This window comes from Typopeltis vanoorti, chromosome 13 (genome assembly GCF_054136105.1).
Source record: "Typopeltis vanoorti isolate ZY-2024b chromosome 13, IOZ_Tvanoo_1.0, whole genome shotgun sequence".
Taxonomy (NCBI): domain Eukaryota; kingdom Metazoa; phylum Arthropoda; class Arachnida; order Uropygi; family Thelyphonidae; genus Typopeltis; species Typopeltis vanoorti.
The window spans coordinates 72,211,614-72,444,435 of NC_143561.1; the positions used below are offsets into that span (position 1 = coordinate 72,211,614).

Below are 232,822 nucleotides of genomic sequence, written 5' to 3' on the forward strand. Positions count from 1 at the left end.
CTATTCAAAAGAATTCTTCAAGGAGATAACGGAATTATTATTTATCGCGCTACACAATTCTTGATGGGCTTACTATAAGACAGAATAATTATTCTATGTTTACTACTGTATAACAAATTGAGCTTTGTACAATCCTTCTTTAAAGCGATATAGGAATACGTAGTAATTCTAAAACTTAGTGGATTTATTCTGATTCTTCTATTAATCTTCCGGTCTTTTAGTTATCTCATTACGGCACTAAATTCCTATTACTGCCACCATTGACTTTGCTCTTAGCTGTCTATAAGTTTTCTCCTCATCTCCGTACACTTCTGAATGCTACTCCCTTGAATTTCCTGCCCTTCAGTCTCTTGTTTACCTTTACTTCTCACTTATATGCCTTCCTCCTTCCTGCCTAAAACTTGTTCACTCTGTCCAACTCATTAATTTCTCTTCTCCCAATTATCAAAGCTCACGCTCTACGCTCGCGCATTCTATTTTATTTCTATCTCCATGGCAACGATCAAAACAGAACGTAAACATAAGCATTAGCGTTACATAAGGTTATACCTTTACACTGAGTAATGAAAATTAATAAAAATATTATAGCTACTTAATTTCTCTTTCATTTCATTTACAAATAATAATAAAATATATGTTACAGTTTATATAAGGCACATAAAAGTTACATACATAGAATTCCTCATAATATTATTGAAGGAATAAAGTAATAAGATAAATGATATTTACTACAGAGTCCTTTCAATAGTATAATATACTTTAAAATTATATAATTAAATAATAGCTGATAAAATTCAAGGATGATACATGAATAATAAATCTTAAGCAAGGGATTAACAAATAATATTTAAACAAGTCTTGCTTAGTATATGGTAGATTATGTTAAATGTGAATGAAGAATAAAAACATGCAAAACAATTTCATTCACAGTTTAACACTAGAGTTCTGTCACCTCCCTCCCTTATGAAGTGGCACAATCTTGCCCTCTGTCCACTCCTTTGAAATTTCCAGTGCAAGACTCTTATTAAAAAAAATATCTCAAGGCAGATGTCAACTCTGGCACATTCCTTCAGAATACGTGGTGATATATTAAGTCCCACAGCCTTATTAACATCAAGTTTGCTCATCTCCCCATACATCTCTTGCTCACTTACAGTCAGTCTCTCCTCACTCATCATCAACTGCTCTCAAACTCTACATGTCAGATTCTCAAGAATTAAAGACCTTTATGAATTGCACATTAAGTATCTCCACTATATCTTCTGCAACAGCTGTTCTTATACCATTTTTTCCCAGTCAGTGTCATCCTACCATAATCATTCCATTTTTTTTTTTTTGCTGGCTACATATCAAAAGAACTCCCTAGGATTCTTTTTGGCTTCATTAGCTAACTGCTGCTCATATCTCACTTTTGCTACCCTTACCAACCAAGTCACCCACTTGGTATTTGTAATCCTCATGGAATATAATTGCTGCTCATACCTCACTTTTGCTATCCTTACCAAGTCACCCACCTTGCCTGGTCTTTGTAATCTTCATGGAATTGGTTATTACCACTTATGCTGCTTCCATAATGCCCTTTTTCTCTGTATTGCATGCTTAATCTCTTCATTCAGCCATTTCACAGCTACCTTATTTAATCTTCTGATGCTTGGAATACAATTAGACCTTGCTTCTACTAGATAGTTCTTGAATATCCCCCCAAGCTGCATTACATCCTCTGGGATGATCAAATCCAAGACCCTCAGTCCTCGTGTGTCCTCTGTTGCATACTGTCTGAGGTAGTTATCCCCTCAAGAAACTCATTTTTTTTACTTCCAGTTGCTATCTCATCTTCCCAGTCTATATTGCCATGATTAAAATCGCCCATAACGATCACCCTTTTCTTATTTTTTGACTAATTTGATTATACATTTCATAGTCACTGCCATCCACATTACCAGGTCAAATACAACATCCAACCAAGTATTTCATTCTATTTACCTCTATCTCACACCATACTGCCTCAAAGCCACTGGCACTATTTCTCCCTCTTGCATCTCTTATATGGACATAACTCTTTCTCTATCATCAATAGCACTCCTCTTCCTTTTTTACCCTTTCTGTCTTCATGAAATATATCATATCCATTCCTTTCAGGATGTCATCCTCATCCAGCCATGTCTCACTTATTCACTCATTTGACGTGATTTCTCCATGCTCAAATCAAACCGTTAACATTTCTCCTTACTCATTTTAGAACCCTCTTCAAATCCAACTGTTTCCTTTTGATCCCAGGCTATACCCTTCCTTTCCTGTCTACACATGCATTCACATCTTCTTGGAGCATCCATTTTTCTCATGCTGTGTTTTCCTGTCCACACTGGGTCTCCCTGTTTCCCTGTCTGTCTTGCACACCTGTTCTCTCATTCTCTATACTCATGCTGCTCATCCCTTCAATCTCTCCTGATACCTTATTTCAAGATACTCTGTCTGATCAAGAATGACGGTAGCATTGCCTTTGTCAGCCTTGGTAATAAAGATGTCTTGGTTATTTTTTAGAGATTTAAGGGCTAATGTTTCTACTTTTGTTAAATTGAAACTTAGATTTGGAGACGTTAATAATTTGGTATAAATTAGATAACTGATGAAAGCATATAGAAACTGTAGATGAGAAAGACATTAATGGAAAAATTGTGGAGAGATGGAGAACAGATACATTAGGAATATAACACTCAGGCTAAGTAAAGTAAGGAAGACCAAAAATTAAATTCAAGGCAAGATTAGCACTACACTCCAAGAAAAATCCTAGGAAATTCTTTCATTATGTGGCCAGTAGGAAGAGAAATGATTGGGGATGAATGACCTATTTAGGTGGAAGAGGATGCCAAGCAACCAATTCAGATGATATAGTAGAGTTGTTTAATGATCATTTTATTGAGGCATTTCATCCTGAAAAAGCAGCTTTTGTTACTGGAGGGAAGGGCTGAAGGCTCAGAAGTGCATGAGGAGAAGGTGTTTCAAATACTAAGTATTTTGTAAAGCAATGGTTGTTTTAAGAGAATGTGCTAAGGAACTGACATCTCCAGTGACCTGGCCCTTCAGTACATGCCCAATGAGTGGAAGGAGGGTAAGATAGTGCCACCGCACAAGGGTGGTGGTAAAATACAAGTGTCAGACTATAGACCAGTTTGTATATCTTCTGTGGTCATTGTGATTGTGGAGAAAGTTGAGAGGTCATATATAAAATTCATTAAATGAAGGTAATGTTATCTGTGAAGGTCAGCATGGATATTTTAAGGGACACACTTCTTTCAGTAATTTGCTTACCTTTTATAATAAAATGACATGAGCAGTTGATGAAGGGTATCTTTTTGATTTTGCAAAGACATTTGATAAGGTGCCACATGATATATTGATATTTAGGTTGCAGCACATGGGGTTAGATATCAGGTTAGTGAACTGGATTGGAAATTAGCTGTTTGATAGATATCAGTATCTTATTGAGAGTTGTGTTATGGGGAGGGGGAACAGTATCAAGGAAGAGGAGGGTCACAACTGGGATTCCACAGTGATCAGTACTGGGCCCTTTCCTTTGTAACCTTTATACCAATGATAAAGTTTCAATGATATTGAGATGCAGGGAGATATTCAGTTAATTGCAGATGATATGAAGCTTGGAAGGGTCATTAGTAATAGTGCCAATGTGGTAGCTTTTCACAAGTAGTATAGATGGGCAAATGAATGGAGATTTCAACTAAGTGCATACTCTATTGGTGGATCTATACCAGAAGAAGTGGGTGAGGCAAGGAACCTAAAAGGTTCCTTGCCTCATCCACTTCAAATAAAAATTTGAAGTTTATGGTACATATTAAGAAGGTGTTGAATTTTTGCTAAAATATCATCAGTATCTTATTGAATGAGTTCTTCCTTGTCCAAAATTGCAAAACAGAAAAACCGCAAATTCTGTTCTCCGAGTGGTACAGAAGAATACAATAGGTCATTCACAAAAGATGTTATGTGGTTGAACCACATAATATCCATTATGAAATTATCAAACATCTGTCTCCAACTGCCAAGGATCAACTACTGTACCTGTTCAACAGAATTTTCTGTGAGAATATTTTTCCAGGTACCTGGCAAAAGGCGATTATTATTGCCTTTCCTAAGCCAAGGAAGAATCCAAAATCCCCAATAAGCTATGGACCAATTTGCTCTCACCAGCTGCTTGTGCAAGATTCTGAAAAAATAATAGTTAAGTCTCATCTTTTATGATTTCTGGAGAAAAAAAAAAACCTTTTTCAGAATACAATCTGGCCTCTGCAGATATCTGTCAACAACTGATCATCTACTCTACTGGAAGAAGCATCCATTCAAGATTGTCTTCCTAAAATGCAAGCACTTAATATCATTTTTTTTAGAGGAAATCTCCTTATCATACTGGATCTTTTAATTAGAGTGAGAACACCACTCTTTTCTGACTATATGCCCAAGAGGAGGGAGTCCCACAAGATTCATTTTTAAAAATCATGCTTTTTGCAATCAAGGTTATCATAACTGAACAACTTCCTCCAACAATAAGTAATGTTCTCTGTGTGGATGACTTCACCATCTGACTTTCATGTAGCATGAGGGTGATAGAAAGACAGCAGCAATTCACTGGACATCATTCAAAATGGTTCTCACAAATGGTTTCAGATTTTCCTACAAGACAAATTTATGTGCATTTTTGCCATAGACATGGTATTCATCCTAACTAGGACAAACTTTAATCCCCATTTGCACCAGATGCCAAGTTCTTGGAGCTTGTATTTGACAAGAAGGTAAGTTTCTTCCCTCGCACACACCATTTGCAAGATAAGTGCCATAAAACGATGAACATCCTTTGCTACCTTTCTTCTCTCTTGTGGTGCTGACAGATGTTCTTTACTCTAGTAGTGATTGATTGATCTCATTCATCCCTTTAGGATGGTTAGAGTCCCCTAATGAGGGGTTCACGGTGAAATTAATGCGGCCGGTTTGTAACTCCTTGCTGCATCTCACTAAGGGTAGTGTTCATGTCTGTAATCGTGTGTGTGTGTTCACGGGGCCAGTTTCCCTGCTTGCGGGATGAAAAAACCCTGATAAACTGGCGGAAAAAACCCTGCTCTCCACACCCAAGACTGGCTAACTTGGCTATGGCTGAGGAAGATCCTTAAGCAATCCTTAAGATCCTTAACCCTCACATTGTCGATAGGAATCGAACCTAGGACACTCCTTCCCCAGGCATATGGTTGCAAAGTGCAAAGCCACTATGCTAACCATGCTCTGGTAGTACATGCACTAATTAGATCGAAACTTGATAATGGGTCCTAAATCTATGTTTCTCCCAGAAAGAGAGTACTCTGAAATGGTCAGACCTATCCACCATCAAGCTATAAGAATTGCAATTGGAATTCCTGTATAACCTACGTTAGTTTATATGGGAATTGTGATGAATGAAGTGGAGGTGAATAGTCTATTATAGAACCTTAATGTGAATACATCTGTGGGATTGGATGGTTTACCGGCATGGGTCTTACGTGAAGTGGCTAAAGAATTATCAGCGCCCTTGACCATGTTGTTTAATCTGAGTCTCGGGTCTGGTTTAGTCCTGAAGATGTGGAAAGAGGAGAAAATAGTTCCACTGCATAAAGGAGGATCCAAGACTACTGTTGCAAATTACCGACCAATCAGCATATCATCAGTCGTTAAGGTCTTGGAGAAAGTAGTCAAGGGGAAAATACAAGAATGGATTTGATGAAAATGAGATACTGTAACACGGTGACAGCTGAACTGGATAAGGGTAATGGGTTTACAGTGATACTGCTGGACCTGGCTAAGGCCTTTGACAGGATACCACATGGAATTCTAATCCATAAACTGCAACATATGGGAATGGATATAGGGTTGGTGAGATAGATAGGTGGGTGGGTGGTTGATGGAGAGATATCAGAGAGCAATGTATTCAAGAGTAGAGTCCAAAAGACATCCTGTAACTAGTGGTGTGCTGCAGGGTTCTGTTCTTGGACCACTGCTGTTTAATTTGTTCATTAACGATATAGGGAGGATCTGAGAGAAACAGTTCATTTGTTCGCTGATGATGCAAAGTTGGGTAGGGCAATAGTGAATGCAGAAGATGTCAAAGTCTTGCAGGATGATTTGGATAGATTGGAGTTCTGGGCTAAGGAGAATGGATGTCAATTTAATGTGACAAAATGTAAGGTTATGCATTTTGGGGTGAAAAGATTAGCAGCAGAGTACCACATTGGTGGAACTGTATTCCAGGAGATTGATGAGTCCAGGGACTTGGGAGTGTTGGTGGATAGGGAGATGAAGTTTAGGGGGCACAGTGCAAAAGTGGCTAAATCAGCTCATCAACTCACTTGGTTGTTGAAAAATACTTTGGCGAGCAGAGACAAGCAAGTTATTGTTCCTCTGTACCGAGGCTTGATAAGACCTCATCTTGACTACTGTGCCCAGATTTGGTCACCTAGGTTTCTTCTTGATGGGAGGTGGAGAGGATCTAGAAGCAAGTGACCAAGATGATAGCGGGTCTATGGAATGAACCTTATGAGAAGAGGTTGAAGATTTGTCGGTTGCAGAAATTGGTTGATAGGCAGAAAAGGGGAGATATGATTGAGACATTCAAATTGCTAAAGGGTTTCTATAGGATTAATTCAGAGGATATTTTTGAGATCAGGACTGGTGGTGGGAGAACTAGGGAACATCTATGGAAGCTGGGCAAGGGTATTAGAGCCGAGTTCTTTGCTTTTAGAGTGGTAAATGAGTGGAATAGGCTGCCAGAGTCTGTTGTGACAGTGAGTGAGTTCAAGGCAAGGTATGATAGATACTGCGAGAATGTCGAATAGTTGTGTGGACATGATGTTTAGGGCCTCCCTTGATGAGTCTAAGGACTCCCTGGAGTCGGCCGTAATAATAATATTTCAAGCTTCACTGATCCCTGGTGTATACATCAAAGTAAATGAATCCCACTTGTTGCTTCGATGTCAATAGCTATCTCTACTATACACTATGAAAATAAATTCCCTGCCAGGCCATTTTATACGGCTAACAGTTTTTTTATCTGTGGCAGGAGAATTGGTACATCACTCATCAGATTGCCATATAACCCCTTGGTTTGCAAACTAAAGCACTCTTAAAATCTCTAGATGCCATCAAATATACTATTGTCATGCTGTGCATATCACCATGCAGCATTTCTTTCAGCAGGTTACCCAAATATATATTACTCTTCCTGTTGTCTACCAACAGCTCTTTCAAGCACATAGAATGGAATAATCTGATTTTATGCCTACCTACATAGATATTTCAATATCAGAGACTAAAGTGGGATCTTCTGCTTTCTTCTTTAACAGCATAATATCTGCACAAATTCCACTAGAATATAACTGAGCTGTATGATGCGAAGCATGTCTTAAACTACATAAGATTGCAACACTACCGAAGGTAAAATATGAGGGGTGTTCAAAAAAAGACCGAACTTTTTAAATAGTGTGCCAACCAGCATAGAGAGTGCAGTGCGGCTATTGAGCACACCTAGTGGCAGTTTTTAACAAACTGCCATTTGCCCCATTCTGCTATGAGCATTAGTTGTCGAGTTACATCCACTGAAGTGAGCACATGCACAAACTGTTTATTGGATTAGTGACAATGAAAGAGCTTGAAGAACAATGTGTGTGTATGTGTGTGAAATTTTGCTGCAAACTTGGTAAAAATTTTAGAGACATTTCAATTGCTTAATCAAGCACACGAGGAAGACTGTATGAGCCAAATGCAGTGCTATGAGTAATTTAAGCATTGATGGATGAGTCGATCAAAGTGATGTTGGTTTTATTTTTTGATTGGAAAGGCATTGTCCATTATGAATTTGTACCACATGGTCAGATGGTAAATAAAGAGTTGTACCAGGAAGTTTTAACAATTTGAAGGATGCTGTGAGCAGGAAGAGTTTCCCTCTTCCTGCTCACAGCATCTTGAATTGAGGGAAAACCAGACTTGGATGTTGCACCACGACAATGCACCAGCTGATGTGTTGCTCCTCATCTGCAGTTATATTGCAAAAGATCAGATACCCGTTGTCCCCTGTCCACACTATTTCCAGACTTAGCTCCAACAGACTTTTTCCTGTTTCTCAAACTTAAAACCACTTTGAAAGGACATTGTTTCCAAACCATAGAGGCGAGTCAGGAAAATACAATAAGAGAACTGCATGCCATCACAGAAAGTGCATTCCAGGAAGCATTCCAACAATGGAAGAAACATTGGGAACGGTGATCGCCAGTAGAGGGGACTACTTTGAAGGGGATAGTGCTTAAAATGTTGTAAAATGAGCAATAAAGTCTTCATAGCAAACATTCGGTCATTTTTTGAACATGCCTTGTATATAGATATGATACATAATATATGTAATAGAGTTCTCTACAGCTGATAAGAAGTGTAGAGCTGGAGAAATATCTGATGCTGTCTTGTGTCCGACATGTCTTCCTCTCAGTTATGGAAGCTACATTTGGATATGCATGTCTGTTGGATACCAAGCCAATGTGAGATTAAGAGAAATGAGGCCGCATACTCTGCAGTTACATCAGCTCATTTCTCAAGTTTTCCATCTGCCTATTCCCTGCATTGATTACAGACAGATCATAAGACAGAAACTTTTATCACAGTGGTAGCCATCATGGAATAGAGATACCAACAACAACTCTATCAAATCAAGCTTTTGTAGTCTACTTTATACACAGTTCATAAAGAGAAAGTTGTTCTAGCTTGGCTTCTCATAGTCCATGATCATCTTAGACATTTCTTCCTATTGAGACAGCAGTGTGTGACTTCACTTATGTGGTACCAGAGTAATTTTAATATACTGCCCTCATTTTGTCAATGAGCACAGTCACTATTTTAATTTGTTCATAATGTCCGAATCAGATTTGTCAAGTATTTCTTTCATTTTTAAATTTTTACAGAGCAATAATATTTATCATCTTGATATAGATATAGACTATGTACGTATTATATAAGTTTTATTAATTGAACTTAGTGTATATGTTTTTAACATGTAATTTTTACATGTTTTGATGAATTTCATTATACTTGATTTTCTATGCCTTTTTATGCTTGTTTTTTTTATATACAGTAATTTTCATGCAGGTTTTTGCTATTGTTGGTTTTGTATTTACTGTGCATTTATTACCTTATGTACTGCTGTGACATGTATTGATGCAATATCGATACATTATTAATAATAATTTTAATTATTAACACCAAACCTTCATGGAGTGAACTCATTGCAGGAGGCAAACACTGTTACATGCAAAGTCCAAACCATGTTTTAAACTGTTTAAAGTTTTTTACCTTGGTTCTATTATACATTAAAATATACCAAGAAATTATATACTTGGTTTTAATCCTTAACCCAAGGAAGCAAAACAATTTTTTTGCATGAAATATATTCACGTCTGAGTTACTTGTATATAGAGGCTAATGACTTCACATCACTTGCCTTAATATGTATCCCATAATGCAAAGCACACACACCCTTTCAGATGTGTAAAAGGCTGTGCATAATGAGAAGGGCCACTACTCAGACTGGAGACCTTTATTGAGGTCAAAACCATTCTGGATAGTTGCCCTTTCCATTATGCATAGCATTTTACACATCTAAAAGGGTGCATGCATTGCATTATGGGATACATACTAAGGCAAGTGATGTGAAGTTATTAGCTGAGACATGAATATATTATGCAAAACATTGTTTTTCTTCCTTGGGTTAAGGATTAAAATCAAGTATATAATTTGTTAGTATCTTTAATGCTTTTTTTTTTTAAACTCATTCAATGTATCTGCATTCACCACAAAGTTGGGCAATGCATTCCATCACCAACCACTCTCCATGCAAAGAGCCTCTTCTTATTCCCCTTACTCACATCCTCCCCTTGTTCTATCCCCCTCCCCATTTTATACAAAATTTCTCCAAATTAACCTGATAACAACCCTTTACCAACTTAAATGTCTCAACCATATCTTCTCTCTTCTGTTCACAAGGCTTTGCAAACTTCACTCCCTCAATCTGTCCTCATATCCAACATTCCAAATAAGGTTACCAACTTAGTTTTCCTTGGACCCTTTCCAGTAGATCCTCATCACCATGAAAACCAGGGTGCCAAGGAATGATCAAGGTCTTATACAATGGAACCAGAACCACTTTAGTTCTGCATGATCACACTGCACAACTTGTGCAGTGTGATAACTGAACTTCAGACTTTGTCCACCACCACTTCTAGGTCTTTTGTCTCCTCAATTTCCACCAAAATTTTCCCACTGAGTGTATATTTTACACCCCATTGTTACCTCCCAAATTTTAGAACCTTACAACTTTGCAACATTGAAATACAGTTCCATCTATTACCCACTCATACAATCTATTCAAGTCCTCCTATAAGGCCGCACCATCTGCTTGAGTCTTCATCACTCTCCACTCTCCCCAGTTTTGCATCATCTGCAAACATTTGCATATCACTAGTTAAACCCATTCCAATATCATTAATATACAAATTAAATAACAATGGTTCCAAAACAGATCCCTCTAGCACATCACTAGTGACTTTCCACTTCCAAGATACTACATCCCTGTACACAACTTGTTGATATCTGTCTCCAGTTACTACACATCTCACCAGTCTATCATCCAACCCCCATCTGCTTCAGTTTTGTTGCCAACTTGTGGTGTGGCAATCTATCAAAAGCCTTTGTGGAATCTAAGTATATACCGCTGTATATCTCCCTTGTCCAATACATTTGTTAACTTATAGTACATAAGCAAGTTGGTACAACACAACCTCCCTTTAATAAACTCATGCTGGCAAGCATAAAAAATACCACTTTTATCAACCTACTGTTGTATTCTCTCTCTCTCTCTCACCAACCTCTCCAATACCTTAGCTACAATCCCAGATATACAGATTGACCTACAGTTTGTTGCCTTAGCCTTATAACCACCTTTGTGAAGTGGAACAATTTTACCTTTCTTTCCACTCCTTTGAGACTTGAGCTGTTGCAAAACTCTTGTAAAACAGGTAGGCCAAGGCTGATGTTAACTCCTTGGAACATTCCCTTAAGACACATGGTGATGTGTCTTATTAACATCTAGCTGACTTAACTCCCCATATACCTCTTGCTTGCTCACCATTAAATCTTCTTTCATTTCATTCTCTACACTTGAGCTTTTGATTTGACACTGAGGATGAAATACCATGATAAACTGCTCAATTAATACATCAACTATGTCTTCTGCAGCATTTACCAATCTCCCACTTGCATCCATTAACATCATCATACCATAACCATTCTTCTTTCTACTTGCCACATATTGAAATGGCTTTTATTTTATTGATGGTTTTCTTGTTGCCCTAATTTTCTAACTTCTGCTTGTACTGCAGTTTTGCTGTCATTATCATTATTCATCTTATGCTGCCTCCAGAGTGCCTTCTTCTTGCAGATGAATGCTTAATCCTCTCATTCATTTTACACTTACCTTATTCAGCCTTTTGACCTGTGAAATGCATTCACACATTAATGTTAAGTATTTCTTTGCCAGTTCCCAAGCAGCATTTACTTTCTTTCTGCTCAACTCCTCATCCCATGCTATAGCTCCAAGCTGTCTCCTAAGCTTGTCATAATCACCAGTCTTGTACTTCCAGATATATCTTTTCCTCACAGAAGTCTTCATATGGCTAGCCACAGCTCAGGTGGTCACTTCTTGATCACTCTCACCAAGTGAAGGAAAGTGTGAAATCCCACTCACAATTACATCCTCTGATGAAGTGATCAGATTTAAAACTCAATCCTTGCTTGCTCTCCTTTACATATTGTCTAAGATAGTTGTCTCTCATGAACTTAAGAATTCAATTTTCTTATTCCCAAAGGCTATCCTTCATTCCCATCTATACTGCCATAATTGAAATCACCCATAATAATCATCCTTTCCTTGTTCACTAACCCAAATTGCGTATACATTTCTTCATCGCCTTCCTCCACATTCCCTGGCCTATAGTCACATCCAACTAAATATTTCTTCCTGTCACTCACACTACACTGTCTCAAAACCATTGCCACTATTTCCCTCTTTCATGTCTACCTTACATGGACATAATTTCCCTTCTGTCATCAGCAGCACTCTTCTTCCTGTTCTCATGAAAAAGACTGTATCCTTCCATTTCCATTCCTGTCAGGATATCATCTTCATTCAATCATGTTTGACTTATTCCAACAAATAAACTTATTCAGTGAAACAATTTTATTTTCCTTATTTCTGATAATCCTGATATTTATAAATAAACACAGCAGTTCACTTTTAGGTCTGTAACTAGTTCTACCTAAGCTACTTATTGGTTGCGATTTCTTCACCACACTACCTGCACTTACCCCATATAATTTCTCAGTCTCAACTACCTCCACTCACATCCCAATCAATTCCTATTGTAATCATACCCACACATACAGTCACTACTGCTTTCAACGTCCACTCTTCCTATGCCATGTCTATCCTGTTTCCCCCCCCCCCTCATCTCTCTTCCTCTTGCATTTCTATTCTCCCTTCATCTCTCATATTATTGCCAATCACTTCAGCCTCTTCCATTCCACTCTCCTGATCTTTCATTTCACCTCCTACTTCTTATCTCTTGCTTCTATCTAGCAACAGTTGCTCCAGTTCACTCACTCCAAAGCCATTCAAATGCAACCCATCACTTCTATATAATTCTATTCTTCCTTCACATACATGCCACACATTCACAAACTGTACTTCCTTCTCCTCGCACAGCTCTGAACATTCATGATTATTGCTTTCCATTTGAACTCATCATTGTCATACCTTGACAACAAACTGACAACCTCTCCCACTATACTGTTATCTTTCACTGTACTTCAATAACCTACTAATATTATTATCATAGAAACCCATGGACTTCTCACTCCCCTGCTTACACCCTCCTTATGCAGCTTCCAGGGATGACTTCTGGTTCTCCCCTGATCTCCCACTATTCTCTGTAAAACCTCTCCAACATTGATCCTATAACAACCCCTTACTAACTTGTAGGTCGTTATCATATCACCCCCTCTTCCTCCTATCCGCTAGACTATAAATTGCATCTTCTCAACGTTTCCTCATTAGACATTCCAGAGATCAGAAACCTTCATAGTCAGTTGCCTCTGGATCCTTTTCAACATCTCTTCATCCTTTTGAAAACCAGGTGACCAAATCTGTGCATGGTAGTCCATGTGTGGCCTAATCAGAGCGTTTATACTGTACAATGGAACAAGAATCTCCTTCTACAAGTCGGTGCCTTTTGCATCATTCTCAGAATTCTTTGTGTTGTCCTCACAGTTTTGGCAATGTGTCCTCTAAATTTTAGATCCTTATCTACTATCATCTCTAGAACTCTTATTTTCTCCATCTTCATCCCTATTCCCATGCCCATTCACTCAATCTATTTAAGTCTTCTTGAAAGGCCACAAGATCTTCTCTATGCTTCATAGTTCATCTAAACTTTGCACCATCTGCAAACAACTGAATATCTCCAACTAAATCTTCACCAATATCATTAACATACAGGTTAAACAGTAATGGTCCTAAAAACAGACCCCTGAGGCACATTATTAGTGACTTTCCTCTTCCAGGATATTGCTCCTCCATATACAACTTGCTGATAGCCAGTCTCCGATCCAATGCAGTAATCTAATATCTAACCCCATCTGCTCTAGTTTATCAACTTATATGGTAATCTATCAAAAGCCTTGGTGAAATCTGAGTATATTACTGTATCCCAATCCTCTGTCCTAAGAAACCATCACCTTATGGTAATAAATAAGTAGATTACTAAAACATGACCTCCCTTTAGCAAATCCATGCTGTCCAAAGATAATACCATTTTTGTCAACCAAATTCTGGATCTTAGTTCTTGCCAGCTTCTCTAACAACCTGATACACAGATAGGCCTATAATTTGATGCTTGAGTTCTATCACCTCCCTTTTGAAGCAGCATAATCTTGCCCTCCTTTGGAACTTGACCCAGTGAAAGACTCATATTAAAAAACATGTCAATGCAGATGCCAACTCCCTTGCACATTCCTTCAGAATATGTGGTGATGTATTATCAAGTTCCACAGCCTTATTAACATCAAGGCTGTGGAACTCAACTCCCCATACATCTCTTGCTCACTTACAGTCAGTTTCTCCTCCCCCATCAACTGCTCTTAAACTCTCCATGATGTCAGATTCTCAAGAATTAAAGACCTTTATGAGTTGCATAGTATCTCCACTATAGCTTCTGCAGCAATTGTTCTTATACCATTTTCTCTATCTGACCTTGCATTCTCCTTATGTCCACTTCAATCATTTGTTCCTATGACCACTGCTAATTCTCTTGCTCTTTTCCTCCTCATATCTAAAGCATGAATTATCTTGCTCGATCCCCCTCCTAGATAGCAGACCTTATGGACTCTCTCATTAACCAATCCTTTAACAATGGAATCTCCATATACTACTACTGTTCTCGAGTCGTTTGTCATTTCTTTTTCTCATTTTTTCTTTCATTCTATTCTTTTGTACTCTTTCATTTGTTTCCACTAAATGTCTAATATCATTCCACATACTCCTAACACCCTCTTTATACAGCTTCCAGGAATGTTCCCTTCCCCCATTCTGTGAAAAATTTCCACATAAACTCAATAACAGCCTTTTACCAATTTCTGAAATACATCAGGGATGCATTTTGGAAGCTCGAATGTTTGATGTCAGTTTTCTTTGACATTGAGAAAGCTTATGACACAGCCTGGAGATGTATATTAAAAACCATTTATGACCTCAGATCTTAGAAACTATCTCTCCATTTTTATTAAGAATTTTCTCTCTGGCTGAACTTTTCAGTTTTGTGTGTGGACTATTTCATCCATTCTGCCAAAAGGAGGATGTTCCCTATGCCTCTGTTTTAAGTGTAACACTTTTGCCATCAGCAGTAACTTTATAACAGAAAAACAGCTTCCTCCCATTGTTTAAATTGCAATGTTGAATTAACTGACTGTTGCAGTAAAGTCAACTGCAACAGTCAGTTAATTATCTAACCTTGTGGACACTCAATGGGTTTAGGTTTTCAGAAAAAAAGTGCCTCTGTATGTCAAAAAGTTAGGGTTAGTACAACTCATTATAGGTAGCAAGAGAAACCAAGTTTCCTCAAATTCCATCATTCATCAATGAATGCAAATAGCAGCTGGTGGATTGGATTTCAAAACCTTTTTCAAATCTTGTACGTCAAAGAAAATGAACCTGCTCTCTCTCTCTCTGTAATGTAAGGCAGTTGTCACTTAACTGCAGCATCCTCTCTATAGCTCTGATCAAGATTTTATTTTTTTAGGGGACACTGCATATATCATCCAACAGCACACATCAGACTCCCATTCTTCCCTTTAGTTCAAAAAGAGATCACATACTCTTGATATTACTATTATAGACAACAATAATTGCATTTAACATAATTGTTTTACATCATGGGAAATTCATAACTTATTTTAATGGTATTACAACACCAAACAAGATTCAACTATAAAAAGATGTTTAACTGGCTTATATTTTGCTGGATTTCAGACCAGCATCCCAGAACAAACAACTTGTTACAATTTACAAGCAAAAATGAGTAAGTGAAACAGTTTAAAATTTTAACACACAAAAGATATAAAGTTCTAATTTAGCACCCTCTAATGGGGTATAAAAGAAATATTAGTTGTGTAGAAGTTGATCTTAAGATGGCAATCTCCTGAATTTTGGACAGATTAATGTAGCCACACTTGTTAAAGTTAGGAAAATATTTGACATTGCTGACTCTAAAAATATTTTTTTGGAATACATTCACTACCATTATTATGGCAACTCAGGACTATCAGACCATGCTTTGAATACCCCTTCAAACAGGATTAGATGGAAGAAAAATCAGTGTGTTTTATAGAAGTCATAAAGACTATTTTAAGGAACAGCAATGGGTATGAAGCATTCTCCTATGACTATTAATTGCCAGCTTAGTTGGCCATGTGGTTAGCATATCCACTCTCCAACTAACAGGTTGCAAGTTTGAATTCTGCTATAGGCATGAATGTTTGTGATTGTCTTTAGGTGGAAAATGAATTTCACTGCTCGGTGTGAGATCACCTCCCTGCTTGTTGGAGGTCTAAAGTGGCTTCAAAAAGTTCAATGTTTGGTCTCTCTCTAGAGTAGGGTTTCCAGACTGTAAAAAATAAATTTAAAAAAAATTAAATTAATCAAAAATAAAGAAAATGAATCCTAGCTCACCCGACAGTACAAATGTGCTCTAAGTTTACAAAAAAAAAAAGCTTTTGTGAATGGGAACCATATAAAAAAAAATTCTGCCAAAAATTTGAGAGACTGTCTTCTTAACATCAACTTCTACTGAACTGTATTACAACGTTAGAGGATGCCAAATTAGGACTTTAGCTCTTTTGTCTGTCACAATTTGTACTACTACATTTTTTATGCGTAAACTGTAACATGTTGTTTTGCTCAGAAAATGCTGGTTTGAAATCGAGCAAAATATAAGCTAATTAATAAGCATTCTTGCATACTTTACTTTTGTTTGATGTTGTAATACCACTAAAATAAGTTATGAATAACGTTCAACACCTAAGCCTATCAACTAGATCCATGGAAAATTTGTACAGCACATTATCCATCTATCCTTTTCATGGAGAGTGGTTGGTGAGTGGAATGCATTGCCTGAGTTTGTTGTAAATGTAGACACATTGAATTATTTTAAGGCATAGTTAGATGAGCATTGTGTACAATAGTGTGCGCCTCTTACGATGAATTGCTCTCCATGGAAGTCAGATGATGATGATAATCTTTCACTGTGCCAACTAAGACATTTTATCATCAATCTGTCAGTTATTTAGAATATAGATAAAATTTATTGTTGTTATCATCATGAGAGACATTCAGGGAGTCAAGAACTCATCATGAGAGGCCATACATCACCCAAACTATCTGTCATACCTTCTCTTAAACTCATTCACTTTAAATGCACTCGATGCTCTCCAAGAAAAAACTGTAGCTCTTGTCCTTCTCTTAACTGCACAGAAACTTCCATGGATGCTTCCTTGTCTCTACCCACCTTCCATATATATAGCAAAAAATTTCCTCAAATGATATCCTATAACACCATTTCAGAAGTTTGTCTTTATCTTATCACCCTCCTTCTCCTGTTTGCCAGTGTCTGCAGTCCACATACTTTTAATCTCTCAATCATTCCATAATCCTGATATCATCATTGTAACTCTTCTCTGTATTGTTCCACAACTTCTTTATCTCTTCAAAACCAGGAGACCAAATCTGCACATAGTCGTCCATATGCATTTAAATCAGTACCTTGTAAAGAAGCAAAATAACTTTCTTATCCTTACATGTCGGTGTTTGTTTCAGGATTGCAGTTATCCTCAGAGTTGTATAAGCAATGTGACTTTTGAACTTTAACTTCCTATCCACCATTATTCAAGCATAATCCCACCAAATATAATAAGCTGCTGGAAGTCTCATCATGCCAAAATGCATAATTTTATGCTTACACTGATAGACAGCCATTATCATTTGCTCACAATTCCATTCTGTTCAAATTATTCTTACCCTGCTATCATGCTGGCCTGGTTGACTGAGTGGTTAGCATATCCAGCCAAAAGGCTGGGCATGGATGTTTGTGATTGTCTGTGAAAATACTGGTGGTGGTGGTCATGGTCGGCAGTAGATGACGGTATAGATGAATAAAGTATAGTAGTTGGTGGATGTGGTGGTGACGGAGAGTTGTAGAGTAGGTGCCCTCCCTCGATGAGTCTTTGGACTCCCTGAGGTGTTATGTAATAATAATATTTACACGCACACACATCAGTAAACAATTTGAACATCTGTCACAAGTCTTTCCCAAAATCATGAATGTGTAGGTTGAACAACAGTGGACCAAGGACTGATCCCTGGGAAACACACGGGTCACCTTAAATGTGGAAGACTCCCATACCATTTTCTGATACTTCTGTTAATCATCCACTTACCCAAGTATCAATAGTTTATATTCCAATTCCATACTCTCCAGTTTATGCAATATCCTATCCAATGTCATAGCAAAGTCCAACAATATCCATTCCCATCATCTAACACATCTATAACATTATTATAAAATACGAACAGCAAACTCATACTGTTCCATGCAAAGCATACCTTGTTTATCAGCTGATTTCTATATGCCAGTTCTTACCAACTTCCCTAAAATCTTCACCAACACCATCCTAGAGATACTGATAAGTCTGTAGTCAGACTCATCAGGTTTTGCACTGTTCTTGTGTTACAAGACTATCATACATTCTTTCAATTCTTGTGGGATATATCCTAGATAAATACTCTAATTGCTGAAATCTTATCTAGGTTATGCAATAGCTGTAGTATACTGTGTACCTATTGTTAACAGAAAATTCTGCACTTCTTGCAATCTCTCAGGTCAAGACCACATGATCGCTTTCCCCAAGTGGAGACAATGTGACTAAATTGGTTATTGACATATTCTCCTATGCCGTGACCAGATCGAACACTAAATGATGAGATGAGAAATTTTGTTGACAGGTAAATATGTGGGACTAAGGTGATTCTTTAGAATTCTATCAATAGGTTGGATTTCTTTCCATTAAATTTCGGTAGAAGTTGTTGTTGCTAGCTTAAGGGAGAAAAGCGCACATTGCTTGCTGTTAATTAATGACATAACACCACGAATCGTTGATAATTTATTGTTCAGTAATGAAGTCGCATTTCATGTAAGCTTCAAATTTAACAGCCATAATTGTATTTGGGGAACAGAGAAACCACAAAACATTGTGAAAGAGTTTTTCTTGAAGTGAGCATCTGGTGTTACTTTCCTCTGTGATAATCATGCATCGTTAATATTTTCTATTTTATGAGTGGTTCGGCTTATTTGAATTAGCTGCAGAATTACCATATTCCTGAAGTGAGGCAATAAAAACATCGACAATACAGTCTTTCAGCAAGTAGGGCACCTTGATCATCTTGATACCCAATCCTGTTCCTGTTAGATTTTTCTTGTGGGATATATTACAATTTAAAACTAAAGTTTATATAACAAAGTCGCACCTAAAGGATCTTCGTGATAACAAACGCAATCTGTGCTACAACTCAAACACGACGGAATATTCGAAGGGTGAGACATCAAAATTATGCTATGCTTTGTATTCAAAATAAAAGCGGATATGTTGAAAATTAACATTCTTACAATTAATATGCTAAATATTGAATAAATTCTCTGTCTTGCATTTTTTGCAATTTTTTTATGTCTGATATAGGCGTGAAATTATAAAAAATTAAAACTGCATAAGGATTTCACAGACATCCTGTATATTAGATTAGACTATGTGGCAACAGGGTGACCACCACTAGTACTTTCGTACTACATCTAGTACTTTTTTTTTTTAATAAATTTTTAGTGTTCTAGTACGTTTACTAATAGATCTAATACTTTCTTCCTTCCGAATAAAAATAATAACAACAACATGAGAGTTAGACATATGAATAATATTTTTCTCTTCTCCCACCTCCCCATATGGTCGCATTCAGTGACATAAGCATGATTTCTCTTTTTTTTTTCTCCCCCTCTCACTGTTTGCTAACCTCTTTCACCTGATGCTCACGCAATCCGACTGGCATTAGCCAATGAAAATATATTCTTCGCTATTCAAACACTTCTCGCATGTTATAAGATCATTACAACAATGAAAATAAGTGGAAAAATTAAATATTTTAATATGAGTAACCACCTTTCTTTGATGCACAACGTAATTTGAACCCCATTGAAAAGATAAATCCAGCCGACAATGGTCAGTTTTTAAACAGAAAATTTATATCCACGGGCGTTACGAAGAGCTTGATAGGGAATGGTGAGCGGTTTTACATCGAGTTCATCTATGATAATAAGGTAGTAATATCGTAATATGCCCTAAATAGAGTGAAACGAAAGCAAATAAAAATTTAGTACTTTTTTTTTTTCAGATCTAGTACCTTTTTCCTGCATAAGTTGGTACGAAATATTTTTGCTGGTAACCCTGCGTGGCAAAGACTTTGACGTCTTTGCCACGCAGCGTTGTATTTTCCACAAAAATTCTTTATCAAACCAATTACTGTTTAGTTGCAAGTTTCCCTTAATTATATAAAATGTAATCATAACAAGCGGGGATGGAAGAGGCTCTGCTCTGAAATTTTGCTGTTTTGTAGGTCCGTTGTTACTGATGTGGTTAATCTGTTGCCTGTTTGCATACTGGTGTAAAACGGTTTATGATTTCTCTAGGAAATGAAGATCGGCTACATTTTGGCATCAATGATAATATTGTTAAGATACTGCTCAAATTTCAGAGGATAATTTTCCTTCATTTAACAATTAAAACAATAATGTTAGCCAAGTAATGTGTTAAATAGCAACGATCCTCCTGCAATTCTGGGCGCACATTTTTTAACATAAACGACCTTTATATGAGATCTCACTTTTATGTAGTAGGTAAAGCATAGATGAATAAACTGGAGAAACAATGAATGCTGCAACCGGTAGTGGTCTGTGGCAATGTGTTTTTACTTTCTTCTTCTTCTTCCCTGATAACTCAGCACTCCCATTTATTCTGAGGGTACAGAAATATTCAGTGGATCTTAAACTATATTTGCACGATAATTGGAGAATAGTTGAACGAATAACTATTCTTCTGTTATCCTTCCCTTCATTTTAGCCTATTCGGTTACCTGTTTCAGGAGATTATAAGCAAAGTCAGAAGCAGCTATATTTCGCATTTGGTCAAAACAAATGTGACTTATAGAAGTATCTATCGGGGTGAACTGTCCACTAATTTTCAACCCCCGTTAATTTTTTCTCCGCTGAAATTCTCAAGGAAGCAAAACCGCTTCTAAAATAAATAGTAATATCATAATAAATAAATCTAAATTATTTTATGTTAATAGCTAGAGACCCGAATGCAATAATAGACAATGTTCGAGTCATAGATGTCGAGAAAACTGTCTTAACGAGAGTGGGGAACGATTAATAGACTTTGTCCCTTACAACAGCTTAATGAATATACTTTTTAGAAAAGGGATTGGGAGATTCTTGCTTCTATATTAATCATAAATTAAAAAGATTGATATTTTTTTTTGTTAAAATTTTAACTGCATTTTTGTTAAAATTGATGCTGTTTCATTCTTTTCTTATGTAGCTGTTTCATTCTTTTCTTATGTAGCAAGGCAACTAAAATTTTCTTAGTGAAATTCAGATAGTTGCGATTAAGTGGTCTATGTAGCTGTTATTATTATTACGTGACACCTCCAATGAGTCCGAAAAGTAATCGCCAGAGGGCACTCTACTCCATTCCGCTATACACATCTAACCGTCTCCCCTATATCAATTCTTTACAGATCGTCGCTTGGAATGCTAACGGCCTAAAAGACAAGACACTGGAGCTTCAAGAATTCTCTCACAGACGCAAACCCCGACATCATCCTAATCAACGAAACTCATCCAAGACCCGCAGGCAAACCAAAACTGCGAGGGTACACGCTGTACAGGAACGACCGACTGGACTATAGAGGCGGCGGCACAGCCATATTCATCAAAAACTACATCAATCAAGCACAATGGAATACCCAACCCTCCAACGACCAACCTAGAGCTCACCAGCATCGAAGTCCATACAAACTCAATCCGAAGACTTAAAATCTACGCCCTACAACTCCCCTGTAAAGATCCTGCTATTTTCCAACTTGGATGCTGTCCTCAGTGTAAATGAATCAATCATCGTTTCTGGGGACTTAAACTCCAAACATCCCTCCTGGAACAGCAGAACTATAAACAAAAATGGCCATATCTTCTTCAGCTACTCAGGACTACACAATGCCGTCGTAATAGGACCCGACGATCCAACTCGCCGCAGCCTGACGGGCACAGCTGACATCCTAGACATCGCTATCCTACACATCAGATTCTAGTACAGCCTCCAAGCGGTGAACGGATTATCATCAGATCACCGCCCAATTCTACTTTACCTAGGAAACAAAGCTCAACCACCTTCTCCTCAATCCTCTATGGTCTGGGAAAAACTTAGGAAAGTGCTACCAGAACATATTGAACCGGATCCCCACATAAAATCCAAGGAAGAAATAGACACGGCAATATATAACCTCACCAACCAAATCAAGAAAGCTATAACAGCAGCCACAGTAACCACAACCACCTACAAACAAAACCGTCTCCCAGAAGAAATCATGAACTTGATAAGGGGAAAAAACAAAGGAAAAGATACCATAACACACGTGCCCCCCCCCCCCCAGGACAAAACAGTCCTCAACAAACTAAACAAATCAGACGCATTTTCAGATTCTGTTATATTGATGTCGATAAGAAACATAAAACTATTCAGAAATTGTGAACTGACCTTCAGTTTCTTTTAGGCTGTTTTCAATATTCACAAGTGCGCGATGGAAATCCGAAGATAATTATTTTCGGATTTTTCTAGAAAGTGAAAATAGAAAATACAAATTCTCTATTTTCATTTACCAAAAGTAAATTTAGAGCCTCTATAGTGCAGCTGATCACAAAGACCTGGGATTCGAATCCACATCCACAACGTCAAAATTACAAATTAACATTTACTGTCAATTTTTAAAGCGACAGTAATAAAAACAAATTCAGTACGTTCATCATACACTAAAACTTTATTCTCCTAATTCTTACATGGGCAATATAGAAAATACATAGATATACAACAGATAAGAACAAAGCAAACAATTTAGTTTTAAAAAATGCACAATATGAAATTGGGATCACAGCATGATGTACGTAAATTTTGTGTAAACACATTAGCTATTGTAACAAATATTAAAGCGTTAAATATTTTCATAAAACATTCATATTCACTTCTTGCTGCTCATTGTCAATTAGTAATTACTGCATGTCCCTTAATACGTTTTGTAAAAACGAACGAGCTTTTTTTGGTTGCTTAACTCCCGTATGAAATGATGAAACTTCAAATATTAGCTAAATATCATTAATACTTTATACTATATATAGTGTGAATGTGATTTATTTTATGTTTCTATTCTCGAAATTAATTAAATCATCAGTAGTCCTTGCTGACTTGAATAAAATCAATTTCAAGTCATTGAAGTAACTGAAATAGTTGCGTTCGATGAGGTTCTCTAAGAATTGGAATACTGCAACATTATGATCAGTTCTCCAAGCATTAAAGGACTAATTATGTACGCTGAGTGCCACACAGAAAAGTAATTTTCAACATTATAAATGTATACGCTATATTTCTTTGAATTTTAGAAGCTGGATGGATTCATAGCATAACTACTAAATCATAGCTCTAATTTTCAATATTGATAACTTTATTCAGAAAGTTTCTCACTTTCTTTCTTATTTCCTTCCCCTTGCTGTTTGTCTCAATTTCTTTTTATCTTATATGATTTCCTTAAGGCTTCCATCAAGGCCACAGCTGAATGAAATCGGTAGAAGATAACTAGAGGAAGCACAATACGACTAATTAGCGGCCATGTGATATTTCCATAAAACCGCAATTGTAACTGGCTTGCTACATAGTTTTGTGCAGTAAAGGATTCTACCAACCATAAAACTATGTTACAGAACACCAGAAATATCACTACCTCTCTTCCAGGTCTGGTTTCGTTTATTTCATTAGCAGGGCCACATCTTCTCTTGGATATTTGATTGACAAAAAGAGACTGAATACATGCTTGAAGTAGCATGAAAATTCCATCCATGAACAAAGCAAGATGTTGGTTTTGATGAATGTGTACGCCTCCAACAATCATACTGCACATGCTGTATGTATAAACAGCAAGCATCCCTGCCCTTTGTAAAAATTCGTTTAATCGTTGTCTTCTACTGGTTTTTGATCGCATTTGACGTATTTGGACTATGCCAAGTAAAGCAGCTAATCCAGCAATACCAAATACTGTGCATCTCGTTGCCACTACTCCAATCAACATATCATCTACAAAGTCATTATCATTAGACAATATGAAAAAGAGAATCAGAACAATTATTCCTGCCACTAGAACCAGTAAACCGAGAAACAGTCCTCTACTTGATCCCTGGCAGTCAAGATTGCGCCGTTTCGTATCTTCACCATACTGGGAGATGGTAGACAACTGCCTGTGTTTGTTGCGGCGTCCATACAGATTGGCCCAAACGATGTAGATAATTCCTGCAGCTACTAAGCTATATTGGATGACGAACGGGTATAAGTAAGGCATTGCTTTTTTCCATATATTCCCTATCGTATTATTCTTCAGACACAAGTGAAGAAAGACAAGGTCCTCCATTTTCTCTTCTTTGGCACTTTCCCACCAACACATTTTAGTAGCTGAAAATTTAAAATATTTCTGATCAGAAACTTTTAAACGAAAATAAACTATAGCTTTATTTGTATACTAATATACATGCATTAATAATAGTCATAACACAAACGTGAAATATGTTTACATTTTAATACATGTAAGGATTTATAAAGATTAAAGATAAACCACAAAAATAAAATGCAGCTTTCGATTTAAATTTCTTTAGAAAAATTATTGCATTCCTTGTATTTTATGTATTTTGAATATAGATAATTCTAGTCCACATAAAACGACTGTTCATGAATATTAGTTGTTGGAATTCTAGTACATTCATAATTTTATTATTATTATTATTATTATTATACGAGTATCTCCATGGAGTCAGAGACGCATTGCGAAACTTGACGTTCATGGTGTCTGAGGCTTCATCTTGGGTATGTTCAGGAAGGAATAATCAACATAGCCAAGATGAAGCTTCAGACAGCATGGAGGTCCTGAGCGATACTATTCACTGAGTTAGTTCATAATTGCTTGTTTTGGGACTGCGTACACATACACATTGCGTTCATAATACAAGATTTTTGAAGTGTCGCTGAGTAGCTTTTCAGCCAACAATAAAAATAAAAATAAAAATAAATCCCATTTTTTAGTATGTAGTATTTCTGCAAATAAAAGGGTTACTAACAGGAGACTAAAATCATATCCAAATCCTATTCTTGGGAACGAGAAAGCTTCGTTCACAAACAAAGGAATTAACAGCCTGCAACTGCAAGTCTCTTTTGTTGAACTCTCGTTTATAACACAGCGTTATCAGTAAGATTTTAGGATGCTGTTTCATTAATAATACCCAAAAGCAGAATTAATGGATATGATATAAAAACTTTTCTGATTATGACTTACCACAGGAAATACAATTCACATAGCGATCTAACTTTTCTTTTATAACATGTATAAATACATAACAGAAGATTAATATTATACATGAATTTCTTAATGATTAAATTTTTAATGAATATATATATTTTTTTTTTTTGAAATGTTACATTCCTGCTGGTTCTGTCAGAGAGTGAGAGAGTTGTGTTGAGAAAGTTTGTAGATCGATGCGGAAACTTTTTTTTTTACAAAGTAATTATTGCAATGTCACACGCAATGAAAAGCCAAGAAAAGGTTCCTAATTTCATCCAAATATGTCATTAAGTTTAAAACTACAAAACTAGCTACTATCGCTCCTTCCACTTAATCAGTTATTGAAACTTGTATAAAAATTCAATTTTGATAATTAATATAAGCTGGTGGGACCTAAAAAATTAACCTGGTGACCGACTAAAGTGTCGCGATCCGTACTTTGAAAAACGCTGCACTAATTAATAAAATTCGTAGGGCAAAAAGACGCTACTACTTCCAAAAATTCATGGAATATAACGACAACATTAAGCAAACATGGGCTACACTCAACGAATTAGTAACCCGAAAAAAGGAAACTTCAGCACAAGATTTTATTGCAAAAAGCTTCGGTCAGGACACAAACCAAGAGGAACTAGCAGACTCATTCAACCATGCTTTCACAAACATCACACAACTAAAAAAAGACAAACTACCAACGATCAAAAAAAACTACCGACACAAAGTCAACAACAAACGATGTATTTTCCACCCATAACAAAACAGAAACTGAAAGAAGCAATCCTACAACTAAAACCAAAGACCACTCCAGGAATAGACAAAATAAGACTCACAGACCTTATAACACACTTTCAACAAATAAATCTAATACTTTTGAAACTCGTGAACATAATATTCGACACAGGCATTATTCCACAACAATTAAAAACTGCAGTAATACACGGCAAAAGAAACGATACTCAGAACTACAGGCCAATAGCTACACTACCAATCATCTCAAAAATTCTAGAAAAAATAACACACACCAGGCTACAGAACTATTTACAGAAGTACAACATCATCTCACAAAACCAATACGGCTTTCAGAAAACAAAAAGCACCGTTACTTTATTAGAAGACATCGCCGACACAATAAACAAAGCTCTCGACAAAAACAAGTACGCCGTCCTTATACTGCTGGACCTAACCAAAGCATTTGACACACTTGAACATGACATACTATTCACCAAACTATACTCAGTAAATATAAGAGGAACACTGCATACATGGTTCAAGAACTACCTCTCAAACAGAACACAAGTAACAAAAATAGGTACATGTCACAGTCGGAGTATACAAGTAAAACACGGTGTACCTCAAGGTGCCATATTATCACCCACTCTATTCAACATATACATTAACGATGTTCATAACATATCCATAAGAAGTCAAATATTTCAATACGCAGATGACACTGCACTACTAGCAATCCACACAGACATTAACACAGCTCTCAGCAAAGCACAACAAGACCTAAACGAAATCAAAACATACTTCCACCAAAACGCAATTCTAATCAACGGCACCAAAACACAGATGTTGATAATACACAAACCAAGAATCATACGCCCCGCATCACTATCGATACATTGTCACACACATACCGCTGCATTAACAACAAAAATACCTGCCAATGTTCCGAAATCAAACCTGTAACACACGCAAAATACCTCGGTCTCTATATAGATTCCCACCTTAAATGGACAAAATATATAGAATACCTACACACCAAACTCCGGATCATCGCAGCAAAACTCTTCCAAGTTAAAGACATTATTCCACCCAACATAAAAAAACTCCTATATCATGGTATCTGCGAATCCCTACTCAGATACGGAATAACAGTCTGTGCAAATACATCAAACAGCCACCTAACAAAATTAGAAACACTACACAGGAAAATCGTGTAAACAGTGATCTGGACACCTTACACGCAACAACCAATATCCGACAAGCACATGGCGATACACAGAATTCTGAGCATTAAAAACCTGAAACACTACATGACATTAACAAGGAATTACTTCAACATCACCTATCGAAACAACAGAGACACATATCGTATAACACAACCTACAACAACTCTCTACATCCCCACGCCCTTCAACAACTCATACGGTTCTTTTGTGAGATCACATCAGATACCCACGCAATTCAACAACCTACCAAGAAAGTTAAAACACGTAGATAACTACAGAACATTAAAAAACGAACTCTGGAAAATATACCAACAAAGTTAAGAAACCATTAACACTAATATACACATCACAAATCACTAGCATCCAATGCCTGCATCCTATACATAAACAATAGCAATAACACAAATAGTGAAGGCTAAATCCCACTCTCTTCATAAAAGCTAACCCAAGCTTCGAAGTAGGTAGGATTAACTTGCCTCACTCATCTACAAGTAATCCTTATAAGCAAATGCAGAAATTTGTATGTATAATCACTCTTTCTAAAACTTAAAAAAAAAAAAAATATTATTATTATTGTGGCTGTTGTTATTTATTTATTTGAATTATTGAATGCATTATAAATAAAATAGAGTTCCACACCATTAATGCGTGCTTCGTGTCAAAATATATATAAAATAAAATTTGACATGAATATATTTGGCTTTATAACAGCGCCTCAATCGGAAGCTGTTAAATCAAAGAAAAAAAATTTCGAATGTATTGAGAAACGCAGACGATACAGTTGGTAATGGTGTGCAATATTTATTGTAGATGAATATCAAGTGATCGAAAAGTTGCTGATATTTGGAAATACTGGCTATTTTTTGCTGATGAAGGTAATTATCGTGATTTTTGTTGTTTTTTCCATTGACTGCATGAAAAATTCAACCAGCAGATACAAGAGAATATGCGATTAGTAGTTATTAAAAATAAATAAATAAAATCTTGTAAATTAAAAAATAGCCCTACAATAACCTCAAAAAAAAAACTATATTTATTGGCTATGACTAGGCTGACCATATGTCCTTGAGACAAAAACGGGACGGGGATTATGTAATAATATTCTGTATTCATGAAAAAGTAAGACGATGAAAAAAAATTTTATTAAATAAACATATTGAGCTTACCATCATTCTTAAGTGACAGAACCTATACAAAAATGTAAGTATACGTAGAAAGGGGGGGGGGGGACTCTATTTCACCACGATCGTACCATATGAATATTTCTCCGATGAAGTGATCTTATGCAGAAAATTTTGGTCTTTCAGCAGCTTATCATAAAACTTCTCACACTCCATGACACAATTTTGTCTTACAACTAGCATAGCCCTCATTGTTTCAACACAATCTAGATTTCTCCTTTGACCACATATTGTTCATAACAGAAAATATTCTCTCAACAGGTGCTTTACTTCCTGGAAGACAAAGAATAAACTCTACAATATTACAAAAGTCTTGAAAATCTAGGCGTTTTTCGCTCATTTCAGAAAAAATCTGTACCCATCTATCAGATACAGGAATGTTTTTTTTTTTTTATTCCATGTATATCCAACTGTCTCACAATTATAGATATTACGAGGGTCCACTGATCTACAAACTATTATAGGTTATGAATAATAATTTATGATTGAACAATATTAAAGTATGTTTATAGTTTTTATTAAAAACGGGACAAAATTGACATTTTTATTAAAAGGATGGGACGGCCGGTAAATATGAAAAAAACGGTACTGTCTCATTCGAAACGGTACGTATGGTCAGCCTACTTATGACACACGCACGCACGCACACAAAGAACTATATGTTGAAAATTGTTTATGACAGATCGATAAAAGTTTGTTATCTGAATGAGTTAATTTTCGTTTATGTGAACAAAATAAGCTGAATAATATAATGATAAAAAATCACAAAAGGGTTTTTCTATCATTAAATATAACAATTCACGTAATAAGCTGTGTCAATATATTAAGAACATTGATCACTGTGATATTCGTTTATTACAGATCTAATATACATAATATGCAAAACCATAAACCCGGTGTTTTTGTATCCAGAGAAAAATGCTTATTTTTATTATTAGTCTGGTCAATAAATTATTATTATTGTTGTAATCGAAATTTATTTGAGTGATTATAATTCGCAATCAAAAAATTTCATTATGTTAGAATGTTTTATATATATATATAGTTTTTTCAAGGGATATGAGTATTTTATCATGAATTATAATAAAAATTTAAATGATTGTCAAATTTTGTTACTGTTGTAACTTTCAAAGCATTTAAAAATGAATGGAAGCATGGTTTGGACATGCCTGTGGCTATCTTACTTTATTATTATTGTTATTAGTTTTATTTTATTATCCATCTCCATGCAGTCCAAATACTCACTAACCATTATTCACGCAGTACCTATCGTCTACCCTCTTCATGAATTCTGACCGTAAGTAATAATGTCATGTTTCTCCCTATAAATCCTGTCTACCAGCTCATGTATCATTATGAAAGAGGTGCTTTTCCATGATTTCTTTGCGCGCGCACGCACGAACACACGCACACAGCGGGCTCGGACGCGCCTGAAATCGCTCCTGCTTTTACCTCGATTTGTGCGGTATCTAACAGAATAACTGGATGTATCTGGTATCGACTGATAGCTTGTACAACAGTGAGTAATTTACTCTATAGCTTCACAGTTCTAAGCGCATATGAGTGAATTTTATTCTATCTTTACGGACTGAATACTGCTATTCGGACTGTATCTATCGTTCAACCCTCAAAACAAAGACCCGTGCATAATAGGATTAGCTGCTACCACTAGAAACCTAATTCAATGGAAGCGTCCGTTCTAGGAACAAGCAGGAAAACTGTAAGTACATTTTTCTTGAACTTCGTACATTAGAAAAGTTAGCAGCTCAATAGGGGGATATAATACTACATCTTCGAGTAATATTAAAATGGCGGCACAGGACGAATTGGAATTCGAAAAAGCCCTAGATTTGCTGCGTAACGTAGCTAAAGTAAGCGGCAATTTAAGGAACGATTTGAAAAAGGACATACTAATGGCAGTGAGTGAATTAACAAAGGTTTTCAATAAAATGAAAAACGAAACTAATGTATCAATAGAACTACAGACTGCTACAAGCAACCAGGAACAGGCTAACTCGGCTCAGCTATACTCGCATGCCGTTAAAAACAACGCTAAAAACAAAGACGAATCTGAAAACAACCCATGCTATAAACTCATAGTGAAACCGATAGCTCAATTAAACAGCGAGAAAACTAAAAATATCATCAAAGAAAAAATAGACCCAAGGAAAATCAAAATCGGAATCACAAACATGAAAAGTATCAATAATGGAGGAGTCTTAATTGAATCGAATAAAGACCGACATAGATTTGCTACATAACGAAATCACGAAGGAATGCAAAGATACGTTAGTAGCAAATCCCAGTAGGAAATATCTTCCAAGACTAACTATATATGACATTCCCAGTGAAATTGATACCAACAATGCAATTGACTCAATCTGCATGCAAAACGAAGAATTCTTCAGTACCGATGCAAAGCTGACACAAAAATACATCATGACAAATAAAAAAAAAAAACGAATGGGGAAAACCACCTGTCCATTCTGCTCAAAAGAACATAAGTTTAGCGAGTGTGCACGAAATAAATCCGAGATGAATTGCATAAACTGCCAAAATCACAACAAGCATGCCAAAACCAAAAACGATCGCATGGCATTAAGCAAAGACTGCCCGACATATAACTACTACAAACAGTTCAAAATTCAAAACATAGATTATAGAAAGCAATAATAAAGCTTGTAGTAACAGCACTACTTCCCTGGCATGCCTCCAGATAAATCTACAACGCTCTATCAAGGCTATCAATAACTTAACAGAAATCATAAATAGAAAAGATATAGGACTGGCATTAATACAAGAACCCTACAGCATCAACAACAAAATATGCGACTTTCCAAGTAATTATAAAATCTTTTTCAAAGGATTAGAAAGAGAGCTGCAATACTCGTGGTAAACCCTGAAGTTGAGGCAATATTAATTACCCAGCACAGCAACGAGGACTCGGTACTTATTGAAATTACGTACAGAGGAATTAAAACTTGCTGCGAGTATGTATCTCGACACACAGACATAAAACACGACTTGGAAAAAATGACCAACATCGCAGAGTTTACCACCAACCACGACCTAATACTTGGAATAGATAGCAATGCCCATTCGGTATTATGGTTTAATGAAAACACAAACAATAGAGGGAAAAATTTGGAAGAGTTCATAGCATCAAACTCCCTACACATACTAAACGACGACTGTAACACTCCATCATTTGAAAATAGCAGAGGAAGCAGCTTCATCGACCTAACAATGGCAAACAACGCTATTTTACCGCGCGTTTCTGAATGGAAATACGAAGAAGAGGAAAGCTGTTCTGACCATCGCATAATAAGTTTCATCATTAGTAACAAAAATGTAAACGGAATAGACAACAAAAACCACCGCATTAACATCAAATACTTCACCAATAAAACCAACCTAGAGAAATTTATAAAAGCATTAAAAAGAGAATTTTCACGCTTGATCTCAGAACATCACCTTGATGCGAACAGCGAAAAACAGCTCAGCTTAGACAAAAACCTAGCCATCTGGGCATCAGCACAAACCGATATAGATTTCCTTGCTTCTGCACTTTCATCAGATCTGAAAAAATCCAGCGATCAAACACTCAGAACAACCAAGAAGCTAAACATCGATGGAAGAAAATCAGTACCGTGGTGGAACAACGAACTAACAGTCCTAAGAAAACGTGTCAGCGCACTCAGACGACTATACCAAAGAACATACAATAACCAAGATTTAAGAGAGAGCAGAAGACAGAACTATTATAAAGCCAAATACAGCTATCATATCAGTCCAAAATTACAAACGCGAAAACAGAATCATGGAAAAAATTTTGTACAGTTTCAACCGTATCGAATCCTCGGAATTGCATATATAAATTAGCAGCAAGCAAGAACAAGACAACACCTATTCTATCAACTATCAAGAAAACAGACGCACCTACATAAAAAACTTAGCAGAAACTGCAGCTATTATGATAGAGAAGTTTATTCCCGATGACGATAAATCAACAGATGAAGAAATCCATAAAACTTACAGACAACGAATGGAAACAGATACAGACCTTCCTGACGACGACTCGTTTGCAACTAATGAAATCGAGTCATTATTAAGATCAATGGATCCAACAAAAACTCCTGGAGAAGACGGAATAAGCAGCGACATACTCTTAACAGAGTTTCTCGAATTCCCCGAATTCATAACAACAGCTTACAACAAATGCCTAAAAAGAGGACGATTTCCTTCAATATGGAAACACTCAAAAATTATACCTATAATCAAACCAGGAAAAGAAACATCCGACGAAATTAACAAATACAGACCAATCAGCCTCATAAACATTGCTGGCAAGGTACTAGAAAAACTTCTAATAAACCGAATAATGCACTACGTCTACTCAAGAAACTTATTAAGCAGTAATCAATACGCATTCAGATCTCAGTCCAGCGCAGTAGATGCAATTATGGAGTTTGCAGAACACAGTCTGCAGCAAAAAAAAAACGTACTACTGATCTCACTCGATGTACAAAGAGCCTTCGACGCTGCGTGGTGGCCAGCCATAATCAATCAATTAATAGATTTAAAATGCCCTAAAAACTTACTCTACCTTACAAAAAATTATTTTTTCAGACAGAAGAACAACTATGACACTAAAAACCACAACTGTAACGAAAAACGAGGCTGTCCGCAAGGCTCTTGCTGTGGACCAGGTTTCTGGAACATTTAGTACGACTCGCTTTTAAGACTTCCTGTCACTACTGCAACAAAAGTCATAGCCTTCGCCGATGATAATGATTCGGGGACGCGATGGCTTGCAGTTAGAAGTAACGGCCAACGAAGAACTCTTTAAAATTGCAGAGTGGACATGCGAGAAAAAAGTGACCTTCAATAGCACCAAGTCTAAAGTGCTCGACATCTCACGAAAAAAATCAAAACAACCTGTAACAGTCTTCCTAAACGAAGAAGTTCTCGAGGTAGTCAGTGAGCTAAAATACCTAGGAATAACAATAGACGAAAAATTCACCTTCAATAAGCACATCTCATATGTTGCCGAAAAAAAGCTTACAAATAGTAAACCTCCTAGCTAAGTCGACAAGGATTAAGTGGGAATTAGGCCAACTAGCGCTGAAAACGATATATACCGGTGCTATACTACCACTGATATCTTATGCTGCACCTGCCTGGAAACATACACTAAAATCGATAAACCGACAAAAACTAAACAGAGTTCAATGCCTTATAGCCATACGCATAATCAAAGGATACAGGACCATATCTTTCGAGGCAGCTTGCGTTATTGCGGCTCTAACACCGATCTGCCTGAAAATACAAGAATTATCTCTTATATATGAAGTCACTTCCGGAAGATCTATCGCAAGTTACAACATCGATCCAAATAGCTACGAACGTCCGCTTCACTACAGTAAGTGGCCTCACCTAGCAAAGAAAAACAAATATTAAGGAGAAGGAAAGCTCTGAAAGTGACGAATTCGAAATATACACTGACGGAAGCAAAACCGAAAGGAACGTCGGTTGTTCTTTCACTGCATATAACAGACAGTCCATAATACAAGAACGCTGCTTTAGACTACATCCTCTCTGTTCCAACAACCAAGCAGAACAATTTGCTATACTTCAGTCACTTGCATATCTCCAGGAATTAGAACTCAACACCTCTCATCAAAAGACAGCAACAATTTACAGTGACAGTAGAAGCACTATAGACGGCATAAAAAACCAGAATAACCATATTGCATTAATAGAACAGACAAGAAATTTGGTCCGAAATCTCACTCTAGAGGGATGGGAAATCAAGTTCTGCTGGATGAAAGCGCATACTGGAATAGCAGGAAACGAGAGAGAGCGGATCAGTTAGCTAAAGAAGCAGCTAGAAACGAAAGGCTAGAAACCAGTTATCAGAAATTCCCGAAATCTGCTATAAAAACACTTGCAGAAGAGAAAAGCCTAGACATGTGGAAAGAAGACTGGAAAACCTCAAAAAACGGATCAGCGACAAAAGAATTCTTTCCTAGCATCAGAAGCAGACTCCGATTGAAAAAACACGCCATTTCTCCAGGTTTAACCACGCTACTAACGTGACACGGAAAACTAAGACACTATCTACACAGATTCTATATCCTGGAATCACCATCATGCATCTGCAATCCACACCATCAACAGACTGTTGACCACATACTCTACGACTGTCAGCTATTGGACTCCATCCGGATGCCCCTAATACAACAGATCATCACTTCCGGAGACAAGTGGCCAGTGTCAAAACAGAGACTTATCGAACAGTATTACATAGAATTACTAAATTTGCTAATAAAATCAATTTCCAGTTCTTGTGATCTAACATAAACACTGATATTATGTGGATTATACTATATAGTGTTAATATATGTATATAAAAATATATAACGGCTACCAAGTAATTTTATAAACTTGGTTATTTTACTCCTAATCCCAAGTAACCAAACAGTTAAGTTTGTGCCTGAAACGTAGTTCAAGTCTAAAGGCGGTGCAACATCAGGGCAACTCATTGTAAAGGTGGGTAAAGCTCTGATCACTATTCTTAGTATTTTCCATAATGTAAAGCACATCTCACTAAGAGATGTATACTGCAATACATTATGGGTGGCGTCACTACCCAGACCGATTTCAACCTTTTTTGAGGTCTCCTCAGTGAGTAGCTAGACCTTAAATACCAAGGTTTTAGTAGTACAGAGCCTTATCAACTTTACTTATACAAGTTGCTACAAGGTGTTTTTATTTTTAATAATCTCTGGAGGAGATATAGATGTAAATAAGTTTTTTTACTTTGGGAATCTGGAGGAGATATAGATGTAAATAAGTTTTTTTACTTTGGAAATAATGTTGCACCACCTTTAGACTTGAACTACGTTCAGGCGCAAACTTAACTGTTTGCTTACTTGGGATTAGGAGTAAAATAACCAAATTTATAAAATTACTTGGTAACCCTAATATATATTATTCCCAAGGTAAAAAAACTTATTTACATAAAAATATAAATGTAAATATGAAAATGGATACAAAAATATAAATAAATAGAAATGTTATTCAGTATTTGTAAGCTACATAAGCATTGTAATGCAATGGAGCATGTATGAATAAATTACCTCCTGGTAGGGTTACTATTGGGAGGAAAATGCAAAAAAAAAAAAAAAAAAAAACCGTTCAGCCCATTGTCGTGTATACATAGCAATTTTGCAATGTATTATGCCATCTTCATTCTCTCATCTGTTCTCTCCTTATTATCAATTATTATGCTGTTTTTAAATTGAAATTTTATTAACACTGAAGTAGTACAAGTGAAAATATAATACAATGGATGCAACAAGTATTTAGAACAATGCAAGTGATAATGGTAGATAGGAAAAAGTTATTCTACATATCTTATGTATATAAAACAAAAATATCCTACAATTATTTTTCAAGTTGTAATATAGAGATTGACAGTTAAAGAAAATAGACTAAAAGGGAAACTGTTGTGTAACCAAAAACCGTAGCCATACTGGTTACTATAAAAATGCAAATGTAGGCGATAATCTTCTTCTTCTACGCGTTATTCCCGCTTCCTATGCAGGGTCCGCGTGTTACTTTTAGATGCGACTTCTTGTTAGTACTACTCCCAACCGACCCGTCGCCTGGTCTGCCGCTGGGGGGGGGGGGATATATTTTTGACTGTAGAGGCGTATGTTCACGGGGCCGGTTTGCCTGTTTGCGGGATGAAAAACGCCAGATAAACTGGCGGAAAAACCCTACTGACCGCGCCCAAGACCGGCTAACTTGGCTATGCCTGAGGAAGATCCTCAAATTCCTCACGTCTACAACGGGATTCGAACCTGGGACACTCCTTCCCCAGGCATATGGTTGCGAAGCGCAAAGCCACTAGGCTAACCGCGCGGTAAATGTAGGCGATAATACAGTCGCTAAAAATTAAATGACTGTATCTGTGAGGGCATTTAATTGAGACATAATATATAACATTTAGATTAATTACGTTCGAGCCTCCGGCTCAGTCGGTATGGACGAAGTCCTTTGGTCGGAAAGACCTGAGTTCGATTCCGTCAGTGACGTGAGGAAACTTTATCTGGTCTCTTTCGACGAAAGGTGAGTTAGTCCGTCTCATATGTTAGTCCGTCTCATTTTTCACCAGGAAACTCTGGTTTTTCGCCCCCCAGAACTGACAAACCGACCCCTTGGACACACATGGCTACAGTCGTAAATACTTATGACAAGGAAGACAACGGGAAACCGCCTTGTGTCATATCTCCCTAGTAATTAGCTGCAACCCTTTCAAAGAGAGGAGGCCACAGGATTAGGAATATGCGTTTAAAATAAAAGTTAGCATTATTTATCCTATGATGTAGTCTCAATATTTTTCTAAAAGTGTATCCTGATGTTATAGACTTCATTTCGTTTGGCAGTTTATTGTAGCTAAGTGCTCAAAAGATTTGTGAAAATTTTCTGTTTGCCTTGGAACTATCAGTAAGTTCCGACCACAATGTAAACACCATGATCTATATTATAGGGGCCAACAGCAGGCCCGCGGGAGGATAAAAACTATATTAAATTATATGTATTATCAATTTAGCTATTAGTTTCGACCGCAGATTTTCTGATTGATATACTAGTTATATTCATTATTTTTGATGACGGAAACAATTTATATTCTCACACGGAATCAAAATTGCTTTAAAAAGATTACTCAATTTATAAAATCTACTGCTTCTCTGTGCGAGTTGTAGTAGTGGGAGTGGGAGATTTCTATGCACTCCAGAGTAAAGCATCATTGAAAGTCACTTGCTCTGGTTACTGTGATCAGTTTCAGAGACTCAGTTTCACAGTCAACAGTATTATTGTTGCAGTTTGTGTCCCCTGGTCAGTTACTTCAGCCTTTGTGTACTATGAGTAAGAAACGTAAGATCTGTGAAGAAAACAGATCATTTGAGGAGAAATGGGAAAATGAATTTCTGTTTATAAATAATAACGACAACAAACCACGGTCCCTTGTGTGTTTGCAAGTATTGTCTGTGCACAAGGAATATAACCTCAAACGCCACTACACACAGCACAATGCTGCTAAATACCAAGAATACGTTGGACAAGTACGTACTAAAATTGTACGTAATTTAAAGAGAAAGGTTAGTGCTCAGAAATCTATTTTTACTAAACCAACATCAATACAAAAAAGCTCACTCTTTGTTGTAAGCGCAGAGATAGCAAAAGCAAAAAAATCATTATCTGATAGTGAATTTGTAAACCACTGTTCTGTGAAGGGCGTGCATTTGGGGAAGATAAAATTGCCAATGAGAGTGAAAGCGTCCCAGAAATATGTAATTAAATTTAATTTAACAACTTATATTTAAATCAATCAAGTAGTTTATATTATTCTTCCAGTGGTAAAATGATTTAACAAATATAGTACTTCAATACATATAACTATTGCCTTGAAAAAATGCAGAGTTTATTTTTATTAAGTTTTGTTTTAAAGTGTGCGGCCCGTGGCGCTACCACTCGTCATATATTGGCCCTCGTATAGAATGAAGTTGGCCACGCCTGATCTATAATATATACAGAAAAATTTGCATTGTTATTTCTTACATAAGGCCTTGCCTACTATAAGGGAATAAAAGGCATTAGCTGAAGTACACAGGTATAGGGTTTCTGTAATGACAAAATGTTAAGAATGGCAAACAGCTCACTAGTTGAATAGGCGAAGAAATTAGTAATGGCTATAGCTCTGATTATTCTGCTTCGTATTCAAATCAAAGAAAGCAGGTTGTTGTAATAATCTCCACTGCAACGGGTGATACCATATTACAGTGAAGAATTTACCCATTAATGATATGAGTCCTGTACTGATTAGGCGCATTGAAGGATATGGAATAAAAGTAGTTATTTAACCTTTTTTTTTTAAATTAAGATTTCAACAACCTTTGAGTCTGTAGATAATGTTGATATGGATCTGTAATTTCTAATTTAATTTCTGTTACCTCCTTTGTTTTTGGATTGATTCTTTTGCATGACGTTTGCATTCCATAGCGCTTATCTGTCCGAAGAAAAGCGTTCTTTGTTCGAATCTAGTCGCCGACTAAAGGATTTTTTTTCTAATAATGTCTTCGACCGGACCGTTTCCCTAGTTAATCTATCTCTGCCATGGGCAAGCGAGTTTTTTCTTCCGGAAACTCGGGTTTTTCGTCCTGTAAACTCAAGAAAATCGACAGTAGAACCCACACTATTTCAGACAATAAATATATTGTGTTAAAGTTAGGGACCATGAGATGGCAGCATTTATCATCCGTCTAATATCTGTTATAATAGTATCTGCTCACCGGATGCCGTTTTAATTAGTGATAGTTTTGGGCCAGTTATCTCTGATTGGCTACCGGTGGAGATTAAACTTCTTTCTTATCTTTCTTCCTTCCTCTCTCCAAAAGTTAGGGCTGAAACAGCCTCGCCTACTCCCATATGGGAATAAACGACGTTAGCGAATTTTTTTTCTTTCATTCAGCAGCCTTGCTTTCTTTAGGACCGTATCATCACTATCTTATTTGGAGGTAGAATGCTTGCCTATTTTATGCTGCTGTTCTGATCAGTTTCTGCAATCTTGCTCTCTTAGTTGAGTATTCCGTTCGTCAAAATTAATTATCACCTTCTTAGTTCTATAATTATAATCCATTCTCCTTTCTTTTATGTGCTGTTCTTCTTTTAGTCCTTGATTAAAATTTTCACAAAGTCCAATACTGTCATCATGTAGTCCTTGTCCTCCAACTGAAAATACCACATAATTATGAACTTGAGGTAGATTTCTAAAACAAGATCTCCTTTTCATAATGATTTCTTGTTCATATAAAGTTTCATACTACTGTCTGCTTACTCCCAATTACTGGTTCTGATCTTTTCAAGAATTTCGCAATTACTGCACAAATAATAAGTGGCCTGTAATTTGCTGTCACTTGACACACCTGTGCAAAGCAACTACCGGATATCCGATAAGAAAATATTAAAAAAAGTAAATTAATTTTAAAAAACAAATGTAAAAAGCACTAGTAATTCCTTCACATATTCCGTAATGCACACGATATATCATTGCTCTCTTTAAATCAGATTTTGCAATATCTTTAAAACCTACATCCCACCTGCCTCCATGCTCTCATCCGCTTTCTTCCTAATATCAGGTGTTACGTCAGTTCCAGCTAGATTATAAACACAAACAATCATAATTTTGAGTATAATCGAAACCAAATATTTCTTTTTATGCACGATTCTTTTGTTTGGGCTGGAAGAGCAAACATTGAACATTAGTGTTACCAATTAGAAACACTGCTATTCTAGCAATGCAATATAAAGTGCTTAACCACACACACACACACACACACACACACACAGAGAGAGAGAGAGAGAGAGAGAGAGAGAGAGAGAGAGAGAGTACGGTTTGCACGAACGTGAATCTCAGGGAGGGGGATTTTTTGGCGGGGAAAAAACTTGGTTCAAAATTTCACTTACAGAGGGTGACCCCCTGTGATGACAGTCAGAATAGCATTGAAAACTTATTTATTCATATGCAGGAAACCCATTACATATAACTACAGTAATCGTTCAGCGTGTCCGCTGACACAACCTATACATGCTACAAGCGGATGAGAATGCCATTTACAGAAACGGGGGGAATATCCGAGTGGATGCAAGCTACCTCACTGTGAATGGCATCTTTTAAATCCGCTAAGGAAGATGGGCTGCTCAGGTACAATCGGAACTTTAAATAGTCCCACAATCAAAAATCTACTGGTGTCAAGGGGACCGAGTGGATCATGCAGTGTTGCAATTACAGCTTATGAGTCGTTCTTGACCAAATATGCTAATAAGAAACTGCTTCATTGGAGATGTGATATGAGGTGGTGCCTCGTCCTTCATGAACGTGACTGTGTGAAGAATATTTTTTTCCCGCAAGCATGTTACCACGTTTTCGTGTCGCAGCTGCAAGTAGCGCTGTGCATTGAGCACCTCTTCCAGCCCCTTGTTGCACATGACTCTTCAAAGAAACAGGGACCCATGATGATGGATGCAGTGAAGCTACACCAAACAGTGAGTCGCGGTGACTGCAAATACTCATGTGTGTGTGTAGGAGTGTGGATTGTTCTGCACCCAAATTTGACACTTATACATATTAACTGTCCTATGCAATGGAAAATGCCATTCGTCCAACGGCTGGACAACATCCAAAAGATGTTGTCCAGCCGTTGTGGATCTTCTGCGATTTTTGTCAAATCCAACATTGCAAATTCCTCCCGCTTAGTGGTATCACTTGGTAACAGCTGCTGAAGAGATTGCAGCTTGTATGGATACAAGTTTAACACACCATGAAAGATGCGGGATATGGATGTTTTCGGTATATGCCATCATGATTCTTGCGGCTTCCCGGCCACTCGTCGATTCTGCCACTAGGGCGTTCATTTGCGATACCCACAGTGCTGGTACAGGCTTCGAATAATACTGGTCTGCCGGTGCGAGGGCGATCTGACAAACTTCCAGTTTCCTCAAAACGTCGTATTAAAGACTTTAGTCCGACAGGAGCAATATCACGTTGACCTTTCTTCATTCTTTTCTGCGTTCGAAACTTTTGTAAATCTTCCGCTGACGACCATCCCTCTTACTTGAAGCAACTTCACTAACAATGCGTTATCCACGATATATCAGCATCACAGGAACAAACTTTTCTTTTCACAAAAACATTTCTGTTCACACCATCGACTGAGAATTCGCATGCATTCATTACGAGCTGCCGGCAGCACACCCTGCGTTTTATAGGACTCTTATTTGCACGCATTTGCAAATGAGGCATGTGGTACACCCTCTACCGGTGAAAATTTGAACTAAAATATTTTTTCTTACCAAAAAACCACCTCTAATTCTGATTCACTTTCGTGCAAACTGCTAGTATAATATATCAGTTTCCGATTTTTATGAATTATTGAAATATTTATAAATTTATGGGCCACCTTATATATATATATATATACGTCATGACGAGAATATATTTTACATTCTCGTCATGACGGGAGGAATCTTTATATGGACGTTTTTTTTCAATCGAAGGTGAATTAGCCGATCTCATACGGATGTAGCTGGGATTTTTCATCCCGCATACAGACAAATCGGCCCTTCAGAACACATGCAATTTACAGACAAAAAAAAAAATAGCTGTGGTGGTAGTAGCAGCCAGTAGATGGCACTAATGTTGATAATCGGTGGTAGAGGTGGAGACAGAGAGTTGTACAATAACTGTCCTCCAGCGATGAGTCTTCGGACTTCTTGGAGGTATCACGAATAATAATAATAATAATAATAATAATAATAATAATAATAATAATAATAATAATAATAATAATAATAATAATAATAATAATAATAATAATAATAATAATATCGGAAAATGTGTTAAACAAAACAACTACTTATTTATTAACTATGATAGCTCCTCCCGAATCACACGCGGGATTTCTTCAGGCGTGAAAGAAACAAAATATCAGGACAAATTTACAAATGGTACAAGATTAGGCATTGCGAAATATCTTGGATTCTCATAATTTAAATTAGTAGTGAGCATGTGCCCAAAGTTGTAGACGTTGGCTTACTCTTGTTTGCGAGTATGATTGATAATGAATAAAAAGCATTCACCAATGTTAATGTTAAGGTGTTATTAGCATTTACCTGGCTAAATCCAAGTATATTCTATGGACTCCCAGATTGTTCTCTGTTTTGTATTAACGGTAGTGTAAGATTTCCGATTCATTCCAGATGTATTTTCGTTGAGGTATAATGTGGAATAGCTGAAGATTACACAACTCTTTTATCATACAGCTGGCCTGGTTGGCCAAGTGGTTAGCGTATCCGCTCTCCAGCCAAAAGGCTGCGGGTTAGAATTCCGCGGTGGACATGGATGTTTTTCTGTGAAAATGAAAATACTATTTGTGGTGGTGGTGGGCAGTAGATGGTGTTGGTGTTGGTGTAGATGATGCGGTTCGTTGTATAGTTAGTGGGTTGAGTGGTGGGGACGGAGAGTTGTAGCGTAGGTGCCCTTCCTCGATGAGTCTTTGAACTCCTTGAAGGTGTCACGTAATAATAATGTCTTCACTTCTCTTGGTATTCTATATCTTTTGCATGCTTTTCAATGCATTTTAGTGGATTTCTCTATCTGTCCGTAGTATAGGATCTTGAAGTTACACTAGAGGCGATTAAACTCCTGGGTTCTCTATACGTTGTTTCAATAGATATATTAAAGTAACTTTCACAGCTTACACACGTAACAAAAACCTGAACTTTTCAGACTGTATGCTAATATCCAAGTTTTGAGGTGATCACTATTAATTCTTGATAAGTTTTTTAAATAATTTTTTTATCTACGAAATTTACTTCAGTTGTTCCTCTGAACTGTAATAGTAACCCGAGCTAATGCACGCATGATTTATGACCCATTGTTTTGAATTCCTTTTGAATGTAGTTAACGGTCTATCTCCCTGGCGATTTCCACGTAGCGCTGAATGAAGTATATTGGAGTTTTTAAATAAATTTTATATAATTTTTGTTACATGCGTAAGCCATGAAAGTTATTTTAATATGTCTAGTGCACATGTTCCATTAAAGCTATTAATTCTTCAATAGATTTCTCTCTTGTCTTTAGTATGGATCTTGAAGTTACAAGACAAGTGATAAATTTCTTGCTATTTTGGAGGACTACGTCCAGATTTAAGATCAAAGCAGGATGTATTTTGATAAGAGAATAAACATTTGTTTTATACTTCTTAAGAATTTTGGACTGTTTAATACAATTTTTTAAATAGCCGTTTCACATATGCAAAAGAAATTAGAATTCATTAAATATTCCTACATATTTCTCTCAATATATCATGAGTATCATTCAGAGAGAGAAAGCAGAAGAATTGGCTATAACATTTAAATTATGAACACAAGAACGAGCCATACAGTACTTCCACGTATCGCAGTCGCAGCTGTACGAGTAGGAGAAAGCAGCACTATTAAAGTTCCAGGGAAATAAGTATAATTACGTAATTAAAATTATAAACAATTAAGAGCAATTACTTCCCAAAACTTAGAGATGACTTGCAGTCTGTTTGATTAAGATTAAGATGGTGGCGTAGGACTTCACACGATTCAAGAAATAGACGATCAAATTTAAACCTGTTATAGTGCAACATCTTTGTTTGATTCCAGTGTACTCTGTGCCTAGTGTCGATGGCATCAGAAGCAAGGCCTGAACCTTCTAATCCCAGAAATTTTATTTAATTTTGATATTCTTGTATTCTAGAGCCTTCGTAGCTCAGTCAGTATAGACGAAGCCCTTGGGTTCGATTCCTGTCAGGAACCTTTATCTGGTCTCTTTCGACTAAAGGTAGTTATCCGATTTCATACGGAGGTAGAGGGTGTTTTCTCCCGGAAAGTCGGGTTTTTCGTCTAGGTCAAAATAGACAAACCGGCCAGTAGAACACATGCAGTACCTGTTAAAAGCCATTGATGGATGGATGGATGGATGGATTCTTGGATTCTGATCTCAGCAGACCAGCTAATCTGTTCAAAGTAGATGACAATAACAGGGTATTGATAAACACCAGGCAAGGAGAGAGGTGGTAATTTATCCATAATAGGCGGTAAGAAAGAAGATAAATTCCGGTCTGGTTTGAAGGTGGTGTACAGATTATATTTGCAGAGAGTCCTTGCTATTTATTCGGAAGTCCCTTAAAAGTAGGGCATGCGGATACTTTTAACATCAGATTGTAGTCTGGCAGAGGGATGATAATTATAAATTATTTTCTGTATTGTGTTTCGTTACATCCATTAAGAGTGATGGAGTGGGTTTTATTTTGCTTCATTATTCTAATAGAAGAGAGTCAGAAGAGCAAACTGCTCGATGCATAAGGCTTTTGATAATAACTGTTTTTTGTAATAGATGATGATATGAAGCTGCTTGGATATAGCTACCTGTAAAGGATGTCTTCCTGTATGTCGGAAAATGAAGTATTTCCAAAAGAGTTACGATTTATTAAGGTATCTAGAACGTTATTACATAACTATATCTACACAGACACACACACACACATCGACCACTGAATTAGAAACTTTTATTTAATTCCGTGTTGGACTTCCTTTAGCGACTGCCAATATCGATGATCTTCAATTCCTTGCGCATAGTTCGGTGAGGTATAGGTCGGGAACAACCTTCATGAAATGCTTCGGTCAATTGCCGCACACAGGAAGTTCTGTTTGTCTGTACAAGCATTCTCAGACAATGGCGATCTCTTTCCTGACAGATTGTCTTGGGACCACAGTTATATCTCTTAGACAAGCAATTTGCTTTATTTTCTCACTGATTAAACACCCGGTATATTTCACCTTTTGCGAAACCAGTCAGCTCCTGTTTTCAAAAGCGTGTCTCCAGCTAGAGGGGCATCCAAATTAAGTCCTTTATCGAACTCCAAAAGATCCTTTGTTTTTCCAATTGTGGTCAACGCTTTTGACGCTTACTTACTAACGGAACACTTAAATAGTTGCATAGAACCTGGTGACGCAAGTGCAAGTATTTTACATATACGATGCGTAAGTGATGTTTACGTATATCTGCCTAAAGGTTTTTAATTCAGTGGCCGGTATGTAGGACGCAGGATGCAGGACATATGGTGCAGAGGGTGAAGCTTGACGCTTTTCATATTCCCTGTTGCCTGTTTCGGAAGCAGTGATGAGAGAGATTTGTGAGCTATTTTAGCTCGCCCTGAGTGGGATGAAGTGGTTATTCGTCGTTGAGCGTTAGGATGGCTTTCGGTCTTTTATGTTTCCAGTCATTACCGTCATAGTTTCCGGCTTACTGCATTAGTTGGTTTGGATGCGTAGATATCTTCATAAAGAATTTTTCTGCTAAGGAGCGTAGTAGTGCAGAGATGTAAGGGATATTTATGTCCCGGTGGATCTGGGCGTTCCTGATGAACCATGAGGCGTCCAGTATCATTCGCGACACTTGCTCTGTAGTCTTTGTCGCTTGGGGATGTTTGTCTTGAAGGTATGGCTCCAGGCTGGGGAGGCATATATAACTGTGGGACAGATCACTGTCTTGTACAGTAGAATTTTGTTTCTTGAGCTTAGTTTGCTGTGTTTGTTGATCAAGGGGTATAGCTGGGCGATAACTTTTGAAGCTTTGGTGCATGTGCTCTTGATGTGGCTGTTGAAATTATTCCGAGGATTTTGCTTCTGTTTTCCAGGGAATTTTAGAGTTGAACAGGGTGATGTCTCCTTTGGGGGATGCTCGTCTTCTTGTAAAGAGTATCGTTTTGCTTTTCTGTGGATTTAATTGTAGTCGCCAGTCTTTACACCATTTTTCTAGATTCAGGATGGTGTCTTGTAGTTTTTTTTGGTAACGAGATGTGGTTTGCGAGATCTGGCTAGAATAGCCGTGTCATCTGCATAAAGGGCGATGGTGGATGTGAGAGGATTTGGAGGGATGTCTGCCTATAGATGTTGAACAGGATCGGGGCTAGCAGTGATCCTTGAGGAACTCCAGCGAGGATTTTCCGTTGGGTTGAGACTGTTTCATTGATTTTGACTTGCATCCTCCTGTTGGAGAGGTATGATTTGATCAGGTGTATCATGTTTAATGGAAGGTTAGCGATGATAAATTTGTAGAAGAGGCCTTGGCGCCAGATCTTATCGAAGGCCTTTGAGATGTCTAGGAAGACGGCTCTAGTGTGTTGATTCCAATTAAATCCTGGCAGGTATGTGTATTTCCCCTGGAACTTAAATAGTGTTTCGTCCTACTCTTATAGGTGTGACCGAGAATCGTGGAAGTATGCATATGCTGTGTGACTCATTGTTGTGGTCATAATTTAATTGTTATAACCAATTCTTCTGCTTTCTCCCTGAATGTTGGTCATAACATATTGAGCGAAATATATAGGAGTATTTACCAAATTCTGGTTTCCTTTATATGTGTGAAACCGTTATTTAAAAAACTGTGTTATGTCTACCATGCATGTCCCTATTAAACGTAGGGTTATGCAGTATAAGGAAGAGAAAGCATTTCACTCCCTCATCACCAGGGATGCGTTGAGTCCATTGGCAGGAGCCTAGAGGTGATGCTTTTCTATAGCTATTTTGTAGAAAGGTGCAAAAGCTATTTTGTAAAAAGGTTGGAAATTGAAGTTCTTCGGCTAACTCTTCCTCATCTTAATCATGACGAAGAGTTAGCTGTGACTCTCACTCACGAAAGGCTGTAAATCTATAATATGTTACTCCATTGGGTAGCTAAGGATATTTTCAATTTCTTTTTTATCATCATCATCAGCAGCAGCATCAAATTCCTGATACGTACATTCAGATGATGTACAGGATATTATGATAGTACAGTATGTAAAGTTTACATAATTACTAACTTCCTGACGATAATGTTCTTCCAAATTAGTCTGTTATCTCTAAGGATTCCAGTACTGGCAGATCATCTATTTCGGTCTTCCATGGTACTTCCTACTGTTTCGATATTTTAGTGTTTATTTTTTTTTTGACTAATTCTTTCTTCTCCTAATTCTTCTGTTGTCTATTTCCATATTTAATTTGATATCTTTACTGAAAATTGTGCCTGTAGCTAAAATGTTTTACTTGTTCTATAGGTTCTCAATTCAGGTAGTTTATCTTTTTAATGTTCCTGCCTACACAGTGCAGTCCATAAGTTTAGGACAAAATTATAAAAATCAAAATCACATGGGAGAAAGATAAACTATATTTGTTATTTGAAATACGATCCATTGGCATCTATGCAAGCTTTAGTGCAGTGGTACAGTTTTCGAAGAGCAACAGAAATTTCCACTTGTTCGATTGTCTTTAATTCATTGATTTACGGCTTTTTGGATTGCTGGAACATCAGCAAATTGGTCTCCTTTCAGCCTCATTTTCAACTTAAGAAAACGAAAATAGTCCGGAGGGGATAAATCTGATATGTAAAAGGGGTGATAAACAGTGGGATACTTTGTGTGTGTGTCAGAAAGTGACGCACATTTGCAGCTTTGTGAACGGACGCGTTATCGTGCAACACGAAAAAAATCTCTCTCCACCGGAATGCGTCGGGATGAACACATTGAATGTGTTTCAGAAGCTGATCCATAACTTCTTTATAAAATTACGCATTCACTGTTCTCCCCTCCGATGCGAATTCTTTGGGCACCACGCCTTGAGGTTAAAAAATAAAAATAACAACATAAATTTTATACGTGACTTTCAGAATCTCAATTTCTTTGGTGTGGGAGATGTCTCACCACCCATTCAGAACTCTGTCTCTTTGCTTCGGATCGTAGGCAAAACACCAACTCTCATCTCCCTTAATGATTTTATCAAAGAAATTTTCGCCTGCATTCGCCGTAGCGATAATGCCCTGACAAGACGTGACTCGATCTTCTCTTTGCTTAGCTAGTCAAGGCATGCGGGACAACACGCGTACACAACTTCCTCAAATCTTCATTCAGAATGTGAAGACCGATGCTCTTATGGAAGCCTAGCCTACGCTACATCCGTGATGTGATTTGACGATCGTTCTTCACCAACTCAGAGACAGCGGAAATGTTTTCCTAACTTCGATTGGATGTGGGACGGCCATCTCTCTCGCCTTCCTTCAGCCACGTAATTGCGAATACCACCTGGAAAGTTAGATCGGTTCGGATAGTTTCCATTCGCCTTTTGTACAATTTCTAAAGTTTCTGTAGCAGAAAGATCCACTTTAAAACAAAATTGAATCTCAATTCCCTGTTTACTTTTCATATTCATGACGTACAAAGAAAAAGCGCTGCACTTCGCATCATAACTCGCACACTACTGAATGTAAACTATCCTTACTCTTTGAGGGTTTAGACATTGGTTGGTATTATTTAGCGGGTTTGCTGATAGTTTGATCGTTCCTATTTACACACGTAACAAATCAAGTCCTAATACTTATGAACAGTGCTGTGAATTTCTCTTTTTACTGTTGTTTTTCAAATAAAATTTATTACAGCAGTTATTTTATTCAGTTTAGTTTAAGGAATCCTGCAGACTTCTGTGTGATCTGTTTAGGAGCATAATATCTATATAAAGTAAAAAGCTGAGATTATCTCCTTCAATTTTAATATCAGCTTTAATGCTACTTTCCTTCATAATGCGATTCATATAAATGAACAGCAGTAGAGACAATATGCACCCTTGCCTCACACCTGATTTAACATCAAACCGTCCTTTTGTACCTCCTTCAGTTCTAACTGCTCAACTATAGACTATGCACTGCTCAATATAATATACCATTTAATGATATAAATACAGATAATCGTAGCATTTTGAACATCTTATTTGTTGTTACCTTGTCATATGCCTTTCTCTGATCTACAAATACAAAATACAAATCCTTGTTATATTCCTATGATTTTTCAACTGTTTGTCTTGAAGTGAAAATTCGATCCTGACAACCTCGATTTGACCTGAATCTAGCTTGTTTTTACCCAAGTTTCCCCATCCATAATTCTTCGTAGCCTTTTCTCAGATATCTTTGCATAAGCAGATATCTTACCAGAAACATTCAGTATGGAAATAATTCCACTATAATTCTCAAAATCAATTTTATTTCCCTTTTTATATATGGATACTATGAGAATTGAGAGTTCTCCTTTAACCATCTCAAATTCGACCGTCTGACCATCCTTCTGAATTATGCAATATAGCCACTTTATCATATTTCAAATCTCGAAATGTTCAAATTTCGCGATTTGAACATTTCTGGACGAATATCATTAGCCAGACCATCTGCAAAAAACCTGAAATGTGGAAAACACGCTAGGGTTTTCCACATTTCAGGTTTTTGAAGGCTTTTTCTACCCCAGGTTTCGGTATGTACATCTGATTACATTCCTCTATTATCAAAGGAATCAGAGATGATTCAGTTTCTCTATTTCTACGTTTTTTTTTTCAAATAGACTCTAGAAGATTTGGCTGCTTTCCAGATATTTATCTTCTATGTTCATTTCTATGTTCTTACCAATGTCTTCCCATGACTTTTATTTAGCTAGTTTTACTAGTTCAGTTTCCTACATTTTCCCTGTATTCTCTTATGCTGACCATATGCTGACTTATTTGCCAGGAATTTTCGATACGCCTTATTGTTTTCCTTGATTGTCACTTTATCTTTTTTGAATTCACCATGGAGTTTTGATATTTTTATCTTGAAGACAGCCGCAGCACTTGCTTCTCCGCCAGAATCAATTAATGTTTTCTTCAGGATCTGCTGAATCTCCGCTGTTTGGTGTTGTGTTCATTTTTTTTTCTTGAATAATATTTATGTATTTGCTTCTGCCAAAATGAAATGATAGCCCAACATAATTTAATCATTATTTTCATTAATTTCATATATTTTTGTATTTTTACATAACCCAGAAACTCTGCTCTAAGGACCAAACATGGAACTTTTTCAAGCCACTTCAAGCCTCGAGTAAGCTAGGTGAGAGCCTCACACCAGCCAATGAAATATATCTTCTACCTACATACATCACAAACCTCCAAGTTCGCCTCGAGATTCGAGCCTGCAGCCTGTTGGTCGGAGAGCGGATAAGTTAACCACTCTGCCAACCAGATCGGCATTGTTCCTTAGGTATGTTAAGATAATGTGTACTTTTTTTTGTTGTTTGTAATGCTGCAAAGAGCCATGGCAGTAGGGATTATACGGATTGGTTTTCTGAAGATGTTTAATTTTCCAGTCAAGGCGGTAAGCCACGATACACTAGCTGAATAGTGAATCAAATGTTGGTTCACTCAGATGTTCGTTGTGTTTGATTTTCTATATCATCTCAAATCAACATTCCAACATAAGGTTCATTTGCAAACTATAATCTCATGGTTTTGCTGCCTTAATTTTTTTTTTTTGTCCATTTTTCAATTTTATTTCAGGCGATTTGTTTAGGGTTTTGTCAGGGGTTTTCATATTATTTTGTATTCGAGATTATATTCGTATGTCTGACGTTGTACCAAATTTAATATACAGCAATAAGCAATATAAAGATTAAAAAAAGAGACAAGGGGAAAAATAAATCCGCTAACTCCCTTTTATTCCCTCTAGGGAATAAGCGAGGCCGTTTTAAAACTATGTTACTTCTGGAGACCGAGGGGAAAGTTCCATATCCACTGGTAGCCAGTCAAGATAGCTGGCCAAGACTATTTCTAATTATAAATGGCATCCAGTGAAGAGAGAGAAGCAGGCAAGTGCTGGCATCTCGTGGTCCTTAATACAGTATAGTAATGTCTGAAATAGTGTGGGTTCTACGGTCGATTTTCTTGAATTTACTGGACGAAAAACCTGAGTTTCCGGAAGAAAAAACTCAAACCCGCTCGCCCGTGCCAGAGACCGATTAACATGGGAACCAGTCGAAGAAAGGCTTAGACAAAGTCAGCAATTAATATTGAACTTGGAATAGCCCATCTTTGTGTGGCCTAGTGCTATGGAATCAAACGCTATTTCTGCAGGGAGAAAAAACCCCTTTGCCCATTCCAGAGGTCGACTAACTTGGAAACCAGTCGAAGAAAGGCTTAAATAAAGTTCCTGTAGTCGGTGAATAGAATCGAACTTAGAATGCTCATTCTTCGTGCCGCCTAGCACAATAGATGCAAACGTCATTTTCACAAGGATACACAGGCTCTAATAGTAATGATTCATGGAAGGTGAGGAAGTTATAATCTAATGCGTTAAAATTTGTGTAGAAGAAGGCATGCTGCAGATTAGTAAAAGAACATGGCGGTTTCGAATGAAGGTTTCTGCTATTAAGGTCGGCATCGCACAAATACCACAGAAAGTTAATTTCCATGATAGTAATGTAGATGACTTTCAAAAATTACTGGAAAGCAATAGAGACTTTCTGACTAATGAAGGATTGCAGCAGCAGTTCACGGAGAAGCAGCTGACAGAAGAAATCACGGATTAGACAGAAAGCGAAAAAGAAATGCTTCCAGAAAGATCTTAACAAAGAACACTTTATCCGATTGCATAAATCAGCTAGATCACACATTAGTACTAGAAAAAATGATCCACACTGAAAGTTGTTCAGTAAAGGGAATTAAACAAAAAAAAAAAGTCAAATTTATATAAAAAGATGTTTTGTGAGCAGTTGAAATCAGCCATTGACATTACATTTATTTTCTTTTTAACTCTTGAGATGCGAATGAACATTTGCGAAGATTCAGCATTTACCTGTTTTATTACCTAACTTTGAATTTTTACTTGTTACTTAAGTGTTCTTCGTTCGTTCTATTTGATTATAATATATGTTTTATATTGATTTTTTTTTCTTCTTGAGACGTGTTCATTTTTACGCATAGAAACGCATCCTTGTTCATTCGGTGTTATTTTAGCTCTGATAATGAAGGTTCTGTTACCGAAGTGATATTCTAGAACTTATCTATTGTTGTATTTTGCTGCCATTCTGATCACATGCTGTGATGATATTAGCCGAAGGAATACAAGTTAGTTACACTTAAGAGTTTAGAATCACCACGCACGATTTCTTTGTTACGGGGAGGGGGGGGTAACACATGTGCCTTTGTGAGATCCGACACTGCTTACCAAAGAATGTCACATCTAAAATCTTAGATATATACCACACACACACACACATTTATATATATATATTCGAGATACCAAGTTGGTTTTTAATCCTATTTCCCAAGTAAGTTAAGTTTGCGCCTGCACGTAGTGCAAGTCTGAGGCAACTCATGGTAGTGCCACTCTAGGCAACGCGTTGTAAAGGTGGATTAAGCTCTGATCACTTTCCTTAGTGTTTTTCCCTTAATGTAAAGCACATCCCCCTTGCGGAGATGTATGATGTTACGCATTAAAGGCAATGGTCACTACCCATATGGGTTTCGACCTTTATTGAAGTCTCGTCAGTGGGAGCCAGACCTGACAATGCTAAGGTTGAAGTAATGCAGAGCTCATGAATTTTAATATATCCAAGTTAAAAAACTTTCTACATATATATATATCATCAAAAAATCAGCTAATGCCATTTTATTTCCGTATAGGGAGTAGGCGAGGACGTTTTACCCCTATCTAACTTTTCGAGACTGAGTGGGCAGTTCAATCTCCACTGGTGACAATCAGAGATAGCTGACCCAAGGCTATCACTAATTAAGTGGCACACAGTGAAGAGAGAGAGAGAGAGGCTCAACAAGCGCCGCCATCTCGTGGTCCCTAACCCTAACACAATTTATTTAATGTCTGAAATAATGTGGGTCGTTTTTCTTGAATTTACGGGTCGAACAAAAACCAGAGTTTCCGGGAGAAAACACCGCTTGCCGTGCCAGAGATCGACTAACTCGGGAACCGGTCGAAAAAAAGGCTTAGGAAACTTTTCTCTAGTGCCGACTAGATTCGAAAGCAAGTCTTCCTTCGTGCGGTCAAGTGCTGTGGTGTGCAAACGTCACATCCACTGAGCTACCTGATTCATAAATATACAAACATGGAACTTTTTCAAGCCACTTCAGGCATTCAAAAATTGGGTGATTGATGCGAGACAGATCCAAGGAGATAGACGTGTAAGAACATGGCAGTTTCAAATGAAGATTTCTGCTATTAAGGAAGGCATCGCGCAAATATCACAGAAAGTTAACTTCCATGATAGTAATGTAGATGACATTCAAAAATTACTGGAAAGCTGGATTACTGGATTGATGTGAAGTCAACCGTCTCTGTATACAAGTAGCCTAGTTGTGAAAATATTGCAAGAGCAAAGTTTGTTTTTGCTTACTCTTGTATAAAATGAGAGAGTGAAGATTCATATATCATGGAATTTGTGAAACAATACTCGGTTATGGTATAACAGTCTGTGCAAACAGATTCACCTATCAAATCAAAACGTACATCGAAGATTTATTTCAATGGTGCTTTGGAGGGCCAATATACACCGGTCATTAATCGAAGCCCTTATAGCAAACACAAAATTCTCAGCATAAAAAATCGAAGACACTACGTACTATTACTAATAAATTATTTCAGTAATGCTTATCAGTTGTTACAACGGAGACATATTTCACATAAGACGACCGACCACAACCCTCTATACAACTAGGCACTGTAACAACTGATATAGCATACTTGTGAGAGAACAACTCATACCCACGTTGACAAAGTATTTAGACACCTCCTAGTAGTTGTGGTCAAAAATGCGTTCTAATTACATTTCTAGTACCAGGTGGGGCCACCTTTGTCCTGAATGACACCAACTACCCTTCGGAACTTGCTTTCAACCAATTTTTGATACATTGCAACAAGAATATTATTCTATTCCTCGCGCAAAGCTACCTTCATTACATACTAATGACAGCCTCTGTGGTCTGGAGAGAATTTGGCGTTCTAATTCGTCCCAAACGCAGATGTGGGTCGAGGTCTGGACTCTGAGCTGGCCATTCCAACACTTAAACGTTGTTTTGTGGTAACCAGTTTCGGACACATAGTGCAGTATGGCATGGAGCGAGCATTGTTGTGCTGAAACATGCAAGGGTCACTGCCGATGTATTTCCACAACGTCGCCACGTTCACTAATGGACCAGTCCTACTCCAGCATCCTCATACCATTATCGAGCTTCCATCAAACTTGAGAGTTGGAATGATGCAATCCTGTCGGAACCGTTCCCTGGGAAATCTCCTGATTCAAACACAACCATCAGTGTGAAATATTTGGAAGCGCTATTCATCGCCCCGACAGAACCCTTTTACAATCATATACGGTCCAGGAACGGTGTGAAAGATACCGTTCCAAACGTCGTTTGCATTGAGAGGGTGTGCAACCTAAGGCATGCAACTCTCTGAGGAGAGTTCTAGTGCTGACAGATGTCCCTGCAGCATTTTCCAGGTTGACTGATGGGTCTGCCGCTGATGACCTGCACGATGCTCGAATTTTCCGAGACAGAGATCGTTGATCTCGGTCAGAGAGTGTCGGTGGCCTCATAGAACATTTTCCTAGCTGGCAGGACCATCAACTTTCCATCTACAAATGACATAAGCAACGGTGGATTTCGGTATACAAAGACGGGTAGCAATGTCATGGACAGGTACCGATGTGACACGCAACACCATCCCACGTTGGAAATCTGTCAGTTCAGTTGAACGTCGCATCTTGACATGCAGCACATACCACCTTTTATTACTAGACTCACGTAGGCACTCCCTGAATATTTGCATGTGGTAGGATCAAAAATTTGCATGGAACGTAAGATATCCGAATACTTTCGTCAGTATAGTGTGTGTGTGTGTGTGTGTGTGTGTGTGTGTGTGTGTGTGTGTGTGTGTGTGTGTGTGTGTGTGTGTAGAAAAAAATACTATTTATTATTTGAGCACACAACTAGATTCGATGAAATCTTCTTAGAAAATTTCATCGGATGGATAACATGAAAAGAGAAATACAAAAATATACATTACGAGAGGCAACTATAAATTAACTTGCAAACGTATTGCTGAACATTTGAAGCCGTTCTGGGTGCTAGGGTATTATCGGGCACGTTCACGCGGGCATGACCTCATGAACGCCAAACTTGGATAGCTGAAGATAATCAGATAGGTTATAGCTAAGTTAGTATTAAGATGAACCGGATTGAGGACAATATGTTGTTTCCACAGTTCTTCTCTCCAGTTCATCGTAGCATCTAAAGTGTTTTCTGATTTGTTCCAGATCTGGATGAATGTCAGAATCCTCCTCGTTAGGGGGTGCGCTGGCTCTAGTTCTGCCATTTGTAACGTCTCTCACATGATCTTCCATATGTAATTCAGTGGATTTCTTTGTCGGACCAAAATATGGCACATTGCAGTTACACCAAAGACGATAAACTCCTGAAAACTTTAGGCTGTCATGTTTCAGTTGAGGCGTACCGAGGAAAGACCGGAGTTTGAAAGGAGGAGTAAAAGAAGCTGATTTTAAATTTGTTGAGAATTTTACCTAACTTTGGTGAAATGAAGCTGATATACGGTAGATATATAAAGCCTTTTACATCAGTACTATCTTCAGTACTGTGAGCAGGTGCGTTAAAAAGTAGCTTACGAATTGTCTGTTTAGGACAGCTGTTTTTCAACAGCTATCCTAAAGAGAAAGAAGAAACCGCAGTTCTTTGGCGATCTCTTCTTCTTCACTGAGGAGGGAGCGAGCACGTTTATCCAAAGTAAAAATGATGTCAAGTTTCTGTGGCGGGTAATGATGTGATTGCGCATGAAGATATCTGCTGGCATGTGTGAGTTTTCTATAAATAGAGATCTTCAGTTTTTCTGACACACGTTTCGGATCTAAAACGAGTGTTTTAGATCCAAAAATGAGAAATATCTTGTAATTTCCCAGTTCGATATAAATTGTATTCTTGGGTGTTGATTGTTCAGATGGTTCAGAAACTCCTTTAAAGAATCTGGTCCATGACTCCAAATTAAAAAAAAAAAAAAAAATATCATCAATATATCTTTTCCATGACTTTGGCTTTAATGGGAAGGAATTGATTGCTTTTTCCTCAAAAATAGGCATCCCATTATCTCCTATACCAGCAATTTTTTTAGGAAAATTTGTTTTATATTTTGATAAGCTTATTTAGAAAATTATTATTATTATTATACCAACTTATACCTACATTACTCAACAACTTGCAATATAATGTAAAACATCTGAACAATTACAGAATATTAAAGCCGAACTACGGAAATTATATCAGCACCGTTAGAACTGCAGCAGTTGCGATAGGTTGCCACATATAACATAGTAACCAAAAACCAAAAAAAAAAATTAAAAAAAAAACGCTAACAAAAAAAGAAAAAGAAAAAAAAGTTAGTTACTCGTTAATTCCACTGACTGCAGATAACTCTAACTCTAGTAAGTGGATTACTCCGCTTCATCGTCCTTTTACTGTGAATATTAGCACCTAACTCATTTTCATAAATATATTATTTCTGTTCCTTACATCGCATTATCCTATTATGCATGTAATCTATGTCCATATATGTACTTGTATACATCTGCACATGCATGCATTGTAAATAGTATGTATATATATATGAACATTAAAAATTTTAGATTGATAAAAATGATTTATCAAAAATGAATGCACTCAGTAGTTTGTATACTGAGTTCTTGTGATCATAAAAATCTAATAATAATATCCTTAACTGCATACATAAATACGATGTATAATAATAAATTACGATATTGATATGGGAAAAATAAAAATTATTATTATAATATAATTAAATTTGACTAACTGCCAATGGTCAAAACAGCCGTCATCGGGATCCGCAGACCAGGGTCGCTAATCGCAAATTTGCAAAATCAGAGAAATAGGAGCTTCTACTACATTATAAGAAGATTAAAATGAGACGCAAGAATTTAAACTGTGAAGATTCAGTCGAGTTATACTCTGAATGAAAAAAAAAAAAATGAATGGTTTGCTAAACACGTTTTAGAGATAGATAAAACAAAAAGCAAGATTTGGAGAAATTAAGTTGAATTCAGTGTCCTCGTTATAAAAAAAAATAATAACGCAGCTTTATTTTTCATTTTGTGGATGAATGCAATAGACATTGCAGCACATATCTAATTCTTAAAAAGTCTTCAAGACTCAAAAACATATTATTATACGGCAGAAAAAAGACGTAAAATATCAATTTGCCAAAAGCTCTAACTTATCTAACTTACAGAACTTTTATCTGAAAGTTTTCCACTAACTTTTTTTTTCTGAATAAAAATCTTAGAAGTATTGTGGAATGTTTCATTGTGCCTTAGCCAATGATACATTAAATTGCCAATAAGAAAATAGTGGTAACTAATTTATGGCACTTTAAAATGCATGTTGCACATGTTATTATCTCTCTTTTGCATTACTGAAAATCTGGAAGTCAATAAAAATTTCCGTTACGTAGAGTAAGAACAAAAGAAAACAAAAAATAACAAAATAAAATAGTCTCAATATGAAATCTAAACTTGGGAAAAATATAATCCAAATATATTTAAGTTACAAAACTTTATTGCGTGATTAGAAATGCAGTTATTATATAACACGTCACTTCAATATTACAATTTTCATTTACAACATCTTATATGAAAAGAGTTTGCTATGGAATAATATTTTTGCAATTTAATCGCTTAATGTCCATGATCTCAGTCCACACTCTTGTCGAATCGTAATTTCTACACTTCTGAACAAAAGAGCTGACTAATATGTCTTCAAATAATTATCAATATTCATTAAGTCAGCAGAAATATTACTTGAAGAAAATTAATTTGAACTCATCAAAATAACTGAAGCACCTCCTTTCGGTAAAACCAGCGAAAAATTTCAAATACTTTCAAACTTTTTATTGCCCATTGAATTCAGGTGCTGCGGAATTTCGTAGAGTTAGCACTGGCTGGATGGATTTATAGTTGAATTTGTAAAGCCTTTGCTCTAGTTTTCAATATTGCTCGCCTTAAATTCAACGACGTCTCTCTCTCTCTCTCTCTCTCTCTCTCTCTCTCTCTCTCTCTCTCTCAATCACTTTCTTTCTTTCTGCTCTTACGCTGGCTATTTTGCTCAGTTTCTTTTTACCTTATAAGATTTCCTTAAGGCTTCCATCAAGGCTACTGCTGAGTGAAATCTATAGAAAATAACTAGCGGAAGCACAATACGACTAATTAGTGGCCATGTGATCTTTCCATAAAAGCGTAACTGTAACTGGCTTGCCACGTAGTTTTGTGCAGTAAAGGATTCTACCAACCATAAAACCATGTTACAGAACACCAGAAATATCACTACCTCTCTTCCAGGTCGGGTCTGGTTTATTTCATTTGCAGGTCCACATCTTTTCTTGGATATTTGACTGATGAAAAGAGACTGAACGCAAGCTTGAAGCACCATGAAAGTTCCATCTATGAACAAAGCAAGATGCTGGTTTTGATGAATGTGTACGCCTCCCACAATCATACTACACATGCTATATGTATAAACAGCAAGCATTCCGACTCGTTGTAAAAAATCATTTAATCGTTGTCTTCGATTGGTTTTTGATCGCATTTGACGTATTTGGACTAAGCCAAGTAAAGCAGCTAAACCAGCGACGCCAAGTACGGCACATCTCATTGCCACCACTCCAAACAGCATGTCATCTATAAAGTCATTATCATCAGATAATATGAAGAAAAGAATGAGGACAATTATTCCTGCCACTAGAACGAGTAAACCGAGAAATAGTCCTTTACTCGATCCTTGGCAGTCGGGATTACTTCGCTTAGTATCTTCACCATACTGGGAGTTGGTGGACAACTGCCTGTGTTTATTGCGGCGTCCATACAGATTGGCCCAAATGATGTAAATAATTCCTGCAGCTACTAAGCTATATTGGATGACGAACGGATATAAGTAAGGCATTGCTTTTTCCCATATGCTCCCTATTGTAGAATTCTTAAGACACAAGTGAAGAAAGACAAGGTCCTCTGTTTTTTGTTCTCTTGGCGCTTCCCACCAACATTTATTAGTAACTGAAAAATCAAAATATTATTTATAAAAACTATTGTTGAAAGTTCAAAATACAAGTATATATTTATTACTATTTATTTATACACACATGTTTAACGGTTATTATGATATACAATTCAAATTGAGTGTGAAGGGTGTATACAGGTCAAGAAATTCATCCAGAGATTTGAACTTTAGATCTGTAGAATTATTAGCGTCTTTATTTTCTGTTTGTTATTAACTTTAAATGACTTTTGAAATAAAATTTTAAATAATTCTGGCGGATAGAAAAGAGTTTCTTCATTAATATTTTCAAATGAGAAATGAGAGTGTTATTTACGTCTCTATAACCATATTAGATAAATGAAGTATACTGTGTTACATGTTTATTTTGCAATTCAGTTTTGAAGTACAGGGTGTCCACAAATGTTTACCCTGATTTCAACTGGCTATAATATTTTAACAATGAAACTAACTGAATAAATTTTGTTACAGGTAAACTTGGGCACTCATTAAGTTTCCATACTGGTGTCTTCAGTATACTGTTTTTGCCACCAGGAGCGCTGCTCCTGATTTTCTTTAAAAATGGCTTCAGTACAGGAAAAAGCCCAATGTGTTCTGTGACTAGCAGAAACAAAATCTCTAGTTACAGTGCAGCGAATGTTTAGGACACAGTATGGAAAGAACCACCTGATGTCAATCTCATTAAGTCATGGAAGACAAAGTTTTTAGAAACAGGTTCAGTTCATAAGGGTACAAGCAGTGGCAGACCATCGGTTTCGAGGAGACAGTTGAGGCAGTTCAGACTGCCTTCGGTCACCGCAGAAGTCAATCAGAAGAGATTCACTAGAACTTCAAATTCCAAGGAGTACAGTCCACAAAGTGGTACGCAAACGTTTGCAATTGTTTGCGTACAAAGTCAAAATTGTCCAGGAGATAAAGCCAGATGATCGTCCAAGGCAACATTTCACGTGGTGTTGACTACTCCACTCACGTGAGTGGAGTAGTCAACAGACGCAATGTAAGGATCTGGGGATCTGAAAACCCACACGCCATAAGAGAACACATTCGAGCTAGTCCAAAACTCAAGGTGTGGTGTGGACTAATGCATGATCGAGTGATTGGCCCTTTCTTCTTTCTTGAAAAAGAAATTAATGGAAATGTGTACTTAGACATGCTCAATAATTATGCCATTCCTCAGCTACAGGAGATGCATCCAAATGTTATCTTTCAACAGGACAGAGCCCCCCCCCTCCATTGGTCTCGTGACTTTTTTTCTATATGTTATGCATTGAAGTCTAACTTTGTGTTCCATTTCAAGTATCCACTGAAGAGTTATAATATATTATAATCAGGGTAAACATTTGTGGATACCTTGTATATAGATGCTAGAATATTATACAATCTGGAAATTCATGTTGCACTGCACTAGCAATTCATATTACTCCACTCTGGGATCCAAAGACATCCTCGAGGTTAGAATCCTTTAGTTTATCTGAAGGAATTTCATGTAATCTGGGAAGTTGTGCATTGGCTTCTAGTTCTGCTTAGCGGAACGCACGCACGTACGTACACACACAAACGCATACGCACGCGCGTGGATTGTGATGTGTACTTGTATCTGAGTATTCAGATAGATATGTATATCGTAATGTCATGTTGCACTGTACACATTGTTCTATTTGCCTATATTTTATATTATAAGGTTTCATTAAGATGCAACCTTATAACTCTAAAGAAAGAAGGATGCAACAAGAGAGAGAGAGAGAGAGAGAGAAACTAGGGTTTCTCTCTCTCTCTCTCTCTCTCTCTCTCTCTCAACTGAAAAGCTACTGTCCATAGGTAGTTTGTGTATCATGTCTGGAAAATTAAACTCTGGACACATAGCAATATTATATTCGTATATACTGTCGTTTGTTGGTTGCAGTCTTGTTAGTTTATTCTTGCCTTTGGTGGTGATTCTATAGCTAATATAGAAGCAATGCTTAAAATAATTCAGCAGGAATAGTTGTTTCAGATGCGTATCACAAGTGGAATTATTTCCATGATCTTAGACGATCAGCTGTACCGTTTACACGTTGGCAATAACAACGCGCTGTTATTGTATAATCTTCAGATTGTTATCCCTACCTGTGGGAATTACTTCTTTTACTCTATCATCTGGTGATCAGATTAATATCGTGTTGCACATCTACATAGGCGGTTTTAAAATAAACATTGTTAAATGAAACACTGTGGTTGTTGCTGTCATCAGCTAACTAGAAGAAAGATCTTTCTCGTTAGCATAGGGAAATAATCATGCATGTAAATAATAAGGCTGGGTCGAGAACCGCTCCTCTCTCTCTCTGTGTGGCTCTTGTTGGTGTTCTGGTTATTGTTTTGGAATTACGACGAAGTCATTCAAATCTGTGAAGCTAATGAGTTATGTGATTCCACATGTCACTGGTAACACGCTCAGCTGGTGATTGTTCCGGTTGGTGTGATTAGTTTTTTGTTTTGTCAATAATTTTTGCAACAACTGTAGTTTTAATTTTGAGTAAGGTGTTGTTGATTATGTCTATAATGTGTATATAATCTTTCAGGAGCGATAATATGACTTTTTCCGTTTGAAAATCATGCCTTGTTTTCGTAATAATGTGAAGTTTATGTCGTTATCATTTAAGAAAGTACTGCTCTCCATAATTTGGCTGACATTCGGTAAAGCAACAGTACGTCATAATAGGCATTTTCACATAGGCTTGATTAATAGATTAAGTGTGGTAAGTGTCCGGTTTTGATGATTTTATCTATTAGTTGAGTATAAGATGATCCTTGCTAATTGAATGTCGTTTTGTTTCTTATATCTCTCTTTAGATCTGATGCTGTCGATATCGGATTTCTGTTGGAAATATATATAAAACAATTCTAATTTTTCATTCTTCATAGGAGATAGGTGACACAGCATTGCTTGTTTCAGCCTTAGATTTTTGGAAACTGTTAGGCTAGCGCTTGATCTCCACCTTTCAAGGCATTTCTACGGCGTAATAGATAAGACACTATGTTTCCAGTCCTAATTAGTATTTATTTACATTACTTGTGTTTTCTACTGTCCATTTTGCTGAGTAGTAAAGTTATATAACCCAGGATGAGAGAGAGAGAGAGAGAGAGAGAGAGAGAGAGAGCGAGCGAGAGAGAGAGAGAGAGAGTGAGTCTATTATTTCTCTTAATTGAGTTTGTTTCTTCTGTCCGGTTTACGTGTATTGCTGGGTGAAAAAACTTGTATTTTTGGAGGGGAAAAAAAAACTATCATTTCCTTATGAGACCGGATAACCTTGTTTTCTTCGCGTCTTGTTGGAATACCAGATTAGCTAGTAAGACTTACAAGGTCGCTAGTTTGCTGCTTTACTTGGAAAATGGAAAATTCAGAAGCACAGGTTAAAATACAAAATGATTTAACAGATCCCGTTCCAATAACCAAAGAATTAAAACAAGGTGATAGTCTAGCTCCAATACTTTTAACTTATCTTTGGAATATATTATCCGATGGTTGCCAATTGATACTAAAACTCTCTAATAAACAATCAGTGCAGCTTGCAGCATATGCAGATGACATTAACACCATGCCAAGAACCAAGCAGAAAGCAGAAGAAATGTATTTGGAACTATAAAAATCAGCACAAGAGACAGGCCCAAAAATTAATCAACAAGAACCAGAATAATCACTAATACCATATAGAATCAGTTAATTGATACAAGTGTGAAAATTGGGAACCTTGAAATAAAAAAAAAAAAATGGAGCAATTTAAATATTTAGAAGTAACGCTCACAAGTCACCCAGATGAGACGGTAGGAGTGCGGAATCGAATAAAGAGGGATAATCAGGCTTTTTATTATCTCTCATCTGTACTTAAAAAATATTCATTGGAAGACGAAAGCAAATTTGGGCTGTAGCGTCATAAGAAGAAGAAAGAGGAGGCTTATTTCCTTCATTCCACGAAGGTCATCTAGCAGTGTTTGGATTTTTCACCTACCATTGTCATTTCTTCAAAAAAGCTCCTTGCTGGATTCGAAACGAATCACTCTTTCTCTCTAGATTTGGTTTTAATAATGGCAGCTTGTTACGAAAACCAGTTGTAGGACTGTAATGATTACAGATAATCTGGTCTTCCACTTACAGAGCAAAATTTAACGTATTGAAATGCCATGTGATATCATTTAGGAAAGCTAGTAAGCTAACAAAATCGACATCACCGAGACTTTTAGTTAGATAATATCAAATTTTGAATCTTTCAATATGGAAAATTCAATATATTGATAATAATTTTCCAAAAGCTGGAAAATGATTATCAATAATCATTTTCCAGCACGCAACAAGTCGATTGTGTAGAAGCAAGTTGCCCTATCCGGCATAAAGTTCATCTAAAAATGTTTTTAATGCGTAAGTTGCAATCCAGTGGCCAGTAATAAACGGCATATAGCTGAGGGTGCACCATTATTTTGCAATGAAGTAAATATTAATTTGGTTAATACGACTTAGGAACTGCAGAATGTTCTACTAGAAATGATAAAATAGGGAAGAACATTTAGAAATGAAATTTGGCTTATTCTTCATTTGAAGAGTCGTAAATTTTCTTTCTGCAGGCTCCCGCGCAGCCCGGGGACCGCCATTTGGACAGCACTGGTTTATACGATTATCACTACAATTCAGCTATTTTATGTGGATAAAGTTTGATTTCTGTGGCTGCCGGATATGATATGCTGCTTTTATTTGCGAGAAATTTTCCTCTTGGCAGGCCACAGTAGCTATATTGTCAGCTTGTCATTTATGGTTTTGGCAGAACAGATCTTGCTTTCTTATTCTCTGGTTCCTTTGAACCATATCCTTGAGCATCTTCATGGTAGATCAATGAATGCTCCTATTATCAATTAGAATGTATCATATGGTGACAGTTTAATATCTGCTGATCTATAGAGTGTATTCTATTGATGATTTAAATGTTTGTGGAATGACAAATCCGAGTTTTCGAGAGGGGACCTCTACCATCCCCCACATGAGACCAGATACCTCACCTGTATCTGTTATCACGTTCTCGTTATCACGGGAGTCAAACTCAAGTCTTTCTAACCGTAGGGACAATGTCTCGACGTCCTCGCGACTGCTAAGAAATAAATTACTTTGAGCAACATTAATCTGCATAGAAAAGGATGAGAAACCAGTAATGCTTCAGATTACTATTTTTCAGTTTGCAAAGGTGGCGATAGGTCGTCAATTTTCCATCTTGATACGATTCCCATTTCCGGCATACTGTATAGCAAAATATGTCATATCTGGATATGTATGACCATATGCTTCTGATATATACTGTATCAAAAGCATCCGAAAATAACAATGAAATAAAGTTATTTCACCAAGTTTTTACAGTGGATATAGTTCGCCCACCATTTCTAGATCCCTTCTTGGCTTTGTGCCAAGAATAGTCGATTCATGCTGAAGGGGAGAAAGAAATGAAGGATGTACGAATTGGTCGCCAACATGCGAAATCACGTGCTTTCTTGTCTGTCGCTGTACTAGTACTAGCTTGATTTTTGTTGTTCTCTTTTTGCATTATTTTTTTTAATTATTAATTTGTATGATGGATCCAGTACAGTCAACAAGTTCTGTTGTTAAACGTTTCAGTAGCTCTTGCAAAAGAATATTGAATAATGTGCTGACATTCTGCGAAAAAGAATCGTCAGAAGGCCGTCTTCTTGTTCCCCTTTCTCAAGTCATAAAACGTGCAAGTGCAATTGTGGGCGTATCGGGGTCGACTGTTAAAAGAATTCGTAGGGAATCAAAAGGTGAAGGTAAGCCAAAATTTAAATCTCCTAAAAAAAAAAAAAAAAAAAAAAAAGCGCCAGAGAAAGAAAACCATCGAAACCGTAGCTTTGAATGATTTTGATGTAGACGTTATAAGAAGAGCTATTCACGAATTTTACCTATTCGAGAAAAGAGTGCCAACTATTCTGAACTTGATTCCTGTGCTTAAAGAAAAAATTTATTTTCCTTGGAAAAGAGAAACTTTAAGGAAAATACTTCATGAAATTGGATTTTGTTTTAAAAAGTCCCAGAATAAAAAGAAACTTATCATAGAGCGAAGTGACATTGTTTTATGTAGAACGCAGTATTTGCACGTATTAACACTCTACGTACATTTTTCCAACTGTTATATAAGCAAAATAGTTACACTTTAAAAACAACAATGTTCGTAAAAGAAAAGCTAAATTTTCCGACCTGTAATAATAAACAAACTCAGTTTGTTTATTATTACATCCCAGAAGACAGATTGATTACCCTATTATCGGAATGGATTCTCCTTTTTCTGACATGCGCAGTAGTTTCGAGGGACCTCAAATCGGTGGGCGAACTATAACAGTGCAGTAAATTTCCCGTTATAGAATCTCTGTTGTACTGGAAAAACAAAGGAAAGTTTTTACAGAGCCGTAACAACGATGAGGCAAGTGAAGCAGTTGCCTCGTGTTAACAGTGCAAAGTGAGTGAGAAAAAATGTAATCATGGCAAAATAAGTGCTATGAAACTATATGGAACACAATTTTTTGTTCTTGCCTGGAGCACAAAAAGAACTAGTTACGGCTCTGTTTTGTTTTGTTTTGTTTTGTCCTCTTTATTTTTAGCAAATCAATGCCGAAAATACATTTTCGAGACTCTTAGTTCATCCAAAGCACTGATACATTATATAGGTTTACTGTCTATCATCGGTATGACTGTATTAAAAAAAAAGAAAAAAAAAATCCGGGAATACGGAAAGGTATTTCTCGGTTTATACCTTGGCCTTCGCATGTTATCTAGTTGATAACGTCTTAGCCTTGGTTTCATTAGTCTTGCTAATAGCCTTGGCCTTCGCCAATTCGATCTGTTATCAGGTAATGTTTATGCTAAATTTGTTTTTGTCGACTTGGTATCTCATGTAAGTATTTTTATGTACCGCAGTACCTTAAAGTATGTTTTCGCGGTTGAGCCTCTCTTTCTTTTAAAGGAGAGAGGGAGGGGATAAGGATTTCCAATATTGTATTAGCCGAGCCTCTGTTTCTCATCCGGTGTCAACGATGACTTTTGGTTAGAAATATCTACGTTCGAATTCCACCTCGGAGACGAAGAACCTTTATAAGGGCGTTTCAATCGTAGGTGGGTTAATCCGTCAACAAATCCATTTCGCACTATGGTGGAAAGGTTTAAATTCCGGGGTTTTAATCCCTCAAAACAGACAAATCGGTCAGAACGCACTTAATTCAACCATAACTCGGTGAGTGACTCCCTGAAGGTCTCAGATAATAATAATACACTGGCTTCATAGCCTTAGTTACTTCGTTTATAAATCATGTAAATCAACCCACTCTAGCGTATTATGTGTTACAGAAATACAAGGCTTAGGTTTATCAGTTGTAGTGAAAAACTCTTAAAATCTCCTTAAAATTAATATTTCATTTATAAGTGCTTTTATTTTTTAAGTGGATTGTGAACACTGAAATAAACGCGCTCGCTTGTTATGTTGAATAATATCAGGACGGTGCTTAGCTTAGAAATACAAGAGCATTGTAAAATTTTGCGAGCAATAACTAACTTATCTTAAAGGTCTATCATTGTAGCAAAGTTACAAAAGTTGTTTTTCTTGAATCGCTCATAAATGTCGTTTTCTGTATTCATTTATTTATCGATCCATCGACTTCGCACTTCCTAAGTCTAAGCACTGCAACCCTGAGCGTAGACTGCATAAAACAAAGAGCTTCCGTTTTTGATATCTATGATAACGAACGACATTATTATATTAGAAAGATACTGCATCATTTACTAATTGAACCAGTGAACTAGTAACAGTTACCGCCAATTTTATATTATTTTATTATAAATAGGCTAGTTGGCATTTAGTAGACGATAAACGCGTTTGCAAATTAGGAAATGAAATAAACTTAGTATGTCATATTGTGGAATAACAGCAAATGTTTATACATCTTAACAGCAACAGTTTTGCAGAATATAGTATATCCAGGCATGAAGTATTTGTATATAGGAATATGGATTGAATTTGGCTGGATTATGTAGAATTACTCGAGGATAACAGAGGATATGTGGTGTTATTGCTTTATGATGGCGCGACATTTATATGTATTTTCTCAAACTGGCTTGTGTGTTTCTGAGAAAGAGAGAGAGGAAGACTATGGATATCAGAGGAAGAAAACCTTGAACTCCATTATAGGAAAGGAAATTGAATAGAAAATGGGAATTCTAATTAAAATTGACAGTGCATTATATCAGAAGGAGTCAGGGAAGTTGGAACTACAATATACGGGCTAAAATGAGAAGTTTATTATTATTATTATTATTATTATTATTATTATTATTATTATTTTATATTGCATTCTATTTTATTTTCTGTTGTTGTATTCCATGCAGTGAAAAGGGAGAATAACTCAAAATCAAGTGGACGTTAATAAGATCTACATACCGAGTGGGATTCGATTGACTTATTTGCTAACAGGCTAGAGTGTACGCTATTTTTTGTAAGCATGGCAGCTTAAAACTTTCTTCTTTTACAAAACAAAGAAAATGGTTTTATTTTCTTAATAAAATTAGGCTCAGCTGGGAAACGTAGATTTTGTATAATTCTGTCAGATTATTTCCCTACTTGTTTTATTTGCTTAAATTGCAGGTACAGTCCGTCACACTTTATATGGACACCATTCTGCTTTCTATTTTGGAATAAAAGTATCTTTGCTCTTTGACGGTCTGCATAAAGTCAGACTACTAGGCTACTGACTGCAGTGACTGAAGGGTAAGCACTGCCCTGATAATGCCTAATTCTAGCGAAAGATTAAGATAAAGGAATTCCGCATTCTGTGAAGTTTCATGTTCTATTAAACAGATTTTTAATTAAACTTATGGTCCTGGCATATGTTTTGAATATTAGAATGACTACTTATCAGAGTATTCATTGCAGAATATGCATCCATTTCGAAAAGAGAACTAGCTCTATTAAATAATTGAACATATAAAACTTACAAAAAACTTTGTGTTCGCCATTGGTTTCCAAGATATGGGCTGTAAAATTGATGTTCTCCTTAGGTGTAAACCTTAGGCTGGAGTTATGAACAATATGAATCGCGTCCAACCAGTCCTTGGCGCATTCCCATAATAGAAGACGAACCCAGATGGCAACATTTGTAGCTAAGAGATGCATCAGAGCTACATGGCGAAACCATCCAAGAGAGCGCACTATTTCCTGTAAGATAATAAAAGAAGGTTTGTAGCTCTCTCGAACAGGTTTTCTTAATTTATATAAATTACCATTATTTTAAAGAAGAAACAAAATTTCGGTTATTCAGTTATTTTCCTTTTATTCGCATTACTTAATTGTAATAATTGTGATTCAGCGAATCACAATTATTACAATTTAATATAAATTCCAGTAAATTGCAGTTAGAGTTTTTTATACTTGACGAAACTCAGTGATAAAGTGACCATACTATGCACATCAGAATTTCGGATATTTCTTAAAATATTTCCGAAATAATATATACGTATTCACTAAAGTACTCCATCTAGGTGGATTCGAATTAAAATCTAAAAAAGTGCAAAATACGAGTAATAAGGTATTCTTTCATCCACACTGTCTCTCTCTCTTCTACTTCTATACTTCCTTCCAGATATCAGTGACATTCTAAAGGTGACTGGAGATCCGATCCGCCACATTCCTGTTTCTCATCTGACCAAACTTGCGCCATAAAACTCAACAAACTTCCAGAAAGCCAACTTCTACAACCCCAAATTCTCTGTGCCATTCTTCAATGTTCTGATGACATTTAATTTTAATACTAATAAAACTTACTCCTTTTTTTTTCTTTATCGCAAAACAGAACTACTTTCATCCAGCCTTTCGAAACATCCAAATCTTTGGATAAATTTATCCTGGATAGTTCTAATCTCCAGTCTTTCTTCGTATAAAAATACAAATATTACCTTATCAACATCCCAAAAATTGAGCTTTCTCTTTTACCCTAGGCATTACTTTAGCTGAAAGATACCAAATCTATATAAATAGATATCTGTTCATCATTGAATACTGTTCTCACCTTAAGAGCTCTTTAAAAAATACTTGACCCAGTACAAGGGGGAGAGCAATTACCTTGATTAATAACCCCATCATTCACTACAAAGACGTTCAGTTTCTTACATTATCTCTAAATATTTCCACGATCACTGTTCATTAGAATTGGCACCGGTGATTTTCTTAATCTCCCGGTAAATGTTAAAATCTAAGCAGGTATTTAACATTCCTTTACACTTCAAGTCTCAACTCGTAGAATAAATTTTTCTTCTCCTACATTTATTCCCTCTCATTTGAACAGTCTCCCTTCTCATGTATTTCCAAAGAGTGCAATCTTTGAGTATTCAAATTCAATGGTGGCTCGTCTCTTCTCTCTCCTCAGCTGTTTTTCTATGCAGTCATGCAATCTACTGATGTGGTATAAATTGAATAACCTCTAGTGTGTAGGATTACCACTCCAAAACTTTTTTTTGCTTGAAATAAAACTAACTGCCATCAATGCGTTATATTTCACTTGTGTATAATACTTGAAATTATCCATATCTAATGGAACAAATGAGAACAGCCAGTTTCTCTTTCTCTCTCTCTCTCTCTCTCTCTCTCTCTCATGTATTTCCTAAAGACCGCATTCTACAGGTCTTCAATTCCAAGCGTTAACAAGCTTCTTCTTTCTCCGGAACTATTTACCCATCCATTATACTTTTTTTTGACCGAGATATAATGCATTGCCTCTGCCAAAGTCTGAGATTGCTCTCTCTCTCTCTCTTTCTCTTCTTTCTTTTTTTTTTTTTTTTTTGAATGCATTCTTGTGAATAATGCATGCAGTAAGTTATTCATATCCAATGGAATATAATGTCGTTTTATTTCATATTTATATTCGTCAGGCTATTACACTTCTGTAAAACGAAGAATACAACACTAAAATAGTCGGAACTCCTTTAGCCTCAATTTCTTTAATCGCTGGACAGTCGATCTCTATCCTTAGCTCTCACAAAATAATTGAGCTTATTGCTATCAATGATATTATGATATTGAAGGCAGATAATTTTGCCTCTACCTCGTAATCCCAAGCCTTAACTCATGTTCTGTTGTTTGAAATAATGCGAGTTCTACGATCGGTTTGACATAAGAATTAGTTTTCTTTAAAAAAATAAAAATAAAATAAAATAAAAAACTGCTTACAGGCTGAAAAACAAACAAACAAAAAACTTAACTTCTGTTCGACAACTAGAATAGAACCTGTGATGGTCTTTCTATTTTTCAGTAAAGTTTTTTTTTAAATGAAAAACATTGCCAACTCGACAGGCACAGGATGCAATAGACATCTCGGTATTTATTTTAAAAAAAATGATAAACGGATAGCTCATCATTAAACAAAAATGCAAAATAAGTTCATCTCCCAAAATATTTTTTCCTTAATTTAAATTTCATTGAATTACATGTATATATGTGAATTAAATTTACACTTATGGTAATTTGCTTTCGTTGCCAGTAATTTTTCAGATTAATTGTTAATAGAATCAGTCAAAAATATCAAGAAACACTTATATTTTTATATTGATGTGATGCAAAGTCCTTCAAGTAACATTCGGAAAGGTCTTAAATTATTGTGTAGATGACAGTGTATCGTCAGTCTGTAAAATTAAAAGGGAACATAATAGTTATGTTAATAGTAAGCAATATTTATAATGCAGCTGCTTGTCAGACGTATACACATGCGTAAATAGCTCACTTGTTAGTAGTCAGCTGTATTCATGTTTCATCCTTTATATGCAGCTATCACGTCACTGTATTGCAGTCTTGATAGTCCTGATGAACATCTCTGTATTGATAATTGTATTCATCTCACTTCCTACTGATTTTTCTCGAAAGCCTTTATTTGTAAGCGTACTTTTTATCCGAGACATGCTACATTTTTACCCGTGAAACAAAATCACCATTTTAAATTACTTTTTAATTACTCTTTTAATTATTTAACTCTTTTTTTTGTAAAATGGCACCTTTTTAATTATTAAACTGTTCGCGAAATGTGGTAGAATCTACAATTCATCAGTTTCTTGCAATCTAAAAGCTGATGGCAGAGAAGGTACCTATTGATATTCTTCATAACCAGTTCAGGTTGTAATCCTTTAAAGAAAGACTTTCCAGAGAGCAAAGGAATGTGGAACGAAGAAGGAAATTATGATAACGATTAGAAGCTAGTTCCTTGGGTTTTTAAGATATGCTGAGAAATGAGTAACTCCCATGGGGATGTTGTACAAAGTTAATAGTTATACAAGAAAGAAGCATAATCCAAACAACAGAAGACTAAGTTTTTTGGAAAATAACTGTAGATGGGCTGCGTTTCAACCACGAACGTGGAGAGTTAAAAGTCAATCTCAGAAGAGAAATCTGATATTGACTGTGAATCTGTTTATTATCAAAGGTAAGGAAAGGTGAAGTGAGATTTTTTTTCTTTGCTTAAATAATACTGTATTGTTTTATTGCACTGAAATTGGCTAGATTGTGTACACTCCACTGAAGACTACCATGTAGATCCGCGATGGGCGACTAGTTATTGCGCGTTTTCGTATACCTTTGAATGTTTAAGCACGATAATATTTGTCAAATGAGGAGAAGGATGAGAAAAGGAATTCGTCAGAACAATTTATAGATAGAATTCGAGGTCAATGAAAGTAGATCATTGCCAATCTAGGTGGCTGAGTGAATATCGTCTCCACACTGGGTTTGAATCCCAGTATAGCATGGTTATAAAAGTCTTTGGAAGGGACGATTTTCATCGTCCAGCATGACTACCATTCTGCTTATAGAAAAGCTTGTAGTGGACTTTGAAAATATTCATTAAGTTCTATGATTACGCTCTACAGCAAAGTTTTCAGATTATCTAATCCTTAGCAAACCCTCAAAAAGTACTGTCAATTTGCATTGTGTGAATGGGATTGACATTAAAAATTCCATGGTATTTTTGATTTTTATTCATTTTATCTTTCAAAATTAATAATAAAGTATCATCCAGGTGTCTATATAGCCCCCCCCCCCGTGGAAATGAAAATAGTCTCCCGAAGAAAGACTGTTATAGATTCCATTCTGGTCTCGACTATTTGGACCTTTTCTAAGTCTTTCTTCGGCCGGTTTCCTAGTTAATCGATCTTTAGCATGTGGAAGTAGGATTTGTTTCATATGAAAGCAGTGTTACCGATATTAAGACGTAGAACTCACACTATTACACACAAAATAATACAATTATAGGATTCAGCATCACAAGATGGCAGCAGTTGTTTGCCTGAAAAGCTTTGATTCGTTGATAACTTGGGCTCACTATTAGTGAACATTTGAAGGATAGAGACTAGCTGCCTGTTTGCTTGCATGTCTTCAGAAAGTTAGGGGTAAAGAAGCTCCGCCTACTTCCTTTGGGGGGGGGAATAAAAGAGAGAATTCAGAGGCTCTTTCAATCTCATTCTTACTCCACGTACGGTACTAACGTAAATACATTAACACTATTTCATCGGTGAGAGTTATAAAAATATGAAGGACTAGGTGGGTGAGAAAACAGTACCATGAGGCACTCGTTAGTAGGGAAGTCTGCAAATATAAATCTATTCCCATGAAAAAGTACATGCATGTAAGAATATTTGAAAATAATTGATATTCTTCGATCAGAACTATTCTACATACACATTTTTCTTCACTGTTTAGTGTGCTCAAATAATAAAAAAGATTTATGATATTTGCAAATCTTTATCATACAATATACGAGGGAGGGATCTGGAAAGTTCTGATAACACCTAGAACAAATATTATATTAAAGCAACTGATATAACCACAAGAAAGAACATATCTTAAAACCCTTTAACCCTTATGTTTCATCAAATTGTAATATTTTGTTCTTTTTCTTTTAGAATCTATAAGAAGACGTAAAATTAATTAATTTTTGTTCTATGTGTTTGTCAGAACTTTTCATACCCTTGTAAATGGTGCGAACTATATAATAAGCTCATACTGTGAGTGTACGAAATTACTTCGCATGACTAAGTACAACATCCACTTTATCTATGTGGTTTTAATTTTTATATTATATTTTAAAATTTTTACTCAAATTTATTATCACTGCCTACCTGCGCATTCATGAAAAGAAACTGCATCTGCAGAAAGGTGAAGAGACATCGAAGAATGGGCTGAGCAAGGTTTAACTCATCCATACAATATTCATGCATGCTGAAAAGAGAGGCGATCTCCAGTCCTGTGGGTATCAGGGTACCCAATCCAAATACTATACAATATACAAAATAATTATTAGTTTATAAATTAGAGAGAAACAACTTACGCGTTTAATTATTTCAGGGTTCGTTAAAATATTTTGATATAATATACATTGTAAATTTTATATAAATATGCTAAACTAATAGCGGTGAACATGCTGTTGCCTGCAGTCTTGTTCTGAACACGAAGTTATTTTAAAATGCTCGCTTGTAAATTGATTTTTTTTTGTTGTTGTTGTTGTTGCAGTCAGGCAGATAGACATTATTCGTTTAAAATTCAAGAATTCTCAAGAGATTGCCAGGTCAAAGAAATGGAAATATGATATGGAGTCTCGAGTTTTGAAATAATGAAAAATTTATCAAGCTTTTTCCGCCAAATTACAAGGATTGCTGCAACTGTTTCGGAACAGACACTGCTGCTTTATAAGAGCAGAAGTTTCTGTTCCGAAACAGTTCTTGGTTTTATGACTGCTCTGAAAATACTCACATACATCATTTCAGCCAGATGTACAAAAGTACAGGCAGTCATTATCCGAAAGTTTTTTATTTCTTTCGAAGATTTACGTATTTAATTTATGGTTAATTATGTTTGAACAGTGCTTTGCTGTTTATGTTGTAGTTTTGGCCAGATCAGACACCTAAATATTAAAATGTTATTACCATTAATAATACTTTGTTTAACAAAGTTTGCTTTTTATGCATCAACAATAACGAAACTTAAATATACATAACATGCCAGCAGATCACTGAATTGGTGGCTTATATACTGTACTTACAGGTTTTGTTCCTATCTTTCTTAACATTCAAATATTGGTGCATATTCATATTGTCGTTCCATCTTCTAACTTATTTTATTAATTTTTTCTTGGCTTTTCACTTTCCCGTATTATTATTATCATTCTGAATTTTCGACCTTACACTTTTAAATTCTCTCCCAAAAAATTCTTTCATGTAATTTAGAGGATTCTACCATTAAAATGATTCATATTGCCTTTAAAGTATGTTCAAGCATGTTTAGATATCAATATTTTTTCAAGTAAATAAATAAAACTTTAATAAGGAGAATTTTTAACATTTAGTAGGTTTGCTAGCTTTTAGGATCGGCTGTGCTGTTGGAACAAATATCTCCATGAAACCTTTTATTCAGAAATTCTAAATTGTTATCGTCATTATTTTGGAATTGCTGACCAGAAAAGCGGCTATTCAGTGGCAAGAATGACCAGTCACTGTAATAATCCCCTCCCCACAGATAAAAACGCGGACCGCATAATCGTCATGCAAAGCTAGGCTTCTGCCATGCAAGCTAGGCTTCTGCCATGCCATGCAAGCCCGAAGCTTCTTGTGAGAAGCTTTGGGCATGCATGGCACCACAAATTCCGAAAAACATACATGCAGATTTCTCATAAAAGTGAATTGATAGCGATATTTCTTCTGTATAATGCAAAATCTTTTACTGAGGAAATAAAGTAAAATATCTATATCTTCTGAAGGTACTAGAAAACTTAAATTGTTCGAGCGTCGAATGTGCCGTGTATGACACTACTGACGACTCTCAAAGACAATATTAGGTTAATATAATATAAAGTTCCGCCTTTCTGCCTTTAAATCTAATCATAATACAGACTAAACTGCAATTTCAATGGTCATAAAGAAACATGTGTTGTAAGTATGAAACAGTGATGGGAAATTGAATAATATTGAGGTGACACGTGAATACTAGTAATGATAAGATGACAGCTATCAAATTCCCAAAACTATTGGACGAAAGTCTGTTAGGAAGGAACGGCGAATAAAGGGATGTCCTCGAAACCTGTATAGCCAGTGAAGAAAGTAGACTTCCTGGTTTCGAAGGGACTAACGATAGGTACATTTTACTGCTACATGCTGGTAATAACTCATGAAAATATGATTTTGGTAAAATTCAAGTTACAGTCCATCCTGTTCGGAAGTTTTCGTCATTTTTAGGTTTGGTGAATGAAAAGCTTCATCCACTAAATCCATGTGTTATCGCTTTGTAATTTGTCTTATTTTGCCAAACTGGAAGGTCTACGGATGTTCGTCTCGAACTCTACACACATATATACACATACACACGAGTTTGCTGGAACAAACGCAATCTTACACAACGGCAGATTTTTATAGAAAAAATTAAAAGGAATGTTTTCAGAATTATTTACGTCATCAACATCATCCTAATTTGAACGTATCCGATAGGCTACCTATATGCTTTGGTGAGGAGTAGTATTGTTTAACATTTTTCATCCGCGTTAAATTTTGTATATTTATTTATCCTGTTAGGAACCTTGTTGGTTTTTCGTTTTAATTAGATCGTGCTGCTCTATTACAGCATATGATATCATATCTGCACTGTAATCTTTTTTTTTTTCTCCTAGCCACTTGTGTTATTGTTTTCATCTTTCAAATTACACTAAAGATGCTCATGACCTGTTTTTTTTAGCATATCTCCATATCAATATATAAATTCTATCATGTGAATACATAAATAGGATATTAAATAAATAATAGCTGTTTTTTTTTTCATAATGTCAACTTACGTATCAATTAAAATTCTATAGGATTAAGACTGGGACTCGGCGCAGGCCAGTCTGATTTTGCACTACCATTTCCTCAGAACATGTCTTCAATTCCCTGCAGTATGATATGGTGTATTATCATGTTAATACTCATTTCTTTTGTGTCCTTTCCATATAACTGCCACAGTATAGATAGCACAAAAATTGGCCAGAATAAATGTGTTATAGGTCAAATCTGGTAAATCATTCCCACACCATAATACCACGTCCATCACATCTAACAAATGATATCATACACTCTAGTGAATAACATTCTCCTGGAAGTCACCATGTCCAATAAATGTCCATCTGATTTGAAGAGAGCGAATTGTGCCTTCGTCACTCCATACCATACTCTCCATTGGCCTACTGTTTGTCTTAAGTTTGGCTGTTCGCGGAAACACTTCTATGAAACCGGAAGCAGTGAAGTCAGTAGATAATACTCGAACAAATCTCTACACCTGTGGATATCCTAAACTCCTAGTTGGGAGAATCCACCGATGCACAACGGGAAAGAACAGTTCTTTTCACAACTCATCCTTCTCTCTCCCCTTCATTTTAAGTGGTTTGTCTGACTATATTCTCGTTTTTTTTTTTTTTTTACCATTTCTTGGCATTTGTCACAGTTGATCTCGAATGTTCTAATCGTGATGTAATCATAAATCTGGTTTTAATCTAAATCATGCCCCATTTCCAACACTGTACAATCATTTAAAGTACATTTCCTCTCTGTACTCTGCCTCAGCTTGGTTTGTTACTGGAATAGGTAGCATTCGAGAAAAAAAATGTGTGGATAATTTTTAAGAATAATGCACCGTATAAGTTTTCCTGTGATGTTCAAAAGCTACATCAGTATAAATTTCTCATTCATTCCCGGTTAATGGAAATTATTGATTGGCTGTTTAAACACCGAACTTCGAACTTGATACTGCAAATTCAATGAATAGCATTAAGTTCAGTGAAGTTAGGTTAGTTCAGTTTGTGTCATTAACGTTACTCTTTATCTTCTGATAAACAGTAACGTTAGTGTTATATAACGTTACTGTTAGTAACGTTATATAACAGTGTCGGTAACCTCACATACACGGAGGTTTGCATTTTGTGTCCTTAGGTCGGAACAAGTTATCCAAAATACGTCTGCGTTAATTTTGCAGGCGTATTTTGGATAAGTTTTACTGTCCATGTAAATTAGTATTTCTTAACTTTTTTCCCCCTCTAAGAGTCTCTCCCCCTTTTTTCAGCCAAGAGATTTATTCAGCTGTGTTAATTTCCAGTTCTCCTATATTGTCCAAAACTAAAACGTTCTTTCACACTAAATGCGCACGATATTATTGGACAGTATCGTTTAATTCATTTAATAATAATAATAATAATAATAATAATAATAATAATAATATTATTATTATTATTATTATTATTATTATTATCATTCAAGATGTTTGTTGTATGTGTAAATATTTTAGCAGATCAATAAAAATATTATCATATCAAAAAAAATTATTATTAAAGCTACTAACTGCGTGATCAATTATTCAGACTCCTAGAATATAAAGTGATTTGTAATTCGTAAAGCAGTAAATAGGATTTGAATGGACAAAAGATAATTATCGTCAGTGGGTTTCTGAAATAAGTTTTAAAAATATATATTAATGTTTCTTGCTATTATTTTTAATTGGGGTTCTCATCAGTTGATAGATCTTGTTGTCTTACGAACAAGGAAATCGATTATCGTTGGACAACAGAACCATGCATAATTGAGTGCATAAAAACAAGCACAAGTTTCACACTAAATTAGTATTAGAATGGGGGATTTTTCAGAAAAAAAATTAAAACCTTTTTAGTGTTAATATTTATCTTTTATAACTGTTATCTGAATGCATAAGTATATGCTTCTAGTCATTCGTTGCTTTTAGCGAAAACACTCTGCAGGATAAACACAGAAAATATGACAGAATGACACTCAATCTCTAATAATGGTAAAATCAAAACAATACATATAATGATTTATCATTAGTTTTTCTAATATTTTCTTATTGTTTAAAATAGAGAAACGTGTAAACATATGATTTTTATCTTACCTAATGCTCCAATCCGTAGGTAAATGCTGGTGTCTGTGGTAAACAATTTTAACTTGCTAAGGCTGAAGGGACTATCTTCTTCGTCATCGTTTCGATTCGACCAAGGTAACTTATCAACTATCATGCTAATATAGGCCCCTAGCAGACAGACAATGGATATGCCCACTAGGTAGGTGAAAAGATAACCCTGAAAAGATAATTCTGAAATTGTTTGTCTGTGAACCAGTTATTAAACTAGAAACCGACAGAAATTGTTTTGGGTTAATAGTGCATATTCAATATATAGATGGATAATTATACTAATTAAATACTGAGTTAAGGAGCGCCATTCAATCTTCATTAAAGTAGTTTATGCAATAATCGAAATACAAAAAAGACTAAGTAATGTAATTTTTTTTACTGTTAATCAGTCAATTAGTATCATATTAATGCTTAAGTATACGCAAATATTGAGTGTTGTTATTCTTAATCGGTGCTTCAAGCAGGGTTAATGGTATCTAGCCGGCAATCGATTTTAATTTTATTTTATTAGCTTTAATAGTAGTCAAGTTATCTTCTACTCAATTGGTAATCAAGTTCCTTTCATAACTAGTTGTCCTAAGGATAATGTAAATATGTTGGCCCTTCTCGGTTCGAAGCTGAATAAATATTGTTAATATATTAATTTTAATTAAATATGAATACTGATCCCATAACATTTAATTATAATGCAAAGATCAGGCATTAATGAAAAATACTTACATGAAAGAAAAGAAGTGGAATTGGACCATGGAGAACTTCTGTAAATACTAAAATGGTGGTGATAACTATAAGAAGTTGTGCGTACAGACCGCTGAATGTGTGTATTGTCTCTCCTAGCCCAGAGCTGTAAATATATAAGACACCAAAATTTACACTACTCAAATAGGTTTGGAGATTATTGTTACTGTTCTTGTTTACAGACTTAAATGGGCTCAAATTCTAAGATTACAAAATCTTACACAGATTTCACTTATATATACATACATACCTACATACTCATATATATATATATATATATATATATATATATATATACTGTATATACAAACACAGACATAGATAGTAGTAGATGATTTTCATTGCCTTGTATGACACACTTAATGGAAGCGTGAAGTAACTTTATAAAAATGTAATGTATGGTCTCAAGAGCAGGGTTGTGGACTTTTTTAAACTCTTAATCTACTCATAGAACTTGTGTGTGTTACAGATTTTCTACCTTTGGTTTACTGGATTGATGTAAAAATACAGCATTGATGGATAATTTCCGCACGTATTTTGCAGATCAAACTTTTTTTTTTTTTTGAAATAAACTAATAAAAGTTTTCATAACGTTTTTCATACATACGTTTTTTTTCTCAGATTAACAGTTTCGCTGTTAACACTTTTTTCAGGATTTTGGTTAGTTAAGAATATAACAAAGTAATGCATTGAATGTAAATCCCAGAAAGGATTAATTATTCACTTCATGTCTGAAAACATCGGAGTGCGTATCATAAACACAGTTCGTTGTTGATAAGATCGACATATTATATCATTTCAGTTATGTAAAATGCTTGACCAGAGTAGTCCATCTAAAATCACGTATTATTCCTCGATTCTTGTTGCATTATAATGGAATAAGTAGGATCTCTGCTGTTACTTTTTATCTATTTAAATATTGTGGACAAAAACATGGACATGATTATTTTTTTCCCTCACGGAACGCTAATCATGACCACGGTACCTCTTTTTCTCACTATCTTTGATGTGTTCGCCTGTATAAATTTTCCCTTGATCTGTCCTTCACATGAGCAGACTGTGGCACAGTTCATCAGCTAGTAAGAGCCAAAGTAAGCCGAAGACTCCAGAACCTCTAAAGACAGCCACCCTACCAAATTAGATGTCTGAGCGATCTCTAGAGAGTTCGCAGAAGAAACATTAAAATGGTTAGTTTTTTTTGTTGTTGTTTTGTTTTGCTTTTTGGAGATTGATGACAAGTGACAACACACTAGAAATGTTCTAGAAATCTGGAAAGGAATCAAAGATATAATACAAGTACAGCCAAGAAACATCTAGACACAAGAAGAAAACCAAGAAATCCCTGGATATCAGCGGGAGTCAACATAGTATCTGATCAAAAGGAGGACGGAGAAACAAAGCGATACAGGGAGCGGATAATATAAGAGATTACATCGAAAAGTCAGGTAACAAGCAGGACAAGGACCAATATTATGTTAAGAAATGTGAAGATATAAAGTACCAGATGAAAGGCTCGGTTGCAGGAGGATGTTTGGGCTATTTCTTGAGCTTATGCACGAATTTAAGGCGACAGAACATTATTGTCCTTGATAATATTCAAGGACAATAATGTTCCATTATTGCCCTTGAATATTATCAAGGACAATAATGGAACAGTGCTAATTGAAGAACCGGAGATCAAAAAGATATGAAAATAGCTGTCAGGAACTGTAGATAGACAGACAGAGAGAGAGAGAGAGAGAGAAATTTAGAGAAGACCTCTCAACGGGCGTATCCTTGCGTTAGAACCATCTCCATTTAGGCATGAAATTTAAATAACAGGAAGTTAATAATAATAATAATAACAATAATAATAATAATAAGACTCCAGGTGCAGCCAGAGCTAATTAAGGCCACATGGAATGGAGTGATATGAGCGTTCGTAGATAGATCATAAGGATATGGGAAGAAACTGGAAGGTCAGTATTCATACCACTGCACAAGAACGGAGATATGAACAATTATAGAATTAATAATTTGATCTCTTATATATACAAGCAGCATTCTATTTAATATTATTATAAATAGTATTTTGCTTAATTTGAGGCTTATATCCTATAGGAACAGGCAAGTTTCAGGATAGACAAAGATATCACAGACGAAATACTTTGACTTGGCAGATCGTGAACAGTGTAGAGTTTTACAGTACTCAAAAGTTTTTGACTGTGTTCACCATGTGAAATTGTAGGAAGCAACGAAAGTCGTGGGTTTCCTCAATACATTATTAGGTTTATAATGTTCTGAATTGCTGTTCGGATGACATCAGAAGATTAGGAATGGCGAGAACAATGGACAGAGACGTTTAAAGTCTGGAAGGACAGACCTTCCATTACAGGAACAAAGCTGAGGATTCTGGATGCAACTGTTTTTATCAATAGTTACTTATGGGTGTGAAATTTGAAACCTAAAGAAGTCTAATAGCTGCTTTCCAGATGGGAAGTTACAGGAGACTTTTGAAGATCTTATACCCTGAAGGCAAACAAATGAATGGGTCATAGAAGGATCGAGTACTAATAGAAGAAAGATGAAATAATCTGGCCACATAGAAAGAATGGAAGGGGACCTCAAAACAGTAATAGATGTTAAGTCCTAGGAAAGGGGGAAGTGGTAGATCCTCAGTGAGATTAATGGCGTGTCAGAAGTCACAGCTCTTTAGAGAGTTGAAATTTCAAGAGAAGCTCACAACAGGATGGCCTGGCAAAAATTATGGTGTCTGCTGACGTCTAATGAAATTACGAATAGTTCTTCTGCACTGACAAAAGGTACACGCGAGATAAATTTCATACACAAGCTTTAAAATATGAGAAATTTATCTTTCTCTAATCCTATCTTCCATGGATTAATGACCTGTTACAGCCATTAATCCAAAACTTGGTTCTGAAGCCAAATTACTTGGCTTCAGAACCCAGTTAATACCACGATAACATGGCTAATTCTACCTTCATGTCTGTATTTTTGCTAACTGTTCATGTTTTTCTGTCCGGTTTCTCCTTGTCTTGTCTTGTTGTTCATACAGAAATTTTGCTATTTCCATATGAGCGGCTAAATCGAGTTCACTTGAAAAGTCCTTTAATGGTTCTTTACTTTCTAGACGGGATTCGAACCCACTTTTTCCAACCAAAGGAAATTGTCATTAACGAATGAGATACAGAAGCTCTTTCTGCTCTCAAAAATTCAAAATTTTGGAAAAAAATGTTTCGATTTTATGAATATGAGTTCATTGTAGATATATCCTTCTCATCACAATGTCATATGTAGCATGTAAAAGACTTCCAAACATTTATGTCACACTAGGAGTCGAACCCACTAAAAATATGAGACACTTTCTTTTAAGCTTACACGGTGATCCGAATGCATTTTTGAAAATTATGGAGACAACTACCGTGTTTGAATAAAAACTTAATTTAATATAATTAAAATCTACATTCGACGTTTCGCCCTTTATGTCAAGGTCATCTTCTGGAGCATACAACTATACACAGGAAACAAGCTACACTACAATCAAACTGGTTTGTTAAAGACACTGACCAACCGCTACAACAATTGTTAGCCTGAACTCTGGTGAAAAAAAAAAAAAAAAATTATACATCAACGCTAGAGTCATATTATTGGTGTTATCTGTTGGTTGTAGAAATACATTGTGCACAACAACAAGTATCTATCTACAACAAGTATATAGATAGATACTTGTTGTTGTGCACAATGTATTTCTACAACCAACAGATAACACTAATAGTAGGACTCTAGCGTTGATGTGTATATATATATATATATTTTTTTTTTTTTCACCAGAGGTCAGGCCAACAATTGTTATAGCGGTTGGTCAGTGTCTTTAACAAACCAGTTTGATTGTAGTGTAGCTTGTTTCCTGTGTATAGTTGTATGCTCCAGAAGATGACCTTGACATAAAGGTCGAAACGTCGAATGTAGATTTTAGTTATATTAAACTAAAGTTTTTATTCAAACACGGTAGTTGTCTCCATAATTTTCAAAAATGCATATGAGACACTCTTTACCCAGATCAGCAAAAATAACTTTAAACTTAATTAATAAAATATAAAATGCTAACAGCAATATCAAATAGGAAACAAGAGGTGAACAAAATTCTTGAAAATGTAAGCCACTCACCTTGAAGATATTGTCTTCATCCAGTCTCTGGGAGAACTCCCTAATTCGCTGTTCTTCTTTCCACTATCATCATTGAAGTTCTGGGTTGCTAAAGAATGTTCCATAGTTATGCCGTTTGCACGTGGTAATGGTAAAGGAGGAGGAGGTGGTAAAGGGGGAGGAGGTGGTGGCGGTGGTGTTGGTGGCGAATCGTGGAAGTCTGGTGGATCTGGAAAGCTGATAGTTGTGGGAACTTCTTGTAGTTTAGAATTTCTGGTAGTCATATTTCCATATGCATCGGGTAGTCTGCTCGCGTCGGTGATTATTCTTTCCTTCTGTAATGCAAAATACATTTAAATACATTTCACAATACGTTTAAGCGATTTTTTGAATGCTGCAATTTCATATTTTAATTTAATAGTTTCATAAAAATGTCTTCATTTTTGGTCGGGTTCTAAATTTGTTTTCATATCCGTTCGAGAAATATTTCGCCAGTTAAGCTTTGTCTAATCACAACATAGAGTGCATCACCAAAAACGCCAAAGCTTTTGCCTCAGCTTATTTAAGGTACAAACAGCAGTTTTACAGTATACTCTTTTAATTCGATATCTTAATTGCTTGTTGTCAAGACATGAAAGTCGTAAATAGATGTCATGATCTCGTAAATAATTATCAAAACACTTTAAGTTGTCAGAATTCTCATAGTCGTGAGTGCTCTTCAGGCATTTATTCTTATTTTGCACATAGTGTAACTGAAATTTTATATTTAATCGGTTTCGGTCAGAACTTGAAGCAGTTCTTTCTCTCGCTTCTCAATATGGAAACATGAGCATTTCACAGATTTGATATAATGTAATTATATTTGAAATTCCAGGAAAGAAATTAAGCTTTCCTGAACACAGTCAGGTTAAGATGCTGGTATCGTTACAATCAAAGTAATATTGCTGAATCTTACCTTCTGTGACTGGGCAGGAATTATGATGTAAAAATATGGTGTAGAATTACAAGTGGTACAAGAGAGTATTTATTGGAATGATACTATGAAACATAATTCACATTCATTGCAAAAGAAAAAATATATACGAGTATATATATGAAGTTCTTGGTTACTAGTGTCTATAGAATTTTAATATCTATCATAATTTGCAAATACGGACATTATTTATAGCTTTACATGATACTCCTCATTTATCAACTGTGTTGATAAATGAGGAGTATCATGTAAAGTCTACTTAGAAAATACCGAAGATACGGAAATTTTAGTCAATCTTAGTCATTATCAGCTTCAAATTATTGTGATGCTGTTTGTGATATAATGTGATTTAATATTACAATATATTTCCCTTACTTAATTTATCCGTTTTTTTTCCCGAGATTGCTTGTGTGACAAGCCATTTGTGTCATAATTTTAAGCACTTAAATATATCAGACATAAACACTTCTGAATTATTTAATTGTTAAAATAAACAAGTAAAAGAACTTTCATTTAATTACCAATTCAAAGTATAATATATATAGATAGATAGATAGCTAGATTGTGTTTCAATTTATGTGCGCACAGGGCACTATTACACTTACTGTTTTTATTGCTGTTTTTAACTTGCAGAGAATCTTTGTTCTTTTCACTTTTTAATGCGATAAATAATAAAGTCATCTAGAGTGATAATGATCTCGGTTCTCTACTAAATGGGTGCAGCAGAGGAGTGGTGAACACGCTTCGCAAGCTACTAATCCTATAGTAATAGGAAACTTGACCTTAAATGCGAATATCGTCATATACAGCGGAAGTGCGTTTATTCTTTATAAATAGCATTCGGAATTTGAAAGAGGAGATACGTATTAAAAAGAGAAATTATTTATTCGGTGCTTAGCAAAGAAATTAAATTTATTATTTCTTAATTACGCGAAGTAAACTAACGTTTGTACTAAGAAACTGAAGTCTATGAGAGTGATAGCATTATGACAACTTTCAGGACCACCACACAGTACGAGATTCTTTAGCATTGTCCTTGTATAATGCTAGTCAGAAGATACAATCTGAATGGAGAAATAGGAGTGACTTCTAGTAGCCATACTGCATTTAGCTGTCATAACATTTCATTATCACTGTAACGTTTTTACGTCACTTATGTAGTTTATTCTCTAGCATTTCGCTTCAAATTAAATGAAACACTTTTAGAGATCATTTGATATGTTCTATATATAACAGTTACTTTCAAGCAGGTATGCTAGTACCAAAATTTAAATATTCAACGGTTTATGGAAGACTGCCGCTTAAATGTTTTATTTCAGATTTCAAGTGGAAATATTGAAACGTAGAAATTTTCTTATACATATATAACTGTACTGATAGATAAAAGAATATGGAAATAACCCTAGACAATCATTAAAAGGTTCGTTTTCACTATCACAGCAACTAAATCTAGAGCCATTTTTCACTATGTACTGCAAGCAGTTTATTTATTGCCATTTGCAACTTATAATTTTGCGTCTTTTCGAATCAAAATAGTAAAGGATGCTTTTGGGAGTTCTTTATTCCATTTATAAAGTGAACTTCTTCTTTTTTTATTGAAAGTTCTTTGTTTCTGTTTATGGATATTTAGTACGAAGTTAAAAATTGCATTTGTTACAGTTTCTTCATAAATTTGCCGGCCTGGTTGGTCGAATGAGTAGCCTAGTGATTTCGCTTTCCAGCCGAGAGGCTGTTAGTTCGAATGACACCACCGTAATTAGGGTTTTGTGCATGCCTTTAAGTGGTAGATGAATTTCAACATCCTGTGTGGAAACCAGGAGTAGCTTGCCAAAGTTCCAAGTTTGACTCTAGAATAGGGTTTCCAGAATATTTATTTAGTCCACCAACGGTGCAAATGTAAGATAAGTCTGCAACCTTTCATGAGTGAGATTCACGAAAAAAAAAAGTGCATAAAGTACTTTACAAAACATAACATATGAACACTGTGTGATATGTAGTAAACTGTGTTTACCCATTTGAAAGTGCTTGAAGAAGAAATTTTCCTTCTGCGTACATCACACACACACACACACACACACACACACACACACACACACACACACACACACACACACACACACACACACACACACACACACACACACACACACAGAGAGAGAGAGAGAGAGAGAGAGAGAGAGAGAGAGAGCTCCTCCTCACAGGCGACAAAGGAAGGTGTGAAGAGGAAGTTAGGAAGGATATTTAGACTCATTGAACATAACAAAAGAATATTTACTAAGTAGTAATATTCGTACACAAGTGCCTTCCTGTGACGGAAATGAATCATGCAAGACAATGGTTCCTATACTCGCCTCTTTCTCTTTTTCTCTGAATAGCGCATTTCGAGGTTGTCGCGACATTTTGCTCTTTAATGGAAAGAACTGGATTCGAATTCTCTTTTACTACGCGACAGACGTCTATAAGAGTGTTTCGGTCGAAACTGAGTTAGCTGGACTTATTCGGAGGTAAAAGATTTTTCATTCTTTAAAACAGGTTATTTAAGTTACTTTGAATTACGGCCTATCTTATACTATCACTTTATAGCCTAAGGCTATAAGATGAATGTATTATTTAAAACTCTGCCAGCTTCGATGAGACTGGCTAACTCTCCTTCATATGAAAACAAAAACAAAAAAAAACTTTTATAAAGGTTGTCGTATCCTGGCACGGAATTCCAACTTCGAAAGAGGAAAACGGATCAAAAGAATACACTTAGTTAATGAATATAATATATCATCCACTCAGTCTTCTTTGTTTCAATCATAAAGTCCTTATCCTAAAAAAAAAAAACAACCAACCAGCCAACCTTCTCTCTCTCTCTCTCTCTCTCTCTCTCTCTCTCTCTCTCTCTCTCTTCCCCTCTAGTATTTATATTGAAACGCACTCATTTCATTGATTCATGTGATAGCATCAAGAATGCAGTTAACTGCATTTATCTAACAGAATTATTGTTAGCTTTAATGATTTCTAAATATCTATGAGCATTATACACATACTGTATATATATATATATATATATATTTGTCAGATTTTTTAAGGTATAGTTTTTTTTTTATTTGCTTCTTTCTCATATGTTCTATCTTAAATAACAGGCATGTAGTTTGAACTGAGTTTTTTTTTCACTTTTTTTTAATACATGAAGGATTGTAGACCTGCAGTACATAAGTACCGTGGGTGGGCTAATAAGAGTTAATTACTCCGTAAACCCTGCTGTGAGATTAAACATGGTACTGTTTTATTTTTTTTTTCCCTCGCTACTTTTGGTCCCTAATATTAATTGTTGGGTTGTGATCTCACACCCAACAATGAAATCCACCTACTACCTGAAATGATTTAACAAAATAATCTACACCCAAGGCTAGATTCGAACAGACAGACTTTTGGTTGAAGAACGGAGAAGCTACTCATTCACCCACCAAGGGCGGATGCATATCCTCTTTTTTGGCAGAACGCATAGGAAAAAAATATGAATCAGCTTATATATCTGTATCATCAAGATGATTTTTTCATCTGATTTTTGATCCCCTTTCTCAAAATGAAAACGATAATGATAATGAGTTTAAAATATGCTCTGGTGTCCTATTTACTCAAAAGTATTGTTATTTCCCATAGTTAAGTATTTTTCTATTTGTTTATTCTAAAAAAAAAGATTATGGAGAATTATAAAAGCTTAGGTAGATATGATGCTCATTATATTTTTTTTATTTTGACAATTTTACAACTAACATTTTACAACTGATAAGAATTTATAAACGAATATAAGACAGACACAATTGAATTAGAGATATAATTTACTCTAATTTGAAATAAAAAATTTTAAACAAATTTCTTTGGACTATTTGGAAAGCGAGACCGGTATTAAAGTTGCGAATCCTAATCAGAATCCAGTCAAATATAAAATCGGATTATCTCTGATCAGAATCTTAATAAAGAAAAAGAGGGAAAAAAATCATAGTGAGTGAAATTACGAAAACAAAAATGGCTTAACTTGAACAATTTTCATTTATAAAAATTCAAAAAAAAAAAAAAAAACAGTAAATTGACACTATTTTTGTTTCATTTTGTCGAAATATCTTTTAAACTTTTGGATGGAACTTGTGCATCTCAAAATGTTTCCTGTTCCCCTCTCTTACTATGCTTATATAATATGCAATGAACGATATTCTGGCAGTTCAGCATATTAAATGTTAAATGTCACTAATTCTGAATGTGTTATTATTTGTTAGGTGTTATTATATATATATATATATATATATATATATATATATATATATATATACAGGGTGTTCGGGATAAATTTGACATATTTATAATTAATTATATTTTTCCGTAAGTTACATGTATTAACACACACTTCTCTTCATTTAAAAGTTTGGACCCTTCTTCATTCACATACAAGATGTCAGAAAGGATGGATAGCTGGAACCCACCTGAATCATGGAAGAGAATAACTTGTATCATGATGATTCGTGCCCGCCATCAAAATAAGGATATTACGACTGCTGCCCAATGCTCCCTGAATACAGTAAAAACAATCAGGCATGAACTAGAGACTTGCAATGGTGACTACGAGGATGTAGCAAGAAGAAAGATCCCTAGCAGACGATCTGATTGCGTTCGTACAGCAGAATTCCTCGCAAATCTGCAGGAACAGGTGTTGAAGAACCCTGGCATTGGAATTCGGGCTTTGTTCGTGGAGTTGCTAACTGTAGTCAAGCCCTGGATAACAAGGGTAGGCAATGGTAGGCCGTATGTATGGCAGCAGGATTCGGCCCCTTGCCACACCTCTGGGAAAAGTCAAAAATGGTTGTCTGAAAATTTCTACGACTTCACCAGTCCAAATGTTTGGCCTCCAAACTCCCCAGACCTTAACCCCATGGATTATTTTGTATGGGGCGCAGTTGAAAAAGACACCAATCGCACTTCCAGTAATACAAAAGCCCAGTTAATGGATAAAATTAAAACAGTTTTTGCGGCCCTTCCCAGGGAGACTGTAGCATCAGCTTGTTCGAGGTTCCGAAGCAGAATTGAAGCTGTGATCGATGCTAATGGTGGTTATTTTGAGTAAATCTTGTTGATAGTATTGTAATTAACTCTGCCTGTAATGTTTTTTTGTCAATTCATTAAATTTAATAGATACAAAGAAGATTTTCGTTTTCCTTACGAAACTGTCAAATTTATCCCGAACACCCTGTATATATATATATATATATATATATATATATATATATATATATATATATATATATATATATATATATATATATATATATATAATATATATATATAAATATATATATAATATATATATATATATATAATAAAATATATATATATATATAGTAAACTAGATTCATACCAACAATAAAGAAAGGACGATTACTTGATGGGTCTCTGTTTATCCTTTTAAGGGAAAATATTCAAATTAACTTCTTTTGTGTCAGTATAGCAACATATCAAATCGTAGGTCATAATTCTCGTATTGATGGGCACACAGTCAACTAAACGTCTGCCAGTTTCAATGCCTGCAGTTAATGTTTTCTCGTACAATTAACCAGTATGCACTAAATCAGAAAATTCTGCAGCAAATTTTAAATATATATAATGTGAATATTTTATGTAGAGACTATATAGAGATGATATCTCTAATTTAAATACTAACATTAAATTATTATTCTTGATAAATTTCGTGGCAGTCACATTTTTCCGGAAAATCGAATTAGCTACATTGTTCGATCTAGGCAAAGATGATCGCTGCTTTGAAAGATGAGCATTCATGTTGAGAGAGAGAGAGCGAGAGAGAGAGAGAGAGAGAGAGATTTTTTTTTTGTAAAAAAATAAATAAAGCTTTAGAGACAAATGAAAGAACACAATTCCTTATATACAAATTCTGTTTGTAATTTTCTTAAAAATAAGAAACACAGTGACATTTTCCTAAAATTAAAAAAAAAATTAGAATCATTCTGGGAAAGAAATAGGAACATCGACTAACTATGATGTCTATGTTTCCAGTGTTACTGACGAAATTCTGCTCACTAAGATAGTTTCTCTGTAAAATTTGTAATAGTTTCACTGTCGTGAATATTAGGATGATAAATAAACTTCCCTACTGTTTTATATGCTGTATTATATTTTAAGTGTAGTGTATAAATTTCGGTAAGTTATCTTTAGCCTTTATTTTCTGCAGCTTAATATTAAACCCATTATCCCAAATTTTGAAATGACAAGAATTAACAGTCGCAATGTAGCTTCTTTCCAAATTTTGAGTACACTTGGCATTATGCCAACATATTTTTCATACTTTAATGGAGAAGGTTTTGAAAAACATATCCATTTTGCACGCAACAATTAACCTAATTTTGAGTTGATTATTTAATAATTTAAGTTAGTGTATATGTTTCTTTTTAAGATAAACAACGTCACTAGAAATGATATAATTAAAGATTGAGTATGTCGAGAGATTTTATCACCCAACTGAAATTTCGTGAACTAAGGTCAACAAACTTTAGAGTTAACTAACCACTCGTATTAATGTTAATGTTTCCAAGAAGTACTTTCATATTTAGAAGAAAAAGAAAACTCAACAATTTCTCCTTCTCTCTCTCTCTCTCTCTCTCTCTCTCATTTCTAAATTGCTGTATTAATGCTCTCCTGATTTATGACGCCAAACGTATATCTCACTAAACCCACACAGGAATATTAACTTTTTTTTTTAATTCAGCAAAATGTCCAGTGGAAATAAGTTAAAAATACATTCAGTCAACACATCAAAATAAACCCAAGCAAGTAGTCGAGTGCCGCATTAGGAAATTACGTAATTGAACCATGTTTTCAACGAAAGCTGTAACTGAAAATATTTAACAGGAATTATTTTATAACGCTTGCATAGCGGAAAAGTCGGGGCTTACAATAATCAGTGTGCTATGCCCTCTAAAATAGACATGATTTGGAGGAGGGAAAAATAATTTTTACTGTTATGATTAATTCGATGGAGAATTTTCATTGATATTTGAAAAAGTCAGCAATTATATATTCCTGTTATAAACAAATAATGGTCATAGTAAGCATACAATTAGGCCTGTCATATTATTATATTTTTCATGATAATCCGGCGGCCCATTAAATGTTGTAAACCTATATTTAAATAGACATAATTCAGTCCATCCACGGTATACTACACTGTGAATGTGGGCTGAATTAGTTATAGTTATTTTATGGACAAATATATATATAATATATGTATATATGTGTATGTGTGTATATATATATATATAATATATGTATATATGTGTATGTGTGTATATATATATATATATATAATATATAATATATATATATATATATATATATATATATATATATATATATACCGTTTCACAATAGTTATCTTAAACACACACACACACAAAGAGAAAGAGAGAGAGAGAGATGCGCATTCATAGCATATAGCATTCAAGCCTCTAATTTTAAAGCGATGATCCGCAACATAAACGCTCCACGAATATTCTATCGTTTATCCTCTTTCTACGTTTTCGAAAGCAATTTCGATAATGGTGCGACGTAAGTCGTTAACGTTTTATGCCTGAAATGAACGATAATTGAAATGCATATACATTATGTTTCAAACTTAAACAAACCAGACGCATGGTTTTGGAATGCTGCATTTATTTCGGTTTGTTTGTTTTGGGTTTACGGTGGCCGAAGTAACTTAAGCTATGAGACAAGTTTATTATGTTTGTAAATTACGTGTTCTTCTGGTCGGCTTGCCTGTTTTATGGGATGAAAACGCAGGGTTTCTAGGGGAAGGGGAGACCCTACTATCCCATTTGTGACCTACTAATTCGCTTCAGTTGAAAAGCCTTGATAAAATATGGGATTCTAACCCAGGCCCTCTCAACTAAAGAGTATCTGGAGTATCGGCTGAACTATCTGGAGTACTGCATACTAGTGAAGAGATAAACACGGGTGATAGTCAGGGTGCATAGTAAAATTACTGTAGTCCAGTCAGAATACAATACTGAAAATGGAATATGGTTTAGAAGTAACCGTTTTCTAGAAAAATGTTATCATACACTGCTTATTGGTTTGGATAGTTCATCCGAGATCATCTGTGCTATCATTAAAATATCGAAGCCATTAAAAAAGAAAACTATGAAACAGTCAGGCAGAGTAGCTAAATGGATGCAGGTGGAGGGGGGGGGGTAAAGTTCTGTGTATTCTCTCGATCAACAAGATTTTCTTAATCAGGACTTCTGGGATTCCACAGCTGCAGATGTTTATTCCAGGAGATCTTGCACTGAACTTCAGAGTTTCAGGTTTTCATAAAGGGACTGCTACATATGGATTTTAGAAAGCTCTTCATAAGGTGCAGATACAACGCCCTATGCAATTATTGTATCCCGCAGCGGAATACAATAATGTGGCCCAGCGTAACTTAACAGTGTTCACACCTCGCTGATTGACTAAGCCAAGATATCTGTTTCTGAAAGTAAAATTAACGCCAACTGATTAGTTTCTAGCTCTTAGTTTCCCTTCTTCCGTTATGGAGTCTCGAGAAGGGTTTTAGGTAAGCTTTGGAGTAATATTACCAAAGGTGAAAAGATATCTAGATATCCCCAACACAACTATGCAGATATTTAAATTTAGACAATTTTCTTGGATAACTGCTTTTAGTCGTCAGAGGTCTTTTGATATTATATTAGTCGGAAAACTTGACTGAGGAACACACTGTCATGGGGCTTAAATAGGTATTGTTTGTGGAACTGAATGCGTCCCTCGTTTGAAATAGACTGATTATCCATACTCTAACTGTGGAAATTTAACTCGCATCATTAAACATATTGTTAGTGACTACGCATCTCCTATTTCGGAACTCGTATGGTCAATTTTGAAGTTAACCTTTAAATGTTAATGCGTACTTATAATCCTACTGTTAAACTATAACTTGAATTTTTATATATAGTAACATTTTTTATTACTTTCTATACATGCGAGTAGTTCATTAAAATAAACAGACAGGATAATTAATTCCATTTAGATAATCTGCTGTCATTTTTTTAATATCAATCTCACAAACGAGAAATAGGAAACCTTATATATAGTGCATTAATACTGTGTGTGTGTGTGTGTGTGTGTGTGTGTGTGTGTGTGTGTGTGTGTGTGTGTGTGTGTGTGTGTGTGTGTGTGTGTGTGTGTGTGTGTGTGTGTGTGTGTGTGTGTGGATAGAAAAGCATTTATACAGGAATAATCCATTCAATGTATCACGAACTTGGGATAAACAAAAACAAAATTTGGTGACTTTCAGAGGGCTGTTGGAAATCACTGTGCCCAAATACTTTCACGGGCTTTAGTAGGTGAAAACAGTGTCTGAGGAAGTTTTTCGCCTGAAAACAAGAAAAAATCAGACCTCACTAATAGGATTGTCCTTTAAGAATAAGCTCGGTGTGCTTGTTCTTCAATTTAATCTCTCATAGTAACAGGAAATATCATTTTTAATGCTTGCACATTTTAGATTGATGATCCATTGGCAGAAGGTTGTATGTTCTGAATCAATCAAAAGTCTTGTTAATCCACAGTGATTGTATTGCCAAAGTTTTAACCACCACACATTTCATTTTTAGTTAGTAATGGAGATATTATAATCTCTAGATCCTCTTTGGCTGAGAAGAACAACAACCCTCTGGATGCTGTGTAACCTCGCAAATATTCTAGGAACTCATATCCATCGGTATGTGAACTTATGATGTTTACCCTATGTTCAACAACTGATGGAGTTACCTGGATAATAAGACCACCATTACTACTCTAACTAAAAATATTCGAAGATCTTCAGAGAGGACAACGGTGAGTTCGAACTCATGTCGTGGAACAGCAAAATCTCTATCGCATACTATCGCATCTTGAATAGATGCGATAATATCTATTCAATACGTGGATGTTTGTGCATAGAACTGAATCCACATCCAAGTTGGAGAGAAGAAATGCTATCTCATTTTTACTTTCCAACTTAGGCTGTGTTTAAATTTCACTCTGGTGTGGATGTTGTGCATATATTTTAGATGGCAGACGATTTTCATCGCTCAGTGTGAGACAGCCAAGGACTAATTAAAAAATCTGAGTGAAGTACGATCACGTCTTGATCTTTTTTTTTTTTTTTTGTCATGTAACTATTTTAAAGGGTAGAGATTATCAAACTCATTATTGCATATCAATCCATACCAATCACTGTATAAAGCAAGCATTTAAAGGCCTCATTTGCTTTCGAAATTTGCCCTCTTGTTGAAGACCTGAAGTGGCTTATAAAAATTCTGTGTTTGGTTGTAAAGCATGTTCGGATTATATAAGTAAATATTAATAAATATCAAGCTAAGTAAATATTATCAAAACTATATAAATTAAAAAAGTAAAACAACTGTTTAATTGCTTGTGTTCTTGTAGCTGTTTAACTGTTTTGGAGGAAAACTAACATCCGTATGAGACCAGCTAACTCACCTTCAGTTGAAATGCCCTAAATGTTCTTGGAATCCTAGGCAGAATTCAAACACAAGTCTTGTAATCCAAATGGCATCATAGATACTGAATGAGCTACGAAAGCTCCTTGAAAACGCCAGAGTGAAATTATTTATTAGTGACTAATAGTGAACTTTTTAAGAATCGACAACATCATTTTAAGGCGTATTAGCATAAGTACGTGATTAAAGTTTCTTAAAACAAACACACATTCCGAAAAATTGTTTAAGAGAAGTTCGGAAACCTTGTCTAAGATTTGAAGCTCCTCTCATTGGATATAAACGGTGATCTTAACACGTAAGAGAATAACAATAAAAGCCTAGTTTATGAACAGTAGAGCGTAATGTTTACAAAATAATATTTATAATTCTTCTTTACAATAGACAGTTTTTTTTATTTAAGATGTGACGTAATATAAAGTGATCCTGTTGAATTCCTCATTTCGATGTTAGAAAGAAATTAATTTTATATCGCTAAACTTTAATTTTTGATTATTATTATTATTATGTGCTGATTCTTTCTGTTATATTAATCTTTTAAACATGCACGGTTTATATGTAAAAATGAGAAACTTTTACTTGAAAGTATATTTGTCCAAATATGCAGATTTTCATAAGTTAAATCTGATCAAGGTGGTTAGGTCACCCAGACAATGTGATCAGCCATTTATCTCCCTTCCTTTTACACAAGTGATTATCATTTAGCAACAAATATCGCAAACAAGTGGTGGGATGACTTACCGATTTCTTTGTGTGTGCTGAATTCTCCTCACTTCCATAAACTGGCCAGCTTTTTACACTCGCCTTTCTTTCCCGCCGTCATCATTACAGAATGAGCCGAGTCCATACAGAATATTCTATTCGTGACGAACATCGCTGATCACTTGTACTAACGTACTTTAGTCCAAGTGGCGTCTGGATGGCGTTTCTTTACATCACACCCTTCTCTGACTTCATAGACTGCGCAGGGGCACGCTTAACATTATGGTTGTCGTGTCCTGTAATCCGTGTAGGTCGCAACTAAATTCCCCCAAACAAGGGAGCCACTGTAGTGCCGTCACCACCCTCCTGCGATCATTAACTGCAGAACATGTGTTGCTGTTTCAAAAGTTTACGGAGGGTTCAATCGCCTTTTCAATTTTTGCCTTTAAAGATGAGGATAATACGAGTGAAATCTTCGCAAACTCTTTTCGTTCGTACTTTGAGCCCTCCTGGAATGACGTCATCCAAAGTTTATACAAATTCCGATAAAAACAACTCAGTAAAGTTAAGGCTTCACTGAGTGGACAGTTGGTCAAGTACGGGACTTACTGATCACTGCAGTAGATAATAATGTACTAACATTCAACTTGGAATAACTGAAAGGCATGCATGCTACACTATAACCTCATTAGAGCAAAAATAAATAAATAAATCCAATCTTTTATGTATTCAGATTATCCTTATTAATTTTCCACTTACAATTCGAACATGCATTTCCGCCTTTCATTACCCCCCCCCTACATTGATGAAGAGAGAGAGAGAGAGAGAGAGAGAGCCTACCTGCTTCCTTCACTGTAAAGAGATGGAAATTAGTTTTCAAAAATAAGGACACGCCTGCCTGTTGTGCAATAAAAGTAGGAAAGGATGGATATAACAATAAAAAAGACCCGCTGGTGTGAAAGTGATTTTTCACGTGTATTTTCCTTGCAGATGGTTTTGTATTTGTGAGATCGCATTCTGCTATTTAAAGGATTTAAATTTCAAAAACTTAATTTTTTTGTTTCATTCTTAATTTACGCTAACGGGAAAAAGGGCAGCTATTCATAAAATAAACTGCAACAAAAAATATTTAATTTGCCGATGTATGTGATGCACGTACATAAATAGTACAACACAATTACAGCTATATGAACATATTTTATGACCCTTTTAACTTTCGACTATGGTTTCATTGGAATAAGATCGAATTCTGCTAAATATCTTGTTTTCTGTCAGAAAAAAAAAAGAATAATTATAAATTTATAATGAAGGAAAAATTAAAAAAAAAGCTTTTTTTCCAACTTTTAAGTCTAATTTCACTGTTCAGCCAAATGGGAAAATTATAGAGACATCATTTTGTAGCATCATCATTGATGATGCTACAATATGTCGTGTAGAAGTGTATTGTATTAACTGATTATAAAATTATTCCTTAGAGTGAATAATATTTTTATACATGAACATACACACGTCTTGAATTGTTTGAAAATTGCGTATTTGTATACCCCAATAATTTGAAATTATCTTATGATAATTACAAATGAATGAGTTATACAAATATCTTTGTACTGAATAATACATATCATTGTACTAAATTAAAAAATTGCTCTGAAACAAATATTGATACACTCTTGATACTGAATTATTCAAAATACAATAGCATTTGAAGTTAATCTGATAAACAACTTAAAGCGATTTGTAGGATTAGATGATAAATGCGACCTGCTATTATCATGTAACACGGCAGAAGAACAGTAAATCTAAAACTAGCTAAACGCGTTTCTAGGTGAGGTAAGGTAGTAAGAAAAAGTGGGAAGTGCGCCAGTAGGTCAAAGGGAAACACCCTAATGAATGCGTACTGAGATATGACTCATTTCATCCTATAACTTACAAAAAAGAAAAGGAATCGAAAACGAAAACATTTAATTAGAAAGAGATATTAAATTCATATCGTTGAATTAATAGTGACTAGCTGTTCCTGTGTGAAAAATTTCGTCTCGAAACCAAAACTCCAAGAGCTTTTTGACTTAAGAAGTATAATAAATCTACAGTCCTCTACATGCGCTGCATACCTAAGGAGCTGTAAGAATTCATATTTAATTAGGTAACACAATTAAAGCATGATATGATGTTCGATAATAATAGTAAATCTCTGTAAATCTTTAGAATCAGAATATGCATTTAAGACCTTTCCAGCTCTGTATGATTAATATGAAGGGTGAAAATGGCTATAGAAAAAAATCACGTTCCCTATTAATATAGAGATTGAACGTATTATTTAACATGTATAGTAGCTTAGTTAAGTTCAGGTAAGATGGTTCGATAACTATTTCATTAACACTAATAAAACTGTTGCCAAAAACAGTGCGGGGCCTTATAACACAACACACACATATGTATATTTTTTTTTTCATTGGCGTTATCATCGATGTTTTATTTATTTTATTTAGCGTATGATGATACGACGGCCGTGAGGCTTCTTTTACGGCGGAAGTACGGCACCATCTCAACCCCCCCCCCTTTTTTTTTTATCCGGGCTCGGGACCGGAATATAACTGACGAATCAGGTCTATGGCTGAGTCTTAAGTATTCCTGACTAATCCATGTGTGTGTTCGGGGCAGGTTTTCCTATTCTGAGGAACGAAAAACCCAAGTTTGAGGTTGAAAAGATCCCTACCTCCGTATGAGACCCGCTAACTCACCTTTCGTCGAAAGAAACCAGATAAAGGTTCCTCAGGTCACGGACGGGAATCGCACCCGGTCTTTCCGACCAAAGAGCTTCGTCTATACCGACTGAGCTAGGGAGAATGGGATATCTGCTGTCGATGTGATGTGTGACAGATATTTTGGAAAAAAAAGCCTTGAAACAAATTATAACTTTTTTTTGTTTATTGAAATTAATTTAATTGATTGTAATGTATTTCGAAGTGCTGAATCGTCAGTAGTCTTCCACCACAAAGGATTTGTTTAAGAATATATACGCTTTTCAAAAGATTTAGAAATATTTTCCTAAACTAATCTGTAATAATAATAATCGCTTTCAACTGTGTCTGCATCTCTTATTTCGTTTATTATGAAACCATTTAAAATTCAGAAGTAGTAAACATTTCGGAAAAGTAAAAGTATGGTATAATTACAAGTACTGAGCAGCAATACATTATTCCACATTACTGTTGCATGCCTTATAAAGGTAGATTGATTCATAGGATTTAAAGAAATTGCTAGTCTATGTTTTTTTTTTTTTCGGAGTGATGATGAATCGATGAAATCCAAAAGATTCTCTGCATGTGAGTCACCTATTCGTGGTGGATATAACCTCCCGGTGATAGTGCCACCCCCCACCCCTCATTTTCTTCCTTTCTGCATTTTTTTTCTTGTATTTCTTCTATTCTTAGCTCCGCTTCTGAGTCATTTTTGCTTTCCTTTTATCCAGTCCATTTTCACTGGGATTCAACTCATGTTGCTCTGTTTACCTTGTGGTGTGATCTGTAGACATGAAATGGCGGATCCTGATGGGGGTTAATGCACTACTTAGACCTCTGCTTCAACAAGACCAGCAGTCCCTGATGACTGGGCCAGAATCATTTGGCTATTAGTCTGGCTTGCGAAGGCTTCAGTGTATGGCTTAATGGTGAGTGGGATCTCAGGCGCTGAATCTAAAATCTCCTTGAGTACAAATTCCAGTTTTAAAAAGTGTATATGTTGGACTTGAATTTTTTCTGAAGATACATCTGATGCTCACGAAAACCACAATTGTTTTCCAATAATTCGTGCTACAGATGAAGGGCCTGTGTGGAAAGGGAACACCATTAACATAAACTTAATGAAACACTTGAGTCCCAGATGTTTAACGTCCAATGAGCGACAGTTGTAAGGCACATCCTGATACCTAAGGATGGTAATGGGGTTCCGAGGAAGAATACTTTTGACGCACTACAAATCTGAGATGTCTCGGCTGTCCTTTAAAGCTGTACATCTCCTAATTGGACATACTCAAACTGGCTATCATGGTCCTAACATTTAATTATGAATGCATAATTTGCAAAAGAATATCCAGCCTAGTCCTGACCATACAAAAGCGTAGGATGAAATATAGATGCAACATACCAGGACCAAGCAAAATATCTCGAATCAGGAAGAAAAGAGAAAGCCGATAACTATAACAGCATGAAGTTCACTTTCGCTAAGAGGGTAACTGTAAAAAAAAATACTAAAAGTAATACAAACTCTCATAACTTTCCCACAATTCCATAAACAGCACACCTGACGTTATTATATTAACTATTTCTCCTTAACAGGATTAGCCATTAGGGCATCACTCCAGAAAATTCTAAAAGGATAGCGCTAAATGAGAATCTTCTAGTAAAAAAAAAATAATAAATAAAATAAAATAAAATAAATAATAACTGCAAGAGCATTAGTTAACGAAAACCTTCATATATTTCTATATTGTAGTAAACGAAAACACAGCACATGCCGTAGATGTATCAGATTATGTAATCAGCATTTTTCCAAATGAGCAGATGGACAGTTATCTATTTCTCATAATTAAATGCCAAACACAAGCCAGACAAAGGTAAACCGTAACCGAACGGAAATCGGAAAATATACAAAGACAAAATATTAAGTGAATTCTTAAGTCGACGAAATATTGGTAAGCTCAAGAGCCTTCTTAATCAGTTTCCCGGAATCAACTTGTAATGAAAATTGCCGATTCCTTGGGGAAAGTTCTGCGAGAATATCAGCAGCAGTTGCGTATCCTCCCAAACAACATCGAGAAAAATAGAACTTATTTTTCTTCAAATGGGCAAGAATGGTAGTGTTTTTTTTTTCTTGATAGGATAATGCATTTAGTCATCTTAATTTAAGCATCATATTTGAGAATCAGATAAGGTATACAATTTGCCATTCATGTAGAGAGAACTGGGGCCTCTGAAGCTCAGTTGGTTTCGACGAAGCCTTTTCGTTGGAAACCTAACCTAACTTTATCATCATGCATTACATTCACTTCGTGGATGTAATGCATAATGCATAGTCATTACTTTTCTAGTTTTGCGGTCCAGTTTGTCAAGGTCCTCTTTTGTCGAATCTATTATTCCAGCTGCGTATCGGATCACTGGTATAGCAAGAATTTATTGCTCTAATTGTGTTTAATCCATTTAGTTTTGTTTTCAGAATATTTCTAATTATTTTGGTGTATTCTGCTGCTGCCTGCTGTTTAACTTTCGAGTGGAGAATGTCACTGGCTTCCAATATTCATAGGTATTTATAGTGTTCGTCAGCTGAAATTGCTTTTATATATTTTTCTTGATCGAAATTAAAATTGCTAGTGTCATTAATTTTTTCTCGTTTAATAGATAAAATTGCGCATTTATCTAAACCAAATTTCATTTTGATGTCTTGACTGAAAATACGAACTGTGTTCTGTAAAGAGTATTTGCTGGGCCGATTTTTCATATAACTTCAAGTCATCCATATACAATAGATGGGAAATTTTAATATTACATTTAGGAATTTCATATCCAAGTTTTGTTATGTTCTAGAATCATAGATAAAGGTATCAAAGAAATATTGAAGAGCAATGGTGACGAGGAATCACCTTGGAAAAGTCCACGTTTAATGCTGATATCTCCGAATCGTTCATTATTCACTATTAAAGTTGTTTTCCATGATTTCATAGCAGCAGCCAGAAAGGAACATATGTTTTTGCTAATTCAATATTTGTACTGATTTTAGGATCCAGGAATGTGGGAGGGAATCGAATGCTTTCTTATAGTCTACTCATGCCATGTTTAAGTTAGTTTTTCGTCTTTTTGAATTTCTGAGAATTATTTTATTAATAAGGATCTGGTCTGTTGTTCCGCTGGATTTTTGAAAATTGCCTTTTTTGTTCAATTGGATGAAACTGATTATCTGATAAGTAGTGGTATATGGAATTTGCTATGATTGCAGTGAACAGCTTAAGCATAGCTGATAGGCATGTTATTGGGCGATAGTTACTTGGGTCTGCAACCTTATCCTTATCTTTCATGAAAAGAAAAGTGCGCCCAGATATCATCCAGTCTTCCACTGAGCCTGACTGCAATAAATAATTAAATTGTTCTGCCATTCTATCATGTAGACTGGTTAAATGCTTTAACCAAAATCCATATAGTTCGTCTTTGCCAGGTGCACTCCAGTTTTTTAATTTTCTAACTTGAGCGCTGACCATTTCTTTAATGATAATGCCATTTTGCATTTGTTTTTGTTTCATTTCTGATTCTATTTCCTTAATCCATGAGGCATCTTTATTGTGTTCAATAAGATTATCCAAGATTGTCTTCCAAAATTTAAGTGTTTCTTCTTTTTCTGGTGAATGATTGTTTGTATTTGTTATTATTATTATTATCATTGATCGAAATGATAATAATAATAATTATTATTATTTATAATAATAATTATAATTATTATTATATCATTGATCGAAATGACCGTCATCATCACAAAGTGATGATGACGGTCAACATCACTTTGTGGATGTAATGCATGATACATAGTCATTAATTTTCATAAATTAATTAAACTAAGAATCAGTAATAGAAAAAATTTAAAAAAATTAAAAAATTACAAAAAATTAAAGAATATAAACATAAATGGATGGAACAAGTTCAAAGAATGAAAATATAAAGATTACCAAAACAAGCCTTAAAGTACAAGCCATTAGGAAAAAGAAAAAGCAGGACGTCCTCTTAAACGATTCAACGATGACTGCTAAGGCCGGAACAGGCCACGCTAGGCCTAAATCCTTGATATATGATGATGAAATTATAAATTATAAAATCATAAATTATTATTATTATTATTATTATTATTATTATTATTATTATTATTATTATTATTATTATTATTATTATTATTATTATTATTATTATTCAGGATAGACAAGGGAAATATAATTAATACATGATAAGCTGTAAAATAACGAAAAAAGGCAAGCATGAAAATTGACGGTATAATCAGCAAGAATGTGGGGAGCGATTTTTTTTTGTAGCGAGGAAGTGGAATATGGAAAAGTGTTGAGTGCATTGGTGGTGGATAAATTTAATGAGAAGAATAAACTAACAGCCTTCTCGCGATGAGTGTTGGGATTTCTTTTTCGGATTATTGAAATATTTCTGGTTCCAATGTTTTTAGGAATTTTTTCTATATATTTTTTCATCTTATTCCCGAGTTAGTCGATCTTTTTGGAGCAGGCAAGTAGTTTTATCCCTTCCCGAAACTCGTTTTTTTTTACCTCAACAACTCAGAAAAATTGACCGACCGTAAAACTCTATTATTTCAGACAGTAATATTCTTTAGCGCATAAGATCATGAGATGGCGGCATTTGCTACTGTACTCTCCTCGAATTCTTCAAAATTTTCTGTAGCTATGAACTCAAAAAGGGTTCTGCTCATTCGCTTTGGAGAATAAAAGGCTTTAAAGGATTTATTTATGTATTTTATGTCTCCAAAATCTAGCTGACATCTTCAAAAGACTAAAACCAACTAAATTAGAAAACTATTAACAGAAAAATTCCGAAAGAAAATTTTCATATAAAACTTTTCATATAAAACCTTAATTTGCCTTTCTAGCAATGAAGATTAGATTTAATCGTATTCGATATTTTCTTCAGCGCACTTCATGAAATATGAAGTACATCCAAGGAATGATGACAATGATCATCATGATCATTGAGAAATTATCATTCTTCAATAATGATTTTCGTAATGATATCGTATTTCAAAAGGCTTGTGTAACCCTGCGGAAGTGACGTTTGCATTCATAGCGGTAGTCCATCTGAAGAAATCCGTTCTGAGTTCGAATCTAGTTGCCGATTAGAGGGACTTTTTTCTACCAATTTCTAAGTTAGTCAATCTCTGGCACGAGCAAGCAGGTATGTTCTGGAAACTCGGGTTTTCCGTTCCATAAACTGAAGAAAATCGACCGTGGAACCCACTCTATTTGAGGCACTGCCATATTGCGTGGATTAGGTACCACGAAATTGCGACATTTTTCTGCCTCTCTTTACAGGATATTCCTCTGTTTGGCTACCGGTAGTTAATGAACTATCCTCTAAGTCTCCAAAAGTTAGAGTTAAAACAGTCTCGCCTACTCTCTATAGGGAATTAAAGGCTTCAGCGGATTTTTTATTTATTTATAGAGATGACATAAATGGAAACAAAACATTCAAAACATGAATCATCCTTTGAATATTCAGTATGAAAGTAGTTCGTACTAAAGAAAATTAAAGAATAATGTTTTTCCATGGTCTTGTGCAGTAAGCATTCTGTGCAGTTTCCTTTCATGCGCCCTTAACGCACCATATATGAGTTCCTATTTTTATTGCAGTGGTAACTGTTTTATAGTAATGGTCATTTCGCTATTCGCACTATGAAGAATAATTCACATTTTAGTCGTCGGTCACTGTTGTTCAGTTGTTTGCTTTCTTAATGACAACAAACGTTGAATCTTCACAGTTTATGAAGATTCGGTAATTATTATGTGATTTAAATAACACTGCGTTCAGAAAAAATGATTCTCTGGTTGCCGTACATACAGATGACATTTTTGATGTTTTTATTAAATATTATTAAAAAGGCATTTGATACAGTGACACATAAAAGGCTTTTTGACATTCTAGAAAATATTGATATTAACTATTATGACTTGGAAATTTTAAAGAGATTATATTGGACACAAACAGTATCAGTATGTGTTAATGGAGAGGAAACAGAAGAATTCCCAGTGGAGAGAGGAGTTAGACAAGGATGCAAGTTATCACCATTATTGTTTAACCTTTATAGTGAACAAATGCATAGAGAGTGTAGAAGAAGGAATAAAAATAAATGGATGAATCATTTATAACTTAAGATATGCGGATGATGTAGTGGTGATGGCAGAAAGTGGAAATGAATTATAAAAAATTCTTCAAAGAATTGAAAACTCCTGTAAAGAGTACGGACTAAGGATTAACACAAAGAAGACCAAGATAATGATAATGGGCAGAAAAATAGGAGATAATGTAAAGATAAGATGTGGAGGAAAGATTTTAGAAGAAGTGGAAAGATTTCAATATTTAGGTAGCTGGATCTCAGAGAAAGGAACTTCAGAGTTGGGCATTAGAAATAGAATAGGCAAAGCTAAATCGGCATTTATGGAAATGAAGAGAATTTTAATAAACAAGAATATTAAAATAGGTGTTACAGTTGGAATAGTTAAAGCAACAGTTTGGAGTATTGCAAGTTATGGAAGTGAGTCATGGACACTCAGAAAGAGAGATATGGAAAGAATTAATGCATTGGAAATGTGGTGTTATAGAAAGATAGAAAAGATTAGCTATACAGAGAGAATATCAAATCAAGAAGTTTTAAGAAGAGTTGAGATGGAAAGAACACTGCTCAAGAATATTATGCAAAGAAAGACCAGATTCGCAGGACAACTTCTGAGAGGTTCTTCGGGACACCTGACAAGAACTATATTACAAGGGAAAGTTGAGGGGAAGAGAAGACGTGGAAGACCAACTAGAGAGTGGTTCAGTGACATCGTGGAATGGACTGGTTTAAGAATGACGGAGGCCACAGACCGAGAAAAATGGAGAAGAGCTGCTCATCTGCTACAACCCTCTTGCAAGAGGATGCTACCGGATGACGACGATTATTAAATATCGGTATTTTTTTTTTTAAAGCGAATGTTGAATTTCTAAATCATTCTTAAATTTCTAAGTCATTGATGACTTATTATTCAGATTGGTTAAGAACACTACCATGGCTAATATTTTCCTTAACAATCCGACTGTGAACAAATTCGTAGATTTCAGCCACATTTGGATATTTCAGTGGATCTTCAAATGGCTTCATAGCTATATACAAAAATATGAAGATTAATTTTATGGACACTTTAAATGGGTAACAGACACTTATGAATACATTAACCAAGTATTCGTAAGTGTCGTTATTAATACATAGCTAATGTATTCATGTTTCGTTAAACTACTCTGAAATCACACACTTTCACATTACTTGAAATAGGTCTTAAGAAGAGAAGAGTGAATTATAGCAACTTAACTAAGTAAAAATGTCTTAGTAATGAAATAGAAATTTGTAACAGTTCTGTAACGTTTGTGTAAGTCGCCACTTAAGATATATTGTAAGTTCCAGTTACGATGGATGAGAGCAGCCAATTAATAAACTTGACTTTCTCCTGCGACCTTGATAATGAGGTCACATGACTTTCATCCCACGCTTCCGACTAACAGCTATCTCCCTTCTCTTGTGTTGTGCAGAAATTTGATCTGATATTTTTGCTATATTCCTAGAATCCTCTTGTTTACAGTAACCCATGTGAAACTCTAGACTTCAACTCAGCTTGTCTTGTCTTGTATTAGTGATGCAAATAGATGTAAGATGAAATACCACACACATATTCTGTACTACTGATGAAAAGCAAACCAAAATAAATCACGAAATTTTTTTCACAGGCATTTATGGAAATCTATACCTTCGTCAGCTTATCTTGCTTTAGTAAAGAAAATGGCTGCAACCCCCCCCCCCTCACTGTGTGCAGGGTTTCATCTTGTAGGCGAAATTTCTACACATAGTCTGGGTTATACACTGGTAATGTTTTATGAAACGCTTAGCATTTTTAATTGCACTCGAATCTTAATTGTTAAATTCGTCCTAACAATGATTATGATTCCCGAGTTATAAAGATATTACAATAAATGTTGAAATTTATGAAATTATTAAAGAGAAATCACATCTGTTTGGTTTATATGTGCTCTTAAATTTTATCAAAATTCGATATATCGTCCCAACTCATGTAAAATTCGATTGGGTTGTTTTAAGATTATCAGAGAGAGAGAGAGAGAGAGAGAGAGAGAGACAAGTAAAGCAAAGCTCAGCGTGTTATATATGTGTTGCGGGATTGTTTTCATAACGATTAAGGATTAGCGTAATTTAATTAATAACTGATTGATATTAGACTTAAAGCTTAATTCAGAGAGGGAAGTTCTACTCCAACTTGGATAAACTAAATCCCTATTAGACTCTCTTCCTCTGTGCGTTTTTCCCGCTTCCATTGCAGGGTCCGCGTGTTACATAGATACGACTTTTGTTAGTACAACCCCTACAAGATAAAAATGTTAGTGAAGAAAATAGTTGACAGAAAATGTAACGCTTTCGTTTTTCACCGTTAGGATCAGTAACATATACAATGTTCATTATTAAAGGCTACAGAATTCAAGAATTTAGAAAGTTTCTAAATTTGTTGGTTCTGCAACAAGTTGATATAGTGAGTGTATGTTAGAAAATTCGTTTGTCATTTTTTAAATCAAAAACCCCTCACAATCACAGAAGAATTATATATGTTTGTGCCTAGGCTCTGGTGTATGAATACGCTACTATTTATATTAATGCAATTTTATTATTATTTTATTCTTTCAATTGGGGATCTAGGGAGGCAATAAGTATAAAGTTCGCAAAGCGCTCCTTTCCTACTGTATACTGAAGTGAACTACAAAAATATAGTCGAAGCTGGTTTTATGATTTTGTAAAGACCATAGGATTTGGAGAAAAATTAACATTAACCTCGAGATTGACTAACTCGTGCTGGAGATTAAAAAGAAAAAAAAACGATCAGCAACAAATGAGCATATATTGGCTCTCACCATATGGCCCTCTATATGTAAATCAGATTCTCATTTCATCGCTTAACCTAGTATAGATTGACTTGTGCGAAAAATAGAAGAAACCTATTCTGTTTCTTGTTTTTCACTCTCAACGTTATTATTTTTTTCTATGATTAATAGTTTCTATAAATGCATAAACAATACCAAATATTAATTTGGGTATTGTTTTACTAATTACTTCTATATCATCCGTTTCTTCTCTTCACAGTAAACTTATAATACAGTTAATAACAGTTAACAAAAATAATAAAACTGGATGAATATTGGTCGTTAACTTACTATTTTATAATTGTTATCAAATGTATTAATAATAACATTCCGTGACAATTAGTTATTAATCACTTTTCACTATATTGATATCAACTGCCATGTAGAATTTGTAGTAATGAATTATATAAATTAATAATAATTAACAAAACGAACATAATCAACGATATAATAGTTAGTGATATTAAATATCCCTACTCTTTACATTTGTACAATCATGAATATACTTAATGTATCATTATTCACAATATTAATTGCTAATTATATACTAATTGGTCTTATACGAAGGGAGCAGAGTTTTTTCTGACCGAAATTTTTCATTAGGCAAACTAACCAAAACAATGATTACTACATACTAATCATCCATATATATTAATTGTTTAATCTGTCCTCCATGCATAATATTTAGTATATCTAATTTATTTTTAAACGATATAAACTGTCGTCGTCATCTGCAACCTTTTCTTTGTTGAAGTTCATTCTATATATTCACCATCCTAACCGTAAAAGATGAACTCCGTGTATGAGTATTAACTATGTATGAGATGAACTAGGTGTATGAGTACGAACACGGTGCTAGCTTCTTGTTATGCTTCCATAAGGTCTCACTCAGCTAAATACAGTAGACTCCGATCCGACTGTCCACGTTAAACATTGCATGAACTAACTTGGACACTTCAATTCTCTCTCTCTCTCTCTCTCTCTCTTTCTCTCTCCATCTCTCTCTTGGTAATCGTGGTGATGTAATCCATCTACTACTCTTAACATCCATTAAAATTTGGGTGACCAACATTGAGAGCCGTAATCTAATTCACCCAAGAAGCAACTTATATAAAAGTATCGTAACTTCTTTCCTCCTGCAAGTGAAGCTGCATTTAATTAAATTAATAATCGTTTTGTCTTTATCAATTGTATTCCATCATAACTATTGATCCTCAGTTCTTTGTCAATCATAATAATAAATCCCGTAGGTTTTGTAGCTCTTTCTAAATTTACTTTCTTACTGAACTTCATACATTTCATTACCCTACATTCAAATTTAATGTCCACTCTCTCCTGTCCAGTTTAGATTCTTTTATGATCTAATTTTAATGTTAAATTTTAATTTCACTTTTCATCTCTAGTTCTCCAGACTTTTGAAATTAAATTATTCTGAAAAATATTGCAGTCATTCATCTGAATTATTACTCTATCCAGGCTTGACTTCATGAACCGAGAGAGAGAGAGATTAATGTAGAGTAATCTCTTCCTTGACTCGACTCTACTGAATCACCAAATGATAGTTATTAATTGTCAGATTTTTAAAATATCTGACAACTAATATAAAGTGACAAATGAAGAAGAAAAAAAAAAGAAAACAGTTTTTCTCCTGTATTGCGTCAGCATTCATGTTACACCTCGACCTGTGTTATCCCAACTTCAATGTCATCTTAGTCTGTATTCGCGAAGTAATTTTTAAATAAAACTAAAATAGAAAATAAAATTAACAAAACATAGAATTTTAAGGCAGTTTAATTTCAAATCTTATTTTATCGACAATATTTTTATGGGTATATTGAAAAGTTACCGAAATACAATTCTCTGTTCGTAGATCTCAAATGCCTTAGGAGAGCACTAGCACCTATAGAATAATACGCCTCTGATTGTAGATGTTTAAAAAATACTAACCTTAACACCAAATGCGGTGTAGTATCTTAGTATCATAACTTAAAGAAGCTAATTATATTAAGACGCCGAATGGTCAAGGCGCTGTATTGATTGACGACACTGTGGTCAGATTATCGTTTTGAGTCAATATCTACAATTCTCAGTACAGTTTGCTTTTGCCATAATAACGACAAAGTCCCGAATCCACAGAAAACGGGAAAATGCAAATATTATTCGATCCTCTTTCTTTTGCAAGTGTTGCTTAATATTTGAATTACTTTATTATAGAGAACTTCTTCCCCCCCTTAATTTAAAAAAAATGACATAATTTAATTAAATTACAAGTCGTTTAATTAGAGATACCTGTGTATACACTTCGTAATTTCAAACTAAAAGAAACTAGGAGAAAGACTGTAGGTTCAATTTTATCAGTTTATTCAATTCTGATTAATGTTGGAATTACTTTAGTATTTATGAAAGAATTAAACCAAGTACCAGTAAAAAAAAAAATTAAAAAATATAAATACAAATGGATGGAACACGTTCAAAGAATGAAAACAGAAAGATTACTAAAAACAAGCCTTAAAGTACAAGCCATTAGGAAAAAGAAAACTAGGACGTCCTCTTAAACGATTCAACGATGATTTCTAAGGTCAGAACAGGCCGTGCTGGGCTTAATTCCTTGATACGCATGATGATGATGATGATGATGATGATTACTTTAGTATAGAAAATTCATTTTATTTTCAATAATTTTGAAAAATAAGATCATCTACTTAATCGTTAATTACAGAGGCTTGCGTATCTGCATGTTAACTTCACAATGCTAGGTCCCTAAAAGAGACACTGTAGGTCCAGATTTAGTCACTGATTAAAGGATCTTTCCCATTTTCCCTTGCTTGTTAGGATCGGATTAATCCATTATTAATTAGGCTTCAAAAAAAAGCCAAGTAACTTGGCTTTTTTTTGAAACCTAATTAATAATGGATTAATCCGATCTTTATAGCGTATTATGGCTGCCAATTGTGTTTTTCTGGTTCGAAGGCCCGAATTTTGGGTTTTTTTTGGGGGGGGGGATTAACCTGTCACTATTATTTGAGACCGACTAACTCACTTTTATTTGAAAAGCCGTGGTAACGGTTATTCGCGAGACGGGATTCGAATCCCAGGTCTTTCCAACCAAAGAACACCGTCAAAATCAATTCAGCTACGGAAGCTCCAGAGAAACTTTCCTAGACTTTTATTTCAGTCGATTCCATTGGTATCAAGCTTTGGTGAAGACAATTAAGGCAAACTTTAAACTTGCACAGATAGTAACTGACTTCTTTAGAATTCTTAACAATAAAAAAGTTTTCTTGTTGGGGCCTTCTGTAGATTTTTTTCTTAAATATTGACAGTTTTTGATTCCTTCATTTTCTAATCCCCCCCCCCCTGAGATACACTCGATAATCTCACCTAAATTCTTGTTGCACTTAATCACTCACTCAAGATTTGTGCGTCATACCGAGAGACACAAAATATACATATCATAAAACATATCATAATCATAATATTATATTTATACATATAATAAAATATACTAAGTATTCCCTTCGCACAAAATTCTGAGTAGGTGATCATCTATCTCAGCTTTGAAAAATATTGTACTTTAAACGCCGGAATGCTTTTATGGAGACTCCACATAAGGAGATGTTATATTTTAATGCTCTTCTTATTTATTTATTTCATTGATAGCGTTGCAACTGAGCTCCCCTAATCTAAAAATCCATTTGTTGATCAAATTCTGCTGACTTGTTACCGCGTGATTTCTCAGGTCAGTCTTCTCCTTTGTGAAATGAAAAGCCTTCGGCTATTTCATCTTCTGTCAAAAAGTTCTTGATGCCGTTGAGGCATTGCCATATACTTTATAATATTAAAATAGTGATCTTGACCATCAAAATAGCATAATATAGAATAATCTAAATATGATTTAAGAATAAAATGTCAGATCTAACGGTATGGAAATGATAGGAAAGATTTAATAGCATATACAATATTTATTCCTTTTTTGTTATTCATGTTCTGCAATATTGAGAACAATGTACATTATTCCACTGAATATTGTACATCTGGATGTTAACAAATACACAACCTTGAGATAAAACATTTTTCTTTATTACTGTTAAGTCAGATCCGTGCAGCATCCTTTAAAATATGACAGTTTTATATAAAAAGAAAAAATAACATAAATTTCGTTAAATTGTGTATCTATTAAAATACAATGTAACTGTTTTTTCTTTAGGACTAGTCTCTTTTGTCCTATTAGAACGGATGCTTGAACAATGGGGTGTGCTATATTTAAATATCTTTGTCCTCGTTTCTTCGTAACTCTTTAACAACTATAGCTTGCACTTGATAGGAAGTTATTGTCACTAATTCTCATCTTGTTATGTATTTAACGTTCTTTGGATGGTTGTAACTTCCTGATGATACAACACTTGGCTCACAGCCAAGAATGTCTCTAAAGGTTCACATCGCTTTTGCTACCAGTAAATATTTGAAACACTAAATTAAATTATGCAAAGCTTGATCTGAAATAAACAAGTAAATGAGGAAGTGAAGTAACAAAAATTAACCAATTTTAATCTCTCAGCAAGGAAAAAATATAATTTAAATCAAAGTTAAAATTCTGAACTGATTTTTCAAAAAGTAGCTTTCATTAAAGTTTTCTTAAGATGGATGTCATTGATCTAACAAAGGAAATATATTTTTAATAAAGTGGTGCGCTGTGCTGTGCTTAATAGAATGTGTGGTGAGTCCATATTTTGGAGAACACACACACACACAAAAAAAAGAAAGGGGGGGAGAGTAAACAGTGTGTTAGGTTCGCCAGTCAGTATTAGCTGAAGAAAATCATTTACTTGCTTACTAGAGTCCCCGCATTTCATTCGATATAGACGAAGCTCTTTGGTTGAAAAGACCTGGGTTCGAATCCTATCTAGACCAGAAGAATCTTTATCACGGTTTTTCAACTGAAACTGAATTAGCTGGTCTCATAAAGAGGTAGAAGGATTTTCTTCCTGGAAACTCGGGTTTTTCATCCAGAAAGCAGGCGACCTGGCTATTAGAACACATGCAATTATCAGACGTGATACAAATGGCCTCATAGCCCGAGTTGCTACAGCCGTAAACCCAAATAAACGAAATCAAACTTGTTTACATGTGACAAGCACTATGACCAAGAAGCATTGTCTGGTAGTACAGGACTACCTTTTTATTTTACTGAAGACTGGAAGAGGACTAAAAAAAAAAAGCATATTTAGTCTCCAAAGTAGTATTTCCCAGATTATCTAATCCTTAGCTCTTCCACAGCATACTGATATACTTTAGGTTTCCAATCTTTATCTCAATAGATCCATAAAATGAAAGTGGAATTTTATGCTCGCGATATGTGCAGGATTGCAATCAGCAAAATATGATGATACCATCATCATCAGTACAACAAATCGCAAATTTATTTAATGATGATGAATTATACATAATTTTATAATTTTCATAAGGGCTGTTAAATGTACATAATTTTGATAAAATTATGTACCTTTCACAGCCCTTAATATGTTTGTAGCGTTCAAAACCGGTTTGAATTTGATATGGCTCACTCACTTTGTATGTTTTTTTTTTATTGCACAGTACTATAATTATCTGAAATGACATAATAAAAACAGGAATTAAATTATATCGATCATTACTGAGTTTCCAAAATAAACAACTATCTATCTATCGGCCTATCTGTTGTTCCCGTGGCAGAGATCCATCTTTTTCAGTTATCTTTGTGTTTTGCAACAAATTTTGCCCCCCCCCCTCTCTCTCCAGCCCTCCTAACACGCCATCTTTCATTATTTTTCTGTCATTCCTTGAAAAATTAATTAGGCTTTCATCTTTCTTTTTTTCTTTCTGTGATCCATGTCAAAGCTACCCACGGAATTTTCCCCTTGTCCTTTCTCAGTATATAGACAGTCCCTTCCCCTCCCCTTCCATTTTCCCTCCTTTTTATTTCTCTGGAAATACTTTTTTTTTTATTTGTCTATTTATAATAACTCTTCGTTTTTCAAACGCTGTGGCTAAAATATTGCTAATATTTTACATAAACACTGTCAGAAAGATAATGACTTCCTATTCTTTGGTAGTTTTGATGGCCCTGATTCATATAATAACAAGTCCTTCACATAGCTACTGAATATGTTATTTTGATTTTATTATGATATTTGGATGATTTCAATATATTATTCAAACTTCTGAAAGTGGTATTTTCTTTTATTAATCTTTGTCTGTTATATTCTTGTGAGTTCTATCTGTATGTCAACATTAGATCCCAGGTAAGCAAAATTCTATTTTTCTACTGCATTGGTGAAGTTTAATTTCTTTTGAGCGTTTTTGGATCACAGTTTAAGAGCGTTTGTTCTATTCGTATTTATTTTATGACCAACTTTACAGTGGGAAGTAATTTGATAATTCAATCAATGTTTATCAACAATGTTTAACGTAAATTAACAGGGAGCTTTCTAGAGGCATTGAATAACTTGACCAAATAAGATATCTTATGCACCACTAAAATACAACTACGATGTAGTCAACAGTTAATTTCATTTCGACATTGATTTGATGAGGCTTTTGTATTATACTGCAATAAGGGAGTAGGGATTTGCTAATGACTCAATACTGGAAATTAATATTTGAATTTCCAGTATTGATACTTTTATCACAGCGATAATTTTATAAATTTTCTAAGCATAGTCTTCGAAGGAAAAGATTTTAATTTTTCTTCAGAGGCTACTCCTTAGAAATCTGTTATGCTTCTGGTGATGACAATGACTAATCAGTGTTTAATACAGATCATTATATCACCTCTACTGTAATCGATGAGCGATGGGAAAAAAAAGTTGATGTTAGCGATTATGAATAAAAAACTCCATATTAAAACGTGCCGGACCTGACATTCATTTATATAGAATATGTTCATGACTTTTTTTTACAACCGTAACAGAACTGAATAAAAGTTAAAAGATTGTGTGTGTGTGTGTGTGTGTGTGTGTGTGTGTGTGTGTGTGTGTGTGTGTGTGTGTGTGTGTGTGTGTGTGTGTGTGTGTGTGTGTGTGTGTGTGTGTGTGTGTGTGTGTGTGTGTGTGTGTGTGTGTGTGTGTGTGTGTGTGTGTGTGTGTGTGTGTGTGTGATGAAAATGATTTTAATTTTCATCACAGATTGTGCCTCAGAAATCTGGAAAGACGTCAACAGACAGCCTTTGTGGGCAAGGCGCATCGTGCCGTGTACAAGTCACGTGTTTATAGCCGGTATAAATTGAGGTGATTTGATACTCCCAAATCAGTGAAACTGTGTCCAGGTGAAATAGCTGGTAGAAGGGAACTGATGGAGTTTGAAAGAGGTGTTGTGTTGCAGGTCATCTTGCAGGCCTATCTGTTGGTAAATTGGGCTATACCAGGTCAACAATCAATGATACCATACTCAGATTGAAGCGCGCAGGGAGTCAACTGCAAGCAAGTGTTAGCGCAGTGGACGACCTCACACTCATCCAGCATGACCGTAGGATGCTGCTACGAAGGATAATATGTAAAAATAGCCATTCACCGGCCGAAACGTTGAATGCGGACTTCCAGGCATCTATTGAAACATGAATCTGTACAAAAACATTCAGAATCTAGGCATAGGATTCCATGGTAGGATCGCAATATGAAAACACCACATAACCCGAACTGACATGCAGCGTTGTCTTCAGTGGAAAGAACGTGTACAATGAAACGTGGAAGCTTGGAAAGCTGGTTTATGGAGATAATAATCACTCTGCATCCTCTAGGCTGCATCCTGTAGGTGTGGGAGATGCCCGGTTGAGCGTCTCTTACCTAATGCGTAACCACAGCAATGAGCCTCTGTAGCTCAGTCAGTATACACGAAGCCCTTTGGTCGGAAAGACTTGCGTTCTATTCCCTTCTGTGGCGTGAGGAACCTTTAGCTGGTATCTTTAAACGAAAGATGAATTAATCGGTCTTACACGGAAGTAGTTTATATATATATATATATATATATATATATATATATATATATATACCCGGAAACTCAGGTGTTTCGTCCCCCAGAACAGTCAAACCGGCCCGGTGAACATTACAATCATGAATACGTCCCAGCCATATGCTGGTCCCGAGACAAGATAAAAATGGGGGGGGGGGGAGCAATGGTGAACTACCCTGTAAACAATCTCACCAAGAACACTTTGTGGCCAATGCTTATAAAGTCACCTAGGGTTGGAAACGACCGAAATGGAAAATCCACCACACCAACCCCAACTATGCAGTTCGGAGGTGGCAGTGTGATTTCTGTGCTGTTTTTCCTAGTTTGGCCTCGGATCTCCTGGGAATTGATCCGAAATCAATGCCCAGGAACATTAAACTCCCAGAGGTATCTGAATATTCTGGAGAATGCAATACTCCCAACTTTTGGCGTTTCTATGGAACTAACTATTGTCTCGTTCAGCAAGACTATGCACCGCGTCATAAGGTTGCTACGGTAACTGCGTGATTTGTGGTGACGTGAATATCACCACACTTAACTGATCTCCAGAGCCCTGATTTCAATCCTATTGAACATGTGTGGGATGAACTGGAGTATCAAGTCAGATAAAGGGACGTCTGAAAAAACAACACTCCAGGCCCTCATTACATGCCTACAGAAAAAAAGGTCCAAAATTCCCATTGATCTTTATCGTATGCTTGTGGAAAGTATCCCACGTAGGATTGCTGCAGTCATCGTAGCGAAAGGAGATCCTACATTTTATTGATATTGGCATTTTATTGATATGTGTCTCACCTGTTCAAAATAGTTCAGAAGTCGATCCCTATCCTAAGTAGATGAGTAACGCACACTGAGACATTTTATGAATCGTTCATTATTAACCGCTTCTATGGGCACAATTGGAAAAACATTACCTCTGGAAAAATTTAAGCTCAGATTTTCTCTATGAATTTTTTATGTTCTGGAAACTTTCAGTATTTATTTTTTTACTACAAAATACAAAGACCGCCACACACATGCACACAATTGTCAGAACACGCAGTTAAAAGACTCGCTTCATAACCTTCCTGTCTCTGTGTAAACAACAACATCCTGTCTTAGTTGTAGAAGCACATTTATTTATACAAATTTCACTGAAATATATCGTGCCATATGTAATCTTGGTTCACATATACACAGCACTAATGCGCTATAGGTATACAACTTTAGTGGGTGGGACTTTCAATACAAGAGGGAGATCCGTTTATTGGTATTTTATTACAGAATGTTGCACTACCGAAATAAACAATTCTGTCAAATGGCTGTTGATATAATTGCTGTTTCAACGTATATGGATTTATGCATATGGAGCTACGATTTCTTTTGAATTTCAGCGTAGGTAGAAAATATCAGACATGTCCCGTGGTTAAAAAAATACGATGTGTGTAAACGAGGTGTTTTCATAAGTGGCTGAGTCAGCAGTTCAACGTGTCTTTCACTATATTTAGCAATGCATATCTGCACGAGTATTTTTCCAAGAAAAGTTTCAGGTAGTGGAAAAGTTGACTGTTAATGACTTTCTCAATTACTTTGGAGAGAATTGAAGTGAGAGTGATTGGGCGGTAGTTTGATGGCGGACTTTTATCTCTTTCTTTCGGAATAGGTTCGATATATGTTTTACTCTGTAAACATTATTGAGATAAGTGCCTGATGAGTATAGAAGATTATAGGGACGATATAGGACAATGTTAGAAACTCTGGAGAACAGATTTTGAGTACGTTTGGAAATATGCCATCAGCATCAGAAGCCTTTCTTTGGTATTTTAAGATATTTAATACTCTCCTGATGTCTCTTTTCCCCCTAGAGAACACAGGATGTACATATGGAACTTTGTTTATGGTATGGCAGGTGGTGATTTTCCAAGGTCATCTGTGCAAGAGTTGTATGATAACAGTGATGTCAGGAAATCAGTTTATCTTTGTGTACTGTAAGAATGGTGTGCTATCTGGATGAGAGAGAGAGAGAGAGAGAGAGAGAGAGAGAGAGATGGAAGTGCAGGTGAGCAAAAGTTGCATCTATTGACCTTTTCAAGGGGCCAGAAGGCACGTCTTCTATTTGGTTTGGACAGCAGGCAGATTTTCCTTCTGTGGGCCTTTACAAATATTTGTATTTGCAAGTAGTTGTTTTACATTTGTTACGTTCTTCAGCTAAGGCTAAGTATGAAGACAGAGTTCTTGTTGAAGCTGTCTGTGGAATATCGAATTTTTTTATTTAGCTACCTTGTTACACCAGTTGTTATACATTGGCTTGGAAAGTGGGCGAAAAGTATGAATAGAATGGAATGGGGAATGATGGATTTCATACTGCTGAGAATAATTTCTGTGACTCGCTCAGAACAGGTGTTTGGATCAGAGGAGTGGAAGTAGTAGTGTCTTACTGTGGAAAGGAAAAGTTCTAGAGGTGATCATATTTGACACTTTTTGTTGTGCCAAAGAACATGAGGATTGGAAGGCAGAAGAGAAGACTTTTTGTGAGAAAGAAAACATAATTTGTGCATTTATCGAGATGAGAACCTATGGTATACCGAGGACAAACTAGTTAAGAGAACATCAAGAGAGAATAAAGAAGATTATCAAGTACTCAGATGGATAGGTACAGTATGTCCGTTACGTTCATTTCTTATAGCAATATTTCTTCATCTCTTTCATCTAGGTCAATATTATTGTAATAAAAGTAAGTCTGTTTGAATTTTGGACAAAATTCACCTTAGGACCTTAGGAAGATGATTTTACTGGTTCAGGAAAATTCACCGTAAACACTTACGCAGTAAGACATTTTGCATTAATTTTTGTAAATAATCAATGGATGATAAAGGGTATTAATCATTAAAAAGGCAAATCTTTATTAATGATAAATGTCAGTGATACATAACATGATGAAATCATTTAAAATTGTGCAATTTAAAAGAGATGCTGCGTAAATAATTAACTTTTTGCTACGGATCGTCAATTCAACAAATTCGTCAGTAACATCCCTCACTGGAAGAAATGCTAATGCTGTGAGTCATTTAATTTTCGTGTTGAATTCAGCATCTGTTTAATAGCGTAACTTCAAACCAATGGCAACAATTTTGCGATAAAGATTTTGTGCCATATGAATAGTTGATGTAAATATGTTAGAAATAGCGTTGATAGTTGCTTTCTCGAAGTCAACCATTAATGTTTCGGAATCTAATGATGAACGTAAGCCCTTTAAGGCACTAAATAATCTGCTGTAAGTTAATTCTAATTTGCCAGGAGGCAAAGCATAAAGCCGCCATGGAATCCTTAGGAGTCTGATGCCAGTCCCAAGCCTGGATAAAGGAGGAGAGTCAGTCAGATGAGTGTCGATGCTCTGACCGTCAAGGAAAAAACACGATTATCTGATGACGATCAACAGCTACAACATGCCGGCTCGGACTTCGCCCGGATCAACAAGATCCGCGATACCAATCGAGCAATCGGGATTGGATCGAAAAGTGGGATACCGAAAGGAAACAGAAACTGAAACTAACAGAACTATTATCAGTAGAAACATGGAATGTACGGACACTTTGGATGTCAGGAAAACTAGAATTACTTCGCGAGGAAATTAACAGATATCAGTGTGATATACTAGGACTGACGAAGATGCTATGGGCATCATCAAGAGAGATGAATGGATGCGTAGTCATATGGGTCAGGGCATGACACCAAGCACGGGATGGCTTTCTTCTTAACAAAAGAGCTAGAGAGGCACTGTTAGGCTATAAACCAGTCAATGAACGAATCATAGCATCAAGATTTCAAGCAAAATCATTTAATATATCAATAGCCCAGATAAATGTGGACAAATCTGACAGCCAGATGAGGATATTGACTTATTTTACAAAGATTTGACAGAGACAATAGAAACAATACCAAAGCAAGATGTAATAATTATTGAAGGAGACTGGAATGCCAAAGTCAGAAGAGATAATGATGGTTGGGAAAGAGTAATGGAAAATATGGTTTCGGAGAAAGAAATGAACGAGGTGAAAAAATGTTAGAATTTGCTGTGGATCACGATATGATGATCTGTAACACAAGATTCCAGCAAAAGGAGTGTAGAAAATGGACGTGGCGATCAAATAATGGGAAAATCAATAACATGATTGATATGATTATGATTAAAAGAAGATGGATAACATCAGCAGTGTCGAACTTTTCAAGGAGCGGATATAGACTCGAATCATAGTTTAGTGATTGCAAACATCAAATTGAAATTAAAAAGAAAATATAAACCCCATCATCAGAAACGAAGATATACAACAAGAATAAGTGAAGCAGAAATGGGAAGAAGGTACAGAACAGTATTAGCAGAGAAATTTAAAAGTGTGGACATAGAAAAAAATTCGAATCTAATAGTGAAAGGAGTAATGAAGGCGATAGAAGATGCAGTTGAAGAAACAGTACCAGAAAAAGAGAAGATCAAGAAGAAGTGGATTAGAACAAAAAACACTGAAGTTAGTATAGGGGAAAAGAATGCTGAAGATAAAAAGGGATATATAAGAACAAATAGCGGATCAATATAGAAGAAAGTGTAATGAGGTGAAAAAACAATCAGAATGGATATGATGAAATGATTAGAATCCCAATGCAATAATATAGAACAGTACTATGGAGAGCATAAAACTAGGGAGGTATACAAAATGATTAGAACTATTAATAGAAGGAAACCAAGTAAGAAATCAAGAAAAAGAAGTTTGGAAGAACTTGTTACAGGAAGATTCTAAGAATAAGATGAGTACAGAAAATCACAAACGAAGAGCTCTGTCGGAAGATACAACCAAAAGAGACTCTAATGCAGAAGATAAAACGGAAGCTGCAATTATTTAGATGCATCTGTAGAATGAGTGAGGACCGGAAGATAAAGACATTTATGTTTGGTATTTTGGATGGTTTAAACAGAAGAGGTAGACGTTTAAACAGAGAATGGATAGACGATATAAAAGACTAGTGTGGATTGGGTGTACAAAAACTGCGACACTGTGCACTGGACAAAGAAAGGTGGAAGAAGATAGTGAAGGGGGCATCGGACACCACGGGGCAGTGAGCCCATGGTTCGTGATGATGAAAGCAAAAAGACGTGGAATGCTAATACTTCTGATTAATATATGTATAATTTAATAATAGTAAAAAGAATAGCCTAATTAACTGATAATATATATTTGGGCTGCATTCAAAAGTACCGTCGCATGCCCAATCCTTATTATTTTCAAGATCATCTAATCCAGCTTGTGTACCGAACAAAATTCTCTCTTCATCATCTTCACCACTATTGTATAATAAAAACTGCTCACCATTTTCTAGAAATTTATACTCATCTGAAATTATATATCCGCTTCTTTCAATTGGGATAGAGGTGCTTGGCCTTTCTTTTGCGTCCATCTAATATTACAACACAAATTTGCTAAAGACGACATCAGAGATGAAGGGAATCACACAAGTACACTGTCAGTTAGAAAGCTTAATTTTAAAGAAATTACCTTAATTTAACTAGTTGGTTGATAAAGTCACCAGATTGTTAGTTTAAATTTTTACGGCGAATTTTCCGGCAACGGATTTTACTATTTTGAGAGTTGAATTACAGAAAATTGAGCTTTGGGGGGAAAGAATGTGAAGAAGTAATGGTGGTCTCCTAAATTTGAAGAGTGGTAAATACAGCAGATAAACGCTGCTGAGTGAAGCAAAGAAACCTTATGTCAGAATAGGTAAATAGCAAAGGATTCTAAATTTGGCGTTCTCTGTTAGATAATGTCGGATCTAACAAAGGCACAGGTGCCATCTTTCTGGCAAAATTAATAACGAAGGGTGTGAATAGGACACAGTATGTGGACTGTGATTATATTGAGGCCATTTATTTTGCCATTTTTGCCATGGATGTTGGTAAAGTACATATAAAAGTAATCTGGTTAGTAAAAAAATTAATCTTGTTTGACAGGAGATAGATTCTTGTACATGATCATACATAAAGCGGTCGGTTTCCTTGCCACGTTATCGTGGCCTCGACAGCGTCTCCCACATACCACTACTCAGTCACAGCGGAATTATGCACCAGATGATCAGAAAGCCTCCTAACTCTTTACTGATGATTCGGATTCGTGTCCTATTCTGGCGGCAGCCTTAATCATTGAGAAGAGAGACGTGACTAAGACCAGCATCCCCTGCTCTGGAGACCAAACATGGAATTGGCCACTTCAATTAGCAAGTCGGTAGTGGTTTTTTTTTTTTTTTTTTTTTTTTTTTTTTTTCACGGGTGTAGTTGGCATTTCCTCCAACTAGGAAAATATTCTCTTTTAGCGGATCGCTTAATTTTCATTGCTAAACGATTCCTAGCTTCAAGATTTCTTGATTGAAACGATACTTTTTGCTATAATTGTATCATTTTACTCCAACACGGTTTATGGAATTTAAAAATTATATCTACAGAACATTGCCAAAAATGGCTCTAGGTTTATTTGTTGTGATAATGAATGTGAATCAATATACAAGAATGTTATTATGAAGCACATACCCTTTTTATAAGTATCCCTGTTATTCATTTACTAATTTTAACAATTAAACTTCTGTCGTTCTTGTAAAAATTCGAGACTTTTATCTCAAAGTGATGTTGACAGATATCTACACTGCTCTACAAAATTAACAACGCACTTAGAAAATGTCGTCTAACTAGTGCAGGTTGCAAGGAAGCAGGACAATATTTGGTATGGTGGTCTACAATAAAATAACAGTGAAATAAGAAGACAGAAAGAAAGGTCGGACAAGTATAAGATACATTACATAGGAGTGTATAATAATTACCAAAAAAAAACATTATAGAAGTCGACACAGTATTCTCAGAAATATGGTCACAAACATCAACATGACATATAATCCCCTCTAACTGCTAAATAGGCCTAACATCCGTGGACAGTGCTCGATATAAGGGTGTCTATAAGAATCTATGCATAGAAATCCCATTCTTTACCAGAGCAGATTTTATCCCACCAAGTGACTAAAGCAATTGCTGTCGACGTGCAATCCAACACTAAAGGACGTCGCATATATTCGATCGAATTTGAGTGTGGCGATGTGATGTGGTGGTACGCCAGCCGTTGGATGTCTTCAGTTTCAAGATACCCTTCCACCACCACCCACCACACCACTTAAGCTCTGTGGGCAGTGGTATTATTATTATTGAAAAGAAAATTTAGACCAGTCGCATTCCTACAAAGTTTCTGGAACCCTCATAGGGTTCGAGAATCTGTTCTTGGTATCTCTGCTCCAGTACGCAAAACACAAAGGATGTAGTCGTTAATCTTTATTCGGCCCAGCACGAGAATGTTGCCTTCATCTTAACTGTATATAGTTTTCTCTGATGTTGGATGGATGGTGCCGCAACTCGTTCTCTCAAAATACATCGTGTAAAATCTCTTTATAGGTAAAATTAGAACTCATCAGGGAACAGAAGTATACTCCCATTTGTCCAGGCTCCAAGTTACATGTTCATGGCACCAATTTCGACGAGCTGTGCGGTGCGTTGTGATTAATCACATACAGAGCACTGGCTTCCTTCCGTATAGTCCACTTGAATTGAGTCTCTTTAATACATACTGGCTGGACATATTTTCACCTGTGACAGGGACAACTTCAAGAGACAGTTGGCGACAGAAAATCCGTCTTGCTGTTGGATCCAGATAGCGGTCTGATTGAGGTAACCTTGGCGATCTTGACCAGCTCCTGTAGTGATTCTTTTCTTTTGAAAACTTAGTCCATTCTGCCGAGAAGAACACTATGGATGCAGTTTCAAGCCGCTGGATGACCTAAAACTGCGTCTTGAAGTCATCCAATGGCCCGCGCCATCTCAAAAAAATCATCTAAACTAGCTTTTTTAAAGTGTAGTCCGTTGCCCACTGGTGAGCCACATGGTTTTCCTAGTCATCGAAGAGAATTTTGTTAGTAGATGAATATATATATATATATATATATATATATATATTATCGTAGTTTCTAATTTTTCCGATAGAGTTTAGAATACGATACATTAAAAGCCTAATATAAAATTCTAAATAAATATTCTAATATGTTACATGATTCGTTTGATTTCAGAATAATGAAATGTATAATATCTTGCCAGTGGCGCACTCAGGATTTAATCTTGGGGTGAGCCGAGTTGAACGGATTAAAAATATTATCAAATTCAATAAAATTCATTAGGTGATTATAAAAATTTATTTAAAGAATAAAATCCATTTTCTTTTCTTTTTACAAAGCTCTTGAATTACTTCAGTCGTGGTTACATTAATCGCTCTCTCTCTCTCTCTCTCTCTCTCTCTCTCTGTATATATAGAAAAGCTAGTTCGTCCAATCGTGATTGTGTCATGGTAGATCTTAAATAGGTTTTTAAAAGGCGTAAGATAGAAAATGACCTTTCACTGACGCATGTTGTTTCCGGAAGCGTTGCAAATATTTTTAATAAGTTATAGATGTTAGGATATATCATTTTGTTACACTTCGAAACTGCATCAATGGCATTTTTGCATGAAGCTATTGTAAACGATTTTTCAAATTTTTATACCACAACTTGAGCTCGGGCAAACGAAGTAGTGCTCGGGCGGACCGAGCACTCGTTCGCCTTGTGTTCACAGCGGCCATGATTCCAGAGAGTTTTAGGGTATTCCCACTTATGTGACCGCTAAATTCATAAGTAGCATACAAATATAAGACATGACACAACATAAATTTTAAAAAAAATGAATTTTATTAATTAGGAAAAGATTTCTGGAAAATTTTCTAGTGTGTTTTTCTTTTTCTTTGGGGGGGTGCCACGGTCCCTTTCCCCCTCTCTAGGTGCACCACTGTATCTTGCCACACCCTGTATATCTCAACGCGCGAGTGTATAGTAGCACATAAGTCAACCACCATGTCGCGACTGTACTCTGAGAAACCATATCCTAATTTTCATTTAACTTAATTTTCTATTGAAAAATATTAAGGTTCTGTATGTTATGACAACTATACAATTTTCACTTAGGGGGGGGGGGGGGTATATAAAGACTTTCTTCTGGTGGTATAATATGACATCGATAAAGGATGGAGTATGGGGACTAGCGGACAGCTGTGTAATATGAATTATCGAGGTACGCAGCAACCTGAAAACGTCTAGAAACACTGATCTAAACGATGAGTTGCCATCGTGAATGTACCATAGAAAACCATGTGGCTCAATATTGAGCAACTCAAAAACGAGAATGAAGTGATATAAGTGCAACTCATGTATTTACAGTAATTTGTGCTTTCTACGTATCTCTTGAGTAGTAGATCAATTTCATCTACGCCCACTCAATCACACACACACACACACACACACACACACACACATAATAATTTGCATTTTGTACGCACCTCTTGAGTAGTAGATCAATTTCTATTTGATACTCGGAATTTGTATGCCAGAATGTATATTATATAAAATATGCGAGATACTGTTTCAGACAAAATAAACAGAATAAAATGAGAAACATTTTGTAAATATATATATATATATATACTAGGGTGGGATAGCCCCCTTGGCGCCTACAGCGCCCAACCCCCCCCCCCGTGTTTTCCGAACTGGTAGGCCGGTTCTCCTTGATTCTGATGACTCGAATTTTGAAGACTCGAAAGGGGTGACCCCCCCCCGGAGCCCAACCCCACGAGTTTCGGACTGGTAGGCCAGTTCTCCTTTAATTCTGATAAATCGAATTTTAAAAACTCGAAAGGGGGTTCCTCCCCCTGGCGTCTATGGCGCCCCCCCCCCGACTTCCGGACTGGTAGGCCGATTCTCCTTGAATTCTGATGACTCAAATTTTGAAGACTCGACACTCAGGGTAGCCCCTGAGTTTCAAAACGTTGCAAATAACTTGACAAAAAACGTGACACAAAAACGTTACATAAAAACGTTTCATAAAAAGGCTTTATATCTATAGGGCAGATATATATATATATATAATATAAATATGAATATTGATATAAAATTGGAAATGTCAATGTTAATCAGTACTTGGGAGCTACATTACATGTAAATATGCATTGTATGCAATGGAGCATGTAGGAATAAATTACCTCCTGATAGGGTTACTATTAGGAAAAAAATGTAAACACACACACACACACCAACGCTAAGCAGAGAAGTTTTGTTTGTGGCTATAGGTTCTGAGAGTTCTTTTTGTACCGACAGCCATTTCCAAAGTTTTAAATTTTTACCAGTTTTCTAAGCATTCCACAGAAAAATCTCCTTATTAACAGGAGTGTTCTTTATAGATATATGTTTGGCAGCAATGTGTATGACTATCAGGATACCTTCTTCTGTCCACTATATGTTCTCTGACTGAATTAACTAGAATAATTCTTGCCAGTATTGTTATTATGAGGAATGGGAGATGAAATCATCCACGGGTTTCCTACTACTTTCCAGTCCTTTGTTCTCTTTCAGACGTATTAGGGATGTCCAGGAAAAAAAGATTCGACATATTGCAAATTTGCAGTCGGTCCGCCTCGCGGCTGTAAGAAAAATTATCATCTGGTCCAGGATATCCAAAAAACTTGCTTTGTGTTCAAACAGAAAGCGATTTTGTCCCATACTAAAACTATTACGTGCAACTACTCTCCTTCCATGTCTTCACCTTTTATCAAATAATTGCATCCACTGTTTCACATCTACGCCCACTCAATCACCCACACACACACACACACACACACACACGCGCGCGCACGCGCGCGAAACACCATTATAACCACCCATAGATGAGGTTGAACTCGTGAAATACTTAAGATAAATTGCCTCCCTCTACGCCAAGAATAGCTCGCTGCATACGTAATTGAAATCAGATAGAAATCGGAAGAATATTTGAATAGCTTTAGATATTAACAGTGCTTCTGGTTCTGGTGGTATTCTTCAAATTGTGCTTTAGAATTAACATGCCTGTTCTACATCATATTTACAGTCTTGTAGATGAGTAAAACTCGTCCTGTATCTACCCTACAGTATGGAAGCAATCCTATATTCACCCCCTTTGGTTTGCTAGTTTTTCTCTCGGGACATTCTCTCCAATGCCAGAACTGTCCCAGAGTTCTCTACTTTTGTCCACGCTCCTCTTTTTCTTCTTCTTCCTTTATATAAATGACCTTCTCACACTAACTTCAAGTTTCGCTGATACATTCAATTTGTCTTCTTCCTCTGAAAAAACATCTCAGTACTCAGTACTCAAGATATTCCATTATTATGGAATATCTTGAAGTATAATTAGCGATTTCCATAATCATTTCCTTTGGGATGGAGGAACGACCAACAGTGTGAACTTCATTGTCATCAAAAGACAGTCTTATTTTAATTATCACAAGAAATATTTTACTTCCCGTTCCTTTACCAATAATAATACTAATCTTTATTCAAGATTAAATTTATATTCTTAAACACAATTACGTACATCTCTACCCTTTCTTGATATTATCAACGGAAGAACATCACATTCAGAGTTTTTTATTCATCCATCAAATATTTTGATGTCCTTTTCTTATCATGTCACTTCTCACCTATACAACTATTGAATAAAATGCACTAAAACTATTGGCAACAGCATCGACGCAAAAATTAGTTTTCATTTAACAGTCGACGCTGTTTGTTGTTAATTAATTTACAACTCTCAAATCTGATTACATCAGATCGTTGAGAAAGAATTTGCACACCTCTACTGATCAGTGGATTGAACGACGAACGACTATGATGACCTGCAACAGCAAGGAAAAGGAGTAGAAAACTTGAGCAATTTTGCTGTAATTTTTCCCAAATGCATTATGTTAAAAAATACTAAGCAGGTAGTAGTATAATTTGAGTCGTAGGTTATCTGTAATTTCAGTTTTTGGTGTGAACAGAAAAACTTTGCTAAAATAATGGATGGGAACTACCATTGGTTCTCATACTGAAGACTTAGCATGTAATTGTTATAACGAGTGACGACGGTGAGCAAAGCTGTTAGTCTGTTTTTGTTTTGTTTTTTTGAAAATACAGTAAGTAATACTGGTGATCACATTAATCTAGATTCGATCTTTGTATAATTTATATAGATTAATTCTAGACTCAGCCATGGAGCGTCGAGGTTTACTGCTGAAGTTATGACTCCTGTGTGCGAGATCAGAAAGAGAGTTATATGATGTATATTTTTAAAGATTCTCTCGTATAATTTTCATACTTGTTTTACTTAACTGCCTTGCTATTTGAACTCATTGTGAAGTTTTTCCCATATAGAATATAAAGTTTGTTTCACATGTGGAATTTTTTTTTCTGTGTTTGCTCTTTAAAAAACAACAAAGTTAAATGTATCTGTTTAGGTGCTTTTGCAATGTGAAGCAATTTATCCACTCTCATTTCTTGGTTTAGAATTAAGCCATCAGTCGGTTTCTCTTATACTGCCAACTTTGTCGACAAACTCTTTTACAGTATGACGGTATCGTACCTAATGATGCCAACAGTAAGCAGCTCTTATAACAGATGAACCTCAAACCATTACATGAGAGCCCTGAGAAACACTTGCATAACAAACATTTGAAGAGAGAGCACGTTGCATTACCACAGTGGACAACCGGAGAGAAAACCGGAGAAAAAAGATGTACGTATTTATATAGTCTCACTTTTTACCACCATACCAGTACAAGAAACTCTTCGGTGTTTAGAATCTGATTTCCCAGAGGTTGTTATGAACCTATTTAAATCTGCCATTAAGACAGGCTATTTTCAGTGAAATAATAAGTTTCTCAAGCAAATACAAGGAACAGCGATGGGCAGTCCTATCTCGCAAAGCTAGGACGAAGGCAGAAAAGAACTTTTTAATACTATATTCCCTCAGCCTCGTATATGGTTACGTTCTGATGATACATTCGCAATCTGGTCCACTGATTCACAATTACTTCAGTTCCTAAAGAAAATAAACTCCTTTACTCCCGTATCAAGTTTACCATTGAACGTGAATCCAATAACCAACTCTCCTTTTGGATACCTTAATTATTCGTAATCCCACAGGTCATGTTGAATTTTCAGTTTATTCGAAGCCAAGTTTTACTGAGAGACACATCCGTTCATCTTCTCAGCATTATTCATAGCAAAAAACTGGCATTATCAAGAGTCTTGTATATAGAGCTCATACAATCTGCTCTTCTGATCCCCTGTTGTTAGATGAAATGAATAAAATTAAAAGCATTCTGATATGTATCAGATGAGCGATCTGGTATGGATATAACAAAACTACCATTCGAAAATTAATGATAATTATAATCCTTCCACCAGACTACAATCTGATGCGAAAAGAATTTCAATACCCTACCTTAAAGGAACCTCGGAACAGATAGCAAGTATTCTTCGAAAATTTAATCTATACGCTTCCTTTAATCAAGCTCGGAAACTGTTTTCTTTCCTACCACCATCCACAAAAGATGTATTACCACCTCTTTCCTTACCTAGTGTCTATCAAGTACCCAGCTCACGCCATCTTTGTTATCTTGGACAGACTAGCCGTTCTGCATTGATTAGAATTGAAGAACATCATGATTATTAGATTTTTTGTTATCCGACAAGTCTGAGTCTGGTCTTGCTTCGCACGCTATTGACATTAGGCACAGAGTTCTACGGAACCAAACTAAACTTCTTCATTCCAGCAAAGTTGAAATTCGATCGTCTTTTCCTAGAAACATGTGAAACTCTACTAAATCGTCCGAACCTGAACCAATCAAACTGCATTCTGATATCCAAGTTTTAGGAAGTGATCACTATTAACTGTTCACAAGTTTTCTCTTTTTTTAATCTACGCAACTTTATACAATTGTTCGTTTGAACTCCAATAGTGTAATACCATGTATCAGCTGCGACCGCGACACAAACTAATATGCTCATGAATTATGACTCATTATTGTGATTCATCTTTCGAATGTCGTTAACAGTCTGTCTTCCTAAGTACACGTAACATTGGATGAAACATATTGGAGTTTTCTTATTATTATTCCTTCCCTCCTCTTTTACCTTGTGGTGTCGAGGATTTTTCTACATTTAACCGCTATCCTATCGAGGATAAGGTGGTTAGCCCTATGCCTCCCGGTGTGTCCTATCTGTATATGGATGTGTTCATGGGCCTGTTTGCCTGTTCTGGGGGGACGAAAAACCGGAGTTTCCGAGTGAAAAAAACCTTGCCTCCGTATGAGATCCGTTAACTCACCTTTAGTCGAAAGAGATCAGATAAAGGTTTCTCAAGTCTTTCCCACTAAAGGGCTTCGTCTATACTGACTGAACTACGGAGGCTCATATGTTGGAGTTTTTAAAATGAAATTCCATATAATTTTTGCTACATGTGTGCTTCGAGTGCACGTACAATTAAAAGTATTAATTAATGAATCTTGCATTCTTCAGTATCTAACTCCGAAAGATCCTTTGTTTCCCATTGTGATCAATAGTATTAACGATTACTGACTGATTAATACTGATTAATAATTTTTGAAATTATTAATCAGTAATACTGATTAATACTGATTAATAATGTATAATGATTATATTATTAGTAAATGTCAAAAAAGGAAGAATAATGTGTATGGCCCTTATGTGTTAAATTCGGTACTGCACGAGCAATTTCAATTCGGCTATTCGTTAAATATTTATAATAATAACAACAATAATAATAGTAATTTGACAATGACAAAGTTTATTACAAATATACAATGGAAGTATTACTGTCACATTTTCTGCTCACTATAAACATTCGGTACAAAATTTTAAGTGAATAATGTTACATAAATATGCAAAAATAGTAATATTAATAACTTATGTATTTTACATTTTTTTCATTTTCCATTATTATTATTATTATTATCATCAGAGACCTTCAGTGAGTCAAGGACTCATCGAAGGAGGCCATTTATCCTTTACACCGTCTTGTATATCCTCTTAAACTCATTCACACTGCATGCACTTACCACTTTCACTCACCCACTGCTCTGTGAGAGAGAAAGCTAGTCTCACCACTTTCTTATCCGCACACAAACTCCGCAGATACTTATCCTTTCCTCACCTTCCGTATATTGAAAAATTTCAATCTTCAGTATCTTATGATACTCCTTTCAGAAGAGAGTAGGCCTCTATCATATCATTTCTTTTTCTTTTCTTTTCTTTTTTGGCACTACTCTGAATCTCTACTCATAATATACAGTCCATAATTTCTGTATCTTCTTTAAACCCTTTCTAGAGCTTCTTCTCCCTTCGAAACTTTGGAGACCAGATCTGTGCATAGTAGTCCAGGTGAGATCGTAACTAGGCCTTGTAAAGACTCAGATCTTATCCTTACCTGTCAATGTTAACAATTAACATCTGAGATGCATTGGAAATTTTTGGTATGCGACTTTTGAAATTAATCAACCATAATTTCAAGATCCTACCCTTGTCAGTTTCTCCAAGCATGATCCCAATATAATATGCTGTTGGAAATCCCATCCTGCCAAACCAAAGTGCATTACTTTACACTTACTAATATTAAACTGAAATGGATACTATCACATTTGCTCACATTTCCAGCCTCTTCAAATCATTCTGTGAGTGCTGTATATTCAATAACATCCTTAGTTGTCCTGCCGTCTTGTCTATCTTTGCCTCATTAGCGAACATTTGAACATCTGACAGACCCTTCCCAATGTCATTGATTTATAGAATGAAAAAAACAGTGGTACAAGGATTGATCCCTGGAGTATTCCAGTGGATACCTTTAATCTAGCAGATTAGAACCCTCAGAAACTACCTTCTGATATTTGTTCATCAGTCACTCGCTTATCCTGATGGAACCCACCATTTGTGCTCAACAGATGCGCTCTTGAACTAACACCTGTTCTTTATTATCTATATACTATATTATATTCACATGGCATCCACTCTACAGCATAGAAGCAAGCCCATATAATGCCAATTTCAAAAATTGAGACCCATTGTTCTCACATTTTCAAAGTAATTGAAAAGCTCATCAACAGTCAACTTCTTCGACATATGAAGAATTGTCAACTAATTAATGACGACGAATATGGATTTCGCCAATCAAGATCCACAATAGAATTTCTTGCCTATATCATCCACCTTTGGATACATGCCATGGAAAAGGCTGGAAAACTTGCCTTGTTGCTTGAAATTTTAGGTATTTGATAATATCTGGAATCGAAGATTTCTAAGCAATATTCCATTTTATTTATTGTCTACGTTTCTTACTTTGCAATTGATTGCCAAATTTCCCTTAGGTTGTTCACTCCGTGTTCTTCCTCTTCACATTTTTCCTATTGATGCAGGTGTTTCTAGGGCTCTCTTATTTCACCAACCCTATTACATACACATACCGGTCACTGAATTAGCAACTTTTATTTAATACGGTATTGGACCTTCTTTAGCCTGAATTACATCATAATTACAGCATTCGGTTGGCATAGATTCCACATGGTGGTGGATTGCATCTGCAACATACCAGGCGTTTACTAGACAGTCCTGCTTTCAATGGCTCAGATTTAACGGAAGAGGACTTTGCTCCCAGATCTCTTTCTCTAACATGTCACATACATTCTCAATGGGATTCAGATCCGGGCTTTTTGGTGGACAGGAAAGATGGTGGAAGTCGCTGTCATGCTCACTGAACCACTGCTAAACAATTCTTGCACAATGAACAGTAGCATTGTCGTCCATGAAACAACCATCACCGGCTCGCTTAAAAGTCAATGTTGTAGGATAGACTTCATCGGCAACAATGTTCAGATATTCCTCGGAAGACACCCAACTTTCCAGTTATATCAGGGGGACCCGTTTAATACCAACAGAACATGCTCCACACCATTACACCAACTCCAGAAACTGGAGTTGTTTTACAAGGCAAGTTGGGTTCATTGCTTCATGGGACTCCCTGCTTACCGTTGGTACAGAACACGGTGTACCGTGACTCGTCGTCTTCTAGTGTCTAATCACGGTGTTTTCCTGACGCTACTGTAGACGAACTTTCCTGTTCTTATTCGAAATCAGTGATTTCCATATAGGCATGCGACTGCCAGTACCGAATACTCTTCAATTCTCTGTGTATAATTGGGTGAGATATGGATCGGGAACCTTATATGCTGCACATATAAGGTTCTGTTTGTCCGTATACAAGGCCTTCTCAGACGACGGTGATCTCCAAGTCGTAACTGTCTTAGGACCACTGTTACGCCTCTTAGACAAGCAATGTGGATTATTCCCCCCCCCCCTGATTAATCATTCGGGCTATCTCACCTTTTGAGAACTTGAACCTAGTAATCTCTGCTGTATTCAAAATCGTGACTTCAGCCAGATTAGTAAGCCCTGTATCGAACTCCGAAAGATACCAATATACATTAACTCTCCTCATCCTTAAGAACAAGATTTAAAATTATTTTAGAAACCATATCATGGAGATCTCAAATCTATTGAACATATCCAGTCAGAAAATATAAATTTCAAAGTCTTTGACTCTTTGAAAATATTGACAGAAAACATTTCCACCAATACCTACTTCACTATCGTACATACATTGATAATAGTGCTCAACTACACCTTGACAAACATAGACGTACTAATACTGACCGAAGGTCAGTATTAGTACGTCTGTGTTTGTCAAGGTGTAGTTGAGCAATCATACACTATTAATAACTACCAAACCTACAGCTTATGTAGACCAAACAAAAGAGGAGGTGGCATTGTGGTATTTATCAAAGAAAAATACAGTGTGACCGAAAAACAAATTCGTTTCGAACATGCGGAAACACTAATTTTGGAAATCGCAAATAGCGACAAACATGGTATCAAATACACAATAAACATAATATACAGATCCCCCAGATAATAACCCACTTAGCTTTCTGCATGGATTAGAATCATGGCTAAGCGGCATTGGACCCTGTGCCACACATCTGCTCATCCTAATAGGAGATATTAACATAAATACTCTTGATCATGCTTCAACCACTAACACATACCTTGATATACTAAGCCGCTACAACATAAACCCTACCATAAACTCCCCAACTACAGAAGAAATATTCAACAATTCACTAGCACAATCATGCATTGACCATATCAACATACGGGCTCCCATCCATACATATACATCATCCATCATCGGTAATTAACGTCAAAATTGTCGTTCACTATTTTGTCTCAACTTCATTTCATTATGCCACTCTCCCCATCCCAACACCTCAAAACTCGATCATAATAAAGAGCATTGTCAACAACTTTGTAAAAATACAGACTGGAATTGCCTACTCAAAATAAATGATCCTGTAACTTTATATGATAACTTCAAACTAAACTTCACAGAAATATGCAAAAAAAGCAACAAATCCTACATGAACGAGGCGATAAACCGATAGTAATTCGACACATGGCGACATTCTAAATAGTATTACTGTAAAGGAAAATCTATGGAAAAGACTAAAAAAGTCACCCAGTAATAAACATTACAAACATTATATAAAAAGACAAGAAATCAACTAACAACAAAAATTCGTAGGGTAAAAAGACACCACTACTATCAAAAATTTTCGGAATATAATGAAAATATGAAGCAAACATGAGCTACACTCAACTAATTACTAACTAGAAAAAAAGAAAACTTCAACACAAGATTTTATAAAAAAAACTTTGGTCAGGATATGAACCAAAAGGAACTAGTAGACCTATTCAACTACTCCTTCACACAGCTCAAAAACGATCATCTACCAACGATTAACATAAAATTACCAACACAAAGTCAACAGCAAACTATGTATTTTTCACTTGTAACAAAACAGGAACTGAAGGAAGCACTCTTACAGCTAAAACCAAAGACGACTCCAGGAATATACAAAATAAGACTAATAGACCTTTAACACACTTTGAAGAAATAAACCCAATACTTTTGAGACTCGTGAACATAATATTCGACATTGGCATTATTCCACAACAACTAAAAACTGCGATAATTACCCTAATTTTTAAACATGGTAAAAGAAATGATACACATAACTATAGACCAATAGCAAACCTACCTGTCATTTCAAAAATTCTAGAAAAAATATCACACACCAGACTACAGAACTGTTTGCAGAAGTACAACATTATCTCACAAAACTAATACGGCTTTCAGAAAATAAACAGCACCATCACTTTATTATAAGACATCGCCGATGCCATAAAAAAAAGCCCTCCATAAAAACACGTACGCTGTCCTTATACTGCTTGACTTAACCAAAACTTTTGATACACCTGAACATGACATACTACTGACTAAACTATACTCAATCGGGATAAGAGGAACACTGCATACCTGGTTCATGAATGATCCCTCAAACAGAACACAAGTGACAAAAATAGGCACACATTACAGTCGGAGTATACGGATAAAACACAGAGCGTTTTATCTGTATTATCCCACAAGGCGCTATATTATCACTTACTCTGTTCCACATATACATTAACGATGTTCATAACTTTGCCACACGAAGTAAAATATATCAATACGCAGACGACACTACACTACTAGAAGTCCACAAAGACATCAACACCGCTCTTTTCAAAGCACAACAAGACCTAAATGAAATCACAACTTGCTTCTACCAAAACTCAATTATAATGCATAGTCACCTGCATTAACAACAAAAATAGTGGCCAGTGTCCCGATATCACACCCGTAACACATAAAAAATACCTTATCCTTTACATAGATTGCCACTACAAATGGACAAAACATAGAATACCTATATACTAAACTCCGCCTCATTGCAGCCAAATTTTTCCAAGTAATTTTGATTCCATATAACGTAAAAGAACTCCTATATCATGGTATCTGCGAATCGCTACTCAGGTACGGCATAACAGTCTATGCAAACACATCAAACAGCCATCTAGCGAAACATTACATTAGAAATTATTTCAATAGTGATTTGGATACCTCACATACAGCAGTCAATAACTAAATCCTTTATGGCGATGCACAGAATCCTGAGCATAAAAATTCTGACACACTACTTAATGTTACTAAGGAATTACTTCAACAACATTTATCGTAACAACAGAGACACGTATTGCCTAACACGACCCACCACAACTCTTTACCCCCTAGATCCTTCAACAACTCATACGGTTCTACAGTGAGATCACATCTCATACCCACGCTATTCAACAACTTACAAAATTTAAAACTATGGAATGACAGCTATGGACACATATTGGGACTCCGTTCCACGTTGTTGGGGGGTTGTTTTTAAAAAGCAATTTGTTTAAAATGTTAGAAGGGTATCCATTCAGAGATAGAGTGTTAGCTATTTGTGACAGTTCTCTCTGTACATCTCCTTCTTTCGAAATAGACCTTACGGCTCTATTACGAAGCATATGAATGATGCTGTATTTTGGTAATCTATGATGGTTAGACGAATAATGTAGATATCTACCTGTATCTGTGGTTTTCTTGTAAATGGACAGTTGGACATTGTTATCTTCTCTCCTCACCAGTATGTCAAGAAAGGGTAGTTCTTTGTTCTTCTCCAGTTCCATAGTGAATTTGATCTTATTATGTAATGAGTTGATTTTATTAAGAAACACGAGAAGGTTTTCCATGGTATCCTTCCAGATGATGAACACGTCATCGACATATCTCCACCAAATCGACGATTTAGGTGAAATAATGAAAAAATAACCTTTTCAAGTTTTTTCCATAAATAGGTCTGCACATGGTGGTGAGAGGAGGCTATCCATGGCTAGACCTTCCGATTGTTTGTATACTATGTTATTTACTTTGAAAAAATTTGATTTCAGGCAATTCTTCAAAGTAAATAAGATTGATCCTTATTAAAACTGTTATTAAATTTAACTGCCGGCTCGAAACATACGGCGAAAATAGAAACATAAAACAAATTTAGCACGTTATGGATATAAAGGAGTATAATATTAGAATTCACATGGTGATACTGGCGAACGAGACTTGAACCAAATAAAAATAATAAAAGCATATTATGTCGTCCTTTCCTCCTCCGCTAATAACAGTGCAATACCCCAAAAATATTTGGTAAAATCTTTCCATTCCAAGTTCCTTGTTATTAAATACTAGAAGATAGTTTTGTGCTTCTTAGGTTTACATAAAATAGCTCGATGGCCTTGTAAGAATGAAGCTCTAAGAACATGGTAGCAAGCACCAAACATTCTAGTTAGACTGAACCTCATCCATAATGATACGATGTACCTGTTGCCTGCCATTTATTTGTCAAGCTTTTCTATGTAGGATATTTTTTTATGTGCCTCTCTTTCACGAAAGGTTTTTGTAAACCTTTCGTGAAAGAGAGGCACATAAAAAACCTGTGGTATATTCGTACCTTGGGTAGATTAAAGATCTTTTCTTATTTTTTATATTCTTCAGTGTTTTTTATCAATTTATGTTTTACGTAATCTGGAAACCCTGCTTTGGAGACAAAACGTAACTTTTCAATCCACTTCAGGCCTCCACTCACATCGTGCGATGAGATTCATCTCCAACCTAATGACAATCACAAACATCCATGCCCTCGGCAGGATACAAACCCGCAGCCTATTGGTTGGAGAACGAATACGCTAACTACTCCATCAAGTAAGGAGTAGTGGTTAGTAAGCAAACCTGATCAGTAAAATTAAGAGAAAGGGATTCAGTTTTTATGTGTAACTCTTAAGCTTCCTCCTGATTCTAGATTTTTCTGCTGAGGAATTTCTCGCATGCTAGTTGTGCTGGGTTATGGCTTGACCACCCACCACCACCTAATACATGCATCAGTCACCTAAATGGTGAGCTCTGCTTAGTAGAATGGATATCCCTGCGAGTTATCGACATAAAGAAACCTCCTACCTCTGTTAGAGGGCTTCAAGTTTTTTCAGGTTTTTCAACATCCAATAAAGCCCTTTTATTTTATAAGCTCTGTAAGTCCATAGCGTAGGATGTCCTTTAGGTGGAAAGACTTGAGTTTCATTGCATTGTAGTAGTACTAGAGGAGTTGAGCTAGCCATTCTCATAAGCAATATTAGGTTTTTTATCTCACAAAACTTACGCACCAGGAAAGTGAATTTATTTTTCTTTCCCTCTGTGCATTTGGAGCCCGCACTACACACTCGCTTCATAGCCTTACTTGCTTAGTCATAATTTAACCAACCAAAACCAATCATCCGTTTTATTTCATATAAATAATGTTCCCATCGTTTTTTATAACTCCCCCTCCCCCCACACACACATGAGAGGTCACAACGCTTATAGCAAATAAACTCCCTGTGTGATCCGTGTGTGATCTGGTGTCAAGAACAAAGTAATCTGTTGATATTCTTCTTAACAAGTTGGAGGTTATGCTCGTAGTGCTTCGGAAATACTTCATGAGAAAGGCTCTTCCGCAGAATTGCCGTATTGAGAAATTTAAACTTAAGATCTTTTCAAACCAAAGGAGGTGGGACTGTATTCCACACGCTTACCTTTTTTTTTAATATGAGTCCTGCCCACGAAAGGTTGTTAACCCATATTAACCCATATTATCAGTCAATATTTATTTCAAAAATTTAATTTAGATTATAATTTAAGGTAATGTAATATTCATTCCCGCATTTCATATTGACTGAATAATACACTTCAATAAAAACTGTTAAAATAATTTTTCGTTAGAAACGTATTTTTTAGCAAGAGTTTAATCCGACTTTGGCTCATGTTATGATGTGCTCTCTTTCATATCCAGACTAGGTATGATAGAGGCAACTGATAATTATTATGGGACAGAGGGATATTAGATAAGCAGAAGTGCCTAAACGATAAGTATTACGTTTTCAACTCTATTTTATTTTATTAATATAATTTATTCCAATTATTCAGTAAATATTTATTTCAAAAATTTAATTTAGATTATAATTTAAGGTGTAGATCAGTCGGTTTCGGCAATGCCTTTTGATTGGAAAAACCCGGGTTCGAATTCCGTCTAACACGCGTTGAACCTACCCTTATTAGAGTTTTTCAACTAAAGGCAGGTTATCCGATTTCACACGGAAGTGACAGGATTTTTCCTCCTGGAAACTCGAATTTTTCTTCCCAATAACCAGCAAACCCGCCGGAAAGAACGCACACACACACACACACACACACACACACACACACACACACACACACACACACACACACACACACACACACACTACATTATGCAGATAGCATTAGCTTCCCTATCAGAGCATTAATTAGGTTTAAATAATCCAAGTTATTTGGCCATGAGGCTTTGAATTTTGCGAAGAATCTTTATCTGGGCTTTTCAACTGAAGCTAAGTTAAACTTCTCATATACAGGTAGAAGGGATATTCATTCCCGCAAAACAAACATAAAAAATACACGCCTGTATATTTTTTTATGTCTGTTTATGTCTGTACTGTCGGATTTGTTTTCGTTGTCTCTTCCAATAATGTACCCCTTATTGGACTTTTTTCATACCATAGATCATTTCAACCGTGCAAAAATTCTTTTTAGTTCCAAGCTACCGCGTGCTGATCTCTCTTTCTCTGAATTTAAAGCACTGAAATCATCGAATAATAATAATAATTTAATTATTACGAAGGCTAACAAGGGAAAAGCTGTTGTTGTTCAAGATAGAAAAGAATATGAAAGAAAAATGTCTCTATTACTTAGAGACTATTCAAATTACAGGCCCCTCATATCTGATCCTACCTATAGTCAATTATACAGACTTAGTTCTCATCGATAACGTTACTACTTGGAATGAAGATCAAATGAAAAATTTTTAAATATTCTTTGATCGTTCACCTAGATTGTATGGTCTTCCCAAAGTTCATAAACCATGAATTCTATTAAGACCAATCGTAGACTGTATAGGAAGTCCCACTTATAAAATTTCTAAATTCTTATCTAATTTACTTCTTCAACTAGAAGAAGTAATCTTTTTAGTTGTCTTACATTAGCTACTTAGGTGTCGCTTTTTAGAATTGTCTGTTAATGTTCAGTTGCCATTATGTGTTCTTGTACTGAAGATGCCTATGATACTTGGGAAAAAATTCTACGCTAATAAAATACATTATGTGAGTTTTTATCCGGTATTATAATTATTTAAATTTTTCCTCTTATCTCATAGTCAGTTTTGGAATGTGAGTAACCTCACATTCCAAAGGTAATATTCGGAATGTGAGTAACCTCACATTCCAAAACTGACTATGAGATAAGAGGAAAAATTTAAATAATTATAATACCGGATAAAAACTCACATAATGTATTTTATTAGTGTAGAATTTTTTCCCAAGTATCCTAGGCATCTTCAGTTAATCTGATCTCGAACACATTTTGGTAGTAATGGTGAGTAAGTTTGGCAGAAAGCATAGTAATTGGGTAATTTGTAAGAGACGTGCTTTTTCTATTCTAAACAAAACTTATCATATGCAAAAAGATACTACTACTACTACTGATGCTGCTGTTACTGCTACTACTAATATCAATATTAACTCTGTTAATACTAATAATGATAAGAACGTTCTAAATGAAATTTTTTTGCTTAATGCTATTAAACATTCAAAAAAAGTTCAATACGCCGACATAATTAAACAACGATTATAATCGTTGTTTAATTATATGTTTAATTATATGTTTAATGTATAATGGATAATTATCCATTATAGGCATTTTGATGTGCTAATCGTTTGGTAAAGAGGTAGATATACATCTCCCTTAAGAAAAATATATACTTTATATATATATACTTTTGTATATACAAAATCAATAGTAAAGAATTTCTTTTTTGCTATTAATCTTTCTCTGGATATTACTTTTCATTTGTCAAAAAGCATCTATGCTCTCTGGTGGCATTCTTTGTTGCTTGAGTGTAACGGTAAATGTTTAAGAATCATTGATCTTAAATATTTATCGCAAGCTTTAATATAACAGTTTTTCTTTTAAAATTACTTTTAAAATACTGTAGATAAACTGGATTTCAATAAAAAATATATTAAATAAAGTATGTTTTAAGAAAAGAAACAAAGAAAAAAATTAGTTTAAATTTATCATAACAGAAATAGTTCAAAGCATGAATGTTTTCGCGTTCCGTTTACAGAATCTTATTCATGAAGCGCGTTGATTATTTCAAGAATATTTTATAAAAAATCTTTTAAAAATTAAAAAAATTTTAGTATTTTTAATGAATAATACATAAGATGTATTGAAAATATTGATTGTAGCTTCGTATTTAAGGAGATAAAAATGTGCAATGTAAGAAATATTAAAATACACATAAATAGGAGCAGTTATACAAATTGTAATTTCTTAATTAGAAATGAAATTAAATAATATATGAAACAGTCATAAATCATATAAAGCCATATTAATTAGTCTGATTAGAACTAATTTAGGCCACGATTTCCATTAGAATGTTGCATTACAATAACCATGGAATATTATTTATTTTAAAATCCCACTAAGGAGTTACTGTACAAGATAACATTTTATTAAAAGTAGCATCGAATATTCATTATACTTAGACAAGAGTATAACTTACTTTGCACTAAGAGATCCATCTTTCTTAGTTCCTTAGGGGTGTCAGTATTTCAGAGAACGCAGTTACTCGGTCTGGCTTACAGCATCCGCTTTGGTAGTTGCACACAAATATCTAACTTACCAAGGATAAGTTTAATGAAATGCAGTTAGTAAAAACACAGACCTGACGTCATAAGCTCATTACTGCTTGGTGAAGAAATGGGAACGAAGATCTAGGAGTCGTGGTGACGATTCGGAGGTCAGGCGGGTAGCATTACCCGACAAAAGATAAATTACGCATGACCTGATGGCGAAAGTGTCAACTTAGTTTGCCTTTAATAAGGAAGTGCTCTCCAAGGATCTCGAAAGAGCAAAAATTTTTTCTCTTAAATAGGTAATAGCTTAGAGCAACTGTAACGTAATGTTCGGTCTCATATGTACATCACACGCCCAACTGTTTTTTTTGTCTTGTCCTTCTAGAACAATGGAGGAATCCTCAGCCTTTCATCTGCTAACTGCAAAGCCACACTGTTTTAATTAGTATATGCCATCTGCTAGATGCCATACCAGATTCCGTAACCAGCAACAAATATTTTTCTGATAAATTTCTTAACAAATTTATTGAATAATAGTTACACACACACACACACACACACACACACACACACACACACACACACACACACACACACACACACACACACACACACACACACACATTCTTTCTCACTAAACATGGAAATACTCGTTTTTTGCTTCATAAGACAGATATTCTATTGTTCTGACGGCTATCTGAGTATAATAATTACTTCAATTACGTAAGAGATCCATCTGAGCTCCTAAAATATCCAGGTGTTACCGAGTATGATGCAAGGGTAGGACATATGCTGTGAACAGACTGAAAAAATCTATTAAGCTACGCATATGTGGAATTACGTAAAGAACGATGTGTGTGTGTGTGTGTGTGTGTGCGTGTATATAGCGCCATTGTTCTTTACGTAATCCCGCAAGAAAAAGTCAAGGTTAGTCAGTTACGGCGACCGTGCAGGATCCACAGGCCAAGCGATTGCGTATTCAAAAGGCTTGTCACAGCATGATGGATGTAATGGATGCTCCATCTTTTAGAATAGAGTACTAAGTTGGTCCTCACGGAAATAGCAGTAACTATAACTCTGGTATGTTGTAGTACACGCTTCCATTTACTGATTTTTTTTTTTTTTTGTTCCAAAGAAAAATAGTGGTTTAATAGGTTTTGCATGTCAGTGTACAAGAATCATTTGTGCCTTGACATGCAGCAAACTTTTGGATTGTTCCATGAACGTTCGACAGAGATGTTTGTATTTACGACACTGAAACAGGCAAGAAGCAAGAATGTTGCTTCCTTCTCGATGCGGACCCTCATATTCATGTAAAACCGTCAGTGGACCACTGAGTCGTTCGGTGCAATGGCCTGCAGTAAGTGTAAACGGGATTCTTTCCTTTAAACATGAAATCAGTCTGCTGAAAGTTGTTACATATACCACTTGCGAATGTAATTTGCAATTGGAAGAGTTTTTCATACTTCCTCCTAAATGCAATTATATAGTTTCGTTTGTATTGATTTGTTAACTTTCATTTGTGTGTGTGCGTGCGTGCGGGCGCGCGCGCACACACACACAAGCGAATTTGTGATTATTAATTTTCTGGTCTGTATCATGTACGTTAGCCTTTGCAGCTATTTGGTTTTGACGATGCCCTTTGGTTCAAAAGACCTCGATTCGAATCCCATCTAAGAAGAAGAAGAACGTTTATCAGAGCTTTTCTTATGGTGAGTTGCCCTAGTTTCATACGGAGGTAGCAGGATTCGCCATCATAGAAATTGGGCTTTTCATCCCCTGTAAACCAGCTAGACGATATACTTCTTGCCTGGTATTCATAACCATCCTTACTGTTTCACTGAAGGAAGGATATGCATATACAGTATTTGTAATAATTAATATTAATAATAAGTATTAATAATATAACTGGTGATAAGTGTTTTATCATTAAATCTATACTAATTTGCATTTTTTTTTACTTAAGTAAAGATGTGACACTTGTCACACCTTATGAGAAGCCAGCATGTGGCAAAATGTAACGGAAGAAACCGTTATCTCAAGTGCCTCGTTACGAAAAAGTTGAAATCTTTTTCTAGAACATTTTTGAATTTGTCAATTTAGAAACATGAGTTCCTTAAAACATTCTTTAAAACTTAAATATCATTAAACGCTTTTGATTAATCTTGTGCTTTCAAAGTGTGGTAGTGTAAATTTGTTGCATGCCATTTATTTAAACATGTAATAAATAGCATGCAACAAATTTACACCTACCATACTTTGAAAGCACAAGATTATTATATGTAAATGAAGTTACAAAATAGAATATCTTTTCTGGAATTTTAATTGCAAACCCTGATACATTTTGTTATATATTTTTATTTGACTTAACATGGTGTCGGGAGGAAAGATTGAAGCTTTGGTTTTTACCGAAATATAAATAAATTAATTTGGGGATTTTTGTAACAACGTGTTATACATTTCTGTATTTGTTTTAAATTTGTGAAGTGAATGGAAAAGGGGGAGAGACTATTTGTGAAGTGAATGGAGAGACCATTGCAATTTATTTATTTATTTATTAAGAAGTTTATTATATGATGTTTTGCTTGAAGAAATATGTGTAGAGTAAAACAAACCACGCCATAGATGAAGAATATTTATTTTAATGACACTTTTCAGCTTACCGATCGAAATAAATTACATAAAATAATAAAAAAATAGAAATAGTATGATATGTAATTATAAGTACAAAATATTAATTACAAGTAATCTGAATCTGAAGAAGAAATGGTTCATGGAAACTTTAGTTGGTAAAGTGGAGTTCAGAAAACTTCAGAATATGAACTATGAATCTGAACTGCCATTAAAATGTAAAGTTGATCTAACGGTCTAGAACTGGCAGAGATAATATTAGAAAGCAGAACTAGCCAGGTGTTGGAAAATAAATATTGTTGATATACATCTCTTCTTCAGTACTCCGGCAAATGTGATATTTGTTATAGATGTCTCCTACTATACACAATCTTTCAGCAATCATTTTGATAAAATCTTTAGCTCAAAGCTCAAATTACATGCTACTAAGTAGCGAGCACAGAAAGTTACATATTGAAAACGTACATGTTTTCAATGTGCTTTTGATGTCATTAGTTACAAAGCAGTAATTATATACATACATTGAAATACATGGTTGAGCATTTTAATCTTAGCTGCTGAATACCATCAAATAATGTACACTGCACAGAATTTGTGGATGCTCTTGCAATCAAGCAGAGTCCTGATATATTGCACTAGCTTCACTTAAATTTTACACACCACTCATTTTACTAACTATCATTGCATTCAGTTTGTTCAGTTCAAAAAAATATTTACAACTTTTAAGTATGCATATTCAAACAGTTAAAAGAATAGACAAAAAAAAAGGAATCAAGAAAAGGCGATAATGATTTGGAATTTTTACATTCTCGTAATAATAGAAAGACAATACAGTATTCTGTTACAAGGCAGTAATTAAAATTCTCTTCAAAAGTCTTCAAAATTTCGAAATACGAAATCGTAGTTACATAAAAGTAGAATCACTTAGATTACGACAGAGAGCAGTACACAAGCAACCGAAGCTGAGTGCATATTCACTATTATGTTTTAGCGAAAACGTGTGTTTGTATATACTATTTATAATATATATGAACAGGAAATATATGAATATTTAAGCTTTTGACGACCATAGGCACTATTTTACGGTGCGAGCTTTTTTTCCATTTACAGATGCAATAAGTATATTATTTACACATAATATTTAATGAGGCTTATTTTAGTGTTTATTACATATTGTGATGATTTAATATGACGACAAATTTAAAAAGTTCAAATTATTATATTAAATTTCACGTATGATATATATATATACTTGGATATTTGGCGCCCATCATAATTTGTCTTCGAAATAAAATGTCTCTATATATATCAAAAAATGTTAAGGACTCGAAAGATTTCATCTATTGCTATTAAAAAGCAGCAAGTTGTGATAAAATGACTAAGGATAATAGAGGCGAGTATGACACTTAGGGAAAAAACGAAAGAAATAAAAAAAAAGAGAATTGGAATAACAAAATATTGGGTATTCAGAGTTTGTTAAAAATTCGAAATTATTGAAAGCTATTTTTATACATTATGGCAATATTGACTGAGAGAGAAAAATGAAGAGTAATTGCTGCGGGAAAAAAATAAAGAATTTACAGTAGCAAATATGTGAAAAGGGAAGACTAGTGAAACAGAAAATGTGTAATATAATAACGTGACAGGACAGAACTTTGTTACAAATAAATATCGCCCTTGACAAGAAGGAATGAAAAGCATTTTGAAAGGACAAAACTGAAAATACTTTACAAAACAAGAAAGGGATATCAAGAAGGGTATATTCTAGAAATGAGGATAGACATCTTTCGGAAAGCTTGTATCGGGAGAAAAGCAAAATGCATTTTTCTCCTTTAATTCTATGTTTACTAAAAATATAAAGAATTACAAGGGAATCTAAGGAAGGAACAACAGATAACTTTGATAGACAGACTTTGGAAATGGGAAAAGTACCACACGATGAATGAAGACATCAGAAGGAATAGGAGAGAAAAATAAAGAAAGAAAACATTTTAAACAAGCATTGAAGAGAAGAAACCAAGATCTAAGCAACTTCAGAGTCAGGTAAAAAACAGGAGATAATGCAGAAAGCAAAGTGGAAGTGGGAGAGAGAGAGAGAGAGAGATGAAGAAAATACAGTTTAGTGTCATATATTAAAATGTCTACTTCCTCAGTCAATTTCTCTTATTTACTTAATTAAACAATTTTATTATGTTGTTCAATAAAATTACTTCGCATCAATGATTTATTCATTCAGAATGCATTCTAAAATCTCGACCACTTGTCTTAAGTTATCTTTTGCCATTTGAGATTATGTATTTATTTATCAACTACTATTTTTAGAAAACCACACTAACAATCACTAAAATTGTTCATGGTAGTTTTTCTCAAAATTGGCCTACTAGGGAGATTTTTGTTCCAGGATAGGAAAAGGTTTTGAACGAGAATTTAATAAATTTCCTGCCTATCCTTTCACCTTAAATTGGATTTTTAAAAAAAATGCTAAATAAGAACATCATTTATTTATGTGAGGATAAATGAAATTGAAATAAAAACTGCCTTTTTATAGACCTACAAATTCCATTGAAGGAACCAATTTGATAAACTAAATGATGTCGTAAAATTTTTAGTTGGCCTTAAGGTCGGTTTGTTCGAAATTCTTTGGTAGCATCCGATATGAATTATGTGAATGAGAAGTTAAGGTGCTATAAGGTGTATGGAATGCAGTATGTCGTTGGATGCATTTTATGCATTAAAATGCACAGATATGGAAGAAATTCACGCCTGCTGAATTCAAATCTAATTTCAGAATATCTGCTGCTCACCATCCACTCACTGTTTTAGAGGAAACGAGAATATGCAGATAACATTTGAGTAAAAATTAACGCATGATAATTATTATAAAATTATACATATAACTTTTTTTTAGTTGTAAGCATCTTTCGGTATTTCATTGATAAAAAGACTACAAATACTCAGCCAGCTTACTGAAGTTCCAGATTCCTTAGAACAGCTTTTAATTCGCATCCGAATTTCTTCCTTACCAATTTGAGTGTAATAAACGATGAGCGACGAAAGATTCTATCGTAATTATGATCAAAATCCAAAAGAGCTGGAATTTTAATGCTGGCTGAGTATTTGCTGTCAATTTATCAGCGAAACGCAGAAATTTGCTTAAAGATTATACTGTTTAATTTTATAATCACTATGTTTTAATTTTTATTAACATTTTTTCTCTATATACGGGATGTATTCTCTTCCTTTTAAACAATGGATGGTTGCGTGTGTGAGTGACCGAGAAATTCAGAAAACAGATTTTGAATTCAGCAGGTCCGAATTTATAAACACCACTATTTTGCTTAAGGGACAGGTGTGATTTTAATCTGCCGTAGTGTTATTAGTTAAAATTCGAAATAATTTCTGAATCACAGGTCGACTATACGTTAATTAAGCAGCACTATCTAAAAGTATTTAAAATTTTATTGAAAAAAAAAAGAATAAAAAGAACTAATTATATAAGGTTACTACAATGCATAAACGAATATGAAAAAAAAACGGATTAATATCGTTCAGTTGACAACTCAAAGTAGATATTTAAATAATTAAGATTTATTTAATCTAATTAATGACTTATATGACAATCAACGGTATTTAGAAAGTTTAGTTCGCTCTGCAAGTTAATTAAATAAACTAGAGAATAATTATTACTTTTTATGAGCAATGAATTCAAACGAAAAACATTCCCTTTCTTCTAAAAGTGCTCATTTTACTTCACTATACTAAATTCTAATAGTTTCTGTGGTTCTATTACGTGTTACAACATCATTAACGGATAATTTAAAAGGCTACCTTCATATCGCGTCATTTCTACTGGAAATAGTACTCAAAGATCCTCACATAGACACAAACCTATTTAATAGTTGCCATTTCTAACTAATCGTGACCACTATACAATATTCGCGGTGTCGCCCAGGAGTGAGGAAGGAGAGGGGAGAAGAGAATTTATGGAACTGGGACATCTTCATTAAGTACTCAAAAGAAACACTGAAGACCATCGTGTTGAGCATTTGACTGAGAAAAAGAAAACAAATGGCTACGGAGAAAGGAATGAGTTCATATAACGAGACCATTGCTAAAATATAGGACAATCCCAGTTCATGGCAGTGAGTGTAGTATATAGGGCCAGGAATCCTAGTGATGGAAATCAAACTCTTTTACAGCTACCACACAGGACAAATATGTAAAACAATACTATGTTCATTTTACACTGTCCGCAGACCGATCGAGTCGTTATCGTAGCAAACTGCTCAGTCTGGAAGACAGTGACTCTAGCCATGGAAGCTTGGATTTTTCTCTTTATTCCACCTCTAGACAAGAGTCTGCTATCATTGGGCTTGATAATCAATATTTGATTAATCGTAGTCATGAACATACGTTCTTGTACGAGTTCTTCCATACTTCAGCAAAAGTAATGAAAGAGTGAAATCTGTAAAAGATACTCAAGGGCAAGGTGATCCGAATGATGACAGTCCAGGCCATGAAACCGTAGAATCCCAGTTGAACTGGACTGGCCTGGACTTTCTGCATTTCAAACGTGTAAATGATCCAAAGAGTAAGGTTACTTATCAACAAAAAGGTCACAATTTGTCTTCCTGGTTTTGTATTGTCATGCTGAGGTAAATGAGTCGTTCGGCAAGTAATGTCAGCAACGAAGAGCGATTGCATCGTCACCTGAATGATGGTCATGCAACTGGTAACCATCACAAGTAAGTTAGAAGTGTGGTTTTGTGGAAGTAAAGTCCCCGCTATGATTCCAAACATGGCATACATATACAGGCCAAATGCTCCAACTCGCAGCAGGATGTTTCGAAGATCATCACGACGCTCAAAATTAAAACGTAAAGTCCGAATGCGGAAAAAACCAACAAGAATGGCCAGCACAGAAAGGACCATAATGGCACAATGAGAAAGGTCGGACAGATACACTGCCAACAGTGTATATCTTTCGTGATGAATGAGAACGAAAAATACGATAAGGCAAATGGTCGCTGCTACAAGGAGAAGAAGGCCAAGAAAAAGACCTTTACTAGAACCGGCACAGTTCACCCTCTGAAATGACTGGCTGCTCGACACACGCGATAGACCATCTTCGTGCACTTCGGAGATATGGTAGATGGGATTGTTTCCAATATTCTTCCACATAATGTAAAGCACCGCTGCTCCGATGAGACTATATTCCACAATGAAAGGATACAAGAAAGGAGAAGAGTCCGATACGATCGATCCCATGATATCTTGCTTCTCACAGGGATTACTCATATTCATCGTGTCATTATCTGAAAGAATAAATACTCTTCACTTTTCAGGTTTTTTATACTAAAGTTAGCATTTTTATAAAAACATTTTAACTTTATTATTCTTCTAATATTCTAGTAATTTATCCTCACGGAAGGAAATATAATTCATCTATTCCATAGCATACATCATGGATGTGGCAGAATTAAAACAAGATATTTCAATACTCTATGAAACAAATTGACAATCATTGAAATGTTGGTAAACAGTTGATTTGCTAAAATCATCCACATTTAGTAAAGTTTAGTAAAATCATTCACATTAGTTATGTTCTTAAATGTATTGACATGCATGCATAACCTCTCATTTTTCCAAATTTCTTTTCTATTCTTTCAGTCGATTATAATTTAGTGATCTCTTTGTTTGTTTATCTACTTGCCGGGATTATTATTTGGCATACTGTACTTGATTCTCTTATCTATATGTGCCTTTGGAACAGCCGCACTGGAACAACACCAGTGCTGTTCTAGCTACCAATTTCTAATGTATTTTCGTGATGCCTGTAATTTACATGATTGTCTTTGATTTACACTTACTGTCTTTATTCGGCGAATGAAGTGTAGGTTCAATTGTTATGGCAATAAATGCCATTACTCGGTTCTTAACCGGTGTTCCGCGAATTGGTTACAAGTGTTCCGCCGGTGAAAGATGTCACATGACACAATTCTGAGTGCAATTGGATAATCTGAATAAAAAATGTCGAGGGAATTATTTCCGTTATAACAGAACAATTAACAATATTGGAAGAAAAGATTTCAAGTTACTTTCCTTCCTTAAATACACACAATTATGACGATCGAGTTGTGAATTTTCATTACAAGACGAAGAACAATTAGGCTACCTTGTCAACGGATCGTACCCTAAAAATTAAATTTTCTGAAATATCTCTTGAGGAATTTTTTTGTCCAACCCGAATACCCAGCTCTCTCCACAAGAGCACTGAAAATTTTACTGTTTTCAACATCATATTTATGTGAGGTTTCTCAGTATTAACCAATATAAAAACTAAAAAAGCGTGAAAGACTTACTAATATAGACAAAAATACAAGGATAACTATATCCCATATTAGACCTGATATTGCTGAAATCTGCAAAAGCCGATAAGCTCAAGTATCGCATTAAAGTAAGTTCCATTTTTATAAAAGGCAAGTCCATGCATATTTTATTGTTAGTTTTATGACCCTAATGTTTTTGGTGTTCCCCAAATTTTTCTTATAATCAAAAGTGTTCCGTGACTTTCAAAAGGTTAAGAACCACTGCTCTAAACGAATGTTATTGTGTTAAGCACGTTTTTTTTTTTTTTTTTTTTTTTTGTAATTGTAATTTCTAAGTTTCGTATTATCATGGTATTTACTAAATCTTTAGTCAAACCGATCTGATCATACCTTGATTGTAGTCATCAAGGACCGTACCGAACAGACTTATATGCAGTAATATGATATATATGTTTTGGGATTATTATGAAGTGCCCGTTTACTAAATTTAAAAAAAATATATATATATATGGAAAGTACAAGTGACTGTATAGAATACTAGGTTCACCTCTTAATTTGTTTTTCTTCCTATGAATTAATATACTTATTTGTGCTTGTTTTTGCACTAAAGGAAAAGCATAAAGGAATAATAAAACTGAGAAAAAAAGAATGAATAAAAATGGACTTAGAAAAAGACTGAGCAAAACCCTGAAAAAAAAAAAACACGAAATAATTGAAACAGATCTTTGTTTGTGATGTATCAAGAGTGATTTACCTCTGAAAGGAAGCATGAGTTCTTCAAGGCTGTTGCCGAGTCCGTTTTCCAGACGATGTTCAGCTACGGCGTTGAGTGTTTCCTTGCCCACAGTCCTGATCCATACACATACGTTTGTCGCAACCACGTGCATTAGACCAAACCTGGCAACTACCTTGAACTTGTGAATATTCAGCTAGAATAGAAAAAAAAAAAAAAGAGAGAGGGTTTCAGAATATTTAATTACCATTCTCTTCAAATCTTCACTGTCTATTCAAGGTATTGAGGATGATACTGAATCCGATTGTTTGAGTACTTAAAAAAAAAAGAAACGAAAAGAAAAAGAAAGAATGTTTCTCGAGCAGCAGTAATTCCAGGATTATCTAGTCCTTAACTCACTCACGAAATGTTAGAACACCAAACACAGGATTTTTCATGAAATTAGCTGTGAAATTTTAATAAATTAATAAAGTACGATTTTTGCTGTGTAAAGTACACCAAGGAAATGGCGTATTTCTTTTAAAAGGAACTCAGATTGAGCTGGACTATGTGATTAAAATTACCTGAGTTATTTATGAAAACATATGTCAAGAGATTTATGTCTATCAATTGTATTACTTAAAGTTAGTGTGTCTTAGCAAGGTGAAAATTAAATAAATCAGGAGTAATTTAAATTTATATGGTTTCCAGGATGTCTGCCAAAACAGAACATTTAAAACTAAACAGGATATTTTTGCTTAAAAAAGGGAAAAAATATTAGTTCATTTTAAATATTGTCTTTGATAATTTTTGAATTCGTGGTTGGTGGTGAAAAAGAGAGAGGAATGTCTATAAAATAAGTAGAGGTTAACAATGCGCAGTGAGTGTGATTATTAAGCTGTTTCATTCTGAGTTAATTCAGCTTTGTGCGTCTTCAACTTACGTCATTTATCACTATTTATAATTAAATAAATATAAATATTTATTTAATTATAAATTTTTCAGTGGTTGATTTATTTGATAACTGAACTTCCAGACTTCTGTACTTTCAAAGGATTTAAACAGTTATTAAATGATAAAATCAAAAGTGAAGAAATCTGTATGTTTCCATAGTTATTACACTATATTTTGCAACATTTTATAAAGTTAAATTTCCAAAATGCACAGCATATAATACTTACTCTTGAGTTCACAAAAATAAAATACATCTGCGCAAAGGTAAAAGTCATCTGAAGTATGGGATTAATTCCTTGTAACACATTATAACAACTGGAGGTAGGGGGTGTCTCAAAGAACGAACCAAATTCCAGTCCATTGTAAACCATTGTACCAAGACCAAAAGCTGAAAAGAATTAATTTATGAAATAAATCGAAAATTTTTGAAAATGTTATTGACAAAGTAGTAAAATACAAGAAAATCCATTACAGGACATAATATGATAAAATAAAATTCCCGTTCAATGTTGAACTACTATTCAAGGCAATCCCTCACTCTTCACACTAACTCTTTCCACTGCAAGCTCATTGGCTTCCTTGTTTGAAAATAGTTTCATATCATCCGGTATTCAGAATGATTTCTGTTGAATATCTCCTGCAGCAGTAAAGTAACGTCTTCAATTTGATTTCTTTTTTATTTAGAAAAGGAAAAAAAAAAATCCGAATGTTAGAAGTAACTGGTTTGCTCCTTGAAGCAATTAAGACTGCCAAATACAGGTCAATACAGTATATTATGTTTGATAAACTGCTTTCTCCAGGCATTTTGCGTGGGATGTAAAACCATATTTCTAAGAGGGAAACTTTACTATTCCATAACTCTATATGAACTGGTTAACTCATCTTCAGTCGAAAAACCCTTCTAATGATTCTTAACATCCTCTCCATGATTCGAATCCTTGTCTTTCTAATCCGAATGCAAATGTTCCAAAACTGTTGCTTAGACTAGGTGTTTAATGATCGGTTGCGTTGTTATTGTCAATCGCCACTGTTATATTTCTGTTGTTCTTTCATATCACGTCTTCTCCCAACTACCTTAAAACGAGAGGAAATATTTGGTTCACAATTAGTCCTTTTAGTCCTTTCATTTTCGTTTTGTTGCAGTGATTTCCAAATTATCCTTAAGGTGTTTGTGCATATCGTAAATTCTAGTTCTCACACATAGATACTTCACCTTATGCTTGTTTTAAAAATTCCCAAGTTTCTGAGATGTGTTTTTTTACAATGTCTGGGATAACTTTTGTTCATCTTGATTCGTTGCAAATGCATTAAGAACGAAATTGAAAATAAATGTAGTGAGAGTGAAACGATAATGCAAGTACCTAAAGGTGATAATCTGATAGTGTTAAGAGAATGGAAAGAATAAAAATAAGAGTAAAAAAGAAAACAATGTGAAAGGAGTATGTAACTATCTTATTTTACTAGGAATAAACCTGCTATCTGTATTAATAGTGTATGATTGTATGTATGACAATTTTTCACATGACACAACATACTTCGCACATAATATGTAACATATGACACACAGAGTTTTCATGAGTAGTTTTCAATCTTTTATGAAAGCATAATATGAAAAGTTAAAATTTTCATTTCATTACCAAGGTTTATAATAGTTGCTTGTGATAAATATTCACATAATTTATAAAATATTTCTTTATTTACTATTTATTCTTTATTATATGCAGCACAAACAATAATCCTCACTATAAACAGAAAATTTTATAATATTCTTTCTCACATGTAGATCATCTGTGGAATAAATAAATAAATAATCGTAGTAATCTCCATTCCCAACAGGTGATACCATATTGTAGTGAGGAATAACATCATGAATAAAAGCATCTTAAAATTTACGCTATTATAACTAACATATTTTTAGCTGTATAGGCCCAAATATTTTGTCAAAATATTTATTTTCTTTTTTTAAATGAAAACACTGCAACAGTATTTTACTGATAGGATAGGTCGCGATCTGGGTCTGTTAAACTGAAATACCTGAATTTTATTTTATCTATGCCAGTTTTGGACGCCGTTGCTGCTAAACCAGTTATTTTGTTTGGTCATATCTTTATTAAATTATTTTCTCAAGTTCCATTTCACCTCATTATAAATTAATCCCTGTAGTCAGAAAGGATGTCATTTTACCAAATAATCTACGCCCACACAGATCCTTTACCATAGATTAAATCCAGGATAAGTCCTGGCACAGACCTTGTAAGACACCATATGTTATCGTTATGTTTCATTACTGAAGTTAATGAAGCCGGCATTTTTTTATTATTTATCTGGGATTTGAATGAATATTAATAACACTTCTAATACCGTATCTGCGCTTTTTCAGAAGTCGGATTGATATAATGTACAGTTGACTTTAAAACTATCAAGAAAAACGTTACTAGATTAATTTATTTATCTCACAATAAATTAATTTATGAAATTCTTATAAGCACTTTTGCATATAATCGACTCCATTTTATTATTTTTTATGTCTCCCGTCTACGAAACGTTGTAAACCTATAATACATTGGTAGTAACCGTGTGCGCGAGCCGAGGAATTTTTTTTATCGCTTTTATTACTGTATTTATTGAATTTTTTGTAGTCCTTATTTTCTCTTTAAAATATTCCATAATATTGATATTGGTTTACAGTTTCCAATTTCATTTCTTACATTTAAATTACGACAAATAGAGCAACATTTAAGCACTTATGAAAACCATAACTAGCTCTTTCTGCTCCCGGGCAAAGAATAAAATACTGTGTTCCCCAATATAGTTTTCACGGCAATTATTTTTCAGAAAAAATGGAAATATGTACATAAATACATAAATAACAATAAAAGCAATGAATATAAATATTTGTCAATTTTTCGCTTTTCATTTTATTATCTTTTTAGTACAATCAAAAATCATATTTAAAAAAATAATAAAATGAAAAAGGTAAACAATTTTTGTCTTTCCTAAATTTGTGAACTCGAAGCTAGTGCCTCACTCGCCTTGTCGTTGTTACGACTTTGGCGCTCAATACGCTTCCAATTTTCAAAAAACATACTTTTTAATAATACAGGCATACTCCGGTAATACAACACGTTAGGTTCCATACGACTGTCGTATAGAGAAATCCCTACGAAATTGACAAGCATTACTGTCATGCTGTTGGTCCTGCATATACTTCACTAGTTTCTTTGTTCCTTTTTAGTCTTTAGATTTTAGTTTTTAAAAATTTTTAATTTTCAAAACTTTCCTTTTCAAAATGTATAGTCCATTTTATTCATCGTGTTCTGTTTATTGTTTATGCATTAATAGCAACAACATTCTCTTACAGTATTTTCTCGGCTCAATCAACTTTGCCTCCAAATATTTTGTCATCCTTGTCTTCCTAAAATATACAACCAGGTATGTCTTTTAAATTACTCCTCAGTATTAATTAAATTTTTATATTAGTGTTTAACTTAGCATCTGGTTGTAGCTCCATTATCTACTAATACTAAGCTCTGCTATTTTTATATTAGCTGACATCAGGAGCGACATGAAACTTTAGTTTCAGAAAAATCCATGTACTAAAGTAATAGTTATAAACAGTTTATAATTTACAGCGAAACACCAAAACACAGAGATGAAGCAATCGACGACGTCGTAAAAAAAAAACAGTTCATGGAATTACCGCCGAAGTAATTCCAAAAACCGTTGTTTTGGAATTACCGCCGAAGCAACTAAGGCCAGTGTATAATGTATGTAACTTGCGTGTGTTCTTCTAACCGATATGCCTGTTTTCTGGGTAAAGCTGGATATTCCAAAAAGAATCCCCCCCCCTACTATTGTGAGACCGAATAAATCACATTCAGTTGAAAATGCTATTACAGCAGTTTGTCACTTGAAGCATGAGATTTCAACCCAAGTTTTTCAACAAAGGGATATCGTCAATACTGACTGAGGAACTACGAAAGTAATGTGTTTATGGTAAGAAATCTTAGAATTGAAATTATCTCATGAAACTCAAGAACAGAAATCTTTCTTTCAAACATGACTGTTTGATAGCACAGATGTTCACTAAGTTGAACTTCACTTCTCATTGCCTTACCATTCTCAAGTGTCAGGCAATTAGTGGCTAATATACTGCTTATGAGCACTACAAGGATTGTCAATTGAAAAAGAGGAATGGAGTGAACAGTCATCAAAACTGGATAGGATTTGAGGTCAAAGCCTATTAATGTATAGGAAGAAGAGCGTGGATGAAAACAGAGATCACTTGGTGCTCTGGTATTAGTAAGAAAATTTGAGAGGAAACTATCCAGTGCACATTTGCATTTGTGCGGGTTTAGTCTAAACTGTTTGTCCCACAACGGACGTCATTCCAGTGCTGACCAACGTCTGCGGCCATCTCACAGAGTAGATAACTCATGCATTCCAAAGATCGGTAATGCGAACAAATCATTATCTCAGATGTAATGAAGGAACTAAGAAAAAAAATGCGTTAAAGATAAGAAATTCGGTAGAATATAATTCAAACAAAACTGCTGAGTTTATCAATTAAAAAGAGGAATGGAGTGTACAGTCAGCAAAACTGGAGAGGATTTGAGGTCAGTGAAAGAAAGCCTATTAATGTATAGGAAGAAGAGCGTGGATGAAAACAGAGATCACTTCGTGCTCTGGTATTAGTAAGAAAATTTGAGAGGAAACTATCCACCATACACAAGTGAACATCCAGAGGGAACTGATGACCCAACAACAATGGATGGAAGACAGCCCATAAGATGATAGTTTTGCAAATAAGCCTTTATCCCAAACCAGATCAAATTTTCTGAAAATATCGAGAGGGGCCAGATGTTCCCATTATTTCCGGAATCATATGTTCAAATTTGAATATGGCTGACCAGGAAATATGCTGCGGAGCAAAGAGTGGCAAAATTTATAATGGTGCTAAAGAATCTATTTGTGGGTTACCATCTAGTGATAAAGTTGATTATTGATCTTCTTCATTGTTTTAGAGAATGTTGAAATGAGGAAAATGGAATGATTGTTAAACAGCGGACTTCTATTGCTTGTACAAAGGCTGAGCACAATTCTGAAGACTACCATAAACCAACAGATGTTGGATCAGAACAAATAGAGATTCTCCTGATGACCTTTTGGCTAAAGATCAGAGTAGATGTGCATGAGATGTTGTTGGCACAATAGGAGGCGATTTGTCTTTGTTGTCTATGCAAGACTTGGGGGAAAAGATTTACGAGGCAGTCAGTTAGCTTTATCTTTGGGTGATGTTATTAAGACACTTCCTGAATATGAGAAAAGTGGAAGAACGGAACACCGGAAAATGGTCTTAACGAGATACCAGTAGGTTTGATTGCTGAGTGAAGTAAGCAGGTTAGGCTTAGGCATACTTGTTTGAGAAACAAAGGATTGGATAGTGAACTGGCAGATGAGGGCCCTCATTTCCATCAAGGGTATTTTTAGTTTGGGAGAACGAAAGCAGTAATTACACCACGGATGGGGAATAAAAATCACGGAGGTCATCACATCTACTAGTATTACAGTTTCAAAGGATACGATACCGTGACTGAGTGAAGCATGTTCCACAAGAAACAAAACCAGGATTACTGTCTAATTTACCAAGCAGAGAGCTGACATATACACAAGTGTGAGAGTTGAACAGCTGGTTACGAAAAAGACACAGAGTATTAAGAGGATGGTTGGAATTCACCTGGTATTCTGGTGAACAGATGGACAGTTTATGTTGGATTGTTATTAATAGCAAATACTTCAATAAGCCACCATCTCTTCCAGCTTGATCAGCAGAGTGAGAGAAAGAAAGCCAATTTGTATTATGCACATTGAGGTCTCCTAAGAAGATTACTTCGCTTAGGTGTATAATTAGACTGTAGAAAATCAAGCTTTAGAGATAAACAACCGAAGACATCAGAGCCGTAATCAGAATCTGAAAAGTGATAACGATAGTAAATTAATGTAATTAAATATGTCATATAAATTTTCGAGCAAAGGCAGATGATACACTGGGTATTCTGTTTGGCATTATCTGACATGGAATATCAGACCTGACGAATACACATGCACCGCTGTTTTATGGATGGAATCACCTATTTTACTAAGCAAAAATGAATATTAATTGCTGAGGCTTCCAAATCAGTATTTGTGAGAAATACCAGGTATAATTGTGATGAAACTTACTAGGGGATGGTGCATATCATTTATGTTATGGTCAGATGTTTTTTTTTTTATTTGGTTGTACTGTTGGCTTTTTTGGTTATATTCATCATTCTTTTATATACTTTTTTATTTAATAGATATAATATGCTTATCATAAAGAAGAAGCTCGTGAATTAATAAATAATGACCTTGATAGAGAAAGCAGGAAAAAAAAAGGTTTAAAGATTAATCTGATTAAAAGCAAACTGATGACAAATTCAGATCATACCGAACTAAAATTAACAGATAATCGTATTGAAATTGTGGACTATTTACCTTGGTCAAGTAGTTAGTTTTAAGGAAAAACAAGATAAAGAAATAAGTAGAAGAATCACACAAGCAAACAAAGCATTTTTTGATGTATAAAAACTACTTGTTAGGAAATTTACTTATATGCCTAAAAAAGAAAGCTCTTTGATATATGCATTATTCCGGTGTTTATCTATGGAAGTGAGACATGGGCAACACAAAACAGTAAGACAGGTTGCATATAGCCCAAAGAGCATTGGAGGAAAGAATTCACCACAAAACAAAAAGGAATAGAATAAAAAAATACTAGAATTAGAGAGAGATAACTCGAGTAGATGATACTGTAAAGTGTTGTAAAGCATCTAAGTGGAGATGGGCTGAACATATTAGTAGACTGCTAGACGAAAGGTGGACAAAATTAAGCATTCGTGAATACCAAGAGCATCAAAGAACAAGATGGAGAGATGATCTACAAAAATTTGACATTAGATGGTGGACATTGGCTAAAAACAGACAGAACTGGAAAGTTAAGGATGGGCTTCTATCCAGCAGTGGATTGAAAGAGACTAAAGAAAATGAATATACGTATCATAATAAGTAATAGACTTATAATATAAGTAACTGCCTGCATTATTGATTCATGAAATATATTGGAAGCAAAATGTTGTTATCCCTGGTGATTGTAAAGTTCGTATAAAATTGATTACATTCTATTTCGAGAATGAAACTAGTTCCATTAAAACTAAAAACAGAGATTTAACTGTGATTTTACGTCCTATGATAACTAGTTTGCTTTTTGTGACATACATTTTAACTCTACTAATTTGCTAAAAATAAAATTATAGTAAATTTCTGAATAAGTGTTAATCATCAGAATTTGCAAAAGTGCGTGCTCTAAGACAGCACTGTCTTTTTGTTTATATTTTAATAAGAACCGTTTTTTATATGCTTAATAAGAACAGATATGAGGTCAACATTTTTTGGCTCATATCAACTTTAAAAAAATTCAAAATGTAGGTATGATATTCGACTTTTCCGTGCCCTGTTTAAGAGTTAAAGGCTTTGACTGTGATAAGCTTAGGCTTAGTCTATTATCAATTCAAAATGGTGTATAAGTAATCGCCATAGCAGAAATGCAACCTTCAATCAGAATGGATTTTGTGTGTGTGTGTGTGTGTGTGTGTGTGTGTGTGTGTGTGTGTGTGTGTGTGTGTGCGCGCGCGCGTGCGCGCTTCCTCAGTAAATTCAATTTACCGAGATGAGAATATTTAGATGTCGAACAGCAATATACTGTATATTTTTCAAAAATATATCTAACATACCAATGGCCCCAATTCTTAAAAAAAGACTTCCGTGACTTCTGTCGTTGTCTGAAATTCTGCTTTTCTTCAATCTCTGTGGCAGTGGACATTCTCCTGATTCCAGGGATGCACTTTTGTCACCTAAACGACGTAGACTCTCGAGGATAGTCACTTTTTTCCCTTCCTTGTTACTGTTTCCATTCGAAGTTTCATTAGGGGTTCTGAGAAGGAAGACGTAGATGTAAAACAGGAACACGAGACTCACTGAATACAAGAATAAGTAGAACCCCTGCACAAAAGAATAAACAACAGCATCAGCATTTCTGTTATGCTCTAATCCACTACTAAAATTTCCATGATCATAAATACGAATGTTACATGCAGTGAAAAATGTGTAATTTTTTTTAGATTCACATATTCCACTCTTTCATGTAATTAACACTTTCATCGTCAATTTTCCAATTATGCGATTCACTTATTTAATTCATTCAATAAATGTTTTTAGCAATTTAATCACGCTCTTTTATTAATATGAATATTAGAAAAATTAGTCCTTTATGAATATTAATATTTTCGCTACTTATAATTGCATAATTTGGAACAGAAAAATAATAAGTTATGTATTAATAACTCGTAACTATCATTAGCTGACTTTATTATTTGGCAGTGCTTTTATATAGCACAACTGAATGAAGTTCCGCATTCTGAAACTGAAATGCAGCAGATATTTATAAAACTAAATAAAACCATTGATAATTAAGTTGGCAGCTTCTTACTTGCATTTTGAAACACTTTTAATGTTCTTGTACAGGCGAAGGGACAGCCTAATAATATTTTTCTCTATATACGAGTGGGTGGGGGGAGTCTTTCTTGTGGTTATATCAGTTGCTTTAATATAATTTTTGTTCTAGATGTTTATCAGAACTTTCCAGAACTCCCTCGTATAAATATATTTCTTTCTTTGGGCTTTTGCCAAATCGTCTGTCGCTGTTTGTTAGTTTGGTATTCATATTAACGCTGTACCCTCGTGATATAAACCACTTTCGAATGAAGTTGAGCCTCCATTGCTTATTCTGAAAGCTGTCGCGAAGTTTGACCTTCATGGGTTCGTATCTCTCGACGATGCGAACCACCTTTATATAAGGCTTTTTGCAATTGAAGGTAAATGAGCTGGTCTCGTACTGCGATAACAGGGTTTCTTTTCTCAGTAACTTGGTTTTTCTTCCTCTAAAGACAAACCGACCCCATGAACACACACACACACACACACACATACACACACACACACAGAGAGAGAGAGAGAGAGAAGAGAGAAACAATAATAATACATTCACCACTAGAGAAGACAGTAATGAAAGCTAGCCCCCATCTGTTCATGAAGAAGAAAACCTATTGTTTTAATAATAATAACAGAACGTTTAATTCATATAGCCTAGGACTTCTAATCAATATTTCGTGTATAATAATGAAATACTAAATGTCTTGCACTAAAACAATGTTTCTGTTTAAGGCAAGCAGCGTTCAAAAAGTCCATTGAACTTATTTTGGTCCAACCCATCTAGGTGGGAGACACTGTGAGTACTTGCAAGAACGCAAGCAAACACACACATACACACACGGACCTACACTCTCGTAGAACATTTTTATTTAATAAGAAATAATTTTATAAACATAATCTTTTTAAGAAAACCTAGATGCTGCACTAATAATCATTTTATGGAATTCTAGTTGACTTATTGGGACATATAATTAAAAGGAAAAAAATGAAGATAGGGGACTTGGACGAGTATATATTTTGTATTTTTTGCGCGGTGAGCAGGATTTTACATAATTTATCGAGCACTAAGATAACAATTATGCTAATCATTTATAAATGTGATTTTTTTAATTCTCTGCTTACATATTCATTTAAAATTTAGTTTCTCGATACAATCTTAAAAACATTAAGGGTAAACTAACCAGCAACTAACTCACTTCAAAATATAATAACGGAACTCGAGGTGTCACTATCTCCGAGACGAAGAACGCTATACACATCACAACTAACAGCTGGGCATACATCGAACTCATAATTATGAACTGTTGGGTCCTGAAAAGAAACGGGTTATATTAGTGTTTCTAGGTTAATCATTATCTATAAAAAATAGCAGACAGTTCTACGTAATAAGAACTGATATGCACTCTTATCAGGATGAGATGAAGAAGAGTATTAAATTTATTATTTTGAACTTAAGACGAAAGCATCCTTACTTCTGAACTTTATTAAAGAAATGTACCAAATATTCGTTGGGAAGATGAAGAATTATCTACTCCTGCGATGAATAATGTATTAGTAGGCTCCAACCGAAAAATTGTAGGTCATAATTTCATAATGCACATTGATCTTTATGATTTGATACATCCAAAAACTTAGAAAATCAGTTTTTATTATATATATATATATATATATTATATTTCCTTATATATATATATATATATATATATATATAGAAGAAAAAGAAAACAGAGAGTTGCAAATTACTTCCTAGGGTGTAGAAGATTAAATAAGAAATTTGTGTATATAGAGATTTCTATATACACAAACCTGTGTACATCAAAAAGGTATTGTAAAACATATCACAGATACGTTATGTTAAAACTAGATGTTACAGCTCTTTCCAGATGCGTATTTCTTGCAGTTCTACATGACTGAAAGATACCAAATCTTGGAATGATTCAGAATTCTGCATCGCTACGACTACGAGACAAAGAAAACGCCTAGTTTATTGAAAGTAGATCATGTTACATTTCATCATCGGCAATAGCACTCCCCTCCACACACACAATTCCACCAGAATCTGCCACTGGTTGCTATAAAGAAAGAAAAAATATCATTGTTCATCAATTTCTGACATGCATACTTTCTCAAGGGTATAACAGCACACCGTGCGTACTCTGATAGTACTATAAAATAAAGTTTATGTTATTACAAGCTTATTCTAAACAGTTTTCTTTTAAATTAATCGGTTATTTATCAGGTCTCCGATGTTGTTATATGTTACCTTTCGGTCTTTTAAGGCACTACTGGCATTGAATACCCGTTCAGTGCCAGTAGCGCTGTGTTGGTTGTTCTGTTGTTTTGCTGTTTATTCTATTGCCTTTGCTTATTCTGTTGTCTATTTCCGTATTTAATTTGCAATCTTCACTAAAAAGTATGCTTAAATAACTGAAATATTTTACTTGTTTGGTTCTCTATTGATAATGCAGTTGATGTTTTCTATGTACCTGCCTGTTTCCATTTTGTTCTTTTGATTACTGAATTTCATAACAGATTCAAGACGCTAAGTATACTATTTTAGTTAATCTAAAAGAAAAACTTGTATTGGATTTATTTAGGAGCATATACTCTCCATAAAATAAAGAGTTGAATTATATCGCTCTGGTTATGATTTAATTTCCCATTTCTTCATCACATCATCTGTATCATTCCTTTATCACATCACATGTATTCTTCGTTCCTTCTACATCATCTGCATCCGTCATTTCTTCATTACATCAACTGCATAAAGATGAGTTTAATATGATTTGGGTTTAATATCTCTGATTACGAAGGTGTTTAATGCCACTTTCCTTCATAATGTGATTCATACAGTGATAAATAACAGTAGAGGTAGCGTGCACACTTGCTTTCCACCTGATTTTACATCAAACCATCTTCCCGGACATCCTTCAATTCTAACTGCTAAGAGAAATCTGAACAGCATTTATTCAGAATATCCCCACGGATATTATAACCATTTCCTTATCCTTTATTACAAATAAATGTTGTCTGCACTGATAGGCAAAATTAATTAATCTCTCTCTCTCTCACTGTTTTTCGTTAGCAACTGCTGCTACTACTTTTAAGTGATTTTCTCTTTATAAGTGGTTCGTTGCGCCATCTTCTGGTCAACTTATAAAAATAGGTTTAAAACGATTGTAATAGTCAGTCAGCTCCTTAAAGGAATAAAGAATTAATAAAGTAAAATAAAGAATTTTTAAGCACTCATAATGCTAATAACAAAATTATTGTCAACAATTTAATAAACGATTTTTCTTTCATTAATGTCATCGGGACATTTTTTCGCGTTCAAATATTAACATTAAAAAGCAATGGTGTCCTCCTTGAGGATAAATTCAGAAGGTTATAAACTGAATTCTCTGAATCAATGTCTTTCGCTAGGTCTTTAAAAAGATATGAAACGTTCTGAAATGAAAGAGACAAAACGAAAATATCATTAATTAATTCTTGTCCAGATAGGAAACTGACTATACATATTCATATCTATAAACAGTGACTTTAAAGATATATTCAAACTGATACAACAAACAAATATTTTCTTTGCAAAGATTGCATTTATATCCATCAAAAAAATAAAATATTCAAATACCATCATAATATTATGGCATAAATTTCAACATATGCTATCTACTAAACTTCTGATATACGGCAGGAGTGCAAAACCTTTTTCGGCGTTCTTCTATCTATTTATTTGGTCTTCCTGAGCTGTTTCTTGTGTATCTGTTCACTACGTCAGTTTTAGCTAATATAGGATGCTCTATTTTGGCAATCGTACAAACAAGTTACTTATTATTGTGGCAATCTCTGAACCTTTTAGGAAGTCAGCTAACTATAAATATTTTTATTAACGTGAACCCGTCCATATAATGGCGAGAAACCTATAATATACTAGTATTAGATTAAAGGATGGATAATATGGAAACCTTATTCTAGACAACAGACATGAAACTTTTTTTTAAGTCACTTCTGGCTTCCAGTGAGTGGGAGTTTTGGAGTTTCTGCGAAAATTCATTTCGAAACGGAAAAAATACGACGTTCCATTTTTCGAATATTCTGCGAAATATTTTAGAAGTATACATCTGTAGAATCCACTTACTTTACTGAACAAAAGCAATACAATTTATTTCAGTTGGCTAACCGGTGAAATTCGAGTTAAAAAAAAAAAATCTCCAAATTGTTAAGTTTTCTATGGTGCTTCGGCAACTGCGCGTCTTAATGACATGTATCCTCCCTTAGCGGCGAGGTAGGTGGCGGAAAGTCAAGGGAAGGAAGCCCTACTATACGTGTGTGTGTGTGTCATGAAACTACTACCCTGTGCTAATTAAACGAGCAGCAAAAGTGTTTCATCAGTCGGTGATTTTTTGTGCCAAATGCTCCATTTATTTTTATTTTTTGTATTTTGTATTTTTTGTATGAGAAAAAGATTAATCTATACCACTGAAGTGGTTTTTATGTGAATTTCATCATACATTCTTTAATTCTTTAGAATTTGCTAATTCTTTGTGTACTATAAGTTTGTTAGTATGTTACACTGATGACTCAAACATTCTGCGATTTTGCTAAAAACATAAAATTTTAAGAGAAATTGAAATTGAATATAGCAAACTGGAATAATACATTTTGTCCCAAGATGAAATAAAATGCTTCATCTGATATCAGAAAAGATAAAAGGACTATTTGCCAGTACACGATGTTAATTTTTTTTTTTTTTTTTTTAGATAATGTTTGTTATTGAACCTTACTGCGAAGCAGAAAATTGAGAATTTCGGAATGTTTCCACATAAATGAGCTAGTTATTAATAACATTTTTAACCTTTTCCTTAAAAAAATTTTTTTTTTTTTTTTACTATTATCCAAAAATATCGGAGTGGGTGGAAGGTACATTATCTTTCTTAAAGGGATTCCGGCTCTGGATTCCGATTACCTTAACATGTGACATTATTTCATCTAGGGTGAAAAGTGTATAAACATTGCGAATCATTAACTTCCTTTTGTGTTAAACTAAACATAAATTATAAAAATGAATTCGAAGCAGGTTTTATATTTCTGAGGAGAAAATCTGAGTACTCGGAGGAAAACCTCAATACCATAATCTGGTCCGAGATAGAAAAACTCGGTGTTGAGATTAATAATAATAATATTCAGATTATGTGTATGCATTGCTACTCCATTCTGATCAGACGAAACTGATATATGTAACTCATTATCCCTCCCACACACCCAACTGGTGTAGATTGGCTTGCGCTTAACTTTTGTAATCGGATATTCTTTACAGCATTTATGTCATTTTTAATCACCAAAGGGAGTGGTTATTAATAATCACTCCCTTTAAAAGACGCTATAGGATTTTTTTTTATTTTTGTCCACGTAATTGTGTGTGTGTAAAGTTATACTAATCCCTAAAAGGATAATAAAATTATTATCTATATTATCCTATCCATAAAACAAACAAATGTGGTTTTTTGGGCTTCTCTCGTCAGAATTCTTAAGTAACATTGTGCGATGTTACATCATCAAGCAAATGAAATTCACACAGCTCAAATTTTAAACTTGTGTCATGATAAATGTTATTTACATTTATAACTTTTAAATTTATTAAAGAACAATAACCAGCTAAAAGAACTCTGCTATTATATGCATGTAGAAAGAATATCGCAATTTTGTGTTGACCTAGGGCAAAGAGTCAACCGGTTATAAGGTCGAATATGCTCTTCTTCTGAACAGATAGTTACCGAATTTATGCTGAAATAACGTTTGCCTTCCTAGGTAAGGCGGTTTGCAGCAAAGTTGGAAGTATTTAAACATATTCTTCAGTGAACAGTGTTTACTTTGTATAGCTCATTCTGACATTTCTCACAAGAGATTCTACATGGTTCTGATATTATTATTATTATTATTATTTACGGCAACTGAAATCTTTTCTTGTACCTACAAATGTTAATGCTAATCAAAAATGCTTAAAATTAGTTCACGAGAAATTATTCTTTAGGGGGGGGGGATAAATTATTAAGCAAAAAGAAGGAAAATATTTGTACATCAAACTGAAAACACCATTTCTACATACAAATAATAAAAAGAAAGAAATTAACTATTTATGTTACTGCGTAAAAGTTCATCCTGTGAAAACATATTCAGAAAAATAAATAAACGTTTCTAGTAATCTCTGAATAACATTTGCATCATTACTTTTAAACATTTAACAATCAGAAATGCCATAAGATTTATATGATAAACTTTCCGAAAAGAAGTTATACGTAACTGAACATTAAAGCGAAAGAAATCGAGAAATAGCTACGCTACATAGCACAGGTAGCCAGACTAATTTGATGAAGCACATGTGTGATGTTCTACTTGATACCGGCACACAAGAAGGAGGTGGGGGGGGGGGACTTTTCACGGATAAATCTTATTCAGAAGTATATAAGGTGATTAGAATCTGTTTTCTGAACTTCGTTAAGACACAGAGGCATCTTACAAGAACTTTTGATTTTCTCATAAATCTATCTGTCCATAGAAGAAGAATTTTACTTTTTCTCTAGAAACAAGCCAACCTGTATGTAACTACAGTATATTGATATAAGGTGCAAATGCATTGAGGACCACAATTCGGAACTTTCACACACTGTACATTGATTCGGGAACAACTCAGCTCGATACCAGTACAATCAACAGCAGATGCTGTTGAATGCACTGACACCAAGAGATTTTAAGCGTTAAACATTCATTTCTCAACCATAGGAGCATTTAAAATTTTATTTAAATCACATTTGTCCTGAATTCTTTTAGAGAATGTTTGCTCGAATGTTTCGAATTTCGAACTACTGAACCGTATTTGTTCTAATGCGAATTCTTTTACAAAAAAAAAAAAAAAAAAAAAATCAATTAAAACTAATGCTTCGATTACTTTATGTGTCATTTAAAATCAACTGCAAGAGTAAAGCGAATATTTTCCTGATAAAAACGACAAAATATTAGAGACTAATAAATGGAAATACAATGGAAATGGAGATTTATCTGCGGCCAAATTTGGTGTGAAAAATTATTATTACTGAGATATTACAGTTTAAAATTCTATGCAGCCCATTATTTCACTGTAGAGGGCGTTACCATCATCGCAAGTACATATAAGGCGCAGTTTTATGCGTAGGTGTTAATAAAACAGAAAAGGGAAGTTAAGCCCTATTTCTCCCTCCTCCAGAAGGGTGTCGACAAAAACACCCTCTTACAAACACCAAGACTACACTTACCTCATGCAGTCCAATTATGGCGTCACTTTAATGCAACAAACTACAAAATTGTGCCGTAATGTATTTTCCAAGCACACCAACGCTTAGTGTGTGGTATCTGGTCATCTGGAATCCACGCTATGCGCAAGGTCAGTGTGAATTAGATGAGGTGAATGGTGTAAGGCAAACAATCCTTCTCTTCTATTGCTGCATTCGACAGATAATTAGTGTCAGCAGTCACAGCGCGTGCACATGCTGAGGATGTGGACGGTCATGTTTCAAGGTCTGATTAGGTACGGTATTGTCTCCTAAAACCAGTGAGGGAAAAGCACGCACACATATTCACTGATGTAAAGCACAAGCTTAACAGATATTGAATGGATACAACTTACTGACCTCTAGTGGTGAAGTTTCGAGTTTGCTTCAAATCTTTTCGATTAAAAATAAAAAGATGCAACATATCTTGAAATAAAACAGGATACTTAAATTCTGTGACTCGGGAAACTCCAGAACACATGGACAGAGATAAAGTTGAGCAGTTCACAGTACTTAAGTTGTTTCTTTTTATGTGGGGAGAAGGATAATTACCTCATATTACATATGAAAAAAGTGAAGAGCGTTTGTGTGTGTGTGTGTGTGAGGGAGGAGGGATGAAGAATTACAACAGACAAGGGGGGGGGGGAGGTCAGTTCAGATCCACGAGGCAGTATGTTTAATTTTGACTGAGGTCAAAGATCGGGGGGGGGGAATGTGTTAGACGTCTTTGTATATATGGATTCGAGAAGAGGGTTGGAAGGATTTCAGATTTTACTGTAAAACGCCTGTTGATTCGCCTGAAAGCAAAGTTTGCTTCATTTAGCATTTCATTTCCCAGTCAAACACTTTTCAAAACTAACTGATATTACATTATATTATCGATAGATGGCAGGCTTTTACGAAAACCAGTTGCGCAATAAAATGATAATCCGACGCGATGCGTATGCCAAAAATACAATCTCCTGAGAGAGAAAGAGAAGGAAATATTCCCTGGGCTGTTGTTGCCGTAGAACCGAACTCCATTTTTCTTAATTTTTTTGAAATCTCGTTTAATCCTAGTTTGATAGAAAATCAAAAGAAGATGAAAACTTTTTAATAATTATTAAGAAATATTTTAATTTTTGAAAGCAATACTTTGGAAATTTAATCGGTTTGATCGCAATTCTAAAATACGGTATTTTTAATTTGAACTGTTATTTCTGAAGGCTGCACAAAGCAGATCAAAAAGAAGGCACACGGATGTGCTTATCAATGTAACTCTCTATATGCGTCTTTTGAAAAAGTTGGAAAAGACTCGGGTTTGAATCTTGTCGCTATGACAGGAACCTTTATAATGCTTTTCGACTGAAGAGTCAGCAGATCTCGTATGAAGGTGGCAGGAATTTTCCTCTCTGTTTTTCATCCCGAGGCTAGTAATTAGACGTTTTGAAGGAACATACGTACTATTATTATATTATTATGGCGACTAACACATATATAAAAATAGAATTTATTAAATCTCCAATATCATTCGTCCAATGTTATATGGAACAGTGCCACTCAGAGAGGATCATTAAGTACATTAAAAATATGAATCACAAGATTTAAATCACGTACTGACGTTATCGCTAGTAACTGTTCATAATTTTTATTGAATAAGTTATTTAATTTTGAATTATAGAAGCTATTAATTTTGCTCATATGAATTCTAATAGTGCAATATTGCTCAGCTGTGACAGAGATACGAGCTAGTAAGTATATGCTACGTGATTACTCATAACTTGACTGGTGATTCATATTTTAAATGTAGATAACTGATCTCTTCTCCCCTTGAAGATGTCCATGTGACAACGAAATATATTGGAGTTTTAGTAAATTCCATTTTTATGCATGTGTTAACCGTCGTAAATATATAATAATATGTTTTTGTTTTGTTTTTTCTAGTCAATCCTACTAACAAACATACACATAAAATACATTTCAGAAATTGAGTAGAACTCATCATATGTTAATTGTGGATTGATGTAGAATAATAATAATTTTTTTTTTTCGCTATACCCTTTGGTATTAATTTGGTCTAGCTACTCACTGATGAAGCCTCAATAAAGGCTGAAACCGGTCTGGGTAGTGACCTCCCACCATAATGCAATAACAGCATACATTTCCTAGGAAATGTGTTTTTACATTATGGAAAATACCAAGAATAGCGATCAGAACTTTACCCACCCTTGCCACGAGTTGCCTGCGTTTGTATTACGTAATGGGACTACTTGCATTAGCTGACGCTATTAATCGCCGATATTTTTATAGTTTATACTATATTCGGCATGAAACTCTCTGATACCAATCTTTGAGTTTCTTATTCGGTTTTAAAACAATGTGGGATTTAATATCCCCTTAATTTAATAATGTTTATATCGCCGAAATGAAGCCTATTGGCTCTTTATATTTAAGTAATAAAAATTTCATTTTTATTATCATCACATTTAGCACAGATTTTTATGTGCTGAATGGTTGTACTCGTTTAGGTATGTGCTACTCCACACTAGCAAAGAATGTGAATTGAGGGCATAATAATAATAATAATAATAAATTATCCTAGACTTGTAGCAGTTTCCGATTTCTCTGATGCATAGTACCATAGTTTTTTTTTTTTCAAAAATTATATGAATATGGCTTTCACTTTTTTTAATTTTTTTTCATATTTATAAGGATGATAATAATAAACCTTGTAAATTATTATTAAGTTAGCATTGCAGGGATATTTTTCACCATCAGCTACTTGTATAATTAGCACTCTTTAATATTTTTCAACTGCATCATTGTTTATTCCCTACAGCATTCCATAGACGATGTTTAGAAGAAACACTTTGATTTGTGTGATGCAAAATATCTTTAACATATCATTAAAAAACATTGGGTATCAAGCTGCCCGTTTTATTTGCATGGAAGAGTTTGTTATCAGCTTAGTAACAGATCTACAACTTCTCTATCAAGGAATAGCTTGTCGAGTCGAGGTGAGAGAGACATTCGCTCCCCAAAAATCACCAGGACAGTTCCCAAATGTTAATTTAATGAAACGACAACAAGAGGTAAGCAAACCAATGTTTTTATCATCATCATCATCAAATTCCTGATATGTACCCTCAAGGGGTGTACAGGATATGATAGTACTTCTTGACTTCGTTGAGAGTACATTTATATTTCTGTCAATGAATACTATTTCTTAACAGCGAAAGGCTAGAACAATGCAAACATATTCAGAATGATACATCAGACCGAATCTGATGGTTCGTCATTTATAAGTATTTTAGCGTTACGTAAGTTATTGCGACAGACTACAACATGAAAATAGTCGAGTAAAAATAAAGAACTGAGGAACTAACAATAGGCACCAACCACAAATAGCTCGAAAACATAAAGGAAAAATAGGGGAAAAAACTTTCCGTTTTATATATTAGATTTCCTTCAAACACAACACCCAGTTTTAAGAATTGTGTAAGATCATACAATGTCAGTTTATAAACCAGCCAAAGGTTACGATATGATTTAATTTATCGTCCTGAACCTAATGGTTAGTTGGTGGGGTATCGATGCTACTTTACTAAGGAATAATAATAATAATAATAATAATAGAACAAGGTGGTTTCCCGTTGCCTTCCTTGCCCAGCAAATTTGCCTGTATTGAGGGACAAAAAACCCGAGTTTCACAAAGAAAAAAATCCCTTTCCCACTAATATGAGACTGACTAACTCACCTTTGACAGAAAAGTCCCGATAAAAGTTCTTCGCATCACAGCATTCACATCACAAAAGTTCTATTATAATAGAACTTTTGTCGGTTATAACTTCGTTTTTTTTTTATTCAAAAGAACTGAAATTTTACTGGAATCCTGTTTCTTTCGATTTTCCGTTATAACTATTATAACGCGATTTTCATAATGAAATTACGATCTGTATATTTGTGATTTATGGCGGACTCAGCGCAAAATTTGGAATTAGCGCGCCTTAGACTTTTATTTTTGGAATTAGCTTGGACTTTTATTTTTTTATTTCGTATGATGATACAATGGCTATGAGCCCCTTTTACGGAGAGGTACGGATCGGTTATAGCAGGCCTATGGCTGGGAGGGACCGTTCTTTAAGTATTCCTGACTGTAATCCGTGTGTGTGTGTGTGTTCATGGGGGCCGGTTTGCCTTTTCTGGCGACGAAAAACCCGAGTTTCCAGGTGAAAACCCTCTATCTCCGTATGACACCGGCTAACTCACCTTTAGTCGAAAGAGACCAGATAAAGTTTGTTCCTCACATCACGGACGGGAATCGAACCCAGGTCCTTCCAACCAAAGAGCTTCATCTATACCGACTGAGCTACGGAGGCCCAGCTTGGACTGTTCTCCTATTTTATTGTTTGAGACATAGCATTACTTATGCAAGTAGAATCTACTGTTGCCATGGGAACATCACATACGACTTAGTCAAAGAAATGAACAACTATTTTGTTATATAGAAAGAGATGGTAGATTCTCATTATCTAAAATAACGACAACAACTCCTAAAACCTAACATATTCCATCATGCTAGCACTACTACTCCTTGCGTTCTAAATGCCCATTCATATGATTTCCCCGAAAAAAAAAAAAAAAAAGTCATGTATAGTGCAAAAGTAATTAAATTTTGATTGAACGTAGATTGGTGTTATAGGCATAAGGTGGATCAAAATAATTCCTGAAATTAGGTATGTCTGGAAAGACTAAAGATGCAAACCGAGAGATTAATCTTGAATATCCATTCAACAAAAAAAATATTAATAACATGGAATATCTCTTAAATATTCCATGCAGTGGATATTTTATTTTGTTGTTTAGGAGTGTTTCCTTGCAGCTTAGTTATTACTGTCGACCTTTATTGTAGACGATCTTCCCTTAATGAATAGTACTGTGCTTTTACATTCCATAAAATTTTGTTGGAAATTTTTGTTCTTTTGTTTTTGAGAATTTCAGATTTCTGTCGTTGTGTGTTATGAAGTACGTAATATTTTTGTAAAGTGTGCAATAATGCACATACATTATTGCTTCCCTATAAGTTAAGATCGATAGTACATTAACACATACTGTATTTGTAAAGATACTCTTTACAAGGATATCTTCTTGTAAAGAGTATCTTGTAAATAACTGAAATCTCAGATTAAAGAAATGTGTTTTTTTTTTTTTCGTCTGCTCCTTATTCTACGATTAAGCAGTTCACCAATCCAGCAAACATAATATGAGGAGACGCACGAATTCCAACTCAAGCCTAAAGAATAAATTTTTTTTTTAAAAAAAGAGAAAAGTATATGGATATTGCAGAAATAGAATTTAACGAGAATCCGCAGTAAAAAGCAACAATTTTGGTAACATTTGGTAAAGCAGCCATTGGAATTGAAAATGGTGAACAGGAAATTAGCGAACCCAGTCACCAGAACAAGCTTCTCCCAGCAAAGGATTGCAGAAATGAGCCTACTTTGAATTTTTTGGCGAATGCTTCGTTTGCCAGCGTCCTCTGTCCAGGTAAGAAGATGAAGAAGTCTCGTCAAAGGCCGAAGTAAATTTACTCGTGCTAGTGCTCAGAAAACTTGATCTCGGAGTTTCTATAGGCGATGCAATCATGCGATTTTCCGGAACACCACTGCCAGAGATAATGAATGCTGTTAAATCTCCATTCTGGAGTTTTTGTGTATTGTCTGTCATCTTCTGGTAGTTTATCATTTTGCCTGAAAGTAAACAGAAAAGACTGATTACATCACTTTGATAAGCTCATTCACTTTCATGTTATGAACCCACTAAATGAAAAAAATGTTTCTGTGAAAATTTCACATTTACAGTATGAATTAAATTGATATTACAAATCTAATGCTGATTAGTGCTCAAAACAGCCGCTAAATTAGCATCATTGGAGCGAGTTTAAATCAACAAACTCTCACTTTCTTTTCAGAGAGCATTCTCCCATCTTTTTTTTTTCCCCTCTCATGTTTCTCATTGTTCCGATTCCACTTCGTTTTCTCGTTAGTGTATTAGTATTAGAATTAATATTCCATTAAGGTCAAATAAGTTTTTTATATATTAGGTCTAAAGGCCTGTCATGGCAAAGTAACTTCGTTTTGTTTGTCTATTTTTGTTAATGATCATGCATTTATTTTTGAATCGAATTTATTTCCTTACGGCGCCAAGCTGATAGAACCTTTCACTGAGAAGATTTCTGTAGCAGTCTGAAGCAGAATTTTATATTAATGAGCTCTTCATTGAAATGTGCATTGACTGACACAATGTAAATCGTAAAGGGACATCACGTGTAATGATACTTTGCATGGCTTTGTATTATCTGCAAGTAGCATAATTTGCCGATCAGTGTGAAATAACTTTGATCTCACCTCGTATTTTGTTGAAAATATAGCTAAATAAGATGTAAAATATAGAGTTACAGAATAACACAAAATGTAATAGCAAAATGCAATGAAAATACGTTTATATAAATGAACATTTTAATAATTCAATTGACTCATTGCTGGTATTGTGCCCAACATGACATTTATATTTAACTCATTTCTTTCTTTCTTTTTTTTTAACTTTAGAAACTCTGTGTGTGTGTGTGTGTGTGTGTGTGTGTGTGTGTGTGTGTGTGTGTGTGTGTGTGTGTGTGTGTGTGTGTGTGTGTGTGTGTGTGTGTGTGTGTGTGTGTGTGTGTGTGTGTGTGTGTGTGTGTGTTCGTGTACCTTATAAATTATAGTACAAGAAGAAATCTTTTCAAAATAAATAGGGTCCATTTCGTGATTGCATGCTATGCCATGCCACCGTTGCGTTTCCTGTCTTATTATATTTCCTCTTTTGGTCCCCTAGTAACAGAACCGTTTCCATGGTTTTGAGTTGCAACGGGAAAGTGAAATCCACAATACATCTAATCATTACCTGATTACTTTCTATAAATAAGTGGCAAGCAGTAGAGCGTGAGTCGGTGAACTCAACTGAATAGAGAAAATTGGCTGGTAGGTGTGAACGAAGTCTGCATTACAATAGCATAAAATGCAATTTGTTTCAACGTATAATTCCGATTTATTATCCGTTGTGTTGTGCATTTCACTGATGATGCAACTGAAAATAAATATTGTACAGCAGTCACCTAAGGCGTCTACGAACTATTGTAGACTAGCTACATTTAAAAGAAATAATCCCCACACTATTTTTACATATTTAATAAAAACAGAAAATATTTTCTTTATGATACGAAGCTTTTCTTCATTTGATTAGTCACAGCATTTATACACTCATTACTCACCCAATTCTCTTCTATTCTAGATGGGTTGAGTCCCCTAATTAGATTTTAAGCAATTTGATGCTGCCGACTTGCTGTTCTTCTGCTGCATCCCTCTAAGGTAAGTATTTTCTATCTGTAGATATCTGTGTTCAAATGTGTTTGCGGAACGAAAGCCCTCCACCTTCGTATGAAACCGGCTAACTGACTTCAGTTGAAAAGCCCTAATAAAGATTTTCACGTCCTAGACGGAATTCGAACCCAGGTGTCTTTCTAACCAAAAGAACTCTGTCGATACAAACTGAACTACAGAGGCTCGGTCATCAAGGAAAGTCGGTGTATTGTTAACAGACTTCTCTATTCACTAATTGAAAATGTGTCCGTGTTTTGTGTATAAATCTGTTAAACAGCAACCATGAAAATGTTTTCAAATGAACTAGCTTTAAAATGACAGTAAAAAAAAAAAAAGTCTTCAGAAATAACGACTATCTGGGATGCTCTTCAAGTCCTAGGAATTAAGCGTCGGTGGTTGATGGAAATAGTATAGAAAAAACAGAACGGAGATGATCAATTCATAATCTACCTAAGGTCGCAGATATGAAGACTCATCCTAATACTGTGGCTTCCTCTCTCTTTTGAGAGGTTTGCAGCTGATTACTAGGGAGATAGTGACAAGGTGGTTTTTCGTTGCCTTCCTTCCCCCACACTATTTTTGCATATTTAATAAAAACAGAAAATATTTTCTTTGTGATACGAAGCTTTTCTTCAATCAATTAAGTATTTATGAATGTAGCCTGTGTGGGCCAGTTTTCCTGCTTGCGGGATGAAAAACTCCAGATAAACTGGCGAAAAAACCATGCTGTCCACGCCTAAGACCGGCTAACTTGGCTATGGCTGAGAAAGATCCTTAAACTCCTCACATCGTGGACGGGAATCCACCAGGCATATGGTTGCGAAGCGCAAAGCCACTAGGCTAGGCTAACCGCGCGGACGAGGACTTATCATGATCCTAAAATTTATATGTATGTGGCAACCAATGAAAATGTATTAAGAAGAGCACAGATGAAACAGGAATAAGTAGATATGTTCCTGAAATCAAGCAATAGTCATCATCAATGGAAATTTCTTCATATCTGAAACCAAATAATATATGCAAAATACGTAGCTTGGGCCGCAGTCTATTCAAATAGTTGCTAATTTTTGTTTACTTCGATCACGAAAGTATTGGGTATTTTCTGAGTACGATCTGCAAGGCCTCACTATTACCCATCATTTTCATTTGTAGGTAAGCTTTGTCCCTACACGATGCAAGAAAGATCAACTATGCCCACAGAACTGGACATACGAAGAAATGAAACGTATGCTGCAATTTTTGACAAAAAAGTTCACAATGCAGTGCCTTAATTGTATGAATTAGCCTTTTAGCCTTATTTATATATTAAATGAAATACTAATTCGTATTTAATTTATTAAATGCAGATTAATAAAAATGCTTATTACAGTAATTATCTGTCAAAATTATGTAATGAAAAGAAAGGGGATTTTGCTGCATAAAGTTTGAAAACTATTACCATAAATATATATTCAACAGTGTTTTCTCAAATACAAAATGATGAAATTCCATCTCATGCATTTTGAGTTCTCATAAGCGGGAAAGTGATAGAGCGATAGGATTTAAAAGAAAGACGGAATGCTCTCGAATAAACTGTTCTGCTAGAAAACTATCGCTTGATAGTTCGTGACGATCATGGCTATTCAATGCGTAACCATATTCCATTGTTATCAAGTAATTTATTTCTTTAAATGGTAAAATATTACCTTTAAATCTCTTCTGATCTCCACAATATCCTTAATTGAGGTGAAAACAGCCTAGCCTAGTCAACTTTCAAAATGCAGTTTTGCTTGTTTTTCCGTAAAAAAAAGCCCTCAGACCTCCTCCGCTTACTTTTGATGATGCTCAGCTCAACAGTCAAGATCAAATCTCTCGTCTCGGACTGACTCTTACTCCAAACCTTTCCTGGAATAATCGTATCACTTCTATAGCATCAACAGATTCCAAAAAACTTAGCATCCTTTTCCGGTCAAGACAGTACTTCTCTGCCGAACAGTCACTTACTCTGTATAAATCACAAATCCGACCAACCTTGGAATACTGCTTTTATGTCTGGAGTGTTGCACCTAAGACCTGCTTAAAATTTATTAATGCTGTTCAGAAAAGGACAGATGGTTGATTAATAACGTCTCTTACAGACTCTTTTCTGCCACTTTCTTTCCCATAGAAGATCGGTTTATGTTGTGTCTCTTCTACAGATATTTCCATGGCCTAGTTCGGCAGAACTTAGCATCCATTATGCCTCTCATTTCTGCCAGATCTGCAGGAACTCGAGCAGCAAATGCTCAACATCCTTTTACAGTCGAACTGCATACTCACCGAACCTGCTACTTCCAGTCATCGTTTATTCCATCCGCCTCAGTCCTGCGGAACAGCTTCCCCTGTGAAGCATTTCCGAAGGACTACAAACTCCAACAGTTCAAGAAAAATATCAATAGTTTACTCTACTCTTGATCCCTATCCCCAACACACAGCATTGATCTTATTTATCTCATTTATCTTATTTTATGTGACCCTTTTCAAAGAAAAGTCACATAAAATAAGAAACTTCTGTCATGATCGCTCATGCAAGATTGCCTCAAGGTCAGCAAGAACTGTCCATATTTTTCTTTCGTTTTTTTGTTGCTGAAATGTATTTCTCATTTTCATGCATGTGCAAATGCGCCAGGATTCGGTCCACTTGTGCACGCGTACTCAAACTAGTGTATGTGTATGTATGCATAATGTCTGCAAAGGCCTGGTTGGATCTTTTTGTAGATGAGGAAGATCTGGTACATTCACGGATGAAGTCATGCAAATTCAAAAGTAAGTTTTATCATGGTAATTTCAAAAAAAATCAAAGAGAGGTGTTGGTTGGCCGATGATGGCGATGGAGGACGCTCCACTAGATCGACCGTTTATGTTATATTAAAATATTTAATTGAATTATAAATGTGATGCGCAGCGATCCTAAATCTTTTATTTAAATTTAACAAGAAGCTTCACTTCCGTTAAGTTAATTTAGAATTCCCTTCTATTTTTGAAAAAAAAAAAAAAAACTCCGCAAAATTGCATTTATATTCAAAATTTAAAACTTATTCAGAACTTTGTTTTATTACGCTTGGGTGAAAAATGTAATATCAAGAAGAATATCAATATTTAACAAATATATAATTTGTTGTGTATTATAATTTATTCATAAGAAGTTTAAATACTACCGTATTCAACAGGCTAAGAGTTCGAATTCCGTCACGACGTGAATGTTTGGAAATCGTTGGTTGTACGATCGCGATACAACCATTACTCTGATTACTGTATGGCTGAGAAAGGCTACCAAGATATCCTCCTTTTCTAGAGCTAAAATTTCGGTTTATCTAATCCTTAGTTCGCCGCTGGATATTAAAGTGCCCTGCAAGTTTCCAGAAGACTATACAGGCACCAGTATTAATAAATTAAATTAAATATATAAAAACATTTAAATAGTCTCATTTCGTAAAACTAAGAATTACTTATACTGTCTTAAATATACTTTCCATGACATATTTACATACATTCATCTTAGTATCTTACCTATGTTCTTGTGGAAATTCAATCTTCGATATGAAAAGAACTCGTTGACAATGAATTATATTTTTGTTGACGTATACTACGCTTCTCCTAAAATAAGTAATTTTTGGATGACATCATCGTGAACGTAATCACCACTTGAGATATTTCATGTAGGTAAGAAAAAATTATTGCATAAAACAAGAAATGATTTCTTCCTTGACAGAAACAATTACGTAGTAGGCTTTAATAGGCTAAAATATGCAGAGAAGTTCAATAAATGGGCCAATGAATACGCTAGTTGTTTAAATATTTATCATCATTTGTTGTGAAACCAAAGAGCAACTACCAAACTTCCTATACTTATCAAGATCCATTAATTGTAAATTCTGAATCCAGATCATAATTGGTCACATACTCATCTCATTCCAGACCACAAAATGTGGTCTCAGTTTTCCTCTGAACTCCTGTGAAATATTTATTCGACTTTTTTTTAAACATTTTACTTGCCCGTTTCACAAAACAGTTATTAGATTCATTTCATGAGTTCGGCAAGTATATAAAATAAGTCCACAAAATCTGGTTAGGCAGATTTTGGTGAAATTTGGTATTTGAAATTTATAATTTATCAGACCGCCTCAATTGTGCTTTGGAATGTCAAAATGTGACAAAATGAGTAATCTGACATGATGTAAAGTATTGTAATAACTACGCTTTGGCGGGATGGAATTAATGAAATTTAATATTCTTTACTACAATTTATCAAGTTATCTCCATTTTGGGCGGACATAATTTCAGTAGCAGATTAGGCGTAACGATGCACAGTTATATACATCAAACGATAAGAAATGAAACAGTATATTATATATTTTAAATTAAAATAACAAATAAAGTAAACAAATAAAATAAGAAACTATGGAATATAAGAGCTAAAAATGGTTCCAGATTCATTTGCTACAATTATAAAGAGAAATGGGATGGGGGGGGGAATGTTATTGCAAACTGCACATTTTATTATTATCTTATATATTTTATTAATGTATTTTATTTTGCATTTCTTTGGGTTTTATTATTATATAAATATAATGACTATGAATCCTGCAGTGCCTTTTATTCTCAAAAGGAGTAGCTTTTTAAGTCCAAAATTAACTTTTGGAAATCGGTGAGCTTGTCATAGCTACCGATGATTTTTAACGCATCCTGGAGAGAGTCTGAAAAACAACTTCCATCACATCGTGATCTTCAACTTTTAACTCATATTACTGTCTGAATTAGTGTAAGATCTGTGGTCGATTTTTCTGAGAAGTTGGATTAAAAAAAATTCGAGTTTTCGGTGAAAAAAAAATTATTTGCCAAAAATCGAGTAACCTGGGAGACTGGCTGAACAAAATGCAAAATGACAAGAAAAAGCTTCTCAGTTCGGCAACTAGAACCATACTGAAAATGGTCCTTCTTCTGGTGGTTTAGTATCATGAAAACAGAAAAAGTTGCAGTACTTCAAGCATACTTGAAATACTGCAACTTCAAGCATAAAGGTAACTTAAAAAATTCATTTTTTTTTATTCAAATATTTTTGGGAAAAGCCATTCATCTCTATCTATTCGTTTGGATTCTCCCCGAGATCTTTTTTTTTTTTTTTTTTTTTGTAAAAATTATTTATTTGTATTTATTTATCCCCTAAAGCCTTTTATTCTCCACATGGAATAGACGAAGGCATTTAGCCTAACTTTTGAAGACTAGTGAGCATCCCACTTAGGCATTCACAGAATAGCTAGCCCAGGACTATTAGCGATTTTCCTCTAGGAAAAGAGTATGGTGGACAGCTACTGCAATCTCGTGGTCAGTCCTACTGTCGATTTTCTTGAATTATGGGATGAAAAACCCGAGTTGTCGAGAGAAAGATATCCGCTTGCCCATGCCATAGATCGACTAACTTGGAAACCAGTCGAAGAAAGAAAATGTTTTTATAGTTAGCAACTAGAATCGAACTCAGAACGGTCTTTTTCGGGAAGCTAGCGCTATGGATGCAAATACAATTTCCACAAGGGCTCTAGAAGTCTTAAAGGTCATTCTTAAAAATTACAATTCCAAGTAAATGTAATTAAATCTACTATCTGTTGCTTGACCAAGAAAAACATAGATATGTAATATATTTAAAATTATAAAGATTAAAGTGAGTTAAAATACATTTTCATTTTTGAATAGATTGTATTAACATACTGTTTTGAAACATGAAATACTTTAGAGCTACTATTGTGTTAATAGCTACAATCGCCAAGTCTTGCAGAAAAATGTTTCTACAAGAAAGCAATGATAATTTAAAGAAGATAATTTATTGAGTCGTGTGAATTCTGAAGTGCAAAATGAACAAGGAAGAACAGGTTAGGCCTCATGTGACGAGTTCTCGGGAAAAACAACCTTTATTATTATTATTATAACTGATTGTGCGTGTTGTTGAAAGAATATAAAATATCGACTGACGGCAGGCAGCATGACACAGTTAATTTGAAGAAGCTTTCCACTTTAAAAATACGTTTCCAAGCTAGTCCACTTCGTTTGTATCAAAGATGGCCCACCAAAAATTCGTGGAGATGTCAGATGATGACAATAATAATTATTATTATTGTAAATTAATTATAGAGGTGCAACCCTAGTTAGTAAGGTAGCTTACATTAAAATATGACGTAGAGTTGTTGAAAATATATTTATTGAGAATAATCGGAGTCTTTTTAATTGTTTTCGTATTCTCCTGCATATATCTTCATGCAATTTCTGTAATGGTTGTGCAAATAAAGTTTTACGGGTTTCGAATGACGACCGCATGACCTTTACTGTTCGGAAAATATTGTAAACTAACACACTCGGGGAACTTGCCGAACTTGAATAAATTACCACAGCATCACACCAAGCATTCTGCAGAGGTTGAAACGATCTAACTGACTGATTTCTAAACATTTAGATTTTGCATACAATTTTAATTCAATATTAATCTCTAATTAAATTAGTATCACGTGAAAAGTTGGGCACATTTGCTTAAGTATGAAATACTATATTGGAACGTTTACGCATTGCTGACGCCATTAGTCGGCAACACTAGTCCAATGAAAGCCACGATTTTAAACACTGCTAAAAGTTGTCCTCAGTGTCTTGAGATTCAACATCCTGAGATTATGATTCAATAAGCATTTAACTTCGATTGCCTGCTCCGAATATATTTTGATAAATTACAATGGCTACACGTATTCTTCGATTCTTTAATAGACGTGATATTGCATCTAAATCGACAATCCATGAGTTCAGTTACATCCTTATTTGATCTGAAATGTGATTTATCTGAAATGAAAGATTGAAGGTTTTCCCTGTGTGGAAGCATTGATTAAAAATCGCCACGCTAACCATCTGATTAAGGCCCATATGTACATTATGTCTGTAACTGCGTGTTATAAGGCTAGGGGTTTCTTCTATTTTGAGGAAGTAAAAATCCGAGTTTCTAGAACGACTTGGAAAATCCAATGCCGCACGTGTTTTTCCCCTTCCTTTTTTTAACATCTGATTTGGTCCTTCTCAGAAACCATTTTGAACTCTAGCACAGCTTGTACACTATTTTGTTATCAGCCGGTTGTCACTGATAACAGGTCGCACTTATAAGAAATGTTACTAGGCAACCAGTAGGGAAGAAATAAGTACACATTTCACATGCACGAATGTTTTTTTTTTTCATTCTCAGTTTAATAATAAAAATAATGTTTATTCACGTCCATGATCATTATATGTGTATAACAATTAAATTTTTTTTTCCCATTCTAGTTCATTTTAAAGTCAAGATAGGGTTGCAATTACCATAATTTTCCAAGTTCTAAATGACAATTTTAATGTTATTACATTTAAACCCTATTAAAATTAACACGTATATTAACATTGGATTTTCTACCAATCTACATTGAAAACAGTTGTAGAATATATATTTTTGCAATCTTTCTTTGTAAACAACATTAATATGGAATTGATTTTTATGTTGTCGAATCTTCACACTCTAGGCATCGATTTTAACGTTTCTACAGTCCGTCACGAATATACAGTTCGTGAAAATAGGTCGAAGAACATAATGACTTCCACACTTTTACATTTATGCTACGCATCTAATCTGTGCAGGCGAATTTCTAGAAGTAGCTGAACTAGATTAGGGATTACAACATGGTCAATCTTTATTTCTTTCCTGACAAATGACATCACGTGTATTTTATCTAGCAAGGGGATGGAGGGAATTTGAGGTACGCAGTTACTCCTGCTCTTTAATCCCTCCTCAGAATATTCCCCCGTGTTCAATGAGATGCTTATGAAGCAATTGGATTATCTAGGATGTATATTAGAACTTGCTATCATTCTCTTCGAACAATACTTGAAAACATTCTGAGCTCAGCGACATGGAGGACGCTGTCATCCTAGAATACTCTATCGCCTTTGAGACGCTATAGTTGACACGATCGGATAGGAATTGTAGGTATGATTAGGAACTATATGAGCTCTTGATGTAACATCTCAATCATACCTGCACCACATTATCTTCGTCAACAAACAATTGCCCACATTATAGAATATTCAGCAGGCCAGTTTATATCTGTAAACTGTGGTATGTGTTCTTGGGTCCGCCTGTTTTGCGGAATGGAAAAAAAACCACCACCGCCGTATGACACTAACCATCTCACCATCAGCTGAAAAATCCGTATAAAATTTTCTTGCGTTCTAAACATGACGCGTGTAGGACGTGATTTTGAATCACGCATTTTGGAAAGACCTTGGGATAACAAGTCAGGTCTTTTTTAGCCAAAGGGCAAATAGCGACACGTCCTCGTGACTACGCTTCTTAGTCTTTACCACGTAATACTATTTCCGCTTAGCGTTACTACACAAAACTTCTTGAAAATCTTCTCTTCTATTTGGATGATGGACAGTGATGCCAAATAAATGATGCTCACGTTTGCTGATTCATTTCATTCTCCATAACATGCATTCAATTTTAGTTTCGTGCACTTCTACAGATATTTCCACAGGCAGGCATATCTTGTTCAAACTGGTTTCTTTACTTTCACCACTTTCTTGTAAACATATAAAATGTGCAACAATCAGCCATACACAGTTACATTGGTGATGTATTAATCTGATAATTTTACTTCTTCATTCTTTATTTGGAAGTACTCTTGTATATGTACAAAAAATCGTGTTTTATTTATGAACTTAATTAATAATAAAAAAAATAACGCTATCATGACCTACAGCTAATAAACTTGAATGAGAATAAGTGTCTGCTTGTTTCTGTATTATTAAAATTAAGATTTTCATAACTTTATTAACTATTCCGGTTAGGTGAATATATGCATACGCGTAAATAATAATTGTAGTATATATGGCGATCATACAAATCCATCTCCTGTTTGAAAAAAAAAAGAAAAGAAAAAGTGAACCCCTGACAACAAGCCGGCTAATTTGAGTGAAACTGTCAGGTTATCTGTGTAAATATGGTGTGTTGTTTACAAATTGTCTCAAAGTAATAACATTTCTATGCATATTCATTTCATTATCTTCTACATCATTATTATTATTAGATGATGTTCCATTTAGTTTCTAGCAGCATTCCTGGATTATTTGACCCTTAACGTAATGTATTATAGATTTTCTTCATGCTTTTAATATACCGGTAAATTCTATCCATCAAAGGTTGTAAACCTTTCTTAGATGAGATTTACATTAAAAAGTGCAGGGAGAAACCTTATTACATGGAAAAATAAAACAGATTAATTTGGTCCTATTTAAAAAGCAGCCTCCTATCTATCGTTCATCATTGATGAGATTTGAATGCAGGCTTTTTCTTCTAATTGTACTGCATTCCGAGAACTTATCTCGTGCCTGCATGCATTTTTTGATATCCTACAGAAAGGAATATTCTTCTCTCCCCTTTCCCGCATCTGCATCCCTCGCCACATACATTGAATGAAGAAGTAAAAGTGAATTTTTACAACGAATTTTTTTTTAAAAAAATCTGTAAATAGCCTTTAGAAGCATAGATGCATATTCAGGTTAATTTTTAATTAAGATTTTAAGAAAAAAATTAATTGTAATTAACATTTTCATTTATTAATCCCGAACATGAGAAGTTGCAAAAGCTGTAGCACATCTTAAGTTCTTAAAAACTCATTTAAAAATAACATTTTAAAGACTTTTAGTAAGAAAAGTTCAAGATAAAATATCAATAAACCTCCTGTTTTTCAATGTTTTAATACATTTTCTCCGCACATAAATGTGATGCTCTCCTTAACTCCCGTTTAACTTAAAAAAAAAGGATGTTCTATTGAAGTGGCATTTAATAGCAAAATAACTTTATCTTGTAATGTAAACTATAGTAAGGTCTAATGATAATAATAATAATAATAATAATAATAATAATAATAATAATAATAATAATAAACTTACTTCCAGATATATTACACTTGGAAGCAAATCTCCTCCCTGCGAAGAAACACCACCTTTGAAAACTCAACATCAACTTCATTACTCACCTTACAGTCTTGTTTTTACGTGACGTCATTATTCTTACACCATATTACATCAAATCCTAGGAAGCACCGTTTGGAGCAACCTTACAGAAGGTTTTGTTCGACGAAACAACTGTTACAAGGATGTACCCTTCGTACTTTATTTTTTCAAACTAAACGCAGCGAATTTTCTAAAGTATTTTCGGTAATTTTCCCTCAGCGTCTTGATGATAATGACCAATAGTAGCGAGAGGCAACGGTGTTTAGGATGATACCAATTATTATGAGCAAACGGTTAAAAGGAACTGGGACGTATGTACAAATATTCACAGTAGGGATCCACTTATTTTGAAATGTAATAACCAGTTTACAAGAAGCTTGAATTATATGTTCCATGCTGCCTTATGCAAGACTGAATGGATAAGAGGGAACATGCATTCACATTTCCAGATCAGTTGGCAAGACCTCTCAGCTAAGTAACCTTCACCCAACAGCTTATGAATATATTATTCGATTAGCTCGAATAAGAAAATAGTGAGGAATTGTTGAAAGAGAATATTGCCTGATATCGAATTTTAATCAACCTTGTATGACAAAAGAGCTCGATTATCAATGCAACAGTGCTGTACGTGGAAGATTCAGAACGAAACATACGACAAAAAAAGTTATTACTTGAATTTTTATCACTTGAATTATTACTTGTATTATATGAAAAGCTCTGATTTTAGACGATTGTGTTTCAAAAATCTTTGGATCCAGATTAATAATGAGATAAACCATTTTAAGACGGATTTTAGTGAAATTCAATATCTGAAATATTTACAGAAATGCTTTTTCGCGTTGTAATTTTTTTTTTAAATCAGATCATTTGTGCATATATTTGGAAAGTGATGAAGTTCATATTTTAACAGTGTAAATAGTTACGGTGAAATAGACCATGGAAGTGTAAGCTTTTGATTAACAGAAGTTATTTTTATTTATTTATTATTATTATTATTATTATTTTGTCTATTTTTGTCTTATGCAGCAGCAGAGAGAGAGAGAGATGAGACTAACAAAAAAGAGATATAACTAGAATTCACACCGGTGACAGAAAAGGGAAAAAAAAGATAAAAAAAAATAGATTTAGAATTTAAATAATAATAATAATAATAAATAGGGGGGAAAAGATAAAAAAGTAAATTAAAAGATTAAAAGTTTAGGAAAAATTTGAGTCTATGAAACAAATTTTGTCGAAAGAGAATAGTTATGTTAGTAAAAATATCAAATAGAACATCTGATGTTTCCAAGAGGGAAATAAAAATCGATCCTGATACTGGAAAACATATGGCGGTCGAAATAAAATTGCATAAAGAATTTATCTGCATAGGTTAACCGACTATATCACTGACAAATCTCTCCAAAATTATCCTTCTTCAAAAGGAGATCAAAATGAAATCTATACGTTAAGGCAGTACGATAATGATGTAAAAGCAAACAGAGTTCTATTACAAATAATTAATAAATAAATTACTTTAGAAACGATAAAATAAAAATATAAATATAAGAAATATAACGCTTACCTTGTCTTTTGTCGCTCCTGAGGAATGGGAAACCCTTTTCATCGGGAAGAACTTCGAAAGGACTGCAGCAGGCGAAACACTTTTCTTGAGATCATACACGTAAATTTAGATGAAAGCTGAAAACTGACATCCTTCTGTTTGAAAGACGTGGAAGTGTAGGCTAGTCATTAGTCTGAATCCATTTGTTGAAAATATACCTGGTTTAGTCACATATCTTAAGAATATTCTGTATTGGAATTTGTAATCGCACTAGTCAACATTTGGTCACTTTATTACATTAAATACTCAAATTTACGTTGTCGCTGATCATTTAAGAAATCCAACACTGATGAAGATGAACTAAAGAGCGCTAACGACCAACTTCGAAATTCAATTCTGACCGAAATGATTAGGCGGCAACCACAAGTAATAAGGAGACTGAATATTAGTTGAAGTTGACGAAGATGTTTTGAATGATAGGGAAATTCCGGACAATATAATCAACTTGTAACTCGGAAAGAAGATAACATAAAACATATTGAAGACTTACATTCGAAATATAGAACTTAAGTCAATGTAGCTCCAAATGTTCTTCACTACAGTCGCCAAATTCAATGTGATCAAAGAACACTATCGCTGAAAGGCAGCCGTGTTCTATTGTTTTCAATAAGACTTATGATGAAGATCGAATGGTGATGATTGGTTTACTATTTGCTGTAGAAACCGAGATGAAGATAGCGTAAAGATAATTACTGTACTGCTTGCTTGCTACCGAACTTCTGATGAAAGTCGATGAAGATTATTAGTCCACTGCTTGCTAAAGAGTTCAGATGAAGATCGCAGGACGATCTTCGTTTGGAGTGATACAGAATCCAAAAGAAACGCAATGGGATGCAAAAAAGCGAGAGAGGGAGGAAGGGAGGAGAGTGAGTGTAAATGAATCTCATGTATATTAAAAAACTCATTAATAACAAGATCTGTTAAATTCCATATAACAAGGTTTTTAGGAGTATAATGTGCATAAAATTGTTGTAGTATTCTGTGATATATATATATATATATATATATAATAAGTGGGCGACTTCTAAGATAAGATCAGAAGCAGATAGTCTCTGAAAGGACGACGCTGCTTAATGTCACATTTAGGGTTGATATCCTTACAAACTGCGGGAAAGATACCTCGCTTAAATATTTAATTACAGTATAAGAATAATCCCATTTTCATTTCTTGAAAGTAGTAGTAATAATAATATTTTTTTTATTACATATGATCCATTCATTACATACATTTGATTACATGTGATACGTACATTATATGTGTTTGATTACATATGGTACATACTTTTTTTTTTAAATCTTGGATGAGATAAAATTTCTTAGCTTTCATCCTCGAAGCTTACTTGTTAGCTTATCTGAGGATGACACCAGTTAGTTATTATTTATTGGTTTGTTTGCTGTGTTGGGAAGCTACGAAATCAAATCAGTGTTTAATAAGTTTGATTTCCACTGCAGCCGTTGATTGAGAAATTCGCGCCCGCGCGCACACGCACGCACGCACGCACGCACGCGCACACACACACACACACACACACACACACACACACACACACACACACACACACACACACACACACACACACACACACACACACACACACACACACACACACACACACACACACACACACACACACACACACACACACACACACACACACACACACACACACGATAACTTGGGATTCTTGATGCGTCGCTGAATTGGAAGCCTGAAGAAATATATTGTGTTTCCTTAAGTTTGTAGGGTATTTTGGGTGCGTGTTTCTTGTTCATAGTATGTCCTTAGAGCTCTTTTCAGGCTATTGTAGTTTGTAAGATTTCTGTATTCAAAAGGTAATTTGTTTATCATATCTGGGATGTAGAAGTTTCGCGTGGCCTTTCCGTAGTGATTATTGTATTTATATGTGATATAATTAGTTGTCTGAGGTCTTGTTATTCGGTATGTATTTCTGAATGTCCCGTAGGTGGCATCGAAATAATGTTTTAGCAAAGTTGTATAGTGACATAAATGCTTTGCTGTCAGTATTTTGTGTTCTGACATTGCAATGTATATAAGGTCGTTATTTTCTCTTTCTTCCCAAAAGATCAGTTTTATCATTTTATACTGTAACGATATTAATCTATTTAGTAGGGTGCACAGAAAGCATACGTTGTTATAGCGTATCTTAGTATATTTTGGCATAGTGCTTTGTATAATAATAATAATAATAATAATAATAATAAAAACACTAAGCCTTGTTTCAACAAATGTAAATAGTTGACTGACTGAAGAATGATTGATTGCTTTATCTCTTGACAAGAAATTCAAAAACTGGTATTCGACAGTCATAGAACAGTTGGGAGATGGTCTATTTTTGGAAAGGTGTGCAACACATGAAAAATGATGAAACGTTGAAGCTGTTTTTTTTCTTTCTTTCTGACATAGTTTTTGGAGTACCCTCTCCTTAAGAAAACACCGCGTATAGCCGTTTGGACCCTGAATTCGCTCATTGTTATGCCTGCGATCGACACATGGTAATAATTTTATGTTGCCCTTTTAACCGAAATGCACAGACATAACAAGTACAAATACAACTCATTATTTAAGTTTCTAAAGCATTACTTTCAACTTACTTCCAAGCACGTGATCAAACGTATGACGGTAACCGCAGTGTTAAATTTTTTAGACTTGGAGAGTATTTATTTAAGAATGGTATTTTACCTAGAGAAATGAGTTATCTCGCTGAATTATATCTGCATGAATGTGGTGCCCCACTAAAAACATATGTCAAAGAAGACTTGCTACAGCGAAATATGGATACGAGAATTTGAACCAGAACTAAAAAGTCAACCCTTTCAGTAGAAACATCCAATTTCTTGTCCAAAAAAAAACATATCAGCACAAAATAGAACGAAGTTTCTGCAAGACATTTTACGGAAGCGCTACATTACCGTTGATGAGATTCAGCTGAAATGACTTAACTTATCATGAACAAAAAAAAAAAAAAAAAAAAAAAAAAAAAAAAAAAAAATTGCTGAGAGGAACACCAAACTTGCCCAAACAGTGGGCAGTAGCGGTTAGGTAGAACGGACAATTATACTGAAGGACTCTACATGTATTTTCTTAAATAAATGTTTGGTTTAATAACAGGGATACACTGTGCAGAACTTTTGAAGTGACTAGGAAAGTCTTTGATATGGATAGGGGTTCGTCATTTCTTAATGTGAACCGACACTCCTATATGCTTTGTTGTAGTAAAACAAACTTGGCTTTGATAGCTATAATCAGGAATTGCCATGTTCCTGATTATAGTTGATGTAGTTACTTTAGCAAAACAACTGGATAGTCAAGTTCAAATACCTAATATGTAATAGCAATAAGGGTTCATGTTTACATTTGTACTCGCATTCAGCAGTAAGATTAATCTAAAACAATTAAATAAAGATTGCCGTTAATTTCTGATTTAAAGACCAATCGTCTATTTGTTTTTATCCGCCATACAGATTTTCGCCTTTAGCCATCCTACTGCTACCAATGTTTTCATTGAATCCCACTATGGAAGGCTTGTAAGCCAAATTTATAATTTCCTCGTTTTATACCGTTTTTGGTTTGTTTGCAAAAACCATTCATTGTAGGTGTATTTTTGTCTCCTTCTTTTCTCCTTTCGTTTTCTTTACTCCATAAAAAAAGGAAAATTTCTCTTTCAGGGGCGTGAATCAAAAGACAAACAAGGGCGAAAATAAATAAATCACTATATTTATTTTAAGCAACAGACATTTGCTTTATAAAAGAACCATGATGGAATTCCTAGGTCACTTGTTCTGAATGTTACAGAAATAACCAATGACCAATGACAGAATGTTACAGAAATAACCACCACCTTACTGGAGTTAATCTCACAAAAAAAAGGCCGGTTTCGGGTTTCGAAATATAGAAGTAGTCTGTCAACTATTCCTACTGGCAATAAAAAAAATATTAATAATAATAATAAAGAAACAGTCAGCAACTATACTGAGACAAAAAAAAGGAAGAAATGGAGGTTTATAAAAGACAAGAACAACTTTTAAAAAAGGAATTTTCAAGAAAACGTTGTAGCATGTAAAAAAATGACAGCAATTATTATTAACACTTACCAGACTATAAGAAAAACTATAGTTTGGAATACCTCGAAAACATGTTTCACAATCAAAGAAAATACGGACTGCAAAGAAAATACACCACTGTTTATCTACACGTATTTCTAGATGATCTACCTAACCCTGCAGGGAAGAAATTCTCATTCCCCTCACGAAAAAAACAATTGCTTTTACATCACTTGCCCATAGGCCGAACATGTTCTGCAGTAGACGACAAATTACACTTTTTATTGCAATCGTATCATTTGTAGTGAGAATGGGAAATCATTTCAAAATTATATATTGCAATAATTCCTTTCTGTGGCTAGATGGAATTGAAAAAATAAAATAAATAAACGAGAATCAGAGGAGATTTAGAATGTACACAGCAAGATGTTCGTGGGGTTCAATTTTGATTTCATACGGACATTTTTGTTCGCAAAATAATCCCGACTGATATTAATATTTTCACAAGTGGTATGGATCGACATTAAAAGTTGTCAAATTGTTTCAATTTTGGTTTCAACTACACTAATCATCGAGGAAAATTGCACAAAATAAAGTAACTCGTTGATGATATATCATAAACGCGCGCTATGACGTTTGAACCCTCACAGTGATGTTTTATACTGTTAGGAATGGTGTCCAGGAGATCAGTTGGTAATAACAACCATTGCTCCTGCAAAGCTCTCCTAAGTCCCTCAAGGTTTTAGGAAGTGGGAGTTGAGTGCAGCAACACATCTACTTAAAACATCCCAGACATGCTCATTAGGATTAAGGTCAGGAAACATCGCTGGTCAGTCCATATGTACAATAGTCTGTTCTTGAATATATCTGTCAACGAGCTTCGCTTAATGAGGACAAACATTATCGTATTGTAGAATAAATGTCTCCTCTATCGCATCCGCATACGGACCAACATAGAGGTCCAGTACATACAGGCCGATAGCTCCCCAAACCATCACTCCACCTCTACTATAAGTGTGCCTTTCACGGATATTAGAGGGATGATAACGTTTCCTGTTCTCTTTAGATCAAAGCACGACTGGTATCGTTTTGTAAAGCAAATCGGGACTCGTCTGTAAACAAAATCCCCCCCCGTTAGTCTTGGGTCCAGTTGACGTGGAGCCTGGCCTTTCAAAGACCTCTAAAAATTCTTGATATAGTCCAGAAGACAGCGGTTCGATTGACTGATGACTTCTTTTACAGAGACTCTCTTCAGCCGTTTTGTCGTAGACTATCAGTTTCCGTATTGTGTCTCTTCCATACATATTTCGATGGTTACTATTCACCTGAAAGGGCATCCATTTCTACTAAACCTGCAAGAACAGGTTCGATGAGTCTACAGTTGAACTGCAGCCTCAACGAACCTGCACTCTCAGTCGCCTCTTATTCCACCTATCTTAGTTCTGTTGAACCTCCTTTTCCATAAAGAGCCTTTCTTCTTGCTTCTTCCAGCTCTTTAAGAAGATTATCAACACATTACTTTGCTATTGACTCCAGCGCAGACACAGCACACAGCATTTATTTGGAATAGGTCATATGGCCTAATATGGTGCTTTCACAGTAAAACTGAAAAATGTAGCTATATTTATTTGTATTTTTTGCCAAATGAATGCAATTCAATTTTAGGTAGAATAGTATGTGCAGATGTGCATATATGTATTTTCATCGACTTTTTTTCTCTTAGGTAGGGTAAAAATTTTCTGCTTTTATCATCGATGTGAAATTCCATTATATGTAACCCCAGTACTCCAACCAATAGGTGGAAGAGAGTAGGCATTATCAGTTACTGTGCTACACGAGTTGAAGCGAAGTTATGCACTGTACACAGGTATTTTATTTATGAGACACATAATTTTTAAATACTAGTTTTCAATATAAATAAATAAATGAATCTTAGATATTTCTTTTAGTGGATATCTATTTGAATATTTATGTTTTCATCTCTCTTGCTTCTTACCTTTTAGTTTACATACGAGGGTGTGCTGAAAAGTTACAATAATCACCATGAAGGAATTAAGGTAGAACCATGTAACTTATACATTCTTCAACATATTCCCACGAAGTGTTATACGCTTGTTACAACGCTGCTGCATCATTTGCAATCCTCTGAGAAAAAAAAGTCTTTCCCTTGTTGCACAAACTAGTACTTTTTATTCTAGGTGTTTATCAGAACTTTTACCCCCTCCCTCGTATCCTACAGTAAAAAAATTATCCGAAATAAATAACGATAATGAGCTAGCAAATTATTTGTTTGGTTTTGTAAAAAACCAAACAAATTTGTAGAAAAATTCAGTTTATCTGGAGACATCGATGCAGCTTAACGTTGAAATATAAATGAAAAATATATTTATAGTAAATATAAGAATCATTACGATATCAATCTGCAAATCTCGTCATCTAGTTTATTACTACAGAATAATTATCATAAAGTGATTAGAAAATTATGTATATTAAAAAAATAATAATAATCCAATTGAATAGTTTAGAATCTGAAAATTTTTAGCCTATATTTATATTATCATCCACATTGAGTGCCGACGTTATTTAGTACAACTAACCTTTTAGAACATGATCGATATAAGTGAAATGAACTGATTATTTTGCAAGAGGAAATTATTGATTAAATTTTACTCAGTACCAGTTTTTAAATCTATTTTAGCTCAAATGTAAATTTTCTTTTATTTCAGATGTAAACCACTTAATTCACAATCTAGACCAATTTACACACAACCGAATTTTTCATGACAATATCTATAACTTAGAAATGGACTGATAAAGGTAATTAGGCATAAATTGAATTAGAAACATATTTAATACCATGTTGGACTTCCTTTAGCGATTGCCAATACCGATTCTCTTCAATTCCCTGGGCATAGTTCGGTGAGATATGGGTCGAGAATAGCCTTCATTCCTGACAGACTCTGTCAGAACCATAGTTATGCCTCTTAGACAAAAGTGGGTTATTTTTCAACTGATTAAACATCCGGAATATCTCACCTTTTGAGAAACCAGTAAGCTCTGCTGTTTTCAAAATCGTGGCTCCAGCCAGACGGGCACCCACAATAAGCCCTTTATCGAACTCCGAAAGATCCTTTGTTTTTCCCCATTGCGATCAACAGTATTAGCGATTATTGACCAGTATCATTCTTATATAGTTGGGTAGAACACGTGATGACGCACGTGACCAAATATTTTGTATATATACGCTGCGTAAGTGACGTCTACGTACACCAGCATAAAGGTTTCTAATTCAGTAGTTCGGTATGTGTAAATAGGATCGTTGCTGTAGACCAGTCTACGTAATGGTTGTCGGTAATGAGTGGACATTCACACTGTCTTAATCTTTTATTAATAGCTTCAGCCAGTCTGGCTTATGTAAGACGTCGCAAGTGCCATGGTATTCTATACCTAGGTATTTTTAGACAAATACACTGCAGTGATCCAAAACCAACCCTCATTCGATTCGGCCACGTTTAGATTCATTTCAAATTCCTTTCTAAAAGGAATGAATTGGATCTTCAAAAGGCTACTATCCTTTTCTTTTTAGAAAGGCTTTGTGGTCTTTGAAAGTGGGAGATATAAAAGAGAGAGGGAGAGGGAGAGAGAGAGAGAGAGAGAGAGAGAGAGTATTTTGTTAACTATTCATCATCAATCTTGAATTCATTTTCATCTGTTTTCTTCGTCTTCATTCACTCTTTTCAGTTTCATCTTCTGGACCAACATTTCTTCCATATGTATTCTTTGAATAGATTGGTGAAAAATAAATATAACCTTACATTTTGCTGTTCATCGTTGAAAACCAATTGTGACTTTTTCTGCAAAAATAATAGTGATTTTAGTACTGGGATGTATTGATGTGTAATGAATATTCTCAAAACTGGTGGTGAAAATATTAAAATCAACGTATCACATAAAATGTATTTTTCTCGAGTTTTTGTATAAATGCCGAATTCAGAAATGTCACCTTAAAGTTTATTACTTAATATCTTGCTAGCAATAACATTTATAATTCAGTTTTATATATAAGTTACTTACGCCGAGTTCGATCATGCTATCTCATTTTTGCATCCTCGAGTTTTCTAAAACATCCTTTTAACTATATAAATATCAAATGGCTTTTTGCTTAAAACAATTCTTGAAAGTATGATATTGAATATTGTATTTTCAATATTGTATCGAGAGAATTCTAATTTATAATCGATTATATTTACTTTGTAAATAGAAACTGCTTGAATCATCATTCTAGAGACCTTCCCTATCGTGATTTCAAAGAATTTTACTTGAAATTTACTCAGGGGAAAAAAAAATCAGTACTCTTTTAATATGATGTGAAAAGTTCAATTATGAATATGGCAAGGTTGTTTTGTTCAGTTCCTGTCTGAGTGTGCAGCTCCTAAGAGACAGAACTGCACATCAAACCACGCTACAGTATTTAATCATTCTGGAAAAGAACACCAAGACTGACATTGTACTAGAACGAACAAAACATGACACAGTGCTTACCTTTCTACTACTGGAGGCAGAGGGATATCGATCTCGAAGTCACGTGATTCGGCCATAGCTTCACATCTATCACCTGTAACAGTAGCGGAACGGGTAAGACAAGGTGACGTGTTGGCGCGCGCGATAAGAGAGCGGAAGGAACAGACAAAGAGACACAATACAAATAGCAGAAAGGAAGGAGAGAAGTGTTTAAAGCACTTCAGTAATTAAGACTTGGCGAGAAAAATGTGCTTGTGAGTTTGTAATTTCACTGCATAGAGCTTTTTGATTACCTCCCGATGAGGAGATGCGATGTATGCACCGTAAAAAAAAATAATAATTTTAAAAAAATGGTGCATAGAATATGCACTATGTTAAAACGCATATATAATTTGAGAAGGAACAGAAGGTTTTGAATTTTATTCAGTGCAAAATCTTTTTAACCACTGATGTCGACACTAAAGTTACCATAGCAACTGTGTTCTTTGGTTGCTATGGTTATGAAACAAGACTTGCTTGGATGTAGCTACAATATTACGTCTATAGTATACGGATTGCTGCTATAGGACTGCCGTAATTCGTCCTTGTTAATATAGATTCAAGGAAACAGAAACAATGACTTCTGTTAGTTAACGTGTACAATTATTATAGTATTAATTATGATATTTCTGTCTTGGTTAATTTCTTTGTTATTTTTATTGCAAAGAAGCTACTATGCCAGCAGAGTAGAAATAATGTACAGTTTATATTACCAGAATTGTAACAAATACATTCTAGATTGAAATAAGGTGTACACATACTAGAAAATTACACGTGAATTTAGATTTATAACAAATTAAACTAATTCTAGAAAATAAAATAAAATAAAATAAAATAAAAGCTTCTGAGACTTCCTCACTAGTAATGAATACAAAAAAAAAAAAATAATAATAATAATAATAAATAAATAAATAAATAAATAAAATAAAAAATAAATAAATAAAAATAAACATGGAGAGAAATTATTCCCAGAAGTCATTGCATTTTTGCCTACTCCGCAAAATATCTTCAAAAGATATGTTTAATTAAAAAAAAGAAAAAAGAAAAAAACAAGGAACTCTTACATCCTTCCTAAAATTTTAGGATTTTTGTAATTGCGGTAAAACAGCTGATTTATTGTGGATTTTAGATATTTGTAATGTATGTGTTTATCATTTGGATTTTATTTATTTCCCGGTATATTAATCCAGGTAGCTCTATCTTTTTTTCTGGCAGAATGGTTTAGCCATTCTGTATGTTTTATTATTATTTAGAGCGCATTGAACATAACATAACGATTAATTCAAAATATCAAAGGTAAAGATTTTAAATTCAGAACTTACAGCAAAGTGGTGATGTACACTAGCTTGCTGTCTGTTTGCAGCATTTACTAAACAGGGCATGTAATCGGTTTTCATATAGAAAGTGAATTGGTTTACGGAAAAAATATTAAAATTGAAAGGGAAAAAAAGTACAATATGCAGCTAATCTTGCTCTTAAAATATCATCTGGGAGAGGAAGGGAGGGGTAACAGAGAAAAGAAAAAATGCAAAATGTATCAGATGAGCTTTGTGTAATACATCGGTCTAGGAGAAGAATGTTTTGAATCGAGCATTGTATGAAATAAGATATCATGAAGAGAGCGAGAGAGAGAGAGAGAAAGCAAGCATGAGCATTATTTATGCAAATCATTTATCACATTAATTTAATGCATACTTTACTAAAAAAAATAATTTATCATATTCGATGAATACATGGATCGTTTATAAAAATTCTTTATACAAAACAAATTGCATATGGAAAACAATTTTAATGTTTTTTTTTTTTTTTTCAACCTCTGATGAACAAATATAATAAGTGAAATAAACGTTTATCCTTCCCGGATAAACGGAAGTTTTTTCTCCTTATAAATCTAAAGAATGTGACCAATATTAAACAAAATAAATACATAATATTATAGGATACAACAACGCGAGTGACATGTGAGATTTAATTTATTAACTTATCATAATTATTAATGTTGCAAATCCGCTGAAATGGAATTAAGAGGAAGGTATCTGACTCTTGGATTTAACGATCTTAGAAAGAAAAAAGTAATAATTAAAATCAAACTAAATATTTGAATATATATAGAGAAGTACACATTGAATGCCGGCCTGGTTGGCCGAGTGGTTAGCGTATCGGCTCTCCAGTGAATAGGCTGCGAGTTCGAATCCTGCGTAGGCATGGATGTTTGTGATTGTCTTTCACCTTCATACATTCCTTCACCCAAGTATAGATATACTCTCCCAATATGGACTGGGTCACCATGGGAGTAGTAAATCCAAAATCTCCCGCAATGGGAGAGGATTTCACCCTACAGTGGGTAGAAAAATAGGCTGTTCATCATCATCGTACATTGAATACTGTGGTATAAGAATATGTGATCTGGTTCACCTATATCTTGTTTTCTCTACCCTAAACATATACTCGCAAAGTGTAGCTGGCAAAATTTTTTATCACATCAAACTGATTTACTGAAACTAGACAGCAGATAGATAACTTTGTACATCAGCTGTTTAACCAATGTATTTAAAAACAATAATATTTGCTATTCCTTGTAATCAAGACAAGACCGCTTTGGGGTATGTTTTGTATTTCTATATTCTTATTAATAGTTAAAACGAAATAATAATAATAATAATAATAATAATAATAAAACCTTTAGTTGCATATTTTGTTACAAATATTCTAAATAATTGGTGGTTTTTGTTTTCAAACCATACTTACACCACAGTAAATTGAATTTATTTCCCTCAAAGTTATATAGAGGAATATATAGCAATATTTACGATACTTTATTAACTTGCTATAATTTTGTTTAAAGGATGTACTATATTCGAAAATCAATGATAAGCGAATTAAGCATCATCTGTCTCCTTAATATGCTATATTTAACATCTTGAACTGTATTCTACTAAACTGGAATAGAGTTCAAGATGCTAAATATAGCACTGGCATATATTAGTCAGTTAAAATGTATGCATTTTAGATGTATGTATGCTTATAAAATGTATGCTTACAAACTTCAAACACTAACATAACCGTTTCAAATTTTATTAAAAAATTCAGTAACATAAAATTACAATATAAAAGTAGATTTACGATAAGTAACACATTATCCTAATTAATCGATTTATTTATCTATCATTTCTGAGTATTTAGGTAAGATGAAGATCATCGACCTGTGTGCGATCACTGCCCCACTTACTCAGGCCGGAAGTAGCTTAAAAAAGGTCCGTGTTTGGTCTCTATACAGTTTCCGGACTATGTAAAAAAATACAAAAATAAACGATTAATTAAAAATAGAAAGAAAATCCATAACCCACCAAGCGTACTAATGTACTATAGGTTTCTGATCTTTCATGGGTGGAAGTTATATAAAAAAAAATAAAATACTTCATTAAGATATTATCTGCCACATGGAAAGATTGATGAATGTTGAAGAGATATTTTAAATATTTCATGTTTGAAGAAATGCCAGCTGTGTAGGCATTTATTTCGAATTACGACAAACAAAGTTTGAACAGCTGAGTAATGGTTCTAAGTAATATCTGCCCTTCATACGCCACCTGCAGGGTAACCTCTGTCATCATGACTTCTTAAAATGTTAACCCTTTAATGCAGTTTTTGCGGGGGGAAGGGTTTTCTACAATGAGAGATGTTTAAAAAAATCTGCGATATATTGCAGAATCATAAGAGATGTGTTCTTATCTTTGCGATTCCTGGCAATGAAATTCTGTTAGATAGGGGATCGTGTCATATATACATACTTCTATTTGCATACATGATTGTTTTGCAAATATGAGCTGTCTCATAAGCACTTCTTGTTCTAATTATTCAAACGTTTTCTTCTACGAGTAAAAGTACTGTGAGGGCACTGGAACCACCTTCCTAATACACGCTTATGTCAATACCATAAGTGCTGACATATTTATAACCTTAGTGTAAATGATATTCTGCATGGTCCTGTGGTGAATGATTTTAAAATAGCACCATCGTTCCCAAAAGTGGAACGCTATTTAAAATGAAAGTCTCGTGTTGATTTTGTAGCTTTCACAAGGTTTAAAAAAGAAATGTTCAGCGTGTGTTATTTGAATGTGTTACATAAATCTTCATGTATTTCATCAGAGCTCATTTTATGCTCAGAGATAAATTTTGGATATATTTAGGTTCTTCTCTAGCTTATTAGTCTTGCAAGTGTGTGTGCGTGCGTGTGCGTGCGTGTGTGTGTGTGTGTGTGTGTGTGTGTAACTTAAGATAAAACTTATTTCTGCCTTAATTTCACTGCTGTATGTTTTTCCGGCAATTCTCATGTTATTCTTTTTTATTGTTCCAAACAAAATAGATATATATATTTGAGGCCCTTAAGAAAAGAAGACTGAAAAGGCTGTGTAGGAAAAACATCAATAATAATAATAATAAAATCTGCAGGGACTTATAAATTATTATCAATAGAATATAATGGAACACAAAAAGCAAAGTTTATAAATATCATTCCAAGGGCCCATCCTTTCTTAGAAAAAAATGCAGAACATGATTCGATAGGAATCATGCAGCTTGCTAGAAACTCCTGTCTCTTAAACCATTAAAACACTTTTTTTCCTGATATTGATTATTCTGCTTCCTGGTACTGATTATAGCCATGAAGAGCCAAGCATTCGTTTTAGAGCTACGAGAACATCCTCTCAAATGACTGAATCCATAGAAGAATGATGCAGTTAACATAAACTTCACAAAGGGTGATGCAAATTACAGTACTGAAGTAATACAACTATAGGAATACAGTTACTCTGCTTTAGGCTGGAGACCTCTGGTGTTAACTCCCCGCCATTATCTGAGTTAGAAAGCGTCTCACTTCCATTACTGAGTATGACTACTGGGCTAGAAGGATCATAAACATTTCGCTACTACTGACAACCAGATGGCCGCACTATTGATCTATGCGTCTCCAGCCCTAACCGAGAAAAAAACTTCCAACCATATTAATTCACTGAAACATTCATGAGGTGGTGGTGGTTGTCTGAAACCACTAATTTGAGCGGTACTTATACTCAACATTGCATACTAGTAACGCCTTACAAACATGTAACGCTATTTAAGGACAAAATAGATCCACTTCAAGAAATAGAAAAGAGAACATTTACAAAAAAAATGCGTTTTTTTTTTCCCTTAAAAAAAGGCTAAAGCTTGCTTCCCGTTCCTCAAGGTTATGTTCCGACTGGCTATCCTCGTAACACACAAACGGGCATCCGCCCGTGAACTAGGGAAGGGGAAGGCGAATCAGGTTCAAAGCACGTTATTATACAAGAGGCAGGAAGACCATAGCCTACCTAAGAGCCTCGAGGAAGTATCAGCAAATCCCTCGTACTCCTGAAAACTCTCCGTCGCATCCAGCCTCGCGATCGTCTGAAGAACGCAGCAGAGGTTGTTGACCGATCCACGGAAACATGGAGTTACTTGCCTCCGTATCAACAACGAGACCGATTCTTTCCCGCCAAACAGCGCGAGCTTTCAGTAGCTGCATGTAGCCATGACCATTAGTGGAGCAAGCCCATTCTTCCGTAGGGGAGATAAAGGTCAGTGAGGGAATGTCACAGATGCACGCAGCCACCATGTCTTACATTATAACATACGCAAACGCGTTGGTGTATTTAAACAGCACGTGCACAAGAGTATATTTCTTTACGCGCAACACAATCAATGCATTATTTAACTGAGAAAGAAATAGGCATTCGTTCCATCGTTAATTGCGCATTTCTCTCTCTCTTTCTCTGTTTCTTGCATGAACCCAAAACTGCGTTAATAGTGATCTCGAGGGGGTTAAATACACCAATAAATATTGATCTGTGATTGCCACAAACAACATGGGAAAACTCAGCGTGTTGTGGAATAACCCAAATTACACCATTTGCGGTAAATATCACATAGCTGAGCGTGTATGTGTTTGGGGAGAGGAAGGGTGGGGATAATTGGGCTGTGGATTGGCCTTTTTTTTTCTTTTATCTCTATCTGTTGAAATTTCATGTACAATGAAACTTCCAGTTTCCATGTTACTTCCATTACACACACACACACACACACACACACGCGCGCGCGCGCGCGCGCGCGCGCACGCATTGATGGGAAGGAAGGGCCATAAATCCGTTTTTCTTTGTGTGCTATCTGTTTAAAAGAAATTAACACAGTAGTATATACATATATATAATTATCTTTATCTGTAATATCACTTATGTGTCACAACAGGAGTTTTTATTTTTTGTATATTTAACTGACATATTCTATAATGCATATATACTATTACAATGCTGTGACCTGATTGTGTATATCATAATGTTTGTTATCTCAACTATTTGCATGAATTTGAATAAAACAACTGAATTGATATGTTACAACAGCTGCAACCCTTTCGAAGTAATTTAAAAGTGATATTTATATAACGGGGTATAATATTTTGAGCACTTAATGGACCGATTATGCACAATATACAGCTTTCTTTCCCAGTCCCACCTTATCTCTGTGTAACCTACAGTATGTCTGCGGACTGTTTCCACAAACAAATGCTGTTAAATTCAGCGAGTGCAGTGCCATAAATGCACACCTTCTTTAGAAAAAAAAAAAAAAAAAAGTCAACGCAGCCTATAAGCAGTAGAAGGCTTTCATCGTCTGGTGAAATATCTCCTATTTTATTTATTTATTTAAATATCAACCCGCACTCGAGAGTGTTGCAAAACATACAGCATATTAATATCGTATATGTGGGAGGGCAAGAGGTTAATGAGAAAGAAAGAACTGTTGATGTTTTTCTTCAACAGATGTAGGGTGTATCCTGGAGAAACGATAGAGCGAAGAAAACTCTCTTCCAAAGAACAAAGATAGATAGAATGAAAGAGGAAGAATCGAAGTTCGTTTAGTAAGGTTGAAACTGTAGAATAAATGGATGTTAACCACAATATATATCTCTGAGGTCATCAGTTAATCGGAACTGCTCTTTTCGGAATTATGCCAAACATTCTTAGAGAGGTTTTAAATGTACTGTCCTAAAAGTCTGGGAGGTGTTCCAAGGCAGGGCAGATTTAATATTTAAACGCTGAAGAAGAAGATATAATTGAGATGCGTTTGTGTGTGCCAGGCAAGGCTAGAGGTGTCAAGCCAAGAAGAGAAATCTAGGCGTGCTTGGAGATTTGGATATAATCAAGAGAAGAGGGAAATAAAGTGAGAAATTTCTTCTGAAAAAATAATACAAGAATGTGTTTTTATAGCATTTATTGGACTCTACAAGGTTAACCTCGCCCCATTGCTAATTGGAGGATTTTGAAATGGCTGTTGCCATATTTGTCTTCGGTTTCGGCTATTTCCTTCCCTTCTTACATTTAGTACGGGTGATATCCCTTCCTGGGAGTATTAAATACACTGTAGTGATCCAAAACCAACCCTCATCCGTTTCCGCCAATCTCTAGGAGTCTTTCCGAACAACTAGTGAGTAATTCTTCTACCACTTACTCTGTCAGATCATGTCTGAATGTAAATTATACTTCCCAAGAAATTATATTCTTGTTCAATTCTTTACCAAAAGTGTAGGCAAGCAAAGTTTGTGAGTGAAATATCTTCACGACTAGGCTACTTGTACACACACACACACACACACACACACACACACACACACACACACACACACACACACACACACACACACACACACACACACACACACACACACACACACACACACACACACACACACACACACACACACACACACACACACACACACTTAAGGTATCATTTTAACATCATCCAGATAAAGTGGAGAAATCTTTCCCACTCAACTTTCTTCTGCAAATTTTTCATAGAAGGCCACACTAAGAACAGCTGATTATGCGCCTCCTTCCGTCTTTCTCCAGGAGTAATAAAAAAAAAAAATTTGAAAGCTTGAACACGAAAAATAAGCTTTAGATTTACCACGTTTCGTATACATTCCATTAATTACAATTTCCTTTTTTTTTTCTGTAATCAACACTACAGCATATAAGCAAGACCATATTAAGCCAAAAAAAAATTACAAAAAAATGGAGATAAAATCAGCCATCGAAGTTTTCATCCCACTGTTTTCACCTCAACAAATTCACTTTAATCTTCTTGAAGACAATGAAGAATATCCATGGGTGGAAATTCTATCTCAGTCTCTCTCTCTCTCTCTCTCTCTCTCTCTCTCTCTCTCTCTCTCTCTCTCTCTCTCTCTTTCTCTCTCTTCAGTTTCCAAAAAAGCACTAAACTCAATGAAACTATCTTTACATTCACTCCATTCTGTCAAAACTCTTGGAGAGTCATCAACAGCCAACTTGTTCGTCACGTGGCTCACCAGTTAATTAGCGACCAGGCTATAGATGACTGCGCTCAATACGAGATCTCCTAACCATCACCGACCTTTGGACACAAGCTAAGGAAATGTCTGTAACTCTTATAGTAGCTGTTCTCATCCTCCTCATCTAAGTAACAGTTTGAAATTAACAAAAGATTCCTCTCTGGTTGTTTACTACGTGCTATTCTGGATAGTCCCTTTCCTGAGATTTTCCAACCAGAGAACACCAAGGTTCTCCACTTCATCCACTCCCTGATCTATAGATACGAAAGGGTGGGGGGTGAAAAGTTCTGATAACACCCGGAACAAATATGATATTATAGCAACTGATATAACCACAAGAAGGAACATATCTTAAAACCCTTTAACCTCCATCTTTCTTCAAATTGTAATAATTTGTTGACGGAAGTTTTTTCACTTGGCTATGCTACCAATTATATATTTGGTTTAAACCTTTATCCAAGTGTAAGCAAACTTTGTTTGCTTACACTTGGATAAAGTTTGCGCCTGAAGTATTTTCAGGACTGGGGAAACTCGTGGCAAAGGTGGTATAACTTCTCATCACTTTCCTTAGTATCCCATAATGCAAAGCACATTTCCTTGGGACATGTATAATGCTATTCATTAAGGGAAGAGTCTTTACCCAGATCGGTTTCGATCTTTATTGAGGTCTCATCAGTGGGAGCCAAACCCAGAGGTGATGATACTATACCACCTTTGCCACGAGTTGCCCCAGTCCTGAAAATACTTCAGACGCAAACTTTGTTTGCTTAAACTTGGATAAAGGATTAAACCAAATATACAATTGGTAGCATAGCCAAGTGAAAAAACTTCCATAAACTTATCGCTAATCCGGAAAATTTTAATAATAGGGTGTGACACTTTTTAGCAACTCGTATATGGAAATATGACTTCTCCATTACTTCCACCTTATTATCACCACCGGTCTGGCTTCCACTAATGAGACCTCAATAAAGGTAAAAACTGGTCTGGGTAGTGACCGTTCCCTTAATGCGTTGCAGTATACTGTCCGCAAAGAGATGTGCTTTGCATTATGGGGTACTAAAGAAAGTGATGATACTATACCACCTTTGCCACGAGTTGCCCCAGTCCTGAAAATGCTTCAGGCCCAAACTTTGTTTGCTTACACTTGGATAAAGGATTAAACGAAATATATAATTGGTAATAATTTGTTCGTTTTCTTTTAGGATATATAAGAAGAGTTGCTTTAATATCATTTTTGTTCTAGGTGTTTATCAGAAATTTTCAGCACCCCACTCATAGATGACCTTCTTTCACTAATTACAAATCCAATTCGTAGCTTTACTGCTGAGTGTACACCCCATTGCTTCTCTGCATTTGTCAAACTTTGTACTGCTGAATGATTCCTTAATGAATACTGTCATGACCAACAAATCAAATTTGACATATGGAAATAAGATCAAAACTTTTTAATAGAAGTATTCTACCAGCAGTAACCTATGGCAGTGGGACAACGAACACAACAAAAAATGAAGATTGCCAAATGGCAATAGAAAGAAGAATCTGTAATATAAAAAAGAAAGATCACATAACGCACACACTGAAATAAGGAAAAAATCTCGATTCGAAAGATGTGGTAGAAACTATCATCAACAACAAAAAATGTGGGCAGGATATATATCACATGTGAAAAACAGCAGGTGGACTTCAAGAATAATAGTCTGGTATTCCAGGTATAAAAAAAAAAAAACCTGGTCGACCACCTACGTGAAGAGAAGATCTTATATTCAAGTCATTAGGAGGAAAATGGAGGAGATTAGTGCAGGATAGGATAGAGAAAGTTGGCATCTTTGCCACGCTCAGTCATGGAGAAACCAAGAACGAGAACACGGGTCCATCGTGGAAATACGAAGGCTTGGGCAGCGCTCGTATCATTTAAGTAGCGCAATCTAAATCAACTCTGAGGCCGATGGTTGTATTCTCATGAGCTCTTTCTGGTCAATGTTTTTAAACTTTCAGAGTTTCTACAGTATATTCGGCTTTGAAATATGATTGGATGTTCAATATTCCTTATTTTATTTATTTTACATCGCCGAAATGAAACCGTATGGTTCTTTCTCTGATAATTTTTCTGTTCCTCTAAGCCAGTGGCGTTGAACCTTTTTTACTTCGCGAGCTACTTTTCTATAAAAAGTTATTCGGCGATCTACTCTCTTATATAGATCACGTTCCCACAACCTGATATCTGATTACGCACAAATAAACAACTAAAAATAAACAACTGAAAAAAATGCACAACTAAAAACTTTATTTGTGTATTTAAAAATTTATTTATCACTTTTAATTATTTTAATACAACAAAAAAAAATATTGGAATAAAATAATTATTTCTCTATTTAGGAAAACCGAAGTTAGAAAAAAAAACAACAAATTGATTACAAACTCACAAGTTACAGGAAATGCTGGTTGATTAAAAAAAAAAAAAGTTAATATGAAATTTGACATTGTTTGGACCTCGCAATATTTTCATAGTCAAGTTGATATGAAGAAGTGGCCAATCGCAGACAATCATCCAAATGATCATTTGTAATTTGGTTTCTTAATTGGTTTTTTATGACGGTCATATTTGAAAAAGCGGATTCTGACAAGTATGGCGATCCGAAACACGACAGAATTTTTTGCGCAATATCAGTTAATATTGGGAATTTTTCATGTGCATACTTCCAAATGACTTCATTGTTTATTGATTTTAAATGTAAACTATTCTGAATGTTTATTATCTCAAGTTCTACTTCAGCTTGGCTTATATCAAACAGCCCACTAATTTTATTTGAAATTTCTGTGATGTTCAAGTTCTCTTGAAATGGATTATTGATAAAAGATACAATCATTTCAGTTTTATTAAAATCTTTAAATCTTGAATTTATTTCTTCCTCGACTAATTATATTTCACGAATAAATTATTTTAAATCATAGCGAAGCATTTCTTGATTTTTTTCAAAAAATTTTAATAAATATGGGAGATGTCTAAATTCGCAGTCACATTTATATTTTTCTTTAGTAAAAGTAAGTATTGTTGGAAAGTTTTTATTGAACTTAACATGTCAATTAAATTTTTATCTCTACCTTGTAACTCTAAATTTAAATTGCTTAATTTCGTACAGAAATCTACTAAAAATGATAAGTGTAACAACAACCATCTTTTATCACTCAATTGTGGAATAAATATCTCCTTTTTCAGCAAGAAAAATTTTATATCGTTAATTAATACAAGAAATCTTTCTAAAAATTGACTTCTGCTGAACCAGCGAACATTATTGTACAACCGAAGTTCCCTATCATCATCTGCCTGTAATTTAAATAATCGCCGTTGCAGGATTTTCCTCGAACAGAATTTACAATTTTAAATGTAATATCCAAAATATCTTTTGTGTTTAATCTTTTACTACACAGTACGTGTTGGTGGATAATGCTGTGGTACGTTAAAAAATCCGGATATTTGTCATCGTTTTTACATAATGAAATGAAGCCTGATTTATTACCTATCATTTCAGGAGCACCATCAGTAGTAATAGACACAAGTTTAAAAAGCGGAAGTTTGTGTTGTTTTACAAATTCATCAAATGCCGAAAAAATGTCTTCTCCCATAGTCCTTCCCAATAATGGTATAATTTTCAAAAGTTCTTTACTTGAATAATCTTGAAATACCATGCGAATAAATACCATTAACTGAGCAATATCAGTGAAGTCGTTTGATTCATCAAATTGTAATGAAAACGCAATACACTGGTGAATGTCTGACATTAAATTGGCCTGTAAACTTTTCTCCGGCAATTGGAACTCTTCCTTTCGGCAATTTGAAACCTTGTCTGTGGCCTAAAAGTAGTCTCTCTCTCTCTCTATCTCTCTCTCTCTCTCTCTCTCTCTCTAGCGACGTGTCCAACCGAGAAGCTCCTATCTGGAAGCGGGAAACTCCTCTCTCAAGTAACGTGGATCCGAACAGTCTCTCTGACGGCGACTCTGGACCGGGCGGCCTCCTCTCCGACAGCAATTCTGGAACCGGGACCCCTTCTGCTTGCTTCAGTCCCTTTTTATTAGGCCTCCTCTGAGACCTCGCATGAAGTTTGGCAACCCCCAAAGAATCGGTATGAATCTTTCATCTTAAGTTTCAGGTTCGCAAGAAATGCTTTGGTACGCCTTTTGTTCTCCGCTTTCTTTTGATTGTAAGTTGCCGCCATCGGAAAGTTGTTTTAACGCTTTCTAACTGACTTCAGAGATGTTTACACTTAGAGCCTGCAAGCCTTTCTCATACATACAAGTTTCAATAACAATCTTTCTAATGCCGCCATGTAGATCTATTACATGCAGCTTCGGCGATATAAACATTGCCTTTGTTTTTAACACTCTTAACATATTCTTATTAAAGCAGTATATACAGTTAGCTTCAAAAGAGTTATTTACAAAAACATCTAATACAAACTATACCGAGACAAACAAAGTTTATTTTTTGCAATATTCACACGGGACTTAATTTAAGTAAAAAATCGATGTAATGTGCTTTGGAATATTTAATATTTAAGTTACAATCGAGTTTTTACACTTTGCTTATAATCGTATTCATTCGGCTCGCTGTCTGACTTCCACTGATCCAAATTAATTCATTTACCCGGACTTATAAGAAAATTACTGATTTGACAATTTTAACGAAAAATAAATAAACAATAGCAATACACTTAAAGCGAATATAAAAATAATACAAAATAATGATAAATAAAATATTATGTTTTCAGTTTTAATTAAATTTGTAAGTAAGGAGGAATACACAAGAGATAGACCAAAAATCGCTCCGCGATCGACTGGTTGAACACCCCTGCAGCCTAAGCAATTAAATGCAAGAGCAGCTGCTAGAATATATGCAATAGCTTTCAGTCGTTACTGTTATAAGAAATCAGATATAAAGGCTGCTCGTATGAATCCGACATATTCATTTTTTTTACGTCTTGCACATATCTGAGTCGTTCTCTGCATTGCTCATCAAGAGAAATTCTTTCAAAACAGAACGGATGCATTTTCTTCAAACAACTTTTGTTTTTATCTCATAAAAATTATTTGCTGCCAGGTTAGGCTTTCACTGTTCATGAGTATGACACTTTTTCTTTCTCGCTTGTACTCGCCTGCGTGTGATTCTTTGAAACAAGATTACAGATTTCGGCGATCTTGATAAGTGATCACCTTTGTGAGAGGTTATGAACACTTTTTTGTATTTCCATATTTTTTGCCTCACTTTCTTGCATAGGTAATTGGACGCTTTTTTTTTGGATATAGTAAGCATTTAAATCACTGCTTTCCTTTGCGAATGTTAGTTAATTAGTTTGGCCTGTGATTGATGTACCTGTTATGATCACCAATACTTAGTTTGTGCATTTCAATTGGATTCAGCTTGAACTGAAAAACGAAATGAAAAAATTAGCCTAAGCGCCTCCATAGTGCTCAAAAAACACATATCCATTGGATGGAAAGACCTGGGAATATTATTTTTTTTTCCTCTTAAAATAAATGTGAGTTAGCCAGTCTCTTTAAATTACAGTAGGGATTCCCTGCCGGAATAGCATAACCTCTCTATCATAATAAAAGGTTAAAGCAAAAAAAAAAAAAAAGACATTATTTCGTCCTAACGTTTAATAGCTCTTAAACACATTATAGGAAGAGGAGATGAAATGACTAGGATGTCCTTAAGCTGTAATCACTAACCAGGTAACCAGGCGAAGAGCAAACCCAATCTTCTGATCAACGATTCTAAAGGGAGCAAAGCATAAACTTTTTGGGGTTTTGATCCTGCAATTAAGACCATTGCACAATATGAATTCATCCACGCACAGGGATTTGTAACCAATCTTCATATTCGCTTGAACAGAAAAGGTTTATTTTCTATTTCATGACTAAGCTGCATGAGCAACCAATATCATCGTGAAAAGTAGTATGTGGCTGCTTGCTATGCAATATAAAACAAATATAACTAACTGTCACATGTACACTCATGAGCAAGAAAATATTATGACCACTTCTCTTGCCGGGAATGGATGAAGCCGAAACAAGCCCGGTGGTGGCAATAGCCTGGTATGGGGATTATTCTCATGGACATCTTTCCCATTCAACACACCTTGCCCTACATAGTGAGACCGTGACCGGATGGATATAAACTTTTCCAAGAAGGCACCGACCCGTCTCACAAGGTTCGCATTGTGCAAGTTTAGTTCGAAGAGCGTATCCAAGCATTCCGTATGCTCCCCTGCACACCTAATTCTCTTGACTTGAATCCCATCGAACATTTGTGGGATCATGTGAAACGCAGCATCCGCTGTTCGATGCCAGTGCGTCGCTCTGTCGCAGACCTACGGGACTGTATTCTGTCTAATTGACCCAGAATACCTCAGTATGAATGTTTTCAGCGAAAATGTACAGTAAGTTTATCTTTTAGGAGGCTGAAGATTTTGTGGATCTGAGCGATTTTGCCTTGGTCTGATAAAAGGTAAGGGGGGAGGGGAGCGAAGAGAAAGTTTTCGTATCAGGAAAAAGTCTCTACAATTCTTATCAATTGAAGAAGTGTACTGTTAGTAATGAATGGATTCGATAGAAGACAGTGAGAGGAGCTCGTTAATTTATAGGAGGATAATGAGTGTGTATGAAAGCACATCTGCCCTCGAGTACTTCAGCATTGTTGTTGGAACTTGGAGAGAGAGAGAGAGAGAGTTTGCGTACCATCCATGCAGCTTAGGCATGAAATAGGGAATAAACCTTTACTGATTCAGACGAATATGAAGATTGGCTACAATACTCAGTGAATGACCAAAGAGGAAACAGGCGATCCAATTTCAGCCCAGAATATGGACCATAAGGTGGTCGTTTGTTAAGTAAAATTGTGGCATGTGACTTGGATAGCTGACAAATGGGATTCAACTGCTCTCTGATGAGTCCCGTTTTAGGATTCTAGGCGTTGTTTAATCTGGATAGAACGAGGAATGCGGTATCATTTTTCCACTATCAGAGAGAAACGGACACTTATAGTAGAGGCATTGTACTCGTATGAGAAGGAATAATGATTAACGGCCTTATCCCTCTTCATGTTTTCAATAGGGATACCGTAACTTCGTAAAGGCACCCAAAACAGATCCTGGGACCTTATGTGGCAGGTGGTTCAGATTTATTTTCTTTTCATGCATGACAGTGACACTGCCCATAGAGCTGAAGTTGCAAGGAGTAGCTTGAAACTGAAGATATTCAACAAGTGCCGTGGCCTGGGGATCCTAGGCCTCGCAATGCATGCCGACAACTACTGCCTCACTTGGTGAAATATACTCTGCTCTGGCGGAAGAATAATATTTATTGTCACACAGTCGTATGTCCTGTTCTGCCAAGTGTCATCTCCATCCATGAGGTTGGCTGTTATGAATCGCCATCTCTCTCTCTCTCTCTCTTGACATGTTCTCTTACTCACTACATAGTCCTGACCTAGCCAGTCCTTTATGTTTTTGAACTCTTTGTGTCGCTGTCTTTCTTTCGTTCTTTTCCTGCCTTCAATTTTTCCCTCTAGTAAGTCTTTTTGAAAACTTTCTTGTCTCACAATGTGATGCAATATGTATTTTTCTTGTTTCATGTCCTTTATTAGTTCCAGTTTAGTACCCATCTCCAAAACTTTATTTCTCTTCTTCTGAATCCATGAGATCTTCAATGCTCTTCTGTACGTCCACATCTCAAAAGCATCGTTTCTTCTAATGTCTTCCTTGTTTATTGTTCATGTTTCTGCTCAATAAAGAAAAGTAAATCAAATAAAGCATTTTAATTCGTAATCTAGTTGTTGTTTTTTTGCTTATTTCTCTTGATGTTAGTATATTCTTCCTTTTGTTAAAAGTTGATTTTGTAATTTTTATTATTCTCGTAATCTTTCTTTTGCATTTTCCATTCTAAATAAGAACAGAATCGTACAGAGACAATGCTGATATCGAGCATAGTCCATTGTTGTCACACCTATGCTGTACTGATGTTACGCGACCATATTTTTGAGGTATTGTGTCGACTTCTGTAATTTGATATTTTTGGCAATTCTTATATACTCCTATGCAATGTTCCTTTTAGCTGTCTCTTCTGTTGTTATTCTGTTGTACATCGCTATACCAAATTTTCTCCGGCATTGCAAACAAAACGAGTTAAACCCTATTAAGTACTCTGTTAATTTTGTAGAGCAGTGCATGCAATACTTGTTCACAACAACAACAACATGTATTGCCATCGAAAGGAATCGTATTGTTCATAATATCTTGAAGTAATCTACTCACAGGCAGTTGCGCCAAAGCTAAGATCGCGGGATCTCACTCTCACTAGTTACTTCGTTTTTCTTTCGGAGTGCTAAGTCATGATAGGATTTTATAGACCAAATCAATTACAGAACTGTTAAATCTGACAATTTTATGGCGTATGTGCAACTAAGTTTTCATAATTTAACTACTTCTGTTAATTCCTAAACAAGTTTCAGTGCAAGTACCTTAAAAAGATTCAGAATTTCGTATTAATAAACATTGGGGAAAAAGAGTATTTTGAATGCAAACATTTCAAACTCAAGTGTTGATACATGCCCTAAGATAGTTTTTAACATAATCAAACTTTTGTACGCTTGTTTGTAACTCCCCCGCCTCCAAAAAAAAAAAAAAAAAAATCGCTAACGCATTTTATTCTCTTATACTAAGTAGGCGCGGCTGTTTTAGTCATATCTAACTTTTGGAGACTGAGAGAGAAGTTCAATCTCCACCAGTAGCCAATCACAGATAGCTAGCCCAAGACCAAGACAAATTCCTCCATCGCGCGCTTATTTTACAAAATACCCCCGACCAATTAACATGATTCTTTGAATGGAAATTCTTCCTGTGTAAATGGCGTTTGCTTTGCTCAATGGTGCAAAACCGTCAGAACGAAAACCATCAGGAGTTTAATTGTACTCGTCGACTAGGGGAACTTTTTGCAGGCTAGAATTTTGCACCCGAGAATTTAAAATTCCGATCGCAGCGCTCACACTATTTCAGACAACAATATATATATATATATATATATCTTAGGGTTTAGGATCACAAGATGGAGACAGCAGTTTGCTACTTTCTCTCTCTCTCTCTGATGACTTTGAAATCATTAATAGTCTTTGAGCTTCAGCTCTCACTGACGACTGGAGGTGGAGAAGGGCTGTCCCTCGACGTTCCAAACAATTTAAGTACGATTACAAGAGTTCTGCCTACTCTCGTTGGGAACAGGAGGATTTAGAGAATTTTCTAAAAGATTTCTTTCGTCTTTGGTTGTTGTTTAATATCGTACCATTATTTTTGGTGTAGTGAAGAATTAGATCACATTAGTAGATTCCTTAAATTTTCTCTCAGATCAAAGGATCACTAATTTCTTTATGGGTATTCATTGGATACTCGTGAAGAAATTTTGTTGAAGTCAAAAAAAAATAAAGATATTATGGACATTCGTAAGTGAAATCGTACGAATGTTTCGTACGTTTCCATGTATACGGATTTGCAGTTAGAAAGAATACAGTGGAGATCCTATCACTCGGGCTCTCTTTAGACATGTAATTGCATAATTCTATTACTAATTGGAATATTTTTTTTGACAGTTAGATTTGTTGGTTTTACATGTTGAAACATTAGTGAAAATATCCGCCCAAAGTGTTGTATTTTGGAATGTTTTTTTTTTGTTTGTTTTTGTTTTTGTTTTATTTTGTTTATATATCTCAGATGGTAAAATTGAGAGAAAATTACCCAGATCGGAACCCCTCTTCACTATAACAAATAATTAAGCATCTGCAACAAGCTATACTATTGTAGATGACAATATGATAAAGAGACCCTTCCCCGCAATTGTTCATCGCACATCTCGGATGTGAGATGAACACAATCCGGAACTAATTTAAAGAAAAGAAAGCTTCATGTTCATTAGAAGTATTAGAACAAGCTTTAATGCGTATAAAATGTGTGTGTCATTAGACAGGTAGAGAGCCTCCGTAGCTCAGTCGGTATAGACGAAGCCCTTTGGTCGGAAAGACCTGAGTTCTATTCCTGTCCAAGACGTGAGGAACCTTTATCTGTTTCGACTAAAGGTAAGTTAGCCGGTATCATACAGAGATAGGAAACCTTTTCACCCGGAAACTCAAATTTTTCGTCCCCCAGAACGGGCATATCGGCCCCGTGAACACACACGGATCTACAGTCATGAAATACATACTTAATCCCTTATTACGAGGGCTCAATCCTTCCTAAGAGACGAGGGAGTAAAGGGCGGACCCCATACGAAATAAATCAATAAATTAGAAAGGTAGTAAAATACATTGACCATGTGATGTGTAACTGTCAGATTCTGCATTCTATCCTATCCTTCCCATCCGTCCCTTAGGACGGGTTGAGTTCCCCCCTCCCGCGATATTCATGACTGTAATCTGTGTGTGTGTGTTCACTGGGTCGGGGACGAAAAACCCGAGTTTCCAGGTGAAAGGGGAAAAAAAACTATCACTGTATGAGACTGGCTAACTCACCTTTCATCGAAAGAGACCAAATAAAGGTTCCTCACGGGAATCAGAGGTCTTTCGGACCAAAGGACTTCGTCTATACAGACCGAGTTATTGAGGCTCTGTCTGGTTCCACATCAAGTAGTAATAAGTAGTAATTCGACATGTATATATCGAATATCTCGGTATGAATTATACCCATAGAAGTCTTCTGTTAATCTCATTTATATTCCCTCTACTGTGTTGCCATCTGTATGCCTTTTTTATATAAATCCCACCGATGAAAGGTTGTGAACCTATCGCACATTAGTGTATAATTTCAAAACTGATGTTTTCTTGTAGCGACGATGCCAGTTGGAAAGGCTTGTGTACAACATGCAAGTTATGTTATTTAGCTACATTGTGAATTAGCTAGTCAGTTAGCTAGCCACAGGCGCGCACGCACGAACGCACACACGCACGCACGCACACACACATGGCCAGACAACAAACTACGCAGAGATATTATTTAAATCTGATATCATTGCCAAATTAGGTTTGTGGTGCAAGCTTTTCTTGTAGTTCAACTAGCCTGCTCAAGTAGATTAGCAAATTCTTTAACTAACGTGGAGGTTTCACGTGTTCGAACTTATACAGTGTTAGAAATATTTCAAATGTTATCGAAAATTGATTACCCATTAGAAGACTTCCTACAAAGTCAAACAGTTAAAAGATTGCACTAAAATTAAAAGGGAAGGAAGGACGGAAGGAGTACGTAACCCTTCCCAATTGAAAGGAATAGCTACGTATGACTTCGAAGTATGATGATCATCTTCAGCACATGAGTTGTTTCGGTATAGCACTATTATAATCTTTTTTTTTAATCCAATCCATGAATAATATAAAGTACTCAGGTTATCTTTCATTATAATGTATTTGTCGTTTTATTTAAGGGTATGTAGAATGAAATTCAACATGCGGATCCCATGTATTTTAATTTTGGCAGTGGTACGTTTTAATTATAGTAGTGTGTTGAAGGATGCCATTACTTCTATTCAATAACATCGTTTGAAATTTAAACGCGCAATCTTTGGACTGCATTAGCTTTAAAAAAAAATCTAATAATTCATTCAGAAGCTTTTATTGGTTCAGATTAGCATTAATGAAATAATGACTAATGGAAATGTTGAAATTTTGTTGTTTTCCTTTCATTTTGAGAAGTAAACATTGTCTTATAAGTTGAGATATTCTAGTAATTCTCATTTCTGCCATTTCTATTTTATTTTTTTTTTCTTGAGTGACATTTCAACAGAAATATAGAACTTGGCACAATTGTTACCATGATTTCCTCATCACGTTTTTCTCTTAAAATACTTGATTATTCAGAATATTTGGATAATTTTGAATAGTTCCATACCAAATGCAGACTACAAAATTTTGTATCGCACGGCCGTGCCACCTAGTGTCATTTATTCGCATTAAACATAATTTTTATCCATCATCAAAGAAAAGTATTTTGCGATAACTTTGTGCAATAATCTGAAGCATGCAACATTGCATTGATCAATAATAATTGCGCTTTCACGAAATTCAGATTTTTTAGTAGATTTTTGACAATAATAATAATAATAATAATAGTAATAATAATCTTGATATTTTTATTTTTATTTTTACATGCGGTTTGACAAATACGCATACGATTATTTAACGATTCGAATTTTACATATTTAAAACTGAAATACTTTAAAATTTTTCAAAATTCTTTAAATTTCTTATTGGAACAATCATGCTAGCGTAAACACATAACAATCGCTGCATTTCTCCCTAAGGTTAGTAGTTTGTATTATTATTATTATTATTATTATTATTATTATTATTATTATTATTATTATTATTATTATTATTATTATTATTATTATTATTATTATTATTATTTATCCTTTTCTTGACTATAACGCGTAAAGTGGAACCTTCACCACTGTCATGTACAAATTTCATCTCAAATTCATTTATAGAGAATGTCAAGTAATACTTCTTTGCGAAGGCCTGCTAACTACATTGTACAAAAAACAATGTCAAAATGTGAATTTCTATCGTTACCAGAATAATTTTTTTTCTGTATTTTTTTTATTTCTTGTTAATTATTTTACGAAAATAATTTTTAAAATTATTTTATTTCACGAAATCGTAAAATAAAAATGACTTTTTATTTTACAATTTCGTATATTAATACAGTTAAAATTAAAAGAATGAAATAAATAAAATGTAATTTTGCGGTATTAAGCTCTCAGCTTTTTCAGTTGAAGATTAGCCGATTTCATAAGGAGGTAACAGGGCTTTTTCTCCCGGAAACTCAGGTTTTTCATTCCGCATACACGAAAATCGACCATGAGAATCCATGCAATTTACAGACAAAAAATACCTTTGTTCTTGATGATGGTGGTGGACGGTAGATAGTGTATGTAGTTGGAGAATTAAGTAGAGGAAACAGTGAGCTGTGAGTAGTTGGAGGATTTAGTCGGAGAAACGGTGAGACGCATGCAGTGGAGTTGAGTAGAGTGCCATGTCACGATGATTCTTTGAAGGTGTCACGTGATAACGATAGTAATTCGAATCTATTGAATTACGTCGTCTGGAATTACTAAAAAATCTTATACAATTATTTTCAGGTTTAATTAGTGAAACAACTTTTTTAAAGATTGAATTTAAAAAACGTATACTAGAAACAAGAATATAATTTATACTGTATTTGATTTGATGTTTTCAACGTACTTGCCTATTTTCATAATCTAAGTCGTTGTTTTCATTGATGATTTTCGTTCCAAATTTATTACAGCAGTTATTCAATTTATTTAGACTTCTATTGAACTTATTTAAGAGCATGACACGATCTGCATAAAATAAAGAATAACAGTAGAAATAGTAAGAAACCCTCGTCTTACACCTGATTTTCTCAAAAATCACCTTCCTGTACCTTCTTCATTTCTGACTGGCTTACTGCTGACTTACAACTTAAATATAGACTGGCCCATTTCCATTATATAACTGTAGCGTTTTGAACAGTTTTTCTCTTGGCATCTTGCCTTATGCCCTTACCAAGTGTGATCTACAAAACTAAAATATAAATCATGTTATATTCCTGTAATTTCTCACTATTTGTCTTAAATCTAAATCTGATAATCCCTATTTATCCTTAACCATCTTGCGCCTTATCCAAGTTTCTCTTTTTCTCAGTCTCTTTTCAAGTATACTTGTACAAATTTTACATGAAATTCATCAAAAAAATTACTCTGTAATTCTCATATTTAGTTCCATTTTACCTTTATATATATATATATATATATATATATATATATATATATATATATATATATATATATATATATATATATATATATATATATATATATATATATATATATATATCCCCATGAGTAAGGTGCATCGTGCCATGTAACCAATCACTGTTTGTTTGTAGCCGGTATAAATTGGAAAATATGATGGAAGTATACGAAGAATAATTTGGACCATTCTTCCTGTAGACATATAATGAGGTTCTGACTGTTGTAGGGCGGACGTCTCTTAACCTCATCCGACGCTCTAGTTCATTCCACAGATGTTCAGTAGGGTTGAGACCTGAGCTCCGTGGAGGCCAGTCAAGTGTGCTAACATTCATTTCCACAAACCACGCAGTTACAGCAACAGCCTTATGACACTGTGCAACGGTGCATTGTCTTGTTGAAAAAGAAAATGGTCAGTTACGTAGAAACAACTCAAAGCAGGAAGCATTACATTATCCAGAATGCTCCAAATTTTATAGTTGGAGTTATTCACTCTGCGAAAAGAGGCGTTCACCAAGCATATACCCCACCCACATCCATCTGTCTGCTCGGTAGCGGGTGAAGCTAGATTTCTCGTTCCATAACACAGCTTCCACGTCCTACTTTGCACCTCTGAAGACGACGCTGCATGTTGGTTCGAGTAATGTATGGACTTGCATATTACGGTCCTTCCATGGAAACCCATGTTGGGAGCTTCGGTTCTGAATGTTTCTGTGTAGATTCATGTTCCAGTCGATGCCTGGAACTCCACATTCAACGTGTAGGCCAACGATTAGCAGTTTTTATTATCCCGACTGCAGGTAACACATGCAATTGAGTCTCTGCACTTCCATCTGAGTATGATATCACTGATTTGAGCTGGAATCAGAAATTTTTCAACAATATGCGAACAGATAGGTCTGCAACATGGCATCCTGTCACAACGCCTGTTTCAACTTCGTCAGTTCCCATCACTTCGAAGCCATATCAAACACGTGATTAGTTCATGGCACGATGCACCTTCTCTGTGGTGTGTCCATTGACTTCTTTCCAAGCAGTGTGTGGTGTATACTCAAATACACACACACACACACACACACACATATATATGTGTGTGTGTGTGTGTGTGTGTGTATACACACACTATATATATATACACACACCTAGGTATCTTAGGACATTCCTAGTATTGCCTTACTGTACTGATGATATCCTAAGATACACAGGACGAAATATTTACGTAATAAAAAACCTACTACTTTGGTTTACGTGTGTTAAACTTAGTCATGAATTCTCCACAGGTTTCTCTATTTAATCATTGATTAGAATATATATATATATATAAGCATATATTCCAAGCAATATATATATATATAGGTAACTTAGGACATTCCTAGTATTGCCTTACTGTACTGATGATATCCTAAGATACACAGGACGAAATATTTACGTAATAAAAAACCTACTACTTTGGTTTACGTGTGTTAAACTTAGTCATGAATTCTCCACAGGTTTCTCTATTTAATCATTGATTAGAATATATATATATATATAAGCATATATTCCAAGCAATATATATATATAGGTAACTTAGGACATTCCTAGTATTGCCTTACTGTACTGATGATATCCTAAGATACATAGGACGAAATATTTACGTAATAAAAAAACCTACTACCGTGGTTTACGTGTGTTAAACTTGGTCATTCCAAGCAATATATGTAGAATTTTTTTTACCTTGGGTATATATTATGTTAAAGATACCCAGAAATTTTATAAGCTAGGTTATATACCCAAGATAAAAAACTTTCTACATCTTACTCTCATCCTGAGATTTTTTATTTAATGAGGTCAAAGCACCTTATGGCAACTTGTTTAGGTAAAATTTATATAAGCTCTGTATTACTACACCCTTGGCATTTTTTTGGTCTGGCTCCCACTGACGAGACCTCAATAAAGGTCGAAACCGGTCTGGGTAGTGGCCCCTTGCCTTAATGTATTGCATCATACATCTCCGCAAGAAAATGTGCTTTGTATTAGGGGAAAATTCTAAGGAAAGTGATCGGTACTTACTCCACCTTTACAACGAGTTGCCTAGTGTTGCACTACGTGCAGCCACAAACTTGACTTACTTGTCTGTTTGCTTACTTGGGAAAAAAGGAATAAAAACCTAGCTTATAAAATTGCTTGGTATCTTTAACATATATATATATATATATATATATATATATATATATATATATATATATATATATATATATATATATATATATATATATATATATATATATATGTGTGTGTGTGTGTGTGTGTGTGTGTTAGAAGACTGATTTACTCGTTTTTTAGATGTTTTTAGGATTAAATGACTGGGAAACCGAGATAAGAAATAAAACAAATTTTGATGGCACGACTCGTTTCGTCTTTAACAGACTTCCTCAGGTGGAAAATTAATGAAAGAAACAACCAATAAGAACCGTAAAGGAAATAACTCTAAAAAGTACAAAAAAAGGTTAGCGTATGCATTTCAACATTAATGCGTTAACATTTGTGTATTTAAAAACATTCTCTCTATGACTTCATTGTTGGCCGTACGCGTGCGCTCGCAATCTCGTGTACGCCAATATTTTATAGCAGCGCAGTGACAGTCAGACAGGTTATAACTTAGGTTGTTATTGAGATGTACAGGATTGAGAATGATTTCGTCAGGTTCTACTATTCTTCACTCTAATTCATCGGAACAATGGAAAATATTAGTAGACTTGTCCATTAGACAAAGTACTGGCTCGCGTTCTCTCGAAACGGATTTACCATACAGCGAAGTTGGATCTTCTCACTGACAGAATCTTTGACACCAAACGTACTTTGGCCTTCTTATTTGCTAAGAAAACTGCATTACATAATAACATTAAAATTCTCTAGATATTGACACATGGAACCATCTTGAAGAAAATAGCGAATCTCAAGCTTCCAGAGTTCAAAATGAGAACAAACTAAAACCAATTAGAAAATGTGAATGTCTTAAACAGAAACAACAAAACTCTTTATCTTCTAAATTACACCTCCACCCGGATAAAGTTATCATCAACAAATCTAGTCATAACCTTTCTACTGCCGAGAAAAATGTTATCACCAAAGGTCTCAATTTTGTTTTATTTCCGAGATCAATCCCAAAAGAATTATTACTTATGAGAATTGAAAACGCTGCTTCCTTCCTTTCCACCCAAGAAGCAAACCTACTCCGTATGGAATCCATTTTCATTATTTCCTCCTACCGACAACATATCTTCATTAGAACGGCAGACAATAAAAAAAATAAATAAATAAAAAACTACAAGATAACAAAGACATCATTGTTCTCCCGGAAGATAAAGGAAATGCTACGGTTGTGCTGAGTTCTGAGGATTACCACAACAAGATGCTAGATTTGTTACAAACTGACACTTACTCGATCCTCGAAAGAGATTCTGCACGCGAACTTCATAATCGCACAAACAACCTTTTGAGAACAACAACAACAGAATTCCCCAGGAACATACGTTTATCTCTTCGTTCTCTCCATCCATTAATCCCTCGGTTATATGAATTACCTAAAATTCATAAAGAAAACATTCCTCTGCGACCGATTGTCGAAGGGATTGATTCTCCGACCTATAACCTTTCCAAATTTCCTGCCAAATCTCTAAAGTGCTTCTCCGGTAAGTCATTACTATCCTTTATTAAAATTTCCATGGATTTTGTTTCTAGCCTTAAAGATATCACTCTTAAGGAAGAGGAAATCATGACCAGTTTTGACATAGTCCACTTGTTTACAAATGTTCCTACATAAGAAATTTTATTGTTATTAAAAAATAAATTATCTAAGAAGATCATGGCCCTGTTAATTGACTGTGTTGATTCAGGATATTTCAAGTGTAGAGGTACTATCTACAAACAAAATTCTGGTCTCGCTATGGTCCTTTGTGACCAGTACTTTCTAACATCTACCTCGAAGATTTTGAATAGAAAGCTATCTGCTCTTTCCCTTTAAAACCTAGAATTTGGAAAATATACATAGAAAATTGTTTTTGGTTGGGTCCACGGCCATGAATCTCTTCAAAATTTCCTAGACCATCTGAATAATCAACATCCAAACATCAAATTTACAGCTGAGTTAGAAGTTAGTGGTTTTCTTCCTTTTTGGATGTTAAACTGACCCATTCAGCGGAGAAATCGAAGAATTCCATTTACAGAAAACCTACCGACACGAACGGATATCTTCACTTTCGTGTCTCATCATTATCCCCCACAAAAGTTTGGAATCACTTCGACACTTGGACATCGGGCTCGTTCCCTTCTTTAGGACGAGGAGGAACTAAACAAATAACTTAATTTCCTCGGGACTGCATTACGACTGAATGGCTATTCACAAAAAACTATTAACAAATTCCTTTTTAATCTACTCCCTCGCCATAACTGAAGAGAACCACACCCATCCAGTACTATGGGACAAGTCTACTAATATTTTACGTTGTTCCGATGAATTAGAGAGAAGGATAGAAGAACCTAAAGAAATCATTCTCAATCCTGTACATCTCAATAACAACCTAAGTTATAACCTGTCTGACTGTCACTGCGCTGCTATAAAATATTGGCGTACACGAGATTGTGAGCACACGCGTAAGCCCAACAATAAAGTCAGAGAGAGAGAGAGAGAATGTGTTTAAATACACAAATGTTAACATTAATGTTGAAATGCATGCACTAACCTTTTTGTACTGTTTAGAGTTATTTCCTTTATGGTTCACACACACACACACACACACACACACACACACACACACACACACACACACACACACACACACACACACACACACACACACACACACACACACACACACACACACACACACACACACACACACACACACACACACACACACACACACACAGCTTGTGTGTTGTGTGGTGGGTGTGTTATAGTAATTCTGTTGATATTCTTCTTGAAGAACTGGCGCTGGTAGCCGTTGAAGAGGGCTGTTTCACAGGACTGAAGTAGATGAAATGAAAGTTCAATAGGAATAGTAGGTTTGATGAGTCAGCAGTTCAACTATAAATGGGTGTCCAGTAGTGGTTGCTCGTGTTGCTTTAGGTTTAGAAGAAATGGGGAACATAACTAGTGCTGGTTCTGCAGCTCATGGAAATATCTGGAGAATAAACACAGTGAAGAAACCACAGTCTATAAGATGGCGGATGGTCATTAATCAACTGTACTCACTTCTCAATAGATCAAGATGTTTAAAGAGGGTTCAGGTGAGCTACTCCAAATGTGATATCAGTATTCCAATATATATATATATATATATATATATATATATATATATATAAATATTAAATTAAGGTTTATGATCAGGGAGAGAGTGTCGTATATGAGTTTATGTATATGAGGAAGAGGATGCTGAGGAGAGTATATGCATTAATCAGAAAATCTGAAAAAAAAAGCACCCTCCACCATTACATACAGTGAACCATCAAAATTCCAGTTACAAAGGGAGGAGGAATTGAAGAACCCATAAGATCGTGGATATATATAAGCGCAGTAGCACAGATTTCTCAAAACCTTTCAGCGGGGTACGTATCCAGAAGTTGGTGATGTAGGCAAAGGATCTTGATTGGCGAAATCCATATATTCAGTCACTGATTAGATGACAGTACTCCAGGTATCGAGGAAGATGATTGTTGATGATCTCATCATTAATTCTACACTGAAGTGAGAGTAATTGTGTTTGATAGACATGCCAATCTTTTTGGGGACTCGTTTCCATGTTGTAGGATGAATGCCAGTGAGTATAATATAATGCAGAAATGATAAAGAACATCTGTTGGTTCAGGAGCCATCTCTTGAGCATATTTGGTGAGATACCATGAGGACCAGAAGCCAAGTTATCAAGATTTTCTTGTCTTTCTGATGAGAGCCCACAAAAAGCATGTGATACAGTGTTCCAGGGAAAGAAGGAAGTAATTTGCATTCGTCATCTATCCAGGTGTTTGGTGAGAATAAACGCCGTTTGTACAGACAGTGAGTTTCTACATTTAGCCCTTTTAAAAAAGTAGACCTAGATTTGCTATGCCTACTGATTGTTTTGCAAAGTGATTTAGGCTCGGTCTGTACCCTTTCCCGAATTACTATGCCCGTTTCTGAGTGCTTTTTTAATCCTGATCTCAACAAAATCGACTATAATTCATGCTATTACAAACAAATCTGAGTGTTAGGATTCATGGCCACGAGATGGTGACAGTTGTCTGCTGTTCTTTCTCTCCTGAAAAGCTTTGATTTTTTGATAATTCAGGCTCAATCTCAGTAAATACTTGAAGAATGAATACTTACCCTCCACTAGTCTTCAAAAGTCAGTTAGCTCTTTTAGGCCTAACTCTTTTAATCCCTTTGTGGAATAAAGTCATTAGATGATTTATTTTATTTTATTTTTCTTTCAAAATTTAAACTTTTAACTTTTGTATCGTAATGAAAAAAAAATTCAATATGATATTACATTTTATCTTACTCGAAACTAAATGATGATTACGTCTTATTTCAGATCCGATTAACTCTTTTGTCCTGTACCAACATGAGACTGTGTATCATCATCAGCAGCATAATCAATGAGGGTTTCTTATTTCTTGTGTCTTTTTCTCTCCATGCGAACTTTTGCGCATCTTTATGATGAAACGTGATATAAGTGATGATTGGTTCCTTGTCGTGAACAGAAATCCAGCAGGTATGTACCATTATGATTATTATTTATTATTATTATTAAGAGAGACCTCCAGATGGTCAGGGACTCATCGAGGGAGACCACACTCTTCGCACCAGCTATCACACTTGTTCTTTAATTCATTCACATTGCTTGCATTCACAACATCCAATGGCAATCCATTCCAACCATGCACCACCCTATGAGAGAAAAATCTAGCCCTCGCCCCTTCTAGCGACATTCATTCTCAGCTTCCAAGGTGCCCTCTCGTCCTTTTCCCATTCGCCATAAAACGAAAAATTTCATCAACTAAAATCCTGTATGACCTTTTCAGAAGCCTGTAAGTCCCAATCATATCATCCTTCTTTCTCCTGCTCTTGCTAGTGTCTGCAGTCTACAAATTCTCATAATCAGTATTCCACAATCTTGGTATCATTTTTAACACTCTCCTTTGCACACTCTCTCTCTCTCTCTCCAATATATAAGAATCACAACGGAAACCAGACTGCACACAATAGTCCAAGTGAGGTCTTATTAAGGCCTTGCAAAGAGGCAAAATAACATCCTTATCTATACATGTCAGAGTTTAAATTAAGTTATATTCTTTTCATTTGTCGGCCATAAATATTAAAAGATCTACACAATTGTCAACAAGTTTCACCAGTTATTTTGTCTGGCTTCTTCAGGACAAATATGACGGTACACAATAAGTTTACTAGTAAAAACGAAGAATGGAGTAGCACAGTCAAATCAAGTAAAATTAGAACTGACGAGTAACATCATAAGCATGGAGCGTGGAGTCTCAGTCATTTCGTTGAGTGTGTTGTATAGTTTTTCACGAAATGAAATTCTGGTAAGCTAAGTGAATTTATTAGGCTTTTCCAGATGTCTTTCAGTATCATACCTTGACTTCTGTTTAGATTATCTCCTGTCTGGAGTACAACTGCAGCTTCTTTGAAGTTTCTACATCTAAAATCTTCTATATAAGGCATAGAGCTGTTATCCCAATAGATGGAGTGGTGAGAAATCTAGAAATGATGGGCTAATAATCCTGAAGTGTCTGTTCTGTTGTTGAACGAAAAAAAAAAAAAAAACATACAGGAGATTAACATCTCCTGTATGTTTTTTTTTTTTTTTTTCGAATTTCTAGGATTCTTGAAGTTTGGCCTATATAATTTAACCCACAGGAACATGGGATGTTGTATACACCTGCGTATTTGTAAAAGGCATACCTGTCCTTAGGAGATCTTAAGATGTGTTGTATAGTTTGACAGGTTTAAGAGAAACCCTGACATTGAAAGACCTCATGAGTTTGGCTATTTTTGTTGAAACTGAGCCGGCATAAGGGATGGCGATTGACGATGCATATTGTGTGACAGGAGGTAGTTGCTGTGAATTGTTCCTATGAAGAATCTTTTTGGATTATATTTTTTTCGATAACCGTTGTTTACCAGTGTTTGAGATATGAGAGTGAGTTCATCAAGGAGATCTTTTATCTCAGAAGAAAATATCCCTGAAATTTAACTTCCTATCTACTAACACTACAAGATCCCTAGCTTCATCAGTTTCTTCCAGCATAATCCCACCAATATATAATAGACATTGGATATCTAATCATGCAAAAGTGAATGATTTTACATTTACTGACATTGAACTGACAGCAATTTTCACATGTCCACAATTCCAGTCTATTCAAATCATTCCGCAAGTATTGCATATTATCCGCATTCCGGATTACTTCATCTATCTTTGCATCATCAGCAAATAGCTGTATGTCGCTTGTGAAATCCTTTCCGAGTCATTAATGTACAGATTGAATAACAATGGACCAAACACTGATCATTGAGGCATACCACCGGTTACCTTGAATCCTGCAGATTTACCCCCCCCCCATATACGACTTTTTGATATCTGTCAGTCAGCCATCCTCTTATCCATGCTAATATTTTATCATCCAAACCCATATTCTCTAATTTATGCAACAGTTTTCCATGCTGTATTCTGTCAAAAGCCTTAGGTCAAGTTGCTAAAACATGACCTTCCGTTAGTAAACCCATGTTGCTCATTGCAAAGTAGAGATTCTCTGTCAGCCCATTTCTGAATGCGAGCCCTAATCAATTTTTTAAATCTTCACCACCACTCCTGAGATACTAATTGTTCGATAGTTGGATATATCGCTCTTTGCACCACCCTTGTGTAATGGAATTACCATATATTCCTTCCATTCCTGCGGAATCATGATTATCTGTGCTCATTTCTCCCAAAACATTTTCCAAAAATTTCGAAAGTTTGTTTTTTTTTTCTCTTGGTTACAAAGTAAATTAAATTTGCCAAGAAATTATGTGTTTAATCCCTCACTCCAATGTAAGCAAACAAATGTTGCTTGAATTATTATCAGGATTAGGCTATTGATATTAATTGATTGCCTCAGTATCCCATGATGTAAAAGCAGTTATGGGAACGAAACCCAGGCCAGTGTTGACTGTTGTTGAAATTTCATCATTGATATTTCAACAACATATTGGATATATCAAGGCTGCATTAATGAATAAGTGATATATTTTCTATATTTTCTTAAACCCATCCGTCCCTTAGAACGGTAGAATTCCCTGCTTAGGTAGGAGTCACGACGAATTAACGCAATCGCCACGTCACTCCTCTGCTGCAGAGGATTCCTCTAAGAGAAGTGAAGATATATTCTTCTACTTCTATATTTTCCATATACATCTAGCGAAAAGGTGTATCAAATTTTTCATACAGAAAAGGTGTATTAAAATACTCTGCATGAGAGGGCTGTAAAAGATTTTCACTTAGTTACAAAGTAAATTCTACAACAAATTAAACTCTTGTTTAATCCATTATATGTGTATAAGCAAACAAAGTTTGTGCGCGAAGTATATTCGCGAAAGGCTACTTGCGTATAGAGGCTGTCAACTTCAATCGCCTTAGTATACTTTAAGCGCAAGCGTTGTTTACTTACACTTTGGGTGAAGGATTAAACAAGAATATAATTTTCCAAAAAAATTTTGTATATCTGTTATTTATTTCTTATTCTGCTAGACTTTCAATTTTATTTATGTGAGCTGACTTCTTTATTGACTCGAAAAATTCTTCCACTTCTTCCTTAGCAGAACTTTCGTGGAACCATGCATACAAATAAATTACGTTGTCCACATCTCCATTTTGCAATGAGCCTATATTATTCTACTTGAAATTGCTTGCCAATTCAAATGTTTATCTCTGTTCTGTTGAATATTATAACTACTCCTTTCTTTTGCTAATCATTTTTACCTGAATATAACATCTCGTAATTGTTATTTAGAAGAAGAATTTTTCCGGTTTTTGTTTCATTAACACCAATTACGTCTTTAATTTTTCTGCAAGTTCCACTACTATTTTGTTGATACTTCTTACGTTGTTTACTTTGACTTGTATTGTTGATAAGTATGATTTTGTTCCAGTAGCTGACTTTGCATTGTTCATCCTAACAGCGAGAGCCTTGGTTAGCCCTGATGACGACTAAGCTGGCATGATATTTCATCTTATTATACCATTATTGTACTTTTGGTATAAGCCAAAATAGAATACGATTTGATCAACAACGCTCCAAATTTCCAAATAATTTAAAGTATTATAATACTACAATTTTCCTGTGTATTTATGCATCCGCATCTGCTCTTTGTATTCATAAGGAGTAATTTGAAGCATTCAAGCGGACAGATGTTTCCACAAATGGATAATAATAAAAAATCATAACTGTCATAAGTAAATAAAAATTGCTTCGTAGGGGAGGCAAGAAGGAACTTGACTGAATAGGTTGGTATCGTCTGTTTCCTCATATAAACGGGAGGTGGCACACACAGTGGTCGCCCAGGTGCACTATAAGTTGCAATATACGGACGACTGGAAATGTGGTAGTATACAGCGGTGCGAATCCAATTTCTAAATGCTGAAGTACTGCACGCAGAATTCATCATTAGTTGGTCACTGAACATCTCCTGTAAGGAAACAAAAGAAAAAACGCCATGAGCAAAGGAGAAGATGGCGGCATAATGTTTTGGCATCGTACTGCTAATTGCGAAAGACAGTGGTCTGGACTACCCGACGCACAATCATGATCTTGTATTCAGAGATTTATTTTTTATCTCTTCGGATCACTGAATCAGTACAGTCAATTCAGTACATATCACTTGGGAAAGTTACGAGGGTGGGCTGAAATGTTCTCGACCTCGACCGAGAACATTTCATCTGTTATTAGCATCTATGTGAAATTGCAAGTCATTCTATCAAGTAGTTTTATACAGATGTCTGAAGCAAAAGTGTTGTCTGTATCCCTTGAAATGGATAAAATTGAGTATCGTGCAGTTATAAAATTCTTTGTAAAAGTTTAAGGCCAAAAGAAATTCGTTCGAAGTTCATAAAAGTTTATGGGCACTCTTCTCCTTCGTTTTCGACAATTAAGAAATGAGCTGCCGAGTTTAAACGTGGCCGTACCAGTAGTTTTATATTCTATCAAGTAGTTTTATACAGATGTCTGAAGCAAAAGTGTTGTCTGTATCCCTTGAAATGGATAAAATTGAGTATCGTGCGGTTATAAAATTCTTTGTAAAAGTTTAAGGCCAAAAAAATTCGTTCGAAGTTCATAAAAGTTTATGGGCACTCTTCTCCTTCGTTTTCGACAATTAAGAAATAGGCTGCCGATTTTTAAATGTGGCCGTACCAGCCTTGAAGATGATCCACGTGAAGGACGTCCAAAAAGTGTAACAACACCAGAAATCATTGATCAAATGCACGATATGGTATTGGATGACCGAAATCAAAGTGCTTGAAATTGCTGAAACTATAGGCATTTCAAAAGAACGTGTAGGATATATTTTGCATGAAGAATTGCAAATGAAAAAGCTTTGCGCAAGATGGGTGCCGCTCTTGCTCACAGCAGATAAAAAACGCACTCGCATGAAAATCTCTGAACAACGCTTAGAGCGTTTTAACAAGAATAAAACTGATGTGCTTCGATTTATTACTATGGATGAGACTTGTATTCAACCATTACACACCAAACAGCAGCCAAAACAGTGGACAGAAGCCGGTTGTTCAACGCCAAAGAAGACAAAGTTGGTTACATGAGTAGGAAATATCATGGCATCGGTGTTTTGCGATGCTAAGTGCATTTTGTTTATTAGTTATCATAAAAAGGGTAAAACAATAACCGGGGAATATTATTCCGATCTTTTAACCAGACTAGACGAAAAAATTCGTCAGAAAAGACCCTGTTTGTAGAAGAAAAAGCATCTTTCATCAGGACAATGTACCTGCCCACAAAGGTGTTTTGGCAATGGGAAAATTAAGGGATCTGCACTATGAAACAGATGGAACATCCACCCTACTCGCCAGATTTGGCTCCCTCTGACTTATATCTCTTCCCAAAACGAAAACTCTTCCTCGCTGGTCAGCGTTTTTCTTCGAATTAAGAGGTGATTGCAGCTGTAGAGGGGTATTTTGCAGATCTTACTGAGAACCACTACAGGGACGGGATAATGGAGCCGGAACATCGCTGGAATAAATATATTAATGTTAAGGGAGATTATGTTGGAAAATAAAAATAATTTTGAAATTATGAATTTGTTTTTTCATTGTTGGGCCGAGAACTTTTCAGATCACCATCGTATGTGTACGCAAGTCGCTTAAGTCTCAGCTATGCCTGAATCTCATTTTATATCATGTTTTTAAAACACCTTCGTATGAAAGGGTAAAAGGCAAAACTCATACCTTCAATAGTTTTCTAATAAGCATTTATTTATTTGCTAAATCTCCCGCTCTAACAACGTTATTGTTGTTATTATTAGAGCAATCAACTGCATTGCTGTAGAAGAGGCTTACTTTGCAGGGAACTGAACTCCAATTCGTATAGAAGCCTTCTAATATTTTTTTAAAGGAGAAATGGCTTTTTACTTCTGTCTTCCCTCTTATGAAGAAATGAAGACAACACCAGAGGCGCAAGAAGATTTTGAATCAAAAAAGCAAGGATTTTTTATATCTTATTGCTAAATGCCCTTAACAAGATTGTAAGCTTCTGATTATACCGAACCAAAATGACGCATTAAAATTGAATGAACTAACTGGCAGATTTCCGTTCATGAATTCAGATAGACAGGTAATAATATAAATCGTAACCATTTAGTTACGGGGTTCAATGAGCTTCTGTAACGGAGTCGGTAGTGAGGCTGCCATTTGGTTGAATAGACAAGGGTTCTGTTCTTTCCAATGTTCTTAAATGGACTTAAGAACTTTCTGTTGACGACATCGTTATCCATGTTTACTTGTCTCAGTTTGTATAACCTCCTAACGAGAATCTCCAAGGATATCGATGTCGTCAACAGAAAGGTCTCAAGTCCATTCCACTTTTTTTTCTTCTATTGCTGAGCTGAACAGAGTCAGTAAAAGGAGCATCTCCTTGAAGAAGTCCAGATTTTGTTTTAAAGTTTGATTAATATTCTTGTAAAAAAATATGTTTTGCAGAAGGTGCTACAAATACATAGTTGTATCATGTTATACGTATGTGGGAGAAGGTTTTCTGAAGAGTTCCATTGCATCGCATAGTGAATTTCGATATAAACTGTTATGTCTGTTTATAGTCAAATACGAGATGCAATTCTTTGTTGGATTCTAACATTTGTCGAAGTGTTTTTTTTTCTTTCTTTTTACCATATCTTGATCAGTTTATGAATCTCAGTAATCACGGATGTTCCTCCAAGTTTTAGAAGTTACGCTGCTATTTAATATTTTATCCACTGCCTTATTATTTTTTAAAATGTTATAATGATTCGGAATCATTTTCTTTCCAACTGTACTTCTCAAATAATAACTTTCTTAAAAAATGTCTTGGTCGTGGAATAATATTCTAATTTGTGGTACTCAATATGCTGTTTTAGGTATCCCATAACATCTAAAGAACCTTCTTGAGTCATTTGTATTTTCTTCAGTTTGAAGAAGTTCTCCGAGTTATTTGTGTTTTCTTTGATTTCTTAATTTTTTTTTCTCTGTCAGCCTTTTCTCTCTACTGCTATTCTAGTTCTCAATATTTTTTGGTGAAAGATCCTATAGCATTAAGCCTACAGTAAGCTTGCACCACTGGGCAGTAAGTGTAGTTAAATTAATTACTTAATTATTACTATTAATTGATCGAAATTGAGGATTTGAGAAGAGCGGAATATTAGAAGAGCAGAAGGAAAATAGCAAAACAAAAAATAATTGCGGATGTTTTCTAAAGGGTTCTTTACGGCAATGTGTTATTCGTTAATTTATTTCCAAGGCCAATTATATTAAGCCACAGCTACAAAGTTAAACAGCTTTGTAGACAGCCACACTTCACCATTGTGTCTAATCATCGCCCGTTTAACATTTAAGTGTAAATACAAAGATCCAATAGTTAATGAACAGAATATATAAAATAAAAATTTGGTTCGAGCGGAATTACGGGCAAAGCGACTAAGGCTATTAGACACTATACTATGCTTGTTAATTTATGTATTCTCTAGCCGGCTCCGGGAGGGAAAATCTGCCCACGTCCCTGTGAGACTAGCTCACTTACTTTCAGATCGAGGTCTTTATAAGTGTCCTTCACCTCCTAGATCGGATTCGAATTAACCGAAGGAAAAAACCGTCTTGTACTTGCGCTGCAGAAGCGCTGTACGATAAAAGTATACGAAATGTTTTTCAGTTAATAATTAAAGCATTTAACACTTGAATCCGCACAATGTACTAATAAAATAATTTTCGTCTTTGGATATTGTAAAACAGAGAGGTACACAAATGAATTGGGTCACGAATTGAGCTATATGTTATGTTTGTAGAGTATATGCGTACGAGATGAACTTTTATGAAGGAACATCGATGCCTTTGCATCATTAATAAAATCATGCAACGGATGATTTTATTAATGCTAAATTCACCAAACTCTTTCAAATGGTTAAAAGAGAAATTCGCTACAAACATATAGGCAAAAGGAAGTATAAAACTATTTCAGAAATATCAGTTAGCCGCATACGCTATGAAGAACATCTTCAGTGTGTACATTTCATGTAATTTTTCTCACCTGAGAAAAATTGAAATGTAACATTCTATTTGTTTCGACTTGCCTCTGAACAACACAGCCTGTTGATATGAAGAAAGCAAACCTCCTCTCTTCATTTGACTGAGTCGATTTCGATAGCTAGAAAGACCTGGGTTTTAAATCCCGACTGGGATTTTATTATTATTATTATTAATATTTAAAGGTGAATTAGATTTTCCTCCCGGAGACTAGTTCTTCATCCAGCAAAAGAGGCAAACCGGCAACAGAAACACATGCAACTTACAGACATAATACACTGGACTAGTAGCCTTAGATTCTTCAGCGAATCAACCTCACCATTGGAACTCGTAACTCATAATAAATTCTAAAATCTTTGTATGAGTCGGAAGTCGGATGTTTTAAAGAAATATTCTGTAAACAGAAGTATCACTAGAAATTATGAACTCTTTCAAATGTATTCTGTTAACCTTCAGCTCGGGAAACTTAAATAGCCGCCTTTCTTCGGACTGGATTTCATATCGAAGTGACCCAGATTGCAGATTGCAGTTTAGATCATTTATAGGAGTTTGACTTATAGCATAGCAGCTAGTCTCTCAGTTTATTATTACATAACCTGCGATTTTCGAGTGCAATTTGTGCATTTTTCGGAAACGCTCTGGTGGGATTATTTACTGAACCTTGGAATTTAAACCACTCATTGAATAGAATTTGAACCTATTTGAGTTAATTTAGTACTTGAGTACTTTTTGTGGTTGGATAGAACGTCGCTGTGTGTGTGTGTGTGTGTGTGTGTGTGTGTGTGTGTGTGTGTGTGTGTGTGTGTGTGTGTGTGTGTGTGTGTGTGTGTGTGTGTGTGTGTGTGTGTGTGTGTGTGTGTGTGTGTGTGTGTGTGTGTGTGTGTGTGTGTGTGTGTGTGTGTGTGTGTGTGTGTGCGTGTGTGTTCGTTCTGAAAAAAAAAAAAAGTGGTATGAAGCATCCGTTCTGGAATACAGACACCTGTGCAGAGATCAAAACAAGTTGCTCACGGACAGGCGCGAGGCAGTGAAATAGATGAGCGTTGAAAACCACTGTAGAACAAAATTTCCTAGAGAGGAACAA

General features: G+C 35.2%; 2 protein-coding genes across 4 annotated transcripts; both read right to left on the reverse strand.

Annotated features, from left to right (window-relative positions):
* Positions 1-22,797: 22,797 nt before the first annotated feature.
* Positions 22,798-140,592, reverse strand: LOC150100280 (proton channel OtopLc-like). Of its 3 annotated transcripts, none has more exons than XM_090402831.1 (7): positions 140,485-140,592; positions 82,970-83,283; positions 78,785-78,908; positions 78,044-78,230; positions 73,249-73,403; positions 68,089-68,308; positions 22,798-24,492 (listed from the first exon to the last, which is right to left on the reverse strand). In XM_090402831.1, the coding sequence occupies exons 2-7, from the start codon at positions 83,230-83,232 to the stop codon at positions 23,549-23,551; spliced, it is 1,893 nt and encodes a 630-aa protein (XP_090258957.1). In that variant the 5' UTR covers positions 83,233-83,283; positions 140,485-140,592; the 3' UTR covers positions 22,798-23,548. The 3 variants fall into 3 exon arrangements, with proteins under 3 accessions (XP_090258957.1, XP_090258955.1, XP_090258956.1); XM_090402829.1 differs by lacking the exon at positions 140,485-140,592 and adding an exon at positions 95,210-95,800; XM_090402830.1 differs by lacking the exons at positions 22,798-24,492; positions 140,485-140,592 and adding exons at positions 57,572-59,077; positions 95,210-95,784.
* A 6,715-nt stretch (positions 140,593-147,307) lies between these two features.
* On the reverse strand, positions 147,308-200,097 carry LOC150100281 (proton channel OtopLc-like). Its single transcript, XM_090402930.1, has 7 exons — positions 200,061-200,097; positions 194,692-194,764; positions 160,948-161,062; positions 158,995-159,262; positions 151,411-151,571; positions 150,272-150,446; positions 147,308-148,503 (listed from the first exon to the last, which is right to left on the reverse strand). Exons 2-7 carry the CDS (start codon positions 194,745-194,747, stop codon positions 147,590-147,592), a joined length of 1,689 nt encoding a protein of 562 aa, XP_090259056.1. The 5' UTR covers positions 194,748-194,764; positions 200,061-200,097; the 3' UTR covers positions 147,308-147,589.
* Between the last annotated feature and the right edge of the window lie 32,725 nt (positions 200,098-232,822).

Coding starts and splice junctions, on each gene's coding strand:
- LOC150100281 (XM_090402930.1), bottom strand. CDS start 194,747: ATGGCCGAATCACGTGACTTCGAGATCGATATCCCTCTGCCTCCAGTA. Junction 161,063..194,691: donor CTGCCTCCAGTAGTAGAAAG/GTAAGCACTGTG, acceptor GTTTCTTTTCAG/GACCCAACAGTTCATAATTA. Junction 151,572..158,994: donor TTTAAGAATTGGGGCCATTG/GTATGTTAGATA, acceptor AATTCTTTTCAG/CTTTTGGTCTTGGTACAATG.
- LOC150100280 (XM_090402831.1), bottom strand. CDS start 83,232: ATGACTACCAGAAATTCTAAACTACAAGAAGTTCCCACAACTATCAGC. Junction 68,309..73,248: donor TTCTTTTCATGAATGCGCAG/GTAGGCAGTGAT, acceptor ATTATCTTACAG/GAAATAGTGCGCTCTCTTGG. Junction 24,493..68,088: donor TGGCGAACACAAAGTTTTTT/GTAAGTTTTATA, acceptor TTAAATTTTCAG/CTACTAAAATGTGTTGGTGG.